Below are 288358 nucleotides of genomic sequence, written 5' to 3'. Positions count from 1 at the left end.
AGTGTGTAATACAGGGATACAGTGTGTAATACAGAGATACTGAGTGTAATACAGAGATACTGAGTGTAATACAGGGACACTGTGTGTAATATAGAGATACTGAGTGTAATACAGGGATACTGAGTGTAATACAGGGATACTGTGTGTAATACAGGGATACTGTGTGTAATACAGAGATACTGAGTGTAATACAGGGACACGGTGTGTAATATAGAGATACTGAGTGTAATGCAGGGATACAGTGTGTAATACAGGGATACAGTGTGTAATACAGGGATACAGTGTGTAATACAGAGATACTGAGTGTAATACAGGGATACTGTGTGTAATACAGGGATACTGTGTGTAATACAGAGATACTGAGTGTAATATAGAGATACTGAGTGTAATACAGAGATACATGCCACAGTCAAGGTGTTATTCCCTTTGAAACAACTTTTCCATCACTATTGTGGCCAGAAAGAGTCCCTGTGGGTTTTAAAATTCGCCTGCCTATTGAAGTCTATGGCGGTTCGCCCGTTCGCGAAAATTCGCGTTCGCAAATACGAACATTTTATGTTCGCGACATCACTAGGCAGGATGTATAACAACTGACAACAACTGATGTGAGGCTCAGATGGAGGGGGGAGGGGGCAGAGGTGGGATTAAGACGTGTGGATTTCTTCATTTTAATTTATTTTTCACTCTTCACAAACACATTGTTGTTAAACATGGAGATTAGTAAACTTAATATTACAAATCCTGGGAAATTAAAGTTTCCCTTTGACTTATCTTGACCAAGATTTGGCAAGTATTAAAAACACCACTACTTTTTAAAAGAAATTATTTTCATTAATATTTTTTTTTTTTAAAAAGCATATAAACTGCACATACAGTTCTTGCTTTTGTGAAAATCATTATTGCTTGATTTAGAAAAAATGAATTCCTGATGTTGCAAAAAAAGTTTGGCAGGAATAGCGACGATTATGCAAGGCCTGAACAAGTTGAATAATTTGACAAACCAGCCACGTGTGGCACTTATTAAGAAAATAATAGATGCATTCAAAGTGGACATGAAACAGAGCTATGAAAACCCAAAGCTTTTTCCATACACCGAAGACACAGGTCTTTCAGCTTGTTGGATTCACCCTTACAATCTTGTTCTTTGCATATCATTGCCCTAGACCAGTCTGTGGCAGGTATAAGAAGGTAAGCAGACACAGAGAACCTTAAAAACAAAACACCTACACTTCATCCACAAGTTTCTAAAACAATGAAAAAGAAATAAAATAGATAACTGGGTGATTTATTTATAGAGGCTCTAGCCGATTCTAGCAAGCCGAGATACCGTGGACATGTTTCTATTCTATTCTCTCTGCTTTTGATCTTATGCATTTCTGTTGCAAAGAAAATTGGCATTTAATTACAGAGATGAATTTATCTAACGATGATGGAATCCAGCCTCGTGGCTGATGACGTTGGGTGGTAGATCCCTTATCTGGGAGACTAAGACATTGTTTCTCGGGCTTCAAGCAGCAGAGAACTTGAGAAATATAGTCAAATGTTAAAAACATATCAATATAGAAAAATGTGTTTACAGAATTAATTGGTGGAAACAGTAGATAATGTTTGCTTAACTAAAATAGCCCATTTTAAAAGATAAAAAAAAAAATGGATAAAGAACACTTAAAATAGCAAAAACACTTGAAATCACAATATATTTTTCATATTGAAATGTCTCCATTAATACAATTATTGTTAGGGTAAAGGGCATGGATAAAAGTCAATGTTCTGTTAAGTCTTAACCAAAGGAAAAAAAGTTACCTGCGCTCTTTCCCAAATCCCTATGTATATTTAAACAAATGGAGGTTATTTATTAACTCCAATGGCCATTAGAGGGAAATGCCCACCTGCCACGTCAAGGCAGACCTCTCAGGTGGGTCCTACACTAACCATTCACTTTGCTTCCTTGAGCCTATGGCAAAGATATCTCTAATGAGACAGAAAGGGGTATTTTTTTATTTTAAATACACCCCTACATGTTTATTAACACTTAATAGGGCAGGTAACTTTTTTCTCTTTGGTTTTTACTATATGTATTAGGGCTGATGTGTACTATGGCCATTGCTGCCACCCAAGGGTGGTGGGAATTTAAGCACAGGACTAGTTTCTTTGTATTTGTATTCACTTTTGTACCACACAGCTTTGTTACAATGCTGCCGCCCATCCCATGTGTTCCCTATTAAGGGTTAATACGTATGTAAGGGTGGATATAAAAAATACCCCTCTCTGTCGCATTAGAGATATCTTTGCCAGAAGCTCAATTAAGCAAGGTGAATGGTTAGTGTAGGACCCACCTGAGAGGTTTGCATATTCCCATGTTCTGGATGTACTGATCATCATAAACGATTGTTCCACGATTACCTCCCCTAAAATTCTGCTCACATTATCCCATGCAATAACAAAATGGTGTTTGTTAACCCAGTTGACTATTCACTCCCAGTCTTGTTTCTTAAAATATTCTATATATTCCATTTCTAGAATCTCTGCATGTTTGGCTTAAAGAAATTTATGAAAGAGCTCTAGAACAATAAGACATCGAATCAATGTGTTTTTAAACTAGTATGTGTTTTCAATTTTCTCTTTTTTCATAAAACAATATGATTTGATAATTACATAAAGGTCTTTCAGTATGTCATGATGACATCAAACCTTATCTAGCAACAACCCCCTCAAACAAAAGTGCACCCTATTTGGCCATTTAAAAAGTTAAGATGTATGCGAATAGAAAATGTAACGTAACTTTGGCAACCATCTTTCAAATATTCAAGAATGTGATTCTTTAAAATATGGCACTTCACTGATTTCTGTTCTTCACCATCTGTACCCATTTCTAGTAAATGGAAAAAATGCACCCTTATATTAGTATTTATTAAAAAAAAAAAAAAAAAAAAAAAATTAAATGTATTAAATAAACTTAAAATGAACATGACCGCAAGATATTTTTATTTTATTTTTTATTTAATGTTAAACAGCTCTGGTGATCTTTTATGGTACAACAGTAGGTGTTGAGTCAACTAACAGTTTTTCGGTTGCACACACTTTGTGACATGTGTGTGATCTTTGGCAGACTAGTATAAACTTTTTATGGATTTCAGACACCACAAGGGAAACTTTACACTAAGCTCTAGGTTTTAACAACATTGTGAGTTCTGCTAAGAACCAACACCATCACAATGGACTGCCCTGCCAGCTGCGGGTGCACAGTAATAAAATTTACTAAAGCATGCTTTAAAATTTACTCTTCTCTCCCTGGATAGTCTACAAACACACAATGACAATAAACTAAGGCTTAAACTTCCAAAGTCAAGAGATGATAAATAGTAGTTCTTGTAAATGTGCTAGGCATGTTCAAGGAATGTTTTGCTCTGAAGGTGGCCACCGTAGTTACAAAGAAATACATACTTTATTTCAGTGGACAAATTATGGCACAAGAACACAAGAAGAATGAAGAGGATAATTGCTACGAGTTAGTTGGAATGCTTCACAACCAGCATATCTGTACTCCCCAGCAAATAACCAGTTTACAGTCATCTGTACAATGGTGAGTGTCACGACTAGTAATGTGGTCCAGCACGCAGAAACTATAAACATATACATAGGTAAGAAAAGGAAAATAACAGGATAGAGCGTAAACCGGACCTTAGAATGGCCGGACTAATACGCTAGAGACAGAGAATGGTCAAAGGGAAAGCAGAGGTCAAGGAAGCCAGAAAATACTCAATACCGATTAAACAAGCCAAGTCAGGGAAACCAGAGATCAGAATAACCAGGGAAACGCCAAGGATCAGGATACCAGGAAATCAGAATCACGGAAATAGCACTCTCAGGAAATCAGGAAACTGAAACCACGACATGGCAACGTAATGGGAAAAGCTAGGGGTTTAAATACCCCTCTCTAGGCTATGATTGGTCAGAGGGCGACCTCTGACCCCAAAACGTGCGTGTGCGTTGACGTCGTGACGTCACGCACACGTTGGTATAATTTTCGGGGGCGGAGCTACTCTTAGGCGCGACCACGTGGTCGGCGCCATGTTTGATTCGGGCGTGATGCCCGGAAGAACGGAAGGAGCGGTTCCCGGCTCGCCGACGAGCAGGTAAGCTCGTGTTGTCGGCGTGGCCGTGCCGGTTGGGCACGGCCGTGAGGCTCGGCGGGCTGGTGACCGCAACAGTACCCCCCACTCGAAGACCGCGCACCGGGCGGGAAGGACCCGGCTTAAGAGGAAAGCGGTTGTGAAATGACCGGATAAGACGGGGCGCATGGACCCGGTCAGCAGGAACCCAACAACGTTCCTCGGGACCATAACCCTTCCAGTCAACAAGATAGGACAAGACACCTCTGGACATTTTGGAGTCCATGATAGAACGGACTTCGTATTCTTCTTGATCACCCACTACCAAGGGCGGAGGAGGAGTGGATAACCTGGTGTAGCGATTGCAAGTAAGGGGCTTGAGCAGAGACACATGGAAAGTATTTGCAATTCTCATATGAGCCGGAAGTGCCAAAGAATAGGTCACTGGATTAATACGTTGGGTAACTCGAAAGGGACCTATGTACCGAGGGGCAAATTTCATGGACGGGACCTTAAGCTTGATATGTTTTGTGGAGAGCCACACCCTGTCACCTGGAAGATATACAGGATTAGCGCCCCGTTTTTTGTCAGCTTGGGCCTTTGCTCGTAATGAAGCTTTCTGCAGAGCTGAATGGACGGAATCCCAGGTATCATGAATTGATTCCAAACGGGTGTTCAAGGCAGGAATTTCCGTGTCTGAGAATTCAGAAGGAAAAACAGCGGGGTGATAACCCTGATTTACAAAGAATGGACTATGATTAGAAGATTCATGAGTGGCGTTGTTCCTGGCGAACTCAGCCATGGGTAAGAGCTCACACCAGTTAGACTGATTGGCATTTATAAAGCAACGTAAATAGGCTTCTAGAGACTGATTCGCCCTCTCTGCTGCTCCATTAGTTTGAGGGTGATACGCCGACGAAAAGGAGAGTTCAATGCCTAATTGCTTACAAAAGGATGCCAAAACCTAGAAACAAACTGGGTACCTCTGTCAGATACTATGCTTTTAGGTACACCGTGCAACCGAAAGATCTCTCTCAAGAATATTTGAACTAGATCTTGAGCAGATGGTAATTTTTTAAGGGGGACAAAATGTGCCATCTTAGTGAACCTATCGATAACCATAAGGACTGTATTAAACCCGTTTGAACTGGGTAGATCCACAATGAAATCCATGGCTAAGTGGGTCCAAGGAGCACTGGGTATGGGCAGTGGTTGTAAGAGTCCAGGAGGCGATCTAGGAGGAACTTTAGAAACGGCACATATTTGACATGCCCCAACATATTCTTTGATATCGTTTCTAAGAGCAGGCCACCAAAACCTCCGGGAGATGGCAGAGAGGGTTTTATGGGCTCCAGGATGGCCTGCTGTGAGGTTGTCATGGAACAATTCTAGTACCTTCTTTCGAAACTGAGGTGACACATACAGTTTGTCCGGAGGTTTTCCCACAGGTGCCTGAGTTTGATCTGCTATTATGGCACAGAAGAGTGGAGAAGACACTTCGGTAACTGTAGTGGCAATGAGGCATTCAGGAGGTATAATAGGATATATCACCTGTTCCGGAGCTTCATCTGTCTCAAACTGCCTAGAAAGTGCATCTGCCTTGGTGTTTTTAGTACCAGGCCTGTACGTAATTATGAAATTGAATCGGGAGAGGAACAATGACCATCTAGCCTGACGAGAGGACAGTCTCTTAGCGTCCCCAATATAAGCCAAATTCTTATGATCAGTAAAGATCAAAAGTGGCTCTTTGGAACCTTCCAAGAGATGCCTCCATTCCTTAAGGGCAAGTACAATGGCCAAAAGTTCCCTATTCCCTATGTCATAATTCTTCTCTGCAGGTGTGAGTTTGCAAGAGTAAAATCCACAAGGATGTAAAGGTGTATCAGGACTTTCTCTTTGAGACAGAATGGCTCCAACTCCTGTCTCTGATGCATCCACCTCTAGGATAAATGGTTTGGTTGGATCAGGATGGGTCAGGACAGGTGCTGAGGAAAATAAAGATTTTAACAGTTCAAATGCCTCTCTTGCTTCTTTGGGCCAAGATGTACAATTTGCTCCTTTTTTGGTTAAATTGGTTATAGGGGAAATCACGGAGGAAAAACCCTTTATGAATTTGCGGTAGTAATTCGCAAAACCTATGAAGCGTTGAGTGGCTTTAAGGCCCTTGGGTAATGGCCACTGTAAGACTGCCTCCAGTTTACGGGGATCCATCTGGAAACCAGACGGAGATATAACGTATCCAAGGAATTGTATCTCCGTTTGGTCAAACTGGCATTTTTCCAGTTTACAGTAAAGGCCGTTCTGTAACAGGGTTTTCAGTACAATTCTCACATGTTCGTGATGTGTCTCTAGGTCTGGGGAATAGATGAGAATGTCGTCCAAGTACACTAGAACGAACATGTGAAGGTACTCTCTTAGGACATCGTTAATAAAATCCTGGAATACCGCTGGAGCGTTACATAATCCAAACGGCATAACCTGGTATTCGTAATGTCCCATTCTGGTGTTAAATGCGGTCATCCATTCGTGACCGTCCTTAATCCTGACTAGATTGTATGCGCTTCGGAGATCGAGCTTGGTAAAGACTCGAGCTCCCCTCAATCTGTCAAACAGCTCTGATATAAGGGGAATAGGGTAGGCATTTTTTATGGTAATCCTATTCAAACCCCTATAATCAATACAAGGGCGTAGGTCTCCTTCTTTTTTAGAGACAAAGAAGAATCCAGCCCCGGCTGGTGAGGAGGACCTACGGATATGACCCTTTCTGAGAGCATCTTTAATATATTCCTCCAAACAAAGATTTTCCTGGGGGGACAAGGCATAGACTCCTCCCTTGGGAGGCATAGTCCCTGGTAATAAGTTTATGGTACAGTCATAAGGTCTATGAGGAGGTAACCCTTCTGACTGGACCTTGTTAAATACCTCTTTCAAATCCATATACTGCGGTGGAATTTGTGTGGTCAAGGGAGGTGCAACAGGATAATTAATGGTACCAATAGGTTGTGGGATTTGCTTAAAGCAAACACCTTTGCATCTCTCACCCCAACTCACAATCTCTCCTTCAATCCAATCCAAACGTGGATTGTGTTTCAGGAGCCAAGGGAAACCGAGTATTATCGGAACTGTAGGTGAAGATATGATTTGAAAGGTAATTTCTTCAGAGTGGAGAATACCCACTGAAACAGTGATTGGCAGAGTTTCGAGTGTGATGAAAGGCTGGGTAAGAGGCCTTCCATCAATGGCCTCGACTGCTATCGGTTTCTCTTTATGTCTTAAGGGCAGGAGATGTTTTGCAGAGAATTCTTTGTCTAGGAAATTCTCCGCTGCCCCAGAGTCAATCATAGCCTCACACTGAACAGTAGTGTTCTTGAAAGATAAGGTTACTTTGACAAGGAAACGGTTCTTAGTCAATTTAGGGGACATATACATCACACCTAAGGTCGGTCCCCGTACGTGCCTTAGGTGTGCAAGTTTTCCAGCCGAACCGGGCATGACGATCTTAGATGTCCCTTCTTGCCACAATACATACATAACCCCTTGTTACGTCTGTGTTGTCTCTCTGCCTCAGTGAGTTTAGCGCTACCCAATTGCATGGGTTCAGGTTCTGGAAGAGGCGTTTGGCTACTCACCACTGGGTTAGAGAAACGAGGAGCTATGGACAAATTAGAACGTCTGTTACGTTGTTTGTTTTTCTCTCTCTCTCTGAGCCGGTTATCAATGTCTATCATGTAGGCAATAAACTCATTAAGATTAACCGGAAGGTCTCTAGCTGCAGTCTCATCTTGTATACTCTCAGCTAGACCTTCAGAGAAAGCAGCCACCAGACCACTATTGGTCCAATCAACCTCAGACGCTAATGTCCTGAACTCTATTGAATAATCGGCTACAGAACGACTGCCTTGCTTGATTCTCATAAGGGCTTTGGCAGCGTTCTTCTCCCTGCCTTTAGGTTCAAACGTAGCCTTAAAGGCTGTAAGAAAAGTACTGTAATCACGGGCTACTGCGTCACCACTTTCCCATAAGGGGTTAGCCCAGGTCAAGGCTTTTCCAGTTAATTGGTTCATCAGATAGCCTATTTTTGATCTATCTGTTGGGAATGAACCTGGGGAGGCCTCAAAGTGGTATTCAATTTGGTTTAAAAAACCTCTGAATTCCTTAGAATCACCTCCATAGCGAGGGGGCGGTGACAAGGTTATGGACGGTGGTTTATGTGGTACGGGAACCACTACAGGTGGCGGAACCACAGGTGGTACCGGAGGGACCTCTAAATAGGCAGTCCTCTGGAGCAAGGTCTGAAATGCCTGGGCAAATTGGTCTAACCTGTGGTCCATATCCTCCACCCTACTCTCACAGGCGATCATATGCTTGCATAGTTCTGCAGGATCCATGGCCATGTCGTAATGTCACGACTAGTAATGTGGTCCAGCACGCAGAAACTATGTAAACATATACATAGGTAAGAAAAGGAAAATAACAGGATAGAGCGTAAACCGGACCTTAGAATGGCCGGACTAATACGCTAGAGACAGAGAATGGTCAAAGGGAAAGCCGAGGTCAAGGAAGCCAGAAAATACTCAATACCGATTAAACAAGCCAAGTCAGGGAAACCAGAGATCAGAATAACCAGGGAAACGCCAAGGATCAGGATACCAGGAAATCAGAATCACGGAAATAGCACTCTCAGGAAATCAGGAAACTGAAACCACGACATGGCAACGTAATGGGAAAAGCTAGGGGTTTAAATACCCCTCTCTAGGCTATGATTGGTCAGAGGGCGACCTCTAACCCCAAAACGTGCGTGTGCGTTGACGTTGTGACGTCACGCACACGTTGGTATAATTTTCGGGGGCGGAGCTACTCTTAGGCGCGACCACGTGGTCGGCGCCATGTTTGATTCGGGCGTGATGCCCGGAAGAACGGAAGGAGCGGTTCCCGGCTCGCCGACGAGCAGGTAAGCTCGTGTTGTCGGCGTGGCCGTGCCGGTGGGGCACGGCCATGAGGCTCGGCGGGCCGGTGACCGCAACAGTGAGACTCAATAATCTGCCTTGTTAGGTCCCTTGCGGACTCTTGTGATATTTACATATCACTCTGGCACAAACTTACCTGTACCTGGCACCCGCGCTGTTCCTGCCTCAAGCCACACGGGTTTAATGCACCACATGGCCGCACTACTGCAGTCATAAGGCTGCGCGGCCCGAACTCTCCACCTGGCCTGAATAGCATACTCACCTTCGGTCCAGTGAATGGCTCCCTCTGCTGGTTTGCGGACCGAACTGCAGCTCCTTAAATAAAATTATTCCCATGACATCACGTCCTTATAGGGACCGCGTCATCTAAGCCCATGCAGTTTGAGGTCGCAGAGATGACGTGGACCAATGGGAACTCTTCTGAACCTATTTAAGGCCTGTTCTAGACTTTACTCATTGCCCTATTATGTTTTTTTATCCTGATACATGTTAGTGCTATACAAGTCTCTCTTGTTGTATTCCTGTTATTGACTTTGGCTCATATTTGACTTGTGATATCTGGTATCCTGGCCTCAACTTTGAATTTTGACTTGTGATTTCTGGTATCCTGACCAGGCTTCGTATTTGACTTGTGATTTCTGGTATCTTGACTCAGCTTCGTATTTGACTTGTGATTTCTGGTATACTGACTTGGCTTCATATTTGACTCGTGATTTTCTGGTATCCTGACCCAGTTTTGTATATACTCTGTGTATTTCAGTATTCCTTACTTTGGCTTACCCTGCCCTTGTTTCTTGCGGTTTTAATGTGTTAAGTCCGGCCATTCTAAGGCTTGGTAATACGTCTTTCGGATCCACCTTTTGTAGGTTTTTCACTTTCCTGCGACTCCCGTGACACACAGGAGGAGGAGAACAAAATTATTTGTTCAGGTTTTGGTTCTGCAGATTGTAGGATCTGATACGCCAGGTAGTTAGGAGAGAGAGAAAATGAGTCTTTGATATCAACAACTGTTAAACATTACTGGACTGCTTTAAGAACAAGAAAAAGAGTTGTCACCAGATAATAAATACATCTATACAGGAAAAAAAAAAAAAATCTCTCTCTCTAGGTCAACTGATATATTATTTTTAGAAAAAGCAAGATGTAACACTTAAAATTACAACTCTGAATGTGCAACGGGCATACCATTTTGTCTAAAATGGCTAAAAGCAACCTAGATGTTTGTGTCAATCTTCTGACAAATATTTTTTTAATTAGTACGTTTAGGTGTTAGTTTCCGAATAAAAAAAAATACACACAAAAAAAAAAAAAAAATACACAAAAACCATGTTAAAATAAAGTCTATGGCTAATGACTTTTCAAAACCATAATGAAAGACATACCTCTCTGTGCATTGTATTCTATCTGCATGGTAGAGTACTTGTGCCCCCTGGTGGCAAAATCTAATACTAAAACAAAGCTAGTGAACTAAATAGAGTCTATAAGTGACAAGAATAAAAAAACATGTTATTTAAAAGATGTCAACAAATTATTACATACATACAGTGTTTTACAAAGAGTCTATAAATAGAATATCAAAGCATGATGGAAAAAATAAATGTGAAAACTAATTTCTATATAATCTGTCCTAACTATTGTTCTAATGTAATTTTCTTCTATAATGTCCATAATGTTAATAATAGACATTCACAGCTCCTCACAGTTATATCATTGCAATGTTATCTAACTGTAAAAACAAGACCTAAAAAAATTAAAGAAAATGCACACATATCTTTGTAAAAAGTGAGACTAGACAGAACATATCGGTTTGATGCAAATGGATAAATATTGTGAGATAGCTGTGGAACAAAATTGGCATCACTTTTAATCAGCTGTAACTTACCTTAAAATATATATATTTTTTTTTATCTCTTGCTCTGTAAATTGAACTTTAATTACACACAAGAGGCTCCTGCAGGATCTAGCTAGCTATCAATAGCGCAGGAGATAAATTCTAAATGATACAGAATTTGCAATAAAGGAAGTATAAACATTAGCTGACTCTATACAGGAAGTGTTTAAGAAGGCTGTGCAAGTCATATGCAAGGGGATGTACCTTGCTGCATAAACAAAGTGATTAAACGCCTAAATGGGAGAGAATTGAGCAGTGAGACTACAGGGGCATGATCTATATACCAAAACTGTTAAATTAGGCTAAAGTTGGTTTGGTGACTATAGTTTAATTTTGATCTTTCAGCTGCTTAGCAAATACCTCACTAATTAAGTATCCTTTAAAGGAACACTTTAGTGTTAGTAATACAAAGATGCCCCCAAAACCCCCTGTTCATGAAAGGATGAAAAAAAAAAAAAAAACACCTTTCTCCGACGCATCTGATTGCAGAGCTGATGTTGATGGGCGCTGGGTTGCGCTCCTCCTCCGCCATCAGACGATGTGGAGAAATTAATGCGCATGCGTGACAATCAAGTATTTGGCCTTCCCCATAGAAAATACCTTGACTCAAAGCTTTCCTGTGGCATTTTGCTAGATGCTGGATGTCCTTATGTACAGCATGAGGAAAATCTGTGTTGTTTCACAGAGTCAAACTACATGAAACTGCAGGATATATTTATTGTGGCTCTCTGGTAGACAGCCACAAAAAAACAGTCTTAACCCTGCAATATTAATATTGCAGTTTCTCTAAAACTGGAATGTTTTACATTGCAGAGCTTAGGGACACTGGGACAGGGACAATAAGACAAGGGGGACTGGAACAATAAGATTAAGTGTCATGTGTTCCTAAAAGGTCCCTTTAAATGGCGATCCCACATAAGGAGCCATCTACTATTATCATATGATTTAAGCTATATGGAGGTAGGCAGTCCCTCCATCCATCTACAGACATGGCATTTGTCCCTTATGTGGGAAAAGATTGCGAACCTCTGTCTTAGAGAGAGAGACACACACACACACACACACACACTCACTCTCTCCACGGCCTTAAGACATGTACATACAGACAAACACTATACACTATTAGGCACATTTACTTGAAAGAAAAGGGTCTGCATTACATGATCTCCTGACATTGCTTTTCAGGACAGTAAACCTGCGCCTTAATGTTTTAGTATATAAGCTTGATAATTATTACTTACATATGTAGTTTATTTACTGCCATTTTATTTAATAATTGTACTTATAGTGCACTTACAAGTTTAATGACTGTGTGTAAAAAGTTCACCAAGCTTTTGAATCTCTTTGTTTTGGTGTTGATACAAATTGGTAGTTTTATATGGTGGGAGGAATTTGATGTGGGCATGTGTGGTCACCAGGGCTGGTGCTTCCTATAGGCCAGGAGTGCCGGCCCCTCAATTGCTGCTGCCTCAGCACTCTATAGAGAGCCTCTGGCGGCTGCAGCAGTGCCCGGGCCGGTGCGTCCAATAGGGTGCAATGGTCCGTGGACGCAAGATATGAGGGACGGCAGGAGGTAAGCGCACAGCTCTCCCTCCTGTCAATCCCTTAGTGTAGCGTGGCCGAGCTGCAATCCGGTCTACGATACAGGAGCATCCGTTTCCTGTACATGGCTGGGTACAGGAAACAAAAGTCCGGCCGGGTACAGGAAACAAAAGCTTCTGTACCGCGGACCGGAGCTCGGCCACGCTACACTAGAGGTAGGAGGCACACCTGGGAGGGAAAGGGGGGGGGGGGGGAGAGAGACCACCTGGGGAGGGGGGGGCATGGGCTTACAGAGCAATACCGGCGCTGGCCAGTAGGTGGCGCTGTGTATGGAGAGAAACTACATCTTATCCCAGCTTCTCTTTCCTGACTAAATCCACAGGAGAGCAGCGCATGCAGCCAGAGACAGCCTACAGACCAGGTAAGTGAGGCATGGGGGGGGCAGCCTATAGATTCAGGGAAGTGAGGCATAGGGGGGCAGCCTATAAATTAGGGAAGTGAGGCATAGGGGGGCAGCCTATAAATTAGGGAAGTGAGGCATAGGGAGGGCAGCCAATAGATCAGGAAAGTGAGGCATGGGGGGGGGGCAGCCTATAGACCAGGGAAGTGAGGCATAGGGTGGGCAGCCTATAGATCAGGGATGTGAGAGATGGTGGGGCAGCCTATAGTTCAGGGAAGTGAGGGATGGGGGCAGCCTATATATAAGGGAAGTGAGGGATGGGGGCAGCCTATAGATAAGGGAAGTGAGAGATGGGGGGATCCACCTACAGATCAGGTAAGTGATGGATGGGGGAGACAGCCTATAGATCAGGTAAATGAGGGATGGGGGGGGAGTCAGCCTACAGGAAAGGTCAGCAAGGATCAGGAAGGTAAAGTAAGAGAACGAGCAGAAAGGAGAAGGAACAGAAATGTGCAGAAGGGACATCAATGAGCAGAAAGGGACGGCAAAGAGCTGGAAGGGACAGCAAGGAGCACAAAAAGTATATTAGGAGAAAGAGCACAAAGGGACAGAAATAAGCAGCAAGGAGCAGGAAGGGTCTGCAAGGAGCAAGGAAGGGTCTGCAAGGAGCAAGGAAGGGTCTGCAAGGAGCAAGGAAGGGTCTGCAAGGAGCAAGGAAGGGTCTGCAAGGAGCAAGGAAGGGTCTGCAAGGAGCAAGGAAGGGTCTGCAAGGAGCAAGGAAGGGTCTGCAAGGAGCAAGGAAGGGTCTGCAAGGAGCAAGGAAGGGTCTGCAAGGAGCAAGGAAGGGTCAGCAAGGAGCAAGGAAGGGTCAACAAGGAGCAAGGAAGGGTCAACAAGGAGCAAGGAAGGGTCAGCAAGGAGCAAGGAAGGGTCAGCAAGGAGCAAGGAAGGGTCAGCAAGGAGCAAGGAAGGGTCAGCAAGGAGCAAGGAAGGGTCAGCAAGGAGCAAGGAAGGGTCAGCAAGGAGCAAGGAAGGGTCAGCAAGGAGCAAGGAAGGGTCAGCAAGGAGCAAGGAAGGGTCAGCAAGGAGCAAGGAAGGGTCAGCAAGGAGCAAGGAAGGGTCAGCAAGGAGCAAGGAAGGGTCAGCAAGGAGCAAGGAAGGGTCAGCAAGGAGCAGGAAGGGTCAGCAAGGAGCAGGAAGGGTCAGCAAGAAGCAGGAAGGGTCAGCAAGAAGCAGGAAGGGACAGAAAGGGTCAGCAAGGAGCTGGAAAGGGCAGCAAGGAGTAGGAAGGGACAGAAGCAGCACAACGGTAAAGTAGGAGAAGGAACAGAAATGAGCAGGAAGGGTCAGCAATGAGCTGGAAGGGGCAGAAGGAGCACAAACGTAAAAGTACAAGAAGGAGCAGAAATTAGCAGGAAGGGTCTGCAAGCGGCAGCAAGGAGCAGGAAGGGTCTGAAAAGAGCAGAAAGGTACAGAAGGAGGACAAATGTAAAGGAGAAGAATCAGAAGGAGCACAAAGGTAAAGTAGGAGAAGGAGCAGAAAAGGGTAGCAAGAAGCATAAAGGGTCTGCAAGGAGCAGAAAGGGATCAAAAAGAGATATGAGCAGAAGGGGGATCAAAATAAGCAGAAAGTAGCAGAAAGGTAAAGGAGTAGAAGGAGCCAAGGAGGAGAGAAGACAGTGTCAGAAGAAAAAGAAGACTGTGTCAAATGAAGGAGAAGAAAAGGAGATTGGAGCAGGAAGGACAAGTGAAGTGAACCCTCCACTTTATTCTGATAACCACATCATAAGGCTTTGGTACCTGGGCCTGGCAGGGAAATGTTGGACCTGCTTATCGTCCCAGATAAAAAAAAAAAATATCAGTGTTAATGTGTTCACTTTTATTTACTGAGTGTCAGGAAGCACAGAGTGCCGCTGGGCAGGGGTGTCGCTGATTCATTTGAGCGTCAATTGACCACTCTAGCCAATCTGCAGCACCCATGCCTGACGTCAATCGGTACTTCCGGACACTCCGTTTCAGAAGCCGAATACCACTGAGTGACCTGGAGATCTGGAGCTCGAGGAAGCCTTTGGGGTTTAACCCCTTAATGGAAGCGGTTTAACCCCTTAATGGAAAGAGAGCACCCAGGGCTTCCTGGCATCATAGCATTTTCATTTAGATGAAGTTGTTATGGTGACCAGAATGTTCCTTTAATTTGCTTAAAGGAACACTATAGTGTCAGGAATACAAATATGTATTCCTGACACCATAGTTGTGAAAACGCTATTCACCTTGGCTTTATGTGATAATGACTATGCCCCTTCCCTTCATGACACTGTCAAAAAGGGACCAAGCATGGATGTCATTACAATTATGCCTTCCCCCGCAAAAAATCCTGTGGATGCCCATGGGGGAGATAGAGGAGAAGAGAGGCCACCTGGGGAGTGGGGGTTAGAGAAAAGAGACCACCAGGGGAAGGGGGGGAAGAGACCACCTGGGGGGAAGAGGAGAGACCCCCTGGGGAGGGGGGGTGGAGAGACCACGAGGGGAGTGGGAGAGAGGTGAGACCACGAGGGGAGAGGTGGGAGAGGTGAGACCACGAGGGGAGAGGGAGGAGTGTTGAGACCACGAGGGGAGAGGGAGGAGTGTTGAGACCACGAGGGGAGAGGGAGGAGTGTTGAGACCACGAGGGGAGAGGGAGGAGTGTTGAGACCACGAGGGGAGAGGGAGGAGTGTTGAGACCACGAGGGGAGAGGGAGGAGTGTTGAGACCACGAGGGGAGAGGGAGGAGTGTTGAGACCACAAGGGGAGAGGGAGGAGTGTTGAGACCACGAGGGGAGGGGGGGGGAGAGGTGAGATCATGAGGGGAGGGGGGAGAGGTGAGATCACGAGGGGAGGGGGGAGAGGTGAGATCACGAGGGGAGGGGGGAGAGGTGAGATCACGAGGGGAGTGGGCAGTGGGCAAAGCTACGAGGGGAAGAGAGGGAGATGAGAGACCACTAGGGGAGGAGGGGGGCAGAGAGACCACAAGAGGAGGAGGGGGGCAGAGAGACCACGAGAGGAGGAGGGTGGGCAGAGAGACCACGAGAGGAGGAGGGGGGCAGAGAGACCACGAGAGGAGGAGGGTGGGCAGAGAGACCATGAGAGGAGGAGGGTGGGCAGAGAGACCACGAGAGGAGGAGGGGGGGCAGAGAGACCACGAGAGGAGGAGGGGGGGCAGAGAGACCACGAGAGGAGGAGGGGGGGCAGAGAGACCACGAGAGGAGGAGGGGGGGCAGAGAGACCACGAGAGGAGGAGGGGGGGCAGAGAGACCACGAGAGGAGGAGGGGGGGCTGAGAGACCACGAGAGGAGAAGGGGGGGCAGAGAGACCACGAGAGGAGGAGGGGGGGGCAGAGAGACCACGAGAGGAGGAGGGGGGGCAGAGAGACCACGAGAGGAGGAGGGTGGGCAGAGAGACCACGAGAGGAGAGGGGGGGGGCAGAGAGACCACGAGAGGAGAAGGGGGGGGCAGAGAGACCACGAGAGGAGGAGGGGGGGCAGAGAGACCACGAGAGGAGGAGGGGGGCATAGAGACCACGAGAGGAGGAGGGGGGGCAGAGAGACCACGAGAGGAGGAGGGGGGGCAGAGAGACCACGAGAGGAGGAGGGGGGGCAGAGAGACCACGAGGGGAGGAGGGGGGGCAGAGAGACCACGAGGGGAGGAGGGGGGCAGAGAGACCACGAGGGGAGGAGGGGGGGCAGAGAGACCACGAGGGGAGGAGGGGGGGCAGAGAGACCACGAGGGGAGGAGGGGGGGCAGAGAGACCACGAGGGGAGGAGGGGGGGCAGAGAGACCACGAGGGGAGGAGGGGGGGCAGAGAGACCACGAGGGGAGGAGGGGGGGCAGAGAGACCACGAGGGGAGGAGGGGGGGCAGAGAGACCACGAGGGGAGGAGGGGGGGCAGAGAGACCACGAGGGGAGGAGGGGGGGCAGAGAGACCACGAGGGGAGGAGGGGGGGCAGAGAGACCACGAGGGGAGGAGGGGGGGCAGAGAGACCACGAGGGGAGGAGGGGGGCAGAGAGACCACGAGGGGAGGAGGGGGGGCAGAGAGACCACGAGGGGAGGAGGGGGGGCAGAGAGACCACGAGGGGAGGAGGGGGGGCAGAGAGACCACGAGGGGAGGAGGGGGGGCAGAGAGACCACGAGGAGAGGAGGGGGCAGAGAGACCACGAGGGGAGGAGGGGGAGAGGAGAGACCACGAGGGGAGGGGGTGAGGAGAGATCACGAGGGGAGGGGGTGAGGAGAGATCACGAGGGGAGGGGGTGAGGAGAGATCACGAGGGGAGGGGGTGAGGAGAGATCACGAGGGGAGGGGGTGAGGAGAGATCACGAGGGGAGGGGGTGAGGAGAGATCACGAGGGGAGGGGGTGAGGAGAGATCACAAGGGGAGGGGGTGAGGAGAGACAACGAGGGGAGGGGGTGAGGAGAGATCAAGAGGGGAGGGGGTGAGGAGAGACAACGAGGGGAGGGGGTGAGGAGAGACAATGAGGGGATGGGGGAGAGACAACGAGGGGAATGGGGGGGAGAGACAATGAGGGGAATGGGGGGGAGAGACCACGATGGGAATGGGCAGTGGTGTATCCTGGTTTTGTGCTGCCCTTCGCATGACAAAACTTAGGCTCTACCCCCCGCAATCCTCCCCCTCCCCCTGCAAACCGACCTTCCCCGCCTTCTAAATACACACACACATTCACTGACAGACACACATACACTAGCTAACAGACACGCATACGCTCTAACTAACAGACACACACTAACAGACACAGACACACACTAACAGACACACATACACCCTCACTAACAGACACACATACACCCTCACAGACACACATACACACTTTTTTTTAAAAAAAAATACAATCCCCCCCAGACAGTGGCGTACACACAACCCATGGGGCCACGGTACGAAAACTGATCCTTGCCCCCAACACATGGCGGCAGCACCTGGTCGCAGGGATCGCAGGGCTGCGAACGCGGTATGTACGCCAGCACATGCAGATACACATACACTTAAATGACCACTACAGACACCTAGATCACATCAGCTCAATGAAGTGGTCTGGGTGCCAGGTCCCTCTAGTTTTAAGCCTGCAGCTGAAAACATAGCAGTTTCATAGAGGGTTTTCACTGAGGGTTAATCCAGCCTCTAGTGGCTGTCTCATTGACAGCCGCTAGAGGAGCTTCCGCGATTCTCACTGTGAAAATCACAGTGAGAAGATGTTGAACATCCACAGGAAAGCATTGAGTAATGCTTTCCTATGGGCGGTTTGAATGCGCGCGTGGCTCTTGCCACGCATGCGCATTCAGAGCTGAGAGGCGGATCGGGGCGGAGAGATCCCCAGCACCAAGGGAGTCCGGCGCTGGAGAAAGGTAAGTGCTTAAGAGACACACACTCTCACAGACACACACACACTCATGAACAGACGCATACACACTAGCTAAAAGATGCATACACACTAGCTAACAGACACATACACACTAGCTAACAGACACACATTTACTGACAGACACACACACACAGTAACAGACACAAAGTAACACTAACATTAACACAAACTAACACACATACACACACTAACACTAACACACAGTAACACACAGTAACACACAGTAACACACAGTAACACACAGTAACACACAGTAACACACAGTAACACACACCCACTCTAACACACACCCACTCAAACACACACCCACTCTAACACACACCCACTCTAACACACACCCACTCTAACACACACCCACTCTAACACACACCCACTCTAACACACACCCACTCTAACACACACCCACTCTAACACTAACACACTCTAACACTAACACACTCTAACACTAACACACTCTAACACTAACACACTCTAACACTAACACACTCTAACACACACACTAACACACACACTAACACACATACTAACACACATACTAACACACATACTAACACACATACTAACACACTTTTTTTTTTATTTAATCCCCCAGCCTCCTTACCTTTTGGAGAGCTGAGGGGATTCCCTGGGGTCTAGTGGTGTCACCCGGCGGGTGGGGAAGCTGGCGGGCAGAGCCGGAAGATGACATCATCTTCCGGCTCCGGTATCAGTGCGGTGCGCGAGGGAGCTGAAGAGGAAGCACTCAGGGGAGAGTGCTCCCTAGCGCGCCCACCAGCGATACCAGGGCCAGCCTCGAGGGGACCTGGGCCCTCCAGGAGAAGAGGCTGGCCACAGTGGCATACATACCGGGTCGCAGGGCGGCCGGGCCCCCTGGTGGGCCGGGCCTGGTCGCAGCCGCAACCCCAGTGTGTACGTCACTGCCCCCAGACTCCGTACCTTTGGGAATGCAGGGGGAAGGGGGGTTCTCACTTTCCCTGGGGTCCGGTGGGGCTGCTGGGCGGGCGGCCGGCCGGTGAGTGAATATTCCAGCTCCCGGCATTACTCTGCGGCGCACAGGCGGCGCTGGCGAGGGAGCACCGATTTGTGAGCTCTCTGCTCAGCTCCCTCGCCAGCGTCGGCCGCCTGCCTGGATTGTTTGTTAGCCGCCAGGCTAACAAGACATTTGCCTGGGCATTTGGGGGCGGCTTTTTTTGCCGCCCCCTGGAAAGCGCCACCCAAGGCAAATGCCTTGTTTTCCTCACGGTTAATATGTCCCTGGGAATGTGGGGGGGTGGGGGGGGGTAGAGGAGAGACCACGAGGGGAATGGAGAGGGGGGGCAATCCTTGCAGGCTTTTTAATTTAAACACACACTGTGTGCAGCACTGGCGTTGGTTCACGTGGCAGATCATATGGGTGGGGCATTGTCATGTCACATGGTGGGCAGCACATATGAGGGGTGGCACATTTTTCTTTTGCCTAGGGTGGCAAAATTCCTTGCACCGGCCCTGGTGGTCATGCAGGGGCGTTGTAAATACTTTTTCGCGAAGGGAGCCAGAAGGTCTAAGGATGGCCCTGAATGTAACAAACACTATCATAAAGACAGCTTCACATGTCTCCCCACATAAAAACAGAACAGATGAATACGATTTAATTATTACAGTCTTTTGCCATTGTACAAAAGTGCAATCTGAAAATTAAAGCTATGCCTCATACATTAATATTCATTTTTCAGCATAAAGGCACAGCAGCAAAACACGTCTAGTTCAGTGCTGGGAACATAAAGCATTTGGGGACATTCATTGTAAAGTTGCAGTTCTTCTTGGACTGCTACCTTGAACCTTGACGTCACCTTACGAGGCAGATCCTTACGTGCTAGGCTGCATAATCCTAACATAACAAAGTCTTGTTAAATAGTTGAAAGGAACAGAAAATAATTTCACTAGTATAAGCAGCCCTGACATAATTTATCCCAGGATTAGAGCTTGGCAGAATCGACGCCAACTCGGTGCCAAGAAACAAAAGCCTTTTGGAGAGCTTAAAGCAACAGACTTCTGAAGAAGCATGCAAAGAAGAGCAGTATTAAGTGTATCTTTGGCAGTGATTAACAAGTACTCAACTGGCTTGGCATAAATCACAATATTTGAGAAATAGTCAAATTCCACCACCTGTTCCTAAGAGTCTGTGAAAAAGAGAGATGCCTCTTTATTGGGAAAATAAATCCTAAGAGTGGCAAAGAAAGGCAATTCTGTCTGTCAAGTGTCAGTGTTCTTGTGGGATTCTGACCGCTATGCTGTCATTCACAAGAACACAAGCTCGAGTGTATTGCTTTCCTGTGAAAACTCATGTAGTTTTCTTCAATGTGTCAGCATGTTCCAAAGTTCTATGGCTGCCCCTTGAACTAACGCAATGTTCCACTCTGCTGAATGGTTGCATGTACCCAGTGGAAGTACAAACATAACCCTTTAATATTCTATGCTGGGATCCCAAATATCCTTCAATTATATGGTGGTGGGTCCATGCTGGAATATACCGTATTTGTCATCTCCCAGTTTCAGAACTTCGCTAAACCATCAACCGCAAAAAAACAAAAACTAGGTGTCCTTATTCATTGGAATAGTTATCAAGATAGCAAAGAAAAGTTCACACCAGTTGCAGACATTATGAACACTGTGAAGTATGTTTTGAAGGGGTTCTGCCATATTAATTTTAGCATGCAGGGAGTGGACAAAAATAACAGAAACCTCAAATCACACAAGCAAAGAGGAACATCAAAAAAGCAGCTCTCTGACAGGACACTTTGTGGTTTAGTGAACAACATAATCCATATATGGTGCATGATACATTAGGAAACAACTTGTATCCATGGCATGTTCAGCTCATAGCAGATGAAGTCAGGAGTCGAATGAATTAGTAGCCACGAGTACAAGACAGATGTCCGTGGTCCAAAGAAACCTATATGGATCTTCTTGTGCATGCTCAATAGCCACTTTAGTTATGAAAAACTCAAAAGAGACAGGCGTATGGACGACTGCTTCCCTCTCCTGATGTTGTTTCTAGCACTGAATAAATTATATCCCATTTGCTAGTAATGTTCTGTCAATATAGAAGTATAAAAAAAATGACTCAAATCAATCAAAAATTCTGCGGTTGTGTGTTTAAAATCGTTTAATGTTCAAACTGTTTCCTATTTTTAGGATTCTGGGAATATGTTTAAGATATTTTTCTACTCTTGGAAAAAGGTGTTTGATACTGTAGTACAGTTCTTTCACTGTATGTCTAAAAAGGAGACATTAAAGGAACACTTCAAAGACAAGTCGCATGCCCCTGCCTTACCCACTCCAAGTATTTGGGGTTCTCTGAGCACTGCTCCACGCCTCTACTGGTAATGCTGGAGAGATGGTCGTTCCTAAGCATGAGCAGAGAGTGATCTGCTGACTTAGCTAATGAACTAAGCCCTGTATTTCAGGGCTTAGCTTACAAGAATGAACAGAAGTTCCTACTTTGGAACTTCCAGCTCTCTGGCATTAGTACTTGAGGTGAGCAGTGGTACCTGGCTGATTCCAGGTAATAGATCAAACTATTCAAAAAAAATTGATTGCTTACAATGGGTGGTGAGTGCAATAGCCCTCTTGGCACCATACCCACTACAGCAAGCATTTAGTGTTCCTTTAGACACTGGGCTTTCCTGCCATGCTCTGACCTTTTGGCGTCCCAATGATACGAAAAACTAGCCTCTCAACAAAACCTTAGAAATTATCTTAGAAGACAAAAAATTAAAAGTGACGAAAGCACATTCAAAATTATTAGTAAAATAAATAAAGCATTGCTAGAAACTAATATGTAATTAAGGAACAAAGCACAACAGTATGTTGGCAACCAATTCCATCTAATAAACAATTTAAAGGTACACTCTAAACGGCTCATTGTAGTGGGTTTAAGGAAAACAGTCTGTGGACACCATTCATCTGTAAAATCATTTTATAAATTTGAATAAATACAGTTGCAAGAAAAAGTATGTGAACCCTTTGCAATGATATAGATTTCTGCACAAATTGGTCATAAAATGTGATCTGATCATCATCTAAGTCACAACAATAGACAATCACAGTCTGCTTAAACTAATAACACACAAAGAATAAAATGTTGCCATGTTTTTATTGAACACACCATGTAAACATGCTTTGTGTGTTATTAGTTTAAGCAGACTGTGGTTGTCTATTGTTGTGACTTAGATGATGATTAGATCACATTTTATGACCAATTAGTGCAGAAATCCATATCATTCCAAAGGGTTCACATACTTTTTCTTGCAACTGTAAATATAGATTTGAATCAATAAATATAGAGCTATTAAGGAGTCTACACTTGGCCCATCTCTGGACCTCAACACGAGTCCATCCAACAGTGGGTGGCAGTGACAGGCTGACAGCATTGTGGGCAATTTAGTGCTATGCTTAGGACACTTTTAAACCGCTTCCCTAGATCTTTTGTTTGCTGCACAACATTATAATCTAGATCAGCACTTAAACTCTTACAAATGTTATCACTTTGTAAATACTGAGCTAGCAAGACTTGTACATTATAGACTTTAAATGTGAACAGTGAATATCTTGTTTGGAACTTTTAAAGCACTTACCAATGCCAGTGTTTGCTCCTGTGACTATGACCACCTTCCCAGACAGATCACAGCCCTGGAGTATGTCCATGGCAGTAGAATTCCCATCATATTTTTGCCTGGTGCTTATTTTCGTAGGCTGATCATCAACAGTGAAGGCAAGTCTTGGATCGAGGTAAGTCGTCCTCTTGTTCAAGTGACTGTGGGTCAAAAATAACCGCATTAAAAGGTTGTAAATCTGTCTCCTGAGTCAACGACATCGCAACGGTGGTAACTCACAATAGAAACACTCATTGCTGATAAAATCTATTAAAATCTATTAAAGTTTAAGCATGTTGGTAGTAGAATACATTCTGTTAGAGTGACCACAATACCACTAAAATAATATACATTGTGAAAACCCTTTTTGTGTGATTTCACGTAGTTTCCTCCTTTGGACTGTATCACATGCAACACCTGAATTATTACTCTATTTAAATGCCATTATGCACTTAAGTTTCAGACTCTTTCCCTATCCGTGTAGTGGAAACTGGTTGAATAGCATCTTATGATGCAACACTGTGATTTAAATCACACAAAGAGTTGTCAGGATTATATTGATCCAACACGCAGAATAGAAGCACACCCTAGAACTAAGGGTAACGTATTACCAGGCCTTAGAATGCCCGGATTTAACGTACCCAAGAATAGTAAAAAAAAAGCCAGAAGTTAAGGGTGCCAGAAATCAGGGAAGTCAAGACAAAGCCTAAGTCAAAAACCACAAAACCACTATCAGGCACACACTCTCGGATAATCATCTAGAGGAAACCATGACAGGGCAATGAACTAAGGGAATATGAGAGTTTAAATAACCCTTTTGCAGATCCAATTGGATGTACCTAGCCCTTGACCCAAAAACGTGCGTGTTCGTCTTTTGCGTGACGTCACCCGCACATCGACGTTGTGTTTAGTGTGGATGGACGTGGGGCTATATAATTGCGTGGGTCTGCAGTGGCCAGTGGCCACTGCCAATTTTGCAAAAGCTAGGCATGATAGCTGAAGACTGCCGAGAGGCACTCCCCTCTATCTTCGGAAGGTAATTATCTCAGTTTTCGTCACATGGAGACGAAGAATACGTGACAGGAGTCTTCCATAAGCATATCACAACAGCCAGAGGACCATCCAGCGTATAACCGCACACAATCTGACTTGCATGTAAACTATGTTTGAAAAAAAGTATAAGAACTAATCAATGGTCAGCTGATTTACTTCCTATTTAATTTCCACTTAAAATTACGTTATTCATATTCCAAATGTGCCTCCTAGCCAACATTTACCAAGAATGTACCATTTTCTGAATTGAAACAATACCCATTATTAGTGTTCATTTTGCTCTATTTGAATATCTCATCCCTGTGGTGTGATTCCAATGAATACTACCAACAATCTCCAACACAACAAATATAGCAGAGCAGAAATATTGATTGATAATATAATTATTACATTCTGAATAGAGTGACAGGTGATATTGCACTGCTCTCATAGTTACATAGGTTAAAAAGAGACATGAGTCCAACCTTCTGTTTTTGCTGTTGATCCGAAGGAAGGAAAAACAAAAAGTGCTTCCCAATTTAAAATAAAAAATAGGAAAAAATACATTGAAGAGTAGTCATAAATGGTACATTTTCAAGCTGGATAAAAGTGGTAAATGGGGGTTCAGTTCTGGGACCGCTTCTATTTATCATATTTATAAATGATGTTGAAAATAAACATTGAAAGTCATGTTTCACTGTTAGCAGATGAGACAAAACTATAAATTACTTACTGTATTACTGTAAAGTAGTACAATGTGAGCAAGATAATACTTCTCTGCAGAGGGATTTAGAGAACCTGGTGGAAACAGTAGATAGCGTGTGCTGCGTCCCAGCCGTCCCCTCTACACTGTAAGTGGCACTAGGGGCGGACTGCCCCACCTGTTAGTACACCACTGGCAGAATACCTGTCCAAACGTTTAGTAGACAACTCTTTAATTCGGTATCCTTAAATATGACAATCCCACATAAGGATAACAAAAAAGGGAGTTATCTACTAAACAAATGAAAAAGTCTAATTAACAAAAGGGCTTTTGAAGTTTTATTATATAAAATTAATAATATTATATGTGCGGCCCAAGACAATTCCTCTCCGCTCAATGCGGAAAGCAAAAGGTTGGACCCCCATGATCTAGACCAATTTATTTTAGTTTCAACACTAACCTATTGTGTGGAACTGTATCAAATGCCTTGGCAAAATCCAAGTAGATCACATCCACTGCAACACCCTGATCTATACTTCTACTTCTTTGCAAAATGCAATTAAGTTAGCTTGACATGACCTATATTTCATAATACCATGCTAATGTTTTTGACAATTACAATGATTTTCCAAATTAATTTCTGAAAATTACCCCTTACTAACCCTTCAAATACTTTACGAGCCACTGAAGTCATAGAAACATAGAATGTGACGGCAGATAAGAACCATGCGGCCCATGTAGTCTGCCCAATTTTCTAAATACTTTCATTAGTCCCTGGCCTTATCATATAGCTAGGATAGCCTTATGCATAGCCCACGCATGCTTAAACTTCTTTACTGTGTTAACCTCTACAACTTCAGCTGGAAGGCTATTCCATGCATCCACTACCCTCTCAGTAAAGTAATACTTCCTGAAATTAGTTTTAAATCTTTGCCCTTCTAATTTAAGACTATGTCCTCTTGTTGTAGTAGTTTTTTTTTTCTTTTACATATAGTCTCCTCCTTTACTGTGTTGATCCCCTATGTATTTAAATGTTTCTATCATATCCTCCTCGTCACGTCTTTCCTCCAAGCTATACATGTTAAGATCCTTTAACCTTTCCTGGTAAGTTTTATCCTACAATCCATGAACCAGTTTAGTAGCCCTTCTCTGAACTTTCTCCAAAGTATCAACATCCTTCTTGAGATACGATCTCCAGTACTGTGTTCAATGCTTCAAGGTCTCACCAGTGTTCTTTACAATGGTGCGAGCACTTCTCTATTTCTACTGCTAATACCTCTCCCTATACAACCAAGCATAGGAACACTGTAGTGTCCCTCTGCCCCACTCAAAAGTGGAAGCTGCAAGCGAAACGCGTCAAGTGAAGACTGAGGACAATACTATAGGACTGGTTTTTATATAGCTCACTTTTTTAATATTAAATATACTTTTACCATTTATATAATTTACATATAATTTTTATATTTACTTAATAAAATATATATTTTTAATTTATCCAGTCATATATTGTACCTCATATTCATACTGCTGCTGTTCCGGGTCCACGTATATCCCTAGGTGAGGACACCTCAACCCTCTGCCAGTCCTTACATTGGCTTCCTGTATGCTATAGGAGTCAATTCAAGGTACTAACTCACACCTATAAAGCACTGAACAACTCTAGCCCCTCTTATATCTCCTCACAGATCCATAGGTATGTCCCTTCTCGGTCTCTCCGCTCTGCCCGTGACCACCTCCTGTCTGTTGTACGCACCCGTACGGCCAACTCACGCTTGCAGGACTTCTCGCGGGTGGCTCCCTTCCTATGGATTAGCCTGCCTACCGCCATCAGACTCTCCCCTAGTCTTGCATCTTTTAAGAAGTGCCTTAAAACCCATCTCTTTAGGAAAGCTTATGGCCTCCAAGACTAACCCCTACCTCACATACCTGTCTCTTGCCCTCTCCTAAAGGGCAGCCCACCTTACTTGATTGCAAATTCCTGTCCTAATGTGTTTTACACCCCACCTCCTATAGAATGTAAGCTCGATTGAGCAGGGTCCTCTTCAACCTATTGTTCCTGTAAGTTTATTTGTAATTGTCCTATTTATAGTTAAATCCCCTCTCATAATATTGTAAAGCGCTACGGAATCTGTTGGCACTATATAAATGGCAATAATAATAATAATAATAATAATTGTTCCACCTAAAGCTCCACACACTAGAGCAGGTCATTGCTCTAGTTTATCCCCATCCATTTGAGAACCACACTGTGTTGACAATCACAAATAAATACACAGATGGGGATTATTCTGTCCAGGCTCCATAAATAGAGCTCATGAAGCTCTGAAAAATGTGAGCGTACCTTTGGCACTAATACTGTATTTGAACTATTGTCACTACATATTGCATTATTATTGTGTTTTTTCTTTCTTTAAGATATAGGGACTACTTGTTGGTGAATAGCTGCTATTAGATTAGATAGAGAGCACGTATTACTACCTTTTTGTACAGGGTGACAATATGATGAAGGGGTCTGGCTGCCTAAGGTGACCCTTACGCTCGCAGTTCTATCATTTTCAGCAAAGATTTTGAACCCTTTTTCAATATAGGAACCACATCTGCCTTCCTCCAATCCTCTGGTTCAATTCATGAAAGAAAAGAATAGTTCACCCTGTACAGGGTTAAACTATTCATCTAGTGTAAGTCATCCACCTGTGACTAAGTCTTCAATCAGGTCAGTAATTTAAAAGCACGTTTATAATTTGCAATACTCACTCAACAAAGTACGTCTGTCCATTGTCATCTGTTTCTTGTTCCCAGCCGTAAGGCAGATCTACAAAACCAAAACAGAAAATACAATACTCAATAAGTGATAAATTGGCGCAGTATTTAAAGTGCAAGAATGCACTTGAGAAACGCTTCAGTATGCTTGAGAAAGCGGGGAACGAGACGGGGCAAAATGCGCTGATTCCCTGCTATTCCAGAAATAGCTTTGCTGGACATGTATTGAGCTTGCAAGCGGACCGTGAGAATCACTTCAAAAGTTTTGAACCTTGGTCCAAACAACGGGACTTTTAAATATTTGGATATATTTCCTAACTAAATAAAAGAAGGCTGGTAGTGTGGAGTCCTGCTGTTTATACAGATTGGATCTCATGTACTCAAGGTGCTGATCCCCCTGGAGCTGGATAGTCCTGAGTGGTACTCTATCAACTCTACACTTGTGAGTGTACACCTATTTATTGTTGTTTATTTATATAAAGAATTTATAATATTGCACTAGGTTGTTGTCTCTGTTTTATCCCTCAGAACTACATGTGAAATTAAGCAAGTATCTGGCATATATATGTTTTTTAATCCACACACAAGTTGCGGTCGCTATTTGTTTTGGTAATTAGTGGGTATATTGTAATGTTAGATTGCCAGTTTGTTTTGTGGCGCAGTATTTAAAGTGCAAGAATGCACTTGAGAAACGCTTCAGTATGCTTGAGAAAGCGGGGAACGAGACGGGGCAAAATGCGCTGATTCCCTGCTATTCCAGAAATAGCTTTGCTGGACATGTATTGAGCTTGCAAGCGGACCGTGAGAATCACTTCAAAAGTTTTGAACCTTGGTCCAAACAACGGGACTTTTAAATATTTGGATATATTTCCTAACTAAATAAAAGAAGGCTGGTAGTGTGGAGTCCTGCTGTTTATACAGATTGGATCTCATGTACTCAAGGTGCTGATCCCCCTGGAGCTGGATAGTCCTGAGTGGTACTCTATCAACTCTACACTTGTGAGTGTACACCTATTTATTGTTGTTTATTTATATAAAGAATTTATAATATTGCACTAGGTTGTTGTCTCTGTTTTATCCCTCAGAACTACATGTGAAATTAAGCAAGTATCTGGCATATATATGTTTTTTAATCCACACACAAGTTGCGGTCGCTATTTGTTTTGGTAATTAGTGGGTATATTGTAATGTTAGATTGCCAGTTTGTTTTGTGCGTGATAATATTATATATATATATATATATATATATATAAAAATATATATCCAAGATAGCACTCCAGGGACTTATATAAAAATTAACTTTTATTACCTTCCAGTAAAAACAGGGAACATCAACGTTTCAGCTTGATCTCCTCAAGCTTTCGTCAGGATCCTGACGAAAGCTTGAGAAGATCAAGCTGAAACGTTGATGTTCGCTGTTTTTACTGGAAGGTAATAAAAGTTAATTTTTATATAAGTCCCTGGAGTGCTATCTTGGATATATTTTTTTGAATTTTTGGCTGACAAGCACCGGGCATTCACCATTCATACAGGAGGAGTGCAAGATTATCTTTTGTTATATATATATATATATATATATATATATATATATTACACACACACACGTTGGAATTAGAGTAATTTTTATGTTTATTAGTGGGGAGAAGCAAATATCTATGGGTATGAAGGGTTCTTAGTGTCCTCACAATCAGTTATTTGTAACCATTTTAGTTTTCATTAAGTGTCAAAACCATTTAATCTTAAAGTGTTTTTTCTGCACAGATGCTGCCCCTTTTTTCTTGGGCAATGCAAAATATTGCCATTTCTGAGATATGGCAAAGTTGGTATTTGACTGTCAATAAATTTTCACTTCTTATTTTCTACAAATGTTATGAAACTTATTGATTTTTATATATAAAATATTATATATATATATATAATTTTTTTTTTTTTTTTTTAAAGAAAAAATTCTCAATTGTCTATGCCTTGAAAGGATGTTCAAAATTACAGTGAACTTGTAAATATAAAAGGCAATAGTTAGCCCAAATAAAGGCTGTTACACCTTCTCTTACCACTTAGGGGCAGTGTTTGACCATAATACACAAGTCTGAAAAATAAGGCAAACATTCTATAAAAAAAAAAAAAAAAAGGTCTTGTCCTGCTTTTGACGATGAAACATTTTTACTAAGAGTCCTTACTAAGAGTTGTACAAGATCATTTTATACGGTCCTTGCAATCCTTGGTACCCATACCTTTAAAGGCTATGGAGAGTTCACACTACAGAAGATATGACAAACTCAAAGTGTATCTTATATATTGACAAAAAATAAGAAATGGGACATGAAGAGGTTTAAGTATTATTCATAACTCAGACTTTTCACATTTCTACATTTTTGTTATTTACAGATATCTATGAATGACCCAGGATGATGTAGCTTATGTGTCTGAATGTTTGATTCTTGCATTTCCTCAAATCTGTGTTTATTAAGGCTCAAATTTAATAATGCTAATCATTATGCAACGTAAACTATTAGTCGTGCAAAGGTTTTATGTATTCTATCGGTCAATCTCTACAATGTTAACTTTTGCATGTAATGTTCCAAGAATTCAGTAGAATGAAGTAGCCAAGTATGAGAGAAATACAGCCCTTCGGGGAGTTTTCATTGCATATGCACCAATTATTCAGCAGAAATTCTGTTTAATAAAAGAGCTAACTGTACCTTGTGCCCAGTCATTTCTGCTCTACTTATGCCTAGACCAAAGTAAGGCAAACAGAAAGAAAATCTCCAGGCACTCTAGGTGTTCAAGCCGCAAGTAGATTCATTGGTACAAAAAAGGAAACAACAACGTTTCGACCTGCTAAGAGGGGTCTTTGTCAAGCTATTTGCTCCAATAAATCTGCCTGCGGTTTGAACACCTAGAGTGCCTGGAAATGTTCTGTTTGCCTTACCAAGTGGGATTGCTGGTCCTGCTCCAGTGCACTGGGTGTCTGCTGGGATGGAGTATCTTCATTTTTTTTCCAGAAGACTTGGAGAGTTCATGAAGTCAACAACCTTAAACGCAGCCAATTAATACACAAGTTGTGTAGTTTGCCAAAGGCAATTGGAAGCAAAGCAATTCCACATTGTCATTAAGAATAAAGAGTTTTTACTTTTACTTTTTTCAATGAGTGCCAGGCCCTATTTTTTACCTGGATGCAGGAGATAACTGAAAAATCAATTCCACGGTTCTCAGGTGGGCCTGTCGCATATGGGACAAAGTAGAACCCTCTCCGAACACACATTTTAAAAAACAGATATTTTTTTTGCAACCAAAGATGCTGATTCATGAAGTTCTAACCAGTGTTTTCAAATATTTACAGCAGAGGTAACATTATATTAGACATTATGTATACAGACAGGTAAAACAGTTATATTGAATAAGGATGCTAGTAGGGCAACATGGACCTCAAGCCTCTGTCAAAGTAGAAGTCCCCAAAAGTGATGTAGGCTTATTGAAAGTTGTCTAGTACATGGTATCATGTAGATAAGAGGAAAGAATAGCCAAAAAAAAAATAAGAAACAGGAAAGTGATCCACGGCAGTTAAAGACCATTACCAACCTCCTGCAATTCTTTTCCGTTTCCCAGTTTTTGGATGTTCCCATTGGGTTTTCTCATCTAGGTGACTATGTAAAAAGAAAAAAATATGTTACTTAACACCTCCAAAGTGTCTCTATTTAGCAGAGACAGTCCCTATTTTTTGGCACAAATCCCACTGTCCCGCTTTTCTAGTATCTCCATATTGTTTGTGTGTCTGAGGGACAGCATGTAAGCTCATTAAGCAGAGCAGTCAACACCTCTGTTCCTGTGCGCCTAACTTGTCTGGTTACACTTACGTGTCTGTTGGTTCACCCATTGCACAGCACTACGGAATTTGCTAGCGCATTATACATAATAATAACAACAACAAAACTCCACAGCAATAACACTCACAGCAATTTATCTTTATAGTACAATAAATGTAAAAAATTTTAGAAAGTTTGTGCAAATAAGATACATTCTAAATGTTCTAAACTAATTATTTTTTACATAAATGGTTGTAAGGCTCCTAAAATTTCTCATTACAGTCCTGCCCCTGTCCACACCCCCATCCAAAGGCACAAATTCTTCTTGACATTTCTGCCGCCTTTGAAACTGTTGATCATGTCCTCCTTCACTAAACTCTTCAATCCCTCGGTCTCTGTGACACTGTCCTCTCATGGTTCTCCTCTTATCTCTCCAAACGTTCATTCAGTGTATCCTTTTGCAATGACGACACCTCCCCTCATCCTCTCTCGGTTGGAGTCCCCCAAGGATCTGTTCTTGGTTCCCTTCTATTTTCTCTTTATACTGCCTCTCTAAGCAAACTCATTAACTCCTTTGGTTTCTGCTACAATCTGTATGCCGACGACAGCTAGATATACATCTCCTCCCCTGATGCCCCCCAAGGGTCCTACAATGTGTCACTGCTTGCCTTTCTTCAATCTCTGATTAGATGTCCTCCCGCTTTCTGAAGCTCAATCTCTCTAAAACTGAGCTTCTGATTTTTCCTCCTCATAATTCTCTCCTAGTTGGTCTGCCCAGTAGTCGAACTGCCCCGTTACAATGTGTAATGAATGCTGCTGTCAGGCTGATCTTTCTCACCCATCGTTCCTCCCATACCTCGCCCCTTTGTAAGATCCTTACACTGGCTTCCTGTATCCTATAGGTGTCAATTCAAAATACTGATTCATAGATATGCCCCTTCTTGGTCTCTTTGCTCTGCCGGTGACCTCCTGTCCATTGCTCGCACCCTTACTGCTAACTTGCGCTTGCAGAACTTGTCGCGGGCGACTCCATTCCTTTGGAGCAGCCTGCCTACCCCCATGAGACTCTCTCCCAGTCTTCAATTGTTTAAGAAGTCCCTCAAAACATATATTTTCAGAAATGCATATGGACTTTCAGAGTAACTTATCCATATCGTATATTATATTTTATATATTAAGTTTAAATAAACTTAATATAAAATGTCCTAGAGACGCGTTTCACCAGAATGGCTTCCTCAATCAGGTGCAATAAACCATCAAGTCCCGCATATGTTTATATACACTGCTCAAAAAAATAAAGGGAACACTTAAACAACACAATGTAACTCCAAGTCAATCACACTTCTGTGAAATCAAACTGTCCACTTAGGAAGCAACAATGAGTGACAATCAATTTCACATGCTGTTGTGCAAATGGGATAGACAACAGGTGGAAATTATAGGCAATTGGCAAGATACCCCGAATAAAGGAGTGGTTCTGCAGGTGGTGACCACTTCTTAGTTCCTATGCTTCCTGGCTGATGTTTTGGTCACTTTTGAATGCTGGCGGTGCTTTCACTCTAGTGGTAGCATGAGACGGGGTCTACAACCCACACAAGTGGCTCAGGTAGTGCAGCTCATCCAGGATGGCACATCAATGCGAGATGTGGTAAGAAGGTTTGCGGTGTCTGTCAGCGTAGTGTCCAGAGCATGGAGGCGCTACCAGGAGACAGGCCAGTACATCAGGAGACGTGGAGGAGGCCGTAGGAGGGCAACAACCCAACAGCAGGACCACTACCTCTGCCTTTGTGCAAGGAGGAACAGGAGGAGCACTGCCAGAGCCCTGCAAAATGACCTCCAGCAGGCCACAAATGTGCATGTGTCTGCTCAAACGGTCAGAAACAGACTCCATGAGGGTGGTATGAGGCCCCGACGTCCACAGGTGGGGGTTGTGCTTACAGCATAACACCATGCAGGACGTTTGGCATTTGCCAGAGAACACCAAGATTGGCAAATTCGCCACTGGCACCCTGTGCTCTTCATATATGAAAGCAGGTTCACACTGAGCACATGTGACAGACGTGACAGAGTCTGGAGATGCTGTGGAGAACATTCTGCTGCCTGCAACATCCTCCAGCATGACCGGTTTGGCAGTGGGTCAGTAGTGGTATGGGGTGGCATTTCTTTGGGGGGGCCGCACAGCTCTCCATGTGCTCACCAGAGGTAGCCTGACTGCCATTAGGTACCGAGATGAGATCCTCAGACCCCTTGTGAGACTATATGCTGGTGCGGTTGGCCCTGGGTTCCTCCTAATGCAAGACAATGCTAGACCTCATGTGGCTGGAGTGCGTCAGCAGTTCCTGCAAGACGAAGACTGGCCCGCTCGTTCCCTAGACCTGAATCCAATTGAGCACATATGGCTCCATCCACCAACGTCACGTTGCACCACAGACTGTCCAGGAGTTGGCAGATGCTTTAGTCCAGGTCTGGGAGGAGCTCCCTCAGGAGACCACCCGCCACCTCATCAGGAGCATGCACAGGCATTGTAGGGAGGTCATACAGGCACGTGGAGGCCACACACACTACTAAGCCTCATTTTGACTTGTTTTAAGGACATTACATCAAAGTTGGATCAGCCTGTAGTGTGTTTTTCCACGTTTTAAGACCTCCATGGGTTGAAAAAATTTGATTTCCACTTTTTTAATTTGTGTGTGATTTTGTTGTCAGTCCATTCAACTATGTAAAGAACAAAGTATTTCAGAAGAATATTTAATTCATTCAGATCTAGGATGTGTTATCTGTGTGTTCCCTTTATTTTTTTGAGCAGTGATATAGATATATATATATATATATAAATACTGTGATCTCCTTCAGGTGTTCCAAGCCCCTTTCTGGAAAGGGATGTCAATCCTTTCAGTTTTGGTGTTGTCCCTTCCTTTTTTTTTTTAGGTTATAGCTCTGGAACATGTGAGTGCCCCATTTTGTGTGTATATTATACTTGTGTACAAAAGGGTACTGCACTATTTCTGTTTTTTATATTTATCTTAAAGGTATACACGGCTTTGGATGTTTAAGGATACATAAACAAATGGTATATTAACATTCTTTGATTCACTAGGTGTATTATTTATTAATATTCACAAATTTAAGCGCTCTGTATTTGGTATCAAACATTTCTGTCTTTAGTGTGTTTTTGGGAGAATTGCATGTCACGGCAAGGGTGCATAACTCACTATTGCACTATGGAATATTGTCTTTGAAGCTGGGTACCCCACAGAAGTCATATGACAGAAGGGGTAATATAAATTGCATTGGAATGTGAAAAGGAAAAGATGCATCATGTGATTAATCAAAGGCTCTGCAAGGTGTGAGATTCTACACTTGAAAAGCCAGAATGTCTGGCTTCAGCCATATGGCCTGTACTTCTTAATTGATGAGTCAGTCAGTCAGTCAATCTTTTTGATATGTTAATGGCCATTAGCCTTGTTTCAGTATCATATCCAAAAGAAAAAAACATTAATATTTACCCACAAAATAATAATAAAGCCTCATTTTTGTTATATTTGGAATGTGACAAGCGCCATCTTCTAAACAAGCCCAAACTTGTTTGACATAAATTAACCATAGGGGAAGGGATTTTGATGTACGCTATTTTGGGTTGCAAGTAAGGTGTGTAAGAGATCTATGGAATGGAAAAATAATAAATTCGTAGATGCAATTACTATTTCTGTGGCAGGTACATAAGAGAAGATAGAACCACATTTTTACATTGGGATTGATGTGGGTCTGGACACAAGGGGGTGGTCACTTAGTGTCTCTATAGATATGCCTTAACTCCACCTCTGGGTAAGGCGTGACAATCCACAGGGTATATCTCTAGTTATACTGAAGTGTGCCTGGTACTTGCTTGAGGGGCCAGAATCTAATTCTAAGTGAGTCACCATCTTTCTTAGCAGAGATCCCCTGTAGCCGAAGTGTTACTTTAAAAAATTGAGTGAGTAATTAGGACTTCTGTTATTTCATCTGTTATTTAGTTTTTATCTGTTGTTGGTGTAAATAATTTTGATTGTCATATTTTTGTATGCACTGTGACTATTTATTGCTCATAATAAATATTCCTTTATTAAGTTCTGCCTTTGTCTGATAAAGACTGATATAGAATTATGTTACCTGAAGAGACTAGTTAGTATTTTGCAATTACATAGATATTGTGCTAAGTTACATTTGGTGGGTTTTTATTATTGATTTACCTGGGGGACCAAGGCACCCCATTTATAAATTGTCTTGGTGGTGGCAGCGTTAAAATAGTAATATTTATATTATTATTCATAAGTGTGGGTGGTGTTAAGTGGGATTGTATCATTTTTTTCCGGTCTAGTGCAGACAAATAGTGAACTTTAACCCCTTTACCACCACAACTACCTCACGCACAATCTTGAAGTAGAGTGTGTTCGTGACATTGCACATCACAGTGTGATAGCAGCTAAGAGATTTATTTTTTCTGCACTGTCAATTATTACACTTGTATTTGAATAAGCTCTCAAATACATCAACTGTTTTTGATTGTATTTTGAGCATCTTACTTTGCAAAGTAAACCCATCCATCCTTGGTACTCCTCTCTTCCCATCCTGGTGGCAACTCATCCTCACTGTCCGTGTCATCCAAGCCTGCGTATTTTAGGGCTGCCATGGCACTGCGGATGAAAACAGAAAGCTATTTTTGAGTAAGATTGGAAATCAGGAAAGGAACAGTTCAAATTCAGTAGCCTAACATGTACCATATTCCTACCACCAGAGGTCCCCCTAGCTCAACAAAACTAAAAACAAACACATGGTACACTGAACCAGATAGTTGTCAAACAGAAACCACATGGAGAAGCTTTATAAACCCTTTCAGTGCCAGAGAGCAGCTGCAAGAATCAATCAACTGTTTGGGGATTAGTTACTAAACAGTCAATTGTAGTGAAGTGAAAACCAGAATTTAAAAAGTTGATGCTCAAATAGTTATATAATAGGTGATATTTTAAATTTCCCCAAATCAGCTATTTTGCTATTGTTTTCAGCTTACTAAAATCAGCTGTTTGGTGAGTACATCTCTAGTTGACACATATGCTGGTGAACACAGCAGAATTAGAGTGGACATCTCACATAGGTCTCCTCTCCATCTAAGTTACAGACTTTTTGTCTTGGAGGAAAATCTATTCTCACATGCCAATCATGTCCCTCATGTGATGCAAAATGTGGCAACGCTGCCTCAAAGATAATAGGGGCAACATCCTGCTAGGCTAACCCCCAACACTCATTATCTTTGGTGAGAATTGGTTTCAGAAATGTAAGATTTGGAAAAGATTCAAAAGATTCTTCAATAGTGGTATCCTCTACTTATCTCTTAAAACTTAAAGGTTTACTCCTGCTAACACAGTAATTAAACATTATTTTGGCTGCAGTAACCCTTTTTCTGTGCAATTTCAGTGTTTAAAACTGAAATTCTGCACATACAAACTCCAAACATTATGACCACTGAAAACCAGTGAAGTGGTAATGGTGCCTAATTCAACCATTGAATACTAGCTGAGGTTAGCTGGTTCCAGCTTGTCACAGGGAGAGAAGACGTTTGTTCATTATCACTATGCCTATAAACAGACATAAAACTGATCTCATATTTAAGTAGAAAGCACTTACAATGGATTTTGTGAAATATCATATTGTAGTTTACTGAAAACGACAAAAGTGCTAATTTGGAAAAAAAAATCCACAACTCTGCTATAGTCCCAGCATGATTATTTTAGCAATCTGATTTTTAAATCTACCGCCATGTGCATGTTTAGCGAAAAACCCAATAAATATGTTCCCAAGCACTCGCCATGATACAAGCTGATGTGGCTGGAGCAATCCTTGCTGACAGAGGTTTAAACAGTTTGACTATTTACACCAGTGGGTGCCAGCAGGGCACGTCTGGCACCATAAACACTAAAATAAGCTCAAGTGGTTATGGTGCTTCAAGTGTTCCTTTAAAACAGGCTTCCCCAAACGCCAGCCCTCCAGAAATTGCTGAACTACAACTCCCATGATTCTATGAATGAAATAGATAGGCTGAGAATCAAGGGAGTTGTAGTTCAGCAACATCTGGAGGGCAGGAGTTTGGGGAAACCTGCTTTAAAATGTGAGCTCACCAGTTAGCCAGATAGCCTTTTAGCTATAACAGCACGTGAATCAATAAATACAGAATTTAACAAAGATAAATATCAGCTGAGAGTGTGGAGGTGGGGAGAGGAACCCAGGAAAGAAATAAAACCATTCTGAAATGGTTGTGACTACTTACACTGGAGGTGCACTCCTGCAACTATAACCACAACAGTGTGATGTAATGGTTATGGGGCTTGGAGTGTCCCTTTAAGATCACCAGTAGATAAACGTTAACTCACACTGCTGAACAGTTTCAGGTAATGTAGTTTAAAAAAAAAAAAAAAGTAAACATTATTGCAGATCTGAAACATTATTATAGTATGAGCGAAAGTGTCTATTCATGAGACTGAAGTAAAACAAAATATCTATTTAATCACATGTGTAATAATTGTTTGAACCAAATGATACAATAACTTTATAAAGTACTGCTGCTGGACCTCCACGTTTATATTAGATCTCAGGAATATCAAATAATATTATGCATCTAGTAAAACAAACATTTCTTCATAGCTTCATATCATAAATGAAAACACTATTAAACACATCCATTCCTGCCTCCTGTGTATAATAATTAGTATTACACCACACCTAAATAGCAGCTTCATTATTAAATATGACATTTGTCAGCACCCTAATTTAGGGTTTTTCATTATTATATCCACCAAATACACATTTGTAGTGAACTGGAAACCTAATTTAATTATATTAGGATTGCATTATAAATAACTTTGAGGGGGAAAAAACCCAACCGTGAGGTGCATTTACTAGTCGCCAAAGTAATATAAACATAATAAAGACCAAAATAGTCAGTATGGAAGAATTGCAAACTCAGCTAGTCTCAATTTGACTATTTTAGCCTGAATTTTGCCAGTTTAACTCCAATTCACTGTTTAGTGAATAAATCCCTGTATCTGTCTAAGTATCAAGGCACTTGCCTTTTGGAGAGGTTGATTGAAGTTTAACACCCAGACTCAGGAGAACTTGTATTAATCTGTATTGTCCTCAATGCAGAAACACTAGATTGTCAGCTCCTGGGGGTAACAATTTATTAAGTCTGTGCTAGTCCTGTATGTCCAGTAGCTGCTCCACAAACTGCACTTTCCTGGAAATAAATAATGGCAATAAATACAATGAGCAGAGACACAGCTTCCCATACAGCAGCTCAGCACTGTGTATCACTGAGGACCATTCACTGGTACTCATGTGCTGTCTATTTTGCTTCCTGTGTTGCTATAAAAGCACTCCCTGGAAACACAGGCACAGCCCATACAGTTCCTGCACTCAGTTTTAATAACTCATTCTAAATTAGACATTGTAACAATAAGATGTGTTTCTAAGTATTCTATTCAGAAAAGTGTTGCAAAAATTAAAAGAGGGGGTCACCAATGTAATGCACCTGCACTTGTTTCCATGGTGACTGCTCCACCTTTTCAGAACAAATTTTCCTCAATATATTTTGATATTTACCTACCTGTGATTCTTGCTCAATGTATTATGATGTTTCCCTACTCAAAATGTACACTGTGGTGTCTTAATATTCACAGGAGGAGCAATCAAAGTCTTAGCAGGTTAAATGAGAGCACCTGTACTGAAGCAAAGCCAGCATGGGTTTATCCAGTATGTTTTAGTCATTGTAAAACAGCTGTACAATTTAGAAAGAAAAAAAAAATGATAATTTTTCAACTCCGCTATAGTCACAGCTTGGATATTTTAGCATAAGTTTTGAAAATTTACATTTTAAAGTTTAGCGAATAAACCACATACTGTGTGTTACAGAAACAGAGTAAAAGGGTTAAAGGTGGATTATAAACCAAAAAAAAATCTAAACTTTACTGGAATAAAATCTGAATGGCAATTTTACGTGGGGGTCAATGTGACCTTCATATAACAGATTGATTAAAATCCTTCTTTATACCACCACTTGCCATGCAAGGAGTGGGGGCATATCTACTAAATGGTTATCAGACAGCCGCTGTTCAATCATTAGTAACCCATCACCTAAGCACTGGTATAGGAAATTAGAAAAAATGAGACCCATCTGTGCTCCCCTGTTCACTGTAGATTAGGGGGGGCAGACACCCCCTTCCCCTTAGAGCACAACCAGCAGCCCAATAGGTTTGCTTTTTAAAATATGGGCCCGTATATTAAATATTTGAATCTGTGATTCAATCATTGGTTCTGTAGGTTGAAATCCGCATAATGTGAAATAGTGTGAACATTTTTTTGTTTCTGTAGTCCTGGGTCCACAAAACATCGCATCGTTATAATAAGGTACAATATCTGGATATTGTTTGCAAATCTGAATTGGGGCAATTCAGACTCTTGTAAATAAACCCCTTACTTGCATATATATTTTTTTTTTTTATCATGTCTGCGGAAGGTTTGCTCTGCAAAGGGTACATTTATGAAGGCAGTATATATATCGGGATGGGTAAAATAAAACACAATTTAAACCATATAGTTTGACATTCACATACACCAAGGAGAACACACCCTCTATGGGATAACTGCGCAAAAAAAAGGAAGGGTTAACAAGGCACCTCAAATCACAGGTTACTGGGTGACAATGATGTTTCAGTTCCCAAAAAGCCTGCATATTAACTCAAATTGCAGCCAATAAGAGCTCAGCTTGTAGGAATCCAAAGTGGGTTATGTTCACTAAACTGCATATTGTTGCTGATTAAAAACCAAATAGCAAAACTGTGGCTGTATGTCAGTTGTATCATTTTTCCAAATTGGCTATTTTAGTCTAAGTTTTGCCATTAGCATTTCAATTCTCTACACTGGGCTATATTGAAAAGATCTGTGTGTGTATGAATGAGAGGTGCATTCGGCAAACGTTTAATGTGAGAATGGAGGACACGTTGAAGTGAAATATCAGTGTGTAATTGTGGGGTGCATTGTATGTGCAATGTGGGTGAATGCAGGGTGCAGCAGACTGTAGTGATTATGGGGCTTGGAGTGTTCCTGTAATTTGATACAATGTGAAGTTTACTGTATAACCCTGCATGCAGGGCAAATCCTGGGATGGTGCAGAAAGGGGGCTCTGAGAGTGGTGGCACTCTAATTATGCAAGTTAGGCAGACGCATCAGTCCTTGCACTGACTGGGGCCTTGCAGCCACCTAACTCACTTTAGTGCAGACTGTCTGTGACCAAAGGCCCGACACCAGGAGGGGTCAGGCAGCTTGCCCTGTTTGCATCCAGGTGCAGGGCCTCTTTACTCAGTCTGCCCAGGGGAATGATATCCCATCACCTCCAGTCTGCAGCTCCGTAGAGAGATGTAGTAGACATCTTGCAAGCTCGGGCAGTCAGAACGTTGCTATATGTTCTGGAGCTCAAGCGATCTCTACTACATGGAGTGCAGCTCTGCACCTGGCAGGGCTGCAGACCCAATAACCATCCCACTGGAGCACCAGGGAATCGATTACTAGTTTAAAAAAAAAGGTGTTTCACTACAATACAACCTCCACACATGCTGTCACCCACCCCATATGCTGTTAAAGCATTCTAAATACAAAAAGGGGGTGGGGCTTATATATGGAGAGGGGAGTCATTGCCATAGAAACATGCATTTCTGGACATTTGTAAGATGATCACGCAGACCGGAGGCACCAACAAAAAAAAACAAATCAACAAATCTGCACCCAGGCATCTGCTAGTCTCTTCACAGTTAGAACTGTCACCATGGAAACCAAAAGGAATGTTTCTGCCCATTTTTACAAAATGGAACATTTTTTTTTATTCTGTCACATGAAGTACTATGACTGTCAGGTCCCTTAAAATCCTGGACCAGAAAGGAATTTTTCTCTTTTATATAAATCTGGATTTTACATGCATTTGTTTGTATTTAAAGGAACAGCATAGTGTCAGAAGTACAAACACGTATTCCTGACACTATAGTCCTGTTTTGGCTGTTTAGGAATCTGGCCACCTTGCCTCGCTTTGAAAAGATTATTTTACCCATATTTTTGCTTTTTCCGCACCGGTCTTATTGCAGCTGGCCACGCCTTGCTCCACTTTCATGGCTGAGATCATTAATCTTGATAATCTCAGTCAATCCAATGCTTTCCCATAGCAAAACACTGGTAGGCTATTGCGCATGTGTGAAAAATTGCTTCACCAATCAGCATCTTCTCATAGAGATGCATTGAATCAATAAATCTCTATGGGGAACATTCAGCACCTCCATGCATAGTGTGGAGATGCTGAATGTCAGTGCTGCATACTGTGCAGCCACTGACCCAGGAAGCTCCTCTAGTGACCATCTGAGTGACTGTCCTTGGAGGTGTTCCTAGGTAGTAATGTAAACACTGCCTTTTTCTTTGAAAAGGCAGTGTTTACATGAAATTGCCTGCAGGGACAGACGGTAGATACCAGAGCAACTACATTAAGCTGTAGTGGATCTGGTGACTATAGTGTCTGTTTATTAGGCAACAATACAACTCATGCATCATGTCTGGATCTATTTTATACTTTCTATGATTCAGCTTTCACCTCTCTGACCACTGAGGTCATTTTTTTTCCCTTCTGGTGAAGTAATGAGGGGTGAACTTTAGAATTTGCAGGATGCCTTGATGTGCCAATAAGGATAAGGGCTTGGCTGGTGTGCTAGAAATGAGGATTACCAGGGTGGGGCCAGCAGGTGAAGAGAACCTGTCCAGGTGAGTCAGACAAGCCATGGAGATAGGAGCTGTTATGCTCATAAACAAACACAACACGAGTCGTGGTATAAGGAGATTCTTACTGAGAAATCAATGCTGCAGAAATGTTTAATGGACAGAAGAGAGCATGCCACTTAGATGGACCAGCTGTGACCTGGACTTAGTATAGACAAGGAACTGCCAGGCAGGCTGGAGGAACAAGTTACCAAGAGAACAACTAAGGTAAAATGATACATATGTGAGAATGTTACTAGACCATTATTTTCTGCTGGACATGCTATTTCTTCATGTTGAGGGGCAGTACATGAAAAGTGCTACCCTGCATAATGTTACACGAATATCCTCAAACGGGACACTATAGTCGCCAGAACCACTACAGCTTAGTAGTGGTTCTGCTGTCTATAGCTCGTCCATGCAGCCTTAGCACTCATAGAAAACGCAGTGTTTACATTGTTGCCTAGTAACAGCTCTAGCAGCAATCACTCAGACGGCCACTAGAGGTGCTTCAGAAGTAGCTAACTTTTATTTTTTTTTAAATTTCGGGTGAGTTGACCTGCACAGCAAGCGTTACTCTAAGCAAAACCGTGTTTTTATGGTTGGTGTAACCTTTTAACATGGCTATCTCATCAAATCTTTTTATTTTGGAGGGGGAAGTTGAAGGGGTGTACTCTTGTGTCCACAGGTACCTGAACTGTAAATCTGGCCTTGATAGTACAAAATGAGCAATACATTGCTGTATAAAAAATTAGCAAAAGTTATCATGCTTCTCAAATGGCAGGTAATGTGTATGCTGATGTCAGACACAAGGTGGCAGTGTTTGCAAAAAAGAGAAAATAAAAAATGCATCCTTAATAAATTAAATTCATTATTGCCTCATTACTAATACAACTAATCAATATGCATTAAACATGGGAATTAAAGGTTTTTGTTTTTTTCCCCACCCAACTTGATGTTCAAGTTTTTTCCTTACGTTTGCCATTTTTAATTCTACTATGAAAATCTTTATTTTGCCACGGTATGCCACAAGTGTGTGCAAGTAGAGGGCTTGGAACCTTTTAGCCCAGGGGGCAAGTGCAAAATAATTTAAAATTATCTTGTGCCAACGAAACCCTCAAATCTCAGTGTGGATGGTCCACACTAGTACACGTAGTTACGTAAAGCATGCAAAATTTAAGATCCAGACGGAGGCTAGTTGATTTGTAATGTGTCATTCTATATACCCGAATCATCCATCAATATAATGGAACATATACAGAGATTCATAGGTGCCAACAGTCTTGAATTTGCCGGGACAGTCCCACATTTTGAGACCATCATGTGCCAGAATCTCATAAAAAGCAACCACTGCATGCCTGAACATTGTTTGTTTTGATTTGAATTGTTGTTCCTGGCATCAGGAAATGGGGAGATGGAATGGAACAAGAGGTCTGGCCAAGAACCATGCTGTTTTATCTAGCTAGCTGCTACCACTGGCAGTTGAAGTAACTTTGAGTGGGAGATGGGAGATTTACATTATTGTAAAAGTTGTTTTTATTTGTGTTTTTGGGGTACTGTGTTATTCAGTGAAAAACTTTTCCTTGCCTAGCTACACCAGATTGGCACTCACACAAGCGGAATTGTGGATGACACCACCGCCACCTTCTCTATTAGTAATGGTCAGCCTCAGGATAGTGGGATTAGCAGCCAGGAGACTTTATTTATTATTATTTTTTTTCTTGCAGCTACTTCTAGAATATTGCATATTCTATTCACACATTAAAGAAGGTGTCTGCGTTGGGCATAAGTAACAGACTGGATCAATAAGTCACATGGCTTTCTTTGTCTGAGAATTCTGGAATGTGCTTCTAAACCAATAGTTATCATATGAATAGTTTAATTTGATTGGTGTAACTCGTCAAATACTTCCTTTAAATTGTCACTTAAGGGAGAGCGCAGTCTACCTTGTGGAGATCATTAGAGCCACTCTCTAGTGATGACTTGGAGCAGAGTACCAAAGTAGTGTCCCCAGTGTGACCATGATGAATTCTGCTTACTGTTCCACTGTAGACACAGCACTTTTTCTCTGGCAGCTTGTGCGCACCTGCCAACTGCATTTTCTCCAACTTGTCAAGGTCACTCTCTGCTTCAGAATCGCCTCATACAACAAAGTCATTTGTGATATCAGCTGATACCCCTGAAATGAGTATCTTACACTCTATTAATGTCACCAGCACCATCACCACCAACCTTTCCATTAACATTAATCAAACAAGTGCTAGTGTTGTGACAACTTCCACTGTGACCGATGCAAATCCATTTGTGTTTTCAGCAGACCCAAGGCAAAGGTACTGTATTGTACAGACGAAGCTTGGGATCGCTTTGAGTGAAGGTCAACTTGCAAAGCGCTTTGGACATTTCAGGTTTCTGCCCTTCGTTATACACACAGTGTGTGGCAGTTTACCACATACGTGTAGCAGAAGAAGTGTTGCAGGCAGTGTACAGCATCTCCGAAGATTAATCAAAATTAATAAAAATCACTGTTTAGTACATAAACCCCAATCAAAAACATGCATGCATTTAATAATGTATATTTCCATTAAGAGTATATCTAAAACCAGCTTGCAAAAGCTGCAGACCTCTTGCCTGCAGTATTTACAAGCCCTGCCCTTTCTAACTCCGCCCAGACTTTCTGTGGCTGCCCAATCACAGATTTCCAAATGCAGCTCAATGAGAAGTATTTACAAGGCAGGTGTTCTGGCTAACTGCCTGCTTCTTGAGTTTAGCTCCACTGAGCAAAACAACCAGGAAGTAACAGGACCCGTTGTCCTCTTGACAGCAAAAGGGGAGGTTAATTAATAAAAGTGCCCATGTGTATTGACATCTGCACTTTGTATATAATAATAATAATAAAAAAATACATACTCTTCATATACAATGTCCATTAGCAGTCTTAACTGCTTTAGAGGTCTGAAGTGTTCCTTTAACCCCTTAAGGACTGAGCCAAATGTACACGTTGTGAACAAAACAAAACGTAAACAAAACCTGGCATTTGCGCTACATGTCTGTCCAACCGTAATTCACCTCTTTCATATTAAATGCACCCCCCTTATTATATATCATTGTATTCAGGGGAAACAGGGCTATCATTTAATATCAAATATTTAGCTATGAAACATAATTTAATATGAAAAAAATGGGAGAAAATAAGAAATGTTGTTATTATTTTAGTTCTACATGACATTTTAACTGTCAATGTCATAATACTGTTTGCTTTTACTGCAATAAAATACACATATTTGTATTCAGCAAAGTCTCACGTGTAAAACAGTACCCCCTATGTACAGGTTTTATGCTGTTCTGGGAAGTTACAGGGTCAAATATAGCACGTTACATTTGAAATTGAAATTCGCCAGATTGGTTACGTTGCCTTTGAGACTGTATAGTAGCCCAGGAAATAAATTTACACCCATAATGGCATACCATTTGCAATAGTAGACAACCCAAGGTATTGCAAATGGGGTATGTCCAGTCTTTTTAGTAGCCATTTGGTCACAAACACTGGCCAAAGTTGACTAAGTGGCTACTATAAAAGATTGGAAACACCCCATTTTGAATACCCTGGGTTGTCTATATTTGAAAACGGTATGTCATGATGAGATTAATTCAAATTCCTGGGCTATCATATGGTCTCAAAAGGCAACACAGACCCAGCAAACCAATCTGATAAACTGAATTGGGCAAGCCCTATATTGACCCTGTAACTTTTCAAAATGACATAAAACCTGTACATGGGGGGTATTGTTATTCTCAGGAGACTTCGCTAAACACAAATATTAGTGTTTAAAACAGTAAAACTTATCACAACGATAAAATCACCAGTAAAAGTGCAGTTTTTGTGGTAAAAATAAAATAATGCAAAAACAAATATGAATGCTAACTTTGGCAAGCGTTTGTGGCTACACATTACTCTACACATGAGTATTTTAGAGCAGTAAAATGTATTATACTGATTTCGTTGAAATGGCAGTTTGAGTGAAAAATGTCAAAAAAAACTAATAAACTCTAATTTTGGCCAGAGTTTGTGACTAAGTGGTTACTAAAAAAAGACTGGACATACCCCATTTTGAATACCATGGGTTGTCTACTTTTACAAATGGTATGCCATGATTGGGTTAATATTCATTCTTGGGCTGCTCAAAGGCAACATAGGCCCAGCAAACCAATATGGCAAATTTTAACGTGCAAACATGGAAAAGTGGAATGTCTTACATTTGACCCCGGTAAGTTTGCAAAAACCCATAAAACCTGTACATTGGGGGTCCTGTTGTGCTTGGGAGATGTTGCTGAACACATATTGGGGTGTTCTTTGTCAGTAACACATAACAGGAATTGAGAATTCTAAAGTACAATGTGAGAGAAAAATAAAACAAAGAAATGACTACCCAAAAGTTTGACAGAGACTGGTGGTAGAGTTAGTGCATGGAAAGTGTTAAAATACCACTATTTGAAATACCCTTGGGCAGGCATAGGCAACCTTCGGCACTCCAGATGTTTTGGACTACACCTCCTATGAAGCTTTGCCAGCATTAGAAACATAGAAACATAGAATGTGACGGCAGATAAGAACCATTCGGCCCATCTAGTCTGCCCAATTTTCTAAATACTTTCATTAGTCCCTGGCCTTATCTAATGGTTAGGATAGCCATATGCCTATCCCACGCATGCTTAAACTCCTTTACTGTGTTAACCTCTACCACTTCAGCTGGAAGGATATTCCATGCATCCACTACCCTCTCAGTAAAGTAATACTTCCTGATATTATTTTTAAACCTTTGTCCCTCTAATTTAAGACTATGCCCTCTTGTTGTCGTAGTTTTTCTTCTTTTAAATATAGTCTCCTCCTTTACTGTGTTGATTCCCATTATGTATTTAAATGTCTTTATCATATCCCCCCTGTCTCGTATTTCCTCCAAGCTATACATGCTAAGATCCTTTAACCTTTCCTGGTAAGTTTTATCCTGAAATCCATCAACCAGTTTAGTAGCCCTTCTCTGAACTCTCTCTAAGGTATCAATATCCTTCTGAAGATAGGGTCTCCAGTACTGCGTACAATACTCCAAGTGAGGTCTCATCAGTGTTCTGTACAATGGCATGAGCACTTCTGGGTGTAAGAGCATTATAAGGGATGTAGTCCACAACATCTGGAGTGCCGACGGTTGCCTATCCCTGCCTAGAGTGTCTACTTTTCAAAAATATATGGTTTGATTGGGGCAAATTACATTGACCAGTTTCAAAAATGCCCCAAAAAGGACATGGGTGCATGATGACCAGTTGTGAAAATTCCAAGTTGGAAAACTGGAATGCTGACCCTCTAAATAAGGTCTTTTAGCTCCCAGAGAACCCGACATACCTATACATGGGTGGTATCTCTGTACTCAGAACATGTTGCTGAACATATATTGGGTTGCTCTTTGGCAGTAACCCTTAAAGTTCTCAGGTACATGTATTCTTAAATTGCTATGTGTGTAAAACAAATCACTTATTATTTTTTTTAATTTGGCTTAGATTGGTGGTAAAATGGTTGCATGAAAAGAGTAAAATTACCCCAAGTTTAATACCTTAGGTATTAACCTTCTACAAAATATATACACGTAAAGGGTTATTCTGGGATTCCAGACAGATATGTGTTACAATGTAACTTTAATTAATTTTCAAAAAAAATGGTTTGGAAATAGCTAAGTGCTACTTGTACTTATTGCCCTATAACTTTCCAAAAAAGCTAAGAACATGTTATCATTGGGTATTTCTAAACTCAGGACAAACTTGAGAAACTATTTAACATGGGTGTTTTTGGCAGTTGTAGATGCGTAACAGATTTTGGGGGTCAAAGTTAGAAAATGTTCCGACCTCGCAAGAGGAACCTGGCGGAGCTGCTGGCCAGAGTTCTCCGGGTCCTCTCCTGCCTCCCTACCGGTCTTTCTCCCTCACCAGCCCATGGAGGCACATAGCGCTGGCCGCAGGGATTAAGGTGTGCCCCGGCACACCCCTTGCACACGCCTATGAATAGCAGGCTAAGGAAATCACCCACCTGATTGCCAAGATTAATGGAGTGTTCCTACTAGCATGTCTTTTCTAAGTAGGCATAGGCATTCTAAGTGATAGGCTGAGAGCATCAGCTAACACTTTTAACCTATGATCGGCATCCTGATTGATGCCTTGGACATAGAATGGAAGTTCAGGGGCAGAGCATTTTAGAACTACCTTGCACCATAACCACTCTAATGAATTTGTTATGGTGCCTAGAGTGGTCCTTTTTTTTTTTTTTTTTTTTTTTAAACATCCTAATTAAACACTCAAACTCGAGCACACTCTAGCACAAATCTGAGTGTGTATATGTGTGTGTGTATATGTGTGTGTGTATATGTGTGTGTGTATATGTGTGTGTGTATATGTGTGTGTGTGTGTGTGTATGTATGTGTATATATATATATATATATATATGTATATATATATGTATATATATATGTATATATATATGTATATATATATGTATATATATATATGTATATATGTATATATATATATATATATATATATATATATAGACTGACACTAGTGACATGTACTATGTATATGTAATATGTTAAGGGTGATTGAAATGTGCATTTTTATGTATTCTTTCATGTGAACAAGGTGGGAGCCTTAACATTAAAGCGCACATTGTAATTCCATCCATGACCACTACATACATACATGCATACAGTCGCCTATTTATATAGACCCAATATAAAAAACTGAATTGAAATATAGATTCATAAACTTTCCTCTCCTTCCTTGCAGCTTTCTGCGGTTCGCACCGTGAGAGAGAAGACAAGGCTGGAGTTACTGCAGTATTTGGTCTCCAATGGTCGAGAAGCCAGAGAGGTGTGCACCAGCTAGCACAGCCCCCTGCTTTCCTGCTCTTCTTTCAGCAGGCTGTACATTGACAGGCCTAGAGTGGCACTATATCACATCACATGCCTCTATTTACAACTGGAGGCAAGTGTCAATAAATAGACAAGGAGTTACTGCTAGTGACACTACATGCTGCCCTAATGCTTTAAATCCACATTCGATGCCAAGCAGCAGAGAAATCATTCAATGCCTGGCACATGGTTCACCTGCTAAAGAGCGTTGCCTTAAATTAAAGGGACATTATAGTCACCCAAACCAATTCCACTCCTTGAAGAAGTCTGGGTGCAGTGGTCCCGTCCCTTAACCCTGCCGTGTAAAAACATTGTGATTGTTCAGATAAACTGTAATGTTTATATTGCAGAGTTAAGATAACTCCTAGAGGCACTTCCTGGTCTTTAACAGAGTTTAACTCCATGAAATGACATTTGGACTTCCTCATGCTTTGCATGAGGATATCTAACATCGTCAAATTCCCCATTGAGTCGAATTCCCCATTGAGTCAATGCTTTCCTATGGGGAAGCTCTAATGTGTACAAATGAGCATTGGGTCACCCCACCCACGTGACGTTGATGGAGAGGAGGCCTAACTACTGCCAAAGGACCTCAGCACTGGGGGAAATTTTTTCTTTTGTGTGTGTTTTTTTTAAGCCTTTTACAAGCAGAGGGCACACGGTAGCATTTGGAATATGTTTGTATTCCTAATGCTATAGTATTCCTTTAAGCAGGCTGCAGATTGCTTAACTAAAAAAACAACAACAATAATAAATAAAATCCCAGAATCCTGCTGCACTGTCCATCCCACTGTCCATGGCTCAAACCTAGTCAGACTATGCCTACAATACTTCCTTGTTTAGTAAATAAACCCTAGTGTGCTTTATCCTGAAGGATTTTTTATTATTCCACACTATACATTTTTATTTTTGATTTCCTTTTTTGTTTTTGTTTTGTTTTTTGTGAAAAAAATTGCTTCTTACTTGCATGCACTTTTTGCCCTTTTTCCGCAGCTGTTTACTCTTCCCAGCCATTAAATCTTCAAACTATAAACAAAATCTACATATATTTATTTTGCTAAGAGCAACAAAGTAAAAAATTCCATACATTCAAATCTCTTTGAACTCTTCCAATTTAAGAAACCAGTAGGCTATGAAGCCTGACTTCTAAAAGGAAATGGGGAACCATAAAAATTATTTTTAAATCAAATTATAGTCAAACACAATCACAGGGCAGATATTCCAGTACTATATAAACAGAGGAAGGCATTCATATGCAATCAAGAACACTTGTATCAGCCATTTAAAATGACAAACTTTACTATGTGAAAAATATGTGGCATTTTCATATAAAGAGCAACTCTAGGAGAAAGGGGAGAGTTATCATTGTGTTCTGTTCTAAAACGTAGTCTAAAGTACTAAAAGTGGAGCAATCACCATGGAAACCAGTGGAACTAGCAGGTATAGTCTACTGCTAACTCCTTCCCTTTTACATTTTTGCACCACTTTGCAGAGCAGAGCACTTCAATAAATATTCCCAGAGGCAAGCAGGCCCCTCCAAAAGTTTGTGGCGAGGTTTGTCGCCACATATCTACCCCGCCCCATTCCCCTACCCAAGGTAAGACTAATCAGATACCTGACCTCCTGTTGGTCGGTACCTGAGTTAGTAGAGCCCACCCATAAACAAGTACTGGACCTGGTAAATTCTGTAGCCCGGCTCTGTCCTGTATGTCCCCAGCTGTTGTGGGCATCTGGTACTCCCGGCCTCTCAGTTGCTCTCCAGCTTGGAGTCGGGGTTACCCGGTGGGCAGAGGGTGTTACAGCTGGTTAGGTCAGAGGGTCGTCCGGTGTTGAACTGAGGAGGGCAGAGGCCAACTGCCCTGGTGTCAGTGCTTCTTCTGGAATGGGGTCAATGGATACTGCTGTCTCTGCCACTACTCCCAGGAGACGGCTGGGAATTCGCTACTGTGGGGAGGCATCATCCACGTGCTCCCTCTGATATTCCTGCTGTGTCCGTTGGGGATCTGAGACGACTGTCCAGCATCCCTGTAGATCTAGTGCAGAGACAGAAGTCCCATCTGCACCATCTATTTCCAGTGTCCTGTCTTGGGCAAACCGGCACCGCTGCTGGGGAAAGGGACCAATTGTCTTCACTCCCATGCGCTCCCACTGTAGACGGGGATAGAGACTGATTGCCTCCTCTCCCTGCATGATAGGCAGCCGCTGGGGAGTGGAACAGACTGTTCCCACTCCCGGTAGCTCTGGCTGTAGTTGGGGACCTGGGCTGGCTGCCCAACATCACTGTAGGGCCGGTGGAGAGACCTCTGTCCCATCTCCACCTGCCAGTTGGGGTTCCTCCCAGGAACAGTCTACAGCAGTGTACCTGGTTGCCGCACTAAGCTAAACAGATATTGGTAGCTCTGCTCCAGCTCTGACTGCATGGTTGCCAGCTCTTGGAAAATCCAGCAGGGTTCCTCTGATGCTGTGGATGTCCCAGAGCTGATGCTCTGCTAGACTCCCCAAATCAATGCCCTCTTCAAAGGCCTTCCACAGTAAGCCTGGGCCATTGTAGTCCTCACCCTCTAGCAAACTGTCATCAGCCATCCAGTGGTTGTGCCGGGTAAGCCTCGTCTAGCCACAGCTCCTTCCAGATCAGGTCCCACAGTTCTGTCACCCACTCATCCAGGGGTTGCTGCAACCTCCAGAGAAACTCCTCATATGGGGATGCTGCCCAGGGGACAGGGGCTCTGCACAAGTGCTAGTGTTGCCCTGAATTTGTAAAATCCAACTGGTGTTTCCAGGAGGCTCCTCGCACTAGGAAGTCATCCCACCGCTGCCACCAGATGTGGCAGAATGCCTGGCACCCCGACTGGGTGCCTCCGTCAGTCGCTGCTTCCTAGTGCTTATGGAGTACCACAAGCACTGTATCACACACCATCAGCACTATACTCTCCACTTCCAGAGTTACAGCTTGGTTGGGGTCTTGCTGACCTCTACCCACCCTGGACCCAAGACCAGGATCCAGCTTCCAGTGGGTAGACCTCTCCTCCAAGAGAGTGTCACAATATGCTCTCAAAAGAGCAAGTGATTATAACCCAGTATAGTGATATAGCAATTCCCAGAGCAGATACAGCTGTTTCCTCCCCACCCCCCAAACATTTAGATGTGAGAGGGTAGGCAGGAACTTGTTTATTGGTAGCCACAACTGGCCTTAAATGCAGGTCCCCATGCAAGGGGCACGCCCCCCCTGGACCTGAGAGTAGACTACAGTAAAAACATACGCCCTATTACATTGGCTCTCAGGACCAGGTCACTCCCACATACAAGGTTATCCCTCCTCTGTGCCTGGGAGATAATGGAGTCAGCACTGTATTAAACTCCATTATCTCCAGGCACAGAAAACATACAAAATACCTTAAAACACAAAGTTACATCCCCTGATAGCCCCAATCTGGGTGACCAACATATCCAAAAATCACCCAGATCGGTTCAGGAATTTCCTGGAAGTCATAATTTGACCGACCGCACACATGGTCTTAAGCCCAAAATAGTTTCATAGAATCTCGGATAAGTGCTGCTGGGGACCGACCGGGAACCGCAAAGTCTTCATGACGAAAATAGCTCCAGGGCATTCGCGGCTAAGTTCCCCGGAAGTCTATTCGCAATTTTGGTCCGAGCGAACGGCCGCTAGGGAGCTAGCGTTCGGTTCTATGCGCATGAATGGAAAGTGCCGAACCGGAAGAATAAAATATGGGTCTTTACAGTCGCTGACCTGGCCCATAGTCGGTGGGCAAGAGGCAAGCTTCCACACTCCTCCAGGAGTCCGTGGCAAACGTCTGTGGAAAGCAGTGTTTGTCACAGCAAGCATCTCCCAAATTCATGTCACTACCTAGGGTACTACCCTAGGAACCTCTGGAATATGCGTTATTTCGTCTACCCTAAATCTCTACACAACAGTGGTAGGATAAGGTTCCCTTCACTACTGTATGGTCCAGGTCCTATAAGCCATGCATCCGTCTTGAGTAAGGGTAGGCAACATTTGGCACTCCGTATCTTGTGGACTACATCTCCTTTAATGCTCTTACAACCACAATGTTAAGACATCAATATAGATGTAGTCCACATCTGAAGTGCGGAAGGTTGCCTACCCCTTGGGAACCTAGGCCTTTTAGTTACAGAAAATATACTCTACACACCCAAAGGTACATTATTAATATATTTTGATGACCAGAAAGTGGCATCTTCGTTTGAGCACTGTGGTGATAGTAACCTCGCCACTTGTTCATGGAGGGGTCTGCTTGCAAGCCTCCTGCCCATAGACTATGGGCCTGCAGGGAAACCTGTAAAAGACTACCAAACTTGATCGACTGTGAGCACTGATTTTTCCCTGGAACTGTTTTGGGCATAGGACCATGTGCACGGTTGGTCAAAACTATGACTTCCATGAAATTCCTGAACCCCTGAACCGATCTAGGTAATTTTTTGATATGTTGTTCACCAAGATCGGGGCTATCAGGGAATGTCACTTATGGGGTTTTATGTGTTTTTAAGGTACTTTGTGGGGTTTCATAACATTTTTATTTTTTCTGTGCTTGGAGATAATTGGGTTAGATTATTACAGTTCCTGATTCAATTATCTCCCAAGTACAGAGGAGGGATTCTATTGTTTGTGTATGGGAGTGTCTCACTGTGTTTTTATTGGTTTATTCACATTGTGTCCCTGTGCCCAACAAGTCCATCTGGGTGTCACACTTGTTGGGAAACTTGCATAAAAGGCCATTGTGCCTCCATTAAAATTCTGTTCCTGCATAGTCTCATCTCATGTGTGGGGGAAACGGCGGTATTTACCCTGGGGATTGCTATATCACTATATTCCCCTGGAATTATAATCACTAGCTCTTATAAGAGCTGTTCCTGCTACGCTTTCTGGTAGTAGGAGAGGTCTGCCCACTGGAAGCTGGATCCTGGTTTTGGGTCCAGGGTGGGTGAAGGATGGCGAGACCCCGGCGCAGATGCATCGCTGGAAGTGTGGTCTGCAGTGCTTATGGTGTCTGGTGGAGAGCTGGAATTCCTTGGTGAGCATTAGGAGCATCGATTGGCTGAGGCACTCGGTCAGAGCGCCAGGTGGTCCGTCACAAGCACCTTTTGAAGGACGCTTGGTGGACGCTAATCCTACAAGCACCAGCTGTGTTAATCTCCTGATTGTTCTTCTATTCGTATCTTTATCAGTTATCCTCGTAAAAACTCATTTAGCAGAACAGCTACCTGATTCGTCTGAGCTTTTAGCTTCAAGCTAGAGGAGGTCTGGTGGTCCAGAACTTCGATCAGGAGGAAAATGCTGAACTATTAGATGGGTATCTGCATAAGAAATCTGGACTTTGAGCTCATTAAATAGTTTAGGTGAGCTCAACCTGCTACTAAATGGTGAAATATTTTAGTGTTTTGAATACTGATAATCATGTCTGCTAAAACCTCAAGGTCACAGTTTTGATTCCCTGTAGGAGCTTTCATACCTCCAAGGTTGTTTTCTTTTCTTTTCAATGAGCACATGTGAAAGCGTTCGAAATATTAAAAGAAACATATATTTTTATATATGTTTAATTCATGAACTTTTAACCTCCTAAGGTTTATATGCTTCTGCTTAAGAGGATTTTTGTTACGCACTTGCCTTTAATGCACAGCTGTAATGGACTGCAGAACAAGGCTGTTTTATTTTGCTATAACTGGAAACAAATAAAAATGTCAGTAAGCTATCTTCTCTTGTGCTATATATATGCATAGCCTGCATATCACCCATGTAGGGAGAGACCAGAGGAGTACATTGAATGTTTTGACAAAAACTTTTTTTGCTCAGGAGCTGAGCAGTTCAAAATCATTGTGATATCAGAATAAATATTTAAACATTTGCAATTTGGTGGTCTTTTGCTTGGCCAGAATTTCAAGTAGGAATAATATAACACAGTTAGGGTCATTAGAACCATCTTGCAGGTGCATGCCTGTTAGGGGCACTGTGGCAAAAGCCACTTTGCCACTGGGGTTTGGAGGGGACTACTTGCCAGTCTTTTACCCTGTGGCTATGACCCCTGCAATGGATCTGGCTAAAATACTTCAAAAAGGCTCTGTTCGTGCAATTGGCATTATATGGTTTGTTTACCGAACAATCGCACGAACAGAGACCACCCTGGAGCTTGTTAACATCTATTAACAACTTGGAATGTTTCTCACCGCAGTGTTCTAATTGTTCGTCTGGGTGACTGCGATTCCTATGAACAACCACGAGGTGGTGGCCATCTTGTTTGCATGAATGCAGGGGGTGGTGTTTAAGCATGAATCTCATGGAACTGAAATCGGATACAGAAACTTCCGAACACCGCTGGACTTCCATCATCGCCTGCGTTCATTTCTATTCAGCTTAGAAGGACAGTAATCGGTGAGATTATTCATCTGGATGAAGGGAACAAGCTCCAGGGTAAGACTATTGACTCTGTTTGGTAGTTTGTTCGTTTGCAAACTACCGAACGAGACCGTCCGCAAGCCCTGATTCTCTGGAACTGTTTTGGGCATGGGACCATGCCTGTGGTCGGTCAAATACATGACTTCCATAAAATTTCTGAACCCCTGAACTGATCTGGGTGATTTTTGGATATATTGGTCACCCAGATCAGGGCTATCAGGGGATGTTTGTGGGGATTTTATGTGTTTTAAGGTGTTTTTTGAGGTTTTGCAAAAAATGGTTTTTTTGTTTGTTTTTGTTTTTATATGGCGGTTGTGGAGTTTGCGGTGCTTACGGTCCTCAGCATCAGGAAGCAGACGTACCCAGTCGGGGTGCCAGGTGATCAGGCACTACATGTGCCTGCTGTGCCTGTTAATCTGCTGCTGGTTGGGCATTGGCATCTGGGGCTGCAAGACTCTGCTAGGTTCAGTATTAGAGAGTCTGATCTCTGCATGGCTCTAGCCCCCCGACTAAATCTTGACCTCCAGCAAAGAGGAGGGAGAGGACTGGGGCCAATATATACACCTCACTAAATCATGACCGACACACAGACTGCTATCAATATTGTATTACTCATGCTACTACAGATGCGACATACCTCCCAACAATCAGGAGTGTAAAATCGTGTAGGGTGGATGTTGTTCGAAGGTGCTTTGCCAGTGACACAACCTGTGTCACTAGCAATCCCAATAATGGGCGGGCATGCCTGGGAAAAGTGGCGACCAGCCCCTCGCCTTCTGGACCATACAGGGAACACTGGTGAAGAACTTCCTGCATGGCTCTAGTGCCCTCGCCACCTGAAGTCCCAGGTGGTGGACATCTGGGAACTAAAGTGGAACTGGACCCAAAATCGGGACTCCAAAAGCAGACAGTTAGGAGCCCTGATGCTGCAACTTACACTGCTGCTTGCATACACACAGACCTAAACATGCATGCCTCCCTAATTTCAAATGGACACGTGCCACACTTCAATATTAGTGGTGTGAATGGGGTTGTGGCTAGTGTATAGATATTTGGAGAAATTTTAGATGACTTACTAATAACAATGTATGCAACTAAAATGGAATTTAGAATGGTATGCACATTCATAACCATGCACACAGACACATTGACACACTGCTTCACACAAACACATATACATTCTACAAGATGTATGTTTTCATCAAGTTGTGTGGCTTCCATTTTTGTTTGTTTGTTTGTTTGTTTGAAAGGGGGGCTTCAGAATTCTGTGTCTACTAATGCTTGCGATTTAATTGCATTGTGGCAATAGGCATTTAAATGCCTATTTAAAGAGCTGTATGCATCTCTATGCATCGCTTGGTTTGAGCACTGCATAAGCACAGCTGTCAATCTGGGGCTCCTAAAAAATAGCCCCAGCTAACAGAGATGATTCCAAGGTATCTACTGATACATATGACTCACTGGTGTGAGTATAGATTTATCCCTGCTCACACATGTTCAATGTCATTCTAACAGTGTAACATCCCACTCTGTTAGGGATGGCATGTGGCATTCTAACCTAGAGAAGGGGTTAGATGCATTACTGTCAGTATTATTGCTGATTAGCTCTATTTAAGCTAACGCAGTTAGCAGTTAACACTAAAGCTAGCACAGTTCTATACACGCGCACACACACACACACACACTAAGAATACGGAGCCTATAGTAAAGAGAGCAGGTGGTTGGGGGCAAAATAAGGACTGTCCCTAATACATCGGTACAATTGGGAGGTATGTTAATAGACAAGACACCCAAATACATGACAACAGCACCTACTTTTTCCAACTGTGTGTTTCAGTTGGTGAGGGTAAAAGGGCATCAACAATTCCAACAATCCTGCACTTGCGTATTTTACACACTGTGTTTGAGGGTGGGACTGTATATTTATGTAATGTGTGTAGGCTTCACATACCCATTGTACATATGCAGTCCTAGATCTACCTAGACACACACATACACTACACTCCGTGAATGTCAATTGTCCTGAGTTCATAATGGCTCATGCATGCATTTGGGGCTCGGCATAGTGGAAAGAGACTGGGCTGTGCATGCCACATGCGTAACTTAAATAGGTTCTGATGTCAAAGAAAAAAGTAAACCTGGAGAGCAGATAGTCCTACAACTGCAGAAAGTTTTGCAAATGGCTACAGTTCTAAACCAGTGGGTGCAGGGACACAATGACATCACGGGACTTTTTTGCTCCATAACTTGTGCCTGGTTATCATAGAACACAGGATGTTTTACCAGCATTATGGGATTTGTAGTCTACAACATCTGGAGTGAACCTTCAAACCAGAGCTGCAACTTCACTGGTAGTGAGAGATCCTTGTCCCACTCATCTCAGTAACCACTGCTGAAACATTAACTGGGGTGCATGGTTTTAGGGCAGGGGTGCCCAGAAGGTAGATCCCCAGATGTTTTTAAAACTAAAGCTTCCATGATGCTTTGCCATTCTATCGGCTTTCAAAGCATCGTGAGAGTTGTAGTTCAACATCAAATGGAGACCTACCATTTGGGCACCCCTGTTTTAGGGAGTAAAAAGAAGACGAAAAAAACTTCTTACCAGTGCAGTCATTCTGCATTGTGGTACACTCGTGCGCAGCCTGGAATTAACAGAAAAATGTAATTCGAGTGTATGCATGCTCAGGCATTCTTTCAATAGTGCATTATGTGTGCATGGGTTAATCTAACATGCCATGTCCAGCAAATGAGCATTTTTAAGAATTGAATAGCATGACATTTTTATGTATTTTTTTGCTACCCATTCGGTTGCACAAAAATCCCTCAAGTGATAGTTCTGCTTTAAATCAATCCATATTGTGCTGGACAATATATTGAAACTTCTTAGACCTACTTACATTACCGAGAGGTTAATGCTGTCTATGGCATTCTTAAATCCCCAGCTCAGCAAAAGTTTATTTTCATGATTGAGATGGAGATTTAATAAATTAATGTTCTTTTACATTATCACTTATTTTATCAATATATAAATCGCTCAATTTTACAATTTCTAGTCCGCAACCAGTCAAGTAATGCATGATGAAAAGATTAGTATGTTATGCTTTTGAGGAATGACCTCTAGTTCTGCCTGATAGGAACAAGTGTGTTTTTTTTTTTTTTTTTTTTTTTGGTGAAAATGTTTCCTTTTATTATTTTTATATGGGAGCCATTTAAAAAAAAAAGGCAAACAAAAAAAAAACTTTTTTTAATTTTTCCCCTGCCCACATGTTTGTGAATGTGCTAACACCAATGAGAAGCTATGCAAGCATGAGCCAGCAATATGATTATTGCAGACGTGCACAGCAGTGCAGGAGTTAAGATGACTTTGTAAAGATCTTTCCTATAAACGGTCTTGGTAAGCAGAGAACCTTATCCAGTGCTTTATGTGTAGCATGATACAGGCACATAAAGCCACAGAAAGGGAAGAAAAAAAAAATAATCTATTCAAGAGCTGATGAGCCTTTGGAGCCAATGGGAGGAAACCTTCGGCTAATCAGTAGGCGGGAGGTTCAGGGTATCCTTGAAGAACATAAGTGTTTTAAGCTACTGTAGTGATGTATGATTATAATCTGTGTTTCCGTCCTCTTCTTCGTAGAGCAGGGATCTGATATCCATGCTGCTTTGCTGGGAAAAAAAAATGATCTGATGTGTTTTTTCTTTTGAACCATTTTATTATGATTCACCAAGCTTTGGCTGTTGATAAGCTTTTTTCCCTGTTGTCTCATCCTCTTCAGGACTGCGCTGCGCTATTGTGGACAAGAGTGCCTCCTGTTTCTTGGTTTTTGGGAAACGATGGAGAGAGGTGAAAGTCACCTGGATAGCAGTCAAGAGAAATATGAAAGCCTGGCTTTGGACACTGCCTTGAGCACCGTGGTGGTGGTACTGGTGTATGTGGTCGTAAAGGTTAGTCTTGATGGGATTCGACAGTGGAGAGCTAGAATATCCATTCTAGTGGTGGGTGCTGGACCGGTTGGGTTGACCGCTGCACTGGTTGCTGTCCGGTCAGGGAAAGTGCTGAATCTAACAGTCTTGGATGAGCGGTCAAGAGCTGCCCTACTATGCAGACCGCAACAAATTGCCTTGAGCCCTCGAAGTGTCAAGTTTCTCCTCGTCCTTGGCGTGGACTTTGATAACATTGAAGGATGTTGGCGCAATGACCACTTTTTCACGAAGATAGGTGTTTTTCAGGAACATCTTCTAAGTATCCTGAAACAAAGGAAGCAAACACTCGATATCCGAATTCTTCTGGGGACCAAAGTAAGTTTTTGCATGACTTGTAATTGAAGGGACGCTATAGTCCTCAGAACCACTGCAGCTTAACACAGTGGCTCTGACGTAAACCGTGTATGTATTTCCAGGTTAATATTGCAAGATTAATTCTTCCTTAGTCTTAATGTAGTCAAACACTTAAGATCAGTTATGTTGCCAATTCTGTATGAAACATGTCATTGAGCATTAAGGGGTTAAAAAAGGAATATTTCTCTGCTCTGCAAAGAAAAAAAAAATAATTATGCCTCCAATTGACATGCACTACATTACTCCTTTGTTTGTAACCTTTAGTAAATGTCACTTTTTTTTTTTTTTTTTTTTTTATGTTGTAGTTGGTTGTTATAGCAACATTGTCAGAATCCTGATCACTTTCCAAAACTGACATTTTGGAGAAAGAAACCAGATTTTTTTTAAAAACGATTCTGTGTTATTTGCTAAAAGAACATAAATACCAATTTGTTCAATGCGTGTGTGTATTTTCCGAGTGTCTTACTTCAGGATGCAGTCATTTTCAGATATATTGGATTTCCGGTTTAAATATGCTCCCGTATAGACGTTCACTTTTTGGACCAAAGCCAGAGCTGCAAAATTGCTTCTCTTAAAGAATCAGAAATGTATTGAGAAAAAAAAACAAAAAACATGCATATCTTTATTTATATTTTAAGGGAAAGTTTTATAGAAACAATACAATCAGAGAGCAGTATTGAATATCGTGTTACATAAAAGCAATGAAATACATGTAAAAAATGTAACAAATTCAGAAATCCAAAGATTATTATTATTCAATAACTCCACGATAATGAGCTTGTATAAACTGGATTAACAGCACACATGTAAATTTGTAATACGTGTGTGTGATGGGTGGATTTTCATTTTGAAAATTCTGCTAAATATGAGAGAAAAGCAGAGATGTTAAATAATGCTATGAATGAACAGAGTGGGACTAGCAACAAGAAGAATGTTTAAACCATTTATATTTTTATTTCATTTTATTTAAACGTGCATTAACCACAAAAAATATATATATAGATATCTAATCATGCTAAAATAATAATAATGTGAATAGGAATATCTCACAACAGTATGAAAAGAACATCCAATAGAACACTATATTTTTAATTCAGTTACGTGCTTTTCATTTTCCTTTAAACTCGAACAGATTTAAATATACACCAGCTAAAATGATTGTGCTGCAATTTGCCTTTTCTCTTTTCCTTTCTTGAGTTCTAAACCAGCTTCCTGGTTTGTGGTAATATGGAGATACTTTTTGAATGAAAGATTAGGCCAGAGACTGTACATCTAATAAAATACTGTTCTAGGAGATCATTTGGTGTTGGAAGGGGTAACATAGTCTTTAGATAAGCAAATAGTCAATATAATAGTGCTTGCATTATTATTATTATTATTATTATTATATTATATAGCGCAATTCTACAAAGGGGATACCTGACACAGAATATTAACAGAGACCAAAGGTGAACAAGGCCCTGCTCAAATAAGCTTACAATCTATGTGGATTTGTGCAGATGTATATCTGTAGGGGTCTTGCTCAGGGACACTTACTGGTGTGGTGATCTAACTGGGATTCAAACCTAGGTTTCACGGGTCTAAGGGTTTTGATGTCTGCAAAGACGTTACCACTGCTCTAACCAGCCACAAATAATAAACAAAAGTTTAATTTCACATTAAGGTTTATACCCTAAACGACATACTAAACTTTCCAAACATTTTCACTGTTGGACTATGAGCCCACATTTCAATATTCACATTATAATTCATTATGATTCAAAATTAAATGAACCATTTTAGTACCAAAACGACTTTAGCTTAAAGGAAAACTATAGGGTAAGGAATACAAATGTGTATCTCTGACCCTAGAGTGTTAAAAACACTATTTAGCACCCCTTTTACACCCCTTACTTGCCTTACCCACCCCAAGCTCCCCTTGGCACATGCAGCAAAATGCCAAGCTGTGCCAGTCAGGAGCAACTCCTAAAAGAGAGTCATTGACTCAATGCATCTCTATGAGGAAAGTTCAGCGCCTCCAAGCAGAGCATAGAGACACAGGAAGCGCCTCTAGCAGCCATCTGAGTGACTGCCACTGAAGGTGTCCCTAGGGAGTAAAGTAAACTCTGCCTTTTCTCTGAAAAGGCATTGATTACAGCAAAAAGCCTGCAGGGACTGACTATAGACACCAGAACCACAACATTAGTTGTTTAGGTGACAATAGAGTCCCTTTTTTAACACTTAGGTAGACCACATGGTGCATATGTCCTAGCTGAGCTCCAGAGAAGGCAGTTATTGTGGTACCCCTGCACTTGAACCCATGCTGCTACCCACTATTCTGTCCTCTTATATATTTATGCATCCTGCCATTAACTTCCAAATCTCTACTTGACTAGTGAGCTATAGACTCCTAGACTGACCTTTAGAACTTACAAGAGGACAATTCTCTTCCAGGAGAATTGTGTGTGTGTGTGTAATTGAAATAAAAGAGCAGGAAAAAAAAAAAGGTTTTAACTCCTAAATGTCAGACAATTGAGCAGTGCAACTGCATGGGCGTGATCTATACACCAAAACTGCTTCATTAAAGGAACCCTAAAGTCACCAGGACAACTACAAATTAATGTAGTTGTTGTGGTGTTTATATGTCCCTGCAGGCATCTTAACGTAAACCTTGCCATTTAAGAGAAAAAGCAGTTAGTTACTGCCTAGTGACACCTATAGTGTCAAAATTGATCATCTCAGCCAAGAAGGCAAAGTGTGGGTGCTGCCAGCCGCAAGGAGACCTGCACAAGGCTGGATAAAGGCTTGTAAACTTTTTCACAGAGGGGTGGGGGCAAGGAGCCGAATTCTAAATGGTGTTTTTCCACCTTTAGTGTCAGGAATGCATGTTTATATTCCTGACACTATAGTGTTCCTTTAAGACAGGTGCTCAAATTGTCCACTATACATTAGCCATTGCCGAGTGAAAATCCAGTCCTGGAAAATCACCCCTGGTTACTGTGCTACGGGCACTCTCTAGGCTTGCTGTGATTACTAACTTTGTTAGGCCTGACTAACAGTGTAAGGCTTGATATTGTGAATCCAGATTAGGAATGCTGAGTGAGACTGACTGCCTAATTTAGGCAGGTGGTAGATTATTGATTGATGCCTACCAGGAAGTAACATAACTTGTTGAGTGCTTGAAAGCCAAGGAGATGTAACCAGGTTAATTTATAAAAGTGTAATTTTTTATCATTAAATCTGCACTTTTTACAAAATGGAAAAAATAGTGCACACTCTTCGCACAGAAAAGTTTTCAGCAAGCTAATGTGTTTTAACGGTCTCAAGTGTCCCTTTAAACTCAGTCTGTCAATGTATCACTTTTTAAAAATGTTGGAATGTGAGTTTCTTCTTCTCCCAACATTCAGTTGATGATGTTGTAGGAATGTAATATACATGGTTGATATAGAATTTATTTCTACTACTTTGTATTCCTATTCCAGTTCAGCATGGAATTGGAAAACCAGACATAAAACAGGCAACAGAACAAAAAGATATTTGTGCCCAAAAATGTAAACAATAAAAATGTCTCCGCATGTCCTTCTTATTAATCTGTCTTCAATGAAAACAAAAACGCAACGTTTCGACCACAACTCTGGTCTTTGTCAAACATCAGGTGAAACCAGGTACCTGTGGAACCCGTGGGTAGGTGCTGTTTCTACTTGTTACATATTTTGATGGTAAGACTGCTCCAACCAGTTGACATATAGCTGATCATGCATGATGTGATGACACATACCTTGTTATGTTGCAGCTAAATAGGAAGCACTGCAAATGATGAGAGAGGGGAAAAAATGTGAATAGGCATAAGTTGGAACATTTTACATTTGGAAAGAGCTTTAAATACATGGTGATTTTCTTTCTATTGGATATATACAATCATGGCAATATCTTCCAGGGTGCTGCTTAACCACATGTCTGTGTGTGTGTGTGTGTGTGTATGTATAATACACACTCAGTGGGTAACTTATTACATACACCTTTGTAATACAGACTAGAATAGAATCCTGCAATTGCTGTATGTTTGCCAGTCAATACATTCATATTGTGACTCTTCCACCATGTCCCAAATATGTTCTGTTGTATTGAGAAACGATTATTGGGGAAGTCATCAGAGTACACTAAACTCCTTGTCATGTTGACACCAGCTTGAGAAGCTTGAATAAAGGCTTATTATGCAACTGGAAGTAGCCACGAGAAGAAGTTGTCTAAAGATTGCCAAGAAAATGTCGCTCATCATTATACCACCACAACCAAATTAAACCATTGAAACAACAGAATTCTGGCTCTACCATCTGCATATATCAGCAGACATTGTGGTCCTCCATAACATTTTTCCAGTTTTCTTTTTGTTTCAGTGTGTTTGTGCCCTTTGTTGCCTCAGTTTACAATCTTTGCTAAAAGGAGTGGAACATTGTGTGGTTTCTTACTGCTTCAGGCCATCCTCTACCCAAGGCCCCCAACAGTTATAATATTAAGGTCCTATCTCACCCTCTAGATTTTGGTTCCTTTGTGTCCTGAATCCGGGGACACTTGCAAACGGACCTCTGACAGCACAGTGATAACGCATATTAGACACACTCACACTGTGCACAGGTGTTAGGACCCTGCAGAGAGTGATTCAGCAGAGCTCTCTGCGGGATCCTGCAGGTTGGAGACCAGACAGGCAGGCCCCTTCAGTCCTTAACGGGCGTGCCAGCTGCGTTTCCAGTTGGGTCTCCCCCGTGATGCAAGTTGTGACTGGTGATGGCCTCTCTCAGGCCCACCCACCCGTCCAGATCTCAAACCTCCCAATGTTAGGAGATATGACTTCATAGTTTAAAATGTTGTATTTTTACAGAAGCTTTTCCGTATAGTATGCATAGTTATTTCAGTTATGGTCTTGTCCCTGTCCTCTTAAACCAGCCTTTACATGATCATCTGACCTCTTATTAAAGTAACACTCCAAGCAACAACACCACTTTAGCCCACTATAATGGTTATCATGCCAGAAGTGTCCTAACACCTTCCAAGGGTAACTTGTCAGCAGTTTGAGAACTCGCCTGCTTTGACAAATAACTCCTGCTAGGGTGACAGGGCATACTACAATAGGCTGAAGTGCATATGATACTTGGAGTGTTCCTTTAATAAAGCATTTTCACTCACAGAACTACAGCTTGACTGTGAAAAAATTAAGAAAATCTGCAATTTCAGATGAACACAAACTATTCTGGCTGGTTTTCTTTAAAAATGAACACTTTGAACAACTATTGAATCTTTTTAGTATGTAAGCATTAATGCTATAGAGTCGTTGCAATGTGACTTGGTAATTGGCTAATTGCATTAATATACAGGTGTAACCAGTAATGGATGAGTGTGTGTGTGTGTGGCGAAAACAACCTCACCACTGTGAACTGGAGGAGCCTGGTTGCCCGCCTGCTGCCTTTAGATTATGGACCGGCAGCTAAAGGGTTAATTTCACTGTGCAGAAGATTTATTTCTCCCTTTCTGCACAGCAGTTCGGCAGATTCCCTCTACCGAACAAACAGCCGTTTACCAACTGTATTCGTGTGGTCTGAGTGCCATTCACCTAATAATGTGCACTTAGACCTGAGCTATCTGGGGATTTGTTAAATGTGTGTATTTTCTGTACCATTTGTCCTATTGTATATTTTAAAGTGATATACTGTATTTGTATCACCACGTGCATAATGGAGTCTTGCCTCTGTCCTGGGAGATAATTGAATTACTTCTCTAATTATCTCCAGGACAGAGGGGAGGAAGCCAGGATGCATTGTGGGAAAGTATTGTGGCTGTATGTACTAAAATGATACATGTCTGTCTGCTGTTTCAGTCTCTCATTTGGTCCCTTAGGGGAGTGTCCACCAGGTGATAGACCTGCATAAATACTGGGCAGGTAGCCCTCAGTAAACCAGATTCTGCTTGACCCTCAAACCGATGTGTCGTCTCGTTTTTGGGGGAATTGGATTGTATGCTGACTGCCAGGAGTGTAAGCGGATTGAATGCTTTTCCTGTTCGGCTGATTCCAGGATTCGTGTGTTTCCAGTTCGGGAGTTGGAAGATTCGTACAGTTTGCAGTTCGGGAGATTGGTGCTTGCAGTAGCTGCTGGTCTGTTGGAAAGGGGATTATCGCCTAAACGTTTTTTATCCTCTTGTGAGTGAAACGGTCCGTTACAGTGTGTGTATATATACACAACTTACAGATATTCCGTATGGGTGCATGGAGAGCCCATTTTAATGTGTTTTGCAAAAGTCTTAGAGTTAAGATCCGTGTAAATATCACAGTCAAGAAGCAAAATATGTGAAGGTTCTATTTTGGCATTAATAGAATAAATAAATGTAGTTATAAAAACAAATCTAATTGAAAACAGCAGTTACAACATTGCTTAGGGAAAAGACTTGGCCGAGTGATCAGTTCAGATATATAAATCTGTTTGTAGATTACTGCCAGAGTATTCGGACCTTGAGTGAGATGCTGTGAAATGTAACATTTGAAACATCAACAACAACAATTGGTCTGTTTGTTAGCCAGTGTTGTTATGGAGACCTAAAAATAAAGTGGTGTTATACAATGGTAAACAACACCTACAAATTAACTGTGACACACCAAATTATAGATAGGGATACGTAAAGTGGAACAGTGTGTTATGAAAAAATGATATGTTCTATCGACATATTAAATTGCACGGCTGAAGGGTAAGTAGTTTATAAATGTTCCTAAGATTTCTTTGGTTATGGTAGTGTAGGCGTTAATTATTTTTGGGCCTCCATGTAGAGCAGGGGTGGCCAAAAGATTGCAGGAGAGTATTCACATGTAGACATACATTGTCACACACACACACACACACACAGATATATAATGCAAGAAATACACACACACACACACACACACACACACACACACAGTCACGTATGCACAGATGCAAACCCTGACATACGTGCACAGATCTACACCCTGTCTCAACTGCATAGTTCCGCACACTGACACTTAAACCCTGATACCCACACACACACACACACGTTCACCCTCTCTGAGTCTATCATTACATCCTGTGTTCCTGCTGTGTGCACTTTAAATATTCCTGTAGTCGCTATGGTGTCTACAGCCTGTCTCTGCAGGCTTTTTAATGTAAACACTGCCTTTTTGAAGAAAAGGCTGTGTTTGTATTGCTGCCCAGTTACACTTCTAGTGGCACTCACTCAGACGGCACTGACGTCTCTGCCTCTATGAGGAGGTTCTCATTGGCAATGCATTTTGCCATTAATGCGCAGTAGCCTCCCACTGCTTTCTCATGGCAATTGTATGTTTGTGTTTCTGACACTATATAGTGTGCATTTATCAATCTGGTTCCTTTAAAAATAAATTGCTGATTTAAGTGAACTTCAGTCCTATTTTAAAGCAAATCCAGATCATTGGGGCCAAGAGTTTTCAAATGTCAACTCACCTTCCGGGCTAATCCATTTACCCCCACAACGGCACCCTTCTAAAGCTCTGGACACCCACTGAGAGAAATAATACATAGCTGAAGTTGTTATGAAGTGGGTGTGTTACTTTTAAATTCCAATTATAGCCAAATACATGTGTGTTCACAATTTATACATACGCTACACCCAACTGTATCGTGTATTTCAGAAATTGCAAACGGTGTGTACTATAACCTTAATCCAAGTTAAGAATAAAGAATGTGCTATCACCAAGAGTGTACCTCACTCACTCAAAACAATAATACCAAAACAGAAATAGCAAATATGGCTAAACAAGCAATATCCACTAAAAAGAGGGATAGCACATCAAATAGAAGATACAACCTTAAAATAGGGCGGGATCTGGCAACAGATCTAGAACAAAATGAAACAATATGGTGAAGTATGAAAGGACAAAGATTTAGATATCCAGGAGGTAGAAAACTTACAAAAAGTATAGTTGTTCTGCGCTTGTCTCCCTTATAGGGTATCTGTAGCAATTCAATGTCTGGCTTGTGCGGTAAAGATCCTCCAGATATTAGATCCTCAAAGGGATACAAAAGGAATATACATAGAGTAGTACTGTACAAAAATATCAAAAGTTTATTTCACTGATTGTACTTACATCAAGGTAACAATCAGCGAGCATGTCTCCACTAGCAAGTGGACCAAGATGGTAAATGGATAAATATGCAGATGGTGTATCAGCTGAAGTACCGTGTAAATACAGGAACAAATATAAATAAAAACAAATGCAATAAAAATATATATATTATACTCAATCCAATATTTTTATTGCATTTGTTTTTATTTATATTTGTTCCTGTATTTACACGGTACTTCAGCTGATACACCATCTGCATATTTATCCATTTACCATCTTGGTCCACTTGCTAGTGGAGACATGCTCGCTGATTGTTACCTTGATGTAAGTACAATCAGTGAAATAAACTTTTGATATTTTTGTACAGTACTACTCTATGTATATTCCTTTTGTATCCCTTTGAGGATCTTTACCGCACAAGCCAGACATTGAATTGCTACAGATACCCTATAAGGGAGACAAGTGCAGAACAACTATACTTTTTGTAAGTTTTCTACCTCCTGGATATCTAAATCTTTGTCCTTTCATACTTCACCATATTGTTTCATTTTGTTCTAGATCTGTTGCCAGATCCCGCCCTATTTTAAGGTTGTATCTTCTATTTGATGTGCTATCCCTCTTTTTAGTGGATATTGCTTGTTTAGCCATATTTGCTATTTCTGTTTTGGTGTATTTCAGAGATGGAGTCCGGTTTCAGGCAGAGGGTCTATCTGTCTTGCAAGGGTGCTAATAACCGGGTTATTAATGTTTGAATTGTTGGGAATTCAAAGTGATTTCACATTTAATACAGTTGTAACATAGAATGTGACGGCAGATAAGAACTATTCGGCCGATCTAGTCTGCCCAACTTTCTAAATACTTTCATTGGTCCCTGGCCTTATCTTATAGTTAGGATAGCCTTATGCCTATCCCACGCATGCTTAAACTCCTTTACTGTATTAACCTCTACCACTTCAGCTGGAAGACTATTCCATGCATCTACTACCCTCTCAGTAAAGTAATACTTCCTGATATTGTTTTCAAACCTTTTGCCCCTCTAATTTTAAGACAATGTCCTCTTGTTGTGGTAGTTTTTCTTCTTTTAATTGTGCATCAGTGGCGTACATACCAGGGTCGCAGGGGACGCGGCTGCGACCGGGCCCGGCCCACCAGGGGGCCCGGCCGCCCCTGCGACCCGGTATGTACGCTCTGGGCCAGCCTCTTCTCCTGGGGGGCCCAGGAGCCGGCCACCTCCGGGCCCCCCGAGGCTGGCCCTGCTTACACCCGGCGGCCGGCGGGTGCGCGAGGGAGCACTCTCCCCTGAGTGCTTCCTCTTCAGCTCCCTCGCGCACCGCATTGATACCGGAGCCGGAAGATGATGTCATCTTCCGGCGCCGGTATCAGTACGCGGCGCGCGAGGGAGCTGAAGAGGAAGCACTCAGGGGAGAGTGCTCCCTCGCGCACCAGCAGGACCAGCCAGCCCGCCGGGAGACCGCCCCCCCCCCCCCAGGAGCCCAGCAGCACCACTGGACCCCAGGGAATCCCCTCAGCACTCCAAAAGGTAAGGAGGCTGGGGGGATTAAATAAAAAAAAAAAAAAAACGTGTGTGAGTGTGTGTGTGTGTTAGTTAGTGTGTGTGTGTGTGAGTGTGAGTGAGTGTTAGTTAGTGTGTGTGTGTGAGTGAGTGTTAGTTAGTGTGTGTGTGTGTGAGTGAGTGTTAGTGTGTGTGTGTGTGTGTGTTAGTGTGTGTGTGTTAGTGTGTGTGAGCGTGTGTGTGTGTGAGCGTGTGTGTGTGTGTGAGCGTGTGTGTGTGTGAGCGTGTGTGTGTTAGTGTGAGCGTGTGTGTGTTAGTGTGAGCGTGTTAGTGTGAGCGTGTGTGTGTTAGTGTGAGCGTGTGTGTGTGTGAGCGTGTGTGTGTGTGAGCGTTAGTGTGTGAGCGTTAGTGTGTGAGCGTTAGTGTGTGAGCGTTAGTGTGTGAGCGTTAGTGTGTGAGCGTTAGTGTGTGAGCGTTAGTGTGTGAGCGTTAGTGTGTGTGTGTGTGTGTTAGTGTGTGTGCTAGTGTGTGTGTGTGTGTTAGTGTGTGTGTGAGCGTTAGTGTGTGTGTGAGCGTTAGTGTGTGTGTGAGCGTTAGTGTGTGTGTGAGCGTTAGTGTGTGTTAGAGTGTGTGTCTGCTAGTGAGTGTCAGTGAGTGTGTTACTGTGTGTCTGTTACTGAGTGTCAGTGAGTGTGTTACTGTGTGTCTGTTACTGAGTGTCAGTGAGTGTGTTACTGTGTGTCTGTTACTGAGTGTCAGTGAGTGTGTTACTGTGTGTCTGTTACTGAGTGTGTTTGTGTGTTAGTGAGTCTGTTTGATGTCTGTTAGTGAGTGTGTGTATGTTTTGTAAGTGAGTGTGTATGTATGTCTGCCGCTGAGTGTGTCTTTGTCAGTAAATGTGTGTGTCTGTTAGCTAGTGTGTATGCATTTGTTCGTGAGAGTGTGTGTGTGTGTGTGTGTGTGTCTTCAGCACTTGCCTTTCTCCAGCGCCGGACTCCCATGGCGCTGGGGATCCCTCCGCCTCTCAGCTCCGAATGCGCATGCACGGCAAGAGCCGCGCACGCATTCAAACCGCCCATAGGAAAGCATTACTCAATGCTTTCCTATGGCCGTTCAGTGTCTTAAAATGGCGCAAGCGCCTCTAGCGGCTGTCAGTGAGACAGCCACTAGAGGCTGGATTAACCCTCAGTGAAACATAACAGTTTCTCTGAAACTGCTATGCTTTCAGCTGCAGGGTTAAAACTAGAGGGACCTGACACCCAGACCACTTCATTGAGCTGATGTGATCTGGGTGTCTGTAGTGGTCCTTTAAGTGTGTGTGCATCTGCATGCAGTGGCGTACATACCGCGGTCGCAACCCCTGCGACCAGGTGCCCGCCGCCATGTGTTGCTGCCCCGGCCCGCGCAGAGTGGGGGGGGGGGGGCCCACGGATCAATTTTTGCACCGGGGCCCCATGGGTCATGTGTACGCCACTGTTGTGCATCACATTGACACATTTAAGTCTTGTGTTACTGGCCTGGAATTGGCGTACCCATCAAGTTCTTGATGACTCTTGTCAACCTTGTATAGAGACCAGTATCCATGTGTGTGGCATTGTGTCATAGGCTTTCTTATATTGTACACAATGTCATTTCAACTATCTTCCCAGGAACCCGTGTTATGCCCACCAAGCACTGCCGGTGTAGACCGTTGGGTGAGCATCACGTATGGTGAAAGATTGTGTGGGGAAAGAGCACTAAATAAAAAGTTTGTGTTTTAGTACATTTTACCCTCAAATACAAAATGACCATATTTTAATAACCACAGTTTCTGCGGAAAAGAAAGCTAATCTTTAGGATTTTAAGTCCTTAACGCCACTGGGCGTTCTATGCCATTCTGAAAAATGTGATCGCAGCACACCCCGGCTCCCCACGCTTGCTTAACGCGGCAATCTGGTTTGGTGGTACTGAATGACAATCCAGATCACGATCACATGACAAATTCACACTATTTATTTAATATAATAATTATGAATATAATTATATAATTGTAATACTTTAAAACAAAAAAGTAAACAAATTTGCAGACACCTAGCAAAATCTTCAAGGCCTTTATAAATGTGTATCTGACACTAGAGTTTGGTTTAAAACAAAGTGTGATTTTTCTGAATTTTGGGAGATCTGAGGTTCCTATGAATTCTGTAACTTCAAAACACTATGTGGACGAGACGAATCATAAAAGAAACCAAACTGACAATAGACAAATTGTTTTGTTTTGGGATTCGGTCTGTGGCACCAAAAAACAAACAAACCTGATTGATTGGAGGGGAAAAAGGTGCTTAGGGGTCAGCAACTAAATGTTAATTTTATTCACAGATCGAAAGAGAAGTGACCAATATAGGTATAAAAATAAGGAGCAGTATAAAAAAAATATATAAACAAAAATAAACTCTAGATTTATTTATTATATTGTATAATTTGCAATTCACCCATCAATTTTAACACCCTTTTTGTTCGTCTGGCATCACCTTTCCAAAAACTAAAATTAAAATTAATCAAAGCTAAAACACCACATGGACAAACCCCAAATCGACAATTAAAAAGAATAACATTTGTTTTTAAAAAAATTGTGTGACTGAATCAAACTATTACATTATCCCCGTTTGACACCAGAGTTTTCTTTGTCAACTGACACCACTAAGGAAGTGTACTCTCTAGCTCTTTATTTTATAGAATACATTCCAAGTAAATATTTAAACAGTAACTCTGTGTTCCAATCATACTGCAATTAAGTAATGCGTTTAACAATACCAGCCAGACCCGTCTGCTCGGTAAGGAACAATGAGCTTATTAAACTATGCCAACAGAAAGCAAAATTAATGCCTTTAGAAGCATTTGTCAACTATGATAAGCTCTGTCATGGTGGGAATCTTTCGTTTGCACACTGCAAAGAAAACCACAATTATTCAAACAGGAAACCTAGACCCGTCCGCACAATAAAAACCCAGGTATTCTCGACGAAGGATTTGTTGGTAGCGTTCCACAGAACACTCGCACTTTGTCTATTGTCTTATGAAACAGAACAAGTACATTTAAGAGAGGGTAATGTCTTATTTTGGCAGTTCTGTTCATAGTTTAGACCTTCCGATTATAACTATTATTATTAACTTTATTGCAAGCTGAGCTGACAGTTGTGAAATTTGAAACTTACTATGTGATCACGAAAGTGATATTTGTTGAGAATTTAGATTGAATACAAAGTGAAGTTATAATTTAAGGCCCATAATAGATGCACTGGAAAACATCTCCAATTAAAGGGACACTCCAGGCACCCAGACCACTTCTGCTCATTGGAGTGGTCTGGGTGCCAACTCCCACTACCCTTAACCCTGCAAGTGTAATTATTGCAGTTTTTTATAAACTGCAATAATTACCTTGCAGGGTTAACTCCTCCTCTAGTGGCTGTCTACTAGACTTCCTGGTCCCTAGCACAGTGGCTGTCTACTAGAACTTCCTGGTCCCTAGCACAGATTATCTGTGCTAGAGCGTCGCTGGAGGTCCTCACACAGCGTGAGGACCTCCAGCGACGCTCTAGGACAGATAATCTGTGCTAGGGACCAGGAAGTTTGCTGTGTGAGGACCTCCAGCGTCGCTCTATTCCCCATAGGGAAGCATTGAAATTCATTTTCAATGCTTTCCTATGGGGTGCGCCAATGCGGGATCAGTCTCGCCCACCGGCCGACGGAATCAGTAGGTGGAGCGGCGGGGGAGGAGCAGGCAGCGACGTGGGACATGTCGCTGCCTGAGGTAAGTGACTGAAGGGGTTTTCACCCCTTCAGTAACCGATGATTAGAGGGTGGGAGGGAGAGGGACCCTCCAGTGCCAGGAAAACGGATTGTTTTCCTGGCATTGGAGTTTCCCTTTAAGCTATGCTTCCAGTTTGACTACAATGGCCTTAAATTTGATATTCACTTTGAATTGCTTATTCACACAAGCCCCTCCCAGGAATATCTAGGCCTGGGAGATAATTGCATTAAAGCTAATTAGTAAGGTAATTATCTCCCAGGAACAGAGCCCAACACAAAAACATAAAATATAAAAATACCCTAAAACATCATTAAAATATACAGTAACCCCACAAATACATCCCCCATATAGCCCTGATCTGAGTGCCCAGGTTCTCCAAATAGCGCTCAGATCCATGCAGTGTAGGGGAAATACCACCGTGTTAAAGTTTGACCGGCTGCACATGTGGTTCTATGCCCAAAATAGTTCCAAAGTTTGGTGCTTTTGACAGTCAAATCTCGGGCACTCCTGCAGCCACAATACGCGGTGTTCCGCATGGCTCTCGGGTAGCGTTTGTTCTCCTTAGTCTCAGGCACCTTTCATTCTAAAAGCTCTCTCTTGGCATGTCTGAAAGTGGTTCAAAACCCTGGACCAAGTTGTCCGGGAACTGCATGGTCACCTCATGCCGAAAACCGTTCATAACATTCGCGGTAAGTCCCGCTGAAGTGACCGGGGAACCACAAAGTCCTCATGCCGAAATTAGTTCTATAGCGGTTGCGGCTAAGTACCGCTGAGGAACATTTGCGGGTTTGGTTCATGTGAATGACCGCCAGGGAGCTAGCGTTTGGATACATTCGAATGAAGGGAAAGGGCCAAACCAGGGGCACCCAAGGAAAGCTGCTTATGGCGGCTGGGCAGGGTAACTCCAGAATGGTGTCTCTTACCTGGACCATAGTTGGTGGGCAGGAGGCAAGCTTCCACATTCCTCAAGGAGTTTGTGGCAAATGATAAAGGTTGCACTGTTTTGGTGTGAGCTAATGCTAGAAAGTGGTAGGGATGCAACTGGTGCCTCAGGAATGCTGTAAAAAAAACCTGATGAGTCTGAACCAAGGTTCAGCTGTGCAATGATCAAACCTAGAAATACGAACAACTTAAAACAATAACAAAAAGTTTAGAAGTAGTGAATATATCACGAATAGTGATGTCGCAAACATAAAATTTTCCGTTCGCGAACGGCAAACGCGAACTTCCGCAAATGTTCGTGACCGGGCGAACCGCCATAGACTTCAATAGGCAGGCGGATTTTAAAACCCACAGGGACTTTCTGGCCACAATAGTGATGGAAAAGCTGTTTCAAGGGGACTAACACCTGGACTGTGGCATGCCGAAGGGGGATCCATGGCAAAACTCCCATGGAAAATTACATAGTTGATGCAGAGTCTGGTTTTAATCCATAAAGGGCATAAATCACCTAACATTCCTAAATTGTTTGGAATAACGTGCTTTAAAACATCAGGTATGATGTTGTATCGATCACGTAGTGTAAGGGTTACGCCCGCTTCACAGTGACAGACCAAACTCCCCGTTTAACGCACCGCAAACAGTCAATTTGCACAACCGCAAACTCCCCATTTGCACAAGGTTGGATACCAAGCTAGCCATGTCCCGTCCTTGTCCTCACTGATGTCATTGAAGGTCTCTTCCTCCACCCAGCCACGTACAAAACACCAAGGGTCCCCGAAAGGTGACAACAAACCCCCTGTATTTTTTTTTTTTTAATATACACTACTGTTACACCAGATATGAGTTGCATTGGTGTGACACTGTGCCCTGGCAGGCCCTGAAACGCACACGTGTGAAGGAAACTGACTGCTATTATTTCACAGTCAAATTTCTAGTGTTTTTTTAATGTACAGTACTGTTACACCAGTGATTGGCCCACGTCATGCCTACGCCCCCAAAATGTTCGTGTGTGGGGGTGTTGGAATGACGTGGGCCAATGGAAGCCTGAATCAACTTTTGGCTCCCACTGCCCCTTTAAAAGCGAGCACGTGACTCGAGCCGTGCTCCTAGTGCCAGGCGGGCCACGTGACCGATCACTGCGGTCAGTGCACGCAGCTAAGTCAGAAGAGGAGATCAAGCCGCATGCGGCACGTGTGGAGGCAGGAGTGATACAGCCACGTGCGGCTCAAGCTTAGGAGCCAGGTCCCAGGATAAGGTAAATACAGCCACAAGCACTTATCCCAATCACACACCTTTCCTAACGTCCTATCCCATTAAAAGCATATTACCGTGTATTTAATAAAACAGACCCCCTACTTCATCCAGGTTACCGATCGATGGTTCGATATTCTGAGCCCTCTCTGATTTACTGTACACGACTATTCGACATTCCCACAAATTTTATATAGCATTTTATGTTTGTTTGAGACCACCTTGAAAATATTGGATATCGCAAAAAATCATGATCACTATATACTTTCTCTACAAACCTCTAAAACGAACCAAACTACTCATCCATCCGCTATACCACTTAATCCCACCTAGAACTAGTGCCCAGTTAAAATACTTGACTCTTACTTACCCACACTCAGTCATGCCACACACATTTCACCACTACTCTCACTGAATCCCTCTGACTACGGCTAAATTAATCTTCTACATCAGAACACTACTCCTAAGATTGGGTTGTATCCATGTCTCGGGTCTTTCATTTAGAATAGGGGCAGCTTCGGTCTCCTTCAACCCTGACACTCCAGTGCATATTATTAAAAGATTGGGCAGATGGAAATCCTCAGTCTACAACCGATATATTCCTCATCCCGAGAAAGAAATGAGGAAAGCTTTTAAAAGTTTGGCTTTGTAAATTTGATGCAATAAGTGTGTTTTTCTTTAATACCTTTTCACCCTCTTTGCATGAACCTGATTTACATATATTACTAATATGTTGTCATGGGCCCGGTGGTCCTAGGGGGCCCGGACTGCTCTGGGAGTCCCGGGCCCCACATTCCATTTGTGCACATATATATAGCGATTATCGCTATCTATATGTTCACCTTGGGCCCCGGCTACCTGTACAATGTAGACGGGGGCCAGCCAGCACCATATTAACTCTCCAGCAGCTCTCCTGTGCCTGTAACTCTCACGAGCTCCGCGGCCGCGAGAGCGTTGTCACAGGTTACCATGGCAACGCTCCACACGGCAAACAGGCACAGCTCGCGAGAGTTACATGCACAGGAGCTGCTGTAGAGTTAAGATGGTGCTGGCTGGCCCCCCTGTCTACATTGTACAGCGGCTGGCTCCCTCCACCAGACCACCAGGGATGCAATCCCCCCTCCCTAATCAGGTAAGAAGCAGGGAGGGGGGAATAAAATGGTGTGTTAAATAAATGTGGGTCATATACAAAAAGGCAGCCCCCTATTTTACACATTTACACACACTAAAACCACAACACATACTGCATTCACCATACACATACTAAAACCACAACACAAACACACACTGCATACACTATACACACACAAAAACTACAACACACACTGCATTCACCATACACACACTAAAACCACAACACACACACTGCATTCACCATACACACACTAAAACCACAACACACACACTGCATTCACTATGCACACACTAAAACCACAACACACACACTGCATTCACTATGCACACACTAAACCACAACACAAACACACACTGCATACACCATATACACACTAAAGCCACAACACACACTAAAACTACAACACAAACACACACTGCATACACTATACACACACACTAAAACCACAACACAAACACACACAGCATGCACACACTAAAACTACAACACAAACACACTCTGCATTTACTACACAAACACACACTTTATCTAAAACTACATCCATTATACAAATGTGCATACTCTCCATTTTTCACACTACACAGACAGGGCATCCTGGTGGGCGGACTCAGACTCTGGGGTAGGTCCGGGGGGCCCAGACTTTGAACTGTGTCAGGGGCCCCAAAATGTCTAATGGCATCCCTGGTTTCTGAACATATATATTATATTATATTATTCACTCACTCACTCACTCTCTGGGCTGGCCTAAGACATCATGCTGCCTAGGTCCAACGATAAATGACTATGGGGGATAATGTATAATAAACACAGGTTACTGGCTATGGGGGGGGGGGTAATGTATAATAAACACAGGTTACTGGCTATAGTGGGGGTAATGTATAATAAACACAGGTTACTAGCTATAGTGGGGGTAATGTATAATAAACACAGGTTCTGGCTATGGGAGGGATAATGTATACTAAACACAGGTTACTGGCTATGGGGGGGAATAATGTAGAATAAACACAGGTTACTGGCTATGGGGGGGGATAATGTAGAATAAACACAGGTTATTGGCTATGGGGGATAATATATAATAAGCACAGGATACTGGCTATGGGGGATAATGTATAATAAGCACAGGTTACTGGCTATGGGAGGGATAATGTATAATAAACACAGGTTACTGGCTATAGGGGGGGGTAATGTATAATAAACACAGGTTACTAGCTATAGTGGGGGTAATGTATAATAAACACAGGTTCTGGCTATGGGAGGGATAATGTATACTAAACACAGGTTACTGGCTATGGGGGGGGAATAATGTAGAATAAACACAGGTTACTGGCTATGGGGGGGAATAATGTAGAATAAACACAGGTTACTGGCTATGGGGGATAATATATAATAAGCACAGGATACTGGCTATGGGGGGATAATGTATAATAAGCACAGGTTACTGGCTATGGGAGGGATAATGTATAATAAACACAGGTTACTGGCTATGGGAGGGATAATGTATAAACACAGGTTACTGGCTATGGGGAGGATAATGTATAATAAGCACAGGTTACTGGTTGTGGGGGGATAATGTATAATAAGCACAGGTTACTGGTTGTGGGGGGATAATGTATAATAAGCACATGTTACTGGCAATGGGGGGATAATGTATAATAAACACAGGTTACTGGCTATGGGGGGATAATGTATAATAAACACAGGTTACTGGCTATGGAGGATAATGTATAATAAACACAAACACAAAAAAAAAAGAATGCAGCTTCAGAATTAATCTAAATTGTATTCTGTCTAGGAGGGTCTGGATGGGAGGATCTGCAGCTGATTGGCTGGAATGTGTCTGCTGACTGTGAGGTACAGGGTCAAAGTTTACTCAATGATGACGAATAAGGGGCGGACCGAACATCGCATATGTTTGCCATTCCTGGCGAACGCGAACAAGCTATGTTCGCCAGGAACTATTCGCCAGAGAAACCATTCGGGACATCACTAGTCACGAACTATATTTTAAAATTTGCTTAGCTCTAAAAAAACATTTGGTTAAATCTAGTGGTTTTTATTCTGCTGGAATTTTAGGAATCTGCACTTCTGCAACCTCAACAGATTCCATAGGAATTTCTTTAAACAGGGGGATTTGGCCATTTATGTTTACGTTATTGGTGTACATGACCGTATGTAGTACAATATATTGCCGTTGTCAGTACCAAACTGGCATTACGGTTCAAAGTTTCTGTCATGTCTCTCAGAGCTGCCCTATTACTGCCCAACCCTCAGGCCCCACTAGAGAGTCAACAGCAATGGTGGGAAGAGAGACTATAGATTGCCCTCTGCTGTTTGAATTTTTTTTCATAAGATCTAAAGTGGAGTTCCATTGGATGCTGACATCCTGTCCATAATGGTGTGTGTGTGAAGTCCTCTTTTAACTTGCTCCTGCCTCGAGTTGGCTAGCGCTTACACTACAGCTTTTATGCCTGTCAATCCTCCTGAAATGCTCCAGTATAGTTTCCTGTAAGGCTGGGCCTCCAATACCACCACCATTGCCAGGCACAGTGGGTTGCCAACAGTGTGCCATCAGTGAAAGAAGGGCACGCTGGCCAGTAGGAACTTTCCATAAATCTGGGCAATTATGCTGATGATTTTGTTAACCTGCGGTTTTAACATGGATCTATATTGAGACCCCTCAAAGTTTGACTCCTTACAATAGGGAAAGGGGTGTTAAGCACCCCGGCATCAAACCCACAGCAAGTTCTCTCTGCGCTGCTTACCTCCTCTCTATCTGTGTTCATGCAGAAGGCATTACCTCCTCCATGACATCAAAATCCAATACTCCTTATAGAGAAACAGTTGGGATCGGATGTGCGTCCATGCATGCCGGGGGCTAACTAAGCTTCCCCATTGAAAGCATTAAATAAATGCTTACCTATGGAAGGCTTCCTCATCACGTGATCAAGTTTTACTCGATCAGTGCTGTGAAAGTGCCTCTAGTGGCTGTCGGGAAGAATTTAACACTCCAATGGAAACATTGTAGCTTCAAAAAATGTGCATTGTTTTATACACTGCAGTGTTAAAAGGGCTGGAGCACTGCATCGAAACCACTGTGTGACGAAGCTCCACCCAGTCCGCTACCTAGCCACTTGCAGGGGACCTGGAATTCTTCAGTCGCCAATGCTTGACTGGAGTCTCTTCGGAGCTCATTCCACCCGACCAGGCTGCAGACTACTGTCACACTTGTCTGGGTAACTCTTTCTTTTTTTTTTTTCTAAATCTAAGAATCATCTGAATGCTACATTTTTATAATTTTTTTTTATTTATTTTTGTAATCCTTCCATCGTGTAAAAAATAAGTCAGCCTATGATTTTTTTTTTCCATTTTTTTTTTTTTTTTTTTTTTAATCCTGCAATATCACTCTCAACTTTCTGCCATAATATATAACAAATCTGGCTTACATTCACCAGCTGGAAAAGTTATTTATCCTTTCTAGAAATGTTATTACTAAATATAAATTTTTATAAAATAACACACTCAGTAATGTGTATCCTCTTCTTTAAACTTGTATATCAGCTTGTTTTTACAATTATCATTTTGTACTCTTCTTAGTTTACAGATGATTACATGAGGAAGATACCACAAGGTGAATGGCCAAAGATAATTATGGTTGCTGATGGATCATGTGGGGAGTCAAGTTCCCTTCTGGGGGTCAGTTCGGAGTACATTGTTGAATCCTGCAATGCTTATGGGGCAAATGCCGTCTTGGAAAGACCAGACCAAAGGCAGGTAATGTCTGTTCATTGGGACATTTGCACAATGGATGTAAAAGTGTTCGTTTGAATTAAACACTTAAAGGATCACTATAGTCAACATTTAAAAGCAAGAAAGACTGGTCCCCTAGCCTTCTTTCTTCCTTTTCTATTAACTTCCCGTTAATAAAAAATATTTTCGAGTCCTTATTATAGATAAAACTTACCTCCGTTCCAACGCCGCACCCCCTTTTTCGTCAAAATGATGAAGTAGCAGGGCTCAATCAGACGCTTCTCTTAGAGAAGCGTCATAGCGATCTGGTGCGCATGGGTGGCTTCGCACTCCCCCTTTTCTAAAGTATACAAAAACTATATATAAATATTTGATATATATTTGCCCCTTAGTGGTCTCTCCTCTCCCCCACCCTCCCCTTGCAGTCTCTTCTCACACCCACCCACCCTCCCTCTGTTCTTCTCTGCCCCTACCCTCCCTGTGTTCTCCTCACCTCCCCTTCTCCTCACCTCCTCCCCCTGTGTTCTTCTCACTTCCCCCCGTGTTCTTCTCACTCCACCCGTGTTCTTCTCACTCCCCCCTCCCTGTGTTCTTCTCACCTCCCTCGTCTTCTCCTCATCTCCCCTTCTCCTCACCCCCCTTCATGTGTTCTTCTTACTCCCCCACCCTCCTCTGTGTTCTTCTTACTCCCCCACCCTCCTATGTGTTCTTCTTACTCCCCCACCCTCCTCTGTGTTCTTCTTACTCCCCCACCCTCCTCTGTGTTCTTCTTACTCCCCCACCCTCCTCTGTGTTCTTCTTACTCCCCCACCCTCCTCTGTGTTCTTCTTACTCCCCCCTCCCTGTATTCTTCTTACTCCCCCACTCTTCTTCTTACTCCCCTCTTCTTCTTACTCCCCTCTTCTTCTTACTCCCCTCTTCTTCTTACTCCCCTCTTCTTCTTACTCCCCTCTTCTTCTTACTCCCCTCTTTTTCTTACTCCCCTCTTTTTCTTACTCCCCTCTTTTTCTTACTCCCCTCTTTTTCTTACTCCCCTCTTTTTCTTACTCCCCTCTTTTTCTTACTCCCCTCTTTTTCTTACTCCCCTCTTTTTCTTACTCCCCTCTTTTTCTTACTCCCCTCCTCCCCCTCACTCCCCTCCTCCCCCTCTTTTTCTTACTCCACTCCTCCCCCTCTTTTTCTCCACCCCTCCCCCTCTTTTTCTTCACCCCTCCCCCTTTTTCTTACTCCACTCTCTCTCTTCTTCTTACTCCCCTCTCTCCCTCTTCATCTTACTCCCCCTTCCCCCTCTTCATCTTACTCCCCCTCCCTGTTTTTTTCTTACTCCCCCTCCCCGTTTTCTTTTTACTCCCCCTCCCCGTTTTCTTTTTACTCCCCCTCCCCGTTTTCTTTTTACTCCCCCTTCCCATTTTCTTTTTACTCCCCATTTTCTTTTTACTCCCCATTTTCTTTTTACTCACCATTTTCTTTTTACTCCCCCCTCCCCATTTTCTTTTTACTCCCCCTCCCCGTTTTCTTTTTACTCCCCCTCCCCGTTTTCTTTTTACTCCCCCTCCCCGTTTTCTTTTTACTCCCCCTTCCCATTTTCTTTTTACTCCCCATTTTCTTTTTACTCACCATTTTCTTTTTACTCACCATTTTCTTTTTACTCACCATTTTCTTTTTACTCCCCCTCCCCATTTTCTTTTTACTCCCCCTCCCCATTTTCTATTTACTCCCCCCTCCCCATTTTCTTTTTACTCCCCATTTTCTTTTTACTCCCCCCTCCCCATTTTCTTTTTACTCCCCATTTTCTTTTTACTCCCCATTTTCTTTTTACTCCCCATTTTCTTTTTACTCCCCATTTTCTTTTTACTCCCCATTTTCTTCTTACTCCCCCTTCCCACTTCTTCTTACTCCCCCCCCCCCCCCTTGCCTCCTTCCCTGTGTTCTACTCACCTCTACTTCCCTGTAGCGTGGCCGAGCTCCTCTCCTCTCCGGTCCGCGGTACAGTGTGCACTTCCTATCAGTCCGGTCAGGTACAGGAAACGGATGATTATGTACCGCGGACCGGAGAGGAGCTCGGCCACCCTACAGGTATTTAAGTATTTTTAGGAGAATCTTGGCAAATAAGGATAGAGTAAGCAGGGACTGACTGCCCATAGGAAAAAGACAAGTTGGCTTACAGTGGTTGGCGCTTATCAATGTGGTCATTGTGTAGCATGCCGTTATAGTTCAAGGGAATCCAAAATTATCTCAGATGCTATGGCACACTCAGGGTTCCAATTAAGCAGTTTTTTAATTGAAATACAGCGGGGGGTGGTTTACCTTTTGACCTGTAAGTGTTGTCCTAAAGTATGTGGGGAAAACAATTTGCCAACTAAAGAGGAGGATTATGGAACATGTCCACTCAGGATCCACGCTCAAGGATACTCCAGTGGCCAGACATGTCAGGCATACCACAATGATTCCCCGAGAGGCATGAGATTTATGGGAATAGGGCAGGTCATACAAGGGAAAAAGGGTGGTGATCTCAACTTAACCCTCAAGAAAAGGGAATGCTTTTGGATCCATAAATTGGATACCCTGGCACCTAAAGGACTAAACGAGGGATTCGCCTTTACCCTCTTTATCGGTACCTAGTGTGTTATTTCGTATTTGTAAATATATTGTAAATTTCCACAGGGATAGAAGAAGAAAATGTAAATACACAATTATTTTGTGTGTTCAATGTGGTTATTAAATGAAAACTGACAGGTTGCATCTTTAATCCATAGTAATTTGGGTAAATGCGTATAAGGGAGCTTTTTTCATACCTTGATTCTCGTGGATCAATAAGCAAGGATATAATTTCGTTCACATGATGAGATCTATTCGAGATTAAGCTTGTAAAGAAAGAGTTCTAGAACTGGATCACTAGTCAGAATGAATGCTCTATGGGCAGAGCATCATTCCTGAATAGGAATACATAGCCATGTATATATGCTAACTACAGTGTAATCACTCTTATACAACCTCTCTTTAGATGTAGTTCGAGTGGTTTATTCATTTTTGGTGTTTTTTGTTTAGTTCTATGTTTCCAATAAAGGTATACATTGTATATGACTATTTTATTAATTGGGGATCCTTCTGTTTCTTCTTGACCTTAGGTCACTCGGACATTTTTGTACTTATCCATGTGTAATTAAAGGGTTAACCCCTAATATTGGACACACACCATATAAGTCTCTATTAGGGATATTTTGTCTGTCTAGGGACTGACTGTATACTTGAATTGTGGAACATAGATGCTATAAAAGTCATCCTTTTTATGAAGTTAACCAGCGACCTTAGATTGCTGAAGTTCTGTGTACGACGTGTGCGTGGTCTTCTTTTCTTGTCCATACATCTGTCAATGATTTATGGATATTATAAAGTAAATATTCTGAAACCCTAACTCTTATAACAAGTCATATACCATACACGCTGTTCATAAAAAAATAAGAACTCCAAAGCAATTATCTCCTAGGTCACTCTGGTAATAGTGTGAGTACAGTAAATTAACTATTGGAATGTGGCCTCGAGTCTGTGGGTTACATTTCAAAGATTTTGCATTGTGTAGTTTATTGCCTGAGCTCAGAATATGCCAAACAAAGACCGCCTGCATTGTGAAACATGGAAGGCTATTTTCTTGATGTCTGACTGGCTTAAAGACCTATTTCAAAGACTGATGTCGCAATTTAATATCTATTTACGTATGTTATTCTGACTGCTGAGATATTTTGAAGTTACATTTTTTTTTTTTTTTTTAAATTCTTTATTTATTATAAGGTTACAATATAACATGCATCAGTAACATTTTCAATATAAACCATTAGGAGCACTTCAAGGCAGGCATAAAAACATATAGGTTGCATATGAGTACAATAGTGACCGAACACAACCTGTTGCGCTAGGTGCGCTAGATTGTGCTACCGCCCCAATGTGCCACCCAGGTTCAGGGTGCTCCACCTTAATTTTTTATTAAATGTAAAACGAGAAAAGAGGAAAGAAAGAGACTCGGTTGGTCCGAATGCCTGATATGAGATAGCCAGGATGACATGTTGATGGCATCTGTTGGGCCTTGTGGTATTTAAGTATACTTCCCCACTCCCACCTTAAGTGGAAGGCAGCCTCAGTAAGGGTGCGGTTTAACCATATTAATTTCCGGCAGCAGTAGCTCTGTGGAGGTAATGTGAGGATTGTGCCGTCAGATAGTAGGGGGCATAGGGACCATGTGGAGTCAATAGTGAAAAAATAGCGATAGGAACAAAGAGAGAGAGGGAGATGGTAAGGGGGATCGGGAAAGGGTTTAGGGGAGGGGGGGGGAGGGCAAGGGGGGTGCCGGGACCCGTTAACTCCTTTGAACAGTTAAGTATCAGTACACGCGGGCAGTGGGTGAGCCATATTTTGACGGTTGAAAGGTGTGTGACATTGATGGGGTATCGTATAGCTTGCTATCTTCCCGGGTGGGACCCTATAGTCCCATACAGGAGAAAAAAAAATAAAAATTTTGGGAGCATCAACCGGTGCAGACATGTTGAGAGGGGTGGGGTGGATGGGGGCAAGCCCACCCCCCCCCCTCAACCGCCCACCCCGCTATCTATCCATGGAGCCCAAATCCTCTCAAACTTCGCTTGCGTGCCCCTGACCTTGGCCGTCAGTTTATCCATTAGGAATGTATCTTTAATCTTGTGTAGGACAACATTTAGTGGGGGAGTAGTATTTTGTAGCCACATTTGTGCTAGGGCCCGTCTAGCGGCCAAATTTACTTTGTGAATTAGTAGCTGTTCCGTTCTGGACCAGCCTTCCATAGGCCTGGCCAGAAGGAAGACCCATGGGTCCAGAGTGATCTCTCTATCAAATATAGTCTTCAGTAACTCTGTTATCTGTTTCCAGAATTGCTGAATCATCGGGCATTCCCACCACATATGCATGTATGTTCCCTTATTGCCACAACCTTTCCAGCATAAGTCTGTGGGTGTTTTATGCATCTTATGAAGTTTAACCGGAGTGGTGTACCACCTAAACATAGTCTTGTAAGCTTGTTCCTGCATGGAGACACATACCGATGAAGTCGCAGCGGCCTCCCAGATGTCCTGCCAGTCCACCCCCTCAAGTTCTTCGCCCAGGTCGGCCTCCCACTGTGCTATATAGGTGAGTGCTCCCCACTCCGAAGTGGAGGTACTTAAGTGAGCGTATAGGGCAGTGATAAGGCCTTTCGGGAATTGCTCCTTAAGGCACATGTTCTCGAAGAACGTAGGCGGTGTTAATGCTATGGCCCGGACCGCCGGTGTTTGAGCGAAGTCCTTAAGTTGTAGATACCGGAAGAAGTCAGAGGGGCGCAGAGTCGCCCTAGTCTTTAGTTCCTCAAACTGAATTATCGAGCCTCCTTCGTATATCTGACATAGACGTTGGATTCCCGTGTTCTCTATGCCCCCAAAATCCCTAGCTGTTAGCCCCGGGCTGAAGGCTGTGTTTCGTAGGTAAGGAGTTAACGGAGAGGACTGCGTGGAGAACCCGTATTTAAGCGATGTAGCATCCCAGAGTTTCATAGAGTTCGCAATAGCCGGGCAGTTGATGCGTGAAATTGGCCTGTTGGCCTTGGGAACCCACATAAAGAATTTGGGGATGTCAGGTCCCATGAGGGAGGATTCCAGATCCACCCACCTCCTTTCGTTCGGAGGAGAGTGCCATAACGCTATTTGCGTGAGTTGGGCTGCCAAGTAATAATAGTATAGGTTCGGTAAGCCTAGTCCGCCTCTAGATTTTGCCCTGTACAGAGTATTTCGGGATATTCTGTGTTTCTTGTTTTGCCAAATAAACTTCCCTATGGCTTGCTGGAGCGTACCCAGGTCGGACTTAGTCAGTTTGAGCGGCAGAGCTTGAAATAGGAAGAGGATCCGAGGGAGCACGTTCATCTTCACAGTGTGGATCCTACCTATCCAAGAGATCGGTTTATCCTGCCACCTGTCCATATCCGCTATTAAGGTGCGGATTAAGGGTGTATAATTCTGTTGGTGTAGGTGGGTCGGGTCCGCTGTCAGCCGAACCCCTAGGTATTTGATATTGTCTCTGGCTATAGGGATTTTATATGTCTCCCTTATGTGAGCTATGTCAGTATCGCGCATACGTATCGGGAGAGCGCTTGATTTGGTGAGGTTCACCTTATAGCCGGCTAGCCTGCTATAGGAATCCAACACTGCCATCAAAGCTGCCATCGAGGCCCCTGGTTCAGTCAAGGTCAGCAAGACGTCGTCAGCAAAGCCGGAGACCACGTATCGCTGGCTTCCGATCTGAATTCCTCGTATTTCCTGAGTGTCACGTATTGTTTGCAATAGGGGTTCCAGCGACAGAGCAAACAGTAAAGGGGACAACGGGCAGCCCTGCCTTGTTCCGTTGCTTAAACTAAATGGTATGATTTTTGATCCTGCTATCCGGACCCGTGCCTGCACGTCGGTATACATTGCCCTAATTGCAGTCAGGTAGGTGGCCGGAAGGCCAAAGTGCTGAAGGACCTCAAATAAGTAAGGCCATTTGACTCTGTCAAAGGCCTTCTCCGCATCTAGCGATAAGAGCAGCGTCGGGATCCCTTTATCTACCTGACTCCAAATGAGGTCGATGTTACGTCTAGTATTTTCGAATAATTGCCTACTAGGAATAAATCCCACCTGGTCTGGATGGATTAGATTCGTGAGGAAAGGGTTCAGTCGGGTAGCCAGGATCTTGGCCAGGATTTTTGAGTCGTGATTGATTAATGAGATCGGGCGAAAGTTTTCCGGAACCGAGCCATCCTTGCCAGGCTTGGGTAGTAATACCATATCAGCTAGAGACATATCCCTGTCCGGAGTGCCACCCTCCATAAGGTCATTAAATAAGGTTTCTAAGTGGGGTGTGATTTCGTCGCGAAAGATTTTATAGTAGCTACCTTCAAAGCCATCCGGGCCCGGGGCTTTGTTACCTTTCAGAGCGGTTATTGCCGCGTCAATTTCTTCGGCCGTGATCCGTGAGCCAAGGATAGCGGATTCTTCCCTTCCCAATCGTGGGAGAGTCAGTTGAGACAAGAAATGCTTAGTTTCCTCGGTTTCGCGTTGACGCGTCGCCTCGTCGCCATTCGAATGGTTGTAGAGGTTGGAAAAGTAATTTGTAAAAACCTGAGCTATGTCGGTGGGATCTGTACAGTTCCCACCCGAACTGTTTTTAATACTTGTTATATGTGAGTGGCCTTGTCTTGGGCGAAGAGTTCTGGCTAGCAATGTGTCCATCTTGTTAGATTTTTCATAATAGGTCCTCTTGGACCATATTAGAGCTCTAGCCGTGTCGTCCAGGAGTGCCTCGCGGACCGATGCCCGCAGGTCTCGTACGCCCGCTAGTGTATTAGGCGACGGGGTAGCTTTGTGTTTTTCCTCGGCCTTTCCCAAGGCTTCTAGGAGAGATGAAATTAGTTGCGTTTTGCGTTTTTTCTTCAGTGTGGCTTCGCGAATTAAAATACCGCGGATAACCGCCTTGTGGGCGGCCCACACCGTGGCCGGGCGGAGGCCCGACTCTGTTTCCCTAGCAAAATATTCCGACAGTTCCTTCCGAACTACGTCCACCACCGTCAGATCTTGTAGCAAAGAAGTATTTAACTTCCAGGACCATGGGGACGCTACGCATAAGTTGTCTAAGGTCAGCGTGACCTCAGCGTGGTCGGACCAGGTGATAGAGCCGATCGTAGCGCCCGTAACCTTTGATGCCGAATGAGAGTTCACCAAAAACATATCGATCCTAGAATAGGTGTCGTGGGGTGCTGAATAGAAAGTGAAATCGCGGTCTGCAGGATGATGTGCCCTCCAGATGTCCAAGAGGCCCGTTCGGAGGATAAAGGAATGGAGAATTTTATCTTGTCTCCCTCTCCCATGTGACCGCGGGAGGCCGCAGCCCCGGCTCCGGTCTGCGGCCGGGCACGGGGCGGCGTTAAGGTCGCCTCCCACAATCACCATTCCGTGCGGTAGATCCTGCACCATCTGGGCCATAGCATCCCAGAATTCAGCAGAGGGGTCATTAGGGGCGTAGATATTCAGGAAGTGAGTCGCTTGGGAGTATAAAGTTCCTGACACCAGTACAAAGCGGCCTATTGGGTCCGCCACTACCTTCCCAACTTTAAAAGGGCATCTGTGGTGTACAAGTACCGCAACACCATTCCGTTTGTTCAAAGCCCTGGCCTCGTGTACTGTTCTGAACACATGGTCTTTTAGAGCGAATTTCGCTGACGCTGGAATATGTGTCTCCTGCAGGAATGCAATGTCCGGGTTTAACCGTTTAAGATCTCTGAACATAAGGCGACGTTTGTTCGGAGCGTTAAGGCCCTTGACATTCAAAGATATTAACTTCAGTGGCATCGTGATGGGTAAAGGGTCACGCGTATTCTACATACCGGGCCCCCCAGGGGTCCTTGCGTATATTGCGATGAGGTTATCAAAAATATAGATTGGTAGTCCGGGCCTCGCCCACTATGTCTGCGTGTTATGTAGCATCTACGGGTACCCGCGTCCCCCTTGAGGACATACGGGAGGACGAGAGGGGAGGAGGGGGGGGAGAGGTAAGAAAGCGTAGGAGCAGAGAAAAGAGAAGGTAGAAGAGAGAAGAACAGTTGAGAGAACTTTTGCCTGGGCTTACCCATAGCCAGGACAACATGGGGTATATACTGAAGCGGCCCCAGAGCACAAAAAATGCTCCAGAGTAGCCCAAGCATAGACCAACTGTAGTAGGCACCGTAAGGTGCCCAGTTTAACATATTGTGGACAAACATTTTGTTTAAATAATCCGAGAGTAATGGGGAATGAGCATATCTCCGCTGAACTGACCCTTCCCCCCAGTTAGTAATCGGAGGTCCCAGTCGGGGGCGCCCCGCGGGGCTAATATTAAGCATTGGAACATGATCCCCTTTAAACAGACAGGGGAGTGGAGACGCTCAGGTGTACTTAAAAATAACCGAGATTCATTAAACATGTGGGATATAGATAAAGTCAAGCGGTCCAGGCCCGGGAGAAAACTCCAGGCCCAGTGACAGTATTTCCCGTTAGTGACCCCTAGCGTACAGTCAGTGGGCCGGTTTAAGAGGACGTGTAATAAATGTTTTACCCGCCCTATCCTCCCAGTTGAGGGGGGGGGGAGGACGGAGAGAAACAAAAGAAGGCACCACATAGCATAAAATCAGTGAAATACATAAATTGCATCCCATGAGTTCCGTTGAGCATAGATGCAGCCTAGACAATAAGTGGACCGTTACAGCACATCCCCCATCCTGAAAGCTAGCATCCCCAATAGCATTACCCGTAACGGGGAATAGTCACAATTTAATACAGGGTAGGGGGCATCAAAGGCCCCCAGCAAGTTACCGGGTACATCTCCCGCCGCCCCCTCGCCCGGGTTGGAATAGTGTATCATGTAGGTACCGGGAAAAATTATGCAAATGGAACAGTTAGTGGAAACGGGCCGGCTTGATTTCAGAAAGATCAATCGTTCGCAGCCCATGTCTGCACGCCAAGTATGCGAGAGGGTCGGGGTAAAAGCGATACAGTTAGCGGGGTGGGGAGATGATGGGAAGCCTTACAGCCCTAGCCCACCCCAGAAACAGAACCCACCCGCAGAGGGGACTATGGTCGTCCCGTAGGGGCCTCCCGGAGGGGGGATATTAAAACCTTATAAAAAAAAAGGGGGGGGGGAACACCAGTACCACCCTCCCAAACTGCAAGAACCCTCCCGGACCAGCTCACCACTCGGGGACGTAAATAGTAGGATTCCCGCCGCCGCCATGAAGCCGACCACCTCACTCGCCCGCCGAAAGCCAGTCGCGTGGAAGAGGTGCAAGGGTCTCCGTCGCCGCCACCGGAACCGCAAAACCAAGAGGAACATCGATTCCCAAGCCTGTTAGGAAGGCAGTCGGGTCGCCATCAGGAGGAAGGACTTTAGTGCGGCCGTCTTTGAATGCCAATAGGCGGAAGGGATGGCCCCAGGCGTACCGAATGGAGTGTTTCTGCAATATTTCGGTAAGTGGGCGCCATTCCCGCCGACGCTGCAGGGTTGTAGGTGTAAGATCTTGAAATAGAGCTATTTCCACCCCGTTATGCGTTATCGGGCGGCCCCTTCCACACCTCATTACAGCCTCTTTAGTTTGGAATGATAGGAATTTCACAATCACATCCCGAGGCCGTCTATCATCGGCTCTCCTAGCCCGGAGAGCTCGGTGTGCCCTTTCGATATGCCATAGGTGGTCCGGTATATCAGGGAGAAGCGGGCGGAATATAGCCAAGACAGTCTCGGCGAGGGAGCCCTCCCCATCTCGTTCAGGTAGGCCGCGGAGGCGAACATTATTACGCCGTGACCTGTTGCCTAAATCCTCAATCGCCGACGTAGCCGCATGAAGCTGAGTTTTCAGGCTATTAATTTGAGCGGCTGCTTCGTTGTGGGCAATCACAGTGGATTCCATCCTGTGTTCCAGCGTCGTCGTCCGAGCACCCAAGGCCTGGATCTCAGCTTTGACCTCGGCGGTGTTACGGACCATTTCGGCAGCCAGGTAAGTTCGCACTTCAGCCAGTTTAATAAGTATTTGGCTGGTCTCGGGGTCTGATCCCCCCATTGCCGCGTTACCGCCCGGGCTTGGAGGTGATCGTGGCGTACCTTGGCCGTCCCGGCCGCCATCTTGTGAGCTCAGGCGCATAGCACGAGAGGCCGCAAAGAGCTCGGACACTGTAGTAGCCGAGTCGGTCACCTTCTTGGTCTGCTTCCTCGGGGCCTTCCTGTCCATCCTAGCTCCCCCACCGGAATATATATTTTTTCTGGTCTGTCCGTGCAAATGTAAGCGATTGGCACCGTGGTTACAGCGGAGCTCTAGCCGAACACGTCCAGCTCGGCTGGCTGCAAACCACGCCCCCTTGAAGTTACATTTTGAAGATGGGATTCATAAAAAAAAATATTCTAGAACTGCCGCCTCTTGCTGCCTGCATAATTTCAGTGTCTCTATACCCGGCTAACAAAATAATTTTTTTCTTGTTACAGAATGTACAGTAGCCCAGACTGTATCTAGTTTTTTTGAGAGAACGGTCTGTCTGTCTATCTAACAGGTTTAGTGGTGGTTTGAATTGATGTTTAACCCCTTAAGGACACATGACAGAAATGTTCCGGCACGATTCCCTTTTTATTTCTGAAGTTGTGTCCTTTAGCGGTTAAGACCGCATTGTTTGTTTTCAATTGGGACAAGTTTTAGCTATTTGTTGCTTTGATCATTGAAAGATTCTGTTATTGATATTCAGCCATTGTCTCGTCTTATTCATTGTTTTATGTATCCAAATGCAATTCATGCAAAATGAGATTCCAAATCTTCCTGTAGCTTGCTTGCTAGTAACAAATGGCATATTAGAAAATGTATACGTGTGCATCTGGAATGTGAGAAAATAAATCCATAAATAAATAAATATATATATATATAGACCTTCCCATCCAACATCAGTGCCCGGCCTCACAAATGCTCTACTGGATAAATGAGCAATAATTCCCGCAGAAACACTCCAAAATCATGTGGAAAGCCTTCCTAGAAGAGTCGAAGCTGTTTTAGCTGCAAAGGGTGGACCAACTACATATTATTGTCTAGGTATTTAGCATGTGATGTCATAAAAGACCCTGTTGGTGTAATGATCAGGTGTCCCAATACTTTTTGTCCATATAGTATGTGTATGATTTGCTAGAGAGTTGCAAGATAACTTCAATCTTTACAAATCCTCTCTCTCTCTCTCTCAAAGACTAAACACAATTCTCTCCATCTTTAAAAGTGTGCTTTCTTATCTTCTCCAATCCTATATAATCTAAAAATAAATGTTTTTTTTGTTTGTTTTTTTTTCGAGTAGGATTCAAGAATGATATAAGCTCAATGAAACTCATTTGCCTTGGAAAGCCTATTTTAAGATGCATGTATTCATACCGTCCCTTTAAACATTGCCTGTTTGCCTTCCATCTTCATTCTAGTTAATGCTTTATGTTTATTTAAACAGTTTTACCGTTTGCAGCTGGCCAGTGCAGTGATGTTTATTTTGCACTTCGTGTTTTAGTTACAGTAATAAACCCGCGTTCTATATTTACTCAGAGGAGATCTCCCCAGGAAATGAAACATCTGTAGCCCTAATGACAAACATTAGTATATACCGATAACAATGTGAATGTTCTCGAGCGATAATAACTGCTTTGATGTTTCAAAGCCCCAACTACTTGAAGATGAGTTCTTAATTAGTGCCCTTATTAATTGTTAATGAATGCAATAATGAGTCAGAGCTGTGCTGGTTTCATCAGGAAAATGTTAAGAACATAATAAGATGTTCTTTCATTTTAAAATTTTTTATTTTATATAAACCTACTTTCTTCCGTGATTCACACAGGTGCCGACACCAGAAATCAGGGCTCACAATCTGTACTTTGATCTTTCTGCTTATGGCATTGATGTCACAAGTGCTGGAAAAGATCTCAATCACCCATCATGTCTAAAGCCTGGATTCCACGTAAAGATCTATGGAACGTTCCGTAACCGATACATGGCCTTGGCATGCCCAGTGTCAGATGCTAAAGTTGTTCGATTTTTACGCCATACGCCTAATTCCTCTGTAAGTACTAATGTCATGGCTACTGTAAGCAGTGGCTACGTCTAATTAACTTCTCCTGTATCCCGACCTCCTGCAAGATCTCCAAACTTACTTTCATATCTGATTGCATTTGCTACACAGGATCTAGCCTCCTCCCACTTATTATTATCATTAGATTCTAAGTGAGTGACCTCAAATGCTATTTCAAACAAACAGTCTGGTCTGGTTTTTACAACGGTCATAAATAAAACCTGAACTGATTTTTTTTGTTTTGTTTTGTTTATGACTTTTGATTTGATTACGGTCTACACATTCTCTAGTTTTAAAGAATTGGCTTTAATTTGATCTTTGTGTATTGCATGCACCAGGAATTAAAACTACATTGTGTTGGTTGATCCTGCGCATGTCTTATCTAAAACTGTATTGTTTTGTGTTTGATGAAAACGATCAGTGTCACTTTGTCCCCAATGTACGATGCGCTTTAACTTTTTTAACGGACTCATCAGTCATCCCTTAAAAAGACTGCAGGGACAGACCATAATCACCAGAACAACTACAATCAGCTGTAGTTGTTTTGCTGCCCAGAGTGTTCCTTGTGCCTCTGCAGTTTGAAAATCACCCTGTATGTTACGTCAGTTTTAAAGCCCTAAAAGATTGGCTGTAGATTTGTATAACTACAACTGACACCATATTTAAATTGAAATTATTTTCTTCTTAACTATACCTGGCAAAGTGATGCCACCTACCAGCTTCTTTTATTTTATTTAAAATGCCATTTGAATCATCCTTGCGTGAATTGTTGGACACACTGTGAACATAGATTTTGACTGCAGGCACAAAAATCACCATTCCAGATAAATGTTCAGGAAATGTTGACATTTGCATGTGATGTATTTCATACGTAAAGATATGCTTTACAAGTTATTTTATGCTAGAGTCCTAATTATAAAGCTAAAGCATGCTTTGTTCAAAGGTAAAACTCTGGTGGATTTGAAAGTAATGAAAATCATAAGTTACAGCATTATTATCGTACTTCTAAATGGTGGTGAGTCATCTGCCTGAGCATCAAATGTTTAGTTACTAACTGGCTTATTCTTTGGGTTACCAGGTAACCAGGGGGAGAACATATCTCTCCCTTCTAATTTAACACCTATATTTCAACACTAAAGGACTTGTCAAATATTTATCAATGTTGTTTAGTGTTTGTACATGTAGGATCTAGCTTTCAAATAGATCACTGAGGTCCATTGACTTGGATTTTCAGATTACCTAGTAATGGTCCATGGCCTGTTCATGACTGGTGATGTGGTATTTTTACTTTTTAGCTCTAGAGGTTATTTAGAAAAAGTAATTTGTAAACTACAAAGGTTAAAATTCAGTATTGGTTTAAAAGAACAGGATTTGTTTATTTCTATTTTATGTCCAATAATATCTGGCTTAAAGATTTTAAAGCTTTGGCCAACAAAATATTTTAATGTGGCCAATGGGCTACCCATCCTGGAGTGATATATCAGAGATCTATAGAGGGCATTGCTAGGCTTAAAAACACTCAGGATTTCAGCCTCAAAAAATATTTGGTTATCTTTTCCAAACACCTCACCCCTGGCCCATCCCATTCAGAGCTATAGCCCAGCCAGCCCCCATTAGTGATACCCCTAATTGCTTGGATTGCTGGTGGCCTTATTCACATCAGGGCTACGGTCATGTCTGTTAGAGGGGAGTCTGTCTGTCTGATAATTCCTCCCAACTGGATTTGCCCTTAAATTGCTCAGTTCTTCGCATGCAGAGATGGTTGGCCAACCATATAAGACTCTCAGTGAGATACAGAATATTTTACAATGTTCTTATTTACTGTGCTTGAGGAGGCTGGCCGGCTTAATAGCAGTGTTGGCCTGTGCTGACTGCTCCTGATAGTCTCATAAGTAAAGTTCTGATAATTGGCAGTCGTTTACCAGTACTTCTAGGATGAGGCTTACAGGCTAAACACAGCCTCTACTGAGAGCTTAGCCACATTGCAGGGAAGATATTCTACTGTGTGTTGTTCTGTATGGGAGTGTGTAACGGTGTGTGCGATACTGATTTGTATGTACAAGTTCATATCTGACTGAAAGGATCCACGTCCCCAATGGTAAACTATGGGTCGGCAGTGGGCCCCCATATCAATTGACTACATGATATTTGATATGATAAAGATTTTTCATCTATTTTATTCTTGATATACATTTGATTATGAGTGCTGTTCCCTTGAGCCTGAATTTATACTGTGACAACTCGGCATCATGTATTTTTCTTAATACTATCTATCCTGTACAAGTTAGTCTGTGTGATATCCTAATGTAGGCTCTTGGCAAAGCCCATAAACATTAATATTCTTGTTTCATCTGATTAGTCATCCTCTTTACTGATTATATATCTCTAACATTCTGCCAAGAAAGCTTTGTTACAGAACATAAAGATAATTATCTTGCTTGTTGGTATGCTGTATTCTGGAATATAGTGTACAGATTAAATACGGCCCTGTGCTCGGTTATGTTGACCTTTCTTAAGCGTGGTTGTGAGCTCATGTTTCACAAAGCAATCTCTTTTGTTCATTAATTTCCTGATTTTAGGTAATGAAAAATATTTTCCATCAATCATTCAATGCCTACAAGACAGACATTGAGCCCAGGATGAGCGATTTAGCTGTTCAACATCTGCAATGCAGTCGGAGACTCTTTGAGATCATGCTGTCACACAGAAGGGTGACGTCTGCATTCATAGAAGGGGACAACATCGCAGTGACTCTAGAAGGAGAGGCCGCTAGAGTACTGAACTTTGATACAGGTCAGCACTAATTTGTCGTCTTAAATCAACCAGTAAGTGTGAAGAGTGAGTATAGACGTGCCTACTTCGCCCTTGAACCATACCTCGCAATATTTTAAATGGACACTTTAATTTTAGGGGGTGTGAGCAGGGGTGGGGCTGTTCTGAGAAAATGTATTTAACTAAAATGTAATTTAGAACAATAAAAATGTAACCATGTATCTTATTTACACGGCTGACTTTAAACACAATTATTGTAGCTCTGTTATACCCTCCGACACATCAACAATAAAGAGATCCTGGAAAAGAGGGACAGAGGGATTTGGGTCCAAATTAGGGACTGTCCCTCCTAAATAGGGACACTTGGAAGGTATGCTTAAGCTGTGCAACCCTACTGCACACAGGAGGCAAGTAAAACAAGAGGGTGGTTTAACCTGGATAAATGTTTAGGTTGTATTTATTTATGTGCATATTTAAACAAATGAAGGTTTTTAGTTACCGCCAATGGCCATTAGAGGGTATGCCAACTAGGAGTTCTTCCTTGACGTGGCAGGTGGGCATACCCTCTCATGGCCATTGGAGGTAACTAAAAACCTCCATTTGTTTAAATATAGATAGGGATTTGGGAAAGAGCGCAGGTAACTTTTTTCCTTTGGTTTTTACTGTATGTATTGGGTCTGATGTGTACCATGGCCGTTGCCGCCACCCAGGAGCAGGGCCGTCTTTACCACGGGGCAGCTGCCCCGGGCCCAGTTACTCCTGGGGGGCCCGAAGCAGCTGCACCGTGGGCCCCGCTGGTCTCAAACATTTCTCCCACCGCCGGTGCAGCCGCGCACTAAGGAGGTCCACTGGGTGGCCCATGCACTAAGGGCCACCCGGAGGGCTTCTGTCAGCAGGGGCCCGGTTCTGCACTCTGGCGCTTTAAGAGCGCGACCGGGCCCTCTTGCTTTTCGGCAGCCGGCTGGGAGGAAGTGACGCCTGTGGCAGTCACTTCCTCCAATAATGAGAGGAGCGCGCGGGAGGAGGAAGAGGCAGAGCGGTGGGGGTCTGGGCCGAGCTAGCCAGACCCCAACTCCCAGCACCTTCAGCCACAAGTGTGAAAGCCACCATCCAAGGTAGGAAGGGTGGGTTTAATAGTGTAAATTTTGTGTGTGTATCTGTGAATGTGTCAGTATGTCTGTTAGTGTATGTGTCACTGTGTGTCCATATGTATGTCAGTGTGTGCATGTCTGGATCAGTATGGCTCTTTGTGTCAGTATGTTGGTGTGTGTGTTGGTGAATGTGTCAGCATGTCTGTCAGTTTGTGTCTGTGTAAGTATGTCTATCAGTGTATGTTTGTGTGTCAGTTTGTCTCGATGTGTCTGTATATCTGTGTGTGTGTGTGTAGCTATAGGTTGTCATTGTGTGTGTCAGTATGTGTGTGTGTATATATATGTGTGTGTATCTGTATGAAGTGTGTGTATCTGCAAGTGTGTCAGGTGTGTATATGTGTGTCTGTGTAACTGCATGTGTGTCAGTGTTTGTATCTTTGTGTATGTCAGGATGTGTGTCAGTGTGTAGCTGTATGTTGTCTTTGTGTGTTTCAGTGTATCTGTACGTTCTCAGTACGTGTGTCAGGTTGTGTATTTGTGTGTCAGGTTGTGTGCATATCTACGTGTGTTTGTGTGTGTATTTGTGCATACATCTCAACATTCACACGCTAACACTAGACACAAATACACCCCTGCATTCAAGCTTAAGCACAACATACAAATACACGTCTGTGTTAAACACCAACATTATATGTATACACACCCCTTCATTTAAAAACCAACACTACACATAAATGCATGCTTACATTCAAACGCCAACACCACATACTGTGGTGGAATCTCGGTAAAAATAAATTTAGTAGGCCGAGATTACCACGTGGCATGTGTACGTGCATATGCTGACGTATCGATCAGTTAGTTGCACGTGGCAAGATACGATCAGTAGTGTACGGAGCATGTGCGAGAATACAGGATGTAGTATTCCCCTCCTCCATTGTGCTGGACAGGCCATGCGGTCAAGCAGGAAGTTTATTCTTATTTGTATTGATTGGTCAAGAGAATATGCGGGTGGAGCTTAATATGGGAGGAGTTATGTGCCTATATAAGGAGCCTGCACTATTGTCCGGGGCTCAGAACTTGTTGTATTTTGGTGACATTATTCCCTCTGAGTCCCAATCGGTGAACCGAATAAAGAATCTTTTCCTTCCTGAAGAAACCTGTGTCCATCTCTCTGTGCTTGGCTTCCGTCAGTTTCTCCGGTATCAATACAAACATATTCCAAACAAAAATATGGGATAACAAAGAAGTTTGGGATACGGCTGCAAATCTACAACAAACAAAACACATACATAGTGTGATACAGTATAAAAAACCAAATCGCATAAATGTAATGCACTCACAGGATTTTGTGGAAAATTAAGTTTTAGGGTGCCTCCCCGGATAGCAATGGGGGGCCAAATTATCCCTTCTGTAGTTCACCGATGGATACACAATGCAGGACTCCAGAAATGATGAAAAAATAGCAGCTTTATTAGTAAGGTGGGAAAAATACCACCAAACAATTAGTAAAATAAAATATAAAATAAGATATAAAATATCAAGAGGTCCTACGCGTTTCGTTCACTATATGTGAACTTCCTCAGGGACCATAAAGTAAAATAATCAGCACAGAATAATGACAAGCATAAAAAGCAGCCTAATTCCCCATCCCCACAGTCCCAAATATATAGGGCTACTCCCTGTGTCCAAATTGGAATACATGGGCGTGTTCTTGTTTCTTCCACTTCATTGGTCCGGTGGGAACTTCTCCTCAGCTGTTCAGAGGTATATTCCATACAAAAACCTGTTTACATTGATACACATAAAAACTGCTTAGGGCTAAATAAAAACCTGCAAACATGGGTAAATGGTAGAGCCCCAGCTGTCAAGGCATTGCTGGAGTTGCACGACAGATGGGGATCTACCTTTTAAACATCCTTGCAATAGGGAGACCCAAAAAAATATGCTTGCACCTCTCTACTTTAGGTAGCCACTGCGTTAAGGGTGAGAACGTGTTTGCACGCCTGGGGAGGGGTACAGGGTCCAGGGGGCCCAAGCAAATGCTTTGCCCAGGGTCCAATCAATATTAAAGACGGCCCTGCCCAGGAGTGATGGGAGTTTGAGCGCAGGACTTGTTTTTTTTTGTATTTGTATGTAACTGTGTGTATATGAGTTTTATGCTCTATCTTGTCTGTTTGATAAATGGTTCCCTGGATAGTATTATTTTCCATTACATGTATGTGTTTATTTTACAGGCAGACCTTACAATTATTTGTATAGCAAGTGAAGAAACAAATGTATACCGTGCCCAATCTAAGTAGTGTTTATCTTATCCGTACATTAGTCTGGATCTTATACATACATTGGCCTTGAATATTTGCAACTCATTTGACCTTAAAATCAAAGGCAAATAAAACAATGATGGTGCAGCACAGTATATTATTCACAAATAATGTGTTTGATTCTTGTGTAAGGTACACTCACATTTGATAGAACTAACTCAGAGCTCTGCTGTGTTTTTGCATGGACGGTGTAATCCAGGTCTTGAGATGTGAGTTGGTCCTAACAATACCGATCCTGGGTATAGATAGCTTATATCCAGGGCAAGAGTGGCTTGTCTGCCATTTTCAAAGAGGGCAAGAAAAAGGAATTATATGCATACAATTAGGTCAATGTGGTAGAACAAACGAGTCGATATAACGAGTCGATATAACATATTCCGCAGCGCTGTGAGGAGTCTGTACAATAAACAGTGATTTTTATTAAGGAATTTAATAAAAAGAGAAAACAGTGGAAGAAATTCCAATCAATCCCTACCAATGGGGGTAGATAGGATAATTCCACAGAGAACCCACCTATTATTCTCAACGTGGGAGTAACCCACTATAGAAATACAAAGAAAAAAGTGATTTTTATTACTTTAATACAGATGTAGAAACATATCCAGCTCAGCTGAAGTGGAGACTTTTACAAACTCTTATGTCCTCCATTTTGAAAGTCTGTTTTCAGTTAATTTCAATGTACTGTTTAGTGAATTGGTCTATTAAGGGAGACGAGTTAAAAACCAGATCTGTAAAGAGGAAGCAGAGAAATATGACATCAGACATATACATACTGATGGGCAGCACGTGAAAATGGTTGCCATTTAACATTCAGAAGAAGGTGTATTAGGTTAAAGGAGCACTCCACTGCCCATGGGAAAATCCGATTTAAAATCACTGTTTAGTATATATACCCCCAATGAATATGATACCGGAGAAACTGACGGAAGCCAAGCACAGAGAGATGGACACAGGTTTCTTCAGGAAGGAAGAGATTCTTTATTGGATCACCGATCGGGACTCAGAGGGACTAGCGTCACCAAAATACAGCAAAGTCTGAGCCCCGGACAATAGTGCAGGCTCCTTATATAGGCATATAACTCCTCCCATATTAAGCTCCACCCGCACATTCCCTTGACCAATCAACACAAATAAGAATTAACTTCCTGTTTGACCGCATGGCTTGTCCAGCACAATGGAGGAGGGGGAATACTATATCCTGTATTCTTGCACATGCTCCGTACACTACTGATCGTATCTTGCCTCGTGCAACCAACTGATCGATACGTCAGCATATGCACGTACACATGCCACGTGGTAATCTCGGCCTACTAAATTTATTTTTACCGAGATTCCACCACATTCCCCCCTTTGATGCCTCTTGATATTTTACAATTACTTGAGGCATCACATAACCTTAGTTTTGCTTACACCACAAGTTACCTTGAACCAGACCAGACTTATCTTATGATGTGAATCTTCAACATTCATCTTCCTGCATTGGTTCTCCCTGATCTAGAGCCCTATATTTATATATCGCCATTATCTGTGCAGCAGCCTTCCTCTCTGCTATACTTCCTATCAGGCTTTGCACAGATCTAACTACTAAGGGTATAAGACACGGTAGGAGTAGACACAACAGTAAAATCAGTAGGACTCCACCTACCACTGCCTTAAGCCCTCCAAACCATTCATACCAGCTACCAAACCAACTACTTGGATTGTACCCTTTCCATACCTGAGTAGGCACATGCGCTAGTTTAACCATATGGCTAGTAAGCTCAGCTATTGCTTGCCCTTCGTCGTCTATTTGAAGACAGCAATTGCTTAGGTTAAACTTCCCACATACACCTCCCTCTACTGCCAAAAGGTAATCCAAGGCTAATCTATTTTGGTAGACTGCTGTCCTCATCCTGGTGTTATGCTTCGCTAGAAGATTGAGCGCTTGTGATGTCTCATTAGTGATAATCTCAACCACCGCCTGTAATCTTATAATACGGTTGAGCATATAAATAGGGGTTCTATAACCAAAGGTACCATCCTCAGCCCACGTGGCTGGCCCATAATAGTCTATGATACGCTGGGGAGGCCATTCATTATCTTCCCAGGTGCCTATCTCTATGGGTCCCCTTTTCTTCCTATGATTCACATCATACACTTTAACACCTAAAGTCTCACCTGTTTCAATCGGTAACAAGAAGAAGGATGGTTTGAGCATACCCAACACACATGCCCCTTCCCAGTCCTGTGGCAGCTCCGAGTAGGCTTTCTTACCACAGATCCAGTACAAATTTGCTGGGGCTCTCCAGGTAGATGTGATGGATAGATCAAACCACACATCCTTTAAATTGGCATATCTAGCAAACGGGTTAGATGGTTCTGAGACATTTGAAGCCGACCACCAAGTTGTATTCTTTGTATCATCATCATAAGCTTTTTGCCCTAGACAAGTTAATTCTCCTACAGAAGTATTATACATTATTCCTTTCCTTGCTATGCAAACATAACCTATGATGGAGGTCTTTAATCTCCACTCAGATTTACCTCTAACACTCATATGATAATCGGCTTGTGTAGATATTAGTTGGTCAACTGCCTCAGAACCGGACATTACCTCCTTTGCTTCCCAAGGCCATTGGTCTCCCATGTTAGTACCTCCACACACATAGCAGTTGGTAACATTAAGACTACCGGCAATACTTTCAGCTAGGTCGATGAACAGGTTTTTAGCGTTATGGGGGATCTTATTATCTATGCTCATCTCTTCATAAAAGGAATGATATACTTGATGAGTCTGGGAGGATACCGTATCAGTCTCTATCCCTATAAACAATAATGTCCCAGGATCTAAACCCGTCCCGTATATCTGAAACCCAAATAAATTGCCATACTTATCTAAGAACTTGTCGGGGTTATTAATAAGTATATGGACTGGGTTACATTCCATAGACTTACAATATGGGCTAGTCGGCAACTTAGTCACTATCATGTCTTTGTCTACTGTCTGTCCCCAAGTCGCCCACCCCACACAAGACCAATATGGACAGAAGTTATAGTCTTTATTTGGGCATCTAGGACTCACATATTTATTTTTGCTACTGGGACAAATGTATTTATCGTTAGACCCATACGTCCTCTCCCATCTAAGATCCCCACATACATTCCACGGCTTTCTACCACTCGATATCGCTTTACACGCATCAAATAGCAGAACACCCGAAGAATGTACGGATTCTAACACCGTCTTATTAATTAGGGTCCCCTGAGGATCTCCATTCCTGAGAGTCAACCAAATTGTACGAGGCTGATACTCCGGACTGAAGCACTTAGGTTCTCCTACTCCTAAATGGCACACACTATAATCTATATTTAAGTATCTACATCTTGATACATCTCCTTTACACTCGTATTGTGAATGCCAGATTAGGGTTTGGGAAATATGGTTACCTGTTCTCGTAGTCTTAATGCATACCTCACAGCTAGGAGTGTCGGTACCTCTACCTTCCTGAATATAAAAACACATGTAAATAAACACAATCAAAAGCACATCTTTCGCCGTCATCCTCAGTCTTCGTCCGTGCGATGGAACCTCAGCTTCCAGGATGTGAGGGCTGCAGGGAATGGAGTCCTACTCGTCTTCACAGGTGTCCCTTCGAGACTTTCCTGGCTTATACACTATGTGATGGTAAGCGGACAGGCTTTATTATGGCCTTCTCACTCACACCTGTAACAATAAAATTTGTAATCCACAATAATTCCTCGTTACTCCGACTGAGTAGTGCGTTTCAACCGGATCTTGCAGGGATTCTCTGGATCTGCTGTAACTTGCCAAGAATCGACTGCTGCTGGTTTAACCCTGGAGTGATGTATCCACGGAGTCACTTCTGCTACTTTTATCGCTGTAGGGGTAGACAAAAGAACAACATAAGGACCTCTCCACTTGGGCCCTAACGGTACATTATTCCACTCTTTAATCCACACTTGGTCTCCTGGATGATAATTATGAACAGGGGGATAAATATTCACAGGTAATCTATCTTGTACCCATTTCTGTACCTCCTCCATAGTCTTACCCAACTCTACAACCTGCTGCCGGGTAATTCCTTCTCCCAACTGACTCAAGTCCCCCCTTAAGTTACCAAGTACGGGAGGTGGACGCCCATACATAATTTCAAAAGGAGAGAGGCCCATCCTTCTGGTAGGGGTACTGCGGATTCGCAATAGAGCTATAGGTAAGAGAACGTTCCACTTAAGTTGGGTTTCCTGACACATTTTAGCCAACTGGTTCTTTATAGTTCTATTCATTCTCTCTACCTTACCAGAACTCTGGGGTCTATATGCAGTATGAAGCCTCCACTTTATACCAAGCATATGAGTCAGTTGTTGTAGGCACTGGTGAACAAAAGCTGGACCATTGTCCGATCCTATAGAACAGGGTAGTCCATATCGGGGTATTATTTCTCGTAGCAGGAATCTCACAACTTCTCCTGCTTTCTCGGTACGAGTAGGACATGCTTCTACCCAGCCTGAATAGGTGCACACAATTACCAGCAGGTAACGATGTCCACCCGATTTAGGCATCACTGTAAAGTCTATTTGTAGATCGGACATGGGGAGTCCCCCCATAAACTGGACTCCTGGTGGCTTTACTGGTCCTTGTCTTGCATTATTCTTAGCACACGTTACACATCTACGTACAATGGCCTGAGTCAAGTTGGACAATCTTGGTATGTAGAAATGTTTTCTAAGAGATTCTTCAGTACTGTCTCTCCCAGAATGTGTCCCGTTGTGATAATTTTGGACAATTTCTACCGCTAGCGATGCTGGTATAACTATTCTTCCATCTTCTAGCTGATACCACTTGTTCTCCAGATACTTTCCCGGTTCAGTCTTTAACCACTCCTCTTCTTTAGCTGTATAAACTGGAGTCCATTGAGACAGTGGGGTTGGTATTAGAGCAGCTATATGCCCCACATACTCCTGTCTTCCTGATTCAGCAGCACGCTTAGCTGCACTATCTGCCATCCGATTTCCCTTAGTTACATCACCATCTCCTCTCAGATGCGCTCGACAATGTATGATACCGACTTCTTTCGGCTCCCACACTGCTTCCAATAGTTGTAGGATTTCAGCTGCGTACTTGATTTCTTTGCCTTCTGAATTCAGTAGTCCTCTTTCTTTATACAAAGCTCCGTGGGCATGAGTGGTTAAGAACGCATACTTAGAGTCCGTATAGATATTCACTCTTAAACCTTCAGCCAATTGTAACGCTCGTGTTAGTGCTATTAATTCTGCCTTTTGTGCTGATGTTCCTTTCGCCAGTGGCCGAGCTTCTATCACCTTGTCTATTGTTGTCACTGCATATCCTGCATAGCGGATCCCTTCTTTCACATAACTACTGCCGTCGGTATAATATTGAACATCGGGGTTCTGGATGGGAAAATCACGAAGATCTGGTCTACTTGAGAATACTTCATCCATTACTTCCAAACAATCATGTTGACTTTCAGTAGGTTGTGGCAAAAGGGTAGCTGGATTTAAGGTGTTTACAGTCTCTAAATGCACTCTTGGGTTTTCACACAACATTGCTTGATACTTGGTCATACGGCTGTTACTAAACCAATGATTTCCTTTGTAATCCAACAACGTCTGTACTGCATGTGGGACTCGTACATAAAGTTCTTGACCCAGAGTGAGTTTATCGGCTTCAGCTACTAGCAGGGCGGCTGCAGCTACGGCTCTTAGACAAGGTGGAAGTCCGCTGGCCACTGCATCCAGTTGCTTAGACATGTAGGCAACAGGTCTTTGCCATGATCCCAAGTACTGTGTCAATACTCCCACAGCCATTCTTCTTTGCTCGTGTACATATAAGTAGAATGGTCGTGTGTGATCAGGTAGACCTAATGCTGGGGCACTCATCAAAGCCTTCTTCACATCTTCAAATGCCGTTTGCTGTTCTTGGGTCCATAAGAAGGGGTCGTGCTCTGTACCTTTGATAGCTGCGTACAGAGGTTTTGCTAGTATCGCATAGCTGGGAATCCATATCCTACAGAAGCCTGCTGCCCCCAAGAATTCTCGCACTTGTCTTCTATTCTTGGGTATTGGTATTTGGCAGACAGCTTCTTTTCTCTCTGGCCCCATAATCCTTTGACCTTCAGAGATATGGAATCCCAGATACTTGACAGTTGGCAAACACAACTGAGCCTTCTTCCTAGACACCTTGTATCCTGCCTTCCAGAGAATGTGTAGTAGATCGTGCGTTGCTTGCTGACATTTTTCTTTTGTAACTGCTGCTATCAACAAGTCATCTACATATTGTAACAAGACACACTCTCCTGGGATGGACTCGAAATCCAATAGATCTTGACTTAGGGCTGAGCCAAATAGGGTAGGTGAATTTTTAAACCCTTGGGGCAGTCTTGTCCAAGTCATTTGGCGTTTTGAGCCCGTTACAGCGTTCTCCCATTGGAAAGCGAAAATACATTGACTTTCTGCGGCAATTCGGAGGCAAAAGAAGGCATCTTTGAGATCTAAGACTGTGAAGTAAGTAGCCCCGCCCGGAATTAAAGCGAGCAGGTTATATGGATTGGGTACAACTGGATGTATACTAACAACCGCATCATTGACTGCTCTTAAGTCCTGCACAGGTCGATACTCATCTGTACCGGGCTTTTGAACAGGCAGCAATGGGGTGTTCCAGGGGGAAGTACAGAATTTTAGGATACCATACCGTATGAACTTATCCAGATAGGATTGGATGTTCTTCTTAGCCTTCTGTGGGATGTGGTATTGTCTTAGGCTCACTGGATAAACCCCATGTTTCAGTTCAATTTTTATTGGTGGAATATTGCGGGCCAGTCCTGGTGGGTTGTTCTCTGCCCAAACTCCTGGTATGTTAAACAATGTCTCATCACTCCTAGGGTTTTGGCTAGTCAACACTGTATAAAGTCGCCACTCTTCTTCCTTTGGTACGGATAAAGTCATAATACCTGAAGGTCCATTAAACTTCAAAGATGTTGTTCCATTTGGTAGGAACGTAATCTGCGCTTGTAATTTTGATAGCATATCACGTCCCAGCAATTGGACTGGACATTCAGGCATATAAAGGAATTGGTGTTTTACTACGTGGCCTCCCAATGTACAGAGTCGACTTTTAAGAACCGGTCTTTCAGCACTTCTTCCAGTTGCTCCTATCACAGTAATAGTCCTTCCAGATGGAGGAGCAACTAGATTAGTCACCACTGAATGTTCAGCACCAGTGTCGATCATGAATGCACTCCTTTTCCCCCCTATTGATACATCGACCATAGGCTCCGCTCGACCAAGGGGGATGGAGCCCGGTCGGTATCAATAGTCCTCCATGACTGTGTCAGCCAATCCTACGAAGTCCCTACCTTCTCTATCGCGGGACCTTTGCGCTGCTGGAATATACCTGTCTTCCCTAACACTTCCTCTGTTCCCATTACTCCCTCTATAACCATTACTCCCTCCGGGACCTCCTCTACCTCTCGCTCTGCCTCTAAAGTTTCCGTAGCCTGCCCTGGGTTGGTCTCTCTCGTACTGCTCTCTTTGCGGACATTCGTTCCTCCAATGCCCTTCTTCCTTGCAATACGCGCACTGATCCCTACTCAAAGGCTCCCTACTCCATCTATTATTGCCTCTATCTGGGCCCCGTTTATCTACGCCTGCGATTGCTACCGCTAGCATATCAGCCTTTTTACGCATCTTACGCTCTTCCTCTTTCTTATTTTCTGTATCCCTGTTCATATAGACCTTATTTGCTACCTCCATTAGTTGGGTGATGGACATACCTGCAAACCCTTCTAACTTTTGTAGCTTGCGCTTAATATCTCCGTAAGCTTGGCTGACAAAGGCGGAGTTAACCATTCGGGAATTATCTGCGTCTTCCGGATTAAAGGGGGTATACAAGCGGTATGCCTCCAATAATCGGTCATAAAAGACACTGGGCGCTTCATCGCTTTTCTGAATCACCTCAACTGTCTTCGACATGTTAATGGCTTTCTTTCCTCCGGCTTTCATGCCAGCAATTATAGCGTCTCTATAGGCTCTGAGTTGAACCATATCAGCACCATTTACATTCCAATCGGGATCAGTGTTGGGATAGTGTGTTGCGGCCCATGCTGCTGGATTAGCTTGGTTCAAAGCACGGGCTCTATCTTCTAATGCTTTAATGGCTGCTTGATTTATTCTTGTCCTTTCCTCATTGTTAAATAAAGTCATTAGTAACTGCTGGCAATCAGCCCATGTCGGATTATGCGTCTGTACTATTGAGGTGAACAGATCAGTCATGGCTTGTGGTTTCTCAGTATACGAGGAATTATGGGTCTTCCAGTTTAAAAGGTCGGTAGTGGTAAATGGGACATATACGAAGACTGGGTCAGCGTGTGCCATTTGACCTGCGGCATCGATATAAGCTGACCCGGGATTTAGGCGAAGAGGCATCTGATAGTGCTTTAATTGTTGGGCACCAGTCAACTGTCGGGTTTGGATGGGGCTACGTAGGGAGGCGTCAGTCATGGGTTCCGGTCGGGGAGAGATAGGGTATGGGGATGTGGGAGGTTGGTTTTGGGAAAAGGTGGTAAATAGAACACTTCTGGCCGAGCTAGATGAAGCTTGACCGGAAGTCTGAAGTGGCGCCAAATCAGGATATTCGTTTTTAATGGGGGTGGGTTCTGGTTCCGGAAGGGGAGATTTAGTACGAGGGGGTGTGGATCCTGTACTGGAGGAGGAAGCGGAAGTGGATGAGGGTAATGAGGGGAGGGGTGCAGGACTTCCTGCGTTTGCGTCACTTCCTCTTAACGGAAAGTAAGGGGGCGGCAAAGGGATCTCGGACTCAGGGGGCGTGTCCAAAATGGGCCTAACACCAGTCCTAGTGGACGAACAAGTCCTAGCTACCATGAGGCGACACTGCTCCTCGTGGCATGTCTGGAGCCATTTTGGCGAGTCATTTACGGCCTGTCTCCAACAGTCAATATAAGGAAACTGGCCGTAAAGTTCAGGCCTACCTGATACAGCCACGTGTAAGCGCTGTACCAGAGTTGGATCCAAACTGCCACGTGGCGGCCATGCCGCAACCAAAGTAGGCCACTCCCTAGTGCACAAAGTAACTAAACGCACAGAAGACATCTTAACCCCAAAATCACAAACCTTGAATCCCTTTTTAAAATTCTTAACCATACATCCTAAGGGATCCGGAATCGTTGACTGCGACGCACCCATATTTAACAATGGAACGTCGTCGACAACGATTACTATACACGCGTACTATTCAACAGTCACACCCGTTTCCTCTGGCAACAGCACCACGTGGTACGGTTACCAAGTGAAACGTACACAATAACAATAAACACTCAGGGAATTCCCGTACACACACAGCTGTTACACCAGTCACTATATAATCAATATTATGCCCTTTGGCGTAACTATACAGTCACCCACGCTATAATTCTCTATATACGAATTACCCGTCTATAACACACCCCAGTAACATCGTCTTTTACAAATAGCGGTTACAGTACGGTTAGCATAGGTCAAAGTACAAGTTAAGGTCACAATACAATTATTAGTGGTTATGGTGTTAAAACATGCAATTGACGACAATGATTAGTACTTATTATACAATGTCAGTAAATATACAGGGTTATGGTACCGTGCACTATAATACAGCAACACACTATTAACACTCTCGCTAGACGGCTGAGCTCGCGCTATCTAACAAGATATACACTTTACTAAAACAATCGTTAACACATTTACAATTCCCAACTAAACTATTGGCCAGTACCTTGAATGGACTACCTAAAACTATATACACCCGTTTTGGTTAGCCACACTGCCCAATCACCACATATATAGCGAGCTAGAGAACCGAATTTACACAGGCGCCTCTTAGTCGCACTATACAACGAGCTAGAGAACCGAATTTACACAGGCGCCTCTTAGTCTCCCGGTCCCTCTGACCTAGCGAACGTAATATACACCCTAGAACGCTAGTCTAGACAAGACACCGGTGTCCGGCTAGGGCTATTTACACCAGGACCCCGCCTGACTAACCAAATCAAACGGTCTGACTAAAGAGCGTTCGATCGAGCGGTGCGCCTTCGCTCCTTCCCTCCGACAGAGGGGGCAGATACAGATTCAAAAACCCCTTTGGGCCTACCGCACAATCGGTATACCCCTAGCGGGTCCTGCCGTCTAAAACAGCAGTTGTCTTACCTCCTCGTTCCTGAACCTGAGTTCACACTCATCGACGGGGACACCCCAGCACTTCTCACGTAGAGGCCGATGATCTCCTGGACAACAGACCAGTGGCGCCGAGACGAAGGGAGGTCCACGCAGAAGTTCAGGGGTGCAGCCGTAGAGAACGTGGGCAAAGATAGACCGTCTCACGCCTCTGCCTCTCAGCTACCGTTGAACGATGAGCTTCCCGGCCAATGCACCAAATGATACCGGAGAAACTGACGGAAGCCAAGCACAGAGAGATGGACACAGGTTTCTTCAGGAAGGAAGAGATTCTTTATTGGATCACCGATCGGGACTCAGAGGGACTAGCGTCACCAAAATACAGCAAAGTCTGAGCCCCGGACAATAGTGCAGGCTCCTTATATAGGCATATAACTCCTCCCATATTAAGCTCCACCCGCACATTCCCTTGACCAATCAACACAAATAAGAATTAACTTCCTGTTTGACCGCATGGCTTGTCCAGCACAATGGAGGAGGGGGAATACTATATCCTGTATTCTTGCACATGCTCCGTACACTACTGATCGTATCTTGCCTCGTGCAACCAACTGATCGATACGTCAGCATATGCACGTACACATGCCACGTGGTAATCTCGGCCTACTAAATTTATTTTTACCGAGATTCCACCACAAATACATGCATGAAAAATCCATGCATGTAGTCATTGGGGTATATCTTAAGAGCTTGCAAAGGCTGCAGATCTTATGACTGCAGCCTTAGCAAGCCCTACCCTTTTATTCCCGGAAGAGACTCTCTTTCCCTGTAAAGAACCAATCAGAGGCTTCTCATTGAGAAGCCTCTGACTTTGAACACACAGGCACGTGCGCACAACAGCTTGTGCACACGCACACATACAGTTACTTGTGCGCATCGGATTGTGCGCGTGCACGCGTCTGATCTGTGTCTGCAGCAGGTCTAAGAACTGTAAAGGAAAAGTCAGGAACACTTAAATAGAGAGTGCCTGCCACTTCCGTTAGCTCAGGGCTAAATTTCTAAAAGTGCTGATTTCTCCAGGGAGTCCATGCTGTGCAAGTGCCCTGGGCGCCACATGAAGGGGGATGCTGCAGCCAGAGCTGGATACTCAAAATCTCCAGCTCTGACGCCAGGTTTCTCAGCCTGCACTCTGACCTCACAAAGCTCCAGACTTAGAGGATTGTGGCTACACTAGTAGACCACTGGACCAGCAGGGGTTGAATTATTGCCCCCTTCTTGCTGCAGGTGGGGTGGGAGACAAATATTGTGTGTGTGTGTGTGTGTGTGTGTATACATACATACATACATACATTTTTGCTCATATGTTTAACATATATATAATATACTCCGCTAATATTGGCACCATTGTTAAATATGAGAAAAAAAGGCTTTGAAGAATGTGTCCTTATATAAAAAGGTATTACTGGTCAATGGAGGGAGACTGTGGTGGGAGCCTTCCCACATACTGTCACTTCCTCCTTGTTACATTTACCATACTGCACCTGTCATACTCTCCACCTTAACTTTGTCACAGTCCCCACGCCCTGCCATAGTCCCACCTACTTCCAAAACCATGTAACACTCACACACCTCCCCTTGCTACACTTACTCTCCTCACTCTGCCATAGTCACCCCACCAATCACCCTACCACACCCACCACTCTAAGTCTCTCATACTCTGCACCCTAACCATGTCACATTTGCCATCCTACCACAGTCACTCACCACACCTCACCCTGCCACAGTCACTCCTTAATCACTATTTCACAGTCACTCCACTTTAGTGATCATACACTGTCACCTCCCACATATGAAACACAACCTCACCAAAATCACAACACACAAAGCCCACAAGCAGCCTCTGTTACACAAAACACAATTGCTGTGCTGGCTGTCAGGAAAGCCGGTGGGCGGGTGCATGGTGGGATCTCCCTGATCCCAGTGTGCACCGGCTGCCTGCACTTGAAAGGGAAAATTAGGTCATTGCCTTGGGTAAAAAAAAATGTCAAGCTTTGCCACTGAGTGTATGTCTTGGAAGTGTAGGATAATATACACAGTGGACTACATTAAAATTATTGATATATGCTTGACTTTAACAGCAAAATAGGTTTTTGCTGCTTTTATTTGATGAGCAGGGATATGTAGATAATCTATTATCTATTAAATGGGGTTATTTAAAGGAACACTATAGTCACCAAAACAGCGATTGCTTAATGAAGACGTTTTTGTGTATAGATCATGCCTCTGAAGTGTCCCTGCTCAATTCACTGCCATTTAGGAGTTAAATCACTTTGTTTCTGTTTATGCAGCCCTAGCCACACCTCCCCTGGCTATGATTGGCAGAGCCTGCATGAAAAAAAAAACTGGTTTCACTTTCAATCAGATGTAACTTACCTTAAGTATTAAACTTTCCTTAAGTATTAAACTTTAGTTACATACATGAGACATCTGCAGGGTCTAGCAAGCCATTAACAGAGCAGGACATAAGAAAATCAAAATTAAACAGAATTTGCAATAAAGGAAGGATAAACATTAGCTGACTCTATACAGGAAGTATTTAAGAAGGATGTGCAGGTCACATGCAGAGAGGTGTGACTAGGGCTGTATAAACAGTGTTTTAAATCACAATGGCAGAGGATTGTGCAGTGAAACTGCAGGGGCATGATTTATACACCAAAACGGCTTCACTAAGCTAAAGTTGTTTTGGTGACTATAGTGTCCCTTTAATGATAATTCCCCTTAATAAAGCACAGCAAGCCAGCATTGTTTAAAGCAGGTGTTTATGACTCTGTCTTGTGAAGTTAAACCTCATTCTTATGCAGTTTATGTCTCCGCATGTCAATTTTCTTAACAGAGCCACTCTAAACATCCAATCACTACAGCTTATTGTAGTAGTTATAGTGAAAGGAGTCTTTGGGCCCTCTGTCCCGTCTTTGTCAACCATTTTTGGGCAGTTTGACCATAAACGTGGTTGTTACAACACCAAAAGCCTGCCCCCTCAGGCTGCTGAATATTAAGTAAGTTTTTTTTTTTTTTTTTACTTGCCTCTAAACGAGCCCCAGACAATTCCTTGCCACGTCTCTGCTCTACCTCCAAGAGATTAGCAGGACAGTACAGTACAGTCAAACCACATGTCTGTTTATGAGACTAATTTCTTTCCATTTTGTTCTGGGGTACAAAGGAAGCAACAAAAGCAACCTTCTTTTGAAATGGGCACTTTTATAAAGAGACTAAGAAAGACCACTCCGTTGGCCCCTAAAGCATTTCTAGCTCGTTTTAACAGTGTCCTCATCAACCTATTGTTCCTGCTACATTTTGTCAGTGTCTCGTGTTGTTAAACTTGTCCTCTTTTTAATATTGTAAAGTGCTTCGGAATAAGTTGGTGCTATATCATTGCCAATTATAAGAAACTGAAGTGCTTTAGGACTTTGTAGTGTTCCTTTAACCCCTTAAGGACCAAACTTCTGGAATAAAAGGGAATCATGACATGTCACACATGGCATGTGTCCTTAAGGGGTTAAACATGAGCATAACAAATTTAAAGCAACATGAGAAATATCAGGGCTCCCTCTTGTGGTTAAAATGAGGAATTATCCATGAATATTCTATCAGTTGAAACTCCCCGCGCTAGAGAGAGATCTATGAATAATGGACCATAGATAATGAACCATTGGGTTGTCAATTCAGAACCCTTTATGTTCCTCAATACATGATTTACAATTTTAATACAGTGCAGGACTCTTCATATTTTGCAGATACCTTCTTAATTTCAACTTCCAATAGCTGCAAGGTGACAAAATAAACCAACTAATAAAACAGGGGAGAGGAACCATAAATCCAAACCCCCAATAACACACTTCCCCTTTGTTTGATGCTCAGCCTACAGGTCCGAGTATTAATGCTGTTCTAATGTATTTTTTTTTTTCTTTTTAGTGCCCTTCTCTTCATCTGGGGTTGTCCCCCCTTTTCCTTATTCCTTAGACCCTCTCTGGAATCTCATAATTGTTCAGGAGCAGCTTCCCTAATAGCTTGGATGATTTTGGGGGTGTCTGGAATATCAGTGGTCTACTGGCTGTTGCTTAAGATTTACTCTGGGATTCCTGTGCCCCAGGGAATAGACTTAGTTATATCAATGGAAGGTATAGCAACCTATACAGGTACCTTACATTTCTAACTTCAAAAGTCCCAATATAAAAACATGTAATCCCAAAGAAATTGAATGTATAATAGTGTAAAACCAAATGGTAGAAAAAAAAGGTCAAGGGACCACTCACATATTCTTGAGCTATAAACCTAGCTCAAGTGGGATGCACCCAAGGGTCCGTTAAGGTGACTCTCCCCTTCTCAATACAAGTAGGTCTTCTTTTCTCTTCCTGTATAGAAGCTCAGAAGCAGGGAGGTTTTATATATAACCTTATATATTCACTGTATAGGTAACAAATGGGTACTCACAAGCATGGAGCCCTGACAGTAGGCTCACACTTGATGCATTGTGTAGTTCAGGACTACACTCCTTCTTTATGCATAGCAGGAATTGGATGTCATTTGTGTCAAATAAAATCTCTATTTATTACAAATTTTATCACCAAACAAAAAAATGTAAACAAACTCTGTGCAAAAAAATATGTACATAAAACTATTTCAAACACACTAATGGCATAAGTTCTTACTGTCCCCAGGACGCGTTTTGCCAGATAAGTTTTCGGCTTTCTCAGCTGGGCAGTGTGAAGATAAACTTTCAGTCCTGCTATATATACCCCCTTAACAGTGGGATAATACTCTGCCGGTTTGTAAGACGCGTGCCTTATCTCACCATTTCCGGGGGTGCGTTGCGTCTCAAATCTCCGTAATGTCACTTTTGACAGTTATAAATTTAAGGTACCTGTATAAGTTGCTATACCTTCCACGTTTTATATGTTAGCGCTACACCTTACTGGATATCAAAATTTGTGGAGTTGTGTTGTTGGAGAGATCACACATTGGTGTTTTAGCAGCTTTTGTTTTAATATAGGAATTTTAAGCACTTGCACTTGGAATATATTTATTATATCTGAATTAGTGCTGGTATACTACCCCTCTTTTTTGTAGTTATGTCAATTACATAGTTATATCAATACCTGGGGCCATTGGCATGGTTGCTGTTTGGAAGCTGATTTTGATCTTCTACTGCCCCTTTAGAGGCCATATTTAACTTATTTTTTTAATTCTTTATTTTATTTGTGCATATGGTAAACAGGCAAATTTGCGCCGCCCCAATAGCTGGTGCAAACAGAGATTTAGACATATGAGTACATTGATGGCATCAAGAACATTGCACATTTTTAAAAACAAAGTTAATAAACAAAAGTAAAACGTAAGCCTACATATTAAGTCAATATACAGTAAATACTCTGCTGTATGTGGGGTGGCATATAGGTGTGAGGGTTATGAGTGTACTAGATGAATTGTGGTATACAATTTTGGTGGGCTAATGAATGTGGGAGAGACAATCGTGTTCAGAAGTGCGCAACTGTTACTGCATTCGCTGTTCCAGGACGATAAACAATGCCCTATTTGAAATGTTATGATAAATGCAGGTATGAGCTGGTGTGGAAGGTAGAAATATTGGTGGATGATATTTAAAGCGTATTTTGCTGCCAGGTATTAATATGTGGTCGTGTTGTTGTGTGTCTGGATACTGTAGGCATTGGAGCTCTTTTTCCCTGATCCACCTCAGCTGGACATGCTTAGTTTAGCTGGGTGCTGACATTACTTTAAGGAGGGTGCAATGTGAGCGCTCATAGTGGGTACTTAGTGAGAGTAATAAAACTTTTCTTAAGGAATATTCTTGCTGGCAAGGTATGCTCAATGTGCTCGACTGTTCATCCTGTGTCGTGACAGAGCGTGGAACAAAAGGGCTAATTGCTGAAATGTCCAATGTTGTGGCGGTCCCTCTGTTGGGGCTGGAGATGCCCAAGGACTTCAGGAAGGTGGCCGGGTTAGCCATGATGGTGAGCCTCTAAGTGTTGCCCTCTTTAGTGGCCGAGAGTGAGCTGTCGCCCATCGATACAGGATGTTGGCTGCCCGGAGTAGCTTCGTGATGGGCATGTAGGCTCGGCGCCATTCTAGTGTCAACCGGCAGAGGTCTTGTAGAGTTGTGAGGCTTGAGGTCTCGAACTGTAGGGGTGACTGCGTCCTCAGTGTCTCCATCACCTGCTTTTTGTCGCGGAACGATGAGAAGCGTATCAGCAAATCTCTAGGTACACCTGCTGGTGCTTTAGTCGAGGTAGGTAGTCTGTGACAGCTTTCAATTAGCAGTGATTTGACCTGTTGTTGGGGCAGGATAGTTGCCAGCAATCTTCTAACAAAGTGCGGTAGTTCTTCGTGCTCTACCATTTCGGCAATGCCCTGAGCTTTAGGTTTTTGCATCTGTGGTAATCATCAAGGGCATCTAGGTGATTAGACCGTTTTTGCTGCGAGACCTGTACTTTGGCCAGGTTGTCTGCGGTACTTATCTGCCTCTGAGCCAGTGAGGTGTTATCTCCCTCCAATACTCAAATCCTGGCTGTCACTGACGCTATTTCTTCCCTAACCACATTGAGGTCAGAGTTTAAGAATGCCCTCATGGTTTTTCATCAGCTCCAGTATGTTTTCCCTTGGTGGCCGAGGTGTTGAGGTCTTCTGTAGACCTGGGTTTATTAAGGCCCCATGTTTTTAAGATGGTGTCTGGGGCATCTAGGAGTTCTTCCTCTGATGATTCAGAGGTGTTAAACTCCCACCACGCCGCCATCTTGGGCCTTGTTCCCAGCTGCAGCATATCGCTGATGACGCAGGTTCCCTTGCCTGACAGGGCTTTGAGCTTCTTGTGCCTCTTCCCCATACCTTCTCTGAGGTGTCAGGCCGGTAAGTTGAGTGTTTGGCTGGCGAAAAATGGGAATTTGTAGAGATATCGGCTCTTTATCACCTGAGCTCAAACGCCATGCAACTGCTCTCCTTGCCTACCAAGCCACGCCTCCCATTCTTAATTTATTTATCCTACCTTTCTACTTAAGGCTTGTACTACGACAAGATTAACCTCTTATGGCCTGCCATTTCAGTGACCCATTTCCCCACGCAGGGTATGCCTGTTGGTAGGGTTCTGCTTGTATGTCATTTGTTTCAACACATTCATTTTTCCAGGTTTCTAAGACCCAAATATTTGCTTTTCTAGCACGTGTATGTAATCCTGAAATTTCTCAAGGATTGCCTTGTCAATGAGAATTTGTCCTTATGACCGCTATCTACCAAATTTGCTATGCTCTTCTGTCTTGCCTCGGCTCCTTTCGTCAGGTGTCCAATGTTCGTACATTGGGCATGGATGCATTTTCTTTTTCCCTGGAAAGGGTCTACTTTTCTGTTTCTAAGATCACTAAGGCTAATTATGACACCATATTTTAACCTTTTTTTTTTCATGATAAGGCCTCAACTGTGTATAGCCACATGCTTTTCTCGTTTTGGAATGTAATTTGTCAAGGCCTAGTTTGGCTAGACAACTTTTTAACGCGTATGCCCCTTCATACGATCCAGTATCTATGACCACTCACGCCAGATGATTTAGTTGGCTTTTCCATGGTTCGATATGTGGTACAGCAGCAACTGGTGCCAATTTAGTTTACATCCTGTGGTCGGTGGATTAGACTAGCGATCCACCTTCCATATGTTTTTACTTTTGTACTCATTGTGTCATGCTTTTCGATGTCATTGTTGATTATGGTTCTGTCCTTGGGCACCCTTTTCCAAACGGTCTATTCCTTGCTGATGCTTTGTTTCTTTTAGCCTATTTATGCTTTACTTATTGTATTGGATGTTTATTACCTTCACATTTTCCTTCTCTTTCTAGTGTAATACAGCTCTTCTGGATTCTGGACCGGAGTTTCATGTCCTGTCTGAATGCTACTGGCTTTTATGTTTGCAGTCTAAATTTTATTTTCTATGATATCCTCAAGCCTCAAAGAAAAGTGGAAGTGTGTTATTAAGGATTTGGCTTTAGGGTACTTCTCCTCTGTTTTTTGTTTTTTGTTTGTTTATCTTGTCACGTTGCTGGTGTCATTATTATAATTCAGATTTTCAAACACCGTGAATAGGACCTTCTACAGTTAGAGTTGCCACTACACTATGCTTGAGGAAATATACCAGAAGTCAAAAACTATGTTTTGTTATAGATTTGTTTTAGATTAAATTATACTATTGGTGAACTCACAACATATCGTGCAGCATTTGTATGTCCTGATAATCTTTTTCTGAACATTTTAAGTTGTATAGATGTATCTGCTAAAGACACTGGGGTCGCAAACCGCAAGGTCAAAGTGGAGCAAGAAGAGTTGTGCTTCAAGATTCTTCATACAATGGCCACGTGGGGGCACTAGAGACAATTGGTAAACAGCTGCTTGTAACCGCATTAACAGGCAGTCTTCCTCCAGCAGTCTTATTTTATGACCTTTCCGTGTGGTCTTGGATTCCTAGACTGGGTATACTGTAGTATGTGTAACTAGGCCAGATCCACGTACAGGTGTCTTCAAAGCATAAGTATATTTTGAATTGGGACCAGAAAACACTTTTATGAGATTGTTTTGTTTTTATTCCCATAAAACCTGGTAACGATAAGACCTAATGACCAGCTGACTAATGGTTGATACGGGTTTGAGTCCAGCAATAGCTGAAGTGATAGAATGTTGGTGTGCTAATCGCCTATCAGTAGCCCATTCTCTAACCTTGCTTATTGCTTTGTAAATTCTATTTTTACAGGTTGTGGAGTAAACCTGGGCTTGCTCGGTTTGGAATCTTCCGAAGAATTAATCTATAAGGTGGCATCCGCTGTGGACCAGCATGATATCTTTGAAGCAATTTCTGCCAAAATAAAGCACTCAAGACAAATTGTAGAAGATTTCAGACTTCATGGACTTTCAGCCACCATGTTTGAATGAAGGCATGCAGAGACTGAAACTGTTAAAAGGACATCATACGCATAAAATACAAAGGCATTGCTGGAGTCAAAGGATTTCACAGTGAATAACAGGATGCAAATGCAATAACTAAGAAAGGGTTGAACTTAAATTAAACCTACTTAACTGTCTCGAGATCTGCAACACTTTTCCGGTTCTTGCTTGTATGTATGTATATTTATTTGGATTTTGTTTTCCCTAATTTTCTACTTTTTTGCTTTGTTTTTGTTTTTTGGTCCTTAATCATGAATAAAGCTATAATTTTATGACTGTAAATCCCTTTTTACTTTTATTTTTAAGTTTGTGTTTTTTTTTTTTTTTTTTTTTTTTATTATTTCATCCTTTGTATAATCATAAATTTTATTCTTGTTATGTAGTCAATCGTAATACTGAGTAGACCGACTTCTCAAACACATTTTTTTAGTTTTTGTTTGTAGGCTCATGACTCCCTGGACAATAGTCCAGTGAAAGTAAAAGTAATAAATGAACGTTGATTATTTTAAGATAATTAAATATCTGTGTTAATCTGACATGTTTACTATATTCCTAATCGGAGAGGTAAACATTTCATTGGCAGCAGCATAAAATAAATCCACATAATTTTACAGTATAAGATGTATATAATTTTAAAATATGTTTTATTTATTTTTTATTTCTAAATCAAGGAGTGAATGTGAACTTGTTTCATTTGCCACATACTGTTTCAATAAGTCGTGAAATTATTTCATAAAGAGGTAGGCACTGATGTGTGAAGGTTCATATTGCCAATGGCAGAGTAGCCAAACTGGAAGCATAACTCACTTCAATTTGAAATTTGAATAACCCTATATATAGATATTAACTGGATAAAAGTATATAGTAAATAACTTAGACCAAATTAGGTAAAGATAATGATATGGATTAAAGGGAAACTTTGTCTAAAAATGCAATTAATCGTTGGAAAAAATGTGCACAAATATTCCCTAGGGCCTAAACAAAATGACCATTCGTTAACTGCAGGACTGAAATTTGCAGCTATAGAGGATGCACCCCTCGTGGCCTGAACTTTCTGGTTAGTGTAGGACATTGTTCAGTCAAATGCTTCATTGCCTGATGAATATTTATATATCTTCTACTTATTGGGGACCCACTAAAATAGCATGGGGAGAAGATTTTGAGTCTTGATCCAGGGCATAACACTACTGCTTTAGCTATATATTATTCAAACACCGTTTGTGGTTTTTTTGCAATATTTAATTAGCTTGCTAGGCTAATCTAATATGCATTAAGGGAGTTCCAGGGCCGAGAATCAGGAAGGGTGCTGCTGTATTTTGTGTCAGATTGTATCCTTGGGAAATGGACACATTTGCACAAACACCGATATAAACAATTCCAAAGAACAGTGACACATACCTTTATCTACACCCACACATTCATACATATGGCCAAACTTAAAAATGTACACCAATACACAACCACACAGATTAATATATACACATACCTCTTTATATTGGGGGGTATAAGATAGTGACTGGCCGGGCAAACCTGAGAGGTGGCATCGTCTGTTAATTGATTTGCATTACTGTTGTGGCCTGACCCCAACCTACAGACCTTGCAGGGAGCGCTCTATTCCATGTCCTAGTACCCATGCACAGCCCAAGTTTGTCTAATGGTGTGCTTGCGCTGTACTACCTGAAGACCATTCCATGGTGTCCCTGGATGTAGAACAGTAGGAAACTAAATCAGGATGGTGGGTAGTGGCCGATCCATGGGGGATAACCGGACTATTGCCCCCTCCCGAGAAAACTAAATCACAGAGGCTCTCCATTGCTCTCCCCTGCCAGACCATGCAGGGCTGGCGCTATACATGCTGTGTGCCTTCACGGACCTGAGGGGAGATAAGAGATCTCTCTCTCGGCAGCCCACTGGCACTTTGCTGGGCAGCCAGCAGGGTAGGGGGGACACCCAGGAGCTCTAGTCTGCAGCTCACTGGGTTCTCCTCTCTCGAGCTTGCAGCATTGCCACGGTTACCATGGAGCTACAGGCTAGAGTTCACTCCCTACTAGGACCACCAGAGGATATAAAGAATATAAATTTTAATAATAAAAAAAAATATATAAATTTCCTTTAATCTGCCCCCTCCCCCTACATATACAATGACTTCCTACACATTCACACACTGCACCCCCATGCTCACACCCACAGCTCCTCTTTTCACCATAACCACTTAAGAGAATTGTAGTGGTTATTGTGTCTGGATTGTTCCTTTCAATAATCTACCAGTGCCCCTACTGAGATTAGGTTCTGGAACCGCCCTTGACGGCGGGAGCTCCCTGAAATTGGAACAGTTCCCACAATATCAGGACTCCCTTTAGGATCTGCCAATGATATACACATTTTCCCCATTTAGGTGTATAAGCACGGATTTACTTTAAGAATGACTCACTAACTACTCTGCAAAATGGTGTTTCTGTTTTTTTTTTTTTTAATTTTAATTATTCTATTGATGGAGCAGATGGGCGAAAAAACTTTCAATGCCTTGTGGGAAACTAGCTATTAACTGGTAGAAATCAAAACTTTATAATGCAGTTCACTCATTTATACCAACAAGCTGGCATTATGCAACCCACTTCCAATAATGTAATAATGCTGATGTAGTGTAAAGCACCGTAATTTTTGCAATGAATAATTTAATTCTTACAATTTGTAGGCATAAATCCAAAAGAGATTTTCAATGTCATCCCTTAATTATTAACCAGAGACAGCAAGCAAACATATTGCCAACAATGACCTATTTGAGGCTTCCACCCCATTTCCACCCCTTCCCCCCCCCTCGAAAAATTAAAGTTAACCTGCCACTTAAAGAATTGCATCAATCAATAAACCTTAAAAAAAATATTGTGGGGTGTTATTCACTAAATCTGTAATTGCACGAAATAGACAAAGGAATTGCATGTTTTGAGCGAAATTAAAAAAACAAAAACTTTTTCAGCTATTTTAAAGGAACACTATAGGGTCAGGAACACAAACGGGTATTCCTGACCCTGTAGTGTTAAAAACACCATCTAGAACCCTGTGGCCTCCTCTTGCCCCCTTAAATATAGTAAAATCTTACTTTTATTTGTCTTCTGCTGCTACTGGCTCGGCCCCTGATCTGCCTCCTTGGCTGACATCAGAAGTTGTGATCTGAGCCAATCACAATGCTTTCTCATAGGAAAGAATTGGATTGGCTCAGACTGTCAAGGAGGCAGGTCAGGAGCAGAGCCAGTTACACGGTCCAGACATTATGATGGCTGCAATAGCGTTAGAGAAGGGATAAATATACAACTCCTACAGCAATTAATTATGTGGTTTATGTTTAGAATTATGTATTAACTTTGGAAATGTCTCCTTCAAAAAAAATAACGTCATAATACGTTGACTAAAAAATGTACATATTTACTTTTAATGCAAACTATGTAAAAATGTTAATCCTATAAAAATGTGTCCCAATCATTATTAAATGTGCCTTAGAAACTGGTTTAAAAATCGTCTTTTTGACAGAGTTAAAAATCTTAGGGTTATATTTAGTAAACATTGAATTGTACTAACTTAAAGTTTGAGATTTTTTTTCAAATCCGCTACGTCACCCTAAATTCCAATTTGCTTGTAAATTCACTGCAAATTACTCTTTAGTGAATAAACCCCTTTAAGACTCTTAGGTGATGATTCCACATGAATATCTAAATTTTTAGAGTTCAAAATACATATCCGGTAAACATTTCATCAATGACCATCACAACCTTCTTATCACAGTCTTTTTACGGAATAATAAATTCACAAACATATTTCTTTAAACTGCGACAAACTTCATCCGCCCATTTTCCTTGAGAAGCATGAGTCAAGAGGGCACAGTTTTTGCGCTTGCCTCCATTCGGTGGACGATCCCAATTAAAGTACGTAATCACAATCCCGTTAACATCTACAAATTTTCCTTCATTCACCATATCGTTGATGCCTAACCAGAAGTCCCCTGTGCCTGGAAGGCTTTTTTTTGCATAATCACGGAGAGCACTGTTCTCGTCTGCATCTCTGGGGATCGCTAAGGTTCCTCCTTTTGCAATACAATCCTCATTGGCCTCATGGAAGTGTTTAGTTTCTTCGAATGCCAAGTAGCATTTTTTATAAATCTTGATTCCGCGCAAGCACACTGTAAATACAAGAGACGCTACATTATTTATTTTGTATTAAAGGGAAATGGTCACATGTCAGGATATCTCATCTTTCAATTAAAGAATTGAAAATCACCTATAACGTGTGTTTCCCTTTTATTTTCATACAATGCAGCATTTAAAATATATATATATATATATATATATGTATATATATATATATATATATATATATATATATATATATATATATGTGTGTGTGTGTGTGTGTGTTAAAGATTTTGCGATTTACACCATAATCCAGTTCAGTCTTGGCAGAACTGGGGAACAGATTGCATTGGAGGAAGAAAAAAAACATGAAATATTGTTTCTCCTTCTCCATTTACAACATTTCTTCCTTAGATAGACCATTGATTTTTTTTTCGGACACCAAGAAGTTAGTTGACGCAAGTTGGCGCAAGGTTCTATGCAGACTGACTCGGTACAAAGGTTTATTTTACCTTTAAGAGACAGAAAATGGCAGAATTATTAATAATATTTGACTGAAAGTCAAGATGGAGACACTCTACTACATGATAGATCTAAAAAAAAAAGCAGTATGGATTTCTACATCTCATTTTTATTTTTCAGAACACATATTTGTTAAAGTGACCATAATATTAAAATCCTATGAAGTCAGCCTCCCTTTAAACATTGACTTTTGTAAAGTTTGTAAAAAAAAAAAAAAAAAAGCTCTCCACAAGGGCTTCTTTTCATCATAACCATTTTTGAGTAAACATGGCGGCCACTTTTCTACTGACAGTTCACCTTGAAGCCAACTTTTGATACTGAAATGTAGGTTTGCTTTGCTCTACTATGACCTCATTACCCTACTTAGTGAAATTGCTTTCAGAAAACTCAGTAGTTCAATTTTGGCAGTCTGTTGATGGTTTGGCAGCTTGCTCATTCCCTGTTGTTCGCAAATGTCCTGCCCCGTAGGAAAATAAGGGGTAAGATCCCTGGGCTAGCTTCAAACTTCCTAGATTTGGGAATATAATACATTCCATCTAGACCTGGGTTTAAAGTCTTAGTTATAACTTGGTCATAGCGAACAGTTTATCAGTCAGCTGCTTCAGCAAGATGAGTTACATCCCATCAGTAGCTGCAGGGGAGCCATTACTGGCTATTCCTCTAAAATATAAGGATGTGTCTGTACGAAATGTCTGAGGGGCTCTTTATAAAACTGGCCTCTTTCAGAGCCAAGCAAAAGAACATGGACTCTGTGTTTGGTCTCAGGGAGTAAATAGAGTGTAACACAGAGCCGAACAGCCAAGCATTTTTTAAGCATTCCATGAGTGTACATAATCCAGCCTTTATTTATGTGGTTTTTGAAATATTATTCCTGGCCCTGCCATCTTCAGTAACTCTAAAATAATTATCTGTTTTATTGAGCGCCATGGCTGTGTTTATTTTTCTCGTGTGGAAATCTGGCTTCGGCCTAACTTGCAAAGCTAGCTTTGCAGTCACCAATGGTAGCTTCCTTTTACATCATGATTTTCATAACATTCTAAATGTATATTATATTTCCGCTTATCTGGATTGGAAAAACTACAGAACAGAGGGAAATTTTATAGCAATATCATCATGCTGGAAATGAAGAGAAGTTGAGTGTTTTTTTTTTTTTGTTGTTGTTTGTTTTTTAAATTTGGCTGTTTTGACTTAAAATTGCAATACCCTCGTCTGTGCTTTGCAATTCCCAATTTAGAGGATAAATCACTAAATATTTTTTCTGAAATTGCTGTATGGTATTCAAATTGCAAGAACAAGTTATCGTATTGCACTTTGGTCACTTCATTTACTGCTCCACAAACATCTTAACTGGGGACTGTCACTTCAAAGGAATTTTTAATATTAGGTTTGTTTCCTTGTCCCTATATTTAACAAATGTTTTTGAAGGTGTCAAAAATGATTAAAAGTAGAAATTCATGACTCTTTATCCTAAAACTAAGCACCTCCATTCTAGCTGCCTGTCAATCATTGTTTTAAGATCTGTCCTTTGCAACTGGTCCTCTGCAAGGAGAAAGCAAACAGCGAAGAATAGGAAGGAAACCCCATTTCTTTTTCGTCTCCTAATTTGCAATGTTTGCCATGGCTTTGCCTTGTCTGAACTGGATTATTATGTCATTTTCTAAATCTTTATTACACATTTCAAAGAAAATGGTGCATCTCCTGACAAAAAGTTAATACAGGATATTAATGACTTTGAATGCTTTATTCAGTAGTGTGAATTAAGAAGCTACCGTTTCTCTTTAAAAGAAACATGTCACATCATAAAAAAATACATTCACATCACCTACTTGCAACATGTATAAAATATGTTACAACTGATACAGTTATAATGGATACAGAATTATCAGCTGAAAATACGATCTTACGGACGTTGTTCTGGATGACCTAGGATGTAGATTTGGTGAACCTGTCTTCCCCTTGCCTATCTTCACTTGCTGCAGGAGGTGTGGAGGACTGCTCAGTGGCCTTGGGGAGACCTAGGCAATGTGCCTCCTTGTGGTCCTCACAGAACCCGAATACTAGAACATGATGTTCACTACTGACTCTCTGCTTTATGAGCGTTTTGGGGACACACATACGCATGAACAGCAGTGTGCCAGGTGAAACCGTCCTTCCTATTAACTTTTTAGGGAAAACCTGCCCATCTCTTTTTCAATAGAGGTAAATCTAGAAGTTTGTGCTTTATTAAAAAATATATATATTTTCTTATTTTTTAACATTATCTAAATGCACACTATAACTCAATGTGCTGCATACACCCAATAGGATGCATATTATTCATAATTTAGGTTTGGTCAATGAACAGAAAATGTTACGGGGTGGTGGGGGACCATTGCCCTGCCCACTCCTGCCGTCACTCACTGCAGCCAGTCAGGCAGTCTGGTTAATAGTGTGTAAAAACAAAAACAAAACATTTTCTAAGTAACAGAGGTGGGTATTCTAATACAAAATATCTTGTCAAGCATGTTACAAATTGCTTTGCATGGTTCTAAACAGCAAGAGCAATTTTTGCTATAATATACTGTTTGCATTTTGTCTAATCCACTATAACAATTCTTCCAAGTAGTTCAGTAATCTGTGGTGAAGCTACATTGGAATTTTTGTACTATTTCCCTTATAAATATTAAAGTTACAAAGTGTTAATATGCAGGTGCAAGATTTAAAATGTCCCAAGGTCATATCTTGCATTTGACGAGGGGCAAATACGAGCAATATTTGACAATCAAAATGACAGCATTTGAAAAATGTCTGAATTCAAAGATAGGGTAAAGACTTATGTCAGTAGCATGCTTGTGAGGTTGAGTTAGTCATTGTTCCATTGACCTTCAAGGATTATGATAATGGACAGCTGATTTTCAAAGGATCACAGATAGGACTTCCATTTTGAAACTCAACCTTTCCTGAGTAGATCTTTCCTCTTTTAAATTCGAACACTCTATTGCTGCTCTTCCTGCTAGTCAATGGGAAATCCCACCAAGACAGAAACTCTACGATCATTTTTATTTTAAACATGTATCATACATTTATTCTTCTTTATTACAGTAGATCTCAGGTCAATTCAAAACTACCTGTCCATGTTTAACGTTCTAGAGAATGGAATAGAACTGAGGAAACTCCTGAAGATTTGGTGGCCCAGAGTACTAGTTTGGAAGCAACAGTTTTCGTCTAACCACTCCACTGCTACAAATGGTCATGAACACAAGGTTTGCATCTTATAAGTCTTGGCTGGCTCCTGCGCTGTCCTGAAAGAGGCTTTGTTCATGTTCTCAAAATATGGTTGTCCATAAAATAACTAAAAACGACACCACCTCTACATATAGGCTGACTATTCTATAATAATTGTCAAAAAATCTACACGCGTATTTACCTGTTTGCAATGCTTGCATTTCCTTTAGGGAATTAATCTCCCTCCATAGCTTGTCAATTTGGGTCTTCAAATCACCGTCCTTTTCTATATCAAAAAGCAAAAAAAAATGCAATTTAGGTTTAGATTGAACTATTAAATGAAGCCTTTTACTTTATTGCCCAATGTTAGCTCTGCAGTGTCTCTTAACAGATAAATATTAATATAACATTGCGTTTAATTCTGATGTATATACTCTTAGATAATGTCCTCTTCAGGAGAACTTTTAATTTTTCTTAATATATAATGTATTTAAAAAAAATAAATTCTGTACAAATGTGAAATCATTTATGTGTTACTGAGATCTCAACAAAATTCTTCTGTCTCATTTGAAACCAAAAGGTACAGTGATTCTAAAACAGAGTGAAAGAGACAGGAGGTGAATGTTATATGCCCAATTAATCTACAAATGTTATGATGTTAAGAGATCTGTTTGTATTCCATATGGTAATATAAATGAAAAAAAAAGGTGGGCACACTCAACTAGACGACAAAGTAGCCCCTAAATGAGGCTAAATAAGTAAATGCTGGGTGCTCACCTACATAAGGCTCTATCCCCCAAAGAACCCAAAATACATATCAATATGAATAGAGTAAGGAGCACAACCATAGATATTTATGTATATGAAAAATGTTTATTAAATGGGTATATACTAAAGGAATGTCTCTTTAAATTTTAAAGCCAAAATGCAAAGTCCTAATGCTGTAAAATATTTACCAGAAAAAATTCTGGACATATATAAACGCACAATGCGTAATATATAGATGAAAGAAAACTATAATTTAAGCAAACAACGGTAATGCTAGTATAATCAAAACCCAAAAAGACAGATACAACATATAAGAATAATGCAAAAACCATACCAAACTAAGTAAGAAGCAGGGACAGAGTCAATAAAAAAAAAACAACGTTTCGGCAAGAAACCTTTATCAAGGGAGCCTGTATTCCATATGGGTCATAGATTCTCACCTTTTTCTTTTATTCTGCGGTCTTTCCGAGTCTTTAATTTTGATGATTGTCCTCTAATTTGATCTAGTAGAAGAATAGTGACAATGAGGAGCACGAACAGTCGTGTTTGTGCCATGTTGAAAGATGAGGACCAGCAATCAGGACTGAAGGTAAAGTACTTAAGCATTGAAAGTAGGAGTTGGCTTGGGACAGCTTAAAAATGTGGCCTCAGGCATCTGGCTCTGCTCCTTGCTTACAAAATGCTCTGGAATAAGGTCCTTCCTTGTTCTCCATCCAATGCTTATTTTTTATTTTTCATGCACTTTTTTTTTTTTTTTTTTTTTTAAAGGATCCTGAGTATTTTTCCATGAATGAATACATCTTTTGAACTATTTTTCCCTTACCGGAAAGTGTACAGACTATATAATTTCCTAAATATGTTTTGATACATAACGTATAAATAGGCAATTTAATGACGAGGTATGATGAACATAAAGACATGTTAATTACTTAATCTACTGTATGTCATCATAAAATAATAAACCTTTTAATCTGTATAGAGAAAAACCAAGATTTGCCATCACCGACACAGATTAGCTTGCAGGGGTAATTATTATCCTGATAAAAAAAAAAAAAAAATGTTCATGTCCAAATGTCAGTTGGTGGTCTTCTTGAAATAATATTTTTACAATAACATATGTATAATAATATATAATATATATAAAATTAGCTTTTTGCTGTAAGTAGAAATATAATGTATACCTGTAACCTGCTAAGCCATCACCTTTCCCTACTTAAAAATATCATTAGAAAAGCACTAAACATATTTTGACAGTTTGCTAGGTATGTACAAATAGGACCATTCATCGAGAACCTCAGTATGTCTAATGTATGATAAATAAAGCCGTCTTTCTTGTTTCAGATGGGCTGCATATTGGTTTATATGTTTATATTGCTGTCCATGAATAGTGATCTAGTTTAGAATTCACACATTGATTCTGTTTATCTGTAGGTCAAGTCACAGAGGGTCGAAACTGCCCAACTGTTTAATTTAGACCTGTAAGGTACAGTCTAAATAGAATGTAAAAAATTCTAAGCAATGTTCCATGGAGTTTTAAAACTGTAATATACTAAGCTGCACCAAAATCACAAGAAAAAATATCAGGACCCAAACCCCAATAAATAATTAGATGCAAACTATAGGCCGTCGCTACTATAATCAAGGTAGTTGGCCAATCCATTCTTCTTCTTATAGCGTCTCAAAGTGTGTTACCCACTCTAGAATTAGCTGTTGAATGAAACCTCTCTGATTGACTATAAAGCAAAAGAAGGGGAGACCCAGAGGGCAGAATATCTAGCCCTAAGGTCAAGGAAGGAATAAGTGGGTAATATGGGCAATACTCAGATATTTTAGAAGAAAATGGAATACCTTAATTAGAAAATGGAGTGACTTAATTAGAGAAAACATAACCGGGTGTGTAAACACATGGATACTATATCACAGAAAGACAAAGAGGGTGTTACCCACCTATTAAGTAAAAACTCAATTGAAAAGGTTAAAACCTTAAGATAAATATCAAATAGACATTATTCTGATTTGAACACTATATAGAGATGATTTACAAAATATGTAAAAAAAAAAAAAAAAAAAAAGTGTGTTAATTCAACCCCCTCTATTTCCCCTTTTTTTCTGTACCCCCTTTTTGAATTTTAAAAAAAAAGGAATACAATTCTAATTGCAAAAAAGAAAAGGTTAAAAATAATATTAAAGTTTATTTCATATGTTCGACAAAATGAAAAAAAAAATCAGTGTAAACAAAAATGTGAAAAACTGTGCTGGGGATTTAACCCCTTAAGGACACAGCTTCAGAAGCTTGTCTTACGCTTAATGACACAAGCAATTTTTGCATTTTCTTGCTGTTTGCGTTCAACTGCAATTTGCATCTCTCTCGTTTATTGCACCGACACATATTATATACTGTTTTTTAAAGGACAGCAAGGGCTTTAATTTGATGTAACATATATATATATATATAAATGCTTATTTATTATCAAAAAAATACAGAAAAATGCAAAAAAAAAAATAAAAAATTGTTTTTTTACAGTTTTTGCAATAAAAATGTGTGCATAATTAGTGCAGGTTAAAGAAAGCAATTAAAAATAAATTAATTTAGGGGGCAGAGTCAAGCAGCCGAGCTGAATGGCCGCACACAATCAGAGCTCTGAGCATACAAGCGAAAAAAAACACTTGAAAGACCCTAAAATCGTGACAAATAATATCGGGGTACCAGTTCTGCTTAACCCTCAACACGTAGGGAACCTGCTTCACAACTAATCACTAGCTCCTGTAAGAGCTCTACTACCTATTTGAATACTTGGTCGGCTGAGATGACATCTGGAGAACACTGCAGCACTGCTCCTCCCAAGGGAAAAGGAAGTCCCTAATGGCATACACCCCTTGATACTCTGGGTGGCTGTTACTGTTAGTATTTTGAATTGACACCCATATGATACAGGAAGCCATTGTAAGGATCGACAGAGGGGCGAGGTATGGGAGAAACGACGGGTGAGAAAGATCAGCCTGACAGCAGCATCCGATTATAGCTGGGCAGTTTGACTTTTGAGGAGACCAACTAGGAGAGAATTACAGTAATCCTTGCGAGAGATTACCAGAGCATGAAGAAGCTTCTTGGCAGCATCTTGCATGAGAAAGGGGCGGATGTGGGCGATATTTTTAAGGTGGGGTCAGGATCAAAGATAACACCAAGACAACGAGCTTGCAAGGATGGACTGATGCAAGCACCATCAACTTACAGGGAGAGCGCAGGAGTAGGATTAGCATTATGAGAGGGAAAAATAAGCTCAGTTTTAGATAGATTGAGTTTCAGAAAGCGGAAGGACATCTATTTAAAAATAGAAGAAAGGGGATCAAGAGCAGATCCTTTGGGGACTCCAACCGAGACAGGGTGAGAGGATGAGGTGTCATTGCAAAAGGAGAAACTGAACGAGCATTGGGAGAGATAGGAGGAGAACCACAAGAGGACAGTGTCACAGAGGCCGCGGGATTGGAGCCCATCAGTTCCTAGTTAGGCCCTGCCTGCTACATTATTTAAGCCTGGTGTTTCTGCTGCAAAAGTAAAGGGACGGTATCTGACCTATGCGCCAGGGCAGCCGTTTAGTATTTTGTTCATTTTGGAGCTCCCAAAAGTGACTGACCGCTACCGCTTTTCTTCTGGAACTAATTTAGGGCAGACACTACGTGTGCGGTTGGTCAAAACTTTAGCCGGTGGCGATTCGGCTGCATTCAGGGCCGGACTGGGGATACAAAGCAGCCCTGAAAAAAAAAAACCTATGCCAGCCCCATAAGTCATTGCGCCATATATATATATATATATATATATATATATATATATTTTGCTTTTTCTAATATAATATATTGGTCCTTTCAGAGTAAAACATTTAATTATACAGTAAGCATACTCACATGCAGACACAGACAATCTCACTGACACACACAAGCTCATTGATACACAGCCTCATAGACAAACAATTTCACTAATATACATAAGCTCATTGACATAAAAACACAAGCTCACTCACTAGCAGGCACACACACACACACATACACATGCAAGCAAGCTCACTAGCAGGCGCACACACACAGCTTAATGTAGTGGTTCTGGTGTCTATAGCCTGTCCCTGCAGGCTTTTGAATGTAAACACTGACTTTGCAGAGAAAAGGCAGTGTTCACATTGCTTCCTAGTGACACCTCTAGTGACAGACACTCAGACGGTCACTAGAGGCGCATCCTGTGTCAGTGCGGATTGGCTGAGATCATCAAGCTTGATGATCTCAGTCATAGAGGCAGAGACCAGCACGACGTTGAAAAAAAAAAAAGGTGAGTAACACTATTTTTAAAAACACACACAGACACCACGACTGACACACACACACACACACCACGACTGACACACACACACACACCATGACAGACAAAGACACACACACACACACCATGACAGACACACACACATACCACGACAGACACACACACCATGATAGACACACCGTGACACAGCCGACACAGACAGACACACAGCATGACACATACAGACACACACACACACACAGCGTAACACAGACAGACACACACACAGCGTAGCACAGACAGACACACACACAGCATGACACAGACAGACACACACACTGCATGACACAGACAGACACACAGCATGACACAGACACACCGCATGACACAGACACACACACACAGCATGACACAGACAGACACACACACACACCATGACAGACACACACCATGATACAGACACCGCATGACACAGACAGACACACAGCATGACACAGACACACCGCATGACACAGACAGACACACACACACCGCATGACACAGACACACACACACAGCATGACACAGACACACACACACAGCATGACACAGACAGACACACACACACCATGACAGACACACACCATGATACAGACACAGCATGACACAGACAGACACACAGCATGATACAGACACACACACACACACACAGCATGACACAGACAGATACACAGCATGACACAGACATACACACAGCATGACGCAGACACACACAGCATGACACAGACAGACAGACACACACACACAGCATGATACATACACACACACACACACACAGGGAGTGCCATGCCACCTCCCTTACCAGACATATGATGATATGTTTATCGTTCTTATACTACATTGTTTTAAATAAAAAAACAAAAGAAAATGTATGCGTAACCATTAAATCTGTACGATTAAGCAGGCTGTTCTGTCTCTGCTCCCCCTCCCTCGCGCGCAGCTTAATGAGACCGGAGCCGGAATATGACGTCATATTCCGGCCCCGGTCTCTTTCTAGCGCGCGAGGGAGGGGGAGCAGAGACAGAACAGCCTGCTCCCCCAGAAGAGCCTGCTCCCGGCCTCATGAAGAGCTTCCCCTGCGGCCGCCTTTCAAGTTCTCCCTGCGGCCGCAGGTCACCCCGGCCCCAGGTGCCGATGGCCCACCGGGAAATTTCCCGGTATCCCGGTGAGCCAGTCCGGCCCTGGCTGCATTAGTGGGATCTGAGCGTTTTTTGTACACTTTGGGCGCTCAAATCCAGGCTATCTGGGGATATAGGACTTGTGGGGGTTCCTATTAAAATCATGCATGTTTTATTCACTGTACCTCTAGTGCCTGGGAGATAATTAGTTTAAGTAAAGTAAACACTCTTATCTTGGCGTGTTTTACCTAGGTTTTTGCTGGAGACCCCCTGATTGGGGTCTGTGTATAAAAGTGGGCCATCTTGCCCTAATAAAAGATTCCTGTTGTACCCTTCATCAAGTCTCGACTAGTGTTTGGGTATACGAATGATGAAATATATTTCACACGACCTTGCTGGATTTTGGGAGAGTACGATCGAACGCATTATCCACAAGGGCTATAATTCACATTACCTTAGTTCAGGAGAGTGCAAATGAACATACTATACGAAGTACAGGGGGTTCTTTACAGGCAGTACGGGGTGAGGGGTGTGCAACCATTGGCTGTCTGGCATCAGACAACAATTTTTCCAAAATTCACATAAGCCACCTTGTTAAGGTCTGGTTAATGACTCCCCAATGATCCAAATGGAGTTGGTTTTACACCAGGAGTTCATGTCCATATGTTCAGTAATGCATGCACATGGTAGTGATTTCACGGTGAAGGGTGGGAAAAATTGAATCAAAACAAAAAAAATTACTGATGGGGTTATTAACTATACTACAAATGATAGCATATTACAATCCAAATATCAAAACTGAGACCACGATAGCAAAGATGTGACTGTAGCCAGGGCCGGTGAAAGGATTTTTGGCTGCACAGGCAAAAATTGATTTTGCCGCCCCCCCTTCCCCACACACACTGGTTCCCTTGGTACTGATAGGCATGCAACATGCTTCCCCTGCTGCTGGAAATGCCTACAAGAAAGCTCTGGTTAGTGCCACTGACCTACGCCCAGCCACGCATTAACTCTCTCATTGGCTAACAGCGCTTAGCTGAAGCTCTTAACCAATAAGCGAGGTCCTACATGGCTGGGCTTAGCTCAATAACTGGAGTTTCTGGTGGCAGTCTCCTGAAAATTAACCCCTTCCCTAAGCAATATTAATAATCACATAGGCCTGCAGTTTACTCCATGCCTCCCAAAAATTGGAAGTCCTTATTTCTTTGCAATTATACCCTCCTAAACTAAAATTCCATATTTCTCTGCAATGTACCCCTTTCTCCTCAATTCACATCATGGCTAGCTTCCCATAGCAATTAGGTCAATTAACCCCTTCCAGGTTCCCTGTGTGCACCCTTTTATAAGCTTTTTCCAGCTACTTCTGCTCTACACACTTACAGTGTAAAAGTCACAAAACACTCACTCACAGATAGGGGCACACAGTCATACACACACTGCCCTCAGTCACACAGGAACATAAATTCTCAGAGATATACATAACAATTACATACAAACACATTCAGTTACAGTCAATTAAAATCACAATCAGAAATATTCTCATACACATTTACAGTGATACACACTCACAGCATACACCTACAGTCACACTCATAGATGCACAAAATCACACAGACACAGACTTACAATTATGCATGCAGGACATGCACACTCACAGTCAGACATTTATGTTCTGACACACACAGACAACACACTCACATTCACAGACCCTGATACCCAATCACTTTCATACACCAGACAACACACTCACTTTCACATGCCCATACAACACACTCACTTTCACACACCAGATACTCACTCACAGTCACTCATGGAGACACACCATAGGTGATGCACCATCAGACCTTGTAGCGCCTCATGCACACTGAGCTCCTGTTGCTAAGAGCTACTAATTCCTTTCTGCCCCATAGCGCTCCTCACTGTAACAGGCAGTATGTGTGTTGTGGCAGCTCCTATCTGTAGGAGCTGGAGCCAGCCTTCAGACTGGAAGCTTATTTCCCACTCCCTCGCGGTCTGATGACATACGTCATGTTATGGGAGGGCTGATACAGAGCAAGGGGGCGGAGCTTTGCAGACAGCAGCCAATGAAACCTCTGCAGGGCTGTTACAATGCCTCAGGGAGGTCCTGCAGCATCCAGGCTTCCATAGTGTGTCTCCGTAGCAGCAGCTCTGCCCTTCAAAACACCGGCAGTGTGTGAGCTGTGAGGGGCGGCTGCTGTGGGCTTAGGGTAGTTTATAGTTGTCCTTTACACTGTCCATGTACTGTCAGAAATATTTAAAAATCCAAGTCTCTGGCCAGGTGCCAGAGATTTGGATTTTTGCGCCCCCCTTCTGTGGCCTTCTGCCGCCTGTGCCGCCTTATGGACGCGCCGGCCCTGACTGTAGCATAGTCAGAGGATTTTGTCACATAAGCTGCTTTGGCCTAAAGATTTTGCCATTCAGGTTTTGTTGCAATTTTGACCTTATTGCCTTTTACAGAAAGCATAGTAGATCTGTCTTAGAATTTAGGCAAATGCTGAAAGCCTATCTGAAGAAGTACATTCTAAGTCTTTTTCTTTATACTGACGATGGTCAAACTGGTTCCCATGTACACCCTTAACGGGTTATGCCAAGCACCGTCACCACTTTATTGATTTGAAGTGGTTTTGGTGCCTGAAGTATGTATGTGCAGCATTTCAGTATTAAATATTGCGTATTTGGAGTGTAACCCCCCCCCTGCTGCCGGAAATGTAACTCCACCCCTAAAAGCCTCATAGGGACGTCATTTGCCATCTCAGAACTAGAGACCTGGGTGGCTAATTATAATCTTATACAAAATTGGCATCTGATGCCAAAATGACCAGGGTTACTTTAACCAAAACAGCGCACTGGTTTTTGGTTAGTGTAACCCTTTAAACTATGTTTTAAATGTCACCAGCCAGACATTATGTGAAATGCTAGTTTATTTTATTTTGTATTCTATGAATATCCTATGTACGATGCAATGCAAAAATGGTATGTCAGCACAGAAGGCTTTTTATATAACCCACGCAAGCTTTTCCACTTGACCTTTCTGTTAAGCAGTTCAGTACAGTCGTTTTTTTTCATCTCCGCTCAGCTGCTCTGTGATTTGAATAAAAATGACAACCTTTTCAAATGATAAAGGAACACTGGACGACTTCGGAAATGATAGTAGAAAATCTCGCAAATCTCTGAGGTTGACAAGGAGGACAGGGCTGAACTAACAGCATAAAATATTAACCATGAGAAATTATCTTCCTCCTCCCTTATTCTTTTTCTGCTATCAGATAGTGGTTGGATTAACCATTTAAGTGACATTTTGCATTCGAAGATTAGGTAGAATGTGATATCAGCCTGTTGCTTAGCAACAAAAGCATCTCTTCTTCATATCTCTGAAAAACTATCAGGAGATATACGGCTTCTATCCACAGTATTACGGCTATATATTATTGTTAAAGTATTTGTATGACACATTACATTTAATTGTTTAAAAAGTTCTTTTCATGTATATGCACTGGCTTCTATTATATGGACTGGGATCACAGATGTGCGCCAGTCTAACAATAGCATTACTAATTAATAGTGGTAAAATAAATATAATTAATAACAATGGTGACAAATTGTCCTCTCTGTCCCTTGTTTATGTTCCTCAAGGCTCTTTTGTGTGTCTATGGGTTAGTTTGCTTTGGTTTTGAAGAAAAAAACAAAAAACAGTGGGATTTAGCCAGAGGGTGCCTGACACAGTAACGACTACTACATAACACCGTTTTGTTTTTTGTTTGTGTGTTTGTTTCAGGGGTGGGGTCTAATCCTGCCTGCCTATGTGCTCTATACTCTAGTCTAAACTGTACGATTTATTCGATTGAGATTAGTTTTGGTCCTAATTGCAATTCCTCTGTATCTGGGCCGATTGAATGTATTCGGTCGAAATCCCAAACTAAGCCGAAATTTACCCAAATCATGCAACTGAAACATGCAATGGCTTAGAATGATTATTTCAGGTTGTGACTCTGAATTCATCCAGCGGTGGCAAAAATAGAACAGATGATTGATGGTTAGGAGGCCATTACAGAATATTTATTTTATTCACAGTAAAATAAACTATATTTATGGTTCATGCAGAGCAGACTCTGGTGTTCAGTTTCTTTCTCTTGCTGCTGTGCAGTGATGCCCTGTTTCTCTCATCAATGAAGCTGGAAAAACTCTTCTAGCTGAGAGGCGTGTCCAACAATGCATTCTGACCAAGTTTATAGTAAGTTTAGAAATGTTTATTACATACTTTTCACAGTTTTTCTTGCTTTATTTTGGTCCTTCTGGTGCAAACATTTGTCAAGCTTAACTAAACTTCGAAATTCAAGGAATCCCGAAAAATTCTATTTTTGTGAAAAATGGTTTGGCTAAGCTAAATGTACTATTTATATAGGTGCCATACCTCTTTACTTCTCCACTCAAGCCAAACAAGTAGAATAAATATATGGGAAAGGCAAACATGGAAACAGTGTCAAGATGACTGTAGTAAAAATGGCAGTCCACAGTAAGATAAGGAAGCAATATTTTTTAGGGAAAATGACTGATCTACACCAAATATACTTATATAGTTCACTTCGTGGAGTAAAAGAATGTGTTGTTTCTGTGTGACCACTAAATTCTGTTAGATACATTTTACGCTGTAACTTCTACACACTATTTCTCCATTCGCGTTTAGTTGGCATGTGCAAATTTTTTTTTTTTTTTGTAGAGTTGTGCCTTGGCTATGTTTTCCTGAAATTATTGCACATACTTTTGGTAGGTACGTGAATGGAGATTCCCGTCAGTGCATAGATTTGCTTGCTGCCAGTGAGAATTACAGGGACATACATCACTTTGACTATCTCGCTGTGTAGGCTGAAGAAAAACAGGTATATATGATTTTCTTTCATATTTACCTGGTTTTTCTTTTTTATACATTCCACACCCACTCCAGGGGAGACTCTAGTCTAACCAATCAGTGTCCAATCCCTAGGAATACTGAAAAAGTGCATTGGGCATGCCTGATAGATTTACACACGTGCAGTTGGTATATATCTTCAACATTCTGACAGGGGGAGAAGAGAGGGAGTCTGATCAGTATGGTTCATGCAGAGCAGACTCTGGTGTTCAGTTTCTTTCTCTTGCTGCTGTGCAGTGATGCCCTGTTTCTCTCATCAATGAAGCTGGAAAAACTCTTCTAGCTGAGAGGAGTGCCCAACAATGCATTCTGACCAAGTTTATAGTAAGTTTAGAAATGTTTATTACATACTTTTCACAGTTTTTTTTGCTTTATTTTGGTTTGTATACTTGTTTAAAAAGTTTTGATTTTTAAATTTAAAAAATTGTTCATATCATACATGGTGGAATTCATTCTGATTTAGTTGATTTCCTCTGGCAGCAGGCTACTTCTATGTACTGCTGGACAGCACTATTTTGGTATCTCCTGACAGCATCTGGTAATATCAGCTGAGTCAAACAGCCAAGATAGCAGGTCTAATGCAGTGACATCATCTTTAAAGGTTTTAAAAGCAGAAGTGGTCATGGTAGTTGGAGTCTGGATGTGCAGCGTTTCTGTGTGTGTTGGGGCAATCTGCACTCTGTGCTGGGCCGCCTAATGTCAATTCTGTGCATATTTTACATCTGACATCTGCACACTGGCAAAAAAAAACGTAATTTGCAGAGAGAAGTTTGTGTATCTCCTCCATCCTTCCTGGATGTAGCCCACCCCACCTCCCTATCCCATTCGGTATTTTTTCCCCCATATCTTCCTACTCTTTCTCTCCTTTTCCCTTCTTACTGGCTCAGAGAAGCCAAACAGAGCTGGGAGCTTGGCTCAGCACTGGATTGAGGTCAGTAAAACTGTATTTGAGCATTTCTTTTGAGTGGGGAGACCTAAAGCGTAATGCCAATAGGGCACTATTCTATTAAAAACAAAAGAGTTTTTTTTTAGAAACAATTTAACCTGGACATGCTTGAGATCTCTTACCCATTATCTCTCACAGCTTTAACCCCTTAAGGACCAAACTTCTGAAATAAAAGGGAATCATGACATGTTGACAGGGGTTAAATGATGTTGCTTTAAGTCACCCATAAATGTTTGAAATCTACTAGTAAACACAGATATTCTGTGATACAGACAACTTAACCAGTCATTCACAGAATCTATGACCATGTTTTGGGGACAATGTCTAAGGAAAGACAGTCAAGCAAGGTTATCTACTAAACCATAAATTGTCTGAACACACCAGGGAATAAGTTATTCATAATTATAACCATAATAACATAATTTTCCCAGTTTGGGCTAATATTTTCAATTTCCTGGTAAGTCTCTGACAAATTATGGGTTAGTAAATAGCCAGTGGGAGCCAGTCTTCAGCATGGCTTTGCCGATATATCTTGCAAAAGTATATTTATCCAAATATATCTCTGTTCTTATAAATCTCAATTAATCTTAATTTTGAGATGTATGTTTGAGAAAGCTTGTTACAAGACTAGAAGCTATGTAGTGACATGATAAAGGCAGCGAACCTTGAGTATTACAGTATATTCACCATCAGCATTTGCTTAAAATCACCACTGGACCACGTTATGTTTTTAAACTTTCCAGTAAAAATGGCAGACAATGGACAACAATCGGGGAAAAAAAAAAACACTGCTATTGTTTATGCTCATAATTTTACTTACATATGTTACTTTTTCATGTAAACAGGTTCGTAGGCACAGGGTAACAAAAGCTCTATAGCAACAAACACAATCAAACAATGTCTCGCACCAGTTAACGTTGGATCCAGTTTCAGATTGTACAATATAATTAAGGCAAAACATTTGGAATTGGGTGTCAAAACCTGCGATAAACATATTACTTAACCACAATTCTGCTACACAAGGGTTAGTGTTCAAATACACTCAAAAACGCACCATTTGGAATTTTCTTAGGAGTCCATGTATTTTTGTCCTGTGAACAATGGTGTCGTTTGTCAAACAAGAGCAATTAAAGGTAAGTGAAGTGCTTTAAGCTTTGTTGATGATGGCTATTTGACATAAAAGGTAAATGTATTAAGAGTGGAGAGTTTGGAAGTAACATCATGCTACGCTACCATTGGAAACTTCATTTGTAAGCTAATTTTCATCAGTGTCCCCAATACGACAGCATAGTTTTTTTGCAGTGGTCCACTTTCAACCTCTACAGTAACATATACAGCAATTAGAGACAGAAGCAATTTTAAGTGAAACTGCTAAAGGGCTAAAACCATTTGTATTTTCACGGTAAATTGTGTGTGCAAACAGCGGCATAGCTAGTGTAGTCCGGGTGCAGAGATGTAGCAAGATACACATCTCATTGGACCATATTATTCTGCTACTTTGTCCTCTGGCCCTAGTGGTCTAATGTTAGTGAGCATATACATTTATCCATGCCAGTTCCATAATAATGAAAGATGACCATTTAATTTGGTTTTCAAGTCGATAATCATTTTTTCTATGCCTGAAGTAGCATCAAACCCTGCTCACATTTATTTATCCCAACACTTCCTGTGTAGAATTGCTTTACAGATTTTCTGAACCAATTGTATGCCTAGGGCTGTCTTGTTTCTTTCCCTGATGGAGATAAAAGAATTGCTCTCCAGACAGATAACCAGGTGAAAATCTCCAATACCATGATGAAGTTACATAGTGTGAATAGTCTATTAATCAATGCACTAACAACAGCTAGGAAAGATGGGATTGTTATACCCCATTTTGACTTCTATTGATCATCAAATAGCTACTGCGCTGACCGAACGGTGGATGGAGTATATAGGTAAATATAATTTAAAACATGCTCTATCTTTCCTTTTGTAAGTGGACTGTGAATATTAACCCCTTAAGGACACATGACGGAAATATTCCGTCATGATTCCCTTTTCTTTCAGAAGTTGTGTCCTTAAGGGGTTAAACATGTCACAGCCAGTAATTGAAAGGTATTTGAGAAGATAGTGTGTATTTTTATTTATTTTTTCCTGTGCGGTTTCAGTCCTTTAGGAATTTCATTACATTAAAAAACCTTGAACTACATTAATACTTCACGACAGTAACATAAAGCATCATTTTTAGAGCTAAGAAAAATATACCACAGGGAAATCAGAAGTTCTATTCAAAAAGCAAGTGTTGTTAGGATTCACATAAATTGATACCATCCACTTAGCCGAAAACCAAAAATAAAACTAACTTACATTATGGGGTGAGGAATTACTTAGGGAATTGTAATGACTGACATGAACAGTGGGCAGAATAATGGCAGATCTACTCAATAATTCATTCTTTTGCCCAGATTTATCAAATGGTCATAAACGATGCGGTTTTTCCCCATAAACTGGAATTTTACAAAACTAGTATATTATACCAGCTCAAAATAAGTTGGTGTAATTAACATGGAAGTGGGTTTAGTGGTGATTTTGTCATCAACTGGGATCAACTATCACACCATGCAGCTTTTTATGGCAGGCTTTGGATGCATTAACTTGGACCCAGAAGACATGAGGTAGACCTCACAACACCTTCTAATACTTTTATTTTTTTTAGTGGTTCATCTCTGTAGCCTGTCATGAAAACAAGATGGCATCTGCCGGTACATAATGATATGTATTTACGATAAGGTCTTCACATATCAAAAATGTGGGTGGTTGAGAAAATGGGTCAATTGTGGTTTATTTTGGTTTCACATTTTTAATCCCATTGTTGGTTCTCCATAACAATCATTTTAGTGAATACTGATAGGTGTCTAATTATGTATTAATATTGGCTGCAAACAGAATATCTTTTTATAAAAATATTTGCCCTAGTTAATTTTGCTTGATAGCTTTGTCCTCCTAAAATAAATTAGATGCCAGGGCCAAGTGTCTAAGTGCAATAATTAACTGTTGTCTCCAACATATACATAACTCATCATGAGGTTTTCAATAGCTCATTTTTAGGCAATTTGAAATTCTGAATAATTTAGTTTTAGGCCATTTGGATGTATATCTGATACTGCCAATCTCACTGCTCTGAAGAAAGGTCTTCTTGAGATGCTAAAGTGGCCCAATTGAGACAGAACATTTCCTGTTTGTCGAGTATTACAGCAAATAGTCACGATCAATATTTGGCTGCAGTTTGTAGCCTTAATATAAAAACATCTGGTCTCTTTTAATCTTACCAGTGGTCCAAATACTGAAGATGGGTTTACAAACAACTAGAATTAATAAAAACTATATATCAACTGTGAAACAAGATCTAAAGCTCTGGGTATTTCCTGCTCCATAATTTTATATATATTTTTTTTGTTTTACGCAAATGAGGTATCTTCATGTTTAATGGCAGAAGATAAAATTGTATATAAATATTTTGTTTATTTTATCATTTTTCTTTTCTTTGTAAAGTGTAGATTCTGTTAACTGATCAATAAATTTGTTTGTCTTTTGTTCTTTAAAAAAAAAAAAAGACAAAAAAAAGTGAAGGGCTCTCAGCCCGATTTGCTAAATTGCAGAGCAATGTCCTAAGGCTTTTTAAAAGAAGTAAACCCTTTTAAAGGGTTAATGCTGAGCATGTTATAGGAGGTTAAGTGTTTAGCTTGCAACAGATGGCACGTAATACTAAAAAAGGGGGTTGGCACTTGAGTTACGGTGGCAGTCCTGCTTTTTTGGCAACTTTTAGCTAATGTACTTGGCATGAGTTTGTTTTTGTCTTTTTCTTTAACCCTTTGCTACAGAGGAGCAGTGCATAGCAAAGCAGACATTTAACTCTTGCTACACAGCTTGAATGTCACTAATCAGAACAGCTAATGTTTCATCCCAAACTGTTTGCAAAGGAGTTAAAAGCTCCATTTAAAACATAATGGGTCATCTGGGATCAGCTTGATAAAGCAATTGCAATCCAGTTCCACAAAATGCCAACTCAACTAAAGATTGCAAAATGGGCATTATTTGCCACAGGGTAGACAACATTGTTCAACGGCTTATAGCTCAGCAGACTGCAGACAAATACAACACACACTGTACTACAGCAACATTGTTCACTGATGCACAGAATGGAACTTTCCGTCTTGTAAGCCTTCCTCTGAACATCTGTGCATGCCATCACTGGATGAAAGGCATCCGCTCCTTGTTTTCCGTGTCCCCCTCGTGATCTTCTTCCTCTTCCCCCGCCTCACTGGTTTCTGTGCTGTCATTGGCCATCTAAAAAGAATTGAATATGTTCATATGACATCACTGGATGATAAAACATGCCGAAAGATTAAACAAATGGAAGAAAATAAAGATCCAGGCACACCTGAGCTTTCTTCTAAAAGGCAGTCTTTTTTTATTTGAAACAAGGAAGTGGAGACAACGTTTCGGCTCCTCTTCTAGCCTTCATCAGACTTGATAAGATCTCTACTTCCTTGTTCAAAAAAAAAAAAAAAGAAGACTGCCTTTTAGAAGAAATCTCTTGACTGGATCTTTTATTTTCTTCCATTTGAGGTCTTCAGGGATTTGTCCTCCCTTTCTGGAGCACCCGGCAGGGAGTATCCCCCACCCCCTTTTTAGTGTGTGCATTACACTCTTGTTTTTTTTGCAAACTAAAGGGCAAATGTTGCCCATGTTTTGTTGGTATTTATGAGGCAATACCACTACGTGGTGAGCTGGTATTCTTGTTATTACACGTAAATTAGGGGTCTCTGAGACTCCACCTTTTGGCACCAGGATGAAGTTGTTCTGTTAGTTTTCAGCCCACTACGCTCTACCATATAGTGATGGACATGTTTCTGATTTCTCTATATGAAGCCTGGATAGATGTATATGCTCTGGACTTGGCTGTTCATGTTCTTTACCAGGGTTATTCACTAAAGTGAGAATTCAAATTTATACCAAAGTAGCCAAAATGAACGCATAGGTAATTCAGATAATTTTTTCAGTTTAGCTATATTGACCTTAAATCTAAACTTCACTTTGAATTCACCTACAATTCTCACTTTGGTGAATAACTTTGTAATTGACCAATACTTGTATCATCCTCTGTCCAGGATTTAAGCTGTTTGGTCAGACTTCACTCTTGTTTCTCTTCCTGCTTATCAAATTCCGGCTAATTTTGCAAAAAAGACTTGAAGTGTACTCGAGTAGCCTCCAACAACACTTCACGGGGAAGTTATATGAAAGGTGATTCTTTAGTCAAAAGAAAAATCATACATGACATAGATTCGACCACATCAGTGGAGACAAATGTGACATAAAGAGCAAAGAAGGAGTTGTGACATGAAGAGGGGGACTACAAAACGAGAGGAAAGCTAGATGCATATCGGGTCTACTATCGAAGCTTCTTCAGCGGTTGTTGGATGCTACATGAGCACGGATCAACACTTTTTTGCTTAATTTGTTACCTGATTATGGAACGAGAAATCCAGAACCCTGGACATCCAAAAGTATGGACAACATAGAAACATCGAAACATAGAATGTGACGGCAGATTAGAACCAGTCGGCCCATCTAGTGTGCCCAATTTTCTAAATACTTTCATTAGTCCCTGGCCTTATCTTATAGTTAGGATAGCCTTATGCCTATGCCACGCATGCTTAAACTCCTTTACTGTGTTAACATCTACCACTTCAGCTGGAAGGCTATCCATGCATCCACTACCCTCTCAGTAAAGTAATACTTCCTGATATTATTTTTAAACCTTTGTCCCTCTAATTTAAGACTATGTCCTCTTGTTGTGGTCGTTTTTCTTCTTTTAAATATAGTCTCCTCCTTTACTGTGTTGATTCCCTTTATGTATTTAAATGTTTCTATCATATCCCCCTGTCTCGTCCTTCCTCCAAGCTATACATGTTAAGATCCTTTAACCTTTCCTGGTAAGTTTTATCCTGCAATCCATGAAACAGTTTAGTAGCCCTTCTCTGAACTCTCTCTAAGGTATCAATATCCTTCTGAAGATACGGTCTCCAGTACTGCGTACAGTACTCCAAGTGAGGTCTCACCAGTGTTCCGTACAATGGCATGAGCACTTCCCTCTTTCTACTGCTAATACCTCTCCCTATACAACCAAGCATTCTGCTAGCATTTCCTGCTGCTCTATTACATTGTCTGCCTACCTTTAAGTCATCAGAAATAATCACCCCTTAATCCCTTTCCTCAGATGTTGAGGTTAGGACTCTATCAAATATTCTGTACTCTGCCCTTGGGTTTTTACGTCCAAGATGCATTATCTTGCACTTATCCACATTAAATGTCAGTTGCCACAACTCTGACCATTTTTCTAGTTTACCTAAATCATTAGCCATTTAGCTTATCCCTCCTGGAACATCAACCCTGTTACATATCTTAGTATCATCAGCAAAAAGACATACCTTACCATCAAGACCTTCTGCAATATCACTAATAAAAATATTAAAGAGAATGGGTCCAAGTTCAGATCCCTGAGGTACCCCACTGGTGACAAGCCCAAGCTTCGAATATACTCCATTGACTACAACCCTCTGTTGCCTGTCACTCAGCCACTGCCTCGCCCATTCAACAATATTGGAATCCAAACTTAAATATTGCAGTTTATTGATAAGCCTTCTATCTGCAACAGTGTCAACAGCCTTACTGAAATCTAGGTAAGCAATGTCTACTGCACCATCCTGATCTATAATTTTAGTTACCCAATCAAAAAAATCAATAAGATTAGTTTGGCATGATCTCCCTGAAGTAAACCCATGTTGTATCTGATCTTGAAAGCCATGTGTTTTTAGATGTTCAACAATCCTATCCTTTAACATGGTTTCCATCACTTTCCCCACTACTGAAGTAAGGCTTACTGGCCTACAGTTGCCCGACTCCTCCCTATTACCTTTCTTGTGAATGGGCACAACATTCGCCAACTTCCAATCTTCTGGGACTACTCCTGTTATCAATGATTGGTTAAATAAATCTGTTAATGGTTTTACTAGTACACCACTAAGCTCTTTTAATAGCTTTGGGTGTATTCCATCAGGTCCCATTGACTTATTTGTCTTTAATTTTGACAGTTGAAATAGAACCTCTTCCTCTGTAAACTCAGGTGTAATAAATGACTAATTTATCCTTTTTCTTAACTGAGGTCCCTCTCCTTCATTTCCATCTGTAAATACCGAACAAAAATATTCATTGAGGCAGTCAGCTAGACCTTTATCCTCTTCTACATACCTTCCTTATTTTGTTTTTAATCTAACTAATCCTTGTTTTACTTTTCTTTTCTCATTTATGTATCTAAAAAAAGTTACAAGGTGGGTTACACTTTAAATTTGTTTTTCTTTTCCTGTCAGTATTAGAACTTATAAATACAATTCGGACAGCGGCGCAAAACTATGTGTTTCCAGCTTAGATGGTATTGTTTCTGACCATATGCACTGTTAAGGTACAAAATTAAATAATCCGTGTTATTCACTTCACCTGTCAGTGGTTTTAGTTACAATGGCACCTGTCAAGGGGTGGGAAATATTAGGCAGCAAGTGAGCACTCAGCTCTTGACTTTCATGTGTTGGAAACAGAAAAATGGCAAACAAAAAGACTCTGACAATGTCCAAATAGTGATGGCTAGATGATTGAGAGCATCTCCAAAACAGCAAGGCTTGTGGGCTGATCCAAGTATGCAGTGATTTGTACCAGAAATTGTGCAATGAACCATCATCGGGGTAATGGGTGCCCAAGGCTCACTGATGCACATGGGGAGTGAAGGCTAGCCCATCTGGTCTGATCATACAGAAGAGTAGCTCAAATTGTTGAATTAAACATCAGGTGCTTGCATCTGTCCTTGGTTGGCTGGCCTGCATAATTGGAAGGCAGACTGGCATGCATTCACACCAGGCTCACTTTCCAATTGGTGGGGCAGACCCATGATACATGTCACTGGTCCGCCGCCTTTTACCCTGCTCACTGACGTCCCATTTCACAGAATGCCAATGTTGATGGGTATGGATTTGGTTGAGAGATTAGCATTGGGTATGTATATTTTTTATAAATGGATCCTGTGTGTTTCCCTCCAACATCACCTTCAATAGATATGACACTTGGGAGGCATGATGGTTTTAGTATTTTCTTTTGATAAGATTCTGTAATTAGGTCCATTATAATTTCTAGCATCAGGCCCAATTAGTGCTTTATCTGGCCCTGTCTGTCAGATGTGCTGGAACAACAAATCGGATCCATGAAGGCCCGACGTCGCAACTTGCAGGACTTAAGGAATCTACTACTACTACTGATATCTTGGTGTCAGATACCACAGATACCATGCCTCAATACATTAGAGCTGTTTTGGAAGCAAGAAGGGGACCTACACTATATTAGGCAGATGGTTTTAATGTTGTGGCTGGACCGTGTATGCACTAAAATTCTGATTTTGCTGTAGTCTGTTCGCCATCTTGACCTACACAAATGCTCACTGGTGACAAGTTACTTCTACTGGCAGAAGACAGCTGTCCTACACCTTACTCATACCAGGATTACAGGTCAAAAACAGTTCAGGCACCCAGATATAGTGATTAATAAATCATGACATATTTAAGCAAGCTTTGACCATGATGTCACTGAGCAACAATATCTGATATGTTACTGTAAACATCTCTGATATTAAAAACTGGCAACATTTACTTTTAGAAGTTAAACTAATTGCTCTAATGATGAATATAAATGACACTGATGTCTCAGAGTCTGTAAACAAAAGCATATTTTATCCACATTGCATTGGGTAATCTTTTGGAAAACTACTCCCGGGTGCTTCATTTGCCAAAGAAAAAAAATCCATGTATTTGGAGCCCAGTGGAGAACATAGTGGTGCACGGTAAAACAACAGAGACTCTTTAATGGTCAGTGTTCCAGTTTGTACAAGGCTGGATGTTCAGTAAACACTGTAACAGGAGGTTTATTTGCAAAATAGGAAATTTGTTTGCAAACACTAACCATGTGTGGGTTTTATAAATAATATTACATAGACAAACTGTCCGCACAGACACGGCATAGCCTGTGAATACAAGGATTTTTTTATGGGCTGTCAATCAGTGCCTGACGAAAGGTTTGGCCACTTGGCAGCCATTCTAGTGAAGGCTATGGCCTTTTGGCTAGCTGTCTGATGAGCATTATGGCTACTGGGAAACCAGCCTGGTGGAGGATATGGCCACATGGCAACGGCCCAGTGAAGGGCATTATCACTCTCTAATCAGTCTAATGAAGAATATTGCCACTAAGCAACCAGTCCAGTGAATGCAGTGGCCACTGTCTAATTAGGCTGAATGTGATGTCCAAGATCATAAAAGCCTGAGTAACACCCTTTGTCCAATCGAGGCCGAACAATTAGCCAACAATGGGCATGACCACTTACTAAGGCTATTTTCTAGCACACAATTAGCATGCTCTGGTTCTGCCACAGTGTGACAACTGAAATACTTTAATAAGTAACAGTAAAGAAGTGGTTGGATAGACTAATTTGGGTAACAGTATTTTTGTATAACTAACCAGTGGGGTTGGAGTCTTCTCCACATCCAGAATGAGCTTTCCAATGTTACCTCTGTCGTGAATTCGCTGCATTGCTTCTTTAACCTTGAGCATGGGGAGAGAGCATTATTAGCTTATAAGTATATGTAGCACATCATTTGTCTGCATATCACAAAAACACTAGCTTACATGGATTTAGTGAAGTTTATTCTCTGTCCACAAAACGTGGCAACATTACAGATACAGAGATGATAAAATGTTAAAATGTTGCCGAGTTGGCAAGAAGGAAAATGTCTTTTTTGAAGGGCTACAAGCCCTTATTATGGTACCTGCACTCATATTGAACAGCCACAGAAGTACTTGGGTGGTATCAATCACATTCATTACATATATTTTTATTTTTAGAAATAAATAAATAAATCTGAATCTTGAAGATTTATTTCACTGAGGTGAAGGACATTGATCCTTTATAGACCTGTTATTGACCATGCCATCTTCATGATAGTCTTTACGTGCCCTGTTCCAACATAGAATGTTCTGCTCTTGCATTAACAGCTAGACTCCGAGATGATAAAGTTTTTACCCTTTCAGGTCTTTGTCAATCCATTTCTACTAGAACTGTACTACTCATCAACTACCCTCTAGTACTCTCTTCATTGGTAAGCATATTCTCAGTTAATTGGCTTAATGTTGCATGCCGGATGTGTCAGCAGTGTTGGGATGAGGCAATACTACTAAGCAAGTAGTGGGAGGCCCACACTCAAATGCTAAATTTAGGTCTAGTGCAAATCTAGCCCTCAATAATTAGTTTCTACTAAGTTAGAACTGCCTCAGATTTATGTAGGTCAGAAGGACCTCAACTAGAAAAATGCATCACCAACATTAATGGAGACTATAATCACATAAAGGAAACCCATAAGACACTCCAGGTTGTTGAAGTGCTTTAGGATTTAAAGAGGATATGTCACTTTTCAGTATTTAATAAAGACAACATCTTTAGGAAATACTGTTTAAGACTGTGTTGGAATTTCACTGAAATTCCAAATGCAACCCAAAAATATCAATAAAACAAAGTAGGAGTCTGATATTAACAAAAGTTGACCAAAAGAGAAGCTCTATCGTCAACTGTTGCCCAATCCCAGCAGCCATTACAAATGACGGCTGTTGGATTTAGTATTTGTCTATGGTAATGCGGGATCCTTCATAGACCTCAGTGGTGTACTCTTGCAGCTCCTGGCAGCTGAAGCACAAGTCCAACAGACCTGCAGCATTAAGATGGCGGCTGCCACGAGGGACAGCCAGAGGTAAACAAAACACACCTAGCCTGCACCCCACGTGGCCACTAAATCCACACAAGATCTGTCTTTCATGGGGGTCTTTGCGAAATATGCAAATATCCCCCAAACTTTAATAGTGTCTTCTACCTCCTTCCCCGTCTTACTTTATAAAAGTGCCAATTTCAAGAGAAGCATTCTCTGTTGAAGTGCACTGATTGGCACACAGGCGCCATAGGACCAAAATGCTTCACTAAAAAAGGCTTTGTATTTGCGTGTGAGCTTCCATTCTTACTATTGCTGATCTTGTGTACAGTATGGAAACCCTATATTCCCTGGATTTAAAGTAAATAAACTTAATGTTTGGAGAACCCGGGTTTATAGCGACAATTCAAAACTCCAGCACTATAAATACATTTATTTAAAATGCAGGCAGATTTTTTGAAGTCAATGGGTCAATATTTAAGGTGGTCAGTGTTGGCTAACCCTACCAAAAACTGAGTGGGCTGTTTTCAACCCTGATAAAAACGCTTTAGACATTCAACTTTTGATAGATTTGGATGATAATGCAGGAGTGACTCTTTCACATTACCTGCAGCAGAGAGCAATTAAAACACTCAAACAAGATCTACTTACCTCTTCCAAAGCCCACAACGAATCAACTAATGGTTTGATTTTCTTCTCATTGTATAGGGCCAGAAGTTTATCAATCACCCCCTTAATGACTGGGGCACGGTTCTGCTTGAAGAGCAGGTTTAGCAGTGAGAAGCCAGCCATAACTTTATTCTCTTCATAAAGTTTAATAGGATTCACTTTTTCGACTTGCCACCACTTGAAGAAAGCAAAAACACAGTGCATCAACAAGAAGGTTCCACCAATAATCCACCACACTAATTATTATGCTTAATTGAGTTAAATAGAACATATTATGATTTTTTAGTTATTCTATTTTGCAATTTTTTTTTCAATGTTTTGTCGGCTCACCACCCCTTACTTTTTAGTGAATAAAATAATTTCTTCTAAAAATAAAACAACATTGTAACGGATCACATGGCACCCCGACTGGGTACCTCTGTTGAAGGATGCTCCTAGCGCTTCCTGAGGGCTCCAAGCACTCCAGCAGACACCTCCAGGCACTGGACGCTACTCAGTCCTGGGAAATCTGGAACCGAATGGGGAATTAGCTCTAGTCCTTACAAGGACTTTCCCCGCTTAATCTCCTGCAAGCTGGAACAGCAGACACAGGAGCAAATCTTCTTCCCTCCAATAACAGGACGACACACAGTTTTGGAGTGTAAACAGGAACAGACAGAGCTGTGGTTTTATTGTTTCTTATATACACATTTTTACACAATGTTGCCACCCACATGGCTTTGTAGCACAGCCAATCAAATACACTATAAAACAGTTAAACACTCCCTGTCAGGACAAACAAACCCTCCCCTATGCATGTGATATAATTACTGTACACAATGGGTTACTGTAATTATTACAGGCAGGAAAATACAGTTTTTACACAATTCTTATAACTTCTAGAATATACATCCAATCTCCATAAGTTACATATTATTAATCAGCACACTTCAAATATAAACATATCCAAAATTCAGACAATTCCCTTCAGTGGTTAAAAAGTTAGTTGGAAGTCCTTTTTGACCGAGGAGGGACAAATCAGCCAGTTCCAACGCCCTGCTGGAGAACAGTGGGGGGCAAGGAGGGAGGCACACCTTCCTATGGATTCAAAGGGGCAGAAAAAGTGTCCCAAAATCCAATAAGCCCAAACAATGTTTATAAAAGGCAAACTCTCCCAGGGGCCATAGTCAGAAGGTAGGAGGCGGGCAAACAGGCCCCTCCAAAAACCAGTGGCGAGGTCACTTTCGCCAAAAACATGATTATTCAAAGGAGTGTAACAAGGCTTGTTTTTCTGTGTATTATACATATTGGATTTCACTGTTCAAGTAGTTAGTGACACTTACTGATTTGGCAAAGCTGAAGAAACTTTTTGTTTCACCCGTGACCATATTGGATGAACCTAAAATATATATAAAAAACATACTTAATTAAAAAATAAAAAAAACAAATGGTTGAAAAATAAAAAAAAGTCAATAAACCAATGTTCTATGGCCTACATTGTTGGAATACAGAGATGGTGGTAGGGATGTTTATAAAAACAAACAAACAAAAATTAAAAAGTAGAAAACGTGGAGAAGTCAACCTGGAATCCAATAGTTCCAATGTTACTGCCATCACTTTACAAATAGTCTGTATACTGGAGCAGACCACCCAACTCTGGATGGTGTGATATAGTGAGAGGTGGGGCCAATGAGGAGGGTGTGATGCCAGCAGCATTGCATGACATACGGCCAATACACTAAGCACTGCCGAAATGCATTTGTAGGCGCCTAAATGTCCTGAAACTCATCAAAAGTGCAATGAAGTGTGTATAATTATGCACCTGTGCTGCACTTTCCCTGTCATTCTATTAGTTGATCAGGGGGATTTATGGGCAAATCATGTCATACAATCTTCATTCGCAATTACAATTAAAATACAAAGCAATATCATCAAGACTAGTAACGAGTCACATGATCTGTTATAAAGAAAAGAAAAGATATCACTGAGCTACTAGATTGAACTAAACTACAAATACACAAGTAGTTACAAAGAATCAAGAACCTACCGTATAAAATATATGTTCCCAAAGGCTTAAGAAGCCCAATTCCTTTTCCAGTGTTTTCTCCACATAAAGAGTCCAAGACAATGTCTACTCCATCTGGGGAAATTCTGCAATAAATGAAGGAAAAACTAAAATATTAGTATAATGTTTATTTAACGAGCAGAGTTAAAGGGACACTATAGTCACCTGAACAACTTCAGCTTAATGAGGTTGTTCAGGTGAGTGCTACAGCTACCCGGAGCCTTTTTCTTGTAAGCACTGTATTTTCTGAGAAAATGCAGTGTTTACATTGGAAGCTTGGAACACCTCTTGTTGCAGTCAATCAGACGGCCACCAGAGGGACTTCCGAGTTCAGAGGCCCTAAAAAGGCCTCTCGTCCGATGCATTCTGGGTGAATACATCAGACGTGCTATCGGCACACAAAGCACTGTGAACGCGCTTTGTGTGCTGATAGCCTGTCAGCACTGCTGTGGGCGTGGCTTCAGCTGACAGCTGAAGCCCGAACCCACAGGGACGCTTACTGTCCACAATAGTGGTTGAAGGGGGGGGGAGGAGACCTACTCTCCTTCCCCCCCGGCCCCCACCGCTGTGCGGCGGGTGGGGGCCCTAAAATTATCAATAAGGGGGGACCTACTGTCCCCCCCCGGCCCCCACCCCTGTGCGGCGGGTGGGGGCCCTAAAACTATCAATAAGGGGGGGGGGACCTACTGTCCCCCCCCCCCGGCCCCCACCCCTGAGCGGCGGGTGGGGGCCCTAAAATTATCGATAGGGGGGGGGGACCTACTGTCCCCCCGGCCCCCACCCCTGTGCGGCGGGTGGGGGCCATAAAATTATCAATGGGGGGGGACCTACTGTCCCCCCCCGGCCCCCACCCCTGTGCGGCGGGTGGGGGCCCTAAAATTATCAATGAGGGGGGGGGTGGGGGCCCTAAATACAAAGGGAGGGGGGACCTTAGTTAACCCCCCCCCAAAAAAAAATTATCTCCCTACCGAGCGCAAAAAAAATAATCCATCTTCACCCATGGAGGGCTCCGCGCAGACTGAGCTCCGCAGGGCGGGGAAGGCTTATAAAGCCTTGCCCCGCCCTACAATTAGGCTAAGAACACTCTGATTGGTGGGTTTAAGCCAATCAGAGTGCTCTTTGTCATTTTACAAGCGTGGGAAAGTTCTTTGGAATTTTCCCACGCTTGTAAAATGACACAGAGCACTGTGATTGGATGGATTTCAAGACATCCAATCACAGTGCTCTGTGTCATTTTACAAGAGTGGGAAAGTTCTTTGGAATTTTCCCACGCTTGTAAAATGACACAGAGCACTGTGATTGGATGGATTTCAAGCCATCCAATCACAGTGCTCTGTCATTTTACAAGCGTGGGAAAGTTCATTGGAATTTTCCCACGCTTGTAAAATGACACAGAGCACTGTGATTGGATGGGTTTCAATATAAAGTTCATATAAAAGCAAGAAGGAAGGCTGGGGGACCTGTCTTTCTTGCTTTTATATGGTGACTATAGAGTCCCTTTAAAGATTGCTGTTCGGACATACATAAAAATGTAAATTATGTAAATTTGCACAACATTATTTGTCATTTAGTTATTAGTAATTTAAGGAAATGTTAGGAGAATGAAGACACTGTATGACATCCCTTACATTGCAATATTTCATAGAAGGTCCAAAATTTTAACATTAAGGAAAAATATTTTTTGTCGTATACATTATGTAGGATAAAATAGTCAAATACAGGATATTTGGAAGGATCCTGTTGGAGCTATGAGCAAAATGAAAACGAAGTGTAAACATTTTAAGTTTTTTTTGGTTAATATCCATTTACTCTTAAAGCAGATCTGTTAGTATTTCATAAAGAAATACAGAGGTATTTACTAAAATGAGAATTCAAACTGCATTTCAAATGTAAGGTCAGAGCACCTGAACCGAAAGCATAGACGTCTTAGACAGTTTTTTCCAGTTAAGCTACTATTAAGAGTACTCACTGTATTGAATAACCTTGACATAAAAAAAATACTGATCAAGACTGATTTCAATGAAATACCAATGCAATCCATAGACATCAGAAGACAAAGTATGGACTTCTTTGTCTTACGGACAAGCCAGAGGTGGACAAAGCCAGACTATAACACAAGGCAGAGCTCCGCTGTCAACTTTTGTCAAATCCCAGTAGCCTTCACAAGTAAGATTCAGGCATCGATCAGTGGAATCTTCCACAAACTCAGTATTCTACTATTGCTCATGTGCCTATGTAGAGCAATGGAGAGGCTCCAAGCAAATGAAGATCCAGTAGTTGAAGAGGACCAGCAAAATGAAGATACCTTCCCCTGCTCCCCGCAGTCACCCAAACCCACACTGGATCTGTTATGACCCACGTACCTAAACATGCTTCTAGTAGTAAAATACAGACATCTGAAAAGTGTTACATTGAAGTGGACTGATTTCTGTACTGCTCGGATTGATGTCAGGGGCCTCAATAGCCCTTTCCCCTTCAGAAATAAGCCATTAAGTTTTAATCTCAAGCTTTCTTTACAATGGGGGAGGCTGTAATTTGCAATGCATTTGCAGTGGTCCGAATTAGACTCTAGTAAAGAAATGTGTTCCTGGAGTATTAAAAGCATACCTCCAAACATTCCAAATGGATAAAGAGGGACATTTTAATTTTCGGAGTGTGACTGGTGGCTGGGCTGTTCTGAGAAACTGTAGGTGACTCACTAATAGGTTTATACAACTAAAATGTAATTTAGAACAAAAACAATGTATCTTATTTACACAGACTGATTTCTAAACACATTAATTGTAGTTTAAAGACACGTTATGGTGAGTATTATTGCTGTGGAGCTCTGATATACACTCAGACACACCAACAATATAGAAAAATGGGACATTAGGATAAATAAGAGGGACTGTTCCTCATAAATAGGAACACTTGGGAGGTACATTAAGACATTCTGGACGAACTATATTTCTACACTGCTCTGCAAATATGTTCCACAGCAAAGATATTATTTCATGTATGGTAATAAAAACAAGCTGTAAGTGCAGTGTCGACTAGCATCTGGGTCACTAAGATTAATTTTCATTCCATGACCAAACGATGTCAGCAAAGCCTTCAGAGATACCCATAGCAACAGCAGCATTCAGGGTGTATTTAAAGGCTCTCGTGTCTCTTTCGCTGGATACAGCTACCATCAAAGTGTGCCAAATAGCAGACTGATGATGTCTCAAGAAGGAAAGGATTACAAAGCCAGGTCAGCAGATACAGGTCAAGTCTAATTATTCTAATTCCTTTAAAGCAGCTCTATCACCCCCAAACACCACGTCGAGCACTTTATAAAGATAAAATCTTTCTGAAATGCTCATAAAGACTAGTATTGACATTTTATTGAAATGCCAGTGCAGTCAAAATAGATCAGAAGACAAAATAGATCAGAAGACTAAGTAGAGACTACTCTGTCTTATGATAAATGCCTAACTTGACAAAAGGCAGAGGCACGACTGTCAAGTTTTGTCACTTCCAACAGCTGCAGTCTTGTGGGATCCTCCATAGACTCGGTGTACTCTTGCGCAAGTGCAAAAATACAGCATTGATGTGGGTTACCAGCAGAAGAAGAACTAAGATGGTAGCACCGTTGAACAGAAGTATCTGGTAAGTATAGCTCACCTCTGCTGCACCACTGGGTCACTGCACTCCAAGCAGTGATGTCATCATCTGTGGTCTTTACAAAATATGCAAGGACCCCAGAAGGTCATCATTTTTGCCATTGTTGAACATAAAAGATTACATGTAGAGTAGCCCTTTTGCATATTATATTTAATGCATGCACGTAACTAGATTTTACCCTTTCCTGTGCATCTCTTTTCTTTTGCTCTACGAGAGCAACCATCATTAAGTCCATCTGGTCAGAAGCCCCATTTTATACTCCAGGATAATAAACAACTTGAAATGTCGAAACCGATACAGAAGGCACTTTTTAGCTTGCCAGCACTGCATTTCGGCTCTTGGTCTTAGGTATGATATGTAATGCGTACGACAAGAAAAAAGAAACAAATAAAGCAGCCCTAGTTGAAATGCAAAGTCTATTAGCTCAAGTCTTCTCAGAACTGGATAATGCTGGTGGACTTTATAAAGGCAGAAGGTTCTCTACAGTTTGAATTACAAAAAAAATCTGCTATAAAATTTAGCATCTATGTTTTTGGGTTAAGATTTACTTTTGTGATTGTCTACGTTTGTGTCCTGAAACATAAATAGAATCCAGTAATATAGAAGGCAACTGCCTAGTCACATGGATGATCTAGAACCCAGAACCTTCACGGGAATTTCACAGCATCAATGCATGTCTTACCGTTTCACTTCTTGGACATAATCAGAGTTTCTGTCAAAAAGGTGAGTGAGGGAATTCTTGATGGCCTCGTGTTTAAATGCTGAAGCTGTTCCGAAAACTTTGACATTGGGAACTGTTGAGCAGAGCTGTGCGACAGCTTGACCCTGAAGATAAATAATATTGTATTATTGTTGTCCTAGTAGGGATCTCGATTTATCCATCAATTGCTACACTGACCAGGACAAACCTTTAACAAAGAAAGTGGGCTAACCTTATCTTTCCACTCATCCGTAAACTTGACATTTTTAGAAGGCAACTCATGAAAATAGATGCTTTAATCCAAGCCACATATGACTAGTTGGTAGATGGTTTCATTTTCTTTTTTGCTCTGGATAGTTTATGGATAGGGATGCTTTATAAATGTATGCAAAGCACAAAAATGTCATGGTCCAACAATAACTTGTCAGAAGCATAAACAGAGGACTGTTCAATGCCTGCTTTACCCAGTAACTATATTTTGGCTCTTAGTAAGCATTTTTATGTTTTTTTTTTTTGTTGGCCTAAACGGTCTATACCACATCACTACCTTTGAAGGTATACTATAGTTCCAATATGAAGCCGTATTCCTGGCACTAAGCTACCTCTGCCTCCTCCTTGCCTCGCACCACCCCCGCCACGGTGATTAAAGGGTTAAAAATGTCTTAAGGGTGATGAGTGTCTAAAGCAGGGCTGTCCAACCTGCGGCCCCCCAGATGTTGCTGAACTACAGCTCCCATGATTCCCTGGCTATCTGTTTCATTGAAATAATCATGGGACTTGTAGTTCAGCAACATCTGGAGGGCCGCAGGTTGGACAGCCCTGGTCTAAAGAGTTAAAAAGCTTTTATTTACTTACCTAATCCCAGCGACGATATCCCTCGGCATACCTCGACGAGAGGGCGCTAATGTGCATGTGCGTCGAGTGCCGCTCACGCATTAGTCCTCTCCCTAGGAAAGTATTGAATCAATGTTTTCCTATGGGGCAATAGCTGACGCTGGATGTCCTCATGCACAGTGTGAGGACGCCCAGCCTCAGTTACCGGACCAAAAGTGTCTGGTAGACCGCTACTGGAGGCTGACCTAGTGCTGCAATGTAAACCTTGCAATATCTGTGGAAATAAGTGCAATAGGGGCATTGCACCCAGACCACTTTAATTTCCTGGTATGCCAATTCAGTCAGCATTCATGTAATAAACATGTGAGTGTCATGTGCCCTAGCACCTTGTGAACCCAATGCACAGATATATGTTTGCGTTAGACGTAAACCCACATCCAAAGGCAAGAAGTAGCAAAAATGTCTCTCTTTGTGAGTGATCAGAACTGGTATTCTATACTTATTTTGTTACTGAGCAGGAATCTCTGCTTTAGCCTATGGTACTAACAAGCCAATCAAAGGCAGATAAATCTGAACCTCACAAGCTCTTGATGGATAACTGCTCTCATCAACATGCTGCTGGCTGAGAGTAATGGAAAGTGCAATCCACCAATAAATAGGGAAAGTGTTGCTTTTTTTCTTTTCTAAATATGCAGTAAAGAAGAATTTTTTTTACTAAACACCTGTTTAGCATATAAAATAATAATCTAAACAAAAACAATGCCTCACAGCCGTCCTGATTTTGGCAGGACAATACTGACTTTCAGTTCCTGTCCCACCATCCCAACTTAGCTCCCTGAAGTCCCAGGGAACTGTCCCAAACATGCATAGTGCAAGAATATCATTAGAAGAGTTTGCGCTATGTTCAGGGAAACAGGATTGAGCACATATCACTGAAACAGTGATCCGTACAAGGCCTGCCGTCACTGGATTGGACTAACATAATAGGAGGACCCAATCCATTTAACCCCTCCCGCCCCACGGCATTCCAATTCTCTTGATATCGGAGTTGGGAGGCATGTAAAATTGAAAGTGCTCTGTACAGGTTGTTTACATGGAAAAATGTACTTTGGGTTTACGTGCTAAAAACCAATTGGTGAATTGAAAAAAATATCTTCAAATACAGTATCAGCTTCAGTATTTTAAACTACATTTTGCAGTTTGTTTTTCAACTGGAAGCTTAAAGGAACACTATAGGGTCAAGAACACCAACATCTATTCCTAACCTTAGAGTTAAACCCACCATCTAGCCCCCCTGGCCTCCCCTTTACCCTCTAATCATTGTAAAATATTACCTCTATTCCAGTCGGCTGGTGCTGGCTCTGTCCCTGATCTGCCTCCTTAACTGACATCATCAGAAGTGGTGATCTCAGCCAAACACAATGCTTCCCCATAGGAATTTGCTGAGATTGTCAAAGAAGGAGATCAGAGGCAGAGTCAGTACAAGCCAAACACAGCCATGGCCAATCAGCATCTCCTTATAGAGATGCATTGAGTCAATTGAATTAAATTGAGTCTTCTTGCATGATGAAGAGGGGCCCAGGAGTCAACATGCTGCCCCGGGCAACCCCCTAATCGTTGGCACCAAGGGATGGACCCCCCAACCCCATTCCTCTCATGGAATAGGTGAATCAGCCTACTGTAAAAGCCTTGCACAGTAATGGCAATCCATACACAAAGTGGGGATGGCAGGACAGGAACCAAGACATTTGGGGGAGCTTACTGCAGTTTAAATATTTTGACCTTAAAGTTTAATTCACTTTCAACTTCTGACAATTATAAGTTTAGTAAATAACTATAATAACTAATTTATTTTGTTTATTTCTAACATGGACCCATGAATACGGAGTGTACCATTTTCAGAACAATGCTAACGTTTGAAGAAAATGTTGTCATTAACAAGCATGAATTATGAAAGCCTTTAACATCAGCATGGGGTACACGGTAGAATGGTGCAAAGAAGTAGGAATCTGGTTGCCATGTCATGATATATATATACTTCGAGAATTAAATAGAGCCTTGAAGCATGTATATTCCAAGGTGTGCTTCGAAAGAGAGCTTATTTATTTTAATGATTTTGTTTTAGCATTTTCTTGAATGGTAGTGCTTGGTTACTCCAAATTACAACAAAGCAAACAAAACCACACGTTATGTTTGTTTATCATGCTAGAGAAAAAGTGTAGTTTGAAATAGTTTTTCAACTATTTTGTACTAAATTTCGATGCATTGTATCAGTTAGCACACTTCTGTGCATTAATTCCAACCATTATTTGACTTGATATACCCATTGTCATTCCAATTCTAAAAAGAGTCAAACAGTAATGTGCAAGCAACTTACGACTCCACCACCAGCAGAGTGAACCAAGACCGACATTCCTTCTCGTAGATTCGCAACCTCAAATAACATCATGTATGCTGTAACAAAGTTCATTGGAAAGGCAGCTGCTTCGGGAAAAGTCATGTCCTCCGGAATCTTATATACAAACTCAGCGGGAGTGCATGCAACCTCTGCCCAAGCATTGTAATTTACAAAAGCCATAACACGGTCACCAATCTGGGGGGACAGAAACATGCAAATACAGCATTATCAACAATGAGTCCAGATGTCTGAAAAAGAATACAAAGTAACTTTTTACACTTTTCTCATACAGTCTGTTGAGTGCTTAGTTTTCATTGGGATTTTATTCTCCCCGCAGTGTGAAAAGTTTCTAACATATCGATAATGATAATAGTCAGGTCAATCTGGCTTAAAAGAATCACAATAGTGTCAGGAAAACAAACCCGTTTTCCTGACACTATGTCATCCTTGGGGGCCCCTCCCCATCAAGGTCCCCCTCCCGTTAAAACCCATTCAGCAGCTTACCTTAATCCAGCGACAATACTTTGGTAATCTGCAAGAGCAGCGCGCGCATTCTAACAGTCCATCGGAAGCGCCTCTAGCGGCATTCTAACAATCCAGCAGAAGCGCCTCTAGTTGCTGTCAGGAAGACAACCACTAGATGTTGGATTAACCCTTCTATGTAAACATAGTAGTTTCTGTGAAACTGCTATGTTTACATGTGAAGGGTTAAAACCTGAGGGACCTGGCACCTGTCACAAGTGGTCTGGGTGACTATAGTGTCCCTTTAAGTAGACTAAGAGTTAGATGTTCCCAGAAGATACAGAAATAAGATATACATCCAGAGGTCTTTGCAGAGAACGCATTTTACAATTACTAAAACATAACCAGATTATTGTAGCTACACTGCTGAGAGGGATATAAATACTTTGTTTAGAGCAGCATTTTTAATCTTGCATTTATTTTTTTGTAAGCGCTCTCATGGCAAACCTATTAACACTACTGGTGCTAAGAAAGACATAATGGATCTAACAGTATATTGTGAATGGGAATTTTTATGTTTACAGTCTTGTCCTGGTGTTCCCCGAGATTCATAGCAAATGGACCTATATCCCCCCAAAAGAGTAGATGATCCAATTCTCCAGTTGCCATGCTTAAAAGAATAGTTCTTCTAGGTTTCCTCAAAGAAACCTCACACGTAGCCTGAAAATCAAAATGTATCTTTATTCATTTTTTGTTTTACTCGTTAGCCGTGTAATGGTTAAATCAGGGTCTTTCTTTGATTCTTAATTACTGTCCCACAGTGAGAGCCTTCTATTCATGTCATCAAACAATGTTGCCATGGAGATATGATCCGTCATATCACAGCAACATGTACACTCAGGAAACGTGACTCAAACGATAATTGGAGAAGGTGCATGCTATTTGTTGAATTCGCTGTAAAAAGGTCACAGGTTCCTTATTAAATGTCATATAATTGAGCGCAAAATAGTGAACCAATCATTTTCTGTTCTTGCGTTTTTTTTAATTATTTTGTTTTGTACATTGTAGGTCAAGGCTACCATGACACAGATTCAATCTCAATTGTATTGTGTGTGTGGCATGAGTGCACATAAAGTTCTATCCGGTACGTTATAATCCAGGCTTGGAAACCGATCAATGACATTCAGCTAGACTCACAACACATTCAAAGTATTCAAAATGCTAAGTTTTAATGCTGGTAATGCCACCAAAGTCAGTAAACATTATCAAGAATAAATGGGAATTTTGTTATCTGAAATTTTTATGAAATAGTCATTAATCAGGGTTAAATTGCATTAATGACAATTTAATGACAAAATAATAATAAAATAAAAAAAAAGGTGTATTTTATTTCACAAACTGAAAGTTACAGACAGGCAAATAAAATGATGGTGCCAAAAGGTTAAAAGGTCTAATAGATTAACAAAGACTTGTTAGTTAATATTGCCTGCAAATGTCATCAAGTCAGGGTAGGTATTAGTGACGTTCATTCTACTATCTCCCGAACACCGACCACCCCTGGCTCATTAAACATCAAAGAAAGCCACAGAATGAAGTGCTCTCTCTGTGTGGCCACCGTATAACCGAACGCCAAACGCTGGAGAAAAGGGTGGCCATCTTGTCGCACGAATGCAGGGAGCGGGACCTGGTCGTTGAGTGTCTAGAACTACAATTCGGACAATCGACTGCATGAACACTGGTGAAAGTATACGAACACCTGCTTCTTTCTGCGACAAGCCAGGAGAGCGCTGTTCGGTAGGTTTGTTTGCATGAACAAACGCTACCTATGAGCCAGGGGAACTGTTCAACTTTTTGTACGTTTTAAAACTCCCGAAATAGACCGCCTGCTACCCCTGAAACTGATTTGTGCAAAATTCTAAATTATACCCCGGTGGTGATTCGGCTGTATTCGTGGGATCTGAGTGCTATTTGAACAACTTGGGCGCTCAGATTCGGGGATATAATACTTGTGTGGGTTCCTATATGTTTTGTATGTATTTAAATATTTAATGTTTTTATTCTGAGTCACTCTGACACAGAAAATTGTAACCATTTTGTGGGAGTGTTCTGGATGTGTTTTACTGCCTCCTGATTTTGTATATATGAGGGCCAGTTGGCCACAATAAACACATTTGTTTCTACCCTTCTTCAAGTCTAGGCTGTTGTTTGGGGAACTTAATCACTATTGTGCTTGGGACTCAGGAGATTTATAACCGATACACTCAGCCGGAGTACAGGGGATCCGTTACACTGGTGGCAAGTGGCGGGATTCGTTTCCCGAACTGAAAGAAGAAGTGAATGGCCCAGCAATACGAACGTCTCAAACGAACGACGTTAAAGGAATTACTGGAAGCTCAAGGGATAGTGGCAAGCAACAAACCACATTAATAAGCCACATTAATCGCCGAATTTGTGGAGCGCGACCGAACCAGTAACGCTGAAATGGATAACATGGAGGAAACGGAGTTCCAAAAGGATGTAAGATGGAGACACAGCATTGTGGGGCTCAATCATTGGCAGGATATTGTACAGATCATATAGATAGAACTCTTACTTACCCGGACACCCCCAAGCCAATTTGTTAGGGTCTAGGCTGGTGTGCCATTCCATGAAACTGGGGGGGGGAGCAATGTGACAAAATCCACTGTTTTGCCTCCATAGATGATGTCCTCCTCAGAAGTTCTATGCCTAGTTGCTGAACCCCATTCATGTTTTACCCATTCGGGAACTACCATCTCCCAAACACCGACCACCCTGGCTCATTAAACATCAAAGAAAACCACATAATTAAGTGCTCTCTCTGTGTGGCCACCATTTGTATAACTAAATGCCACGTGCTGGAGAAAATGGCGACAATTGCACGAATGCAGGCAGTGGGACCTGGTCGTCGAGTGTCTGGAACTACAAGTCGGACACTCAACCGCATGAACACTGGTGAAAGTATACAAACGCCTGCTTCTTTCAGCGACAAGCCAGGACTTTTTGTACATTTTGAAACTCCTGAAATAACCCAAACGGCTACCCCTGAAACTCTGGAACTGATTTGGGCAGGTGCCTCATGTGCGGTTGGTCAAAACGTTACCCCAGTGAATTCTGAAACCCCTAGTCTGAAATATTTGGATCTCTCCTGTGCTCTTCTGTGGCTAGAGATTACCAACCCCCTAGCTCCCCACTCAACATCCCCAATGTATTTACTTGATCTGGTCCCCTCCTCGTAATAAGTATTAGCAAGAGCAGTATATTTTCATGTTTATAAAAAAACCAAACAAGCAAACTGAAAAGGAAACATTGATACTTACCTGTTGAAGTCTTTCATCAAAATTTTTCTCCTTCAATCTTACATAGAAATCTATATATTTTCCAGTAATTCTATTAAGACGTATAGAGATTTTAAGAAAAAACTATTTTAAAATAAGGTCCTTCTGTCGCCTGTCCTACAAGTGGTTGACCTGCCCTTTGTCACAGTAACAGTCGTGCATGCACTGTAGTTGCTCTGATTTTCCTTTGGCACGTGCGTCTTGTGCTTTGCGTAGGTATATGTAAATCTATATAGTTACATAGGGCGAAAAGAGACTTGCGTCCATCAAGTTCAGCCTTCCTCACATATGTTTTTGCTGTTGATCCAAAAGAAGGCAAAAAACCCAGTCTGAAGCACTTCCAATTTTGCAACAAACTGGGGGGGAAAAAAATCAGTTTTGACCCCAAAATGGCAATCAGATATCTCCTTGGATCAAGCAGCTATTACCCCACTAATTAGAATGTATTGATAGTCACTCTATTCAGAAGCATATGTCCTATCCAATGTGTCATTGTCATAGTAGATTTGCACCCTACAAGCAGGGCCAACTGAAAGAACATCTCCCATCTTGGCACCCACTTATAAAAATGTCTACTGAAATTGGTACTTTAACTGTAAACAATTACAAAACTTCAGGCACATTATGTGTCTGGAGTCTTACAACAGCCTTATATGTATGTATTAACATAGCAGGAGATATGAAATTCTAAATTAAACATGCTCACAGGCATGCTGACAGACATTCTACCTCCTTTTTTTTTTCCATGGAAGATGTATTATTCATAGCCAGGAGAGGAATGGCTAGTGCTTCATAAACAGCAGCAAGTTATTTAACCCCTTAAGGACCAAACTTCTGGAATAAAAGGGAATCATGACATGTCATGTGTCCTTAAGGGGTTAAAGAAACACTATCGCGTTAGGAAAACAAACCTGTATTACTAATGTTATAGTACCTTAGTCTCAAATTAGATTTACGGCACTATCGTTCTGCATTAAAAAGTTCTACTTACCTTTTTTCTCAGTGCACAGACTCTCTTGGCGCTACTGGCGTCCAATCCAGTGTTCCTCAGAACACAAAACACATTGTACACATTCTACAATACAGCAATGTTTTGCAAGGTTACATTTAAAGGGCCACTGCACACATTGAGATTTAGTGATCTGGGTGGATTAAATGGTTCTTTAACTCCTAAATGGCAGAGAACTGTTCACTGAGACTGCAGGGATATGATTTATACAGCAAAACCGCTTCATTAATCTAAAGTTGTTGTGGTGTCCCTTGATATGATAAATTATACATTAATTTCATAAGGCGATAATTTTGATTTAAAATACATATTATGGAAATCCACAATTCCATCATCTAAGATGATACATATATTAGTGCGTTATATTAAGAAAAGATTACAGTGCACCTTTGGCGTGATTTTTAGTCACAGTTAACCCTCTCATTATATAATGTCAATTCAAAAAGTATCTGATAAAGTTAACCAATAATTTACCTCAAAGCCAGTGACATTTCCTCCCAGTGCTTCAACAATTCCAGCCAACTCAAAACCAGGGATCAGTGGTGTTTTCGGCGGGTTATCTATATTTCCTTGTCGAACCATCAGATCAATGAAATTGAGACCGCTAAATAGAATAATTTTGGAAAGGAGAACAAAAAATATATGATAAATTTAGCTGTAGACGAGACCAGAAGGAGATGATAAAAAAAAGTCACTTTGTTGCCATGGGGATGTTAAAAAAAGTGTTTACAAAAACATTTTCCATCAAAATGCTTACTTTTACGCTTTCAATGTATCAAATAAATTGCTTTGAAAGCAAGTTGTGTATTAATGCAAAAAAAAAAAAGAAAGTAAAAAAAAAAAAAAAAAAAAATGAAAGTAAAAAGTGTTCATGCATAATATAGATCACACATTTAAAAAAGAATTAAAGATAATAAAATAGACCTTTTTACATTTCTGTATATACTGAACAATTTGCAGCTTATGCCATCATCTTTCCCTAAGCCTGAAAGAATACCTCCCAACATTTCACATGGACAAAGAGGCACACTTTAAAGATGGACATTAGGATAGAAAAGAGGGCCAGAGGCCTGAAACGGAAGTGTTTATAGCAAAAGGCCTGCAGGGGCTGACTTTACTCACTAGAAAAACTACAATAAGCTGTAGTTGTTCTGGTGACTATAGTGTCCCTTTAATAGGCACAGGAGGGATTTATGGGAGCAGAAGTTTATCTGTCATCTTTCTAATTAGCTTCAATAATAAAAGTGATGTTGGTTTCTATGAATGACTTAGCTATCGCTTGTATATTATTTAGTAGTGAGGGTAAACCACAACTCCCATAAACTCCTAACTTGCAACATTTTTGACTAATATATCAATATGAAACATTTTTGAAGCACTACAAGCAACATAACCACTTTAACACACTGTAGTAGTTATGTTGCCAGGATTCCACTAGCTAGCCTGGAAAGTGGGCGGAGCAATGCACGTAAGGGGCGAGTTGTGAGACAAGACAAGTCTAGAATTGGGAGTGTTGTGAAAATCGAATTATACTAACTGTCGCTCTCACTTTGAGAATTCAACGAGCAGGAAGGAGCAGTGACAGGCTGCTTAGATCTAGAATGCTTTAACGAGTACCACCCGCTGCAGAGGGTTAAATGCAATGCGGGCAGCCTCTAGGCATAGAACCTCACAGCAACTACCGATAGTAGAAGCATGTTACTCTAATGTCACCATGAGAATTGACATTAAATGACCACCCCAGGCACCATAACAACTTTATTGCAATTAAATATTAAATTCACTTTCCAACATTTCCTAATTTAATGAATAGCCTGATGTGGCATTAACTCTATACAGTCAAGTGTACCTTAACAACTCCTGTTTCTGCTTACTCATATCGTTTAATAAATATGTGCACACAATGGGTTAAAATGACTCCATGCAGCCCCTCCATTCTACTCCATAGCAACAAGTCTGTCTTACTATATTCTGTAATAATCATTTAAGAAAGGGCATAATAGAAGCCCATGTTTCCATTAGTAGTTATCTTCTTAAAAATCACTGCAGGTACAAAGACAGGGTGATCTAAGGTAAAATGTAATATGCCTCCGTATGTCAACTTTGTAGTTATTACACCAGAAACAAATGATGCAAGTATTTAAAGGAAAACGGTCCCTTTTCTGGAATTTACTCCACAGAAAAAAACATTGAGAAACATCTATAACTTGTATTCACATTTTTATTTCTGATACGATGCCCTGTTTTCTTTTGAAACTATAGAAAAGATTTAGCATATGACATAACACACCAGTTTGGTCAAGGCACAGCCAGGGCACACAATGCAGATGAGAAAAAGAAATAGAAACAATGTTTAATTTATCCTCTTCTTTGTATGCTTCCTTTACACTATATGGAAGGTGCAATGGACACAGCTTATAGCAATGACTGTCAGGGAGCCACGATTAAGGTGCTCAGTTGCAGTATAAAAAGGTGTCGAATTTTACAATTAATTTTATTTTTCACATCTCACAATTACATATTTGTTTAATGTAGGGGATAAGTTAACATATTGTTAAAAATATTTTTTGTGTATTTAAATATACTTGGAAGCAGAAGCTGTTTAAGAATTGAATACAGCACCCCACCTCAAAACTATATATTCTAATCTCAGATTTTTGGAGACATAGCTAGGAATCCTATGTCCATGGCCTTCTACCACTGGTATCACATAACTCCAAATTGGGGCACAGTATGCTCAAAGGTAAGGCAAGAAATGTCAGATCAGTTAAGGGTGCCAGTGTAGATGTCCAGTCTGTCAGTGTTCTGTAACATCTCCCGAACCATAGCACATAGCAGTAATGCTCCCAGTACAGTCCTGATTACCACCCTGGATGCTTCCTCTACTTTTGTGTCCTAGGTGACCACCTAGAGTCATCTGGATAGGCTTTGCCTGTTTACGGATTTGAGGGAAATGCTAGTATTTTCTATTTTCCAGAACAACTGCAATTCATATAGTAATAAGAGACACTATAGTCACCTAGATCACTTTATCAGGTAAATACAACTTTAAACAATTTTATTTTAATGTACAGGGGAGTGGGGTGCATTTTTCAAGTAGAGACAGAGACATCATAGCGTTAGGAATACAGGTTTGGATTCCTAACACTAGAGTGTTCGTTTAGGGAAGATTGGTGTAATAATATCAGTGTCTAATAATATACACAAACACATAAGCAGCGGAGCATTTAAAGGGACACTATAGTCACCTGAACAACTTTAGCTTAATGAAGCAGTTTGTGTGTATAGAACATGTCCCTGCAGCCTCACTACTCAATCCTCTGCCATTTAGGAGTTAAATCCCTTTGTTTATGAACCCTAGTCACACCTCCCTGCATGTGACTTGCACAGCCTTCCATAAACACTTCCTGTAAAGAGAGCCCTATTTAGGCTTTCTTTATTGCAAGTTCTGTTTAATTAAGATTTTCTTATCCCCTGCTATGTTAATAGCTTGCTAGACCCTGCAAGAACCTCCTGTATGTGATTCAAGTTCAATTTAGAGATTGAGATACAATTATTTGAGGTAAATTACATCTGTTTGAAAGTGAAACCAGGTTTTTTTTTCATGCAGGCTCTGTCAATCATAGCCAGGGGAGGTGTGGCTAGGGCTGCATAAACAGAAACAAAGTGATTTAACTCCTAAATGACAGTGAATTGAGCAGTGAAATTGCAAGGGAATGATATATACACTAAAACTGCTTTATTTAGCTAAAGTAATTTAGGTGACTATAGTGTTCCTTTAAGTCCTGCAAGTTGCGAGGTGGGTCTCCATAGATCGAAATTGTTGTTTCAGCACTTCCTAGAGATGCTTAATCTCATTGAGATCTGGGGAATTTGAAGTTCAAGGTAATACCTTGAACTCTTTGTCATGTTCCTCAAACCATTCCTGAACACTTTTTGAAATGTTGCAGGCTATTTTATCCTGCTAAAAGAGGCCAAAGCCATCAGGAAACACCATTACTATGAATGGGTGTACGTGGTGTGCAACAATCTCCAGGTAGTTGGTATGTCAAAGTATGAATGCCAGGACCCAATATTTTCCAGCAGAACATTGCCCAAGTCCTCCGTCGGCCTGCCTTCTTCCCATAGAGCATTCTGCTGCCATCACTTCCATAGGTAAACAAGGCGCATCCACCCGTCATTCACCTGATCGAAAATAAAATGTGATTCATCAGACAAGGCAATCTTGTCCATTTGCTCCATGGTCCACTTCTGACACATGTGTTGGAGGACAACGATCATCATGGCACTGTGATTAACCTACATCTACCAGAACACCCCCCAAGACTTTCCATTTTGGAGATGCTCTGACCCAGTTGTATAGCCATCACTATCATCTCTTCACTTGTTCAATTTTTCCTGCTTTCAATAATGACTGACTATTCACTTGCTGCCTTGGCAGGTGCCATTGTAACAATATAATCAATGGTATTTACTTCATCTGTCAGTGGTTTTAATGTTGTGGCTGATCAGTTTACAGTTACAGATATTATTGTGTCACGGCAAGGATACATATTTAATTGTTGCACTATGGAATATTGCAATTTCATGTAACTTGTGTAGTGCATACATGAATTGCCCACTTGGTAGAGGACAGATATCAGAAAGGGTTAATGTAAATTATATAGGAATGTAATAGAGGTCAGATGGTTTACAGCATGAATTGTTCATTTGAACAAGCAAGGCTTCTGCAAGGTGTGAAATTATTTGCTCTTTTGATAAATCAAGGCTTCTGCAAAATGTCAAATGTTGCTCACCAGTGCCGGTAAACTCAGCTTCAATGTAAACCAACTGTCTTCGACCATATGGCCTGTAACTTAATAGATAGTGGATTTTCTTGATATGTTAATTAGAATATCAAAAGACCCTTGTGTCCAAGTGTCATATCAGGATCATATCCAAAAAGGAAATATGAATAATAACCCACAGATTAATAATTAAGCCTCATGCTGTGCATATTTCGATTGGGACAAGCACAATGTTTGAAACAAGCATAAACATGATTAGTGCAATTTAAGCAGTTTGGAAGAAATTGTGATGTCCATTATATTAGGTCCTAGTAGGGTTTGTGACATATGAAATGGACAAACTGCAACAAGTTCATAGATGCAATTATGATTTCTGTGGCAAGCACATAAAATGAGATATTTGGGTTGAAATTGGTCCGGAACACGCAGAGGTGGTCACTTATAGTTTCTATAGATATGCCTTATCTCTGGGCCAGGCTTGGAAACTTTAGATGAATGCAGAGTGTATATATCCAAATCATATGTACCGTAAATGTCTATTGTACTTGCTTGGGGCCAAAATCTAATTTTGAATGAGTCATCTTTCTTTGCCTGAGTCCCCATGGCCAGAAGTGAGTGAGTAATTAGGACTTCTGGTAATTTATCCATTTTGTTTTTATCTGTTGTTGGTGTAACTAATTTGTTTGCCATTATATTTTTGTATGCACTGTGAATGGATAATGCAAAATAAATTATCCACAATATCGGATGATGCGTGGATGCTAGACGTTGAATGCTGGGACTCACTACACCATAAGCACTACCATAAACTTTAACGGTTATCATGCTTTTAAAATGTTGGAATTTTCAGCACTAAAATGAGGCTTACAGTGTGTGCTTCTCGTCCATATGCACTTTTTCTACACAATACTCTGGAGAGCTCATCCAATGCACATTTTATTCAATTTCTATTTATGAGATGGGTCCCCATTAAAGCCAATGAGCTCCACTTGAAAAAATATTAGTATTCCCCAAACCTCCTGTTACCATGAGAACATTCACCAGACACTGCAACCTAAGTGTCTGTTTCTGTGCCCATTCATTATCTGACAATTATAAGCTCTGAAAATTGTAAATTAGAATTCACTATTTTTGTATTTCTTTGGATGAAGCCAGTTTCAGGCAAAAACCTCTTTGTCAGGTTTAGTTACCCAGCGATGCAGAAAACAAGAGACCAGATTAATACGCAACCAGGAAAGAAAAAGTAAAAAGATTTGTATCACCAATCCTTAGAGTGACGGGGTTAACACTAAAGCTCAGGTGGGCAAAACACACCAGCAAACAGGTAAAGCAGATTCAGGGACTGGACCAGGTCAAAGAAAATGGAATTACATTAGTATGATAAAAACAAGCCAAGGTCAAGGGACACAGAAATCAACCCTTTTATGATTATTTATACTTTTTTTTTCTCTTTTAAATGCAGAACGATGATTGAGATCTTAACATGTTTTTGTTGGAGTCAGTCTTTTAACAGTAAACAATGATCTTTGTTACACTTTCACCTATACCTTGAAGGTAAGATCAAACCATTGATCAGGCTTCCCCAAACTCCCATGATTCTCTGCCTATCCATTTCATTCATAGAATCTTGGGAGTTGTAGTTCAGCAACATCTGGAGGGCCGGAGTTTGGGGAAGCCTGCCATTGATGATAAAATAACATTCTAAGAACTATCAGCTGGTTCTGCTTCAACAACTAATTCAAAATGTTTTTCCTTAACGAGTATGTTGCAACAATGAATCAGCTCGGCCTCTCTGCGTCCATCTAGGTTGGTTGTGACTCATCTCGGCACAGAAGACGTATGCTTTATGATTGGTGGCCTTTCCTTCTTGCTTACAACATGACTCAGAATTTTTTTTTTTTGGAAGACTGATGAAACACTGTGCACTTATGATAATGATTAGAACTCGCAGAGCAAAACGTTCACACACAGAAAAAAGAATTACAATGCCGACATCTGTGCGTACGTCACAAGGTACATTGGGTGTTTGACAGGTACACAAACATAAATGCACATTGATGGACACATTAAGATATATGGCTCATAACCTCAATGATATCATGCTGTTATAGAAGAATATCCATCTGTATCGATCTAAATCAGTTACCATCAATTTAAAATAATTTTGTCACAGCTGGATTTTGCACTAGACATCTCAGATGAATGAGTTTTTCCTGCTTTATAGAACGTATAAATGGATATTGCAGATAGCTAAGAAAAGGGAACCTGATGGATGTACTATCTCCAATTGATTCTCTAGAGCTGAGTCATTCATTATAGAATATGATTTTGTACTGAGCGTTGTTAGAGGTCAATGAGAGGAATGGCAGAACGTGGCTTGAAAAGTCACACTCAGCAGCTTGAAAACATTGTGGTGTCTTTGTTATATGCCTTATTAAAGGGACACTACAGACCAGGGCTTGACACATTTGCTTCGAATCTTGGAGCCAGCAAAAAATGTTAGGAGCTAGGTTTGTCAATGTCAAAAGGGACTCTATAGTCACCAGAACCACTACAGACTAATATAGTTGTTCTTGTGTTTATAACCGGCCCCTCTACACTTTTCAATGTAAACCTTGACTTTTCGGAGAAAAAGGCAGTATTTACATTGTTGCCTAGTAACACTTTTAGTGAAAGTCACTCAGTGTTCCCCATAGAGATGCATTCATTCAATTCATCTCTATGAGGAGATGCTGATTGGCACAGCATGGTGTTTTGAAACATATGCGCAATAGCCTCCCAATGGGAAAGCATTGGATTGCCTGAGATCATAAAGATTGATGATTGCCTTCATGGAGGCAGGGCCAGCTGTGGCGAGACCAGCACAGCGTGGGGGGGGGGGGGGGGAAAGGTGATTAAAAACCCCTTACCCATGTGATTGGAGGGGGACCGGTCACCTAAACACACACACTAACTCACTGACACACACTCACTTACTGTCACTGCAATAACAACACACATTAAGGTGACCACCCAGCGTCCCTACCTGGAGCTGGAATGGTTCGGCTTTCCCTGGGGTCCAGTGGGGCCTTCAGTCATCTCCCTGCTCTACTCCATAGAGCACTGTTTAGTGATCCCGGTCCAGAATTAAATCATATTCCGGCTCCCGGGATCACTGGAGGACGCACGAGGGAGTAGGGAGGGGGGTTACAGCTCCCTTGCGCGCCTGCCAGTCTGCTTCAATCTTCCAGGTGCCTTCTGCCCGTGCGCACACACCACGCTCTTCATCAGCTGGCTGGCCGCCAACCGGAAATGCTCTCCCATGCTCTTTATGAGCTGGCCGGCTGGCCACCCGCCTGCCTCCCCTCATAGGCAGCCGACCACCTCAGGGGCTGAGTGGGCTAACAAATCCCAGACGCCAGGTCTAAAATCCTAGTCGCCATGGCGACCTGGGATTTGTTGAGCCCTGCTACAGACCCATAAAGCACTTCAGATTGCTGAAATGCTTTATATATGTTAAGAGTGTGTTTTCTTTTTTTCATTTTACAAAAAATTATAGATTTCAGCAGAAATTTACACTCTTATAGATTAACCTTGTTACACCAACTGGCTGTCAGACAACTAGTCTGGTTACTTCCTGGTTTGGAGCTAAACTCAAGAGGCAGTAATTGTTCAAAGCACCTGCCTTACAAAGACTGCTCATTTAGCTGCACTGGGAAGTCTGTGATTGGACAGCCACAGAAAGTCTGGGCATGGTTAGAAGGGGAGGGTTTGTAAAGGCTGCACACAAGACATCAGCATTTTGGGGAAATTATTCTCTCATGGTTATATAATAAATTAAGAATTGACGGGAATTCTGGGATTCTTCATATCAATTGTTTTTAGCTGTAAATTTGAAATTAATTTTGATTCTCAATTCAGTAATCAACCTTGTCACTCTTCATCTGTCCATGGTGCCTTGAGTTAGTGATCCCAACAGTGTAGCCTTGAGATAGGTAAGTGAGGGGGGAGTTACACCAATGTTGAGTATAAAGTCAAAGTAATTAGATATATTGATTATAAAATGAAATAGGTGTGCTTGTATAAGTGATGATACGATCTCCCCAATGCTCAAGCACTGGAGTGTTATGTCAGTTCTTTTCTGGTGACTGATCCTTGATATGGGGAGCAGTATTTAAAGGTACAATGCTTCATTTAATTGAAGTGGTTATTGTGTCTGTAGTCCCCTGGCACAGCTCTTCAATTCAGAATTAAATGGTTTTTAACATTTTAATGCTGAATGAGAGTCACTAGCAACTCATCTCCTCTGTGCTACTCGGGCTAGCGAGGAAGTGATAGCTTGAGCAGCAATGTGTGGCTGTGATTGGCTGAGAGAGTATGCATTCAGCTTATCACAGCTCTTATTGCTGGTACGAGTTGGGATGGATACAAGGAAGTGTGTAATATTTACCTTAGCCATACTTCCAGTGGGGCAGGGCTATGGGAAGCCAGGGACCCTCATCCATTGTTAAACTGCTCCATTTTTAATACTGAATGGAGGGGCAGTCCCGGGGGACTTTATTTCTTGTAAATATGTCGCACAGAGTTTTAATAGATTCCACAATTACACAAAACAAATTCACTGTACAGATTTCCGAAGAGTAAAATTTAGTGTGCTGTCCCTTTTAATTTACTATTGCCCTATTGTTAGTAGCAATTTGTACTTTTTAGGACCACATGTTCAATCCATTCAAAGGATAAATCACATTCACGATTACAAGCTCTCTCATATCCATTTTTTTTATTTTAAGATAAAAGTGGTAATCTTTTTCCCAGGCTCCGTTTCTAATTCACTCATTAAGCCAAGTCACATGTGTGACAAACCCTTTAGAAATCTAAAAAGTCATTTGATAATTGCTTTGCCATAATCCGAATCCCTTCACAACCAAGCTCTTTGTATTTAGAAATGTACTATTTATATGCATTTATTTAAAACGTGGGATGCCTAGCCGGTACTAGTGATATATTTTGTTGCGGATTTAGAATAATTTTTACAAGGCGAAGGAGGGCTGAACAGTAAGCACATTGCAAGAAGGATAGTCTATAGTTCCAAAATAACTGTTTTTTGGGACTATAGCTTCACATATATTCAAAACATTTTTAAAGCATTTCCCTTAATGGGAAGCCAGTGATAGGATGAGAGAGGCAGAGAGCCATAAAGATGGGCACTGTGGCCAGTGATGTGGGTTTAACCCATAAGGTAAGATATCACTCAGGACCTCAAGACACCATAACACGTTCAATGAGATGAAGTGGTTATGGTGCCTTGAGTGTTCCTATAACTTCCCTCTTTAGCTAACCTGTGTGAGAGGTGAGAATAATAGGAGAATATTTTACTAAACAGTGACGCCATATGCTGTACTGGTGTTACTGGTAACGGATGGGGATCAGATAACTGGATCAGCTACTACTACTCTACTCTGCTGCCTGAATCTATGCCTAGTCAGTCTATTTGTAAACAAGTCTTTGACTGGCACATAATCTTCGGAAACAATCACACTTCCATCTGTAGATTGCATATAGATAATTAAAGGAACCATTTAAGCACCATAATCATTGTAGCACAATATAGTGGTTATGGTGCCAACAGTTCCCTAGAGCAGTGCTCCTCAAGGCGCACCTAACAGTTCAGCATTTAGGGATTACCTGGGTGTGTCTAAGGTTTATTTTTATTTTTTTTTAGACACCCGGGTAATCCCTAAATCCTGGACTGTTAGGTGTGCCTTCAGGAAAACTGCTTTATAGCCTCCCAAGTGTAAGGAGTCAAACAGTTCTGAGAATGGTTTGGGTTCCACTCTCCACCTCCAATCCTGAGCTAAACACATCTTGGTTGAGAGAGAGTCAGCTGATCACACGCAGTCAATGAGAGCTATAGCGGCTATAAAACCAAATACTTACAGTTGTGGGGGTGGCAGGACACAGTGTGATGTAGTAATGATTGGAGCGATTAAAAACAAAAATATATAGAATATATCTACATTAGACAACTTTTATGCTTCATTTTTTTATTATATATTATTACATTATAACATAATAATTATAACATTATTCTGTGTTACACAGAATCCATTATGGAAGTCGTAACTATAAACAATTTTTGTCCCATATAAAGTGTGGCAATAACTAACAAATAGAAATGTACAAATATCCAGTAAAAATAAAAAAAAATTATGTTGGTAAAATCCCTATATACTTGTACAGCTGCAGCAAACATCTGTGCTATATGGGGCTGTATAATGCAGCTATTTCAGCCTGAAAAGAGTCCCTGTTTGTACTCATTGTGCTTAGAGACCTGCATCCCCTCCTCTGACAAAAAGGTTTTAGGACAGGGCTTCCCAACCTATGGTACGTGTATTCCCAAGGGAACAATTCAGTTCCCCCAGGGATACGCAATTTTTTTTTAGTAATGGTGGTTCAGGTTGGGAACAGAGTGAGCAGGTCCATTGGGTGTCTCAGGCATTTAGAGCCATCCAATGGGCATATGTCTTGAGGGCACCAGTCAGTGCCTTCTAATCCAAAGGGTATAGCTGAAGTGACACTTCCTCCCGGGTCACTCTCACTCATACCCAGCCGTATACGATTGAGGATAGCGAGTCTTGAGGGGGCCGTACCAGGAGAGGAGCAAGCCCATAACTCCAACCAACCACAGACAGCAGAAGTCTCCTGCACCTAAAAGGTAGGAAACTGGAGAGTGGCTAAGATTGTAACCTGTATGTGTGTGTATGTAGTGTTTGTATCTGTATGTGTGTCAGTGTTTGTATGTGTGCATGTTTATCTGCATGTGTGTCAGCGTTTGTATCAGTGTATCTGCATGTGTGTCAGTGTATCTGTGCAATGACGTGTGTCAGTGCTTGCATCTGTGCAACTACATGTTTGTGAGTGCATGTAACTGTATGTGTGTATAATTGTATGTGCATGTGTGGCAGAGTGTCTATAGGTGTGTGTCTGTATCTGTGTGTCAGTGCGTGCATCTGAGATATATTTACACACACACACACACACACACACATTGGGCAGAGGAAAAGCAGGGGAGCCTTGGAGCAAAAGAAGCAGGGAATCCTAGGGCAGAGAAAAATGTATACTTTTGAAATAGCAGCGGCTATATTAATTACAAACATATCACTAAATATGAGGGGTACAATTTATGGAAATGGGCTGCCATGGGGTACTCAGGTGAAAAAAGTTTGGGATCCACTGCTGTAGGGAGTAATAAATGGAGGGTGAACCATTTGCAGTTATGCAGAGAGATAAAGCCCTAGCTTAGAAATGTAATACTCTGCAGGGTGAACACCAATGCTGGAGCTAAAAGAGAGGTGGCTGGGCTTTCTTTATAGGTTTCAGTTTTACTTTGCAAAACAAAAAAATAGCCTTTGTATTCATGTTGCTGGGAGGGAAGGGGTTAACCAGAAAGAGAAGTGTAAAATGTTTAAACCATATTCCAAAACAAAACTGAAATGTAAAAACCCTATTATAAATCCAAAAAATGACACATTACTTAAAACAGCTGCCTTGCTCGAAAATATTTGGTTAGCCTGATTAAACAGTTACTGGCGTGTAAATACAGAATTTGCTTTTTTTTTTTTTTTTAACAAAAAAAATAAAAAATATTTGCAATGTTTCCATGCAATATTTGATGTCTGGATCATTTTGCAGCACGGATAGCATGTTAAAATAATGAAACCCTCACAGAACTAGGGTGGTGATGGTGCTGGAGCCAAGGTAAGTAGTATATATTTCAAAATTTGTAAATGATCAATTATATATTCAGTGCTTATTTGGAGGGGTGGTTTGATGACGGGGGTAGTTATTTTTACAATTAGCACCCACCCGCCGCCAATGAGTGGGGGCTGCGGGGGAGACAATAGTTCCCCTATTATCACTTAGGTTCCCCACCCACCGCTTCTGGGTGGGGCTTGTGGGAACAATAGGTCCTCCCCCATTATTTCTTCGGCCTCCACTTGCTGCTAATGGGTTGGGGAGGGCTGGGGAGAAACTAGGTCCCCCATTTAGTTTAATAGCACCCACTCACTGGGTACAGGTGGGGGCTGGAGGGGGATATTATGCCCCCATTAATTTTTATATGTGCCCCACCATGGGCGCATGGGAGACCTGTGTTAGGTCGGAATTTCATTTTTCTAAGATAAATCCTAAACAGAATATAAGGAGCGAATTTCACCCAAACATGGATGGACGTATTGTTTACATTCTGTTTGGCAAAATTCGATCATTTTGCCAGCACCCTAGTCTAAATGACAGGACATTCAGAAATGGCAAATGTTCAGGCAAGAACATCAAAAAGAGCGTGAGTATGATGGGGAAACTTTCTCGGACACAGGAAATGGAGCGGATTTAAGTTCCTCCTTGTGTCAGAGAAAGTCAGGCGTAGGAAAAATATATAAGACAGTAGTCCCTACCTATTTTATTTTTCAAATAAAACTAGATCAGAAATGAAGAAAAGAAGAACAGATTCGGAGAGAGGAAGAGAAAAGGAAGTGATCGGGGAAAGGTAAGTGCCGCTTAAACCTCTATGTGTTTTTATATAAAATGTTTAAAATACGATAAACTAGTCTATGAGAAGTATTCTCCTTTGTTGATCTTAGATCTCGAGTAGTTCACTGGATTACCCACCAAAAAGGGTAATATTCATTTATTTTTATTTTTCTGTGTGTGCTTTTACTTTTTTGTATGTATTTTGATGTGACTTTTTAGTGATTAATTCACGGTGATATAGCTGCACCATCACGTCACTCAGCGCCAAGCCAATAATCCTTTTAATTCGTTGAATTATTTACTTGTAGCTCCCAGGTCTAGCTCTTTGATTAAAGGTCTTACAACTCTGTAGCTGATCCCAAATACCAGAGGAGTCATTCTCAGGAGCCCTGTGACATAGTGTAAGGGCCAAAACACAGGCCCATAGAGCATGTCACTGGGCTCCTTGAAAGAACCATAGTAATGTATAATGTTCAAAAGGAACTCTATCAAAGTCTATGGTCCTCAGAATCTGGGTACCGTATATTAGGTTAGTCTGTTAGTCTCACAACTATAAAGAAAAACTGTTGCTCTTTATAGATCACTTAAATAATGACGGAATTCAACAGCTAGCTACAGTAGTTATAGTGCTCCTTTAAGATCTGAAACAGTCAGGAGTTATGATTCCGGTCAAGGGTATACAACCTTTGACACTCCTGATGTTGTGGACTACATGTCTCCTGGTGCTTTGCCAACATTATGACTGTAAGAGAATTTAGGGAGATATAGTCCACAACATCTAGAGTACTGGCTGTTGCCTATCCCTGATCTAGGTCATCAGAAGCAGATGACAACTCCCCCCTTGGTACTAAAAGCCCCATAATGCTCAGTGGTGATTCTGAACAAAGAAGTGTCTCTGGGTGGGTGACTTGGACTTGCAGTTCCACAACAAGTAGAAAGAAAATTGCTGTCTAGCGGTGACCTATAGAATAGAAAATTTTATATACTTAAACTAAACGCGCACACCTAAATGTAATTTTTTTTAAAACAATAGTTACAGCAATCCGTGCATCAGAGTAACGACAGATCACCTTTGACACGAAGCACTGAGATTCCAGACATTTTACAATAACTAATCCCCATTTTACTTCAAAATACCCCAGCATCCTAATCTCCTACTTAAATGCGCGTTCTCAGCCTGACACACACATACAGACGGCCAAGGCTTAATTTTGCTTGTATTAAGCTGAAACACGACCAATGCTTTTTCCATTCCGGGCATCATAATCTCTAATCACATCACTTCCTGTAAATAAAATAATCTAATCCATCTAAACATGTATCAATTTAAAGAGATGCAATGCAACACAAAGCGTTAATGTAACAGAAACATTAACGACAAACTTATAAAACCTTTAAATAGTAAACATGGTAAGTAAATGTATCTCTAACTGCAAAATGTAAACAAGATCATAGGTGGTGGTATCTGAATGTAACAGAAAGGAGCAAAACAAATTGAAAAGTCAATTCTCAATACAAGATAAAGGGGCAAATAACAAAATAACATGCTAGTCACTGAATCGTGAACTTCTCACACAGTTTCCTCAATGGGAAGCCAGAGATAGACTGAAGAGGTAAACTCACCAGAGCCCAGTCAAAGGATGCCTCATTAAAGATGAGATCTTAGCCAAGAAGAAGAGGGGCAAAGTGGTCACTGTTGAACAGCGTCTATTCGAATTTTGGGTTAAACCATTCATAAAACAGTTTAATTCCTTTAAAGGGACATTATGAAGTGGTCTGGGTGCATAGTCCCAGGTCCCTTCATTAAAAACTGCAATAATGACCTTTGCAGGATTAACTCCGCCTCTAGTGGCTGTCTACCAGACAGCCACTAGAGGGACTTCCGGGTTGTTGGGCGACTTGATGCATCCAGTGTCATGTAAAACCACTCAGGAAGCATTAGAAATGCTTTCCTATGAGGGGTGGGGGGAGTACTAATGCGAGTGCAGCTATCACCGCGGATGCGCATTAGGTCTCCTCGGAGCATTAGGGACATCGGGCGTTGTAATCAGGTAAGGGACAGAAGGGAGGCATTATAGGGAACTATAGTTTCTCTTTCAGGTAATACGGCACCCACGCACCATAAGAACTATGAGATTATGGTGCCCATATTGTACTTTTAAATTCAAATCAATTCTCACTTTAATGAATTACACTTAATAATGGTTTTGACCATACAATTTGATTAGCATGCTAGTGACTGAAAATGTGGGGTTATCTAGAACAGAGGGATATTTTTTCTTTTAGGTTTTGACATATTTTTGTGCCTACACAGTAATATGCCTGCATCAAATAATTACCCTCTATGCCTGGACCACAAGGTTCTGTTTTTATAATAAAATAAAGCATTTGCAAATTTAAAGTTTACATTCCTAAACGTTATTCTGATTTAATACAAAAACACACATTGTACATGGTAACATGTATGGAATCTGCTGCTATGATAGTCCAATTGTTAACCCCTCGGTCTCCTACGTATCCAATTTAAATTAACCCCTTAAGGACCAAACTTCTGGAATAAAAGGGAATCATGACATGTCACACATGTCATGTGTCCTTAAGGGTTTAAAGGGGAACTCCAATGCCCAAATAAATAAAATAAATAAATTAAAAATCACTTTAGTGGATATTTTCCCAATGAAAACATGCATGCATTTAAGTATGCATTAATTCATTGAGGGTATATCTGAAAAACAACTTACAACATTTGCAAGCCCTCTCCTAAACCAGACCAGACTTTCTGTGCCCAGGCTGCTCAATCGCACAGGTAATTAAATAAAGTGAATATTCGGAGAGATTCTTAAATTTAAGGTCAATATAGTTAAATTGGAAAAAGTCTTACTTGCTATGCCTTCAGTTTGGCTATTTTTGTCTAAAATTTTAAATTCACATTAGTAAATAAACCTGAGATACAGCAGGTGCTCTGGGAAATTGCTCCACTGAGCTAAACAAAAGAGGAAGTAACATGACCAATTTTCTGATTGACAGCCAGAGGGGTGTAACAAGGTTAATTTATAAAAGTGTCAATTTGTATTGAAATCTGCATTTTCTGTAAGATTTCAGCAACATAAAGTGTTTTAGAGGTCTGAAGTGTCCCTTTAATGAGTGGTTAAATGTGGCCCCAGCCTGTTAAACAAGTTAACCTAATAGAGGGCAGCAGCATATTTCAATACTTTGGTACAAACAAAAAAAAAAGACACTACAACTCCCATTTTGCATTGCAGTACTTCTACCACAGCAGGAAGTCAACCTTTAGTTTTAAAAGGATTATTGGTGTCCTTTACCATAGCCTATATATAGTGTTTGCCTTATAATTTAAAACTCTGACATTCAAAATATTACAAAGGGGGAAAAAAAATTGCTATAGATGAATTACAGCTGGGATTCCAGCTTTTGATTAACTCTACTGTAGAATTAATTAAAAGCAGATATAAATAGTGCTGTGGGAAGCACAATCAAAAGGTTAAGAAAGACAATTCAATCCATTAACCCAATCACTCCCCTTAATGACCACATTAACAAACAAGGTCCCTTGACAACATACCAAAAAGCAAAACACTTAGGGGGGAAGGTGCATCAAGGCAAAACAATTAATAAATACAAATAGGAAAATCTGAAGCAAAGTGCTAAATTAGGCGCAATTACCATGGAAACCAACAGACTGTATCAAGTGGCACCTGCTATGCTTTGCTACATTTTTATTTTTTTTAATTTAAAGATAGGGTTCACACCCAGTGGGTGACAGCACTTACCACCGGTGTGGCACCCTTTAAATTAACTGACTAGCTCCCATCCAGTCAATGCAATCAAACACAAATTAACCCTTTCACCACCAGAAGCCTCCCAATTGCTTAACCCCCTCGCTGCCAGAGAGTTGAAAAGGGTGGATTTAACCCCTGCACCTCCACCCAGTGAATGCTAAGGGGTCCCTGATGGAATAATAAGGGGGTACCGGACCAGGCTTTGACTCTGATCTTCAGCTCGCCCTCTTGGGGTTCAGGCATGACTTTTCTGGCCACCCTCAGCTTGTTGAGCCCCCCAAAGCCAGAGAGGAGCACGGCTCTCATATCCTTGCCATCCCCGGCTGCCGTGGCCTCCAGGCCTTCCTTTGCTCCTTCCTTCTCGATCATCTGCTCGGTCTCCTCGGCTTTCTCCGGCCGCTCCTTGGCCATGGCTGGAGGTGGGGGGGCGCTGGCTCCTGGGAATGGGATGCTCGGCTCCTTCTAATGCTGCCTCTCCTGCTGCTGCGGCACCAGGATCTGGTCCAGCGTTCTACCGTAATGCGCGCTCTAGCTGCGCAGCGACCCTCTCAGCCCCACTGCATCCACGGCGCTGCTGCGCGTCCACTCTGAACACAGCGCTGGGGAATGGAACGCCGAGGGTTAAAGGGAATGTGACAATACAAAGGGACCTTACATTGGACATTATAGAGCTGTGATTGTCCCCCTACTAACACACTCAATGCCTGTATCTGAAACTTGGGGCTGATGGGCATTGTGCAAAGATTATGTGTTTCCATTTGCAGTTTTCTTTCTGCTTTGAGTGAACACAAATAAATGGTAGCCACAATAATATAACATTCTATTTATTGTAATAGTCCTAGGCTAGTAGGAGATGTAAGGCACTTAAAGCCATTGGTTCTTAACTCTCTTTTTCTGAGACCTTATTTTTTTTTAAAGGCATTAGCTTGGAGGCCCATTTTTAATGATAAAAATAGTTTAATACATTCTAATATCATAAATGATAAAATCCATTCAGGATAAAAAAAAAAAAGCATGTTCATTAGACTCTTCCCATTGTGAAATGGCCTTGTCCAGTGCTCTGAGAAAAGCAGCATTGATAGAGGAAAGAAAAATGATTGTACGCAGCAGGCTGGAGCCTAGTGGCCTGTTGGTAGGCGTGCCCACAAGGCTACTTTGCATCACAGAAAACATGCCTTCTAAAAAGGAGGGTGTCACCTTGGCATGCATGGGCGCCTGCTTGGCAGGCTGCGGATCCCCCAACTATTTTGGGGTCTTGTCCCGACAGTTTGTTCCCTGGTGTCCTGCTTTTTGCACTGTCTTTAGAAAGCACAGTGAGAGTGCATCATTAGAGGTACTCGTGTTACGGCCAGGGCAGTAGGACCATGCAGAGAGTGCTGAAGGAATGCTTAAATGATTGGAAGTCGGCAGATCAGTCTGCCCTAAGGCAAGTTAGGCGTCCGCAAGGCCCAGTCATCATGAGGCCTTAGGTGGCTGCCTAACTTGCCTACTAAGATAGCAGCCTCTGCTAGCTGGTATGGCTAGAAATGTGGGTAGCACACGGGGCAAATTCTCCCTTGCCCGCCCCAGCCTGGCGTTCACTCCCATCAGGATGACATGACTATTCTTAGGACATTGGTGGGTCCATCCCATTTGGGAAGTTATCATCACTGGCCGGCCCCATTTTACCCCACCCAATGGCGCTTTATTTATAGGACACCTATTTTGGGCGGTATGAGGCTGTGAAACAGGATAGTTGATCGTAGCTGTCCACACACTGAACATTGTTAAAACTCTCACATATAAACTGAAATACCCTGTAGTTCCTTCCGAGTGCTGTAGTGGTTATGAGCGTGTTAGGTGTCAATGCTCATTTTAGCAGTGTTGAAAAGTTACAGGGATCTTACCCTTCACCTAGAGGCCACATACACTATATCCAAAATTCTACAGCTCATGGACTGCACTGCCTATATCACCACTGCTGCTAATAGATGGTAATTCTAGTGCATTCAGATTTCCTTCATTATCACTATAAGCAGGATTTGTGAGTATTGGATTGGAACACTATAGTGTTAGGGAAACAGCAGCATTCCTAACACTATAGTGTACCTCTGTCCCCGGTCTCCCAGCCATGTGAAGAGTGAAATAACTCTTTAAACACTTTCCTTATTGGAGCGCCGAGGTCCCTAAGCTCTGGGTTGGGAGCCTCCTCCTCCATCGTCAGCCGAACCTAATGCACATGGACGGCAAGCACCATTTACGCGTTAGGCCTTCCCCATAGGAAATAACTGACTTGATGCTTTCCTATGGAGAATTTCAACACGATGAATGTCCTCATACAAAGCGCGAAGACGTCCGGCGTCATTTTACAGAGTAAAACTCAGTGAAGTTGCAGGAAGCGCCAGTAGTGGCTAACTGGTAGACAGCCACAAGAGGCAGTATTAAAACTGCAGTGTAAACACTACAGGGTTAAGGGGACAGGGACAATGCACCCATATCACTTTAATGCAGTGAATTGATCTGGGTGCCTCTAGTCAGGGCCGGCGCCACCATTAGGTGAACTAGGCATTTGCCTAGGGCGCCGGCCTGCTGGGGGCACCCACCGGGAAGTTTCCTGGTGGGCTCCCCCTGTCTGGGGCTGCAGCTTTTTGAGAGTGGCTCGAGCCGCCCCCAGCGCCTGAAGGTGGGGGCGCCGAGAGGATCCCTGTCACAGGGGGCCAAGGAGGTGGCCATCTGGCCACCTCAGGGCGCCCCCGAACCTGTATTAGGTAAGGCAGAGCAGGCACCTGCTTACCGTGATGACAGGTGCCTGCTCTGCCAAAAAATGCCGGTGCCTGTAGGAGAGGGGACGGAGAAGGCAGCGAGGAAGCCTGTTCTTGCAGCCTCTCACTCCTCCCTCGCTCACCCTCTGTAATGCAGGGAACTGGAATATGACGTCATTCCGGCCACGGCATACTAAACGGCGAGCTGGAGGAGTGTGGAGCTGCCCCACTTTGGACCCCAGGGAGGCGAGTGTTTGACTGTGTGTGTGTTTGTCAGTGAGTGAGTATGTATGTCAGTGAGTGTCTGTGTGTGTCAGTGAGTATGTGTTTGTGTGTCTGTCTGTCAACGAATGAGTGAATGTATGTCAGTGAGTGTGTGTGTGTCTGTCAGTGAGTGAGTGTGTGTCTGTCAGTGAGTGAGTGTATGTCAGTGAATGAGTGTATGTATGTAATTGAGTGTGTCTGTCAGTGAGTGTGTATGTGTCTGTCAGTGAGTATATGTGTGTGTGTGTATGTGTCTGTCAGTGAGTGAGTGTATGTCTGTCAGTGAGTGTGTGTTTGTGTGTCTGTCAGTGAGTGAGTGTATGTCTATCAGTAAGTGTCTGTCTCTGTGCGCGCGTGTGTCTGTCAGTGAGTGAGTGCATGTTTGTCAGTATCAATGGGTGTGTCTGTCAGTGAGTGAGTGTGTCTGTGAGTGAGTATCTGTGTGTGTGTGTGTCTGTCTGTGAGTGAGTGTATGTATGTCAGTAAGAGTCTGTGTATGTCAGTGAGTGAGTGTATGCCTGTCAGTGAGTGTGTGTGTTTGTGTGTCTGTCAGTGAGTGAGTGTATGTCTATCAGTAAGTGTCTGTCTGTGTGCGTGTGTGTGTGTGTGTGTCTGTCAGTGAGTGAGTGCATGTTTGTCAGTATCTATGTGTGTGTCTGTCAGTGAGTGTGTGTCTGTGTGTCTGTCAGTGAGTGTGTGTCTGCCCGTGTGTGTCTGCCAGTGAGTTAGTGACATGAGGGGGCGGCAAAATGGATCTTTGCCTAGGGCAGCAGAAATCCTTGCACCGGCCCTGCCTCTAGTGTCCCTTTAAATCACATTCCTGATTAACAATTTTGCTGCTTTGAAGGGCCTACCAACAGGGGGCATCATACACAGCATTGTATAGTGTCAAGCAAAAGCAGTTGTGTGCTCTAATCATGAATTAAAGGTAAACCAACCAGTTTACACTAATCTGAGATATTATAGCATTCCATAAAAAGCTATGAAACATATTCAAAATATTCCAATTGATGCACCAAATATTAACTTCTGTCATCTCAAAGGCTTATCCGTCCTCCCATATCAACTTCTGTAGCACAGCAAAAGGAAGAAATCGAATTTTCTGCTTTTAAAATGAGCCTGGAGATGTGTAAATGGAAGGGCGTTATTGATAAACGAGGTTTAATTGGTGATAGAATGAAATGCCAAAGATCCAAGTGTTTAGTTTGTATTGGAAAGCGCGGGGGCAGTTTGTTATTTTGATAGAGAGATGTGACTGTTCTAGATGTGTGTGCCTCGTATAGAAGATAATTGGCTTATTCTATTTTCTTTGCAGTACGGCTCGCTTGCTGTGAGGGCAGATGAGAATTCGAGAAGGTCTCTGGGGGAAGGACAAAGAGTGAACATCTGTCAGTTAGGAAATGAATATGATAATTTAGTACATTATTTTTGCCACGTTGGTAAAATATCACCATTTAGCAAAACTGTAAATAAAACGTGAAAGGAAAAGGATGCACTTTTTCTATTTTAAGGAGTAAAATGTGACTTTTTACTTATTTATGAATAAATATTGGAATTACACTGATTATATAAGAAGGAACCAAATATTTAAAAAATCTTGGTTGCTCTTGAAATTTCCATTTAAAACTGTAACGTGTCTATTAATGTCTTTACATGTTACAATATTTGTTGCTATTTGTTTCGAGAGGAGAAAGTAAAAAGAAGAAAATCTATTACCTACCTCCCAACTCCTAAGAGTCTTAGATTTAGATAGCCAGTCTCAAATTTGAGCTCCTGTCCCTCCATCCTGGTTGAGTTTTCAATGTTCCATATCTGAGGAGACTAGAGATACGGTCCCCAGTACATGGACATCCCTAAATTAGGCTGGCTAGCTCACTTGCAAATCATACATGCCAGATTGACACCTTCTCTTTCTCTTTTTGCAGACTCACCCATGGTCTCATCCCTGGCCCTCCCTCTTGTGGTCCTCTCACTCTCATCCCAAATTCATACCTCTCAATACCGGAAAGCATGCTACCCAGATCAGGTGTGTTAAACTGTGCACCCACTTCAGGAGCACAACTCAACTTACTCTGCAAACCCATGACTAACAGAATTCTAAAAGTTGCAATTCTAAAACATCTAGATCAGGGGTAGGCAACCTTTGGCACTCCGGATGTCGTCGACTACATCTTCCATAATAATCTTACAGGCATAAAGCTGGCAAAGCATCGGGGGAGATCTGGTCCACAACATTTGGAGTGCCAAAGATTGATACTGCTCTGAATCATCAAGCCAATCTTCATTCTCCATTTGTTGTAGAAGTATATGTCCTAGTTTGCTTTTCAAGCTGTAAGGCCGAGTATAATAGGCATTTCTTTTTGACCGTCTCTGATCTAGAGGATTTCTGTTGATTACTAGATACCGCTTATTTGGATTTCGGACTTATACCATATTATATATCTCTAATAATTTTATTCCAATTTCCGTAACATGTCCATGAATTGACTTCACTGCAGTTAATGTAGTATGGAAACAATTAGCCGCTCACAACCTAACATTACCCTTCACGTTTCAATGCTATGAATTCAAAGGGTGTAATTAAAGAATTGCTAATAGCAAAAGGAAACTGGCTATTATCTCATAAACACTGTGTGCACATTACTTACATATTACTTAAAGGGCAACCATCACTGCCCATGATTTTTTATTTAGTTTACGCATACTGCATCTTTAACAAACTGATTTATTCACTAAACTACAGATGCTGATAATTGAAGTTGAAATAGTTAAATTAAGGATAAAATAGTCTAGCTGTGACTAATTTTAAGGTGGAGAATCTCTCCATATCAACTATTTCAGCCTCAGTTTCAGGTTTTTTTAATTGGTACAATATGGAATTTAGTGTATTTGTTAGTTTGGTAAATAAAATGAAATGTCAAAATCCACATTTTTGTATTTACATCTATCCTAACTGGGTGTCTCCATTTTTGCTCCCCATCGATCATTCCAATACGTTTTGCTATTTCCTGTCATTTTTAAAGAAAGCATTTGCATATGAGACCTTCTCATAACTTGAATTAAATATTTTCATGGAGGAGAAAATGATTTTAGGTTCTGAGGTCCATTAATTGTTTTGAGGGCCAAATTGAGAAGGTACCATTTGATAGAATCCCAATGCCTGATAAAAAAATACATACACATGTAATTCTATTTTCAAGAACATCCTTTAGACATTTTAAAACAGATCTATCCCTTTCGAGGTCATGCCTGATACAACCATTTATTTTAATTTTTTTTACAATCGAGATATGCAAAGTATCAATTTGAATGCATCATTCATATATCGCATAAAGATATAGTCATTTTGTTCTATTCAATTGCAAACTGCACATCTGTTGACATGTGACCATTTTCTTTTACATAGACTAGCCATTTAATTCAAATTTTCCAACGATATAACAAGTTATAGTCTGAAAATATTGCAGCCGCGCTAACATAAAGCATTACTGCAATTAAAAAACAAACAAACAAAAAATTCCACAGTACACTCCCATTGCTACCAAAACCAAATTAGATGAAACAAATTATGAAAATGTTGACTATTTTGAAATGTGGTCTTTCAGCCATTATATAGTTAACCTTCTTGTTACCTAAGGGGTCTCCAATGCAAACTGGCAAGGAGTTTGCCTTGTATAACTCATTTTATGTCTGTCAACCTCTGCAACAGGTATAAAAAAATGCTGTTTCCATGGAAACTCAATTAACCAAACATTGCGAGGACAGCCGATGGCCCTCAATCTCTAAACAAGGATCTTTCTGACTTCTTAGTGAGATATGTAATGGTAACAGTAGCTTTGTATTCTTACCAAGGGCAATCAGCTGTTCTCCTAATGCACCTGAGTTTAAGAGTTGGATTGAGAAAAAGTATTGCAATCAGCCTATATTCATTCAAGGCACTCATAGGCTGCCATTTGTTCGCTGGTGGCGAAACAGTGATTAAATTTGATAAGACATAACAATATTCCAACCGTTGCACGTCCTTTGTTTTTTTTTTTCCACATCAACCAAATAAATTGCAATCATAAAAATAATTCAAATCTCTGATATATATATATATATATATACACACACAAACAATACACAAGATCCATCGCACTCACTTATCCACTAAACAGCAACTTCAATGTTGACAGATCTTTTTCTTTTTTTCTTACACCACCTAATCTAGAAAAAAATAATAGAGGTGTAGTTACATTATATGATCATACATTGCATAAGCCTGCCACAACGTCAATGTACCCCATCTTTGGCAGGTCCTACTCTAACAGCCTAATGTCTACTCTTATGAGATTGACCCACTTATTTTTTAACCCCTTAAGGACACATGATATGTGTGACATCTCATGATTCCCTTTTATTCCAGAAGTTTGGTCCTTAAGGGATAAAAAAAAAAAAAAAAAAAAAAAAACCTGAATAAAATCTGTCATCATTGAAGCTGTTTAGTGGATAAGTGAGTGCGCTGGATCTTGTATATTGTATAAATTGTCCCCCAGCAGCACCCCACTTATGCATGTTCAGGTAAGTGCAGCCCCCTGGTTTAACATAGATATAAACACACACACACAATACAAATATATTATATATATACACATTTACAGTGTCTCACAAAAGTGAGTACACCCCTCACATTATTGTAAATATTTTATTAGATCTTTTCATGTGACAACACTGAAGAAATGACACACTGCTACAATGTAAAGTACCATATATACTCGAGTATAAGCCGACCCGAATATAAGCCGAGGCCCCTAATTTTACCCCAAAAAACTGGGAAAACGTATTGACTCGAGTATAAGACTAGGGTGGGAAATGCAGCAGCTACCGGTAAATTTCTAAATAAAATTAGATCCTAAAAAAATTATATTAATTGAATATTTATTTACAGTGTGTGTATATAATGAATGCAGTGTGTGTGTATGAATGCAGTGTTTGTATGAGTGCAGTGTGTGTGTATGAGTGCAGTGTGTGTGTATGAGTGCAGTGTGTGTATGATTGCAGTGTGTGTATGAATGCAATGTGTGTGTATGAATGCAGTGTGTGTATGAGTGCATTGTGTGTGTATGAGTGCATTGTGTGTGTATGAGTGCAGTGTGTGTGTATGAGTGCAGTGTGTGTGTATGAGTGCAGTGTGTGTGTATGAGTGCGTGTGTATGATGCAGTGTGTGTGTATGATGCAGTGTGTGTTTGTGTTGCAGAGCCTTGGTGGGGGGTGGGCATTTTTATTATTATTTTTTTAATATTATTTTAATTTTTTTTGTTATATAATAATTATTTTTAATTATTATTTCATTTTATTATTATTTTTTTCCATCCGTCCTCCCTGCTTGATACATTGCAGGGAGGGGGGCTCTCCTTCCCTGGTGGTCCAGTGGCATTGGTAGTTCAGTGGGGGGAGGGGGACTGGCAGAGCTGTTACTTACCTCTCCTGCAGCTCCTGTCAGCTCCCTTCTCCTCCGCGCCGGTCCGTGCAGCTCCTCTGTCAGCTCACACTGTAAGTCTCGCGAGAGCCGCACTATGACCCCGCGGCTCTCGCGAGATTTACACTGGGAGCTGACCGAGGTGCTGAAAGGACCGGCGCGGAGGAGAAGGGAGCTGACAGGAGCTGCAGGAGAGGGGTGTACTCACTTTTGTTGCCAATGGTTTAGACATTAATGGCTGTGTGCAGAGTTATTTTGAGGGGATGGCAAATTTACACTGTTATACAGGCTGTACACTTACTACTTTACATTGTAGCAGAGTGTAATTTCTTCAGTGTTGTCACATGACAAGATATAATACAATATTTACAAAAATGTGAGGGGTGTACTCACTGTTGTGAGATACTGTGTATCCTCCTTCTCGTCTCCCGGCGGCAGCGTGTATAACGCTGCACGCTGGGAGACCGCGCATTTATACAAACGCCGGGGTCAGCCACATGACCTGGCGTTAACGTCACAGTATTACACTCACAGTGGGAGGTATAGATATCTCCCACGTGTGATTGTTAATTCTGATTGGAAGTTATCCAATCAAAATTAACCACAGGATTTAAATACTTACCTTTCCTGTCTCTCAGTGCCCTGTTGTGGTCTTTGGTTACCTGTATTGCTGTTTGCTTGTGTTTCTCTCTGGTTACCGATTATTTGGCTTGTTTCTCCAACTCTCCTGTATTCTCCATCCCTTTGTCCTCGGCTTGTTTCACGTTCTCCTGTTTTCTGGCTCCCCTTACTCGGCTTGTCTCCTGACTATTCTTGGTGTGCTTAACCCGGCCATTCTAAGGACTGGTACTGCACCTTTTCCTCTCTGTGATCTGTTAGCGTGTTAGGTTCCCACAAAAACGTGACAACAATGCACAACAGCACACGTCTGGTGGCAGTGTAAGAAAATTAAACCCTACTGGTCAACCATACTTACCCTAATAGAGACTATAACAGGAACGACATTGCCCTTCACTCGAGAGGCCTGCTTGTACAGTAGCTAAATTAAGACCGTCTCTCCAACCTCATTTACCGAATAGTACTAAGGCTTTAATTCCTTGTTACTGGAAATTGGAAAAATTCCCTCTGTGTATGTATGACTCTGCAAGGTGGACAATATCAGGCAGGTAAATGAGTTACAATTTTCCAGGGGCCACCTCTATCAGAAGTATTTATCTATATGGACTTTTTGGGCCACTTTTCTTAAAACCCTTCACTAATCAACACACTCTGAGCAGTTGTCTCATTAAAACTCGTTATGTACCTGTTTCCCTTATAGGGATCTCTATATTTGCTAATGCTGAGGTGATGTATGATGCATATGTATACTATGCTATAACATCTCTTTGGTAACTTTGCAACTGTATTGGTGTTTATGGTTTGCCATTACTTTTATCGTTTTCATCCTTATTTTATTTTTGTTCTTACTATTAGGTTTAATATCACTTGATATCTCATTGATGATCTGTTTACATATAAGAGATTGAATTCTAATGTAATTATTTGTACTGTTATGTCTACAATTGGAAACAGTTATAGTATCCTTATTCAGCCTAAGTGACACTGTCAACCCCCACCCTGAAAAATGTGTATTTCATAAAGATAGGAACTTTATGAAATACTAATTTTGACTGTGTTGGATTTACCCAATGGCATTAAAGGAACACTATAGTCACCTAAATTACTTTAGCTAAATAAAGCAGTTTTAGCAATTTCACTGCTCAATTCACTGTCATTTAGGAGTTAAATCACTTTGTTTCTGTTTATGCAGCCCTAGCCACACCTCCCCTGGCTATGATTGACAGAGCCTGCATGAAAAAAAAAACTGATTTCACTTTCAAACAGATGTAATTTACCTTAAATAATTGTATCTCAATCTCTAAATTGAACTTGAATCACATACAGGAGGCTCTTGCAAGGTCTAGCAAGCTATTAACATAGCAGGGGATAAGAAAATCTTATTTAAACAGAACTTGCAATAAAAAAGCCTAAATAGGGCTCTCTTTACAGGAAGTGTTTATGGAAGGCTGTGCAAGTCACATGCAGGGAGGTGTGACTAGGGTTCATAAACAAAGGGATTTAACTCCTAAATGGCAGAGGATTGAGCAGTGAGGCTGCAGGGGCATGTTCTATACACCAAAACTGCTTCATTAAGCTAAAGTTGTTCAGGTGACTATAGTGTGCCTTTAAGGCCATTGTTCCTTGTTACTGGAAATTGGAAAACATTCCCCCTATGGATCAATGAATCTGCAAGGCGGACAATGTTGGAAACTCACTGAAATTCCAAGCCAGTCAAGATATATACAGAGACAAAATAGCGACTACTTTTTCCCTGTATATTTCCTACACTTGACACTCCAACATGCTGGGCAGAGCTACTGCTGTCTAGAAGTGTCAATCCCCCCAACCGCCACGGCTGCAGGGAATTCACTCTGTCTATAGAGGATCACACGGGATCTTCCATAGACCTCAATGCTGTACTCTTGCGCATTGCACAAGAGTTTAGCATGGACATCTGTTAAAGAGGAAATGCCGGAGGAAGATGGCCACGACCCCCATGAGAGATAGGTTCAGGTAAGTAAATCTCACCATTACCTGCCTCCCCCCTCTCCAGCGGCGATGTCACTATCAGGGGTCTTTGCAAATTTGCGACAGTGCTGTATTAATTGCAAACAACTGACTGTAATGTTTTCCTTTTCGTAGCTCTGTACCGCGATATATTATCATGTTCTTTTTGTATAATGCCTAAAAACCAATAAACATTTACAACACAAAAAAAGAAGAAAAAAAAAGAAAACACAATTTAAATTTTTAACCCTTTAAATATGTATGTTAGAATGTATTCTTAAATATACTCAGGGGCATCTCTATATTTCATTATAGTAATGTAATTATCCCATTGCTCTAACATGTCACTTTAATTAAATCAGTGTATGGTCAAATGTAAACAGCCCTTCAGAATATAAGGTGCTTGAGATAAAATGGTCATTACAATGACAAATATTCCTGGTATGAGGTCTCCAGGACGTGTTTGTTTAGTTTCCAACTGTGTAATCATCAGATACAGCTTTGCTTGGGCCGTCATGGATTATTGCACAGTTTAGCTTATACAATAACACAACCGTGTACCTTCTACAAAGAATTGTAAGACGTGTCATTCTTCATTAAGCCATGATTCCTGTATGATTTACAAGTAGAGAAAAAACGGGTCGCAAGAGTATTCTGAGAACGGACAGCAGCTGAAATAGCCTGCCCTTCGGTGGGTCCCCGCTCAGAACTCAAGCTGGTTTTAGCTCATCTTGTGCCATTACAGAGAGAACATATCTGAAGCATATCAGACTGGTCCCACCCATACGGGCAGTCCAGATCCGAAATGCCAGCAAGTTCTCTCTGCACGAGAGATACAGCAACCCCAGGCGATCGTTTCAACCTTGTTAGGCATCATCAGTGAGGCATAGCTGATATCTCTCTAGGCACCGTGAGCAAGGGGTCCACGTCTGGATTACACTTTAAACTTATGGAGAGAAAAAACGGGTCGCAAGAGTATTCTGAGAACGGACAGCAGCTGAAATAGCCTGCCCTTCGGTGGGTCCCCGCTCAGAACTCAAGCTGGTTTTAGCTCATCTTGTGCCATTACAGAGAGAACATATCTGAAGCATATCAGACTGGTCCCACCCATACGGGCAGTCCAGATCCGAAATGCCAGCAAGTTCTCTCTGCACGAGAGATACAGCAACCCCAGACGATCGTTTCAACCTTGTTAGGCATCATCAGTGAGGCATAGCTGATATCTCTCTAGGCACCGGGAGCAAGGGGTCCACGTCTGGATTACACTTTAAACTTATGGAGAGAAAAAACGGGTCGCAAGAGTATTCTGAGAACGGACAGCAGCTGAAATAGCCTGCCCTTCGGTGGGTCCCCGCTCAGAACTCAAGCTGGTTTTAGCTCATCTTGTGCCATTACAGAGAGAACATATCTGAAGCATATCAGACTGGTCCCACCCATACGGGCAGTCCAGATCCGAAATGCCAGCAAGTTCTCTCTGCACGAGAGATACAGCAACCCCAGACGATCGTTTCAACCTTGTTAGGCATCATCAGTGAGGCATAGCTGATATCTCTCTAGGCACCGTGAGCAAGGGGTCCACGTCTGGATTACCCTTTAAACTTATGGAGAGAAAAAACGGGTCGCAAGAGTATTCTGAGAACGGACAACAGCTGAAATCGCCTGCCCTTCGGTGGGTCTCGCTCAGAACTCAAGCTGGTTTTAGCTCATCTTGTGCCATTACAGAGAGAACATATCTGAAGCATATCAGACTGGTCCCACCCATACGGGCAGTCCAGATCCGAAATGCCAGCAAGTTCTCTCTGCACGAGAGATACAGCAACCCCAGACGATCGTTTCAACCTTGTTAGGCATCATCAGTGAGGCATAGCTGATATCTCTCTAGGCACCGTGAGCAAGGGGTCCACGTCTGGATTACCCTTTAAACTTATGGAGAGAAAAACGGGTCGCAAGAGTACTCTCTTATCACTGATGATGCCTAACAAGGTTGAAACGATCGTCTGGGGTTGCTGTATCTCTCAGAATACTCTTGCGACCCGTTTTTTCTCTCCATAAGTTTAAAGTGTAATCCAGACGTGGACCCCTTCCGGTTATACAGTCTGGAACAAAGAAAAAGTGTTTGTAGTGAGTGGAGAAGAAAGGCAATATGCCACAGTGTTAGGGAGACTGAAGCAGCAAGAGCATTTGCATAGTGCGCAAAGTCAGCTTTACCTTAACTAATTTAATTGTCAGCCAGTCCACACCAGTTTTGTTCCCCTACATCCCTCTTAAATTTCCATACTTAAGCAAGGGCATGTTTAGAATTTTTTTTTCGCCCATAGGCATGGGCCTGGAGCTGCAGCTCCATCAGCCCATATCTGCATCCCCATCTATGTTAATCCGACTTTGTACATATGATCCAATCAGTACTGAACTGGGAAAGAAATTTAGCACGGGCATTTTTGAGTAACAGCGGCCCCCTGAGAAAAGGGCAGGGCCAGAGAGGTGGTTTTCTCATCACCAGTGACAAGCACACCCCCTCTCAAAGGGAGCATGTTAGTTCAATGCTCTTGAAGGGTGCAGTGTGTGTGTGTATGTGCACGCATGAAGGGTGCACTGTGTGTGAAGGTTGCAGTGTGTGCGTGCGCTCGCGCGAGGGGTGCATGCACTGTGTGTGAAAGGCGCAGAGTATATGAACGGTGCAGTGTGTGTATGAAAAGTGCAGTGTGTGGGTGTCTGTGTGTAGGGTACAGTGTGTATGTGTGTCTGTGTGAAGGATGCAGTGTGTCAGGAGTGAAGTGTATGAAGGGTGTAGATATTGTGTGTTTGGTGTGCAGTGGGGGGAAAGATGAAAGTAATATTAATATGTTTGTGTTTTATTTAAAAAAAATCATCTTACCTTTGCCTGGGAGGGGGGACATAGAGGTGGATCCATTGAGGTCGTAGTGGAGGTGAATTCCTGGTGGTCGTAGTGGTGAGTTGACTGTTGCGAGATCGGAGTGTTGCCCCGGGTCCTCCTCTCCCTCCCCAGCCAACGGCTGCTTGTTAGTGCTTGTGATCTTTGATCTCCCCACCGGCCCATGAAGGCACACAGCAGGCCGGCGCTCGGACAGTGTCGGCCCTGCATGGACCGGCCGGGGAGATCCTATGATCTGTCGAACCGCACTAGGCCCATGGCCATTGTGGCACACGGGGCATTTGCCCAGTTTGCCTGATGGCCAGTCCAGGCCTGGTCCCAATTTATCTTAGTTTGTGCACCAGGCATTCTGACATCTGAACACTGTGTTTAATATTGGCAGATTGTGTTAGCAAACTGTAAAACAGCTTGCAATATAATTAGAGTACACTATGTGATGTAAAACAGACTAAAGATTTTGTGATGTTTGCACTAAGAACATGCAATCTGGGAGAATCTTTACATCAATCTACTAATGACTTCTGAAGATAGATTTGACCCATGGTACCTTTTCTGCCCAATGTAAATAGGGAGTCTGTATGGTTTGGGTGATTTGTAATTGTGACAACTTTGTCGTTGTATCTCCAACCCAACTACTGGCAATTAAGTATCTTACATTCTGTCCTCATGAAAACACATTTTCTCTTGTCCAGATTTCACTTGGCTTTCATCCCAATTAGAGGTTGCAAAGGCTTTCAGATTTCTTTGCTTAATACAGAAAATTATAAGCAGCATGTTTGATCTGCCAGCAACATTAAACAAATAACCCTATTAGCACAGTAAATAAAAGCATTGCTCTGATTACAGAATGTGCTTGTTTCTAGCAAATAGAATTACATTGTAGTAGTTTGTATCAAAGAGAGGAATCATTCTTTATGCATTTAAAATATGCTATTATTTCAAAATACATTCCTTTTTTATCTGATGTCATTGCTAAATCTTTGTGTATTCTCTCAGTGTGTGTACTTCAAAATAAAATACAATTACGCACATTTTGTATTTTTTTTTAAAAACAGTGCCACCCACTTACACATAATATATACTGAAATTGAATTATTTCAAAAGTTCACAGAGGGTTAGAGACAAATTGACAGAATGGAGACATGTAGGCAGACAAGACGATGAGAAAGTGGCAGAAAAACAAAAGATTAATCAGGAGATGGATAGATGATGATACATAATGAACAGGAGAGAGACAAGAGATATGGAAAGATAATAATATATAATCAAATATGAACAAGCCACATAACAAGAGTACGACAAGCCACAGATACATAGAATGTAAAAATGCCAACAGCAAGGAGACAGATTCATACAGATAACCCTAGTATTAAGATGATAGAAATTATTCTATAAGAACAGGACACCAATCTCAACAAAGATCTGCTGCAAGGTACGGACGCTATAAAAAAAAAAACACATTAGATGATGTGGTAATCTACGGTAATCTCTTTGGTGGGAGGATGTAGCAATTAACGAAATAAAAGAATCGAGGGGAAATTGGAAATAAGGTGCATCCAGCAAAAGTCTTAGCTGACCAAGTACAGACAATGACAGATATATGTGACAATGGGATGTAGGGAAGCATATCCATAGGCGGGGACATACCATCCAAGCAAATATATCTGGAGCTGATTCTAAGCTCCAGAAAATTGTGAGTGCATTTCTTTTTTCTCATTCAATATCACCAGCAACGCAAATACTGCACTATATTTTGTTTCATTGTCTTTTTATCGTTTCATGTTATCCTACACTCAATTGGATTTGATGACATTACTGAAGGCGCTGCTTCCCTACATCGCCGGCCAGAAGGAAGAGACTCTGGTTTGGGAAGTTCGAACAGACACACACATAGACTGTGCAGCGCTAGAAATGTCATCTCTCTCATTTAAATGACAGATATGTGTTTGGGCCTGTCTAGTGAGCAGGGTTAATTTACTCCTCCCACCTATAGTACAACTTGCAGCCACATGTTGGGTGGCCATGGCGCACAGTGCAAGTCGAGAATGAAAATGAAGCTACTAAAGCTGAACCCCTTTTAACTTTTAGCAGACATTGCCTATTACCCCATAATTAATCTCAATTTTAAAGTATACATTTTATTACATATGTTTTGTTTGACAGTTATGCTTTCAGAATATTCCATGATTGACTTTGGAGGATGCTCAAACAGGTCATATTAGGGGACTTAAATCTAATGTTTTTGGATAAGCTTTTCAAATAATTTAACATTTTTGGATAAACATTTAAAAGTATACTTTCTAAAGATTCAAATATAAAAAAAACGCAATAGATATAAAAAGATATTAAATTATTAAAACAGAAAAATATTCTTTAAAATATTAAATAATATAAATATTAAATCATTTTAAAAGTTTCAAATATTGAAAAATGTGTCTAAAAATATTACTTTGAGGCCTTTGGAAGTTATGTATGAACACTGTGCTGATAAATGATGCATACTATTCTATAAGTGTTTTTTGTTGCAACCAGGACACCGTTCTCATTAGCATCTGTTCTGCTATGACAATTGGTTGTATGTTTCTAGATATCTAATAATCAGATTGTGTGTAGTGTAATATGGCAAGTGGTGAGAATATCATGCGTGACTCCTCCAATATGGCTGTCAGAAAGTGATGTCAATGGCGCATGTATATCAATGAGGACGCATAAAAGAATCCCATACATTTGCTATCTGTTTGACTACCAGAATTTATAAGTAGAATGTGCGGTTTTATATATCAGGGTCCCTTTAATATCAGAATCCATAACAGTCACTAGTTCATATTTGTCCGAGTGGTACAAGGTACACATAAAATGGAATTTCAACATATTTTAATACAGACCTGTTCAAGGTTGGATTAAAATTGTCTTAATGTCCTCTTGGGGAGAGAGGTAGCTTTTAAATGACATTACACTTAACGTAGAGTATAAATTACAATAACATGTATATTAAAAATAGCACAGAGAGATTAATGATAATCATAATTGATTATTCAGTCTAAACAACACTGCTCCAATCTATATTACATCTGGAAATATTATTTGATTTCAAAATGTGTGTAAATGTTAATACAACTATAATTTACTTTGATAGGTTGCTTGAGCTAGAGCATGGTCACATTCTGCCAGTCGTCGGTCAAGACTGAAACTGGAATCGAATGACGGTACCTTTTCTAGCAGGATGACAGAGAGCATTACCGCAAAGTGGGCTGTGAGCCCCCAAATTTTAAAGGTTTTCTGCTTTTGTGTGTCCTGGTAATAGAAACAGTGAATTGTCTGGGTTCCAAAATAAGGCACATCTAATTGTAGCGGGGTGTAGTGGTCAGAACTAATGAAGAATTCCAAAGGAACTTCGAAGACGTGCGTTACTTCGTCAGGGTTCGGACAAGCCTCGAATGTATCTTCAACAAGTGCAACAACTGGTGTGATCAGATAAGTTGGATACTACAAAAACAAACAAGCAAGCAAACAAATTGATACAAAATAAACAATGGAGAGAACATTTACAAAGGACATCCTAAGCACCAAAACCACTGCATTTGTGAATAGATGATGTCCGTTTTCCTTGACAATGTAAAACATTGCCGTTTCTGAAAACGTGTCTAAATATCCACCACTTCTTCCTACAGCATAATGGCAGCTAATGCCTCCAATACCTCTAACAGAGAAGCAATGGATTCAGGGCTTCTGTGTAAGAAGCGTCGGACTTACTGAGCGAGGCGATTGCCATGCCTGCATGCCAAGCGTCAGATTGGATCATTGACTATCACGGTAGGCGGAATGGGTTGCTGCAACGAGAATGGATTTGATGACTTTTATCAAATTTATTTACTTACTTATTTTTAATGGGACACCTTGAATCTACACCTTGTAAGGTCAACGTAATAAAACATAAATGGAATAGATGGCTGAATATAAAGCATGAAAAAAAAAAAAAAAAAAAAAAGGGATAGAAGCAGACAATTCAAAGTAGAAAAAGAAATCATCAAACAGATCAGAGTTGCCCAAAAGGTAGATCCACATATGGTTTAAAACTACAGCTTCCATGATGCTTTGTCATTCTAAAGGCATGCAAAGCATCATGGAAGTTATAGATAATGTTGCCAGATTTAATGTTGGTGTATAGCTATTACAAATCCGCTACTTTTATTTGTCAAGGATTATGGGCTACTTCTAAGGTGATATCGTATCCTGGAGTTTTAAAGAATTCTTAAAGAAAGGGAACTATAACAATCAGATTTTTGATATTAGATTGACTTATGACCTATGTATAACAAATATGAATTTGTGAGGCGTGAGAAGCACAATTGAAAGTAGAAATTGACACTTGTTTATCCGTCAACTGAGCGCCTCCATCTTAGCTCCTTGTCAAATCAATCTTATAAACTCTGTCCACCTGTATGTCAACAAAGAGAAAGTGTATGGAGAAGAGGGGAAACAATGTCTCCATTGAAGAGTCTATGTGCGGCCAGCAACTTACTAATGGTCCACACAGAGAGGAAGCCGCACTCTGCATATAAAACCTAGATGCAGCAAACCAAGGACTGGCAAACTCTTATTGCAGCTAATCAAGAAAAATAGGATGGTCCAGGCACCACATGTATAACACTGAGCCAGGAGTGTCCTGGTCAGGGTCGGAATTCAGAAACCCCGTGTGAAAATCTTCAGAGCCCCCCCAGCAGGGACACTGTGGCAAATGTCGGAGCAGGGGCAATATATTTGTATATAGTGGGAGCAGGGGCACTGTAGCATTAGATGGGAGAGCAGGGGCGCTGGAGCAATAGATGGGAGAGCAGGGGCACTGGGGTTGATGGGGAGAAGGTTCACTGGTGTAGATGGGCAGCAAGGTCACTGGGGTAGATGGGCAGCAGGGGCTCTATAGCAGTAGGGGGGGGGAGCAGGGGCACCTGGTTAGATGGGGAGCAGCCCTGGGGTAGATGGGGAAGCCTGGACTCACTTACCAGGCAGCAGATTTAAACCTCAGTTAGCCCTGCCCCCACCGCTCACTTAGGTCTGCCCCTGCCACCCATTTAGCTCCACCCCATGCTGTTCTCTCTGTAGACCCGGGTAGAGAACAATGGAATCCTCCACCTGGGTGCCACATGGCCACACTACACAGCGCTCCCACATTATAGTAATGCTCTGAGCACCCCTCACAGCTGTCACCCGAGGGATGTGTGAGCTGTGACGGCTGCATGGCGCCTTGTGCGAACGCACAGCTCACACACCCCTAAGGCTGGCCCTGGTCCTGGGACTCCCCCTCAATGTATGTAGTCAAATGGTCTGCTAATGGTTTGACTTCTTACCTGGAATCCAACGGGCCACTGCCGCCGTCTTTACTCTTACCATATAAAGAACCAGAAACTCCTACTAGCGGCTTCCGTTAATTCTCGTGGGCTAAAAAACTGCAGGATCAGCTAATTGGCTGGTCACTCTTCCCCGATGAGCTAAGCCATGTACTGCCTGGCAGAGCGTTTCCAGATGTCAGACATACAGGGTACGGCACCCCAGGTAAGAAATCAAACTGTTAGTGGTTATGGTGCTTGGAGTGAGTGTTAGTTTAATAGAGGTTTTCTTAAAAATGGAGCTTCTAATGAAAAAAAGATGACAAAAAGTATATGTGACTTTGGCTCTTGTATTCAATTATGTAAATTCCAGAGAAATGATGGTTCCACTTTAAAAATAAGTCTACGGATAGCCAGAGAGGCTCCAGAATGCACCTGATGGGTTGCAAGCCGCCCAGCACTGCTTTATGGCATTTTGTATTTTTGGAGTAAATGTGTTTAATCAAGAAATATTATTCCATCATACATACTTCTAGAACAGGGGTTCCCAACCCAGTCCTCAAGAACCCCCTACCAGTCCAGGTTTTAGGGATTACCAAGTTGTGTCTAAAGTGTTTATTTTTTTTCTTTTCTAAAAACACCTTATATACAACAGGGTAATCCTTAAAACCTGGACTGGTAGGGGGCACTTGAGGACTGGGTTGGGAACCACTGTTCTAGAATAAGAAAACACCCACTAGCAATCACTTCTGATTACCCAATTACTGGCACAGTATGACAAACTGTTGACAACCATCAATCAGTCCTTTATCTTTTGGCTTATTAAGACACATTCATCTACTAATTATAGAATAGCACTTATAGAAATCGTTGTTATCTAAATGTAAAGATTGTTGTTCTCTTACTTATAGTTTCTATAACTATGCTCCAAAATAGATCATCAGTGGTTAGACAAAATCAGTTTACATGACATATAGAATGTCTAATTAGGAACTCACCTTCGATATGTATGGAACAAGTCGTCCAATGATCTCTACCTGTTCAGGTCTCAAACCAATCTCTTCTTTGGCTTCTCTCAAGGCGGCCTGAATATCATCACAGTCTATAGGTTCACGTCTTCCCCCCGGAAAGCAAACGTCCCCTGGCATAGTTTTCAGCTACCGATACACAGAATATATCAGGGTAACAAAGTGGCACATAAAATATCCAAACTATCTTAAAGTGAAAGGTCTTGCCTAACACACACGAAGTAGCTGTATTGAAAGTGCACAAAGAAGAACGAAAAATAACAACCAAGACTTAGAGACCGTAGGGTACTACACTCTTTCATATCCGGAACTGATAGAACAAAACTTGTATCAAACCTCCCACAACTACTCCTACTGCCCAAAATTATTCAGATGGGCGAAGCACAAATAGCCTAATGCCAGTTGCTCATTCTTTATGTTTTGCATGTGAATAGTTTCTGTGTAGTATTAACTAAAGAATCACTTTTGCAGACTAATGCAAAACGTCACACCAAGCTAAAATGTTGTAGTGGGATTTCTCGAAGAATGATGCCATGGTGGATTGCGGGGTTTACATTAAGACTGGCTTATTATACTGCAATATAAATACTTTACATGTCTGCATGCGTTATAAGGGCACTGTGGTGGTTATGGTGCTAGGAGTCCCCTGGTGCCATCTAATGGTTATGTGTCAAACGATTTCTCTGAGCCACAGTCCGATTCCTCATTAGAGATATTGCTGAAGTGGAAGTGCAATTCTATTACATTTTAACTGTGTGGGTTTTTTTTTGTGGTTGTTTTTTTTGTTATACAGTAACAGACAGAATAATCACAATACAAGAAAATTACATTTAAATAGATCACATTTGTTTTGATTCTGGTATTACTGAACATCTGTCAGTTCATCGTACATGTGGAGCGGCAGCATTAAAGACGTCAGGAATATTAGTCCCCAGGAATTACAAAGCATTAATAGAATGCTAAAAATATATATAATAATACTAAGAAATAAAAATCACATACTTTCATTGATCTGACAGTCAGCAGCAGATGCAGTCTGTCTTCTTTAAATATCAAAGGCAGAAGAACGGATGCTTTCTGTAAAGGGATGGTTGTATAACGGCTGCCAACATCATATTTTTGTACAATCCTCTTGATCTCTGTGACTCTATAGATAAGATTTCATTGTGTGCATGAAATATAAAGATCATATTGTATACAGAATGTGATATACTTTTGAATATACCTCAAAAATTATATTGTATTCAGAATGCTATAACAAAATATTCCCCTGCAATAAAACTAAGTTCTCGTATAATTTACACAGTGGCCCAAATCTGCACTGGTGTCTTCCTGTGCCCTACATCACAAATACCAATTAGAAGTCGAAGACGTCTGACCAGGTTTCTGATTAGTCTGAACCATAGTTTTATAGATATTTACTAAAGAATTCTAAGTGAATTTTAAATCTACACTTTCGCTCTGGCTACTCTGGCATTAAATTTGGAATTCACTTTCAGTTCTTACTTTAGTAAATAACCAGTGGCGTACACATGACCCATGGGGCCCCGGTGCGAAAATTGATCCGTGGGCTCCCCCCCCCCCCTCGCGCTTACTCTGCGCGGGTGGGGGCAGCAACACATGGCGGCGGGCACCTGGTCGCAGGGCTGCGACCGCGGTATGTACGCCAGTGCATGCAGATGCACACACACTTAAAGGACCACTACAGACACCCAGATCACATCAGCTCAATGAAGTGGTCTGGGTGTCAGGTCCCTCTAGTTTTAACCCTGCAGCTGAAAGCATAGCAGTTTCAGAGAAACTGTTATGTTTCACTGAGGGTTAATCCAGCCTCTATCTAGTGGCTGGCTCACTGACAGCCGCTAGAGGCGCTTCCACCATTTTAAGACACTGAACGTCCATAGGAAAGCATTGAGTAATGTTTTCCTATGGGCGGTTTGAATGCGTGCGCGGCTCTTGCCGTGCATGCGCATTCGGAGCTGAGAGGCGGAGGGATCCCCAGCGCCATGGGAGTCCGGCGCTGGAGAAAGGTAAGTGCTGAAGACACACACACACACACTCTCACGAACAAATGCATACACACTAACTAACGGACACACATTTACTGACAGAGACACACTCAGCGGCAGACATACACACTCACTTACAAAACATACACTCTCACTGACAAACACACACTCACTAACAGACATCAAACAGACTCACTAACACACACACACACAAACACACTCAGTAACAGACACACACAGTAACACACTCACTGACACTCACTAGCAGACACACACACTCTAACACAAACACCAACACTCACACTAACACACACACACACTCTAACACACACACTAACACTCTCACACACACTAACACTCACACTAACATACACTCTAACACTCTCACACACACTAACACTCACTCACACACTTACACTCACACTAACACACACACACACTAACACTCTCACACACACTAACACTCACACACACACTAACACTCACACACACACTAACACTCACACACACACTAACACTCACACACACACTAACACTCACACTCACTCACACACACTTACACATGTTTTTTTTTTTAATTTAATCCCCCCAGCCTCCCTACCTTTTGGAGTGCTGAGGGGATTCCCTGGGGTCCAGTGGTGCTGCTGGGCTCCTAGGCGGCCGGTGAGGCCGGTGCGCGAGGGAGCACTCTCCCCTGAGTGCTTCCTCTTCAGCTCCCTCGCGCGCCGCGTAGGGATGCCGGCGCCGGAAGATGACGTCATCTTCCGGCTCCGGTATCATTGCGGTGCGCGAGGGAGCTGAAGAGGAAGCACTCAGGGGAGAGTGCTCCCTCGCGCACCGGCCAGCCTGACTGCCCGCCGGGTGTAAGCAGGGCCAGCCTCGGGGGCCCCGGAGGTGGCCGGCTCCTGGGCCCCCCAGGAGAAGAGGCTGGCCCAGTGAGTACATACCGGGTCGCAGGGGCGGCCGGGCCCCCTGGTGGGCCGGGCCCGGTCGCAGCCGCGACCCCTGCGACCCTGGTATGTACGCCACTGTAAATAACCCTGTTAATCCTGCTTCTTTGCTACCTGTCTTAAGTCAAAACACAAATAAACATGACCTAAATTCTACACAGCCAGACTCAACCCTGAATGCTTCTGTCCAGAGATGTTATTCTGTGCCTGCTCCTCAACTACAGAAATCTTATGGCCACTTGGCCAGCTCCTGACCACATAAGGACACCATACTATACTATAGCTTCCTTATTTTCAACCTAAAATCAATCCCACAATATTTTGCACTATCTGATGGTCTGCCCTCTACAGGTATCTCTGGTAGGGTCATGTATCTCATAGAAGACCCTATCGGAGGGCATAGACAACTACGACAATACAAATTTGGAGTGTTTCTGTGAGAATTTTTACCCATACATCCAGTAGAGCACGGATGTTGGACAAGAAGGCCAGGCTCACAATCTCTGCTCCAGTTTATCCCAAAGGTGTTCAATAGGGTTGAGGTCAGGGCTCTGTGTGGGCCATGCAAGTTCTTCCATACCAAACTTATCAAACCATGTCTTTATGGACCTTGCTTTATGCACTGTGGGACAATCATGCTGTAATAGAAAAGGGCATCTCCCAATCTGTGCCCACAAAGGGAGCATTGTCCAAGAATGTCTTGGTATGTTCAGTATGCTGAAGCATTAAGATTTTCCTTCACTGGGAGTAAGGAGTCTAGGATAACCCCTGAAAATCAGCCCCATACCATTATCCCTCCTCCACCAAATTTTACAGTTGGCACTTTACAGTTGGAGTCAAGCAGGTAACATTTTCGCCTGGCATTCGCCAAACCCAGACTTGCCCATTAGATGGCCAAACAGAAAAGCGTGATTTGTCACTCAACAGAACATATTTCCACTGCTTCACGCATGAATTCCCTGAGGTCTTTAGAATGACCCATATTATTCACAAATGTTTGTAAATGCAGACTTTGGTTCATATAGTGTATGTTATTAACCCCTTAAGGACAGAGGCAGTTGTCCAAGTTCTGAACCAAAAGAAAACGTAGATTTTGCTATTTGTGTTTGTTCTACTGTAATTTAAGGGTTTCTCTTTAAGTGCCCCATACATATTATATATTGGTTTTAAACATGTTAAAAAGAGACAGCTCTTTGGATTGACTGAGATCATCAATTCTGATTATTTCGGCCAAGGAGGCGGATCAGATGCAGAGCCAAACACTGCATTTGCCATCAGCATCTTTGAATCAGTACATCTCTATGATTAAAGTTCAGTGTCTCCATGCAGAGCGTGCTGAACATTGTACAGCACTGGCCCAGAAAGCACCTCTAGTGGCCGTCTGAGCGACTGCCACTGGAGGTGTCCCTAGGCAGCAATTTAAACCTTTCCTTTTCTTTGAAAAGGCAGTGTTTACACAAAAAGCCTGCAGAGACAGACTATAGACACTAGAACAAATACAATAAGCTGTGGTTGTTCTGGTGACTATATTGTCCATTTAATGTTAACACTATACCAACCATACTTCTTAACCAATGCTACATAAACCAACCTGTATACCTACTCTAACTATAACCCACTATCATACAACTATAATACACTATCCCTAACCTTAAAAGAGCATTAACCCTTACCTTACACATAATACTAGCCCTACGGAAGCCCCCTGCTAATATCAATTCTGATATCAGAAATAAGTTTCCTTGTTAAAACAGTAGATAGTGACCTGTGACCGCCATCTGCTGTCTGTTTTCAAAATTCCATTCTATCCAATTATAAATGGAGCCTGTTTCCCAACCAATTAGACTGTGATCAGTGCTGGGCAAAGTCCAGGGTGTATTTTAGTGGCTTCAGACTGAGCTCCAGGTATCCATTGATATGCGAGTTTCCTGGTGTGAGCAGGGATTTAATCCTGCTCACACCACAATCAAAATACGAGCATTTAGAATCTATTTAAAGAGCTGCTTCTTTCCGTACAGAACAGATACTGTTAACCAAAACCACTGCATTCACACACCAACACAAACAATCACTGACAACACCATTACTGTAAACATTTTAATCATTTTTGGTTTAAAAACCAAACAGAAAACTTTATCAAAGTGGAGAAAGTGTACATTTTATATCCCATAACTTGAGACACTGGAAGTAAATATAGTTACATCCAGAAACACCTACACTCCACACAAACGTTATATCTTTTTTTAAAAAACACAGACACTAACACCACATCATTCAAGTACACTGATTCTACACAAACACAATGACGCCACCGTTATCACACACACATTGTTATTCCCAGGGCCGGCGCTACCTGTAAGGCGGACTAGGCAGCCGCCTAGGGCGCCCCTTGGGAAGGGGCGCCGCCAGGAGCGCCGGCCCCCCTAATGCTGCAGCCGCCCGAGCGCTCTGTAGAGAGCCTCAGGCGGCTGCAGCTTTGCCCGGGCTGGTGCGTCCATGAGGGCGCACCGCCCGGGCACAGCATGAGGAGAGGGAGGGGGCTGACAGGAGGGAAGCGCTCAGCGCTCCCTCCTGTCACTCCCTCTCTGTAGCGTGACCGAGCGCAGTATAGTCCGCCGGTACAGGGAGCATCTGTCTCCTGTACTCGGACGGACTAACAGGAAGTGAACACTGGTGTTCACTTCCTGTTAGTCCGCCGGGTACAGGAAACAAAAGCTCCCTGTACCCGCGGACCATGATACAGAGCTCGGCCACGCTACTATAGAGGTAGGGGAGGGTGGGGGGAATAAATAGAGAGGGGGGGGGGGAGATAAATAAATGGAGAGGGAGGGGAGGAGGAGAAATCAATGAAGGGGGGGGGGAGAAATAAATGGAGAGGGAGGGGAGGAGGAGAAATCAATGAAGGGGGGGGGGGAGAAATAAATGGACAGGGAGGGGGAGAAATAAATGGAGAGGGAGGGGAGGAGGAGAAATCAATGAAGGGGGGGGGAGAAATAAATGGACAGGGAGGGGGAGAAATAAATGGACAGGGAGGGGAGGAGGAGAAATCAATGAAGAGGGAGGGGGGGGGAGAAATAAATGGACAGGGAGGGGGGAAATAAATGGACGGGGGGGAAATAAATGGACAGGGAGGGGGGGAAATAAATGGACAGGGGGGGGGATAAATGGACAGGGAGGGGGGGAGGACAGGGAGGGGGGAATAAATGGACAGGCAGGGTGGGGGGAATAAATGGACAGACAGGGAAGGGGGAATAAATGGACAGGGGGGGGGATAAATGGACAGGGGGGGGAAATAAATGGACAGGGAGGGGGGGAATAAATGGACAGGGAGGGGGAGGGAATACATGGACAGGAGGGGGAGGGAATAAATGGACAGGGAGGGGGGGGGATAAATGGACAGGGAGGGGGGGGATAAATGGACAGGGAGGGGGGGGATAAATGGACAGGCAGGGTGGGGGAATAAATGGACAGGCAGGGTGGGGGGAATAAATTGAAAGGGGGGGGGTAAATTGACAGGGAGGGGAATTGACGGGATTAGGAGGGGGAATGAGAGTGGGGAGGGGAGAAGAGAGTGACAACGGGGGAGACGAGAGTGACAAGGGAGGGGGAGAAGAGAGGGACACGCAGGGGAGAAGAGAGTGACAAGGGAGGAGGGGGGAGAAGAGAGGGACAAGAGGGGGGAGAAGAGAGGGACATGGGGGGAGAAGAGAGGGACAAGGGGGGAGAAGAGAGGGACAAGGGGGGTTGAGAAGAGAGTGACGAGGGAGGGAGAGGGGGAGAAGAGAGTGACAAGGGAGGGGGGAGAGATTGACATCCATCACACACACACAATGCACCCCTTGCACACAGAAAAACACACAATGCATTACACACAGACACACACACACAAGCAATTCAACCCTTACACACAATGCATCCCTTACACACACAGAAACACACAATGCATTCCTTACACACACTCAATGCACCCCTTACAGACGCACACACTGCATCCCGTACATACACAGAAACACTCATTGCAGCCCTTACACATACAAACACAGATTCACACAATGCATTCCTTACACACATATCAGGACATCCCCTACTCCTGTGAACAAACTAATTGGTGGAACATGAAGGTGGACCCTGGGGCCCAGACCTTGAGCTGTGCAAAGGGCCTTAAAAAAAATGGAGCCTTCTTCCTGTTCTCCCAGAACACAAACAGCCTCCAGAGAGCCTGTTCTACACCAGACCAGTGGAGCCAGACTGCAGGTAGAGCCCATCACCATCCTTATCTGATTGTAAGTAGGCAATCTAGTATATTATTTGTGGCACTAATCTCTAATTTACATTAAAGAAACACTATAGTCCCCAGAACCACTGCAGCTTAATGTAGTGGTTCTGGTGTCTATAGCCTGTCCCTGCAGGCCTTTTAATGTAAACACGGTGGCACTGCAGCACTTGCGTTAGTTAACATGGGGCATTGTGATGTCATATCGGGGGGGGGGGGATGGGGGGCGGCAAACTTTACTTTTGCCTAGGGCGGCAAAAATCCTTGCACCGGCCCTGGTTATTCCAGATAACCCTGCATTCAAAGACACAGAAACCATCCACCCAAATCCATCTCTGCCTTTACTCTACAAATACACACCCTTACAAGTCATGCATACAAAACAAACTCTTCTTTTTCGTACTCACACAGAACACCTCCATATCAATATGCACTGACACCCCACAAGCACACACCCCTGCATTCACAAACTGACACTCTAGACAAATACATGTTGGGAATATTACACCTACACTGAAAATTTCAGAGAAATGCATACATTCACACACTGACACGGCACAAATGCACTAATATACATTAACACTTTGTTGTGGCAAGTAACTTTTTTAAACACTTCTAGAACATTTGGGTCTCTCTAAATATATATGATCATGCATTAAAAAAAAAAAATAGGGGTCGTATTATTCTCCTTTATGGTGCACAAACAAGGTAATGAAACACTTAATTTCTCCGTTTTTTTTTTCGTAGTTATTTTATTTGTAGAATTGGTAAATAAGATAGGTAACCCTCTCTGTTCCTGTATGTCCAGTTGTCTGGTTACAATTACATGTCTGTTAGCACACCCATTGTACAGCGCTACGGAATCTGATGGCGCTATATAAATAATAAATCATAATAATAAATAATAATAATAATAGGTATTTGTCCATTTTTGGGTTGAGGAATCTCACATTCCTATTCCACAAACACTAAAGTTGTAGTCACTCTATGGACAACACTAACACACAATATAAAACATATAAACACAACTATAAACCATAATTAGATATTGAAGCATTTCTAAGCCAGGCACTTTTATAAACTGGAGGAATAAGCCATTAAGATCCCAAACTTCATAAAGGGGCAGCTCCCATCCAGCATTGTCAAAATACTGCCTAGCTGAGTTAGATAGGAGTTGCAGTCCAAGTACAACTTCAGCTATATGCTAAGTGAAGTGATTTTACCTGTTTTGGTCATCACTTGTCTCTTCCTGCATGGTGATCAACTGCTGGAGGACATAACCAGCACTAACTGATTACAGAGACAGGGAGGGAGGAGAGTTTAGTGACAGAATGCGTGTCAAGCCTCAGTTTGGGGGTAAACCACGCCCATTTTGTTCTCTGTGAGTAATGGCTACTGTATCAGCTTATTCATTGATCACTTAAAGCAACAGGATACAACACAATCCTAATATCCTGCACATTGTTTTATAGTTCAGTATAATAATTGTTAGTTTTACAGAATAAAATTTGAACATTGTTTCATATTCTAAGGGGAGTTACAAAACGCCCAGGTTCATTAAATAGAAAAAAAATAACTAAAGTACTGTATTAAAGGGACACTATAGTCACCAGAACCACTATTGCTTAATGTAGTAATTCTGATGTCTATAGCCTGTCCCTGCCACCTGAGCACTGTAAACAGTGACTATTCAGAGAAAAGGCAGTGTCCACATTACAACACCTTTAGGTGCAGTCACTCAGACGGGACCACCAGTTGTAGTACTGTCAATTACTTAAAGGGACACTCCAGGCACCAAGACCACTTCTGACCATTGGAGGGGTCTGAGTGCCAACTCCCATCACCCTTAACCATGCAAGTGTAATGATTGCAGGTTAAGTCCTACTCTAGTGGCTGCATATCAGACCGCCACTAGAGGGACTTCCGACCTAGGTGCCAACTCCCATCACCCTTAACCGTGCAAGTGTAATTATTGCAGGTTAAGTCCTACTCCACTAGAGGGACTTCCGACTTCTTAAAACACAAAAAGTGTTTTAAACGACGCTGGAGGTCCTTATGCTGTGCATGAAGACCTCCAGCGTCGCAGGAATCCCCATAGGAAAGAATTGAATAATGATTTTCTATGGGGAGGTCTAATGCGCGCAGCGGAGGAGTGTGGACGGAGCCTGACCCAGTACTGAGGGACATCGGTGCTGGATTCAGGTAAGTCACTGAATGGGGTTTTAACCCCTTCAGCGACATGGAATGGGGATCGGAAGGGAGGGGTGCACTGCAAGATTCTGCAGTGCCAGGAAAAACAGGTTTGTTTTCCTGGCACTGGAGAGTCCCTTTAACCTCTTAAGGACACATGACATGTGTGACATGTCATGATTCCCTTTTATTCGAGAATTCTGGTCCTTAAAGGGTTAAGGGTCACTCTAACCAAAAAACAAAAAAAGAAGAAAAAAAAATATAGCTAATATGTACTTCTGCTTCTCTCACAGCCCAAATATCCTTTGCAGATGTCACTCTCCCCTTGCTGAACGGACTGAGGGGAAGACAGGTAGTATAAGGGGTAATGCTACCATTGACTTTCTGTCACTAAAGTGCTGCTCATGCTGAGGATAGATGCATAACATTATTCACAAAGTTACATTAGCAAACCCAGAACCCAGTTCCGGGCTAGCTAACGACTCCACAATGATGCTGTTTTAAATGTAGTTACAATTCAGGCAGCAAATGGGTTAAACTCTGTCTGTGTGAGGTTTAAAGGCTTCAGGTACCATGACCAATTTCAATCACTAAAGTAGTCATGGTGCGTGGAGTAACTTCATCTCCAATAGAATATTAAATTGTTATAGGGGCAGGAGTGTCTGGGCCTTTTTACCTTCAGGGGTTAAACCGTTGCCAAACCCCAAAGGTGGGACCCTGGAGCAGAGCAATACCAGGACCGGATAGCTGGGCGTCTCCTACGGCTAAGAGTAACAGCTGGCTTACTCAGCCTATCATTCATTTAGGAAAGAACTTTGTACTACTGGATGCTAGTTACATAATACATTTTGAGATAATTGTCTCCCCCATGTTTTTCATTTTCAGTGTGGTCAGTATATGTGTGTATATCCATGGCAAAGTGATTCTATGCAGAAATGACTGTGTGTGTATATCTATGTGTGTTTGTGTATGTGTCTGTGTGAGCATAATGCTAATTAATTAGTTGGGGTGATTGGCAAGTTATGTTTGGGTGCAAGTGGCTAGTCATGTAGGTGAGTGTGGCTACTTACATGTACATAAACATGGTAAAAGGGTAAAAATATGTTTGTATTCGGCTAATTATAGGGACACTCCAGGCACCCAGACCACATCTGCCCATTGGAGTGGTCTGGGTGCCAACTCCCACTACTCCTAACCCTGCAAGTGTAATTATTGCAGTCAGTTTTTTTAAACTGCAATAATTACCTTGCAGGGTTAACTCCTCCTCTAGTGGCTGTCTACTAGACAGCCACTAGAGGGCACTTCCTGGTTTCTAGCACAGGTTTGTGTGAGGACCTCCAGCGTCACTCAATTCCCCATAGGAAAGCATTGAAAAGCATTTTCAATGCTTTCCTATGGAGATGTATTGCCGCGCACGTGCATTAGGTCTCCCACGCCAGCGGGCGTGATCAGTCTCCCCCACAGGTTGACGTGATGAAGGGGAGGAGAGTGAGCGGAGGAAGAAGCAGCGACGTGGGACATGTCGCGGCCTCTGGTAAGTCACTGAAAGGGTTTTCACCCCTTCAGCAACCGGGGATTGGGGGGTGGGAGGGAGAGGAAACCTGCAGTGCCAGGACAATGGATTGTTTTCCTGGCACTGGAGAGTCCCTTTATGTATGAATGGCTAAATAAGGGGACATAACATTACAGGGATGTGCGCATGTTTTTACATGGCATTACATTTTGCATTTCTGGAAAAATTACTTTGGAATACACCACTTTATAAAATGAAAATGTTCCTGTATTTCAATATTATCTTACTTTTTTAATTACAGAAATATTTGTAGAATGAAATCGGCTTAATAAGCTTTCAAAATGGAACAAGTCTGCCATCTGCTGTCAGATTGTGTGCATTACATGCACATCCAGATAAAGGAAAACTCCAGTGCCAGGAAAACAATCAGGTTTCCTGGCACTGCAGATTCCCTCTCCCTCCCACCCCCCAATCCCCAGTTGCTGAAGGGGTGAAAACCCCTTCAGTCACTTACCTGAGGCAGCGACGATGTCCCTCGTCGCTGCCTCCTCCTCCGCGCCGCTCCTCCTACTGACTCCGTCGGCAGGTGGGCGAGACTGATCCCGCCCACCGTCCGAGGAGGAGACCTAATGCGCATGTGCATTAGTGCATTAGTGCTCCCCATAGGAAAGCATTGAAAATGATTTTCAATGCTTTCCTATGGGGATTTGAGCGACGCTGTAGCACAGATAATCTGTGCAGTGAGTCAGGAAGTTCCCTCTAGTGGCTGTCTAGTAGAAAGCCACTAGAGGTGAAGTTAATGATTGCAGTTTATAAGGAACTGTAATGATTGCAGTTTATAAGGAACTGCAATACAGTTGCAGGGTTAAGGGTAGTGGGAGTTGGCACCCAGACCACTCCAATGGGCAGAAGTGGTCTGGGTGCCTGGAGTGTCCCTTTAACAGGTCAACACAAACTCAGAAGAACATTATTTTATATATAATTAATACCGTAGAAATAATTAATCCCCTTTGTTTATATTTGATTAACAATTTAGTAGTTTAAATAAATGGAACATATAAAAAATGTGCTTCTCTGTTGCATCTGGTTTTAAAACCATTGGGTTTATTCACTGACCAGCACGTATGAACATCACTATATTTTACGAATTGTAAATTTGGTTTTAATTTTCGTGTTTTTAAGTTCATTACAGCAATGAGACAGTGAAATAGCAGCCATCTAACACAGGCACAAAGGCTGTCATTCAATAAACAGCAAATTGTCTGAGCTGAAACTATATTGTTACATATATGCTGAATTAGCCAAGATGAAACTGGAGTTGATTTAGAGAATTTTTTGAAACCAGTACCATCTGCCTAAATGTTGCCATTTGTTTCTCAAATTACTACAGTTTGGTGTTTAGTGAATAAACCACATTGAGATACACAGTGGGTTTTAAAGGATACTCCAGGCTGTATCTGGCTCATTTGTTTAAAAAAAAAAAAAAAATGTATTCAATTATATATACATGTTAAAAATTTAAATAATAAAAAATAGCAAAGATTCTGTCTATTGGAGTTCCTGCTTTGTGATTTGAAGTGGTCATGGTGCCTACAGTCGGTGCAGTTTTTCGCTGTGAATCGCTGTACATACTGAGTTTAACCCTTTTTTAACCCAGAGGTGCGACTCCGACAGCTTCAAGGGGAGTCAGCAGATAGACTGGAAGAATAGTTCCGAGTTGGCAAATGTCAAGTCTGTGCACATTTAGAACAGACTCTCATTAAATAGCTGTGAGGGATTAGCGAACGCTCTCAGCCAATGAATGAGTGGCAGTACAAGGTCAGAGGGCAAACCGTTATAAAACAGTTTGTGCCAATATCGGTAAATAGGGGGCCAGAATACTTAGTATTTTTTAGGGATTAAACCAGGGAGAATATAGTGGCTCTCAAGCTTGGCTTCAATTTTTATCAACAGCCGATTAGTTAGGGATTATCCAATTAATTTTAAACAGAAATGTCCATAAAACTCATTAGCCTTTAGATTATAACCCTGTGTATTTGGGTTCTCAAAACAAAATGTCAGGTCATTCAAGTATGAATTGTTGGAAATTCAATTATATTGTAGATACTTGGGAAGTGTCAAGCCGCCTGCCGGGTACACTTCTGCCAGAGCCAGCGAGCGCGTCTCGTCGCAGCGGCATTCCTACATCACAAATGGAATGTCACCAAATACTTACCTTAAGTGAAGATGCCAGCCGGGTCCGCTCCTGCCTGGGAGCGACTGGGACCCGGCCGGCGCATCTCACTGCGGCGGCATTCCCACACGGTAATAGGAATGCTGCTGATCACTCACCTCCTTTGCGACGCCTGCTGGCCTCACTGTTGGGCACTCCTCCCATCACACAGCGGCCGGGTCTGTAATCATTAGAGACGCCGGCCGCAGCAAGTAAGAACCTTTTAAGGTTCTTATTTAACCCTTTTAGTGCCTAACCTGGGAAATGTGTGTGTGACTTCACACACACACGTTCCACTGTCACATGCTCCTCTGCAGCCAATCAAGGAGCACCTTAGGCTATTTAAGCCTTTTTTCTTCATTTCTCTGTGCCTGTCGTGGTTTCCTTTCTGGTTATCCGATAAAGCATTTCTGGTATTGTTTCTTGTGTATTTTGACCTTGGCTTTCTTACTGACTATTCTAATCTCTATATCCCTTGAACTTTGGTTTGGCTCCTGACTATTCTGACTTCTATATTCCTTGACCTTTGGCTTACACACCATTTACGTATACTCTGTATTCCTTACCTCAGCCTGTCTTGTACTTTTCTTTTTATAAGTTAAATCCGGCCGTACTAAGACACGGTAATACGCCTTAGGGTTTTCTTTAGTTTTACTTAAGTTCTGCGTGTTGGGCATATTAGTGTATTCTGACAGGAATGATGCAATGGCTGAGGACTAAAAGGAGACATATGCCAGAAGTAGTATTATTAAAATAAAGATTATAGACAGGGGGGCGTGGCTGACCGATTATGGAGTAGGTCGCACTTACACGAGGCTCTGCAACCCCGGCTCCTAAAGCCCCGTATTTATAGCCCTCTTGTAGCTGAAAATGGGGAAGACTAATGACCCCTGGACCCTCGGGGTCGACAGGCAGGACCCATGGACGGATTCCTGTCCACCCCGGACAGCCTCAGACCCACGCGTCCGACGGACAATATGGCGCCGGACTCACCAGGCGCCGGCAGCACAGCGGAATCCCTGGCGGGATCACTGCACACAGACACACTCACGTGAATCTCGGCGGAGCTAGCTGCAATAGCATCTAACATGATGATTAAGGCTGACAAATCAGCGCTGGTACAAGAAATGCGTTCAGCCATTAGAGAAGAGATCCAGGAAGTGCGGAGGGATCTTACCGCCCTGGAGCAGCGAGTTAGTGAACTTGAAGCAGACAGCCAGCAGGCGGCCCAACACTCCCAGGCGGCGGATAACGCCACTTGAAGGCAAGGCACTGTGCTGCTGGACATGAGGAGACAGGTTGAAGATCTCGATAACCGCGGACGCCGTAACAATGTCCGCATAGGGGGCCTACCGGAACAAGCGGGTGAGGATCTTGTAGCCATCTTGACTTGGCTCTTCACGCAAGTACTGGGGAGGGAGCCCCTGACACCTACAACATTGAAAGGGCCCATAGAGCCCTCCGCCCTCCAAGAACCGACGGGCTCCCCAGAGACATTGTATGTTGCCTCCTATCCTTTCACCTGAAAGAGGCCATCATGCGAGCAGCTAGGACGCAGGATATTACCTTTATGGATGCGCAGGTCTCGCTATTCCAAGACCTATCCCCCCTGACGCTGGAGGCACGGAAAGCTCTGAGGCCCCTTACTCGTATGTTGCAAGACAGGTGGATCCCGTACAAGTGGGGCCACCCATTCAGCCTGCAAGCGCGGAAAGACAACACCTGGCGTACGATGCGTTGGCTGAATGATGTGCCTGGCTTCCTCCGAGCTCTAAACCTGCCGGCGGTAACGATTCCCAACTGGATCCTCATGGGCCCACCGCAACAAGCTGCAGACCCATCCAGTCAGCTGCCAGCGGAAAACAGGAGGGGTCGACCCCAGTGAAAAGGAGGCCCAGACAACCCGGAGGAATAGAGCTCTCAGATCATGCTGGCCCTGAGGACTACGAACATCCAACTAACCAGGGGCATGCCCCCGGGAATCGGACTGCCACCCACCCGGACACCAACTCCCCTGACCTGGCTGTGGCGATACGCAGGGCATTATGTACCCCACACTACTAATGTTTAGACACCCTTGGCACACCCCGGGGTACTTGCTGCTCCTACACCACTGACTATCGGGTCTCCCACCTCCAAACGCGCCCACACCGCCCTTCCTGAGTCATCGCCACATGGGACCCCTAGCCCAGAACTCACAAAGCCAAGCTACAAGGACCGGGGGTAACAACGGGGGGGGATAAGCTTGTTTGGGAGGGGGAATCGGGCGTGACTACAACCCACTCCCGCCCTGGAGCACAAATCCGTGGGCTGCAGAGGACACGTTCCCCAAGGAACATAAGCGGACTTGGACATTACCCAGGCAAGGGACATGTGCATTGCTCTACCTCGCTAGGCCCACAGGTTCACACAACTGGATGCCCTAACCGGTCTCCCTGGTGCAAGAGGTTGACTGTCTTGAGGGGGGGAACCGGGTGGGGTGAGGGGGAGATGGGTTTACCCGACATAAAGACTGTATACATAAGCTTTGACGAGAGGGATGTGACCTGCCAGACCCCGCGACCACCAGACCCATAGCTCCCATTGCCCAGGCCCGCTTAGTGACCCGAGGTCAGGCCCACGACCTGGACGCATGCTTGCTCCTGTGGGACACGTGGCAGCAGACAGGCCTCAGGTTGATCCAAGTGGGGACACACTATGGGGACTGAAGAGGGGGGCGACGGCCCAGGGGGGGGAACGGGGGGTACAGGGGGTCCCAGCGGACGCAGAGACACCTGGAGGAGGCCCCGAGGTGGGCGCACGGTGGCCTCAGACACTCCTCATCACTGACGAATGGGGCAGTCCGCGGGTTACTACCACGGGCAGCCCTTCAACTACTGCGGTTAGCCTTCATGGAGACGAGGGAACATGACAGGCGACCGGGCGGGGGTGGACGGTCATGAGGGGATACAGAGCGATGGGAGACCCCGACAGACCCCCGGGGACATACTGATTAGTCTCATATCTCTAAGCAGATGCACTGTTTAATTGTGTATTTCTTAGAACCACCACATGCCAAAGGGTCTCAGTTACAAAACTACTCTGGGGGGATTGGCAGGTGACCGGGAGTGGGTGTTCTCCCGTGGGAGGTTATAGGGCAATATGTGGCCGCTGACTGGTCCTCGGGGTTCGGCTGATCTGTTTAAAGTTCTAAGCGGTCGAATTGTTAAAATGTAACCCTAGTTAAGTTCTCATGTTAGATTGCTTCAGTTATAACTTGTTCATATCTGTCTGTACTGTCTTAAGTATTATGTGGCCCACCGAAATGATGTCCGGTCGCGTAGGTACTCCCCCTAGGCTCAGGAACAGTGAGCAATCCAGCTGAGCCGGACGTTCGCAGTAGCCACGCGACTCCAGACACCTCCTACTTCTTGACGGTCGTTATGACCCCTGAGCAACAGACCCTTTCCTGTACATTTGATCGAGCCCACGGACTCTACCGATTCCGGAGGGAAACACAAATACCCTAGTGGACCTGCCCGATCTAGGGTCACAGTTGCCTACATATACCCAACACTCCCAACCTCCTAACCATACCGGCATATCTGACTGACTTTCATCGACTGACTTTCATCGACTGACTCAACCCCCCCACACCAACCCCCTCCTCCCCGGTTAACCCTACTTACTGCCTCTAACATCCCCCCCCCCCAATACTCCTCTCATCCGCCTCTCCTCCTTTCCCCTCCCCACCCACTACATACACGCACTCCGCAGCAATGTCACAGGGATTTCTACCGGATTTCTACAGGTTCTGGACCAATAACACCAGAGGCCTTAACATTCCCGAAAAGCGCAAACATCTCCTGCGGTCGCTGTGGTCCCACCTGGCATCCGTAGCGTTCCTGCAGGAGACGCACTTCAAAGAGGGGGGTGCCCCTATGCTGCGAGATGGTAGATTCCCCCTGGGATTTTTTGCAAACCACCGAGATTCCAAATGTTCGGGTGTGGCCATCCTCTTTGCGGGAAACATACCATTCCGGTGCACCGATACCAAAGTGGACCCGCAAGGTAGATTCCTTTTCGTGAAGAGAACTATAGCGGACCGCCAATACACCCTAGCCAACGTATATTGCCCCAACCGAGGCCAGCACACATTCTTGGCCCGGAAGTTATCCCACCTGGAGAAATTTAGAGAGGGCCTCCTGATATTGGCAGGAGACATAAATATCCCACTAGACCCACGGGTGGACAAGTCTCGGGGGTCTAGTAACATACCTGACCACTGTGTGCGCAGGACCAAACAGGCCCTAAATAGGCCTGGTTGACTGCTGGCGCACGGCACACCCAGACGGGAGGGATTTCACCTGCTATTCAGCACCTCATAACCAGTATAGTAGGATAGACTATATCTTCGTTGCGCAGGAATACCTCCCTCTGCTCATGTCCGCGGATATTGGGATCCACGGGGACTCCGACCATGCCCCCGTGTCTATACAACTTAAATCACCCCTCTTCAAGCCGAAAGAACGGCAGTGGAGACTCAACGAAAATATTCTAGCAGACGTGGAATGCAGGACTCAGACCTCACAAGCGCTCACCCAATACTTTGAAGATAATTCCTCTCCTGAGGTATCACCGCTAACTATATGGGAGGCGCATAAATGCGTAATTAGAGGGCACTACATCAGCATCTGCACACAACGCAAATGAGAGAGCACCAGACTTGTCCTGGACCTCACCAAGCAGATTGCGGACCTAGAAAACCTACATAAACAAGAACAGTCGGAAGACATCTACCTGCAACTGACGGATGCGAGAAGACGGTTTAAGGATGTACTCTCCCAGAAACTGCTCAATGTGCTCCGCAGGTCCAACCGCTATTTCTATGAGTACTCTAACAAATGCGGTAGACTGCTGGCCCGAACCCTGCAACAGAGACAGAAGCAAAACCACATCCACAAAATCAATACCTAAGACCGTAAAGAAACGCGACTCCCGGCGGAGATTATGCGGGCGTTCAGGAACTATTACACGGACCTCTACAACCTGGCTGACACGTCTAGCGCTCGCAACCAACACGTCATGGCCGCGAACTAGCAGAATATCTCTCCAGACGTGTCTCCCGACAACTCACCCCAGAGAAAGCCGCGGACATGGAACAACCCTTGACTCTCGAGGAACTATACGCGGCGCTCAAGCTAACTAAATCCAACAGAGCGCCGGGACCAGACGGCCTACCCGCTAGCTATCTTCGCACCTTTAAAGAGGTGCTACTACCACACCTACTGACGGGCCTAAATTCGATCCTTGATGGCCAGAAATTCCCAGATGACTCGCTCCGAGCTGTGGTAACGGTCTTACTGAAAGAGGGAAAAGACCCAGCATGCTGTGCTAGCTACCGCCCCATCTCCCTCTTGAATGCTGACATAAAGCTGTTTGTGAAAGCCATGGCCCTCCGACCGGGGTGTTGCCCGAACTGGTGCATCCGGATCAAGTGGGTTTTATCCCGGGCAGAGAGGCACGGGACAATACTATTCGGGCGCTCAACATCATCCACTCGGCCGGATGTCGGGGAGAGGGACTAGTCCTCCTCTCCACAGATGCGGAAAAGGCCTTTGATCAGGTGGACTGGGCATACCTAGCAGCCACGCTACAGCACATGGGCTTCGGTCCCAATATCAGAACCTGGATAGAGGCGTTATACACGAATCCAACGTCACGAATCAGAGTCAACGGCGCCCTCTCAGACCCGTTCCCCATGCGTAACGGTACGAGACAGGGGTGCCCCCTATCCCCCCTCCTGTTTGCCCTCTCTTTAGAGCCGCTCCTGGAGGCGGTTAGAGCTGACGGGGGTATAGTGGGACATAACATAGGAAGAACCGAGCACAGGGTTGCGGCATACGCCGATGATATGCTCTTCTTCCTAGAGCGACCGCTGGTCTCCATGCCAAACCTATTGGGGCTCTTTCAAGAGTTTGGGAGGATCTCAAACTTGAAACTCAACATGGAGAAGTCGGAGGCCATCAACATATCGGCCCCAGCCGACTCTGAGGTACACCTTCGATCCCAATTCAAGTTCAAATGGTGCGACGCTAAATTGAAGTCCATCGGTATTTAGTTGACCAAAAAGCTTACACACCTCTACCAGGCTAACTTCGTCCCCATCCTGACCACCATACAGGCCGACATGCGAAAATGGCCAGACCTCTACATCTCATGGTTTGGACGCATAAACACCATAAAGATGAACATCCTACCACGTCTTCTCTATCTCTTTCAGACAATCCCGATATCCCTGCCACGGCACTTCTTCCACTCTATATCCGTGGCGATTCGGAGATTGGTCTGGAGGAGGGGTGCACCACGAATCAGTAAAAGCCTACTGGAGCGGCCTAAACAAAGCGGGGGTACTTGACTCCCATCGATAATAGGATATTACAGAGCGAAGCACCTGCTGAGGGTTGTAGACTGGCACGCTCACACGACAGACAAATTGTGGGTACGAGCCGAGATATCACAGGCAGAGGGGAAAATCCCTGTGCAGCTATGGAGGTCGGGAATCTCACGCACAGCCCTCCTTTTGGGCAACCTACTGATAGAAGCGACCATGAAGATGTGGTGCACTCTCCGCTACCCGGAGCAGCTGACTACCCACACCAGCCCGCTTACACCCCTCTCATGTAACCCAGATGTTGGAGGAGGACTGAAGCCAGGAGATCTCAAAAATTTCATGAGATCGGACTGGATCTATATGCGCCAATGGTGCGAAAATGGCACCCTCAAAACCCTGACGGATCTGCTCCCAGACATGACCCCTACGGTCCGTGACCGGTTCCGATACATGCAGGTCAGGTCGTACTACTTTACCACGGCAGCCAAGCAGCAATTTCACCGAGATCTCACATACTTTGAGTCACTTTGCGCAAATAGAAGGCACCTGGACCGGGGGATCTCGTCCCTATACACAATGCTTCTAACTGGAGGTGACGAACCCCCACCTAAATTTATCGCCAGATGGGAGAGAGAATCCGGAGAATCCCTGACAACACAGGACTAGGACAAGATATTTATGCTCACACACAAAAGCTCTATTAATTCCAAATTTCAGGAAATGAGCTGCAAGCTGTTAACCACTTGGTACAGAACACCTGACGTGCTACACCGCATGAACCCAGATGTGGAGGATACCTGTTGGCAAGCAAAGAGGAGAAAGGCACTATGCTCCATGTCTGGTGGTCGTGCTCGGCCATCGTCCCCTTCTGGGAAATGGTTAACACCAAAATACGTGAAATATCGGACCCGGACCTACCGCTCCAACCCCTCCCCATGCTACTACACCACACGAGCATGCCACTAAAAACCTATAAGAAATCTTTAACGAAACACCTGCTGACAGCAGCAAAATCCCTGATACCCACCCTGTGGAAACAAACGGCAGCCCCCACTTTTCAACAGTGGGTAGACAGAGTAGGGGAAATTCATACCATGGAAAGCATGACAGCATCAATCCAAGGCCGCGTGGAAAAATGTAACCTGACGTGGGCCCCTTGGCTCCTGTACATTGCTGTGGACGGAGCGGTACCCTGAACCAAATGTACCCTAACTTTGGTCCTCCTTTCTATTCCCACCTCATCCTCCTAGATACACTCCCCCTCTCATCCACCCCCCCTAAACCCTTCTCTTCCCCCTCATCCCCCCCCCCATTCTGACCGTTGTCTGACCAGACTGTCTAACACCTAGACAAGGCCTAGAACATACACGATATAAATAATCTGCGCGCAGATACCACAAATCCCGCAGGTGACACGGTGGCTGGCAGCCACAGACCCACACGACAAGGATTCTATGCCGCGTACACCTCAGACAACTTAGATGCCCATCGACCTATAACTACACACCCTGAGGATATCACGGCAGGGCCGACAGCGTAGGCGCTCCCACCCCAACTAACCTACACATAGACACCCCCACCCCCCCAAACAGGTTGGACTCACCCAAGGGTCGAAGTAGCCCCCCAAATATAGCTGAACGCCTACGAAGTTGGTGAGCTTGGTTGCACATGATATAAATATCCCACAGTATTTCGAAACAAGGTGATAAGCAAGCTCGTTCTCCACATACCACGAACTCATGGATGAACACGAGCTGCTCACAAGGTGCAAAACCCTCTGTACCGAACATGTAATTGTAAATGTGTTCTATGTCCATTGCGAACCTCCTATTACTGTTATACATACATACCCTACTTTCTTCTGTACCACTGTATAACCTTGAAAAAAGTAATAAATAAAGATTGTCCAAAAAAAAAGAAAAAAAAAAGATTATAGACAAAGGAAACTCATAGACTTCTTAAAGTATGGTCAATTTTTATATTTACTTGCAATACAAAATATATCCACGAGAGGGAGGTATTGATGTAGCAATACCTATGAATATTTGTTGTTACACATCTTTATTACATAGTTTCATTTGTAAAATCAGGAATACACACACACACACACACACACACACATATATATATGTCAGAAGCCAGTTTGGTGTACTACTGGATCATATTACAAGTAGAAGAAACAGTTATGATAAAAGGGATACTTTAGTCCCCAGAACCATTACAGCTTAATATTGTTGTTCTAGTGTCTATAGCTTATCCCTACATGCTTTTTAATGTAAAAAAGAGAAAAGGCAGTGTTTACATTGCTGGCTAGTAACACCTCTAGTGGCAATCACTCAGACAGCCACTAGAGGAGCTTCCTGAGTTAGTGTTGCACAGTGTGCAGCATCTACATTCAGAGTCTCCACCCTCTGCACAGAGGTGTTGAACATTTCCCATAGTGATGTATTGATTCTCTATGTTTTACCACGCATGTGCAATAGACTCCAAATGCTTTTGTCACAGTCCTCACTGCAACAGACAGACTGCTAGACATGGTCATCCCAGGAGTTCCCAACAGAGGATTTGAACCTGGGAACTTCACAGTCCTGGCCCTGCTTCCTACCTCTGAGCCACAGCAGCTTTATTTATTTACAAGTCATTCCGGTCCTGTTAATCCTGGCATGTCTACTAACCCTGGGGCTGTACCTTGACTATGGCTGTGCTTCACCTGACCCTGATCAGTCATCAGCAGGGTATATAAACTCAGCCTCGCCCTGTGATCAGGATCAAGTCTTTGATCCTGTTGTGTGTTCCGTACGAATGTTCATGTCGTTTGATCTGCTACTTATTGACCCCGGCTTCTGACTACGTTTACTCTGACCTCTGGCATCCCTTGACTTCGGCTACTCCTCGTTGTTCCTGTTCTCTGGCATCCTTTGACCTCGGCTATTCCTTGACGATCCTGCTGCTTGAGTCCTTGCCTGTCCTGCGACTTGGAACTTCATCCTGCACAGCCCCCGTGCACAGACCCACAGGCCAGGTGAATTCTTACCTGACCACCTTGGCCTGTGGCTATCTGCAAGGGTGAGCAACATATCTGCGCTACAGACTCCCAACTCGGGTAAGACCCTGACAGCTTTCCCATAAGAAGAATGAGGGTCTCAGCCATGGAGGCTAAGCCAGCCAGCTAGAATAGATTCTAAGATAGATCTATTTAAAAAGTCTCCCATCTTTTAATCAGTTCTTCAGGATTACATTGCCGTAGAATTGTATGCCGACAATTGACTGACAGGGGAGAGAAGAAGAGTCACAAATGAGGTTCTCCTGCTCTCCGGTGCAGAAACAAGAGCCCATGTGTCAGTTGCTGTTCATGCCTGCTGTCTCTTTGTTCAACAGCGCTAAAATGGCAAAGAAGCTAGCACTTTGTCTTTGAGGAACATTGCCTTGCTTTGAAAAGTGTGCCAAAGTACAAACTAGTGCTTTGTTAGGGACATAAGCGGGTATTACAATTGTTTGATACCCATAGAATAGCAGATATAGCCATGCATTGCTTTCACCTGCGTAAGACTCTAAAAAGTGAATGGGTCATGAAGAAAGATGGGGGAAAACTGCTACGGAAAATTAGGTGGAACATAACGGAACACTAAGACCAGAGAGAAAATGGAACGAAATTTCATGGCTTTGAAAAACAACAAAAACATTATAAAAGGAGGACAACACTGAAAATCAGAGATTAAAAAAAAAAAAAAAAAGTGGGCAGATGAGAGGATGAGACAGGTATTGCAAAGCGAAGAGATGGGAGAGCTGCATGAGTGCACAAGTTGGGAGAACTAGAAGGACAGAAAAGAATTCAGATAGGGGGATCAATGGCCATGGAAGAAAGGTTAGACTGAGTGTAATGTGTGAATCTAACCCGGGCAACGGGGTGGGGAGATGTCACTTTGCCACGTAACATGGATAAGGATTGAGATATACGGAAGAGTGAACACCAATGGTCGATTTCAACATATCATCATATTTTTGAGGTTGGGGAGAGTTAAAAGAGTTACTCTAAGCACATGACCACTTCATGACCCCCCCTTGCACATACACTTAACCCCTTTTTTACCGGGGGTACAACTCCACCTGGGGCAGTATTATTAGAGCATTGGCATTAGAGCACCAGGGCTGGCTAATGTAAATTCTGTGCATATTTGTAAAAGCAGAGAGTCATCAAGGACTACAGCAGGTTGTAGTGGTTATGATGCACGGATTAACCCTTTAAAAGGATAATTTACTTAGGAACACCTTATAAAGGCCCAGATTGTTGTTCCATTTTAATGTTTTTTTAGTTACACCGTTGGCTTTCATGGAACATTAGATGCTGCGTAAAGATCTTGGCACAATCCGGGTGGTCTCTGTACCGAACATGTCTCTAGAAATCTACATCCATCATCGATATCTTTAGATTTCTTGTTATATCCCACCATACCATCGCAGCTGTTTGGCTTTAAGCAGCCGTTACCATAACCAAGCAATTAAATTCCCCTTTCGGCAATTTTAATTAAGTGACATGTCCTGGGTGCATTTCTGTAGAAAGAAGGCAGCGTCTTTAAATATTGCTGAAGAGATCGAAAAATGGTACTTTGTCAAAACGTCTGTCTTATTTAATTACACACACATGGTCACAGTTTTGGTTTAAATAACACAGCTTTTAAACAAACTCATCGTAAAATGGATTACACAAAAAAATGCTTAGACAGTTTGTTATGCTCGTCTCTGAAACACAGTACCATAATTTATGCGGAATAAAAAAGAGCTTTTTGCTAAATACGTTTTGTGTTTATTTATTGGCGCTGCTAACATAAACTGTCAGTGGTTTAACTTGATCTCTTAGAAAACTACAGGAGGTTATATAATACTGTTATAGGATTTCACGCATTCACTCGGTCAAAGTTAATACCCTACTTTGATAGTAGAATCTGTTGTGCATTTTCCTGTGGAACGCATTGGGGTTTCCCCATCAATAAAAGGATCCATTTTAATGCTCACTTGCTGGGATGGTGGTCCGCAGCTTTGGATGAGTGGATTGGTCGATAAGTGATTGCAGTTTTATATTCGCTAAGCCTTAAGTATTTCCTCATTGGTCTCGCACATGTTTCACCACTGACTTAGATATATGTTGAAAAGGGGGACTGAGGTTAATCGCTACCAGCAACCAAACATCTGTTTGTCCCTTTCTGTTGTCATTCAACAATTAAAGAGGCAATCCCAGGAAAATATATATATATGTGTTTTTTTCCTTTCCAGCTAGAAATCTGTAAATCATAGACCGTATGTGTTTGTGTGTGTAGTATTATAGAATATGATTTATAAGAGAAATAATTGCTGCTATGTTTTTCTCTCTCAACGTATGTGTAAGAGTTAGAGCAAGGAAACACATCTGTCCATCCGTCCATCCATCCAGCTGTCTATCCATCCACGCACACAATTTGGCCTTTTGTGTTCATTTTTTTGCTTGGTATTGATATACAACAGTTTTTTTGTGAAATTATCTAAAGCTGAAATTACACATTTGCATGCTTAACCTCCGTAGTGGGAACATTATTTGAAGGGTTACTAAATGATAATATTTAGAAATACATTTCAAAGAGTCATGTTATTATAGGATCAATGTAATCTTCATAGCCACTTCAACAGACTGAAGTGGTTATTGTGCTTGAAGTCCTTGGGAGCTATGTCCCACATCCCTGCAGTTCACTCACCGTTGAACTTGGCTTCAATAACGACAAAGTTGAGGCTTCACTTTGTGCCATACCAATTCACGTCAGGAATTGGGGCAGTGATTGCATGAGAGAGCTCACCTGATGAACTCAGCCTATCAGTGTTGCCTACCCCTGTTATGATGTGAAGTGTAGCTCTATCTCTGCCATTTCAGAATGGGGGGCCAGGGTGCAAACAGCTCTGATTAATGATGAGTAAACTGTTTAGCAGTGATCCAGCACCTGTGGACTCCAGGCACCTTAATCACTTCAGCCGTTTGTCCCTTTAATAGGAATTGTCTACAGAAAAAAAACAACTGTCTTTTTTTTTTTTCTTTTTTCCAGACCAATGTCTGAATTTTGGTTTCTCTCAGCAAATGTATTTAAGTATTTTGCAACCACTGTCAGAGGTTGCAAAAGAGGAGTTGATTCACAATTTGCAGTGTTTTATGTGTTTATGCATTACCACCTAACAAAATGTTTGCTGGGTTTCTGGTGCCTTAATGTAAAAGGAGCTTATTCACTTTTCTGAAGATTCATGACAAGTTTCAAGTGATGTACCTGATATTACTCTGTCTGTTAGTTCTAAATGAGGTTCTGGAACACTGTACAAAAGGGATTGCTCCATTGGCCTATGAGTAGGATCAACCGTTCTAACTGATCTTCCCACCAAAAGATCTAACTGATCTTTCCTTTACTGGACCACCTGGAGTGGATAAAGGGTGATAGGGGTATATTATTTTTAAAAAGAAAAATAAGTGATGGAGGCAGGGATAGGCTAAAGCCCACAACCTCCTGACACACACAGAGACCACTACATGCTCACAGGCGACTCACATCACAAATACAGTAATCTGTAACACACCTCACCTCTGAGGTGTGCTGCACCTCCTGCACACGGTAAATACAACCTCCATGAAAGACAACCCCCACACAAATCCCATTTTTCACATGAAGCTCTCCTATACACAGATACAACCCCCATCATACGCTTGCATCCACATGCAGACACTACTTCCATCATGCATTATAAACTCAGAGAAAGAATGGCACAAGGTAAAATAGATGGGTTTTTGCCCAGGTTGCTAAAAATTCTTGCACTTGCCCTGCCTTCTTTATAAAACGCACCCTTGCTTATGCACAGTGTCTTACCATTGAGGTTACTGTGGGTTCTGCTTGGCATTTTTCTTTGGCCCTCATATATTTGTAGGTCCTTGATCCTCAAAATATTCCTCATTTCCTCTACGTTTCATACCTTGGAAGATTGATCATTCTCATGATCTTCATTCATTATATTCCAGATCAGAACTGTCTGACAATTCTGCTATGTTCGTGTGTCTTTAGGCCACACCAGCTGATAGGGCATTGCTAGTAGGTTACTATTGGTCCAAGGACCCAAACTACAAATGAAGACCCTGCCAAGGAGAAGGCTCAACTGATGTGTCCAACCATAAATCCTCTTACCACAGTCCTATAGTTCTCTGGTATAATTTAGGCAATGGATGAGCTACAATACTTATTGAATTAAATTGACATTTCTGTTTTGGAAAGGCTAATAATCTTACAATTGATTACGTCTAAAAAAATTGGATTTTAAAGGGCCTAGGACAGCATTATACAAATATGCAGAGGTCAATACAAACTACTCTCTGGTGACCTGTTCATTAACATGACTGTACAAAGGACAAAGAGGTCATCAATTTAGACTTGAAAGGCGATTTCATCTACAGCAATGCAAAGTTTTTGTTTTTTTCTTTTTAGCGTAAGAGCAGTGTAGATATTGATGGTGCCTATTTAATGATGGTGAAAAATAAATCACAGAAATTATATTATGCTGTGAATTTTAGATATATCATCAAATACAAGTCATTTGTAGTAGTGGTCTACAATGCATTATTTAAAAAAAATACTTCTCTTTTCTTGAATATTAAGATTTGCAGCTTTTGAAGGCAGATGTTGGAGATGACTTATACAACTCTCAATCAGTAATTTGGGGAATAGTGAATTTGTTAAATATATATTAACCATTAATCATTTTTTTTTCTTATACTTATATTTTTCACATTTTCCAGTACCTCGAGTTATGCACAATTAACTAAGGGATATGAGATTATATAGATTTGGCAGTTCTCTACAGAGTGATAAATATAAGTAACAGACTGCTTCTAATAGCCTATTAAGGATGGAAAGTCATCATCTGTCGCTGCTGATTAGACGGATTCCTTAGGGAAAATTCATGCGGATGCACAGGAAGCACTTAAAGGATACTAACAGACAAAACTCAAAAAGACTTAGAAAAAAAGATATGTAAAAAAAAACTAATAAATAGTCAACATCAATGCACAATTAATACAATGTGTAAACAAAAGCACATCAGCTTGCTAATGTGCTTTATGGGAGAAACTGAAGAATTGGGCATTTAATAGGCGTCAACATACGCTACAATGCTGGGCAATAGACGGACACAGTGTATCATTCAATATGACATTAAAATAATTTAGACGTAGTGGAACACGTTTTCACTACCTATTTTTTACAATAGGTAGCTAGCTCCTCAGTTAGTCCCCGCTCAGGTCTCAAAAATGTTTTTGCTCACTTGTGCCATTACAAAATAAAGCTATATCATTTGCATACAAGATTGATCCCACCCATATGGGTAGACCAAAAGGGAAATGCCAGCATGTCCTCTCTGCACAAGAGATACTACTGAAAGACAATGCCTTTTGACCAAGCAGTATACAAAAGGACACACAAACAATCCTACGATTGTTTCGGACTTCTTTGGTCTTTATCAGCGAGGTGCGACTGATAACCCTATATCTGGATTACCCATTTTGCTTAGGGAGAGCCATAGTAAATTGCATTGCAACAAAAACAGAATTTGAGAACTTTAGGAACGGGTAACATCTTAGAGAAACGCAGTAGCTTGCCCTTCAGTTTGTCCCCTCTCCAGGCTCAAAAATGTTTTTACTCACTTGTGCCATTGCAAAGAGAACCTATACCATTTGCATATCAGACTGATCCCACCCATAACACCATTCCAGAACCGAAATGCCGGCAAGTCCTCTCTGCACGAGAGAGCAAAAGTACCATGTTCACATTGCATGAATAAATTATAGGAATAATAGTTTCCATGGAAAGTATATCGTGGACTTAAATAGTGAAGTGTTGTCATAAGAGTCAATAGGTTCCGACATTGTCAAGAACCTGCTTAGCAGAACGCAGAGATATGATGAAACTTATGAAAGAATATGAGCAAAGGGCCTCACGGTTCATTTTTAACACATCTTGTCACAACCAGATGTACAAAAAGAAATTGTAGTAAGATTAACCCAGACAGTGGGAGGCACATTTAATGAGGAACTGTTGGAACTGAAAAGGCAAAGAATTTCTCAACTGAAATATAATGGGTTTCCCTATTTAAGGTTTGCTAAGTATTTTATGGTGTTCCAGGGGTTTATTGTACTAACTAAAATGTAGAACGCTATTATAAATGGATTGTTTGTTAAAATGGGTACTGTACAGAAAGTACCTGAGGGTTAATCTTTCTGCCAAGTCCGATTTGATTTCTTATTAGCTTGAGGATGGTAACAAATATAATGTTTCCCCTGTATTATTTTTTTGACAGTATAATAAAATAATTTAATGTGTATTGTGCACAGATGTTTTTAATAGATTGATGATTTGATTAGACAATAGAAGAAGGAAATTAAATTCACATAAAACATGTGCATATATGTATCAGACTGGCACATATGTAGCTCTTAGATAATATAAGGAGAATGGGTTGAGTGTTGGCAGAGTACTGCTGTAGTGCGGCAGTGTGTTGGGATAAAAAGCAAATAGAAGGATCAGTGCTGTACCACCAAATAAAAAAAGAAAAAGAGGTAGCAATCCTAAAAGATAGGGCTTCCCTCTAAGACCCAACATAAATAGAATAATGCAGCAAAACAGGAAAAGGTTGTGCCAATTGTGAACAAATGTGTTAAAAATATTAAAACACTAAAACATATAAACAAAGAACAAGTAGCAAATATAAAAGTCCAAAAATAAAAAAAATACAACAATAGTGCTCACTGTGTACACTAAACCAGGCGTAATACATACAAATAAATGTACTCACCGTGACTGCTCAATTAAATGTGAGTAAATTAATTTTTATTTAGGACTCCTGGTTTTGTGCGGCAGCCATCTTGGTCCGAACTTGGCTCTGAAGTAGAGTGCCGATATACCTCATTTCAGCAGGTGACCCAGTTGATAGTTTCTGGGTACAGCGCCCCATAGCTGGTGTTTCATCAGTTAATGCATGTGGGGAATGATCGGCTGTTCCAGGCTCTCTAGGAGCCATCGGGAGTGACTTAGGTCCAAGGAAGGTAGAGAAGTAGGAGGCCCTAAGCCTGCTTCTCTTTTTCTTCAGCTTTGTGGTATGAAAGAACTCCAATCGATTCAGGAGAACACCTCGCTGTAAGTACAGGATAGCTCCCAGCTTTATGGCACCTTTGGCGCTTGATATTTAGTGATTTTGCACAAGTTCTGCGGAAGCTGCTAAGTCTGGCAACTGCTCTGTCTCGCTGGCAAGCTCTGCCGTCTCCCCTCGATCTCCAATTCTCTTAATACACGATGCTTTCCAAAACTTCACAAACAAGTATCAGTTACAGGGTAATTTGCTAAAGTGAGAATTCAAAGTGAATTTCAAATCTAAGGCCAAAATGGAAAAAAATTCTTAGTCAGCAATGCTTTCAGTGTGGCTACTTTAGCAAGATTTTTTTTAATTCTCTTGAATTCACTTGAATCCTCACTTCAGTTAATATCCCTGCTAGTCTCAGCAGCACTCTTGTGTCTGCTCAGTCTAAGTGATAGGTGGGCTGCATATAGTATACACATACAGAGATACATATATATATATATACACACATGAGTGTAACAAGATAATGGCATTGTAAAAACTCTCTTATGATCACTAACAAGACCTTGGCATTCTTTTTAGATATTAGTATTCACAGATTGCGCAGCATGCATACATTAATAATGAATTTTGGAACATGACAGGTAGCTGGATGTACCACGACCACCCTCTTAGGTATCCAGCAACTTCATCTTTTAATTTGGCTGGTGTTCAATAGGTTGACATATCGTTTAATAAATTGATATCCAGGCAAATTTTCTTCATGCGTAACGTACCCATATGCCAGGCAATATATATTTCCTTACATAAAAATGGACAAAATTAAGTAAACGGAAACAATTACTTTAAGGCCGGAATTTCAAATATGAGTATATTTTATCTTCTTTTTTCTTTTTATTAATTGATTGTCTTAACATATTTTTTTTTTTTAAATGTTTTATTGAACGTTTGAAATATAATAATATAACCAAACAATAATAATAATAGTGATAATTTTACATAGTTACATAGTTAGATAGCTGAAAAGAGACTTGCGTCCATCAAGTTCAGCCTTCCTCACACCTGTTTTTTGCTGTTGATCCAAAAGAGAAAAAAAAAAAACAAAAAAACCTCAGTTTGAAGCACAATTTTGCAACAAGCTAGGACAAAAAATTCCTTATTGACCCCAGAATGGCAGTCAGATTTATCCTTGAATCAAGCAGTTATTACCCTACATTGAAAGATTATATCCTTGAATATTCTGTCTTTGCAAGTATGCATCTAGTAGCTGTTTGAACATCTGTATGGACTCTGATAAAACCACTTCTTCAGGCAGAGAATTCCACATCCTGATTGTTCTTACAGTAAAAAAACCTTTCCTTTGCCTTAGACGAAATCTTCTTTCTTCCAGTCTAAACGCATGGCCTCGTGTCCTATGTAAAGTCCGGTTTGTGAATAGATTTCCACACAATGGTTTGTATTGGCCCCGAATATATTTGTATAATGTTATCATATCCCCTCTCAGGCGACGTTTTTCTAAACTAAATAGGTTTAAATTTGTTAACCTTTCTTCATAGCTGATATGTTCCATTCCTTTTATTAATTTTGTAGCCCGCCTCTGCACTTTTTCTAGTGCCATGATATCCTTCTTTAGAACAGGTGCCCAAAATTGCACAGCATATTCAATATGTGGTCTTACCAGTGATTTATAGAGAGGCAAAATGATATTCTCGTCCCGAGAATGAATGCCCTTTTTCATGCATGACAATACCTTACTGGCCTTGGCCACTGCTGATTGACATTGCACATTGTTGCATAGTTTGTTGTCTATAACAATTCCCAAGTCCTTTTCGTGTGTTGTTATCCCTAATTCGCTTCCATTAAGGGTATACGTTGCTTGTGTATTCTTTACGCCGAAGTGCATAACTTTGCATTTTTCAACATTAAATTTCATCTGCCATTTGAGTGCCCAGTCCTCCAGTCTATCTAAATCCTTCTGCAGCAAAGTAATATCTTGCTCACATTGTATTATTTTACAAAGTTTTGTGTCATCTGCAAACACTGAAACATGACTTTCAATGCTGTCTTCAAGATCATTTATAAAAATGTTAAATAGAAGGGGTCCCAGAACAGACCCCTGAGGGACACCACTTGCCACCTCTGTCCAGCTTGAAAATTTACCATTAACGACAACTCTTTGTATTCTGTTTTTAAGCCAATGTTCTACCCAAGAACAAGCATTTTCATCGAGACCGATTTCCTTGAGTTTGAACACTAATCTTTTGTGTGGAACTGTATCAAATGCCTTGGCAAAATCCAAATAGATCACATCCACTGCAACACCCTGATCTATACTTCTACTTACTTCTTCGTAGAACGCAATCAAGTTAGTTTGACATGACCTGTGCTTCATAAAACCGTGCTGATTTTTGCTGATAACCATATTCTTCTCAAGGAATTCTTGAATATTATCCCTTAATAACCTTTCAAATATTTTACCAGCCACAGAAGTTAAGCTCACAGGTCTATAATTTCCAGGCAAGGATTTTGAACCCTTTTTGAATATAGGAACCACATCTGCCTTCCTCCAATCCTCCGGAACACTTCCTGAAAGAAAAGAATCTTGAAAGATTAAAAACAGAGGTTCACTTATTTCTACACTTAGTTCCTTAAGTACACGTGGATGGATACCGTCAGGCCCTGGAGCTTTGTTTATATTAACTTTCTTTAGTTGCTGCAGCACATTGTCTTGAGTTAACCAATTACAATTATTCTGCAAGTTTTTAGTAGCAATCATTTGCACATCTATTGCCATGGGTTCTTCTTTAATATATACGGAGGAGAAATAGTTATTTAGAATTCCTGCCTTTTCTTGGTCTTCATTAACTAACACCCCCGTTTCAGTTTTAAGTGTACCTATACTTTCATTTTTGGGTTTTTTGGAATTTATGTACTTAAAAAATGCTTTGGGGTTGGTTTTGCTCTCTTTAGCTATCATTTTTTCATTTTGAAGTTTAGCAAGTTTAATTGCCTTTTTGCACGCATTATTTGCTTTCTTATATCTTTTATAAGATGCATCTGATTTGTCTGATTTAAATGCTTTAAATGCCCTTTTCTTATTTTTAATCTCTTGTTTTACTTCTCTACTAAGCCACATTGGTTTTAATTTGTTTCTTTTATACTTATTTCCCAATGGTACATACTGAGAAATGTACCTTTCTAATATTTGTTGGAAGATGATCCATTTATCCTCAGTGTTCTTTTCACTAAAGAGTTTATGCCAGTCAATATATTGTAAAGCTTCCCTTATCTTATTGAAATTGGCCTTTTTAAAATTATATGTTTTAGTATACCCCATGTGCTTTTGTTTTTTTGAGTTTATTTCAAAGGACACTATATTGTGATCACTATTTCCCAAGTGCTCACCTACTTGAATGTTGGTCAAAAGATCAACGTTGTTTGTTAAAACCAGGTCCAGACAAGCGTCCATTCTAGTTGGTGCTTGTACAAGTTGTGACATGAAGTTGTCATTTAACAAGTTTAAAAACCTAATTCCCTTTGCTGAGCTACCAGTCCCTATGTCCCAATTTATGTCTGGGTAATTAAAATCTCCAATAATTAAAGTGTTACCAAGATTTGCAGCTTTCTCAATTTGCTCAAACAGCTGTTGTTCCTCGTCAATATTAACATTAGGTGGTTTATAACATATCCCAACCAATAGTTGGTTTCCCTTCTTTTCCCCCAAGCAGATATTTACCCATAAAGCTTCCACATTTTCCTCATCGCATTCAATTTGCTTAAGATTTGGCTTTAAATCATGGTTGACATACAAACATACCCCACCACCCTTCTTGTTTTTCCTATCCTTCCATAATATCAAACAAACAAGGAACAGGGGGAAATAAGCAAGTACTATTAATCATCTAATACTATTTAAAAATAAAAATTATATAATAAGTATAACTGTACCATTTAGGAACCATAATGAGGTGCAAAGTGAATTAAATATAATAATATGTAACAATGTTTGGTGGCCGGTATGAGGGAAAGAACTATATATGATATTGATGCCTAATATCTTCTTCCCAAATCGTCCAATAGAGTTGTAAGGTGGTATTCGAGTCCGATGGCAATCTTGTAGTTAGCTCACAACGTCTTAGCATATCATTTAAATGCATTAAAAGACTAACAGGACTATTAATTAAACTTAGAAGTTTAGCTATTTTTGTCTTAAATTTGAAATTTGGAATGCCAGCATGATCAGGGGCTGAGGGACGGATAGGGACAACAGAGATTTCCCCAACCTTGGCCCCGTCATCACTTACTTGTATCTCTTTTGCTAACCAAGAGATAGATTTGCAACTGTTATTGTTATATCAGAAATGTGGCTGAGCTTCGCAAGAGGAATCACTGCATTCTAATATGCAACAGCAGAAGGTTTTTTGTGGAGAGGCCACGGACACGACTGAAAGAGGAGAGTACACATTCTGCCATAAGGAGAACTTAACCCATGTTAAGGGTGAGGGACGTGCATTACCAAAGGAGGATAGGGAGAGAGAATGAGTGAGGGTGCACCTAGAATGGGAGAGGGTTCCAGAGAATTGGAGAGCGGTTCACAGAATATGGGAGAGAGATTCACAAAATATGCAAAGTTTGTACACAAAGAATGGGTGAGGGGTTCCCAGAATAAGGGTAGGGGGTACACAGAGAATGGGAGTGGTTTAACAGAGAATATGGGGTGCATGGAAGGGAACACAGAAAGAATGGGATGTGGATTTACAGCGAATGGAAAGTGTTTAAACTAAAATTAAATAAACAAAAGTACAAGGTATCTAACGCGTTTCGTCCACTCAAGGTGGACTTCCTCAGAGATAAAATAAACAGCAATGGATAAACTATACAATGCATAATCCCAATTTTTGCTTGGAACAAAGATCTCCTCAGGGCCGGCGCGTCTATAAGGCGGCACAAGCGTCTGCCTTAAGGCAATACAAAATCATACCTGATGTTTTAAAGCACGTTATTCCAAACAATTTAGGCATGTTAGGTGATTAATGCCCTTTATGGATTAAAACCAGACTCTGCATCAACTATGTAATTTTCCATGGGAGTTTTGCCATGGATCCCCCTCCGGCATGCCACAGTCCAGGTGTTAGTCCCCTTGAAACAACTTTTCCATCACTATTGTGGCCAGAAAGAGTCCCTGTGGGTTTTAAAATTCGCCTGCCTATTGAAGTCTATGGCGGTTCGCCCGGTTCGCCCGTTCGTGAACATTTGCGGAAGTTCGCGTTCGCCATTCGCAAACGGAAAATTTTATGTTCGCGACATCACTGATCTCAAGGCTTTTATTGCCTAAATAAAAATATAAATTTTTGAATTGATCCCTGACTCCGTCCTCTAAAGTTCCTGCTCCAGCAGAGTTATTGTTTCCAGCCAAAGGAGGAGAGCGGATAACTGCAGCCGTTTTGGGCTTCAAGGAATTTTTCGACTTTCTATCTTGTGAGTGCAATCAATAGTTGCCGTCCTATTTTTGTATATATATCTAGCACACAGAATATGAACGGGGGTGCAAAGAGAATGGTAGGGAGCAGAAAATAAACCACTTTAAATATGAGGAGTACAGGATCTTAGATATACCTGGATGGGAGTGACTGACTTAGACGTCATTAACTGACTTAAATTAATTAACACACTGAACGAATCACATTAACTAATTCAATAACATTAACACACTAATGCAGTCACATTAACACACTGAATTAATTACATTAAAAACATATTCCATTTTAAACCAGAAGGACGAGTAAACACAAACACACAGACAATAGCCTTAACATTAATTGAATCACACCAGGTTAATATCCACCACCAAACAATAACCATCTCTGGAGTCAGAAGTGGGTAGCATTAACCCCTGCAATGCCAGTGAATAGATTGTACTGTTACAATGCACCAGTTCATAACACAGAGTTCCACATGACTGACCTGCTAAATATTAAAAGCACCATTTAGGTGACAGTGTTCTATTTAATATAAATCCCATCAACATAAATTAAATCATGTAAGAAGCTGCTAGCACTAAGACGCTCTCTCTACTGGGATAAATAAACTACACATACTAAAAGATGCCTAGGCTTTAATAGAATATAAATAGTAACTAAATAAGTTGAAATGAAAATTCACATGGTGTCCAAAATAAACATAGAGCAAAAAGCAACAGTAGCACTTTATGACAGTGTTCAATATAACTGCAACACCTTATCACAGTTATCAGTCATTGTATAGTTTTAACAATAACATGACTGCTGACCCCCTTAACAAATCTCGCTTCCCCCCCAAAAAACACAGGAGCCTTGAATAGTGGGGGCAACAGCCACAGCTTTATTATCATTTAATAAAGACCAGCATTACGGCCAACACCTGCCAGCTGTTGGGTGACTTCCCCAACAGACAGATCCCACTTCCATGTCCAGAGTTCGTATCAGTCTTCCTACTGCTATCAGCCCTCAGTAGGCTTCGACACCCGAAGCCGCATTTCACTTACATTTTCAACTGCACTGGTCAGGAACACTGACCAGTGCTTTGACAAAACTAGCAGAAAACAACACCGACAGCATGAACACAAAGCACAAGAACTGAACATCCCCCAATGTTCCGATATGAACATTTCCTGGAACTGAGCAACTTATGCTGGAGGTGCTCTAAGGAGGATGGCAATGAAACCATATACGACTGTATTGCGAACGCATAATGGATTTCTTTCAAAAGATCATTCCTCATCTTCCTACCCTTTCCCCCTAACAAATCTTATTGGGATGGCCACACTCTCTTCAAGACCTGAATTGTCAAAAACTACTACGGAGGCTCTTGGGAGAGGCCAATGCACTCATAACTACTCTCTGGAGACAGCCTAAAATCCCCACTCTGACACAATGGATAAATAGGTAAATGATATCCGAAGCCTTGAAGAACTACACTGGTTGGCTAGGAGACTTAAACATAAATATCTTAAAATGTAGGTAGCCTGGTTGTCTTATCGAGCGATGCTTAGGAAATGCCCATGGGTAGACTATAGGGAGACTCCTATTTCAGAGAGAGGGTGGGTCAACTGCATAAGGTGGAGAGAAGGTAATGTGAACTCGTATACCTACAAGTGAATCTGCACTCTATCCATCGATCCCTTAACTCCATAGCTGCTACAGGAGAGGAATAGAATGCATCCCACATACCTGGTGTCCTCTATGTAGGTTCTTCCTCGTTCCCACATGTGGTGGACTTATATCTTCCCATCTCACAGCAGGTTTTCTCTCATGACTCCTGACAAGCTTAGATTGTGCCCAATGAAGCGATATATTATTGTTACATCTGACTGACCATTTAGAGTTCATGTGTTCTTCTACTTGCTTGGTGGCGCAAGCAAATGTTTTATTGACTTATGTTTTACAAATCTTGAGCTTTATAATTTTATAACATGGTTTCTTTCCGCAAATATGAAACATGGACTGTACATATTTCTGCATGTAAATGGGAAACTTCCCACCATGGTTAATGCAACTGTACTACATACATGTTTTCTGATACGAAGTCCATTGTGTACACTTCTGTGATGTGTTTTGTACATTTGCTTATTGATTTCCTCTATATCAGGGGTGGTACGCGTACCCCCAGGGGTACAATTCAGTTCCCCTGGGAGTATGCAAAGAAAACTTTTGTAATGGCGGAACTGACATCTGCAGGGCAGATCATGTGCAGCTGCACACTGTACCCGTGCCCTAAGTTTGTCAGCTGAGCACTGTAACTCTCAGCTTGCCTTCTCCCTATGCTGCGGTCCCGCCCCCGGCCCAACCCGGCCCCACTCCCTGCTTCCTTATTGGAGGGCTGATAGAAGCTTTGCATGGGAGGCTGGGACAAAGGTGAGCATAACTCCTGGTAGGCAGGCAGGAAGGTGGGCTGGAGGGGAGGAGATCATGTCCCAATGCACCCTTGGCATTCACCCACAAACTGCCACACATGCACACACTGCCACCCTCCCCACTGTCACACATACACACACTGCCACTATCCCTACTGTCACACATCCACATACTACCACCCTCCCCACTGTCACCCACCCACACACTGTTATCCTCCCCACTGTCACACATCCACACTCTGCCACCCTCCGCTCTGGCACCTGCCCACACACTGTTATCCTCCCCACTGTCACACATCCACACACTGCCACCCTCCCCACTGTCACACATACATACACTGCCACTATCCCTACTGTCACACATCCACATACTACCACCCTCCCCACTGTCACCCACCCACACACTGTTATCCTCCCCACTGTCACACATCCACACTCTGCCACCCACCGCTCTGTCACCTGCCCACACACTGTTATCCTCCCCACTGTCACACATCCACACACTGCCACCCTCCTCACTTTCACACATCCACACACTGCCACCCTCCCCACTGTCACACATCCACACACTGCCACCCTCCCCACTACCATCCACCGACACACTGCCACACTCCCACTACCACACATCCACACGTTGCCACGCTCCCACTGTCACACACAAACACTGCCCCATCACACTTTCACCACCCCCACTGTCACTCTCCCACACACTGCCCCACCACACTGTCCCCATCTCCACTGTCACTCTCCAACACACACATAATCACATAATACAGATAATCTTATTTCTTCATACTAAAGTCTGCTATCAAGTTGTCCAGCAATCCTGCTACAGCTTTCCTCAAATCAAGTATTATTCAAGTTCAGCTGTACCTGTCTTGCTACAGATAATCTTATTTCTTCATACTAAAGTCTAGTATCAAGTTGTCCAGCAATCCTGCTACAGCTTTCCTCAAATCAAGTATTATTCAAGTTCAGCTGTACCTGTCTTGCTACAGATAATCTTATTTCTTCATACTAAAGTCTGCTATCAAGTTGTCCAGCAATCCTGCTACAGCTTTCCTCAAATCAAGTATTATTCAAGTTCAGCTGTACCTGTCTTGCTACAGATAATCTTATTTCTTCATACTAAAGTATGCTATCAAGTTGTTCAGCAAGCCTGCTACAGCATCCCTCAAAACAAGTATTATTTAAGTTTTACTGCACCAGTCTTGCTACTGATAATTCCAATGTATATAATCTCTTATAATTTGAACTGTTAACAAGAATAACGGACTCTAATGAATTCTGAACCTTGTCAATGATAAATGAAACAAACCGTTTATTATTTAAAGAAACAGTAACTGTAATTCTGGAACTGAAGTCTCAGTTCCATCTAAGTGTCTTAATAAAAGATCAAAGTCCTAAGAAATCTGCAGTTGTGTTCCACATCATTTACTGTGAACGTGAAAATCTGCATGTGTGGCAGTGTTTGTATCTCTATGTCTGTACACTTGTATGTATGTCAGTGTTTGTATCAGTGTATCTGAATGTGTGGCAGTGTTTGTATCTGTGTATCTGTATTTTATTATGTGTGTCAATTTGCATCTGTATCTGTCAGTATCTGTCTGTATGTGTGGCAGTGTTTCTGTATCTGTATCTACATGTGTGGCATTGTGTCTGTGTAACTGTATGTTTGGCAGTGTTTGTATCTGTGTATCTGCATGTGTAGCAGTGTTTGTTTCTGTGTGTCTGTATCATCAGTGTTTGTGTGTGTAACTGTATCTGTGGCAGTTTTTCCATGTATGGTAGTGCTTGTATCTGTGACTGTATATGTGGCAGTGTGTGTATTTGTGTAGCAGTGTTTGTATCTGTATATCTGCATGTGTGTCAGTGAGTCTGTGCAACTGTATGTGTTTCAGTGTTTGTAGCTGTGTGTCTGTATCTGTATGTGTAGCAGTGTATGTATCAATGTGTCTGTGTAACTGTATGTGGCAGTGTTTATCTGTGTCTGTACATCTGTATGCATGTCAGTGTGCATATTGGTGTGTCTGTATCTGCATGTGTGGCAGTGTTTGTATCTGTGTAACTGCATGTGTGTCAGCGTGTGCATCAGTGTGCCTGTGCAACTGCTTGTATGGCAGTGTTTGTATCTGTGTGGCAGTGTGTGTGTGTCTATGTATCTGTGTGTTATTGTTTGTATATGTGTATTTGCATGTGTGGCAATGTTTGTATCTGTGTGAACATCTGTATGTGTGTCAGTGTATCTGAATATGTGTCCCTATGTGTATCTGAAATCTGCACTGTATAATATGTATATGTATATATTATACAGTGCAGATTGCAGATACACACACTGACATATTTAGATCCACAGACCAGGGCCGCCATCAGGGCATGACAACCGCAACGGTTGTCATGGGCCCGGCGGTCCTGGGGGGCCCGGACTGCTCAGGTCGTCCGGGCCCCACATTCAGTGGGAACATACCGGGTCGCAGGGGGCCCTGCGACCCCGGTATGTTCCCACTGGGCCAGCCTCTTCTCCTGGGGGGCCCAGCAGCCGGTCACCTCAGGGCCCCCCAGAGGATGGCCCTGCTGACACCCGGCGGGCGCGCGAGGGAGCACTCTCCTCTGAGTGCTTCCTCTTCAGCTCCCTCGCGCACCGTACTGATGCCGGAGCCGGAAGATGACGTCATCTTCCGGCTCCGGCATCAGTACGCGGCGCGCGAGGGAGCTGAAGAGGAAGAACTCAGAGGAGAGTGCTCCCTCGCTCGCCCGCCGGGTGTCAGGAAATTTGAGTGAGTGGGGTTGGGGTGGGGGGAGAGGGAAGGGAGGAAATTTGAGGGAGGGGAGGGAGGAAATATGAATGAGTGGGGGGGAGAGGGAGGGAAGGGAGGAAATTTGAGGGAGTGGGGGTTGGGGGGGGGAATTTGAATGAGTGGGGGGGAGAGGGAGGGAAGGGAGGAAATTTGAGGGAGTGGGGGGGGAGAGGAAGGGAGGAAATTTGATGGGGGGGAGAGGAAGGAAATTTGAGGGAGGGGGGAGAGGAAGGAAATTTGAGGGAGGGGGAGAGGAAGGAAATTTGAGGGGGAGGGAGGAAGGACATTTGAGGGAGGGGGGAGAGGAAGGGAGGACATTTGAGGGGGGGAGAGGAAGGGAGGAAATTTGAGGGGGGAGGAAGGAAATTTGAGGGAGGGGGGAGAGGAAGGAAATTTGAGGGAGGGGGGAGAGGAAGGAAATTTGAGGGAGGGGGGAGAGGAAGGAAATTTGAGGGAGGGGGAGAGGAAGGAAATTTGAGGGAGGGGGAGAGGAAGGAAATTTGAGGGAGGGGGAGAGGAAGGAAATTTGAGGGAGGGGGAGAGGAAGGAAATTTGAGGGAGGGGGAGAGGAAGGAAATTTGAGGGAGGGGGGAGAGGAAGGAAATTTGAGGGAGGGGGAGAGGAAGGAAATTTGAGGGAGGGAGAGAGGAAGGAAATTTGAGGGGGGAGGGAGGAAGGAAATTTGAGGGGGGAGGGAGGAAGGAAATTTGAGGGGGGAGGGAGGAAGGAAATTAGAGGGGGGAGGGAGGAAATTAGAGGGGGGAGGGAGGAAATTAGAGGGGGGAGAGGAAGGAAATTGGAGGGGGGAGAGGAAGGAAATTGGAGGGGGGAGAGGAAGGAAATTGGAGGGGGAGAGGAAGGAAATTGGAGGGGGAGAGGAAGGAAATATGAGGGGGGAGAAGGAAGGAAATTGGAGGGGGAGAAGGCAATGAGAGGGAGGGGGAAAAGAAGGAAATTGGAGGGGGGGGGGGAGAAGAAGGAAATTGACGGGGGTAGGGGGAGAGATTGACATCCATCACACACACACTCAATGCACCCCTTGCACACAGAAAAACACACAATGCATTACACACAGACACACATACACAAGCAATGCATCCCTTACACACAGCAACACACAATGCACCCCTTCCACACACTCAGTGCATCCCTTATAGACACACACACTGCATCCCATACATACACAAACTCACCTTGCAGCCCTTACACATACAAACACAGATTCACACAATGCATTCCTTACACACATCAGGACATCCCCCCCCCACACACACCCCTGTGAACAAACTAATTCGTGGAACATGAAGGTGGACCCTGGGACCCAGACCTTGAGCTGTGTAAAGGGCCCTCAAAAAATGGAGCTGCTTCCCGTTCTCCCAGAACATTGATTTTTGTGACCACAGTTACAAACCGCCTCAAGAGAGCCTGTTCTACACCAGACCAGTGGAGCCAGACGGCAGCTGAAGCCCATCATCATCCTCATCTGGTTGTAAGTAGGCAATCTAGTATATTATTCGTGGCACTAATCTTTAATTTACCTCACATTAAAGGGACACTATAGTCCCCGGAACCACTGCAGCTTAATGTAGTGGTTCTGGTGTCTATAGCCTGTCCCTGCAGGCCTTTTATTGTAAACACGGCGGCACTGCAGCACTGTGTTAGTTAACATGGCAGATTATATGGGTGGGGCACTGATGTCACATGGGGGGGCGGCAAACTTTACTTTTGCCTAGGGCGGCAAAAATCCTTGCACCGGCCCTGCAGACACTGCATCCCTGTGGGCGGTCTCGGGGGGGGGGGGGGGGGGGGGACTCGGGTGCAGGCGCCAGGGGGCCAAGACCTTGAGCTGTGTCAGGGGCCCCAAAATTTCTGATGGCAGCCCTGCCACAGACACACTGCAATCTGCACTGTATAGTATTTGTTATACAGTAAAGATTGCAGATACACAAAGATATACAGACACCTATGTGGATGCACAGACACACAGAAACACTGACATATATTCAGATGAAGACATTCACAAAGACACAGATATACAAACACTGGAAGATGTACATTGCCACACATGTGGATACACATGTGGAAACATTGCCACACATGTGGATACACAGATACAAACACTGACACACATAGATGTACATACTCTCAGATACAAACACTGCCACCATGCAAATGCACAGATACAAACAATGACACACAGATACAAACATACAGATACACACTGACACAAATGTAGATACACAGACACATAAAAATAGTGACACACATGCATATGCACAGTTACATACATACAACTGGGGCTGAGGAAAAGCTGGGGAGACGGGACAGAGACAAATTTATAAATTTGAAATAACAGCAATTCTAGTAATTGCAAACATTTCACTACTATGAGGTTTACAATGTATGGTAATTGGCTGTCAAGGGGTGCTCAAGTAAAAAAAGGTTGGGAACCACTGCTCTATATGTACAATCTTTTTATTGCAGTGAATAAAAGCAAACAAATTAAATAAAAAAATATAGAAAATATGATGAGGCAGCTGATGGCAATTCCAACAAAGGATTTAGAGTGTTTTGAACAGTAGAAATAATGCTGGGAGAACTGTCCCAATGTGCTTACTTTGAATGGATCTGATGCATCATTGTCCTATGTACACTGTATCCTGTATCTTCTTCAATAAATGTCTCAAAAATATTTTTTCATATTACATGGCTGGATACTTACCTGACAGACCTCATATGCATCACCACAGACTTCTGAGGCTGAATCTTGACCCTTCTCTGTAGATATGAAGAAGCAATGTTTGAGTCACCATTTCTATTATGTTGTTTGTGCTGTTAGCCTGGTGGTGTGGTCCTTCAAGGTGTCCTTAATAATGTCTGGCAGCAAAAAGCAGGGTTGAGTCCTAAAGCAATAGTTTGGTTTATTACCACTCTCATTAGTGTAACATAAGCCGTTTTAGTAGCAATAGTGTGACATCTCTGGGAAAAAGCTCATATTTAATTTTTTGTTGTTGTTGCAAATTCTTTCATTACTGAACTGAACTGACTCCACAGTGAAAAGCAAAATGTCATTGACCCCCCACAGTCATATATAACCATTTCCACCAAAATGTATAAATAAAATCTTGCATTATCATGAATCTGAATAATTTTTGCTCTGTAAATAAACGAATTACTGGCCATTTACAAATGTAAACAATGTTATCATCTGCGCTAAATGTGACATAAAGTCTTCTGTAATAACGAATCCTGGTAAATATTTATTCATGACTTCCCTCTTTTAGTGCCAGCATTTGTAATTATTTGTTATTACATTAGTAACAAAAATGAAATAATCCTCTTTTTGGATTGAGCAGCTACATGTTAATATGTTAATACATTTAACACCATATTTAAACCCAAAATGCACGTGTCAGACTGTTTTATATAGATTATATTTGATGTAGAATTAAATCTTGTCTCTGTCTTGTCTAACTTCTATCTAATTATCCATCTGTCTATTCAACTGTCCATTCGTATGGCTGTCCGTTGGTCTGTCTGTCTCTTTCTATTTACCTAATAGTCTCCCTGTCAATCAGTCCAGGTGTCTGTCCATCATGGTGTCTATCTCTTACTCTCTCTTTATCATTTTTTTTGTCTGTCTTTTTGTATGCCTTTTGTATGTCTTACAATGCTTAAAAGGCTCTGACAAATCATTTTTTTTTTAATTAATGTATTTGTATATTGTTTTGCATTCTTTATTCTAACTGCATTACACTGCTATAAAACAGTATTGTTAATGCCGTTATTTGTTTGCCACTTATTGGGACGACGCTGGTCTAAAACACTGGTTCCCCTCTGAATGTAAGTATATCCCACTTTTGTTATAGTGGTGATAGTGATAAGCTTAAATTGATTGGTCTGGGGAACTTAAATGGCGATTAGAGTACATTTATGTGAATGAATCAGACAATGAGATATTTGTATTGTATTTATTTATTGTTATGTCTCAATATCATGTGTATACCTTGACCAATTTCCAACACAAATGATTATATAATTAAACATAATATATGTAACGGATCACCTGGCACCCCGACTTGGTACCTCTGTTGTCGGATGCTCCTAGTGCTTCCCGAGGGCTCAAAGCACTCCACTTGACACCATAAGCACTGCAGACCCCACAAACCATTTCCTACCCACTCTGGACCTACGACAAGGCTCCATGTCCACGTGGGTGGTAACCTTGTGGGGGAAACTGTATAAAAGACAATAAACCCTCAGATCTGCTGAGTTCCTGTTTTACTCTCAACATAGAGCCTCGGAAAAGGCTGCATCTACACTCTTGGATTGCTATACTCTGTATACTCCCCATGGCTATAATCACTAGTTCTTTTAAGAGCTTGTTCCTGCTAAGCTCTCTGGACTAGGAGGGGCTTACCCACTGGGAGCTGGATCCTGGTCTTGGGTTCAGGGTGGGTGGAGGACGGCGAGACCCCAACCAAGCTGCAACGGTTCGTGGGATCTGCGGTATTTATGGTGTCTGGTGCGGTGCTGATGGTCTTTGGTAAGCACTGGGAGCATCGATTGACAGAGGGTCCGTCACAAATTAAAATTATTACATGATGTGACAAAACCCACTATTTTGCATACTCCGGAGCTGTTCTCTCTCAGTTCAATTATGCTTCCCCTGTATTTGGCATAATAAACTACCGAACACCGACCACCCACCTGGCTCATTAAGTATAAAGAAACTGCAGAATTAGGTGCTCTCTTTGTGTGCCCGACGTTCGCATAGCCAAATGCCACGTGGTGGAGAAAACGCCGGCCATCTCGTCGAACGAATGCAGGCAGCGTGACTTGGTCACTTGGACACTCGGACACATGAACATCGGTGAAACCACGCAAATGCCTGCTTCTTTCCATGACAAGCTGTTCGCTAGGTTTGTTCGTATGAACAAGACGAACAAATGCAACTTATGAGCCAGGGGAACCGTTCAACAGTTTATTTGCATGGAACTCACAAAGTGGACCGACTGCTAGTACTAAAACTCTGGAACTGTTTTGAGCAGATGCCTTCTGAGTGGTTCGTCCAAACTTTACCCCTGTGGCGATTCGGGTGTGTTTGTGGGATCTTATGGGAGTGTCATGGGCATGTTTGCTGTGTCTCTGTACTGTATAATAGTGGGCCATTTTGATTAAACAGATTTGTTTTACCCTTTCATTAAGTCTAGGGTGATGTTTGGGGACTTGGGAGCTAAAATCACTTTTCGCTTGGGACTTTGGAATTTCATAACGGACATACTCAGCCGGAGTATAGGGGGTCCGTTACACTGGTGGCAAGCGGCAGGATTCATCTCCCGGTAAACATCGTGCAAGCAGCAGGAGACAACAGAGCCCATCACCAACAATTGGTACGTCTGAATGGGCAAGAGGCCAGGGGATTGAGAAACACCAGGGCTACACTGACCTTGTTACAGCAACACAGCGTTAACTCGTCCCAGCATACCAGACATACCATCACCGTGAGGGTGGCCGGAGGTGCCATCCACAAGTAGCCCACAACCTGGGTGCATATTGATTGGTGTATCGGAGGTAAGCCCCTGGAAGTGGGAATCATGCCAGACTTGCCGGCAGAAGTACTCCTGGGAAATGATATGGGGTGTTTAACTTCCCAATTTGTTCCACTGGCCCTTGAAGGGGCACTACCCATGACCACCCGGCAGCAGGCTCGAGCGATTGACTCCTCACACTCTCCGGACTCCCAGGTAGGCACTAATACCCTGACCCTGGCCATAACCCCTACTCCTTAATGGGCCCCCCCAAGATTTTGGGAAGGAACAAAGAGAGGATCCCATCTTAGAGGGATATAGATGGTAGGCCAAGACCCCGCAGGGAGACTTAGACCAGGAACAGTTCCAACTGAGAAATTACTATTGTACCGGGTGACCGGACGAACCAGGGTGGGAGCGAGCCAAGTGACCAAGAGACAGTTAGTGGTACCCCGGAAATACCGGGCTGAGCTACTAAGGATCAGCCACGATATTCCCCTAGCCGGCCACTTGTCAGAAAAACTAAGGACCGTTTGACGCAGGCGTTCTTTTGGCCTGGAGTCACCCGGGACTTACAGCAATATTATAGGATGTAGGCGATGTGTGTCAATGGGTAGGAAAGAGGGGGTGACCACCCTAGGGTCAAACTTATACACCTAGTGTAATGATATTGATGTTACAAAGTGTTGGAGTCCAGTAGCCAGATCAGCAATGTTTTCTGCCAGAGGTAGCCACTCGTTACCCAGGTGGTTGAGCCCCTGAGCCTTGAGTGGCCTTCTGGTCTTAAGCAGAGATCGGAGACTGGAACAGAGAGATGATAATCGTAGTGAGGCAAGCCGAGATCAGTGGGAAGGAGAAGCAGAAAAGTCAAAACGGTCCAAAATCAGCAACAGGTAGGAGAAACAGGAACAAGCTTGATTAGAGAGTACAGGAACCACAATAATCTGGCAAAGGTACAGAGACAGGAAGTGGCTTTTATAGGACAAGAACCAGACACATGACCAGACACAGCTGAAGAGACTTGTCACTGATACCAATGCTGTAGAGTCAAGGATACCAGATCTCAGGTACATTTGCAAAAGGCAGGCTGGTGTACTGGTAAGGAAGAGGTTTAGCAGCATGTAAACCAGGGTTCGAAACCCAGCAGAGTCAGTTCCTCACATTAGTCCCACCTCTACAGGCGCAGCCTCTGGATGCCCTATTTCCTGGTTTAGCAGGGTACTGTGCATGGAAAGACTGAAGAAGATCAGGAGCATGAATATTGTCCACTGGTTCCCACGATCTATCTTCTTCACCATAGCCTTTCCAATGAACCAAATACTGAAGCTTGTTGCGGAATATCCTGGAGTCAAGAATTTTTTCCACCTCGTATTCATCTTCACCATCCACGAGGACTGGTGGTGGGGCAGGAAGGGCTCGACCAGGGAAAGTATTTTCATGAAAAGGTTTAAGCAGTGCAACGTGAAACACCGGATGTATTTTCATGGAATCTGGAAGTTGCAGACGGAAGGTGACAGCATTGATCTGAGCGATGATCTCAAAATGTCCCATGAACTTTTGACCCAATTTATGAGAAGGAATCCTAAGCTTAAGATTCTTTGTTGACAGCCAAACCTTGTCACCAACATGATAAACTGGGGCCTCCTTTCTATGCCTATCAGCAGCTCTTTTGTAACATTCCTGAGCCTCCGAAAGAGTCTTCAACAGTTCTTGGGAATCTCGTAAGGCGGTTAGCCGGTCAGTGACTGCAGGAATGGAAGTAGTAATTGGGAGACTCACTAGAAAGGTTGGATGGTAACCATAATTAGCAAAAAATGGGCTCAGAGAAGCGGAGCAGTGTTGGGCATTGTTATAGGCAAATTCCGCCGTGGGTAGAAAATCCAGCCAGTCATCCTGCAGGTAACTAATATAGCACCGCAAATATTGTTCTAAAGTCTGGTTGGTTCGCTCAGTCTGTCCATTACTTTGTGGATGAAAAGCTGACGACAGATTTACATTAATACCAAGAATAGAACAAAAATATTTCCAAAAATGAGATGTAAACTGCACTCCCCTGTCAGAAATTACTTCATCAGGCACTCCATGCAAGCGAAATATTTCCCGAATAACTAGGTCAGCAGTCTGTTTAGCCGAAGGGAGACCACGAGCTGGTATGAAGTGACTCATCTTAGTTAACCGGTCCACAACAACAAGAATGGTAGTGTGTTCCTTAGAGGGAGGTAGTTCCACAATAAAGTCCATGGATATAGATCCCCAGGGACGATGAGGAAGAGGCTGAAGCATGCCAACAGGGGATGAGCGAGGAGTCTTATGTCTGGCACATACATCACAAGAGGACACATACTTCTTAACATCCTCATAATATTTAGGCCACCAAAAGGATCGGGTAAGTAGTTCTTGTGTCTTTCGGATTCCTGAATGACCTGCTGGTTTTGAGTCATGGTAGAGACGTAAAACGTCCAGTCGCACTGATTCTGGAACAAACAGACGTTGTTGAAAAATCCAAAACCCATTAAGCATGGTCATATGAAGATCACGAGGAGGATCACGAAAAACTGGATCTTCAGCGTAGCCCTTTTTAATGCGAGACATTAGATCAGAAGGAAAGGTAACTCCTAAAAATCTACTCTCAGGCAAGATGGTGGCTTTGGTTACTGTAGTATGGAGGGGGTCAGCTATCCTAGACAAGGCATCTGCCTTGCCATTTCTGGAACCAGGGCGGTATGAAATCAAAAAATTAAACCTTGAGAAAAATAGGGACCAGCGTGCTTGTCTGGCTGACAGTCTCTTAGCTGATTGAATACATTCCAGATTTTTGTGATCTGTGAGGACAGTAATTGGATGGATGGCTCCCTCCAAGAGATGTCTCCATTCGGCAAAGGCAGCTTTTATAGCCAAAAGTTCTTTATTCCCTATGTCATCATTTCTTTCTGCTGGTAACATCTGGCGGGAATAGAAGGCACATGGATGTAACAACATCTTAGGTCCAGTCCTTTGAGACAGTATAGCCCCAACAGCTGAATCAGAAGCATCTACCTCTACAGTAAATGGCAATTCTGGCTGAGGATGTACCAGGATAGGGGCAGATGTAAACAGAGTCTTTAATCTGGAAAATGCAGTGGCAGCCTTATTGGACCACTGAAAAGGAGTCCCTTTACGTGTAAGTTCAGTGATCGGTGTAATAACGGCAGAGAAATTCTTAATGAAACGCCTGTAAAAATTGGCAAACCCCACAAATCTCTGAATATCTTTTTCATTCTTGGGGATGGGCCAGTCCAGCACAGCTTTACTTTTACTTGCGTCCATACTTAAACCTTTAGGAGTTATTACATATCCCAGGAATCAAATTTCTGTTTGTTCAAACTCACATTTTTCCAGTTTAATGTATAGGTGGTGGGTACGAAGGCGCTCAAGAACAATGCAGACCTGTTTTCTGTGATTTTCAAGATTATCAGAAAATATGCCACAACAAACTGATCCAGGAGATCCCGTAGTACATCATTGATTAGATGCTGAAAAGTTGCAGGGGCATTACAAAGCCCAAATGGCATTACTAGATATTCGTAATGTCCGTACCTGGTTCTGAAAGCTGTTTTCCATTCATCATTTGGTCTTATGCGAACCAGATTATATGCCCCCCGTAGATCAAGCTTCGTAAATATTTTAGCTGAGCGAAGTCTCTCCAGAAGTTCAGGAATGAGAGGCAAGGAATAGCGTTTTTTAACAGTGATTTTATTAATGTCCCTGTAATCGACACATGGCCGTAGACTGCCATCTTTCTTTTCTACAAAGAATATAGGAGCTCCTGCTGGAGAAGTAGATGGTCGAATAAAGCCTTTGGCAAGATTTTCTTGTATGTATTCACGAAGTGCTTTCAATTCAGGCTCAGAAAGGGAGTATATACGGCCAAATGGGATAGCAGCTCCAGGTAGCAGCTCTATGGGGCAATCATAAGGCCTGTGAGGTGGAAGCTGATCAGCATTCTTCTTATCACAGACATCTGCAAAATCCCGATATTGTAGAGGAAGCTTAGTTAAGTTTGTATCAACCATTTCATTAATTGTTGTGGCAACAGGTGTTGCCTTAGAGGGTTGACAATTCATTAAGCAGTGTTCTGAAGGAAAGGACAAAGTTCTAGTCTTCCAATCAATCTGTGGGTTATGCAGAGCAAGCCAGGGTATACACAAAATCACTGGAAACTGTGTTGAGGAAATTAGGTGGAAAGATATAGATTCATGGTGATTCACTTCCAGAATCAATTTTAAGGGCACAGTCTCATGTGTAACCGGGCCTGACGTAAGTGGAGAACCGTCTACTGTTTCCATTAACACAGGTGAAGATTTAGGGATAGACTGAATTTTATTTCCTGCTGCAAATGTAATATCCATAAAGTTTCCGCCTGCTCCAGAATCTATCATAGCTGTAGTTGAAATTTTATTATCACCATATTGCAAAGTGATAGGCACCACCAAATGAGGATGTTGAGTCATCATACCCTCTTCACCCTGAGCCAGAGAAAACAAGGGTTGTGTGACAGAATCCAGTTGGTCTGAAATCTGGGATTGGTGTTGAATCTGTGCACCCTCAGCAGTCATAGCTATTGTTCTTTTAGACTTGCTAGGGCAATTGATGGCATAATGCCCTGCACTACCACAATACAGGCATAAATTGTGAGTGCATCGCCACTGTTTTTCTTCATTGGATAATGACCCTCTTATTAGATCTACCTGCAAAGCCTCAGGTTCAGAGTCCGTAGGTGTTTGTGGGGTCGGAGTAGAAATTCTTGAATAGAAAGTAGGAGTAGCACTTGGTTTAAAAGAGCCCTGTCTTTCCAATCTTCTTTCTGAAAGTCTCCGATCAATACGGATAGCCAACCGCACAAATGCATCAAACTCAACAGGAAGATCAACACGAGCTAGCTCATCTTTTATAGCTTCTGAGAGACCCCTTCTGAAGTGGAACCTCTGGGCTGATTGGTTCCAAGTAGTATCAGCAACCCACTGTCTGAATTCAGCAGCATATTCAGCCACAGAGTGCCTCCCTTGATGTAAATGAAGGAGAGTGGCTTCTGCTGTAGCACAGCGATTGGGGTCATCAAAAACTAGGCACATGGCCTCAAGAAAGTCTTTTAAATTTCCCAAGACTGGACTGTCCTGTTCCAGAAAAGGGGAGCCCCAAGCCAGGGCTTCATCTTTGAATAGGGAAAAAATAAATCCCACCTCTTTCAGATGGAAAACGGTTAGGTAACATCATGAAATGCAAACGGCATTGATTTAGGAAACCCCTAAATTTTTTGCGGTCTGCTCCAAATTTTTCTGGTAGAGGCAAGCGGGCATCTTGTGCAGGTGTAACAGTAGTAGCAGCAGCAGCCGCAACATCATGTGCCCTGTAGCTGGTAAGCTCACTATGCATTGATCGAACTTCATTTTGCAGTTCAGCTACCTGATCTTGCAGCACTTGAATGGTCTGTGCCTGGATCTGCATAGTTCTTGCATTATAAGCAACCTGCTGGGCCAATGCAGAATCTGATCCGACGGTCTCCATGAATGGGCCAGATTATTCTGTAATGATATTGATGTTACAAAGTGTTGGAGTCCAGTAGCCAGATCAGCAATGTTTTCTGCCAGAGGTAGCCACTCGTTACCCAGGTGGTTGAGCCCCTGAGCCTTGAGTGGCCTTCTGGTCTTAAGCAGAGATGGGAGACTGGAACAGGGAGATGATAATCGTAGTGAGGCAAGCCGAGGTCAGTGGGAAGGAGAAGCAGCAAAGTCAAAACGGTCCAAAATCAGCAACAGGTAGGAGAAACAGGAACAAGCTTGATTAGAGAGTACAGGAACCACAATAATCTGGCAAAGGTACAGAGACAGGAAGTGGCTTTTATAGGACAAGAACCAGACACATGACCAGACACAGCTGAAGAGACTTGTCACTGATACCAATGCTGTAGAGTCAAGGATACCAGATCTCAGGTACATTTGCAAAAGGCAGGCTGGTGTACTCGTAAGGAAGAGGTTTAGCAGCATGTAAACCAGGGTTCGAAACCCAGCAGAGTCAGTTCCTCACACCTAGCTATAGTAGAGGAACCCTTTTTCCGGGTAGCGGTAGATCTGGTAGGACCCCTCAGCAAGCCTAGTCCTTCGGGAAAGAAGTATATCCTTATTGTGGTGGACTACGCTACTCGGCACCCGGAAGCCGTGGCCCTATCCAATATGCATGCAGAGACCGTGGCAGAAGTGCTGGTCCAGGTCTTCACTCAGGTAGTATTTCCCCAGGAAAATCATATCTGATCAGCGGACACAGTTTACTGTGGCCATTACCCAACAGCTCTGGCAGACCTGCGGGGTAAAACCCATATTAATCTTCCCCTATTACCCTCAGACGAACGAACTCTGAGAATGGTTCAATGGTACCCTTAAACAGATGCTGCGAACATTCGCCGAGTCCTGTTGGAACTGGGAAAAGTTTCCTCCCCAATCTATTGTTTGCGTACAGGGAAGTGCCTCAGCAGTAGTGATGTCCCGAACGGTTCGCTGGCGAATAGTTCCTGGCGAACATAGCGTGTTCATGTTCGCCACGGACGGCGAACATATGCGATGTTCGGTCCACCCCCTATTCGTCATCATTGAGTAAACTTTGACCCTGTACCTCACAGTAAGCAGACACATTCCAGCCAATCAGCAGCAGACCCTCCCTCCCAGACCCTCCCACTACCTAGACAGAATACAATTTGGATTAATTCTGAAGCTGCATTCATATATTTTTTATTTATTTATTTATTTTTTGTGTTTATTATACATTATCCTCCATAGCCAGTAACCTGTGTTTATTATACATTATCCCCCATAGCCAGTAACCAGTGTTTATTATACATTATCCCCCCATAGCCAGTAACCTGTGTTTATTATACATTATCCCCCCACAACCAGTAACCTGTGTTTATTATACATTATCCTCCCATTGCCAGTAACTTGTGTGTATTATACATTATCCTCCCACAACCAATAACCTGTGTTTATTATACATTATCCCCCCATAGCCAGTAACCTGTGTTTATTATACATTATCCCTCCCATAGCCAGTAACCTGTTTTTATTATACATTATCCCTCCCATAGCCAGTAACCTGTGTTTATTATACATTATGCCCCCATAGCCAGTATCCTGTGTTTATTATACATTATCCCTCCCATAGCCAGTAAACTGTGTTTATTATACATTATCCTCCCCATAGCCAGTAACCTGTGTTTATTATACATTATCCTCCCATAGCCAGTAACCTGTGCTTATTATACATTATCCCCCCATAGCCAGTAACCGGTGTTTATTATACATTATCCTCCCCATAGCCAGTAACCTTTGTTTATTATACATTATCCTCCCATAGCCAGCAACCTGTGTTTATTATACATTATCCCCCCCCCCCCATAGCCAGTAACCTGTGTTTATTATACATTATGCCCCATAGTAATTTATCGTTGGACCTAGGCAGCATGATGTCTTAGACCGGCCCAGAGAGTGAGTGAGTGAGTGAATAATACAATATATATGTTCAGAAACATATTAGTAATATATGTAAATCGGGTTCATGCAAAGAGGGTGAAAAGGTATTAAAGAAAAACACACTTATTGCATCAAATTTACAAAGCCAAACTTTTAAAAGCTTTCCTCATTTCTTTCTCAGGATGAAGAATATATCGGTTGTAGACTGAGGATTTCCATCTGCCCAATCTTTTAATAATATGCACTGGAGTGTCAGTGTTGAAGGAGACCGAAGCTGCCCCCATTCTAAATGAAAGACCCGAGACATGGATACAACCCAATCTTAGGAGTAGTGTTCTGATGTAGAAGATGAATTTAGCCGTAGTCAAAGGGATTCAGTGAGAGTAGTGGTGAAATGTGTGTGGCATGACTGAGTGTGGGTAAGTAAGAGTCAAGTATTTTAACTGGGAACTAGTTCTAGGTGGGATAAAGTGGTATTGCGGATGGATGAGTAGTTTGGTTCGTTTTAGAGGTTTGTAGAGAAAGTACATAGTGATCATGATTTTTAGCGATATCCAATATTTTTAAGGTGGTCCCAGTGCCACCACTCATATCTGGTGTCACAATAGCTTGCATTTAAAAAAAAACGAAACATTTTTGACTCTAATATAATAGCAGTCAGTTTCCTTCACACATGTGCGTTTCAGGGTCTGCCAGGGCACAGTGTCACACCAGTGCAACTCATATCTGGTGTAACAGTAGTGTACATTAGAGAAAAAAAAAACTAGAAATTTGACTGTGAAATAATAGCAGTCAGTTTCCTTCACACGTGTGCGTTTCAGGGCCTGCCAAGGCACAGTGTCACACCAGTGCAACTCATATCTGGTGTAACAGCAAAAACATATGTGAGGAAGGCTGAACTTGATAGACGCAAGTCTCTTTTCAGCTATGTAACTATGTAACTATGTAACATCTCTGTAGTGCTCAAAAGAATTCAAGCCGCCGGTCTAACGTTAAAACTGGACAAATGCTCTGTAGGGATGGTGAAGGTCCAGCACCGAGTGTGTTACGGTAAGCAGCAACCGGAGCCAGCCAAAACTGAGGTTATAACCCAATGGCCCTAACCCCCTACCAAAACACAAGTAATGGTGTTTTTAGGCATGGCCGGATATTACTGGAGGTTTGTATCAGATTACAGCGCCATAGTTTAGCCCCTGACCGACCTCACCAGAAAGTCCTTACCTAGGCAGGTTTTATGGTTACGCCTTCCAGAAGCTGAAAGTGGCCCTGAGCGTGGCACCTGTATTAGCTGCACCAGACCACATTAAAAAAATTCTCGTTCATACAGATGTCTCAATGTTTGGACTCTGAGCCGTATTAAGCCAGGTTGGGGAAGACGGCATGCGGCATCCGGTGGCCTACCTGGGTAGAAAGCGGTTACCTCGGCAAGTCAGTTATGCCACTGTAGAGAAGGAGTGCCTAACCCTAGTTTGAGCACTAAAGAAACCATAGCCTTACTTGTATAGGTGCTCCTTTAACATCATGACCGACCATAAACCCTTAATCTGGCTTAACCGTGTGGCTGGAGATAACCCCTGGCTGTTAAGATGGAGCTTGGCACTGCAACCTTACAAATTACTATTCAATACTGACCAGGAAAGCAAAATGCCAATGCCGATGGGTTGTCCCAGCAGACCGAACTGCCGAAGCAGACCGAACTGAAAATAAGACCACTTGTCCAGACATCCCCAAGCCAACCTGTTAGGGTCTAGGCGGGTATTCCCCCCATGGAACTGGAAGGGAGCTATGTGACAAAACCCACTATTTTGCCTGCCCCAGAGCTGTTCACTTCCTCAGTGGGACATGTTAGTCGAGGGTCTGGAACTCTAAGTCGGACACTCGACCGCACGAACATCGGTGAAACAATGCTTCTTTCTGCGACAAGCCAGGAGATCACTGATCAGTAGGTTTGTTCGTATGGACAAGACGAACAAACACTACCTATTAGCCAGGGGAACTTTTCAATTCGGCGATTCGGCTGCGTTCTTGAGATCTGAACGCTATTTGGATAACTTGGGCGCTCAGATCCCCGCTATCCAGGGATGTAATATTTGTGGGGGTTCCAATGTATTTAATATGTGTTTTTATGTATTTTCATATTTTGTGTAATTATTGCCTAGTCATGGTGACACTAATTTGGGGACATGTTTTGGGAGTGTTTATGGGAGTGTCATGGGCGTGTTTGCTGTGTCTCTGTACTGGATAAAAGTGGGCAATTAAGCCTTGATTAAACATTCGTTTTACCCCTTCATCAAGTATAGGCTAATGTTTGGGGACTTGGGAGCTATAATCACTTTTTTCTTGGGACTTGGGAACTTCATAACGGACATTTTCAGCCGGAGTACAGGGGGTCCGTTACACATCTTCTAAGTTTTTTAATAAATTAAGCTATAACATGATAAATCTGTGTCAGACTTGCATAGGTCTCTACTCTCTCCGTTCTTTGATTGGAGTCTGATATGTTAAATTAATTGCAGCCTTAAACATCTGTTTTTGTAGAAGAACCATTTGTATATCCCCAAAAGATTTACATTTAATTTGTTTACCAGAAGATATGATTATGATAGTATTTTCAAGGAAACTCTACATGTGGATGTCTAGAACATGCAGTCTTGTGGGACTCTTTTTCCTTCTGGTAATGAAGGGGTTATGTAATTCAGGAGACGGAACATGTCCATTCCATAAACCTCTTTTTAGAATCCTGCAGACAATGATAATGCTGCCAAAACTCATTGCTTTGTTCTATGTCTTCATCATGGTCTGTTTCAATTAAATAAAACTTTTGAGCAGTACTTTGAAACCACTCTGTGATATTCCTGTGGCTTAGAAGATGAAAGGAAAATGGTTATGTTAGAAAAGCAAAAATAGGGCTGCGGTATTAAAATGATATATTATACATTAGACATTGGTGTATTTAAAACTGTCTGAATAGCTTTCATGCTGATCTCTAAATCCATATATGTTCAGCATTGGAGAGGTCCAACTGTTGGCCAGCCAGTGGTTCATTTGTGATGTAGAAGGGACTTTCCAGTTGCCCATTTGGAAGATTCTGTTGCCATGTGGCAATTAAACATGGAAACATAAAGACATGGAATGTGACGGCAGATAAGAGCCTTTCGGCACATCTAGTCTGCCCAATACTTTCATTAGTCTCTTGTATGCCTATCCCACGCATGCTTAACCCCTTAAGGAGCAAACTTCTGGAATAAAAGGGAATCATGACATGTCACACATGTCATGTGTCCTTAAGGGGTTAAACTCCTTCATTGTGTTAACCTCTACCACTTCAGCTGGAAGGCTATTCCATGCATCCACTACCCTCTCAGTAAAGTAATACTTCCTGATATTATTTTTAAACCTTTGTCCCTCTAATTTAATACTTTGTCCTCTTGTTGTGGTAGTCTTCCTACTTTAAATGCGTATAATGCTTTCAGTGCTAATTTAAATCAAATTGCAGGTTGTTTTTTTTAAGAGCATTGCTTACTCAAATCATCCCTAATTATTATACAAGACAAATGAGAATTTAAAGATTAACTACCCACTCCTCATAGTAGGATGTGTGATCCAGATCTTAGGGAGGGGAGCAGTGCAACTAGCATTTGTATTTACTGTCAAACATTAAATCAAAATTCTGATTGTGTGCTAAGTCCAACACAAATTCTACACCACCCTATAAGCATATTTGTTGTGTATTCAGTCCAAAATATCATTACAAAATTATGATTATATCATTACAAAGTAATTAAAGATTAGCCATCTTTCAGTATCATCATGCTCTATAATGGTACTAATAATAAGAACATTGGAGAGTATATTGATGCAGTGATATACAGTACAGAACATCAAACTCGCAATTCGTTTGTATATCTCTAATAGGAATGTTGATACAGTCTATAGTACATGAATCTAGCTATTAGTAAGTACTACTTAATGTGCTTGATGTCGATGAGCTCCTATGTAAGCCCAGGGCCCTACGGTCTACCTCAGGCTGACGCATGGGTACCACAGCAAGGGCAGAGATTGTGATTGAAAATAGGCAGTGTAGTTAATGTTAGGCTAGAGCTGTTAAGATACATAGTCTAATATGGTCCATAGAGGTAAAATGTTGTTGAAAAGGCCTAGCTCTAATATTTTAGCCTCACTCAGGAATGGTTTAAGGTATGTTCTGAGCACTACAACTTACTAAGCTCTCCTGGCACCCAAATCCCATACCCACTGCCTGTGGCATGATAATCAGAAAATGCTAGCTCTGGGTCAACTGTACTCAAAAATGATAAGCTGCAGTTCCAGGCTGATGCATTACCTCTGGCAGCAGAGGGGATGGGCTTCTAAGGATGGCACGGCCCAAATGGTTTTTGTCAAAACACTGGAAAACAGTTTGAACAAAAAACAAAAACAAAAGTACTTTGCCTGAAGCCTCTTTGTACCGTGACTAATATAATGAAATGTAGTGGTAATGTTGCTTACATTGTCCCTTAAATGTAAGAATGAGCATTACACAGTTTAATTTCCATAAATTATATAGATAACCACCAAAAAATAATTCGTTTATAAATTTTGTTTAGATATTGTGATGGTGAAAGACCATCTACATGAATGATGGAATTGGTTGTGGACATCTTTTATTTGAAGATAATAAAGGTTTTCCCATACAGTGGTACCTCGGTTTTACGAATTTAATGCGTTCTCCGGGACGATTTGTATTGCGAAAAATTTGTAAACCGACACGTGGTTTCCCATAGGAATGCATTGAAAACCAATTAATCCATTCCGGAGGTCAGAAAAAAGTCAAAATGAGCTGGCATAGAAACCAACCCACAAAACAGAACAAACAGTAAAAGGCATGCGAACGATTACGCTCACCTCCCTACCTTTGAACCGCTTCAGAAATGCACAAAAAAAAGGTCCAAAAAGTCCCAAAACCGCTGCAAAGAATTTCCAGAATGGCTCCAAAACTAGATTGCAAAAAGCGCTCCAACACCTCCACACTCGACGCCACGTGCTACCCACAAACTCCAGCATGCACGGGGGCGATGCTATAAACCTCCCAGGCGTAATGCATCCTGGGGAAAATTTGCTTTGTATTGCAAAATAAAAAAAATTGTAAACGGAGGCATTATTTTCAATGGATTTTCATTAGTAAACTGAAAATTATGATAACCGAGGCGTTTGTAAACCACTTTACCACTGTACATGAATTTGAGATAGAAACATTTTGGATTACATGGACTCTTTATTTTTCTGCAAAATACTTTTCTATATGTCATCATACATTTGGAATTTAACCCAGCATGGCAAAAAAGGTGTGAGACTCATTTGGTTAGATTTGTTGACCGACCTAGATGGCTAAGCCTTAGTGTTTAGTCTATTGTTTTTTTTCGATTCTTCAAACACATGCTTCCTCTTTCAATGGTACGAACATTAAAACAGGATGCGAAATAAGGGGCAATCCTAAACAGAACCAGAAGCCTAATACAGAATTCCACTCTGAACTAAGCTTATAGATCTACACATGTTGGACATGTTTTTAATTATTGTTATTATTTTATTTTCTTGCAAATTTCCCTTATATATTTTTTTAACCTTTGTAAGCCTTCGGTCATAAGCGGAACTATAGGCAAGCATGAAGGGGAACCTATAAGCGGAATTGTAAGTAAGTAGGTAGAAGGTGAAATAATGCAGGTTTAGGCAATATGTCCCAGACAGGTTGTTACCAAGCTGAATTATAGGTAGGTTTAAAGGAGAACCTATAAGGGGAAATATAGGCATGGTTGAAGGAGAACCTATAAGCGGAATTATAGGTAAGTAGGAAGAAGGTGAAAGAGTAGAAATATAGGTTAAGGCAATATGCCCCAGACATGTTGTCAAGATATTATTAGATAAAGTAGCAAATGCCTATAGTAGAAAGTATAGGATATATAGATAGACAAGCAAATCAGAACAAAATGGAAATGTATCAGAATTGCAAATAAAACAATAGTTTAGTGAATCAGCCCCCTGTTGGAAGGAGCACTGATAAAGCAGCTATATTACTCTTTACACGATGAGTTAGTATCGTAGTTCAGGTTGGTAAAATGCAGGTTGGTATTAAAGCAGGTTGGTTGCGTAGTTCAGGTTAGAATAAAGAAGGTTGGTATCAAAAAGCAGGTTGATAGCGTAGTTCAGGTTGATATGAAGCAGGTTGGTGACAAAGGTTAGTTTGTAGAGTAGTTCAGGTTGATAAAAAAAAAGAATCTTATCTTGGTAGCAAAGAAGGTTGGTTGTGTCGTTCACCTTGGAATAAATAAGCTTGGTTGAGTAGAAAAGGGTAGTATTCAACAGGTTAGTAAATTCACAGGAGCCAGGGACAGAAGTCTTTTCAGATTGACCATTAACTTCAATTGAAATGTCCTGTATTGAGCAGGGTGTAGCCTTTTGTAGCAGTAATTAGTCCAGGCAGGTGAGGATGAATGAAAGTAAGTTCAGAACTAGTGGTTAGGGAGGCAACTAGTGGCAAAGCATAGTTACTGCTGGAACTAATTGAATGAAAGGCAATAAAGTTCTGGAATTAGGATTTGGATCTTGACACCTTCCAATCATACATTATCTTTACAGACAGGCTAATTTCCTGAAGAAAAAAAAAAATAAACACAGCTAGAATGTCACAATACACAAGAGGTAAAAATCATAATGGGAGCTACATTGTACCATCAGTTGGGTCAAGGGCAACCGATGGCTGAGGCATGAGATGTGACCACCCAGGAACTTTACCTTATTAGATGTATTTTTACTGACTTATGTCATGTTTCTTTGTGGCTGCCTTCTCAACTAACGCGTTAACATTGGGAAGAGGGCTTTAGTGAGAAGCATCATAGCTAGGAGATTATCCCCTCTTGCTCCACGTTAACTCACTGAACCACCCTATCAATAATATATATATATATATATATATATATATATATATATATATATATATATATATCACCAACATATTCTGCAGAGCTGCACAATAGATACACAGGAGACAAACATTAAAACAGGTGTGACATATGGGTAGGTGAAGAACAGTAGGTGAAGAATGTCCTACCCAAACAAGCTTACAATCTACAATGCATCACTAACCAGGTCATTTACCCTCAATCACAGTTACAAGCACTTTTCCTTCTAAGGAGTGCACTTGTGTGTGCACACACCCATTTTTGAGGGAGCACACTCAAGGTTTCGGTTTGCCCACAGCTCCTTGCCAGCCAGATGATTGAGGGCGAGTAAGGAGCAGGCCAATGGCCCACCACAGGGGGCCCAGGAAGTGGCCGGCTCGCCACGTTAGGGCACCTCTGAAGCACATACTCATTCAGCAAGGCAGAGTGGGCACCTGCTTACCCAGATGGCGGATTCCTACTCTGCCGATGTACACAAGGCCAGGGGGCAAGGGAGCGCTGATGTGTTTTACATCCTCTCTGCACCCTTGCACGCCTCTGTAGTGATTCTGGGAGCCAGAATATGACATCACTCTGGCTCCACCATCACTGTAGAGGGTGCACGGGGGAGCATACTGGAAATAGAAGAACCTTTCCCCACTGGATCCCAAGTAGAAAATCCCCACTGGACCCCAGGGAGAAGATCCCCACTGGACCTCAGGGAGAAGATCCCCACTGGACCTCGGGGAGAAGATCCCCACTGGACCTCAGAGCGAAGATCCCCACTGGACCTCAGGGAGAAAATCCCTGATGGACCCTAGGGAGAAGACCCCACTGGACCTCAGGGAGAAAATCCCCACTCGAGAGAGGCTTGTCTATCTGAATTTCTGACATTACACTAATACTGTTGCGTAATTACTAATTCTACATTATCACTTAGTAATACTGTAATGTAGTGCTATAAATCATGAGAGAGCCTGAACTGTACCAAAATTATTGAGAAACAATTTCAGATTTACATTTGCACAAAGTCCAAAAAAATTGCAAAGTTAGAGTGACCATTACCGTATTTTTCGCTCCATAAGACGCACATTTTTTCCCCTCAAAAGTGAGGGGAGCGGGGATGAAGACTATGGGGAGGGGAGGGGGGATGAAGACTATGGGGAGGGGAGGGGGGATGAAGACTATGGGGAGGGGAGGGGGATGAAGACTATGGGGAGGGGAGGGGGATGAAGACTATGGGGAGGGAAGAGGGGATGAAGACTATGGGGAGGGGAGGGGGGATGAAGACTATGGGGAGGGGAGGGGGATGAAGACTATGGGGAGGGGAGGGGGATGAAGACTATGGGGAGGGGAGGGGGGATGAAGACTATGGGGAGGGGGTGGGAGAAGACTATGGGGAGGGGGGGACACTATGGGACAGGGGAGAAAAAAAATATTCTGAACAAACTGTCCCATAGTAAGAAACACTATGGGACAGTTTATTCAGAATATATTGTTTTCTGGGTTTCTTCCTCTAAAAACTAGGTGCGTCTTATGGTGAGGTGCGTCTTATGGAGCGAAAAATACGGTAGTTATGATGAAAAATAAATTCCAGATATGGGAAAAAAAATTTAGAAAATACTTTTGTACATAATATTTTGGATTTTTGGGATTTGATCAGCTGTTAGCTTGGGTCAGCTTCAGTTCCTGTTGTCTCTTTTTTGTATAATATACTTTTTAGAGCTGCAAGAAACAGCATATTTTGCATGGTAATCAGAAAACTGTGGTTCTGTGTTTCAACTCTCTGTTAAACAAACATGTCAGGCTTTCATCTTGTGGTAAACAGTAAAATGATTGGCCTTGATTACTGAAAGTTCTGTGGGAGAAAAAAATTAGTGAGCTTCACCATAAAGTAACACCTTCTATTGTCATCAGTTTGCTCAGGAGCTATTTGCCTGCTGCTGACTAAGAAATTCTAGTAGTCTCCACATTTTATAAAAGTAAATATTCTGCATGTTGGTTTTCCCTGAATGCCACGTTAGTAGTGATGTTGCGAACATAAAATTTTCGGTTCGCGAATCGCGAACGCGAATTTCCGCAAATGTTCGCGAACCGGGCGAACCGGGCAAACCGCCATAGACTTCAATAGGCAGGCGAATTTTAAAACCCACAGGGACTCTTTCTGGCCACAATAGTGATTGAAGGGGGGGGGGGGTGCTACTGTCCTCCCCCCCAGTCCCCCACCCCTGTGCGGCAGGTGGGGGCCATAATGATAATGAGGGGGGGGGAACTACTGTCCTCCCCCCCTTGGCCCCCACCCCTGGGTGGCGGGTGGGGCCATAAAGATAATGAGGGGGGACCTACTGTCCTCTCCGGCCCCCACCCCTGGGCGGCGGGTGGGGGCCATAAAGATAATGAGGGGGGGACCTACTGTCATCCCCCTCTCCGGCCCCCACCCCTGTGCGGCGGGTGGGGGCCCTAAAAAAAACAATAAGGGGGGGACCTACTGCCCCCCCTGGCCCCCACCCCTGAGCGGTGGGTGGGGGCCCTAAAAAAACAATAAGGGGGGTACCTACTGTGCCCCCCCGGCCCCCACCCCTGAGCGGTGGGTGGGGGCCCTAAATACTAATAAGGGGGGACCTACTGTCCCCCCCTGGCCTCCACCCCTGAGCGGCGGGTGGGGGCCCTAAATACAAATGGGGGGTGACCCTAGTCACCCCCCCAAAAAAAATGATCCCCCTACCTACCCCCCTCACCCTAAAAATAATGAGGCGGGGACCTTTAACTAAGAACCTGTAAAAAAAATTAGAAAAAAACAACTTACCATTCGATGTTTTCTTTCTTCTAAAATCTTCTTTTTTCAGCCCCAAAAAAGGGCAAATAAAAAACCATAATAACCGACGCAATTAAAAAAAACACAAAAAAAAAAAAAAAAGAAAGAATCCATCTTCACCCATGGAGGGCTCAGCGCAGACTGAGCTCTGCAGGGCGGGGGAAGGCTTATAAAGCCTTGCCATGCCTTGCAATCAGGCTAAGAACACTCTGATTGGCTGGTTTAAGCCAATCAGAGTGCTCTTTGTCATTTTACACAGCTTGGGGAAATTCCAAAGAACTTTCCCACGATGTGTAAAATGACACAGAGCACTGTGATTGGATGGCCATAAAGATAATGGGGGGGGGGACGACCTACTGTCCTCCCCCCAGGCCCCCACCCCTGTGCGGCGGGTGGGGGCCATAATGATAATGAGGGGGGACCTACTGTCCTCTCCGGCCCCCACCCCTGGGTGGAGGCCATAATGATAATGAGGGGGGCATTATCATTATGGCATTTTACACAGCATGGGAAAGTTCTTTGGAATTTTCCCACGGTGTAAAATGACAAAGAGCACTGTGATTGGATGGATTGGATGGATTTCAAGCCATCCAATCACAGTGCTCTGTGTCATTTTACACAGCGTGGGAAAGTTCTTTGGAATTTTCCCACGCTGTGTAAAATGACAAAGAGCACTTTGATTGGCTTAAACCAGCCAATCAGAGTGTTCTTAGCCCAATTGCAGGGCGTGGCAAGGCTTTATAAGCCTTCCCCCACCCTGCAGAGCTCAGTCTCAGAAGATGGATTATTATTTTTTGCGCTTGTTTTTTTTAATTGCGTCGGTCATTATGTTTTTTTATTTGCCCTTTTTTGGGGCTGAAAAAAGAAGATTTTAGAAGAAAGAAAACATTGAATGGTAAGTTGTTTTTTTCTAATTTTTTTCGGGGTGACTAGGGTCCCCCCCATTTGTATTTAGGGCCCCCATCCGCCGCTCAGGGGTGGGGGCCAGGGGGGAGGACATTAGGTCCCCCCTTATTAGTATTTCGGGCCCCCACCCACCGCTCAGGGGGGGACAGTAGGTGGGGGCCGGGGGGGGGGGCAGTAGGTCCCCCCCTTATTGTTTTTTTTAGGGCCCCCACCCACCGCTCAGGGATGGGGGCCGGGGGGGACAGTAGGTCCCCCCTTATTGTTTTTTATGGCCCCCACCCACCGCTCAGGGGTGGGGGCCGGGAAGGGGTACAGTCAGGGCCGGACTGGCCCACCGGGATACCGGGAAATTTCCCGGTGGGCCGCGGCACCTGGGGGCTGCTCTGAACAAGTATGTGCCACCGGGTGGCCGGTCCGGTGGCACACACTCTGAAGGGGCCGGTCGGCGGCCGCGCTGGAGCCGCCGGACCGGGTGGCAGCCTCGCCGGTCCGGCGGCACTGCTTTCACTAATGCTGACTCGCTAGGGGCTGATGGAGGAGGGAGGAGCATGTCTCTGTACCATGCTCCCTCGCGGTTCCCACAATTCCCAGCACAGGAACCGCGAGGGAGCATGGTACAGAGACATGCTCCTCCCTCCTCCATCAGCCCCTAGCGAGTCAGCATTAGTGAAAGCAGTGCCGCCGGACCGGCGAGGCTGCCACCCGGTCCGGCGGCTCCAGCGCGGAATGCGGCCGGCCCCAACCCCAGCCCCACTCAATCAGGTAAATGGGAGGGGAGGGGAGTGGAAGGGAAAGGAGGGGAGGGGGGAAATAAAGAGACACAAGGGGGGGGGCGGGAATAAAGAGACACAAGGGGGGGGAATAAAGAGACACAAGGGGGGGGGGGGAATAAAGAGACACAAGGGGGGGGGCGGAAATAAATAGACACAAGGGGGGGGGCGGGAATAAAGAGACACAAGGGGGGGGGAATAAAGAGACACAAGGGGGGGGAATAAAGAGACACAAGGGGGGGGAATAAAGAGACACAAGGGGAGGGGATAAAGAGACACAAGGGGAGGGGATAAAGAGACACAAGGGGAGGGGATAAAGAGACACAAGGGGAGGGGATAAAGAGACAAGGGGAGGGGATAAAGAGACACAAGGGGAGGGGATAAAGAGACACAAGGGGGGGATAAAGAGACACAAGGGGAGGGGGGAAATAAAGAGACACAAGGAGAGGGGGGAAATAAAGAGACACAAGGGGAGGGGGGAAATAAAGAGACACAAGGGGAGGGGGGAAATAAATAAACACAAGGGGAGGGGGGAAATAAAGAGACACAAGGGGAGGGGGAAATAAAGAGACACAAGGGGAGGGGGAAATAAAGAGACACAAGGGGAGGAGGGGAATAAAGAGACACAAGGGGAGGGGGCAAATAAAACAGAGGGGCACAGTGAAAGGATGGGGGAAAGAGACAGAGGGGGGATAGAGAGATGGTGGAGGGAGGAAAAAGAGACAGGGGGAGAGAGAGACAGAGAGGAAGAGAGATGTGGGGGAGAGAGAGACAAAGGGAAAGGGTGGAGCCGGCAGGGGAGGGAGAAAGGACCCGAGAGGTCAGCCTGCAGCTCCTCTGCGTCCTCGCACGAGCACAAAGCGTTGCCGCGGTTACCACGGCACTGCTCCGGCTCTCACGAGCTATGGAGCTATGGGCTAGAGTTCACTCTCACCACGAGTTCCTGGTGGTCGCAGTGTTGAGAGTGAACTCTAGCCCCATAGACACACTGCCCCCACACACACACCATACACATTCACACACTGCCCCCCATATACACACTGCCCCCACACACACACACACACACCATACACATTCACACACTGCCCCCCATACACACACTGCCCCCACACACACACCATACACATTCACACATTGCCTCATACACACACACAGTGCCTCCATACACACATTTCCCCACACACGCTACGCATTCACACACATACACTGAACCTTTCACACACACTGCACCCCTCACACATTGTACCACTGCTCCTATACCCTACTACAGCAAAACCCAGGTAAGTTGTCGAACTGTTCTTAAACGGTTTGACTACTTACTCTGTGAGGGGGTCCCGGTGTTCTATCATTCTGCTATACCTGTCAGATTTCTATACCCTCGTCACTTCCGGGGAGGGGAAGCAGCTGGATCCTGTGCTGCACATGCGTGCTAGCACTCCTGCTACTCCTCCACAGCCAGGTCCTGGAAGGTAAGTAAAACTAGTTTTACACTTTCATTATAGTTAGTGCATTCACTAAGCTTAGGACATGGGACATTTAGGGTTAATGTTAGGGTTCAAATTAGAGTTAGGATTAGGGACTTGTTCACATTTAGTGATATTTCACAATAGGGGAATATCACTAAATAGGGTTTTCTCACACTCTATTTTAACCCTTACCCCAAGGGTTAGGGTAAGAATAGAGAGTGAGAGAGGTTAGAAGCACTTACCTAACCCTAATTTGAACCCTCACTTAACCCTAAATGTCCCGTGTGCCTAAGCTTAGTGAATGCACTAACTATAATGAAAGTGTAACACTAGTTTTACTTACCTTCCAGGACCTGGCTGTGGAGGAGTAGCAGGAGTGCTAGCACTCATGTGCAGCACAGGATCCAGCTGCTTCCCCTCCCCGGAAGTGACGAGGGTATAGAAATCTGACGAGGTATAGCAGACTGATAGAACACCGGCACTCCTTGCACCATAACCACTACACAGAGCAGTAGTGGTTATTGTGCATGGATTTTTTCTTTAAATAATCTACAAGTGCCCCTCCCGAGATCAGGCTCTGGATCCTCCACTGGTATATGACATGTATATTAATGTGTGTATTAGATATATAGATAATTATGTCTATTATATTTACACATATATTAATGTACATTTATATATGCATAATACACAGAGAAATGTCATTAATATGTACCATATGTAATGAGCAGATATTGGCCCAGTCTTGTTGCTAGGTAGGTGCACACTCCAGCACAATAACATATTTAAAAGTGAAGAGCGCACCCAAAGGACTTCAAAGTAAACAAGATAACGTCAATTTTTTACAGTTGTGCCCAACATACATTCACCATTTCAGTCCCATTACCAAGCTTTCCTTAATATGTCATGGTAGATGGACTGAAACATTGATTACATGCAAAGGCACATCTGCTTAAAATAAATCAGCACTTTTGTTTATTTTGAACCATATGAGTGCTTTTTTTTTACGTTGGAGTAATAATTTTTAATTTTAAGTTCTCTTTTCCAACTCTGTATCTGCACACTATGCTAGCGCGACGCATTATGGGGCTGGTAAAACATTTTTTTCCAGGGCTGCTTTTAATGCCCAGTCCGGCCCTGGGTACAGTAGGTCCCCCCCCATTGTGATTTATGGCCCCCACCCACTGCGCAGGGGTGGGGGCCGGGGGGAGGAAAGTAGGTCCCCCCTCATTTTTATGGCCCCCACCCACCGCGCAGGGGTGGGGGCGGGGGGGAGGACAGTAGGTCCCCCCTCATTATTTTTATGGACCCCACCCAACGCTCATGGGTGGGGGTGGGGGGAGGACAGTAGGTCCCCCGCAATTGTGATTTATGGCCCCCACCCATCACGCAGGGGTGGGGGCCGGGGGGGAGAACAGTAGGTCCCACCCTTATTGTTTTGTTTAGGGCCCCCACCCACCGCTCGCTGGCAAATAGTTCCCGGTGAACATAGCATGTTCGGTCCACCCCCTATTCATCATCATTGAGTAAACTTTGACCCTGTACCTCACAGTCAGCAGACACATTACAGCCAATAAGCAGCAGACCCTCCCTAGCAGACCCTCCCACCTACTGGACAGCATCCATTTTAGATTTATTCGGAAGCTGCAATCATTTTTTTTATTATTATTATTTTTTATTTTATTTTTTTTAATTCTAAATGCAAAACATGGGCATATAGGGGAATATTCACTAAATGCCAAACATTGGCATATTCCCCTATATAACAATGTTTGGCATTTAGTGAATATTCCCCTATATAACAATGTTTTGCATTTAGTGAATATTCCCCTGTATAACAATGGTTGGCATTTAGTGAATATTCCCCTATATAATAATGTTTGGCATTTAGTGAACGTTCCCCTGTATAACAATGTTTGGCATTTAGTGAATATTCCCCTATATAACAATGTTTTGCATTTAGTGAATATTCCCCTGTATAACAATGTTTGGCATTTAGTGAATATTCCCCTATATTCACTAAATGCCAAACATTGCTATACAGGGGAATATTCACTAAACGCAAAACATTGTTATATAGGGGAATATTCACTAAATGCCAAACATTGTTATATAGGGGAATATTCCCTAAATGCAAAACATTATTATATAGGGGAATATTCACTAAATGCCAACCATTGTTATACAGGGGAATATTCACTAAATGCAAAACATTGTTATATAGGGGAATATTCACTAAATGCCAAACATTGTTATATAGGGGAATATGCCAATGTTTGGCATTTAGTGAATATTCCCCTATATGCCCATGTTTTGCATTTAGAATTAAAAAAATAAAATAAAAAATAATAATAATAAAAAAAATGATTGCAGCTTCCGAATAAATCTAAAATGGATGCTGTCCAGTAGGTGGGAGGGTCTGCTAGGGAGGGTCTGCTGCTTATTGGCTGTAATGTGTCTGCTGACTGTGAGGTACAGGGTCAAAGTTTACTCAATGATGATGAATAGGGGGTGGACCGAACATGCGATGTTCACCGGGAACTATTTGCCAGCGAATAGTTCGGGACATCACTACACGTTAGCATGTTGCATTCCATGGAGTAGCTATACCTTGTTAAAGGGACCCTCTAGGTACCGAAACTTTATCTTCATTGCATGTTCTATGTTATTTCATCTGTGTACACATTTTTAAAAGAAAATACATAGAATTTTCACAACACATTTCAAATTCACAGAAACATTGAAATGCTGAGAAGAATGAGAATGGCTACTGGGTTACAATGTGGAAGTTGGTCATCAGAAGACAACAAGGAGTTTTGTACCATATGTTCTAGAATGTTATGTGATCACTTAATGTTATGTTATCACTTATGTATCTCTTGGCAAATATATCTCATTTTCATGGGGATCTTTGTTAAATGGCAGGATGTTTTTAGCCAGTGACATTTAATGGATGTGCAATATGAAGATTAGTTGCCTACATAACAAACCTTGGTGGTATCTGGTGGTCAAACACCACTAACATGGATTGGGGAGTTAACAACTGTCAGTCAGGGGTATGATCCAGTGACCACAACAGCTAGTTACCATCGAGGTGTGTGTAAGGCAGAGCTTGTGATGCCAATGGGGAAGAGGAGGGAGCAAGGTACTAACATTGACAATAGAGGGGGAAGATAGTGACAACTGGTTTTGAAGTTGGTAACTGGAATGAGGTTAGATGGTGACCACTGGTGGAAGAGTTCTGCACAGGGTAGATGGAGATTTGGCCATACTTGGCTGAGGAGGAAATTGTGACACAGCAGTGCAGCGGGAGATGGTGACTTTGGAGTGGGAACAGCTGGTGACACTGGAGAAATTGACATAGATACTTAGGCAATGGGGACACTAGTGTGTATACTAACTCTGAAATGGGAGATTGGGTGAATGTAATTTAAGGTCATTTGTGGTGAAACCTAGATTTAAATACGTTTAACGGGGTGATGACGGTGGGGCTAGTTATCTTAATAATTTCCATACTAAATAATAGGAAACAGCAATATATCGATTTAGGTATTCCAACGATCTCTGAAATTGCAAAGTAGAAAACTGTGATGACTGGTCCATTCTCTCCATTAGTCTTCACTGATCCACTTGTTTACATAGATGAATGAAAAACACAATGTAAGATAATGTAAACAAGGCTAACATAATCTCTCCTAATCGGTACAGTATTATCATTGCATAATTGCAGGAGATGTAATACCTGACCCTAGCTGGGCTTTCTTATTTTGATCGACATATGGCAGCATTTAGAAAAGATACTTAGTTTGCACCCAAAAGCGAAAGACAAAATGTGTAACAGCTGTTCGGGCAAATTTCACTTTTCTAATTGACAGCAGTATGCTTTTGATCACGTTCTACGAACAAAGTGTTTTCCACAGGGAGAATGCTGACGGAAAAGCGCTCTGGAAACCTCCCTGTCTTTACAAAACAAAACCACATGAACAGAAGATCAGGAATCCTCTAGACGGAAAATGGGAAACGTACAGATTTCGAGACAGCAGACAATGAAGAACAACTGATAACTCAAACGAATGTGCACCAAATTATAAAATACAGTGAAAATTTAACTGTTTCAGTAATAGATGGCTCAATATCAAATTACATTGCGATATCATATAATTCTTTTTGACAGTATAACACAAAAAAATACTGCAACAAGTCTCTTTTTATTATTTTCTGCAGGTATTTTGGGATGATTGTTAAAAATAAAGTATGATGCCACTTAGCCTTAAAATGTTATATGTATCACTCTATGCAAATTCATATTTTTTTCTCTGCAGCTCCTAAATCAGTTTACAATTTGTATTCTTTTCTTACAAGATAATATCTATATATCAGATCTATGCCAAGCTCTAGCTAGTTTCTGTTACAAATAAAAGTGATGAGTAATGTCACCAATGATTCTCAGTGAAAAATAACTATTTTCCCATAAAACCAACATTTTTTGGTTAGCAGAGTTATGATTGTATTGCTGTTCTGTGAATGAGAAAGAAGAGTTAAAGAGTTGACTGTGTTACTGGTAAACCTGAGAGATATTTAATGGACAATTCCAAGTACTATAAACTATACAGCGTATAGTGGTAATGGTGCCAAAGGTGCCCTGGCATCATTCAATATAAGTCATCAATCTGTTTGCTAATGGTATGATAACTTACCTGGGGTCTGCAGGGTGCTTGTAGTGCAGGGCTTAGCTCATTGGCTGACAGTGATCAACTGATATTCTTAGCCAACAAGTTGGCCCTTTATGGCTGGTCTTAGCTCAGGAGAGCTCACAGAAGCACCATGCAGGTACTTATGGCTCTCAATGGAGGTAGTGACTGGTGCCCAGCAGACCCCAGGTAAGTGGTCCCCAAAAGTGACATTGGGGGTTTCCATGGCACTTTTGGCCCATAAACATTACATTGGTCTGTAGTGGTTATGGACATTGAACTGTCCCTTTTAATTGGAGAAGGCACTCTCTCTAGATTATTGTGTTTTGTTTTCAGGTATGCTCCAATGGCATGATATGGGATGATTTAATTCCTTAAACAACCTACTGTAACAAAACAAACCTTAAACGTATATATATATATATATTTTTACTTGAAAAACAAACGGCAATGTGCTGATCATCTCCTGTTCATGCAAGGATTACATCACAGGTTATTAGTCACCTGCCATATTTCCATATGGTATCAGTATGTTTAAGGGTAAAATATACACTGGTCCTGATCCCCCAGGTTGTCTTGTCATAATAAACAACATGACCATAAAATGAAAATATAAAACAGATTTATTCCTTGATCAGATAAAGCTAGTTGTCTTCTGTGTAACAGTTTCTAAACATCACCTTCAGTGAACTCCATTAGGGTGAGTGACAACTTGTAGTCTATAAGCTATACATGGTGCAGGGCTGAGTTTAGAATAGGAGACCACTGACACCATGCTCTTTGACAAGGGTATGCAACCTTCGGCACTCCAGATGTTGTGGACTTCATGTCAAATAATGCTCTTAAGGAAACCTCCCTGTCTTTACAAGACAAAACCACATGAACAGAAGATCAGGAATCCTCTAGACGGAAAATGGGAAACGTACAGTCCAGACGAATCGTTTCATCCCCCGAATTTTTGGGGGATTGGTCGATTTAGGATTCGTCTATGTTGAGTTTTGGATCGGACAAATCTCATCCATCAAATGTCATCATTTTGGGGAAAACTAATCAAACAAACTAAAAGACGCAAAAATGGGTCAATCAGTGTTTTGAAATTATGGAATTCAGAAGAACCGTCATTCTCCCAAAACTCAGGTCACAGTCAGAATCACAATTTGCTTGAAACAAAATGCAGAAGTCTACAAAAAGAGCACAATTTTTTTACAAGATGCAGAATTGTGGTACATTGACAAGGGAATTAAAAATTTTAGACCACAAATTCCAATTGGGAAAATGTTTAAGTTTCGACTGTTTATCCCGCTTTGCTATTTTTGCCTAAACTTTGCAATTCTCTTAGAGTTCTACACAATTCACAGTTTAGAAAACAAACCCCCACTTGACTCTAACCTGTGACCAGAAAAGTAAATGACGAGGTGATATGCATGTGCGTTTGACAGTGAAAGTAAATCCTCTACACAATGTGTTGGCGCTTTATATTTAACAAGAATAATAAAAATAACAGTAACACCCCACAATCCATTTTGGCAGGCCAGGAACTGAGGATCATGGGAGTTCTAATACAAAATGTATGGATAGTTAAATGCTGTCTACTCCTGTTAAATACTTGCTGCCGAGGAGCATAAGATCCACCGACAAATAGAACATTTTATACATTTTTTTTTAAAATGCCGATGGGCACTGTTCTTTCAGAACCAATTATGCATTTCTGCCTCATGTACAGAAAATAATCCACATTTCTTCTCCATTATCGGCTGTTTATTTCTACATGGATTGTTTTTCGTGATGATAAAATATAAACAATATGATGTATACGTTGCCTGGTTTCCCAACTGGCAAGACTGGTGAATAGATGCTTTGTGAGTAAATCGTTGGCCTGTGCATTGCCCTTTAATGTGGCAGAGACAGCTCTGGGCAATCTGAGGTTAGAGATACAGATTATATAACGGAGGCCACGTAAAGGAAGTGTAGGTTTCATTTATGATGTGCCAGAATATGATTAAAACCAACGAATAGATGTTATGTACAAAAGAAAGTTTAATTAAGAATGTCTGTTTAATTTGATTTCTTTATAAACAAATTCTGGCTGTGTTTGCTATTGCTTTGTTTATATTATATTATATATAAATCAGTAGTAAGTCTGCTATCTAACCAATTTTTTTTTTATCTTAATATGATAAATGTAGCGGTCTGATAAAGACCTGTTAGGGTCGAAATGTTGATTTTCCTTATGCAAATTTTAATATTTATTTATAAAAAAAATATACATAATATAATATAATATATGATATAATATATTTTAAGCAAGCTTAGTATCATTGTATTAACGCAGGGGTTCACAATTATGGAACACGCCGCAAAAAAAAAATTGCGCCATAGCAAAAACATTTCAATTAGAGCGTAATGTTTTCGTTTTTGGCAAAATTTAGTTTTTTGTAGTGTTGGATTTTAAATGTGGATTTACATTTGTGTGTAGTATTGGTATTTGAGTGTTTGTATACAATTTTGGAGTTAGAGTTCAGGGGTGTCTTTGTATGTCATGTTTGTGTTTGCAGGAGTGTGTTTTGTGTTGGTATTTGATTGCTCTGATGTCTGTATATGTACTGCCACATACATACTTACACATTTACTTACACATATACATACACATTAACAAACAGAAACACACCGACACATACACAGTCATATACACACTAACACATAAACACACTGACACAGATACAAACACCTTGACACACAGACACAAATTGGCACATACAAACATAGATACACACAACTTGACACACATATACAAACACTGACAGATACACTGACACAAACACACACACACAGGTACTTACACCTTGACACACAGACACACGCACACACACACACAAAGATACACACCCTGACACATACAGGCACACAGATACACACACTGACAGGAACATGAACACACAGATACACATATTGACAGATACCCACTTGACATATACCCACACCTTAGCACACAGATACAAACACACTGGCACAATGATATACACATTGGCACATACACACACTGACAGATACACTGACACATACACACACACTGACAGATACACTGACACATAGATACGCGCACTGAAATACAGATATATACACAGTGACACACACACACACAATCAGTGACACATACACACACCTTGACACACAGATAAACACACTGACACACACACACACTCAGATACACTGTGTGCCAAGGTGTGTGTATGTGTCACTGAGTGTGTGTATGTGACCCTGTTTGTGTATCTGTAGATCAGTGTGTGTATCTATGTGTACATGTACCATTGTGTGTGCATGTGCCAGTGTGTGTATCACTGTGCCAGTGTGTGTGTATCTGTTTGCCAAGGTGTGGTTATCTGTCAGTATGTGTATCTGTGTGCCAGTATGTGCCAATGTGTATCTGTGTGTGTGTGTGTATGTGCCAGTGTGTGCATCTGCGTGCCATGGTGTGTGCATCTGTCAGTATGTGTATCTGTGTGTCAGTGTCTCTGAGTGTGTGTGAATGTGTCAGTTTGTTTATCTGACACACAGATACACATACTGACAGATGCACACACCTTGGCACCCAGATACACACACTGGCAACTACACACACAGATACACACACACACTGACACAATGATACACACATTGACACACACACACACACACACACACACACTGACAGATACACAGGCATTCACACAGGCACACACACACACACACACACACAAGCACACTGACATACACACATACACATACTGGGATACACACTTTGACACCCCGATACACACACAGTGACACATACACCTTGACACACAGATACACAAACTGATACAGGTACACAGACACACATAGACAAATACACACACACATATGTTTATATATTTTTATATTTGCAGTCACCCTCCGGTTCATTTACCTTTTTTCTTCAGGAGGGTGACTTCCTTCAGTGCTGCAGGCCGCTGGCTGAGGCTGTTGTGCCAGGTTGGCAGGTGCTCCATACCTGCTGCTCCCTCTCTCCCTCCAGCTGGTGCTCCACCAGACGCGTTCTGTCTGGGAGGAAGTGCTGTCCCTTCCTCCCAGCATCCCATACAACAGGGTCCGGTCGCAGTCTTAGACGGCCGTGGCGCCTGACCAGACCTCTGTTTATCGATACCCATTGGGTGGCCCTAAATACTTGGGCTACCCAATGGGCCGATCGCTGCGGAGCCCCAATTTTGTTCCCCAATTTTTGAACCCCAGTTGGGTTCAGCAGAACACCACCTGGGAAACGCTGTATTATTGGTGTATATCAAATGTGGAGATATTTTCAAAATAACTTTTGTCTACTGATATTTAGACAGCAAATATACCAAAACGGGTAAAATATAAAAAGCATTTTCCTTTAAATTACAATTATTTGTATAGCGCCAATATATTCTGCAGTGCTGTACAGAAGACAAACATTTAATTCCATTAAACCATGTATGACATTCGGTGATGAGGTGTAATGACTATTTTGTCTATGTGATACAATTCTACCACCATAGGATTAATAAATTATTGTACTTGAGTAGATTTATTTAAAAATAATATCTAAGATATTACTATTATATCATAATAATTTAATAGCTTGCAACCGCAATTCTATTGGCCCACTTTTTCTGGTTGAAATGTATTCATTGCGTTATACGTTCATTTAAATATATGTTGTATTTGTTACATAATATTTATGGAATACGTATACATTTTTTTTATACAGTGATCAGTTGAACTGAATAAAATTGATTATATAGTTACTATGGCAACTGTCAAGGGTGGGATGTATGAGGCAGCAAGTGAGCAGTCCATTCTTGAATTTGTGTTGGAAGCAGAAAAAATAGGCAAGCAAAAAGATCGGAGTGACTTTGACAAAGGCCAAATAGTGATCATCTCCAAAATTAGTTTTAAAGTTTTAGACTTTAGAAAAACAGACTTTTCTAAAATTAGAATATGTGTAAAGGAGTCATTATCAGACTGGAGCAATTTAAATGGAGTCCAAGAGAAATGGGATTATTTAAAAGTTGCACTACTGAAGGCAACAGAAAATTGCATTAGGCTTGTCAGTAAAAGCAAACAATTCAAGAAACCACTGTGGTACTCCACAGATGTGGCCAAAACAGTAAAAAACAAAAAGTTAGCATTTAGTAATTATAAAAAAAACAGAATGAGGAAGACAGAATGATCTATAAGATTAGGCAGAAAGAGGCTAAGCAAGTTAAAAGAGCTTCCAAATAACACACAGAAGAGAAAATAGCACAGTCAGTAAAAAAGGGGGACAAAACTTTTTTAAGATACATAAATGAGAAAAGAAAAGTAAAACAAGGATTAGTTAGATTAAAAACAAAAGTAGGAAGGTATGTAGAAGAGGATAAAGGTACAGCTGACTGCCTCAATTAATATTTTTGTTCGGTATTTACAGATGGAAATGAAGGAGAGGGACCTCAGTTAAGAAAAAGGATAAATTAGTCATTTCTTACACAGGAGTTTACAGAGGAAGAGGTTCTATTTCAACTGTCAAAAGTAAAGACAAATAAGTCAATGGGATCTGATGGAATACACCCAAAGCTATTAAAAGAGCTTAGTGGTGTACTAGTAAAACCATTGACAGATTTATTTAACCAATCATTGATAACAGGAGTAGTCCCAGAAGATTGGACGTTGGCGAATGTTGTGCCCATTCACATGAAAGGTAATAGGGAGGAGTCGGGCAACTATAGGCCAGTAAGCCTTACTTCAATAGTGGGGAAAGTGATGGAAACCATGTTAAAGGATAGGATTGTTGAACATCTAAAAACACATGGATTTCAAGATGAGAGACAACATGGGTTTACTTCAGGGAGATCATGCCAAACTAATCTTATTGATTTTTTTGATTGGGTAACTAAAATTATAGATCAGGGTAGTGCAGTAGACATTGCTAACCTAGATTTCAGTAAGGCTTTTGACACTGTTGCACATAGAAGGCTTATCAATAAACTGCAATCTTTAAGTTTGGATTCCAATATTGTTGAATGGGTAAGGCAGTGGCTGAGTGACAGGCAACAGAGGGTTGTAGTCAATGGAGTATATTCAAAGCTTGGGCTTGTCACCAGTGGGGTACCTCATGGATCTGTACTTGGACCCATTCTCTTTAATATTTTTATTAGTGATATTGCAGAAGGTCTTGATGGTAAGGTATGTCTTTTTGCTGATGATACTAAGATATGTTACAGGGTTGATGTTCCAGGAGGGATAAGCCAAATGGCTAATGATTTAGGTAAACTAGAAACATGGTCATAGTTGTGGCAACTGACATTTAATGTGGATAAGTGAAAGATAATGCATCTTGGACGTAAAAAAACACAAGGGCAGAGTACAGAATATTTGATAGAGTCCTAACCTCAACATCTGAGGAAAGGGATTTAGGGGTGATTATTTCTGATGACTTAAAGGTAGGCAGACAATGTAATAGAGCAGCAGGAAATGCTAGCAGAATGCTTGGTTGTATAGTGAGAGGTATTAGTAGTAGAAAGAGGGAAGTGCTCATGCCATTGTATAGAACACTGGTGAGACCTCACTTGGAGTATTGTACACAGTACTGGAGACCGTATCTTCAGAAGGATATTGATACCTTATGATCAACCACTACCTGAGCTGTTTTACTTTATGTTGTGTATGTTCTACAGCATTGTGTTTCCCCAGTCCCCATGGGTCTAAATCCCCCAGGCCCCATTTTTCTAAATACCCAGCCTCTGGGTGTCTCAATCCCCCCAGCCCTCCTTGTGTCTCAATCCTCCAGTCTCTCCATGTGTGTAAATCCCCCAAACCCTCATGTGTCTCAATCCTCCCAGCCTCCCATGTGTTTCAGCCCCCAGCCCCTATATGTTCCTTAATCCCCCAGGCCCCCATGTGTCTAATTCCCCAACCCTCCATGTGTCTCATTCCTCCCTCCCCCATGTATCTTACCAGCTCCCCACCCCAATGTTCCATCTCACCTCCCTCCTGTTGTGTAGCATGGCTGAGTGCCGACCGCAGGAGAAGAGCTTGTTTGCCTCTCCCCGGTCTGACAGGCACAGGCCACCTGTGCCACCTTATGGTAGCACTGGCCCTAATTTTTATTGTCTGGTAACTGCTGCAAAAACATTGTATATTCTAATATACAATAGGAATTATACACATATCACCCACCTACATATGGTGGCTACACATCTTAGCTTCAATACTTAGCATAAGTTTCAAATATTTTGTGCTGTTTTTAAATCAGGAATTCTTGGCCAGAATACTTTTTATATTGTTTGAATTTTTAAAATCAAAACTAAAAGCATTTTAAACATTTTATTTCTACAATGAGGATATACATAAAGATGGAGTACATTGGACATTCTATAAACAAAAATATGGATCGATTCCCATTTCAATTCTTTTCTTAGGTTGATAATTTTATATTATTTTGTGCTTTGTCAGGATGGAACTACACCAGTTTTAAATTACATAGATGGACTATTTTAATATAAAGTTAAGTTTGTGACCTAGACCAAAAATGCACGATAAGCTCTAATTAAATGTTAACTTCTTGATTTTAACTACAGTTCTTTTACCACACCACTATTATGGGATATTCCGATGAATGCCATGTACGGTACAAAAAGCATTAGATTTTACCCTCAAATGTTTGTCTGTTCCAATGGCTTTCTACCAATAGAAAACATGTTGCTTTGGTAGACATTTTGACTAATTTCATTTTGACTCATTTCATTTTGACTCATTTCAAGGTCAGTTTGTCTCAAGCGAATCACCAGCAGTTAAATTGTAACTGTTGCGTTTTATGATATGCTTTGCTTTCATTAGTGAGGGTTTGTTAAGGACAAATAAAATTATAATAAACAATTTGCGAACAATTTCATAGAATGGAATCTTTTTTGTCAACAGTGTCCTCCCCTGTCTACATACCATACATTACAATAAAAATAAATTAATAAATTACATTTCCATCTTATCTGGAACAGCATAGTGTTTGTTGGAACAAGGTTTTATAACAGCTATTGATATTCACTATGCAACTAAAATTTAAAGGCTGTTTACGATGGAGTGTATTATGACCTGATTATATCACCTCTATTAATTGCTATATTGTCCGTGGATACATTAAATCTCGATTAAATGTTACAATCTAAATCGATATACTGGAGAAAAGAGGGGGAATATTAATAGAAATGCACAGTTTCTGTTAAAATTTTTAGAAATGATCTTTTTTAATTTTATTATTTTATTATTATTTTGTTGGGTTGTGTGAGGCCTTTTTTGCTACCAAAACAACATTTAGGCAACCCAATGTTTGAAATAGTTGTTTGTTTCTGTCAATATTATAGCTGGCCAAATAAATGAGTTTGTCTTACACAAGACCACGTGCAAAGAACAAAAGAGGCAAGGATTAAGGAAGAAAGTAAATTTTTATTGGCGTTAATGTTTAATCTGTAAAACCTGTTCACACATCAGAGTAGCAGGTTGCATTCCCAACATAGTAAACCCAACTCAGCTCATTCTTTCAACCAGAATAAAGCGAAGAGTTGGAGGTAGCAGTTAAATTTAGATGGCACAACCGGGGAATTACTATAATGTTATAAATCAAAAAGCTTGAAAAAGACCTTTGTTGGTCGAAACGTTGCTTGGCGTTGCATTTTTTCCTAATAAATCTGCATACGGTTTCAATTTGGAGTGCCTGTGGTCCTTACTTCTTTCGTGTATAATTCTGGGATTGCTGGTCCTGATCCGGAGCACCCTTGGCCGCTGGGATTGAGTGCGGTTCCCACCATCTACTTTGCATAAATCAAAAAGTTGTGAAATAAAAATAATTGTATAAGTAATAGTGCCCAGAAATCTTAGTATGCCAATATCTGCTACAGTTTAATACTGACAGATGTAGCTGGGATACAATTATAAATGGAGTCTAAGCCACTGAGAGCAATATTTTATTGTGCTGAATTGACCACACTATCGAAGATTAGGTGTATAAAGAACACATTGTTCAAAGTCCTGAATTTCTGCTATCAAGATATTTAATGTGTAGATCGCACGTTATGACGAGTCCTAAACTCCTTTGTTATGATAGCAGTATATGACTGCAGCAGAAAGTGGTAAAACTGAAATAGCCTAAATTATTGGCAAATTCTTGCACCTGTAGATACCTAATGAATTATTGACATAGATAGCCATAGTGTTTAAATACCGAATCAACGATGTGAGGAAATGTCTGCAGCAATACCAGGTAGTGATAGCGATCTGCACTTGCAGCCGAGATCGTTTGCAGCAGAATAGCTTAGATAGCTAGTAACGTCTTGTATCTGTAGCTATCTAAATCATTGCTATTGATAACATCCATAGATAATTATGTATATGCCGTCTGTGCAATATAACTTTTTCTCAGTCCGATACTTTATATCCGTTAGTATGTCTATGTGGCTAACGCACCTTATTGGTGCAAGATAGAAGTAGCATCTGGATTGCAAACAAAGTTCCCACTGTATACAGAAGAGTGGTTTGTTGTTAACTCTATATAAGTGTAATCGTGTAAAATACACCCTGGTTAGAGGTATGAAATAGTGACTGATAGAGTGTGTATGTAGAACTAAATTCTAACCGATACACATTATTTCATTGTTTGACCCTCTTGGATCCACTCACTCCATGAAGCCATATATTCTTGAGGAGCCTCTAAAGAGATCTATATTTAGCATCCAACTAATAGTGCTAATATTAAAAAATATTGTGAAAACATGGTCAGCTTCCAATTTCTAGACGTAAAGAAAGGGAGGGAAGAAAAGATAGTTGGTCTGAGATATCGCTTAACTTTCCCTACTGTGCCTTCGAGGGCACCCCTTAACCAAAAACGCTTTCCCTGGTTAGTATATAGTAAAGGAAACCACCCTCCTCATATATAGTATAATTAAATGGAGAGATCGGCCACCAGTTAAAGCCTGGTTATGGTATAAAATAATTCTGCAAACAGGGGGTTAAGATAAATTCTAATAGCTTTCCTCACCTCACTTTGTGAATCCTTGAACTGTCTCACTGTTTTGATTTTTGGCTGTTACATTGTAGGTTTAAACATCTTTGTATATGAAAGTTTCTGCATTTAAAAAAACAAAAAATAACTTTACCAGATCAGTTATACTGTTCTAACAGTATGTTCTGTGTTTTTGTATTTCTATATAAAACCATTTTGTGCGCGTGATTTGTTAATGTACCCAATTGTTTTGAGGGTTATTAAAACAAACCTAGCTGCATAAAAAAAAAAAAAAAAAAGATTCGGTGTTAAACACTATGGCTATCTTTGTCAGTAATTCATTAGGTATCTACAGGTACAAGAATTTGCCAATAATTTAGGCTATTTCACTTTTACCACTTTCTGCTGCAGTCATAGACTGCTATCATAACAAAGGAGTTTAGGACTCGTCATAACGTGCGATCTACACATTAAATATCTTGATAGCAGAAATTCAGGACTTTGAACAATGTGTTCTTTATACACCTAATCTTCGATAGTGTGGTCAATTCAGCACAATAAAATATTGCTCTTAGTGGCTTAGACTCCATTTATAATTGTATCCCAGCTACATCTGTCAGTATTAAACTGTAGCAGATATTGGCATACTAAGATTTCTGGGCACTATTATTTATACAATTATTTTTATTTCACAACTTTTTGATTTTGTGTTTTTCACTTTATGTTGGTGTGTCAGTCTGTATATTATAGCCCCTATACATAAGGGCGCTTTTTTAGTTATTTATTAAAAGTGATGTTTTATTAGTATTTTTTATTTATTTTTTATTTATTTTTTCTTTGGATCCAGCTATCATAGTAATTCCCCGGTTGTGCCATCTAAATTTAACTGCTACCTCCAACTCTTCACTTTATTCTTCTCATAATAGGGGTTATCCCCCACACAGAGGTACCAGCAAATTAAGGCTCTTCTTTTTCTTTCGTTTCTTTTCTGTCCACAATAAGCATTCTTTCAACTAGGTTAAGACAATTCTCAAAAATGAGCCCACGGTATGTAAAATTGTATGCTGAACAACACAGTGCTTACAAATGTTCTGACATCCATATAATATATAGTATCTTGTGCCTCAGAAAAGATAGCCATATTATTTTTTCTAATTTATTTAATAATAATTTATGCTCTTTTCAACCATGACAGAGCAATTTAATAATATATATTTTTATTGGCACATTAAATTTCTTTACAAATGTGCTCATTACATGGCAAATATGAATCACCATTATTTTATGTCTTGTTTTGTAGCTGTTTTGTGAACAAGGTTTTTTTTTTTTGTCTATTTGAAGCAATGATCTTGCATTTTGATGCTACAAGATTAACAAGATTCATAAAGGACTGTCAGATACAACTTTAAATTTAGTAAAAGCAAACAAACAAGTGAACCACAGTAACAATTCAGTTACCAAACCAGTTTTGGGAATGACAAGGGGGAGTAAAATGTACAGATCTGCCTCTGCAGTTCAGTAATGTTGGACATCTGATTTGTACAAGCAAAGACAGGCCTGTCGGCTTTTTCTGCATGTTAAAAATGAACAATTTCCATAGCTAAGTTGATGTTCAGGTTGTAAACTCGATTGCACGTGTGCTTGCATTCTTTCGCAGTCTTTAATATGTACCTTGGCCAGAATAGTGGATCTGTTCCATTTTGTTAAACTGCTAATTTATAGAAAACTATTTTTTAACCCTCAAATGTTTGAAGACATCACATTTCACTGTCAACACAATCTATCTCCCCCCTAAAGACCATCATGAAGTAAATGTGTTTTTTTTTGTTTTTTTTTTAGATTTGGCTTCTTAAATCCTGGGCTGCACTAGATAAATGAGTGGGATATTCTGTTTTTAATACAATCCATAAAAAATATTATGTTATACAATTGTTAATTGTTAAAGTCATACTCCAAGTGCCAGGAATACGAAGCTGTATTCCTGGTACTAAAGCTCCCTCTGCCTCCACCCTCCCTTGCGTCCCTCCTTCCCCACCGATGTGAATAGAAGGTTAAAACCCGTTATTTACTTACCTTATCTCAGCGTCCATGTACCTCGGCACTGGTTCATGGCTCCACTTCCTCTGATGTCTTGCGATGTATTAAATGCAGAGCGTAAGGACGTCCAGCGTCAGTTACCGGACTGAAGGTCCATAAGGATCCAGGAAGTGCCTCCAGTGGCTGTCTGCTATACAGCAACTGGAGGCAGACTTTGTGTTGCAATGTAAACATTGCAGTTTCTCAGGAACTGCAATGTTTTACATTGCAGCACTAAGTGCAAAAGGGACAGTGCACCCAGACCACTTCAATGAACGGAAGTGGTCTGGGTGCCTATAGTGTCCCTTTTAGTGGGTAATACAGTCAAAATATTCGCTAAAATCCTCAACTGTTATACCAAATTTTAATAATACAAGGCTGCCTTAAAATGTAATTGCCCATTGCTGGTCTTTGGGGGTTGATGCCGAAAGTAGCCAGTCTAACAGGTGGCACCTGTCTACCTCCAGTTACAAAATATACTAGGATAATTAAATACCTACTTAACATTACAATGAACTTGATGTTCTGGGCAATGAAATATTTTAAGTAGTGACATTTTGGCAACCCTGGATAAGCAAGAAATCCATTTCACATGATTCCTAGCCAATATTTTCACTACAAAAAGCAAGACCAACCTGCATTTTCATCTTGATAAAATACCTCTGATCATAATATGGGATTTAAAAGGTTTTTAAAGATAAGACATTTTCTCCTTAGCTGGTTTTATTGTTGTTTTTCCAATGCCTGCCAGTAGGTGGCAGTGAGAGAATTCTACATGTCTGCCAACTCAGCGTCAATCCTGTAATGCAAAGGATAATGCATTTCAATTTTTTTCAAATTTCAGTTGATTCTTTTATATAATATTCCTAATGATGACACTGACTTGTAAAATAACAAATATACCTAAACCATTTTTAAAGTTTGTCGTAATGTTTATATTTATCTATCAAAGCAAATTATATTTATACAAGTGCATTGACAATTGTTAATCATTTTTCAGGAACAAAAATTTCAAGATGATACATTTATTCTGGTTCTTATATGCTATGGACCTCCTTTTGTTTTATTTTTTTATTAAACTTTTCAAATACTTATACCTACTCTTATGGACAGCATGTTGTAACAGGAGATGCAATTGCATTCCATATGAAGGACAACATTGAGGCATAATACACCTTCTATTTATCTCTACAGGGAATTGTAGGACCCCTGTGTTCTCACACTAGAACCCACAAGTTTTATTTGGATTTATGTGTAATGACAAGGGATGAACTAATTGTGTAAACTGACTAGTGCCCCAAGTCTTGAGACACTGATTGTAGAGATGACTATGTCAGGGAGCCCACCTCAAACCAGCTTTGTTCTTCCTAGCCTAACAATACCGAGCACCACTCCTATGTCAATTGTGATGGTGGGTCTCCTAACCAGCGCCATCCCAACAACTCTGTGTGCCACTAATGTATCAATATCGATGCAGGGCTCCCTGATCAGTGACAAGTTAATGTCCCCTTGGGCCCTCAAGGCATTGATAATGAATGACGTGAGATGTCCATCTTAAAATTTACATCTCTGTATTAATGCTGTGTCTCATTCTGGCACCAATAATGACATGGAACACTATCATTAACTGTATATATATATATATATATATATATATATATATATATATATATATATATATATATATGTATATATAAATGACACAACATGGAATTATACAGGCTTCACTGCCCTATGTTGTTAGAGCCATAGTAATAATGCCCAATACTAGACTTGTTTAAACTCACACCGTGCAGAGCTCAGTGCCCTATCGTGGTCTTTAATAGCCCGAGAGTGCATTATTAATTAATCAGGGTTTTGAATTTGGTTTATACCTTGCCTTCGCTAATCTCTGCTGTTCTGACCTTGGCTTGTACTGTCATCATGGTGGTACTCTGTACTTTAACCTCTACTTGTTATTTCTGTATCTGCCTTATATGTTGAGCCCCCTTTCGTACTGGTTATATGTGATTTTTCCTTTGCTGTCATATATGTGTGTGTTGGGACCCTCTAAATTCCTGATAAACTAGAGCAAGACAGCCATATGTTAACCCCCAGATATTTTATAACTTTACCTCCTACAGTGCTTTGCCACTGTAGGAGGTATGGCTAGCATAGGATCTTGGATACGTTAGTTCTCTGTATTTTGGGAGCCAACCTTTGACTGCCCTTGATTTAGACAGGGAGGGACCAGGCTGGTAGAACGTGCCTTTAGCTGAGTTTTTCAAAGGGTGGAGAACCACTCACAGGAAGTGGACATAATGTTTCTGGCTGAATTGTCCAGATGTTACGTGCATTTGAACTCAAAATAATATCATGCAAACAATCCATGCATAAAAATGTAAGAAAAGCACAATATGGAACTTAGGAATTTGAATACATTTTTCGGCAACGCTCTAAGATGTCAGTGTAAAGATGATGAATTATTAAACACAGCTGGGGATGCACGAAATGTAAATAAACTTGGCCTACAACTCAATATGCTAAAAAAACATACATTGTCACTAATAGTGAACATTAAAATGCAGCTCTCTAATGTCTGTTAGTTTTATTTATCGAGGCCTGTTATGTCCTGCGAGATTTGTTTGTAATAATGGCAAAAAATAAGAAAGTAAAAAAAAAACATGAAGAAAAACATAAAAATGTTTGGTTTTTATAGTGCATTAAATATTTACTTTGTTTTAGTTGCTATAATTTATGTGATGTGTTTAGCAACCCTTTTTCTTTTATTATTAAACTCTTTCATATAGTCCTCACTGTTCTTATTCCATGTTGAGCTTTTTTTGATTAGAAAGAAAAAGAGTGTGAATAAGAGCACTGAATATTATAAGCACACGTATTGCTTAAAAAAGTGTTTGTAAAGGACAAAAAGCAACAACAGCTTCAGGGTTGTTCACTAAAGTAGGAATTATCGGTAATTATCAGTAATTATCAAGGGAATTTACCTAAGAATTGCAATTCTCAGTTTAGGGAATAAATCCATTACAAACAGGGATTCCATAGGAAGAGATGACAAATATTAGGATCTAAAGTGCTTTTGATTCCATAATAAGCCACAATCTTTGAAACTAGCTACTTAAAATGGATGCGCTCACAAAGCTATAATTGTAAAAATAAAATAAAAAAAACCTTAATACACACACTGATCAGCTGTAAGATTAAAACCACCTGCCTAATAATCATGTAGGTCACCTCATGCTGTCAAACCAGCCCTGATGCATCGAAGCCTGGACTTCACAAGACTTCAGACCATGTCCTGTGATATCAGGCACCAAGACTTTAGCAGCAGATCCTTTAAGTCCTGCAATTTGGGTACTTCATGGATTGAACTTGCTTTTCCAGCACATCCCACAGATGCTCAATTGGATTGAAATCTTGGGAATTTGGAGGCCAACGCAAGACCTTTAAATCTTTTGCCATGTTCCTCAAATCATTTCTAAACTATTTGTGCAGCGTGCTTTATACTGCTTAACGATGTCACTGCCATTAGGGTACTCTATTGCCCTGAAGGGGTGTATGTAGTCTGCAACAATCTCTAGGTAGGTGGTATGTGTAAAAGTAACATGTACAGGAATGCCCGAACCCAAGGCAGAACATTGCCCAGAGCATAACACTGCTGACATGCCTACTTTCCATGGTGTATCCTGTTTTCATCTATTCCCCAGGTAAACGACACACATGTACCCAACCATCCACCTGATCTAAATGGAAATGTGATTCATCAGACCAAGCCA

At 42.1% G+C, this 288358-nt stretch overlaps 5 protein-coding genes across 6 annotated transcripts in view; 1 reads left to right on the top strand and 4 right to left on the bottom strand.

Annotated features, from left to right (window-relative positions):
• Window positions 1–35921, bottom strand: part of WWOX (WW domain containing oxidoreductase) — a 771960-nt gene extending 736039 nt beyond the window's left edge. For both annotated transcript variants that reach the window (XM_063438073.1, XM_063438074.1), the window contains exons 1-4: window positions 35815–35921; window positions 31029–31093; window positions 27444–27501; window positions 22937–23115 (exon numbers count right to left, since the gene is read on the bottom strand). In XM_063438073.1, coding sequence (XP_063294143.1) covers window positions 22937–23115; window positions 27444–27501; window positions 31029–31093; window positions 35815–35921 — 409 coding nt within the window. The remainder of the gene's footprint in view (window positions 1–22936; window positions 23116–27443; window positions 27502–31028; window positions 31094–35814) is intronic.
• Window positions 35922–59197: 23276 nt separating this feature from the next.
• LOC134578411 (uncharacterized) lies at window positions 59198–118463 on the top strand. The gene is made up of 5 exons (XM_063437411.1): window positions 59198–59752; window positions 80099–80275; window positions 92659–92880; window positions 95469–95682; window positions 118058–118463. Exons 1-5 carry the CDS (start codon window positions 59288–59290, stop codon window positions 118234–118236), a joined length of 1257 nt encoding a protein of 418 aa, XP_063293481.1. The 5' UTR covers window positions 59198–59287; the 3' UTR covers window positions 118237–118463.
• Window positions 118464–121684: 3221 nt separating this feature from the next.
• Window positions 121685–127528, bottom strand: CLEC3A (C-type lectin domain family 3 member A). The gene is made up of 3 exons (XM_063438739.1): window positions 127307–127528; window positions 126301–126384; window positions 121685–122422 (listed from the first exon to the last, which is right to left on the bottom strand). Exons 1-3 carry the CDS (start codon window positions 127470–127472, stop codon window positions 122034–122036), a joined length of 639 nt encoding a protein of 212 aa, XP_063294809.1. The 5' UTR covers window positions 127473–127528; the 3' UTR covers window positions 121685–122033.
• A 14243-nt stretch (window positions 127529–141771) lies between these two features.
• On the bottom strand, window positions 141772–181787 carry VAT1L (vesicle amine transport 1 like). The gene is made up of 9 exons (XM_063438435.1): window positions 181428–181787; window positions 164611–164740; window positions 159289–159504; window positions 156060–156202; window positions 151712–151815; window positions 151008–151063; window positions 149668–149862; window positions 147779–147862; window positions 141772–142510 (listed from the first exon to the last, which is right to left on the bottom strand). Exons 1-9 carry the CDS (start codon window positions 181640–181642, stop codon window positions 142412–142414), a joined length of 1242 nt encoding a protein of 413 aa, XP_063294505.1. The 5' UTR covers window positions 181643–181787; the 3' UTR covers window positions 141772–142411.
• A 16506-nt stretch (window positions 181788–198293) lies between these two features.
• Window positions 198294–210102, bottom strand: NUDT7 (nudix hydrolase 7). Its single transcript, XM_063437321.1, has 4 exons — window positions 210006–210102; window positions 202553–202697; window positions 201521–201679; window positions 198294–198681 (listed from the first exon to the last, which is right to left on the bottom strand). Exons 1-4 carry the CDS (start codon window positions 210035–210037, stop codon window positions 198313–198315), a joined length of 705 nt encoding a protein of 234 aa, XP_063293391.1. The 5' UTR covers window positions 210038–210102; the 3' UTR covers window positions 198294–198312.
• Window positions 210103–288358: the final 78256 nt, after the last annotated feature.

The sequence above is a fragment of the Pelobates fuscus genome, chromosome 12 (assembly GCF_036172605.1).
Source record: "Pelobates fuscus isolate aPelFus1 chromosome 12, aPelFus1.pri, whole genome shotgun sequence".
Lineage (NCBI taxonomy): Eukaryota > Metazoa > Chordata > Amphibia > Anura > Pelobatidae > Pelobates > Pelobates fuscus.
Note: the sequence above shows the minus strand (reverse complement) of the source record. Positions and strands in the feature narration are given on the sequence as shown.

Bases quoted from the DNA above. Each gene is read 5' to 3' on its own strand.
- VAT1L (XM_063438435.1), bottom strand. From the start codon at position 181,642: ATGGCCAAGGAGCGGCCGGAGAAAGCCGAGGAGACCGAGCAGATGATC. The intron at 159,505-164,610 runs GTAAATTATTGG...CTGTCCCCCCAG, and splicing joins GAAATGTCACTGGCTTTGAG to ATTGGTGACCGTGTTATGGC. The intron at 149,863-151,007 runs GTAAGTGTCACT...GCTTTCTTCAAG, and splicing joins TCTTCAGCTTTGCCAAATCA to TGGTGGCAAGTCGAAAAAGT.
- LOC134578411 (XM_063437411.1), top strand. From the start codon at position 59,288: ATGGAGAGAGGTGAAAGTCACCTGGATAGCAGTCAAGAGAAATATGAA. The intron at 59,753-80,098 runs GTAAGTTTTTGC...TACTCTTCTTAG, and splicing joins GAATTCTTCTGGGGACCAAA to TTTACAGATGATTACATGAG. The intron at 92,881-95,468 runs GTAAGTACTAAT...TCCTGATTTTAG, and splicing joins GCCATACGCCTAATTCCTCT to GTAATGAAAAATATTTTCCA.
- NUDT7 (XM_063437321.1), bottom strand. From the start codon at position 210,037: ATGCAGGAAGAGACAAGTGATGACCAAAACAG. The intron at 202,698-210,005 runs GTAAAATCACTT...TCTTATCTATAG, and splicing joins ACAAGTGATGACCAAAACAG to AGTCACAGAGATCAAGAGGA. The intron at 201,680-202,552 runs GTATGTGATTTT...GTGTATCGGTAG, and splicing joins TGACTGTCAGATCAATGAAA to CTGAAAACTATGCCAGGGGA.
- CLEC3A (XM_063438739.1), bottom strand. From the start codon at position 127,472: ATGCTTAAGTACTTTACCTTCAGTCCTGATTGCTGGTCCTCATCTTTC. The intron at 126,385-127,306 runs GTGAGAATCTAT...TTTTTGATATAG, and splicing joins CCGCAGAATAAAAGAAAAAG to AAAAGGACGGTGATTTGAAG. The intron at 122,423-126,300 runs GTAAATACGCGT...TTGTATTTACAG, and splicing joins AATGCAAGCATTGCAAACAG to TGTGCTTGCGCGGAATCAAG.